Source organism: Cervus elaphus, chromosome 10, assembly GCF_910594005.1.
Source record: "Cervus elaphus chromosome 10, mCerEla1.1, whole genome shotgun sequence".
Lineage (NCBI taxonomy): Eukaryota > Metazoa > Chordata > Mammalia > Artiodactyla > Cervidae > Cervus > Cervus elaphus.
The window spans coordinates 35,155,437-35,363,934 of record NC_057824.1 but is presented as its reverse complement, the minus strand read 5'-3'; the positions used below and the strand labels follow the sequence as shown (position 1 = coordinate 35,363,934).

At 45.8% G+C, this 208,498-nt stretch overlaps 5 protein-coding genes and 1 pseudogene across 6 annotated transcripts; 4 read left to right on the top strand and 2 right to left on the bottom strand.

Annotated features, from left to right (window-relative positions):
* The first annotated feature begins 6,411 nt into the window (after positions 1 to 6,411).
* NDUFAB1 (NADH:ubiquinone oxidoreductase subunit AB1) lies at positions 6,412 to 16,293 on the top strand. Its single transcript, XM_043914522.1, has 5 exons — positions 6,412 to 6,621; positions 13,362 to 13,484; positions 14,225 to 14,312; positions 15,248 to 15,347; positions 16,133 to 16,293. The coding sequence occupies exons 1-4, from the start codon at positions 6,454 to 6,456 to the stop codon at positions 15,337 to 15,339; spliced, it is 471 nt and encodes a 156-aa protein (XP_043770457.1). The 5' UTR covers positions 6,412 to 6,453; the 3' UTR covers positions 15,340 to 15,347; positions 16,133 to 16,293.
* A 6,579-nt stretch (positions 16,294 to 22,872) lies between these two features.
* UBFD1 (ubiquitin family domain containing 1) lies at positions 22,873 to 38,366 on the bottom strand. The gene is made up of 7 exons (XM_043914521.1): positions 38,081 to 38,366; positions 37,565 to 37,894; positions 36,039 to 36,247; positions 33,426 to 33,491; positions 33,173 to 33,278; positions 28,955 to 29,037; positions 22,873 to 26,556 (listed from the first exon to the last, which is right to left on the bottom strand). The coding sequence occupies exons 1-7, from the start codon at positions 38,103 to 38,105 to the stop codon at positions 26,446 to 26,448; spliced, it is 930 nt and encodes a 309-aa protein (XP_043770456.1). The 5' UTR covers positions 38,106 to 38,366; the 3' UTR covers positions 22,873 to 26,445.
* Positions 38,367 to 38,468: 102 nt separating this feature from the next.
* On the top strand, positions 38,469 to 66,935 carry EARS2 (glutamyl-tRNA synthetase 2, mitochondrial). 2 transcript variants are annotated; one of them, XM_043914520.1, is made up of 10 exons: positions 38,470 to 38,646; positions 40,271 to 40,341; positions 41,098 to 41,253; positions 50,777 to 50,966; positions 53,550 to 54,022; positions 55,395 to 55,503; positions 58,478 to 58,631; positions 58,744 to 58,874; positions 64,819 to 64,954; positions 65,397 to 66,935. In XM_043914520.1, exons 3-10 carry the CDS (start codon positions 41,238 to 41,240, stop codon positions 65,478 to 65,480), a joined length of 1,293 nt encoding a protein of 430 aa, XP_043770455.1. In that variant the 5' UTR covers positions 38,470 to 38,646; positions 40,271 to 40,341; positions 41,098 to 41,237; the 3' UTR covers positions 65,481 to 66,935. The 2 variants fall into 2 exon arrangements, with proteins under 2 accessions (XP_043770454.1, XP_043770455.1); XM_043914519.1 differs by lacking the exon at positions 40,271 to 40,341 and having other exon boundaries at positions 38,469 to 38,646.
* An 11,462-nt stretch (positions 66,936 to 78,397) lies between these two features.
* GGA2 (golgi associated, gamma adaptin ear containing, ARF binding protein 2) lies at positions 78,398 to 108,491 on the top strand. The gene is made up of 17 exons (XM_043914518.1): positions 78,398 to 78,582; positions 87,633 to 87,717; positions 88,956 to 89,031; positions 89,890 to 89,988; positions 92,395 to 92,518; positions 93,875 to 93,978; positions 95,320 to 95,400; positions 96,088 to 96,225; positions 97,098 to 97,179; positions 99,074 to 99,199; positions 99,927 to 100,046; positions 100,343 to 100,371; positions 100,780 to 100,913; positions 102,405 to 102,562; positions 105,202 to 105,371; positions 106,777 to 106,887; positions 107,385 to 108,491. The coding sequence occupies exons 1-17, from the start codon at positions 78,480 to 78,482 to the stop codon at positions 107,493 to 107,495; spliced, it is 1,851 nt and encodes a 616-aa protein (XP_043770453.1). The 5' UTR covers positions 78,398 to 78,479; the 3' UTR covers positions 107,496 to 108,491.
* A 12,005-nt stretch (positions 108,492 to 120,496) lies between these two features.
* On the top strand, positions 120,497 to 207,178 carry COG7 (component of oligomeric golgi complex 7). Its single transcript, XM_043914516.1, has 17 exons — positions 120,497 to 120,869; positions 126,489 to 126,637; positions 126,927 to 127,043; positions 130,106 to 130,274; positions 147,975 to 148,057; positions 149,244 to 149,366; positions 155,685 to 155,883; positions 162,433 to 162,560; positions 163,507 to 163,661; positions 169,790 to 169,906; positions 172,467 to 172,532; positions 180,744 to 180,930; positions 182,437 to 182,577; positions 187,830 to 187,913; positions 191,979 to 192,093; positions 203,977 to 204,120; positions 206,778 to 207,178. The coding sequence occupies exons 1-17, from the start codon at positions 120,701 to 120,703 to the stop codon at positions 206,942 to 206,944; spliced, it is 2,313 nt and encodes a 770-aa protein (XP_043770451.1). The 5' UTR covers positions 120,497 to 120,700; the 3' UTR covers positions 206,945 to 207,178.
* On the bottom strand, positions 189,053 to 189,193 carry LOC122702373 (annotated as a pseudogene).
* Positions 207,179 to 208,498: the final 1,320 nt, after the last annotated feature.

The following is a 208,498-nucleotide window of genomic DNA, read 5'->3' as shown; positions in this document are numbered from 1 at the left end:
GCAGGGGCTGCTCTCTAGTTGGGGCGCTTGGGCTTCCCATCCACGTGGCTTCTCTCAGTGTAGAGCACAAGCTGTCGGGCTCTCAGCCTTCAGTAGTCGCGCTGCATGGGCTTAGTTGCCCCACAGCAGGTGAAATCTCCTAGATCAGGGGTCAAGCCCGTTTCCCTTGCGTGGGCACATGGATTCTTTTTTTTTTTTTTTTTTGATCTTTTCATAAATTTTATTTTCAATTTAACAAGTCAGGAAAAGATATAAACTGAAGAAAATTTTTTCAATTAAAAAAAATTAAACTTTCAATAGGTGAAGACAGAAAAAATTCCTAGATCAGCAACTTGTAATTTCCTCATGTATCTTATTCATGTCTATCAGTTTCAAAAACACTTTACTTAGATCTCTGCCTCACCTTTCTTCTCTTTTGCTTTGGCCTAAGACATCAGAATGCATGCTCTAGAACAAAAATTTGGGGGGAGGAGGCATAAATTGTTAACAAGAATGAAATCATACTAAGTATCTTTACCAACCACAATGGAATGAAATGACAAATCAGTAACAGTAGGAAAACTGGGAATGTCACAAAAATGTAAAAACTGAACAACAAAATACTGAACAACTAAAAGATCAAAGAAGAAATCACAAGTGATTAAAAAAAAACAAACCTCGAGATAAGTGAAAATGTAAACACAATGTATCAAATTTATGGAGGCAGTGAAAGAAGATTTAAGAGGGAAGTTCATAGATATAAATGTGCACATTAAAAAAGATCTCAAATCAATAACCTAACTTTATACCTCAAGGAAACCGAGAAAGGAGAATAAACAAAACGCAAAGTGAGCAGATGTAATGAAATAATAAACATTAGAGCCGAGATAAACAAAATAGAGAATAGAAAAACAGTAGGGAAAAAAAATCCAATGAAACGAACGGCTTTCTGCCACAGCTGGGGGTTTGGGGAAGCAGGCGCAGGCCGCCCGGGCACTCCTGGGGGCAGGAGCCACCTGCTCTGTCCAGGGGCTCTCACTGTTGCAGCTGAGGCCCAGCCGTGGTGGGTGGGAGTTGCCGTGCTTACAGCCGCAGGATGCAGTTTGCTGGATCCTCTTCAGGGACCCTGTGAAGAGTGGGAGCAACTAATAACAGAGCCCGCCTGGAGATGGACTCAGCTGTTCCCCGCTGGGCAAGGGCTGAGCTTTCTTGAGCGCCCTAAGGAAACAGAGAAGAACTGAGGAAAAGGAGATGAACAGAAAAGGCCAGGCCCCTACTGGGTGAAGTGAGCCCAGGGATTTAGCAACCCCCTTTCTTAGATCTATAGTTAGTTAGTTAAGTCGCTCAGCCGTGTCCGACTCTTTGCGACCCCGTGGACTGCAGCCCACCAGGCTCCTCCATCCATGGGATTCTCCAGGCAAGAATACTGGAGTGGGTTGCCATTTCCTTCTCCAAGCACATGGATTCTTAACCACTGGACCGCCAGGGAAAAAGTGAAAGTCGCTCAATTGTGTCCAGCTCTTTGTGACCCCATGGAATTCTCCAGGCCAGAATACTAGAGTGGGTAGCCTTTGCCTTCTCCAGGGGATCTTCCCAACCCAGGAGTCGAACCAGAGTCTCTGCACTGCAGGTGGATTCTTTACCAGCTGAGCTATCAGGGAAGCCCAGGGAAGTCCTGCAATATACTTTTATGAGGTTTGTAGTATTTTCACATACCTACTAATAGTAACGCAAAGTCTATTTAAAATGCTTATTTAGAAATGCTGTTGTTCATTTGCATTCTGACGTGCATCCTTGATACCAGTACCTGCATTTTCACAAGAGTCACTTAGTCAACAGCACAGATGTACTGAGGGCATCATCTTCACCTTTCCCTAAGTGGTTTGAGAGACAGCAGTTTTTTTTTTCCAGATTATTTATTGGCTGTGATGGGTCTTTGTTGCTGTGCGGACTTTGTCTAGTTGCAATGAGCGGGGGCTACTCTTCATATCAGCGCATGGGCTTCTCATTGTGGTGACTTCTCTTGCGGTGGAACAGAGGATCTAGGGCGTGCGGGCTTCACTAGTTGCAGCTGGTAAGCTCAGTAGTTGTGGCACTTGGGCTTAGTTGCTCCAGGGCATGTGGGATTTTCCCGGACAAAGGATCGAACCAATGTCCCTTGCATTGCAAGGTGGATTCCTAACCACTAGGCCAGCAGGGAAGCCCTAGAGATGGCAATTTTTAAAGCCCTAATCTGATAGTATCATTGGAAATTTCATCCCAGTCCACAAGTATTTATTTGCCTAACTTGAGTATATTGATAGTCTATATGCATGATCTCTCTTTTTTTTTGGCCACACCACACACAGCATGCAGCATCTTCGTTCCCTTAACAGGGATGGAACCTGTATCCCCTGCAGTGGAAGCGTGGCATCTTAGCCACTGGACTGCCAGGGAAGTCCCATGCACCATTACCTCTCTTTTAAAGATGCCTTTTTATGATATGTCTATAGTGGGTTTTGCTAACTTCATTACTACCCTTTAATACCTTTGCATACAAGATTTCACTTTCTCTGCTATACTCTGTCCTCACAGTCTCTAACCTCAAATGAGTTAATAACTTTGCAAGTACATCATGAATAATAAAGGGATTTTCATAAAGATTTAATTTACTCTGGAACCCTGAGAAACATGATACCCTGAGTTTAAGAGGAGGGAAAGAGTGCTTTTAGATCATCTGGCAACAGGCAGCTGGATCTAGGACTACGAAGCCCAAAGAAGAGGCCAGGCTGGATGGAAGTGGAAATTAAAGCCTCTAGAGTGAATCAATTTTGAAAACGTTATGTTTAAAGTCAAGAATGGGTCAAGGACAGACCTCCCCACAGGGATCAATATTTAAATGATGAGCAGAGAAAATAGGGCCATGAAGATGGCAGAGAAAGAATGGTCAGAGAGGTTGTATCTACTGGACTTAAATTAAGATGCAGTGGTGAGGTTTATGAAGTTTAACTGGTGGGAGTAGGGGGTCAAGTATTATCTAGATTAGAGTGGATTAAAGGGTGAATAGGACAAATGAACTTATTTACAAAACAGAAATAGAGTCACAGATGTAGAAAAACTTGTAGCTACCAAGGGGGAAAGGAGGCGGACAGATTGGGAGATCGGGATTGACATTACACACTACTTACTAGATATAAAATAGATAACTAGTAGGGACCTACTGTATAATTCAGGGGAGTCTACTCAATACTCTGTAAAGTATCGAGAAGAATCTAAAAGAGTGGCTATATGTGTGTGTATAACTGATTCACTTGGCTGGGCAACAGAAACTAACACAACATTGTAAATCCACTGTACTCCAATAAAAATTAATTTGAAAAAAGAATGAATAGGAAGTGAGGAATTGAAGGTTTAAAACAGTAGATTATTCCTTCAAGAAGGTTGATTAGGGGGACTTCCCTCGTGGTCGAGTGGCTTAAGACTCCAGGCTCCCAATGCAGGGGGCTCCTGTTCAGTCCCTGGTCAGGAAACTAGATCCCACATGCCGCAACTAAGAGTTTGCACACTGCACCTAAGTATTTCTCATAATGCAGTGAGGATCCTGCGTATGGCAACTAAGACACAGATCAACCAAATAAAGTTTTTTTTTTTTTTAAAGAGGTTAACTAAGAACGGAAGGGAAAATGGTGATATTAGAGGTATATTAAAGGTCACTGGAGGAGGCCTCCGGCTTTGTTTTTAGGCGGGGAGGAACTTTGGCATGTTTAGGGGCGCAAGGGAAAGAGCTAGAAGGGAAGGGAAGGTTGAAGGTAGAGGGGAGAAGAAAGAATTGGTGGTATAAGGTGCCAGGGGATCCAGGAGGGGATGGGACAGTAGTACAAGTGTGCTGGGCAGAGGGAGGGCTGACTGGTGGGCCGGTGGGGTGATGCGTGCAGGAAGCTGACACAGTTTATGTTCACACCCCTTTGATGGAAGTGCTAGTGAAGAGTACCGGTGCGCTCTTAAGTCTTCCCCAGCTGCTAAGGGTCGATCTCAATAATGAACCTCTGCCCTACAGTGTAGGCTGACATTTTTCTCTTTATGTATTTGCTGAAGGAAAAGTAGTTCTCCCAAAATATGTCATTTAAATAAGAGGTGATTCTGCTATATTTAAAATGGATAACCAACAAGGACCTACTGTAAAGCACGTGGAACTCCACTCAGTGTTATGGGGCAGCCTGGATGGGAGGAGAGTTTGGGGGAGAATGGATACGTGTCTGTGTATGGCTGCGTCCTTTCGCTGTTCACCTGAGACTACCACAACATTGTTAATGGCTCTACCCCAGTAGAAAATAAAAAATTAAAAAAATAAATGAGGCGATTTGTTGTGTCTGACCAAAAGAATCAAATGTAACACAGAAATACAGAGAGGTTATGGGAAGAGAGGGTCCTGTATGTGGACTTGGTAGGTATAGAGCTCTTCCTGACTGCTCCCTCTTCTGAGGCCATCATAGGTCTATCCCAGGGTCTGCCACAGAGCGTGGCCAGGAAGGCAGTCAAGAGGCCGATGTGTCACTGGTGACTTAAGCAGATCTTATTGGCCCTAGTCCTCGGACTCCAGTCAGGTTCTAGGTGCCTGTCAGTTTTCTGCAGAAATGAAAGACTGCTACTCGATGTGGAGCTTGGCCAGTTACTCACTGACCATTCCAAAGAGGTGATACAATTGCTTGATAAGCAGTGAAGTGGTGGTGTTGAAAACAGGATGCAGGAGAAGCCTGGGGTGGACTGCTAGCACAGCCATAGGGACTCTGATTGGCATCACCACCAGCAGGGTGATGCCCAAGGGTTTCTTTTCCATCCTTCTGATTGATGAAAGTCTTGGCTCAAGTGTTACCTCCTAGGAGAGGCCTTCAAGGACCACCCTATCTAAAATAGCACACCTCTCATAGCCCTCACTACCCTCTTCTCTGCTTTATTGTTCTTCATTGTACTTACCACTACTTCCTGGAGGGTTTTTTTTTGGGGGGGGGGGTGTTATATTTTTTGTTGTTTATTGTATATCTACCCAAGCTATCTGAAAATAGATTGCCAGTCTGGCTTGGTCACTGATATAGCCTCAACAACTAGCACATAACAACAGATTATTGACATTTTAATGAATACATAAATAGAAATTACAAGGCAGTGCATTTTATTTTACTTGAATTTAATGAAAGTAAAAAGAAACTGAAGTAAGTTGAAGGCATGATTGGATTGTTAATCCAGGCAGTATTCCGAATTTGGAGCCATTGTTCAAATGTTTTGATTTCCCTGCTGAAAAATATGAATGAATTAGCACTCCAGCTTACTCCCACGTTCCCATTTTTGTGAGCTATATAATTTACACATTGTCAAGTTCTTAAATATGTGCATTGTTTTTATTGTAAGTCCGAGATTTGTTAGTCTTAGTTATACATTTACATGACTCATATTTGCACATTCCTCTTTTATACTGAGTTTTGACCTATTCAATAAACTTAATATGGAAGAATCGGAACCATTTGGTGTCATTTTAGGTGACTCCATAAAGGTATAGCAGTCCTTTATGTCTCCACTCAGAAAGAATCCAGTGAGAGGCAAAGTGATAGATAATTGATTTATTAGAATAGGCTTGTGAGGCTCACAAGCCAGCAGGCAAGAGAGGCCGCACCCTGAGAACTTAGTGGGCTACAGTTTTATAATCAAAGGAAAAAGCAGGGCTGGGGAAAAGACCACTTTCTTCCTCATTCTTGGGTAGGGTAGGCATCATGCTTCCATCATCACTCCTGCAGGTTGGGCAAGGGAGTTTCCTTGTCCCTACAGGGTCAAGCCAGGAATGTTATGGTTCTATGGGAATATTTCAGGTCTCAGTACAATGAGGGTCTGTACTTTGAAATGTTAGCTTTCGGTAAATTATTGTTTTTTACGTGTGCAGAGAACATGACCTAGGGGTCATTAACTTACTCAGCTCAGTTGGCAGGATGTAGGTCCCATGCACCATTATTTTATTGTTTGGGGGTATGTCTCCTGCTTCTTCTGCATGGTTTTGTTGCTAAGCAAACCTGTTTTGTTTTGTGGTTAAGAAAACCTGCTTTCTTGAGTGATCATTAACTTACAGGGGTTTACCATATTTTTCTACTTAGAATCCCCTAGTGGGATTAACTATTTAATCACCTACTTTGTCCCTTTGCCCCTATAAGAATCACCGACATCAAAACTTTAAGAGAATAAGTAAAAATAAGTTCCTTTCTTGTGTCGGCGATTAGTATTTGGGGAAAGACAATATTGACACCATTTTAGCCCCGGCTCTAGCATCTACTCGCCTCTGGACCAGGACTGCAGGGCCACCCGCCCGATGGCGCAGTGCGGCCAGGAGCCGCCAGGGGCCGCCACCGCCAGCCGCTCCCGACAGCCGCCGCTCTGTGCGTCGCCTGCGCAGAGCGCACGGGGATACTGAACCCGAGGGCGCGGCGCAGTGCATCCTGGGTCGGCGTAGCCATGGCGGCTCGTGTCCTTTGCGCCTGTGTCCGCCGACTTCCCACGGCCTTCACGCCGCTGCCCAGGCTCCCCACGCTTGCCGCGGCTCGGCCGCTCAGCACTACCCTCTTCGCCGCGGAGACCCGGACGAGGCCGGGGGCTCCGCTGCCGGCCTTTGTGCTCGCGCAGGTGACTGGCGGTGACTTTGTGGGGGGGGCTTGGCTGGGGTCGGGCGTCGGGCCCACTCGGGTGAGAGGGAAGGGGCCAGGCCGCGGGGCCGTGGCTACTGTGGCTCCTGTTGGTGGGGGTGACCAGGGGACAACTGCTCGCTCCCTCTCCCACTGCCTAACGGTGCTTGGTTGACCCCTGCCGGCACTCGGGTGACCTAGAGATTGTGAACAAGAGCACAGAGCTGGAGTCAAACACCCCTGGGTTCGAATGCAGGTTGCCTCTGACCAGAACTTTGGACAAACCAGGTACCGTCGCCCAGCCTCAGTCCGAATCGTAAGACTCTTACCTTGTGGAGTTCCAACGATGTTTAGAGATCATGCTGGTAGAATACCGAGCGCGGTGCTTGTAAGCTCTCAAAATACTGGTCGGCGTTAATCGTAGTGATAATGATAAATACCGTGATAGCTTTCTAGGGAAAAACTAATGACTGGGTGCCAAGAGGAAGACACGCCGCCCTACAGCCTTCTCCACAGTAGCTCTCTCCCCAGGTTTCTCCCTGTGGCACCTTTTGCCTGTTTTGGGGTCTCCTGCAAATAAGGATAGGAAGAAAGTTAGTTTTAAAGTTTTTAAAAATCTGATGAAACCTTTTAGAGGCTGAGTCTCTCCTTTGGTTAGTGATTCTCAATCTTAGTTGCACATTCAAATCACCTGGGTAGCTTAAAAATAAGTATGTTCCTGGTGGCCCGCCCCCTCCCCCCAATCTGGTTTACCTCCTCTGTGATGAGGCACTGACATGTGTGCTCTGTAAGTTCCCCAGATGACTCTGAAGTGCATCAAGGTTAAGAACTATTGTCTTAACGGTGACTAGATTCCCAAAGTTAAGTAGAGAATGCCCTTTTCAAACTCTAGGACTTCATGTAATTGTGGTTTCAACCTCTGCTAAGGTATTAGAATAAAACCTAAGACTGCCCAGGCCAAATCAGTTAGAATCTCTAGCAGTCCAAGGTGGTCATCTATTTTTAAAAGTTGTCAGTGATTCTTATGTGCAGCCTGTGTCAAGATTTACTGACAGTGTAGTAGATTCATCCAGGGGGCATTGTCCTGCCAGTGAATCAAAAAGTTAACAGTGTCACCTGGAAGTTAAAAGAGCACTGTATATAGTTACTGTTTTGTTCCTGAGATCAACTTCAGTGTCAGGCTAAGAGGCAAAGTGATGATTCCTTATTCTTGGAGCATTGCTCTTCAAACTTGATTGTGCATTCTGATCACTTGCATTGAAATATAGATTCTGGAAAGGGGCCTGAGAGTCTTCATTTCCAGTGGCCTTCCAGAAGATCCTGCTGCTGCTGCTTCTTGGACCATGCCTTGAATTGCAAGGTGCTCAGAGAGGTTCCACTGCCTCTGCTGGGTTTACATACACCGCAGAGCAGCCATTTTCTTTATGTTTACAAAGTAGTTTTGACTAAGTGCTCCCATTTAGCTACCTTATATCCTTTTTGGATTGAACTGGAGAGTAAATACTTGTTCCTTCAAAGATATTGAGGGACTGTGTGCCAGGCCTTATGCTAGCAGTTGAGAGATACAGAGATGCATACAAAAGAAAGACATCAGTTCATGTCTTCATTGGACACTTGGCAGCTATGTTAACCTTGCCAGCTTAGTCCCTGCTGTGCTGTCTTCCCCAGGTTGTTTCTGACATTTATTTTCCCTTGGTTCATCTCTTGCTCCACCTTGTTGGGAACTTTCTCTACCAAATCATTAAATGTTGGTAAGGTCAAGAGATCACTTGCCACACAGTCTCCCTCACCCATCTCTTCGCTGTCTTGGTTTATGTTACTGCCTGTATGCCAGTCACCCCAAACGTCCCCCTCCAGCCTTTGTTCATCTCATCTGAACATTTGCTTTGCTCATTCTACCTATTTTGTTTTGTCAGGTTTTCCCTCAAATCCATCCACTATGCAGACCCTGGAACAAGTAGTTATTCATTTATATTCTGATTTTTTTCCCCTGAAAAAAAGGAGATGAGGCAGCTTTCCTGGGTATAAAAATAGAACAATAGAAAATAGAAGGTACCAAAAAAAAAAAAAAATGCAGTGCCCTAAAATGGGACCTTGAAGTCTTATACTTGACCCAGAGCCCTGAATCTAGACAGGCAGCCAGAGTACAGAGAATTTCCAAAGAGTTCTTGTGCAGGGAAAGCTCAGCTGGTCCTGGTACTGGAACCAGACTGACATGTGTGGTGGTGATGGACTTGGGGCTGCGATCTGACCACATCACTCATTTCCAAGTCTGGTATCTGTACCCTCATTGGCTCTCAAGGATTGAATGACAACTTCTGTTACTGAAGCAACCTACAAATACCTGTCATGGCCCTTAGCCACATTTTTATTATAATTGAAATGATCTGTTTGGATTGGTCTTTTCCATTAGACCATAGGCTTCTCCGAAGGTAGATGTCTTATTTATCTTTGTGGATCCAGTCCACTGCACCATGCTTGGCACATAAGGTAGAGCTCAAAGGCTGCTGAGACAGGCAGGTAATAGGTAAAGGCAAGGTACTGCCATTTGAGGACAGGTGTGTGTACAGTCCAGAAGAAGAGTGGATTGATGAAAACCCCAGTGAGCATGGTCCTGAAGGCAGCAGTGTCTCACGCAGTGGGGGAAGGATGTAATGGCACATGCAGAGGCCAGGATGAGCCCAGCACTTACTTAGTGTTGACCTTCAGGTGCCTGTGAAAGGGAGAGACCTAAGTTGAGGTGGGAAGACAGGTATATTGAAGGGTGCTGAATGGGTGCTCATTCACCCACTGAAGAATATGGATGTTCTCCGTCTGGGTCACAGGGAGTAAAGATTAAACGCAATTTGTTGAAGGAACATTTGAGACCTTTCCTCCCACTTGGCCGGGTGACCCAGTAAACATGCTGGTGAGAGCATTGACAGAGTGGAGGCTGGCGCTGAGGGTTCTGGCTGGAGCCCCAGGGGGCGGGGAAGGAACAGAAGGTTGCAAGCAGGTGTTTTGGAGACAGGTAAGGGATTTATAACCAAACTGAGGGTGGGATGTCTGCTACCTGGGTAGAGCCGTCCCGGGGGTAATTTGCAGAGATGGGCTTTAAAGCCACCTAGGTTCCTCTGAGTTCCCCTCAGAGATGGACCCGGTTCGAGGGAAGATGGATGTTAATGAAAACTACTCAGGTTTATTCCTGCTAGTTCACAGCATCGGGTCCTCATTCTTTTCCTGCACACAGTGGCTTTTCTGATGTCTGAGGGAGGTGATTTTGTTGCATATAATTGTTAAGTGTAGACCTTGGAGAAGACTAATTAACACCAGAAACAATGTTGGCCGTTGGGGACACTTCAGAAGTGCTTGTCCACTCTATATCTGTTTTTAATGGCTGAGATCCAGCAGAAAGGAGGCAGTAAGACCCTTCAGGAGGCCATTCTGGGAGACCTGGGGCAAGATACCTAACCTTTTTGTCTCAGTTTCCTCATCTGTAAAACAGAGTTATTATTAGCTCTAAAGGAGGTGACATATCTAAAGTGCTACTGGCAGTACTATAACCTGATAGGAAATCAGTAAAGAGACTAGAAAGCAGGGCGAGAAAGGGGAGTCCATCAAGTACTCTGGGCTACACTATTGCCTCATTCTCAAACTGGCAGGTCACTGCCATCCTGAGGCTACTAGACAGCACTCAGTGACATTTACTCTGTATGTGCCAGGCAGTGTTCTAAGCCCTCTACGTTTCATTATCTCCTTGATGCCTCACAACAATCCTGTGAACTTGGGTACTATTTCAGTTCAGTTCAGTCGCTGAGTCGTGTCTGACTCTGCGACCCCATGAACCGCAGCACACCAGGCCTCCCTGTCCATCAACTCCCAGAGTCCACCCAAACTCATGTCCATTGAGTTCGTGATGCCATCCAACCATCTCATCCTCTGTCGTCCCCTTCTCCTCCCACCCTCAATCTTTCCCAGCATCAGGGTCTTTTCAAAAGTCAGCTCTTTGCATCAGGTGGCCAAAGTTTTGGAGTTTCAGCTTCAACATCAGTCCTTCCAATTAACACCCAGGACGGATCTCCTTTAGGATGGACTGGTTGGATCTCCTTGCAGTCCCAGAGACTCTGAAGAGTCTTCTCCCAACACCACAGTTAAAAAGCATCAATTCTTCTGCGCTCAGCTTTCCTTTTAGTCCAGCTCTTACATCCATACGTGACTACTGGAAAAACCATAGCCTCGACTAGATGGACCTTTGTTGTTTATGGTCACTTAACAGATAAGGAAAACTAGGGCATAGCAAGATTAAATAACTTGCCCAAGGCCAAACAGCTGGTAACAAAGAGCTAGTGCTAGGATACTTTCTCCTTCCAGAGCCTGAGTTCCCACGTGGTGCACCCTCCTGTTTCCTGCACGGCCCACTGCAGCCACCTCTTGAGACTGGCCTGTGGTTTTCAGGTGGGGCCCCGTTTAATCACCTTTAATCATGGGGAACTCACCTGGGCCCTGCAGGCAGTTGCCAGCGCTGCTGGGGTCGATGCTGACTCCTGGTGGGCCGCTTGGGTAGCTGCATGTGAACGTGCCCTCACCAGCCTCTTCCCGTGGGCGCCATGCCCGTCAGCCTCCCGTCTCTCACCCTTTCCCAGCGGTAATTCACTTCATACCCCTTCTTGCTGTGCACACAGACCGCTGTTAGATCCTCCCACCTCAGATTTCTTTTCTGTCATTACCAGTATTAACTCATGTCTTCTCCCTCTTTCTCTTTAGTCCTTTTTGCTTCTTCCCTTTTGTTTGTGGTTTGGAAACCTTTTCTAGTCACTGTTGATAAGTTGGCCTGAGGCATCTCCAGATTAGAGGTGGTCTTAATCTCACATGCTGTAATTGGAAAGGAAAGGAGACCATAAATGGAAACAAAAAGAACAAGTGCTCTGATCTCTTTAGCTTGCTGATTAAACCTAATTTCAACGCTTGATTTTCCTTTTTTGCAAGATAAATGTTTCTTAAACAGATGTGTACTGATTTGGTTAATTGGCAGTTTTTTGTTTGTTTTTTAATCATTTGTTTTTATGGTTGTGCTAGGTCTTCGTTGCTGTGAGGGCTTTTCTTCAGTTGCAGAGAGCATGGACTGCTCTCTAGTTGCAGTGCATGGGCTTCTCATTGCAGTGGTTTCTCTCGCTGCTCTAGGGCGCTCGGGCTTCAGTAACTGTGGCTCCCCGGCTCTAGAGCACAGGCTCAATAGTTGAGACACACAGGCTTAGTTGCTCAGCGCCTGTGGGATCCTCCCGCATCAGGAATCAAACTGATGTCTCCTGCATTGGCAGGCGGATTCTTTACCACTGAGCCACCAGGGAAGTCCTGGCAGTTTTTTAAAATACATTAACTTTATTTTCGTTGCACTGGGTCTTTATTGCTGCGCACAGGCTTCTAGCTGTGGCAAGCAGGGGCTCTTCTCTAACGGAAATGCGTTCTCACTGAGGCGGCTGCTGGTTGCAGGGCACATGCGCTAGGGCAAGGGCTCAGTAATGTTGGCGCACAGGCTTAGCTGCCCTGAGGCGCGTGGGATCTTCCTGGGCCAGGAATCGAATCTATGTCCCCTGCACTGGCAGGTGGATTCTTAACCACTGGGCCACCAGGGAAGTCTTGGCAGTGTTGTTTGGTTTTGGGGGTTTTTTGTTGTTGTTTTTAGTGTTTTTTTACAATTTTTCATAGACATTTGTGACTGGAGGACCTTAACTCTAAAAAGGAAACGCACTTTCTATGGGTTTCTATCCCCTAAGAACTCCAAACTGCAGACCTAAAATCAGCTTCAGAAGGTAAACACACCAGTTGAGGTTAAAGACTTCTGTATTAAGAACTGCCAGACGGCTGTCTCCTTTTCCCCTCTTGTGCCCCATGCCTTCCATGGCCTTAAGTCTGCTGATCTGTGACTTGGAGCCCCTTTCACTCTCTGTGAAGGAATCCAGTCAAGACCCTTCTACCTAGTTGAATTCCAGGTGGGCTAAGATCAGAAATTTGAGATATTACACAATCATGGCACAGATCAGAATGTCTCATTATTTAGTTGGTGGCAACAAGGCAAGCCCACCTGGAAGGGAACCAGATTGGAAACTAATGCCTGGGAACTCACCATCCTCTTTGGGTTCATAGCTGGCTTCATCTGTCTTGGCCAAAGTCTATAATGACCACCAGGGCCAGACTAGACCCTTCTGAGGTGTGAGTCTCAGTGTCACTTCACCCTGACAGCTCTCTGGAGGTGTTATTTTGCCTTGGGTATTAAAAGGTGGTAGTGGGCTGCTTGAGATGTTGTGAGAAGCTTTAGGGTCTTCTGCAGACTCCAGATGATTTTAATGGCAGCTTCACTGAGTAGGACAAATGTCCCAGAGCCTGAAGGCCGACCAGAGGAGAGAAGAGTGCCTGTCCTGACTCAGAGGAAAGGAGATGTTTTTTTCAGCCACACCGTGCAGCTTGTGGTATCCTCGTTCCCTGACCCGGGATGGAACTCGAGCACCTTGCGTTGGAAACATGGAGTTTCAACCACTGAACTGCCAGGGAAGTCCCAAGAAATCCATTTTTATGCTGTGGAACTGCTATGGCTTCTGACTCTACCCTGCATTAGGCCTCTGTGCGTCCTGGTGGCCACAGTGAGACTCCCTGGAGGTGGATTTGCTAGCCCCGTGAAAGCTCTGTGAAAGACATCTGTAGCCGGTGCCTTCTCTAGAGGCATTTGGGGCTCCACAGCAGCGCTTCCCTTCTCCCTTGCTCTAGGTTCCAGGCAGAGTCACACAGCCGTGCCGCCAGTATAGCGACGCACCGCCTTTGACATTGGAGGGAATCAAGGACCGTGTCCTTTACGTCTTGAAACTCTATGACAAGATTGACCCAGAAAAGGTAATTGATGTGGTTTAAGTGGTTTTTCTTTAAATGTGTATTCAGTCACATGGTACAAATCCCAAGTGTCTAAAGGACATACAGCAAAAAATCGCTCCCAGGAACCTGTTCTTCTGGGAGGTGCCAGCTGACCTGGCTTCTTGAGTGTGTTTCTGGAGACTTCTCAGTGCATGTGGAAGGGCATATATACACAAGTACATGTGTTTATATCACACGTACTATGTGATCTGTTATTGCCCACCATCTAAAAAATAAAACACAACTGATGGTATACTGTGAATACTGTTTGAAGGATTCTCTGGTGATGGCGAGGTCTGAATTAAAGACAAGATGATAACAGACACTGTGTGCCATCCCTGAGGGAGCCGGACGTCACTTCTGAGGTGTGGTGTCTTGGTGGTCAGTAAGGCAGCAAGGGAAACAGACTCTCAGATGTCATTCAAAACAGTGATCAAAGATCACTGTAAAATGTACAAAGTCACTTCATTATTAGCTTTATATATATTGTTAACTATTTCAAAATTAAGGTTGACTAAGTTAACATATAAAGCACACCAAGTATGTGTTGCCACAGGTTAAAAGGATATTATTGTTACAACTTTTGATATTTAAAATATGACCTCTTTATATTAAAAAAAAAACTTCTTTGTAATGATTAAGTGACATTTCACCATTCACTTATTTTGAGAAGCAACTGTTCTCACAGACTGAATTTTGCATTTGGTGTTCTTTTCTTGCAGCTTTCAGTAAATTCCCATTTTATGAAAGACCTGGGCTTAGACAGTTTGGACCAAGTGGAGATTATCATGGCCATGGAGGACGAATTTGGTAACGCACAGGCTGGGTCTTGATTCTTGATCTAGGTGGATTAAATGCAGAGAAATGCTGGGAGTCTGATTGGGATTTGAAATTGTAGTGCGCTACCCCCCCACCTCCACCTGCTTACTATCGGATGAAGTAAACGTCAGGGACAGTGTACTTAATAATATTTGGGAGGCAGGTCCACAGAGCGCCCAGTGCAGTACCAAGGGCTCAGTGATGAGAAGAGGCCTGGGGGAGCATGGCCCTGAGATTCTTGGGGTGGGGCTCCTAGATGAAGGACATAGCCTCCACCTGTGGTGGGCTGATGACACCTTGGAGCAGCCTCCCGACCAGTGAGCTAGAGCTAAATGTCCATGTCCAGAAAAGTGCTAGGTGCGCCTAGGTTAGGATGTGTGCCTGTACACACGCCCATACACACGTCTTGTCTTGGCTTCCTGCAGCGCTTCCCATGCACATTCCCAAGTTATCCGTGTCTGGGATGGTTAGTTATACAAATGAGACTGTTACGAGGGTCCACGGCTCATTTAGGGGGTGAACTGCCTGAATGGAAGCCAAGGGACTTGTATGCCATCCCACAGAGCAGAACTTAATTACAGTTCCTCAGAGACCATCCTAACTAGCGGGGTGGTACTGGTGAGGGCTTTGGGGTTTCATTTTGGGGGTAATGGAAGTATTCTAGAATAAGATACTGGTGACGGTGCACAGCCTTGTGAATATACTAAAAACCATCGAATGCTGCGCTCTAAATGGGGGTTTTCTAGTATGCAGATTATGTCTAAAAATATGTCCTCTGATACATAACAGGCTCACACCTTAAATGGGATTCAAGGTTGCTGGACATTTTTGATGTGCTTATGCATGCTGTTGAAGGGTTAGATGCTTTCAGTCCTAAAGGATTTGCCTTTTCTACACTCACGCATTACCGTAAATTTCACTTTCAGGGTTTGAAATTCCTGATATAGATGCGGAGAAGTTAATGTGCCCACAAGAAATTGTAGATTACATTGCAGATAAGAAGGATGTATATGAATAAAATATCAGGTAAATAATTTGACTTATTGTTCTCCCATAGAATTAATCTCTCCATGGTTCGTCTATAAAAACTTAGGAAGAAGTGGAAAAATGGAAGTGCTTGACAAGATTTTCAGTAGTTACAAAACGCAGGTACCTTCTGGTTATCTGCCATTCCATGGGGTCAACCCTAGTGATCATCTCTCTCCTCCAGCGGGATTGACAGCATTTCATTCCTGGACAGGACTCTCTTTGACTGTCAGCCCTCCTCATAAAAGCAGACTTGTACAAAAAAACAGCAAGGTCACCCCGAAGTGGAGACCTTTGCCTCCCTCAGTTACCCTACCCCCACCAAGGCCTGTCCAGCCTACTGTCCAGGAAGCTGAGATGGCCTGGCTCTTAATTAGCAGGAGAGGCCTTCTGGGTAAGAGAATGAACTCCGGCAGCAGGCACCTGAGTTGACTCTTAGCTCTGCCACATCCTGTAAGCCTGTGATCTTGGGTAGGCTATGTAGCCTCCATAAGCCTTGGTTTCCTCATATGTAAAATGGGGGTAATGATAGAGCCTACCTGGGGCTTTTGTGAAGGTAAAATTGTATGGTGTATGTAAGTCATTTAATATAGTGCTTGAAGTAAAGAAGCCTCTTACTATTAGCTATTGTTCTTTAGGCTATAGAATAAGTGATCAGACTTTAAAAATTAAACATTTTATTTGTGTCTATAACTTTAGTTACCCTGGATTTAGCAACTCAGAGATTATTACTTAAAGTTAGTAACACCAGAGAGAAGCACTGAATTTACTTTGTCTTTTGCCAGACCCCTTTTCCTCACTCAGAAGGCTCAGAAGATGCTGGCGAGTGTCTGGCAGTGAGAACACATTTCTGCATCATTGCTGACTTTGAGAGTAATTCTGTTTAGACTTGTATTTAAATTGTCTTAAGTGTTTTTGCCCTTTGAAAATAAATCTGTAAAACCAAGATTTTTCTCAGTCTTCAGTTTTTTATGTCGAGAGTGCTTTTTTTAATAGATTGACATTGCTTAGCATTTTTAAAGATTTGTCTGATTTGTCATTGGTATTCATGGATATCAGAGGTACAACTTTTTCAGCAGAGTGCTTGAAATCAGTTTCTCTCTGACCACCTTCAGTATGAGGAATGAATTAGTGATAAAAGGATGCTTTGCCTCAAAAAACTTTGTGTCCCTGTTAGTTTACTGATTATTCCTTGTTGACACCAGTGTGTGGGACTAATTTTTCATCCTGTCGTAAGGATCCATTTCTGAATTAATGGCATTTAGTAATTTTGGTAACTTAGTAATTTTGGGAAGATAAAAGGTTCTCTTTTCCCCTAGGTTACTTTGACTTTGTGTCTGTTTGTCATACATCAGTAACAACCCTGTTCCTGTTATTCCTAGCACTGTATTAGGTCTTTGGAGTTGATGTAGGCAACTGCCCAGCTCTTGTGGAGATTTAACTTGAGAGACCTATCCTAAAATACTTGCTATACTTTTAGGGGAACTTCTGGCATGCGGGAGGAAGGAGTTCAAAGTCTTGTAGTTAAGTAGGAAGTAGCATCGTTGCAGAGGTGCAGGGACTGGCTGCGTGATCCTCAGCCGGCAGAGACTCTCGTGGCTGAGATGAGGTGACAGGACTCTGCAGTCTGGTCTGGGGTTTGGGCCACACCTGCTCCTGGAGGTACCCAGTGTGGCCAGTTCCTTCTCTGTCCTTCGCTTTAGAACTACTATTGACAAGAAAGTGGTCATGTTTCCCTCCTTTTTAAGTAAACAGGAGGCATTCATTGCTATGCTGCATTTTTTTAAGCACTTAAGAAGGTATTCTTGCAAAACTGCGAAATTGGAACATAAGGGACTGCCTCATCCTTTTTCCCAACTGCATTTATTCAACAAATAGTTTGAGTGCTTATTAGGCACGAGAGATCCAACAGGCAAAAAAACAGGCTGCACAGGACTCCTAATTGGAACGTACCTTAATTTAGTATCTGGGGTAAATGTCCTGGCTGTTTTATCTCCCACAGCAGCTACACATGTTGCCAAAAATTGCAGATGTGTTTGTTGCTGCCTAAAATCCTGAAGTCAGCAGTACGGCCACTAAAGAGATTGCTAAAATCTTAACCACGTACCTGCCGTGAAATGGCCCATTCATAACCATTCTGTGGTGGTTCTAAGTCTTATTTTAGTATATGTGCTGCCGAAGCAAGCACTGTTCTAAGTCTTAAGGGAGCCAGAAAGAGGGGGAAAAAACAGTCACACATGATTTGGTGATAGTGGTATTTAGCATCGGGTGCATGTTCAAACAGCAAAGGCCCTTCTGGTCTAAAAACTTGGCTGTAAAGTTTTTTGAGAAACTGGTGTGCCCCTATACATGGGCAGCAAACTGGCCAAATATAGCATTCCAAAGTGTGTCAATCAGAACAAACAGGAGAATCAGTGTGTCTGCTGTAGGCAGGTCCCTTGGGGAAAGGGTGTCTGGGCCCAGTGCTCGTCTGTCACCCCAAAGAGCCAGGGCACTCATGCACCCAATGTAACTATGGTGTGCCGGCCATTGCGGAGCACTCCTCCAGGCTGGGCCTCGGGTCAGAAGTGTAAAGTCTGCTCACAGGAAGCTCACCATCTGGTAAGGGAGACAGTGAAAAAAAATCCACGTGATGTTTCACATTCAGCATCACCAATGATAAACAAGCATTGATTGAGCTGCTCCTGAAGTCATGAGAGGACACGTCACCTTTGTGGTCTTCTTCATCGAACTGATCATGATACGAATCCAGAAGGTGGGACTTTAAAAACACCAAGTGACGTGGAACAAAAAGGACAGGGCAACTACATTAAAGGAGGCCAGAGACACGTTAACTTCATGGGAAATGTGAAGCTTGAAAGATTTGAGGAAAAAACAGGACATTTTCAGGACAACTGGACTCTACATAGGTGATAAAACAATGTTAAATTTCTTACATATAATCAGTATAAGTAGTAAACTAACCTTATTCTCAGAACTCAGAAGTGAAGCACCAAGATGTCTGCAGGTGACTTTGTTTATTTGGCTGCTCAGGGTGTTAGTTGTGGCATGTGGGGTGTAGTTCCCTGATCAGGTATTGAACCTGGGCCCCTGGCATTGGGAGCTTGAAGCCTTAGCCACTGGACCACCAGGGAAGTCCCTGCAGGTAATTTTTGAATGGTTCAGAAAAAAAAGAGACGGTAGCACAGTGTTAACAAGTGGTGACTAGGTGACAGCCTGTCAGCTATCCTGTTTGAAGTTTGTTAAAGAGAAGATAACATGATACGTATAACAAAAAGTATATGGATGGCATTCAGCTGGATATCCAACAGTGTGGGATTGGTTAAATGGGAACAATTTTACACAATGAAAAATTGGTCTTTTATCTGGAAAGTGAAAGTTGCTCAGTTGTGTCCCACTCTTTGCGACCCCCTGGACTATACAGTCCATGGAATTCAGGCCAGAACACTGGAGTGGGTAGCCTTTCCCTTCTCCAGAGGATCTTCCCAGCCCAGGGATCGAACCCAGGTCTCCCGCATTGCTGGTGGATTCTTGACCAGCTGAGCCACAAAAGAGACTATAAACAGCAGGATTCCACGTCCATACAACACATACCAAAATGCTAGATTACCACCATGTGGTAGAAATACCTTGGCTTATTTTTGTTAATCAGTGTTTTCTAAATAAAACACATTTTGTGTAAAAAGTAAGAAATCTGTGAAAACTGGGAGTGGTTCATTAGGAGCAGAGGCTTGGGAAAGGCATTCGCAGCCAGTGAAGCCCGGGCCGTGTTCTAAGGCTCCGACGGGGTCAGCCCCGTGGCAGAGGCAGGAGCCACAAGCACCACGTGCGCACAGGTGAAATGCCATTGGTTCAGGCAGGGGTTACGACTGGAGGGTGAAATCCTGGGTGGGGTGGCCTCTGGTTAAAGCTGTGGCCGGGATGAGGTCACGAAGCAGGGCCTCACTTGTCTGATAAGGAACTTACAGGCAGTAGGCACACAATTTCCCAGAGTAGATGCAGCCAGCTATACTTGAGCTCAGTGGTTGGCGGCTGGCTGTGCAAAGGGTAAACTGAAGGGGATGAAAGTGTTGGGTACTAGAAGAGCCCAAGAGAAAGATGCAGATTTGAGGGTTGGGATAAAGAGGAGACAGATTGCAAAAATACTCTGGGGATAAAAATAGCAGGTGGTCAGATGACAGAGGAAGTGAGAGTCTAGGGTGTCTCTCAAGTTCATGGCTTGGGGCTACTGGTCCTGGGTGAGAAGCTGTCTGTAAGAGGGAAGAGAGGAGGGTCAGACTGAAGAGGGATACAGGGGCTTCCCTGGTGGCCCAGCCAGTTAAGACTCCATGCTTCCATTGCACCGGGATGCGGGTTCAGTCCCTGATCAGGGAATGAAGATCTGGCATGCCACATGGAGTGGCCATAAAGGAAACATAAGAGGGATATTATTTCATTTGGGGATGTTGGATTTACTTGTGGGATACCCAATCAGATGACAGATAATGATCTAGAACTCTAGGCTGGAGTATGTTTGTGAGGTGCTTCCTCTGGACCCGCTCCCTCCTGCTTTGAAGTTCCTTTGTGGATACCCCGACTCTGATAAAGGATTTACGTGGGAATGACTGACCCTCTGCCCATGAGATGGCCTCTTGGTGCTTAAGCCTAAAGTGAACTCTGTTTCCTTCAGGCATGGAACAGAGCTGGGGTAGAGAGCTAGAACTACATGAGACTTTACTTATTATTTGAGATTTCTTTATCAAGTGTGTGTACTATTTACTATCTCGATTTTTTAAACGGTGGCCAAGCAATAAATATCAAGGCTCGAAGTTTAAAAAACAACTCACAAATATATGTTAGTACCCTTAAGATAAATGAACCGGGGAGAAAAAAGAAAAAAATATGAAAGCAAGACAAAGTAGCCAAGCTCTTTCCTAAGTTCTCAACAGTAAGACCAGCATCTCGGAGCACAGACTCTGGGGTCAGGCACATCTGGATTCTGAAGCACAGCCTCGGTCTGTGACAGGCATGTGACCTTGGCCAGGTCCCTTCTCTAAGTTTCCTCCTATGGGTAAAGAGGCTGACAAGAGGTGGTGGAGTGGTGACAATGGAACGCACATACTTTATCTGTCCCAGTGCCTGGCAGTGGACAGACTCAAAGAGATGATGTCAAACCATGTGCCCACCACCCCCCCTGCCCCTCACCAGAGAGGGGGTTCAGGAGCACCCACTCTTCACCGAGGCTGGAGCCCTACAGGAGGTCCTTTCCCAGGAACTGACCTGGCACACAGCATGAAGGTCCAAGCCCTGCCGGCTGGTCTGCCTTGCCGCAGCTGCTGTTTTCTGCAGTCTGGCGGGTTCACCTGAAAGCCCCAGACTCACAGTGAACTCAGGTCAACGGTAACAACATGTCTCGGATGCTAAGGTTATTGTGTCCGTGTGTTTGTGGAGGGCAGGGTAACACACCCGTAAGAGCCCTGTCTGGTATTTCTACTCTGGAATTCTTGGGGAAGAAAACACTTCTCTTCCCCTTGGGGTTGCGTCTGCTAGAAGCTGAGTCAACAAAGGAGAGCTGGGAGCTGGAGGGTCAGGTGCCCGATGTGACGTGGGTGCCCGCACAGGCCTAGGTCTGACACTGGACTTTCCGGTTACATGAGCCAAATCCCCTTGTGTAATTCACATGAACTCGGTTTGTCACCAATAACCGAGTCCTCAGTCATGGATCCCGGGAGCGGCAAGTCTCACATGTGGGAGGGAGGCCAGAGGACAAGGTGACTCTGCCAGGTGGGGGCGCCAGTTCCCCGGCCACCTCCTCTGGAACCACAGCTCCAGAAGCCACCATTAACAGTGTAACACTCAAGACAAGAAGGGAAGAGAGCAGGGGGTCAGCATACAAATGATGATTAGAAACACATGGCGGGGGAGGTTTCTTTAAAGGGAGAGCAAGGCTAGCAACGACCAAGTTAAAAGGATATTTTTTTAAAAAAATACAGGGCTCAGAAACATAAGGATTATTGATTGGGAAGAACCATTCTAGAAGATGTGTTAACTAGTATTACTAATTTCTCATCATCTACATATTAGGTGATATTACTGAATTGATACTCGTTTTCTTAGGTGAGGTACCCGTGTCATGCTAAGATGTAACAATGGCCTTACTCTTCGGAGATGCTGCTTATGTATCCACACGAAACATGTCATGACATCTGCAAGGCAGTCAAATGATCCAGCAAAATAAAGTATGCACGTGAAGAGAAGGCAAATGGAGTTAACGTTTTAACCAACTGGTCAACCCAGGTGAAAGCATGATGTGGTCACTAGGATTTTTCAACTTTCTGTAGGTTTGAAAATGTACAAAAAAGGGGAAAAAAAAAAAAAGAAAATGTACAAAAAAGGGAAGACAGCAAGTGATTACAATGAGAGAGAAAGGAAAGTGGTAAAAATAGAAGAAACTTGAAAGTTAGGAGTTATAAAATGGGGGGAAGAGTAGGGAGGGGCCTATCAGTAAAATAAGACAGGCTAATAAGGCTTCAGAATAAAAATAGCCTCGAGAAACTGGAAAAGGCAGAGGTTAATCCCAGCTGAAAACAGCCCAGTGGTGTTGGCAGAGGCCTCCTGGGTGGAAAGCACAGCAACTTCCTATGAGCAGGATGGGCTAGATAGACCACCTCAGACAAAAGCAGGCAGAAGTCCTCCTGCCCTCACGACACTGTGTTTGTGGGGTCCCTGCTGTCGAGTGTTCTGATAGCTACCCAGAGTGGAGGAAATGCCAAGGTGTCTCCCCCCAAAATACAGTATAATATTCAGAGTGGAGTTCATCTCATTCTCCGTCTGAGGAGGCTCAATCACCCTACCTGGTGTAAGGAGCCTGCAGTAACAGTTCAGAAGTGCCCTCTATGCAGACAGAAGATTCCCGGGGGCATCAGGCCACGTACAGCATGGGGCGCAGCCTCCATCCCCATAACAGTCAGAATCTTAAGAATCTAATGGTGTGGTTCAAGGATTATGAGGTAATGGGAAACTGCAAAGAGCCAAGAAGGGGCAGAGAGACCAGAACCTTCAGGAACATTTACCAAGTAGGGCGAAGAGAAGAGAGGGTCCAATGGGAGCAGTGCTGGGTCAAAACCAGTTCTGACAACCACAGTCACTGCTCGTGCCCAGGTCTCTGCTTTCGTCCCGCTGTTGGTACCAGATCTCCCTCCCTCCCCCTGGGTCTCTGTGGCTTGCGGCTGAAGCTGCAGCTCCATCTCAGTGTCTTATCAAACGTGTCCTGGAAGAGTGAGGCCTGGGGCCAGGCAGGGGAGGAAGGCCCTGACAGCGACGTGGCTGACCGCCAAGCTGGGAGCTGGACTAACACGGGGCGCATCGAGTCGGGTCCCTTTATCAGCTATTTTCAGCAGGAACAAATGTGGATATACCTAAGAGCCAAACAAGGGAGATGGTGACAGGGTACCCCACAACCGGACAAAAATGACTCCAGGCCCACTTTCAATGTCAATCCCCAGTACAGACCAGGCGCATGAAGAACTGGAAGGAAAAGGAGACGCAATTAGTTATCAAACTTTAATTGATAGACTAATCTTACAGGATAAACAATAATAAGACAGCTAGTCAAGGTTACACTTTAAAAAAAAAAAATTTTCCAGCAGCGCAAATCTAATAGACTAAATACGTTCATCTCCTCCCAAACAGGCATTTGATTAAAAACAAAAACCAGAACAGAGTGTACACCACAAGGAAAACATGGTACTTACGTACATTGTCAAATAAATCTGCAGAACTCGTTAGGAAAGAAAGAGAGATTCTTAGAAATTCAGAAAGCAGTAAAACCACCCAGCCTGGCAGGTCAACTGACCAGATGTCAAGCGCACTGGAGGGCTCCTGACCACCTGCGACTTCAGAAAGGCCACCCGGCCCCGCGAAGAAGGGAACAGGTGCCAGTCCTAACTGGCGATGACTCGATCACAAAGCCTGAAGACAAAAGGACTATCCTTTCCAAGACAACAGGCCAGGAGAGAAAGAGGCGCCCTCAGAGGACGGGGTGGAAAGTGAGCTGGCCTTGGCACACGGGGTCCTGCCTCCGGCAAAGGGGGCGGGCCAAGTGTGAGCGCCCGGGACCCTTCCTCCAGGCACCTGGTGAAAGGGAGAGTAACAAGCAAGGCAGCCCCTTCCAGCTGAAATCCGGCAACTGAGCGGCGAAGGGAGTCTCCCTGGCCATCAAGGAAAGCAGGAGCCCATAGAGGCCTCACCTGGCCCACCACGTCCGCAATACAGCAAAGTGCACCCTTAGCTCAGCTTGACTCATTTTACAAAGAGCTGACGCTACTTGCAAAAGGCCCATCATCGATTAAAACCGAATACCAAATAGTTGAATACTGAATACCAAAGAGTTGGAGCAAGTCTCGAGACCTTCTCTGAGTTTTCTGAAAAGGCTGACTGAAGCAGAGCCGAGGGGCAGGGACACCTCACTACTCTGCCACGTGGCGGAGGGGAGGGAAGGAAAGGCTTGGTGTCCTGTGGACGGGCCGCCAGCTCCAGGAGAGACAGCAGCCTCACCCGCCTGCCCGCCCTCGGAGCCCCGCGAGGGGTCCTGCCCCCGCGAAAGCAGCCCAGGCCGCCCCCTCCCCAGCGAGGACTCCGCACAGGGAGAACCCTGAGGGAGAATGAACCCCGTGATGCTACTGAAGGGGAAGGAGCGTCTGAGTTTGCTAACACAGATTCAGTCAGTACCTCCTGGACCGTAAGAAGAGGATGACAAGCCCGCTCACGGGCCGAGTGACAGACTAGTGAGCGCTGCTGGGACCCAGGCGCGGCTCTAACCAGACACTCCCCCCGGCGGCTCCTCTGCTCGCCGGGGCTTCCCGCAAGGTCTCCACATGGACGGGGCGGCCAGAGCCCAAGATCGGGCCAGCACAGTTTGTGGGCTCTGGAAAGCAACGCTCGAACAGGTCCACACGAAAAGATGTCATTTACAGTATTTATATAGAAGATCTCCAAGTAAGGAAGAAAGCACCATTTTTACTTCAAATAAAAAGGCTCACACAGGCTTTGGTCCTGTCTTGAGATGACACCGGCCTGAGTGAGAAGCGGTTTGGCCCTTGGGGAGCAGGGAGATGGGACGCACGCTGTCACTGGGAGGAGGGGGCGCCAGGTGGCGGGGGTGGGCGGGGGGCAGCCACATGAGGGAGCAACCTGGTAGGAAGGGCCTTGGGGAGCAGCCCCGCGAAACGGGGACAGGACGCCTGCTTCAAGAGCGGGCATGTGGCACTGTCAGGACAAGCCTCCGGGACAGGCAGGCTGGCCAACGGAAAGAGCAGCATTCAAACCGCGATGCCACTCCGCGAGCACGCGAGGCCCGTCAGCCGCAGAGCGAGGCTTCCACAAGCAGCGAAGACGTGCTCTCTCCTCCGGGGGCTGTGGGCTGACAAGGACAGGAGAGCTACAGGCACCGCTCCTTTCGCAAGGGGTGGAAAACAGGCCGTCTCCTGGATGCTACACTTCCCAGACGAACTTGTGCCCCCCAGAAAAGCAAGAGGAGATTTTCCTGCGTAGATCTGTCATCTGGCATGGACGACACCACGAAAAGCAAGAGTCGGTCTGGATGGGCTGGATTCTTGAACTACAGCTTAGAAGGGGAGGGCGCGGGAGATCACCATGAACTGGCTCACAAGGAATAGTCATCTTAGGCGGACACATGCTAACACATTTCACAGAAAGAAGGCTAACAGTCTAGCACCCAGAATGTGAAGTTTGGGACATCTCTGGCCAAACCTGACTATGAGGGCCTGCACCAGTGAGAGGGGAACCGCAAAGACAGCAGCAGAGCAACAGCGGACCGCACAAAGGGCACCATTCACCGAGGCCGTCCCTCGTTCCAGAGTCAGCCAAGCCACTGGGGGACGACAGAACTTCACGTGGACAAAGGACGTTAAGGGCGAGACCCGCAAGAGGGAGAGCTGATCACGAAAGCCATTTATCCCATTTTCGATGTTGAAATCCATCGGCCAACCCACTAGGTCAGATGACTTCTTGAGAAAGGCAGCATCTCTAAAACCTGGGATGAAGGACACTTGAACATAATGCATGAGCAGAAGGACCAGATGCAGACGCGTCGCTGAAAGAATCGTTGGACTGCTGAAGGATTTCTCAAAACTTCTAACGGAAGGAGGAAGGATCTGGGTCTGTGCTGTATGGCTGTATAACTGGCGTCCACCGGGCTCCTCTCAGAGGGGCCTCTGTCGGCACACCCATGCCCGGCTGGGCCTCAAAGCCAAATCAGCGAGGGCTGCAGGCAACTGTCAAAGCCGCAGTGCCGACTCCCCAGAGATCGGGGCCCAAAGGGCAAGACGTTCAGACCGGAGTTGCTGGGACACACTCCGCTACTCAACAAATACCAGAGCCCGTGTGAGCATCCCGACCAGACCCCTGGCTCTTCCTCTCCTGCCATGCATTCACGAGCAGCAGCGTGGCGGGAGGGAGGCCGGGCAAGGAAGTGGTGATGAGGTACCAAAGGAGGAACTGACATCTTTGGGTTTTCAGAAACAAAAATTCCCATCTAGGAAGTGAGAAAATAAAAAGGGAAAGAATTCATTCTGAACCAGTGGACAGAGAAATATGGCTTACTAACCCCCACATTTTGCATACAATTTTATATGAAAAAGAAAAAAAAAACCCACCCCCAACTCATCACAACGCAGTCCAAATGTTTGCAACCAAAGAGTTATGAAAATATTTCAGGTGAAATCACTTAAACAAAACCCAAAAAACCAGAAAGCTTTTGATCATCCCTTTCTAAACACAATTGGTAGATCTACTCTCAAACACACTTAAGAGTATTCCACACAACATGTTCAGAATTCAGATTTATTGATTTCCACCGTATTGACTTTTAAAAATGGTATGAAGCTGACTGCAAGAAAGGGAACCGGTGATTTTAAGTTAAAATTAAGCTAATGGTGAAAGTACATCACCTCTGGCTTCAGTCACCACATCACCTCAGATTGGATATAGATATTTTTGAACAAAGTTCCAGAACTCTGAAATCCAGGGATGCTGCAGGCCTCTCCCAGCAATGTCCTTCACTTTGGGTCAGTCTCCTGGGCCAGAGGTGAAAGTGCTTTCAAAAATACTGCCATTTCCCCAGCACAGTGTCTTTGATTGCATCCACATATTGAGTTGGAACCCAGTACACCCAGTAGTAAGAGGCTTCCGTGGGGCCCAACTGAAACGCCTGGAAGGGAAAAAGGAAAACCAAGCGGTACTTCAGAGGTCGGGAGACTGAGCAGACAGCACAACACACACGGGGAGGCCGAGCAGTGAGCTCATTGGGAAGAAACAAAACCAGTGTGCACATGGGCGCATTCTCCTGTCAGAAACAAACGAGTAAACACAACAGAAAAGCCGTGGGGCGTCAGGCCTGCCGGCCCGAAGGCGGTGGCTCCCGAACCCGCGCGGGCGGCAGGGCCACTGGGCGCTTGTTAGGTCAGACTGGGGGCTCCAGCCCTGAGACTTCCTGAGTCCAGAGAGCTGGGGGCCTGAGGATCTGCACGTCTAACAAGCTCCCAGGTGAGCTAATACTGCCGACCCAGAGACCAGTTGGAGAACCACTGCCCTAGGCAAACTGCCACACATGCACGAGGAGACAGACGGGAGTGTTGAAAGCAGCGCTGTCAGAAATGATAAAAACCTGGAAACCACCTACATATCCATCGGTTAAGGGAACGCAAAATTAAAAGTGACCTACTCATATGAACACTGGATTTACTTTTACAAGGTATGAACTGGATCTAGAGTGAATACAGACAGATCATAATGTCGAGCCAAAAAAAAGCAAGTTGCAGAACAATACATACCATGATACCATTTATGAAAACTGAAAAAACACAAAACAATACTGTATCTTGGTCATGGATACACGTGAAAATAAACGCATAGAGATGGGAAGGATCCACGTGATAAATCATGACAAGGGCAAAGGGGGAGGGGAAGACAATGGGGACATATTCACTGTTGATGGATTTTCTTTTATTTAAAACAAGACTGAAAACAAGTTACAAGATATTTACAACAGTCATTTCTTGGTTGATGGATATATGGGTTTGTTCTAGTACTCTTGGTTCTTTTGGGTACTCTTTTAACATTTCTCTAAAAATGAAAAAGCACATCCACCCTTTTCTAAGGTGGACTGTGAATCTAGTGAAATGGCACCTACAAAGAGGGAATCGACATCTTCATTAAGACAAAGGCCAAGGCACTTAATGGTGCTTAAAAAAGAAAGGGATCAATTAGAACCCACCTCTGCCAGCAACAGCTCCAGAGAGAAATCGGCATTTAAACTAAATGCGAAGGCATTAGCCATCCACACCACCTCCTTAAAGTATGTCCAAAATGGTCCATGCTACTTGTTGGAAGTTCCTTTCCCCAGACTGTTTGAAAACTGTGGCTATGAGCCTCATGGAGTCAAACTGGTGGGACAAACTTTTCAAAAGGGAGTGAAGGGAGGGGCCCAGATGACAATATTAAAGTCCAACTTTTAAAACAGAAAAAATAACTGAGCAGGTGAAACCGATCACCTGTGATCCTTTAAGGACTACACAGAGACTAGCCCGAGGGCCTGGGAGGAGCCTGAGTCATGCCACCTCTACCAGGAGGGTACCCAGGGCTGCACTGCCAGACCCCCAGAGGGCAGCACAGGGGACACGACCGGCTGACTTCCTAGAGCCAGGGGGCCCGCCATCTGCCGAGAGAAGGGTCACAACTGGATATGCCCTCTTCCGGGAGTTTCCAACACCTCCCTCTACCGCCAACTCTGTACGCCAGCCAGCGGCCGCTCCTCCTGGGACAGGGCTGACATTGCTACCGCATGGTCGCCTCCTCAAACTGAGCAGGGCGGGCGGCCCCACTCGCACCCTATCGCTGCTCAGGTCTCGTCCCTGCCACAGCCACAGCGACTTTGGAGCGAGGCGGCCCAACTTCACTTTTAAAGCAGCCCCTTCACCAGCGCTGGGAGAGCGGAAGGGGCCGGCCTCGCTGCTCAGGGCTGCTCGTCCTGCTCTGCCCTGCAAACCCGGAGAACGTCTCCAGAGCCAGAGCCCCTGTCTGCGGAAGAGCAGCCGCTCTCCTGAGCGCAACTCCAGGCAGAACCAGGTCAAGGCGCCACCCTCCCCAAGGGTCCTCGGCCACTCGAAGGCAGCCCCCCGGGGTAGGCACCTCGTGGCAGAAGGGGGCAGCCTGGTGCTCTCACAGACGCCAAGGCTAGTGGGAGGTTCTGTTTCATACCTGAGACAAAACTTAAAATGAAGACCCACAAGCCATTAACCTCCTCTTTGCATTTATTTTCCTGGTCTAAAAACAAAATATTACAGATATGAGAGACTCTCAAGAGATAAAAATGTATCCCCTTTAAACTGCGTGAAGGTGGTGGGTGGAGCAGGGTGGGGGGGGGTTGGTTGCAAAATCAACAGAACTAGGAGTAGGTCAGGGATTAAGTTCTAAGAATTGGAAGACAACAGGAGAATCTTAAGACTGTGGTCTTCTCAACACTGAGCTTTCTCCTCAGTGAAGAGCCTCTCCCTGCTGGAGGGGCAGAAGCGGGAGTCAAGTGCGCGCGAGGCCGCCCGGCTACTTACCATCATGTGGTAGTCCTCGTGTCCTTCAATAGGCTCACTGACCACGTTTTTAATGGAACCCATGGGCAATTTCTCAGTCCGCTCTAAGTTGAGAGGGATTACAGAGATTATTAAAGGCCCTCCCCACCCCAGGCTCTACTCCTGTGACTCAGGGGTCCCTCCTCAGGGCTGACGGCTGGGGGACCCACCCCCACCCTCCAGGGACAACAGGACAGCATTCTGTTCAGTGCGCCTCAAGCCCTGTTTGGGAGGTGGGGACTTCCTAGGAGCAAATGGGGAAGAGGGCTTGGCAGGTGTGCATTAAAGGTTTCCGAGAGCATAGATAGAGCTATCCTGGCATTACTCTGTGGAGCCTGATGACTGACAAATACCCAGGAAACTCCCCTGCACCCTTTTCACCAAGCCCAGCCCTGGCTGAGGTCTTAGGTGCCTGGGATAGTCACAGGGACCAGGAGGAGGCAGCTGTATCCCCCTGCTACTTGTATAGGAAGGGGGCTGCTTGGGGTTTTAAGACCAGTTTCTATCCCTGGATACTGCCCACTCCCCCTCCCAGTCTCCCACCCAGATCCACCTCACTCCCCCGCCCTCCCAGTCTCCCATCCTGATCCTGCCCACTCCCCCTCCCAGCCCCTTCCCTCCGCAGTCTCCCATCCTGATCCTGCCCACTCCCCCTCCCAGTCCCCTTCCCTCCGCAGTCTCCCACCCCTCCAAACACACACACTTGAACAAGTTCTCTGAGAACTTCCATAACCTCTTCTGGTTAACTCTCAGGATGCGCTTATCACACTGGGTCAGAAGACCCTCTGCAGCAAGTTTGAGGATGGCAGGAAAGAAAGAAGAGGCAGCGAGGCACGCCTGGAGTGACCTGAGACTGGAGACAAGCAGCAGGAAAGGGCCACCGCCCAGAAGCAGCAGACACCTCAGGGGCAGGGAGTTTCCGCAAAAGCTGAAACCATGCTGGAAAAAACTCACTATGGCTTTGCACAAAGCAAAAATCTAAAAAAGAGATAAGCTGACAAAACCCCAGGAATTTAGAGCCCTGGATTGTCATTTAGCTGGTGGCTTGAGACATGTAACTTCTATCCTACAGGCCTTGGTCTCTGAAAAGGGGGGTGAGGAGATGGGGCCTGAAGATGCTCATTCAGATTTTGACTTTCAATGGCTCTAATACAGTGACCCACAGGCAGGATCTGACCAGCACTGGTCTTTTAAAATGGAAACTGTTTTAAACATCAGCCATTTTGATTTGTCCAGAGATTTCACACAAAAACATGGACTCCTGGCTTCTCTTGAAAACACAGAAGATTCAATAATCCTGGGCCCACATTCCTAAGTGACAGCAATCGGCTAGATTAGAGACCCGAGCACCCTACACACAGGGCACGTGCTCCCCATGGGAGCTTCATGAGGTCACAGGTCCCATCTCTCGCCTGGAGCTCATTCTTCTCACTCCGCCGGGCCCGAGGCTGTCAGTACTGCCTCCCACGCATGCTAGCAAGGACAGTTTAAGCCACAAGCAGGAGTCATTGCATGCCACTCCATAAAGCACCCCGTTGAGAAAGACGTCAACTAGCTGCTGGGATGGTCACTTCAGCAGAAAGATGAAGCCAGTGGCTGGAAGCCAGCTCCCAGAACAAGCCGTCCTCCTAGGACAGTGCTTAGGACACTCAGGGTGCAGGACTCCTGGGCCCACAGTGAGAAGAAAGCTTGAGGGACCCTGACACCACCGCCTAGGTGGGAATGGAAGTCCTGGCCCTGGTCACCCTTTGAAGATGTGCATGTTCAAAGCCAGGTTCTTTAATGAGGCTGGTGAGCCACGAGGCTCTCAACAGCTCTGAACCCTGATCCACCAAATTCTTCCAGAGCTCTGCATTAAGGCCATAGCAGAAAGGCAGCAGCTCCTATGAGCTGAAACAAAACCTCTAACATACGAAAGGGAGGCTGTCATTAGCCCCAGCAGATCTGTCATTGTTTCCTATAGAACTTTACCACCTGGAAACATTCCCTAGGAACCAACGAAGACTTACACACTCAGTCCTCGTCCAGTTCCCCTACCTGCACCCACCCTCCCGGCCAGCAGCCTTGATCCCAGCCTCCCAGTAGGCTGCAGGAGTGGAAGTGCAGGCCAAGGAAGAGGCAGGGTTCCGGCAAGTTTGCCGATGATGGAGAACTAAGCCAGCTCCCCTGCAAGGCATGAGTAAGTGAGGATCTGACAGAGGTGGGGCAGCTCATGACTGAAGAAAACTGATGATGTGCCAGGCTCTGTGGAAGAGAGTGACCTACAACAGAGTTCAAAAGCCCCTGGGAAGACTGAGACAGCCCTTAAGTTTTATGCACAACTTGCCTTGCCCATGTAGTGAGAGTCAAAAGTGAAAAAGAAGACTGGGGCAAGGAATCACAAAATGGTTAGAAAACTCAAGTATCTTGGTGGTTTAGGTCTTTGTTCATTTTAAGAATCAAGGTTGGGTTAAAAATGGGAAACCTACTTTCACATTTTAAGATGATTAAAATCTCATTCCCCATCACTCCTGCTCCAATTATTTTCCCTAAAACTTTGGTCCCATTTTGGGATTCTCTGGTGACTCAGATAGTAAAGAATCTGCCTACAATCCGGGAGACCTGGGTTCAATCCCTGGGTCTGGAAGATCCCCTGGAGAAGGGAATAGTAACCCACTCCAGTATTCTTGCCTGGGGAATTCCATGGACAGAGAAGCCTGTTGGGCTACAGTCCGTGGGGGTGTAAAGAGTCGAAAACAACTGAGCAACTAACACCGCCTTGGCCCCATTTTAAGCAGAATCATACTAAACGGCCTGTGCCTGAATCCAGCTAACCTTCACAATGCGTGCCACCATACTTCTCTTTACATTTACCTCCAACACTGAATACCTACACTGCTGGCCAGAAACAGGTGAACTGGGCATGTCTGGTTCCCTCCAGGAATCTGACGGGGGACAGATAAGTCTGAGAGTAACGAGTGCTCCGGGGATAAAGCGGGTGCTCTGTGAACAGAAGCGGCAGCAGTTCATTTATGGGGGGCGGGCGGCAGGGGTGAGGTATCAGGGAAGGCTTCCTTAGAAGAGCATGTTTAAGTAGGACCTTGGAAGATTTTTGTTAATAACAGGAACAGGAAGTAGGCATCCTGGGCAAAGGCCCAGCATGACCGAAACATGAGCTGTGCAAAGCATGGTGGGAAGCTCACAGAGTGATGCAGCTCAAGTACGCAGCGCAGAACAGGGCAAGTGGGGCAGGAAGCCGGGTCAGAAATCTAAACGTGAACCCCACGGGTGAGAATACTGGACACTAGGTTGAGGCATCTGAACTTGGCCTTAAAGAGCCCAAGGTTTTTGAGCAAAGGAACCAGTGAGGAAAAAGCTGTGTGGAAGATGGACAGGACAGAAGAGATCACAGATGGGGCTGGCATAGAGGTTAACTCGCTTTAACAAAGTTCACAGATGCTAGGAATCAACAGGCACAATAGAGGGCGAAAGAGACACAAATAGTTCCGGAATGTAACTGACAAGACTGAACCATCTGGGGGAAGGGAAAGGGAGGACAGTCAGAGATACTCCCCAGCAAACATCATGCCTGACTCCCGGACCCAGGCAGGGCAGGTGGGGGGGGTAGCAGGGGGCAACCAGGCAAGGAGGGAAGGCAGGTCCCGAGACCAGGCAGAGTCTGATCTACAGGGGCCAGGCAGGTGATGCACAGGAACAACGCTGGCTACAGTAAAAGACGGACGGCACAGTGAGGACCGCAGCACGGTCCACCTGCAACAGCTACTCGGCTCCAGCTGATCTCTGTCTGCCCCGTGAAAACATACGTCCAGAACGGCTAGATCTTTTGCTTCTTTTCAAGAGAAGCCAAAACAAAAAACGAACAAACAAAAAAACCCTCATCCAGTGAAATCTCCTGACTTTCAGAGACTGTGTGTAAACTCAGAAAACTCTCATCCACAGACAGGACCTGGCCCTCACGCCACAGGTTTGGAACCTCTGGTTCTGGCTCCAACTGAAGAGCCAATGTTTGATGGAAGTTTGATGGACTGAAAAGAATGAGGGAAGAGGGCCCAAACAGAGGCGAGCATCAAAAAGCAAAATCTAAAGCATGCAAAGCACAGTGGAGAGAGATTCCAGGCTGAGGAGCAGAGGTGAACCCGAGCCCAGGCCCTGCTGGGTGCCAGAGGCAGCGAGCCAGGAAGAGGCGAGGGCAGCCCATACCTTTAGTGCCGATCCACAGCTGGTCTTGTTCTAGCTTAAAGGTAAGCCTCACCTTCCCTCCAGACTTGTTGTACATGCCGGATAACGGCACAGCCGGCAGGCGCTCCTGGGGGCACAAAAGCACGATAAAAGAGAGAGGAACCAGTAACACGGCGAGTTAGGAGGAGACAGGAGCTGAGGACACGACTGCAAGAACCTCAAGAAAGCAGAAGTGGAGCCTTTTTCAGAATGCTCACAAAGGAGTTTGGCTTACCTGAGCACCCTTAACAGACGGCATCACGTCTTCAGGTTTTCCTTTATCCAACACTTTCCTGTGTTGCTATAAGTCAGAAAAAGATAATGACATGAAACAGCTGACTGCATTTCTGTCTTTTACTACTTCTTTGAAAAACAGGATGAAGCAAGCCTTAGTATTTTGGTTCAAAAGCTTGTCTTGACTACAGATTATGGGTCCCTGACACTCCAGGGCAGTGCTGTCCAGCAGAAATTTCTGTGACGGGAATATTCTGTATCTGTGCTGTCCAAAACAGTAGCCGAGACCACTTGTGCACTTGAAATGTGGCTAGCGTAAGAACTGAATTCTTAATGTTACTGAATTTTAATCAGCCACATGTGGCTATCATAGTAGACATCAAAGCTTTAGAGCAATCAAGCTTTCCAGATTGCTAATTCACATAAACTTGACTTCCTTCTCTCCCGCCCCCAAAATCACCATTGAGAAGACTACACAGCTAGCTTAAGGAGAGCCACAAAGGGTGCTCGCTCTCCTGGCAGGTACAAAATGGGGACAGCCATTTCCGCCAACTCAAACTCACACAGAAACCTGTAAGGATGTGACAATCAGCTTAGCTTCCTAGAAGGGACATTTCTTCAACAAATGGAGATTCAGCCCACTGCAGAAATCTTCCCCACTACCCCACCCTCAACCGAGCTAACCAGAAAGCTCAAGAGCCACTTTTCCAAAGAGAAATGTTAACTGCTCTACAGCCTGACAGTAAGCCTAACTCCACTCCCTCCTCAGGAGTTTGAAGCGGCTCATAAAGGGTTCTAATTAGGCACATGGCCGTTGAAAACTGCTCTGGTCTGGCCCAAATGCCTAAGTCTTGTTTCCTCTCCATCTGTGGCTTTAGAGGTACAGTCGCTGTCTGGTCAAGCTAGAATTGTGGGTAATGAGTGGGTAGAGAGTAAACATTTCATTGAATTTAAGTACCAGGTGGCCACAAGCCAGTTCAAACCCTCACTAGCATGGCGGAAACCCTCTGGTTAGGAATAACTAGAAAAGTGCCAGACCACTAGCAAAAGGTCACTCTATGTATCAGCCCCAGATTCTTGAACAAGCTGATGAAAAGCTAGGAGAACGGGTCCCTCTCATTAGGCCACCTTATGTCTCATAACCGGCATCAATGGAACAAAGTTGTGTGGCTTAGAAGTTTAATTTGACTCATACATCCCAAGTACCTTTTGAAGAATTTTCCCTTCACTGTGGAGAACACTTCTAAGCCTGTTAAGCTACCATTAGTAACTCAAAACCTATATTTAAGAAGTCTGTTATGCTCCAAGGGCGTGACCAGGGGAAAGACTCATGTTTGACGTGTTCCTATTTGACAACTTCATATGTCATGGCAAAGGAAGATAGGAAAATGGAAATGAACTCAACTGGTTCATATCACCCCATATCTGGAGGGGAAAATGTCCAAATAAACACCTTTTAGATGTGAACAAAGGTTTACAACCCCTTATCTGAAACCCTATGGACAAATGTTTTGTATAAACATAACACATTTTTAAAATACATTACATGATATTCTTTGCAGGGGTCTTGGAAAGCACCTGTCACCAAACCTGTTAACATTTCTAGGGTGAAACATGACCATCGATGCTAATTCTGGTCGGGTGTTGCTGCCTAATCTATAAGAACACCTTTGGTTTTCAGGCTTGGGCTTCTGGTAGCACATATAAGGGATTATAACCTGTAACCCAAAATTGTGGGTCACACTGTTGGCCGTGTGCCTTGATGCCTGAGATCACTGAAATTAATGCTGGTCAAGGTCAGTCTACTCTCCGCAGGATACAGATTGAGTTGAGAATATCTATTATCCTGGAACACACTAAGAGTGTCCGAGAGGCTCTGTAACTACAAGCGCAGTTTGCTGGGTGATAAGATCGCAAGTGACCGTTCTTTCAACCAGTTCCCTCCACAGTGAAACACTCTTACTTTTCCCAGTTGCAAAAAAGAATCTGAATGGCTACAGTGAGCACAAAACAAGGCTGGATCTCTTCAATCTGAAACAAGCAACAGAGTATGTGAAAAATCAGACCCCCATTTCATGACCAGGAAGGAGGGAAGAAAGAAAAAAAAAAAATCAGGGTAGTTATCTTCCAAGTCAGCTTCGTTTGGCTTCCTGAAACAGCCAGTTTCAGAGGGACTGCTGAAAGCTACTGATTTCCCTACCTATGGAGAAAAAGGCTTGTTAACTTGGGGGAAGCCACAAGCCAAAAAAACAAATGTAAGCATTTGTATGAAATGGAGGATTAATTCTAATAGTGGCACTTTTCTCTGATGCTAAATAGGAGAGAAACCCGCATCTGTTTCCTTTCAATACCTGGTCTGAAGCCTGCCTTTACAAAGGCCTCATCCTAAAGTAGGTAGACTTGAGACACACTGACCCGCCAGACGAGACAAAGATGCAAATCTCAGGTAGTTGTCACCTCCACTCAACAGCCAGCCGCACCCAACTGCTGCCATAAATTTCCATCATGGGCCCTGTCCGAAAAGGAGCTTATTCTAGAAAGGAGACAACCAGCCTAGGCTCGCGAAGACAAAGCCTCACTCTTCCTAGGACCAACAATCACACAACAGACTCACTTTCTGCCTGCAGAGGGGCTCCTTCTTGTTCTCTTCGGCCTTTGCGTCCTGCTGGGCAGCATCTTTGGGCGTGTTTACTGCTAAAACATCATTTATCGTGGAGCCAACCACCATGATCTTGGCCCCGCTGGTCACTTTTATCTCTCTCAATGTCTTATCCTCAGGGACAAGTCCCTTATACATGACTTTCTGCATGGCAGGCGGGAGACCTTGGGAAAAGGCAGAGAACAGTGCAAAGAAGAAATGAAAAATATTCTTTGTACAACAGACCCGTAAGTGAATACTGCTTTATTGCTAATCACTGTTGTGCACTTAGGCAATTTACAACCTCTCTGAGCCTCCAGAACGTCATAAGAGTGATGACAATAGTTCCTTCTGTATGGATTTGCTTTAAGGACTAAGAGATGGAACAAATACAGAGCATTAAGTGCAGCACAAGGTATTAAGTAACCGATCAATGTGTGTGCTCAGTTGTGTCCAACTCTTTGCGACCCTGTGGACTGTAGTCCACCAGGCTCCTCTGTCCTTGGAATTTTTCAGGCAAGAACCCACTGGAGTGGGTTGCCATTTCCTCCTCCAGGGGATCTTCCCAACCCAGGGATCGAACCTACATCTCTTATGTCTCCTGCACTGGCAGATGGATTCTTTACGGCTAGCATCATATCAGGGCTTCCCTGGTGGCTCTGTCGGTAAAGAGTCTGACTCCAATGGAGGAGACCTGGGTTCAATCCCTGGGTTGGAAAGATCCCCTGGAGGAGGGCATGGCAACCCACTCCAGTATTCTTGCCTGGGAAATCCCATGGACAGAGGAGCCTGGCAGGCTACAGCCCACAGGGTCGCAGAGAGTTGGATACAAGTGAGCGACTAAACCTACCTACCTAGTGCCGTATCAGGTATTATTCCTTCCAAGTAGTTCCTCAATCACCCTGTGACTCAAACATTAAGTGAATGCCCACAAATATCACGGATATAGAAACCAATAAGATTTCTGTTTTTATGGAGCTTACAGGCTACCCAGAGAAAGTTTAAAAAGAAAATCATTTCAAATGGAAAAGTGCTGTAAATAAGATAAATCTACGTAATAGGAGCTTCTGTGAAGGGGCCAGCGTGATAGCCACCAGCAGTGTTTCCCAAACTTCCCTTATTAGAATTACCTGAAACATTTGCTAAAAATAATTCCTGGCCACATTCCAGACCCACTGACTCAAACTCTCCAGGGGGAAGGGCCTAGAAGCTGTAAACTTAACAAATGCTTTAGGTGATTTTATTAGAGATGTTAAAAACAGGAGTTGGAAACTTGGGCCTAAGAAGCAGAGCTGGGCCTGAAACCCAGCTCAGCCGATTGGCTCTGATTTTGGCTCTCATTTTCCCCATCTGAATAACGGGCACATTACTACTTACTTCGGCAGGATGTTGGTAGCATTGAGAAAACTGATGTAAGAACACAGGCAACGTGATACCTAGAGCACAGCATATACCCAGCGGGCAGGTGCGGCGGGGAAGGCTGTCAGCGCCACGGGGATTACCTGTAATTGAGTGAATCTTCTGTTTCAGCTCGGAGCCCGTGCTGTCCAGGGGAAACTTGACGTCGTGTTTAGTCTTGTTCCAGATGATCTTCAGGTCCACCAGCTCCCTGCCCGCGCCGCCGCCCGCGTCCTCGCCATTGCTGACCGAGGCCTGGGCCGCGGGGTCCCCAGGGGGCTGGGCCGGGGCCGGCTGCAGACTACCTCGCGCGGCGCTGGAGTCCTCGGCCGCCGCCCCCGCCGCGGCTTCGGCCTCCACACAGTTGAGGGACCGCGCGGGCGCCTCGGTCGCCACGGTCTCGGCCTCCGTGTCCATGCCAGGCTCCTCCATGCCTGCAAGGGGTTTAGAAGGTGGACGCTCGCCGCGGGCTGGGCCTGGAACCAGACTCTGCGCGGGAGCCGCCGGACCAATGTGCCCGAGCAGGGTTACTGCCCACCCCCAGTGCCGGGCCACGTCCCCTAAGAGCGCCCGCTTCATCCCGGCCCGACCCGGGCGCCCGCCACCCCCTCCACACTCACCATCCGGGGCTCCGGCCGCCGCCATGATGATTGTGTACAACACCCACCGCTCCCGCAGAGGCCGCCGGGAAAAGGCGAGCTGGCTGAGATTGGCCCCCGCAGCAGCCCCTAATCTTGCACAGCCTGGCCGGAAACAGGTGGAGGTTTCTATGGAGACCCGCCTCCTCCGCTTCCCCGGCCCGGCCCCTGCCACGCTTTAGCTTTCGACAACCGAGGGGGGCGGGCCCGGGAAATCGCCCGCTTGCTGGGCTCTGCCCCCTTGAGGCCGAGTGGGGCCGCAGTCTTGGGAGGGGGGCGTGGGCTTGCAGGCTAGGAGGCCGGCGCCTTTAAGGGGCGGGGTTGCGCCGTCTGTGGCGGAAGCGGATTGGCTGGGAGGACTCCCCGGAAGTGATGCACAGAGAAGCCCACGTGTGCGATGCCATCCCACATGGCGGTGCTTCTGAAGAGGTTGCTGCATCCCGGGAGGTCCCCGGCTGCTTTGGGCCGCCTCATGGGGCGGCGCGAAGCCAGCCTGGGCGCTGATCCCGGGGCTGCGGTGCGAGTGCGGTTCGCCCCCAGCCCCACAGGTAACCTTGGCGGACGTGACGCTGCAGGCCGAGGCCCACCGTCTCTTGCCCGCCCCCCGAACATTCCGAACGAATCCCTTCCGGTGGAGTCGGACTGGCGGGCAGTGAGACCTCATTATACGGAGATAGAAATATGTTTAGGAGCGAAAATTATTCTCGTTGCCAGGAATTCGTGCTTATCGTACTGTACCATGTCTATGGATTCCTTTTTTCTTGTGTATTCAGCAAATGTTTATTGACCTGTTCTAGGCACTGAGATGCAACGGTCTTGGAGAAAGTAGGGCCCCTGCTCCCAAGAAGCCTACACTGGTAGTGACTGCTACAAACATGTACAAAAATAGCCGTAGTTTTAAACAGTCGCATGTGTCATGCAGGACGTGAAGCACTGTAGGGGGCAAGGAGTTAGGTAGGATGCTCAGGAATGCGTTGCTGAGGAGGTGCCATGATAGTTGAGAACCAAGTAACAAGGAGCTAGGTACCTGAAGCCAATACAAGGAACCTTCTGGGCAGAGGAAATTGAAGGTACAACGGTCCTGTGGTTAGTGTTGGAGCTTAGCAAGCCAGCGTGAGGCAGGGACCCATTGTGTACCCTAGTGGCTTCCCCACTAGTTCCTCAAATTCTTTTCCATCTGAGGCAACCTCCTACCCTCTTCACAAAAAGCACACCTCTAGTTCTAAACTCCTGGGTCCCAAAGCTACCATTGTAATAAGATCCCAGCTGCACAGGATGACAAGGATATTTCTTGCCAGGCACTATAGTGTAGAGCCTGCTCCTCAGACCACCCCTGGGTTTGACTCACTTCTGATTTCCAGTGAATTACTGATTAATACTTTTATAAAATCCACATGAAAAAATTACTAGAAAATTGAAACTCTGGAAAGCATACAAAATATGAGACTCTCTATTGAATTCAACAGATGTAAAATTATTCTGTTAAAATGCTCTCAATTTCTAAGTGTTTACTTGCTATTTCTGTACCTACTTGGTTGTGAACTGCCGACAGTTTTCAGACAAGCTTTGGTTTGGGTGCAAAAACCTGGGATTGATTGGGTGCAGATTTCTGGCTTTGCCACTTGAGCAAAGCACTGAAACTCTGAGTTTTAACATCTGCCAAATAGAGCTGATAATAGTACCTGCCTCATCATTTGAAGTAATCCAGCTGAGGCACTGGAAAGGTGTGGTACCTCGTGGAAAGCACTTAACAAGCAGAAGCCTCCTTTATGATGATCTTAAGTCTTGTTTCCTTGCTGATTTGCTGGAAAAGCCCATATTGGCAAGGCGATTGACTGCAGACAGAAGAATATAGATCATTGTAATAGCTAAAATTAATGGCATACTCTGATCAGCATTTATGCCTCACAGTAATCTTGCAAGGAAAGTTTCTATTTTTTGTTGTCAATCTTTTAACAAACTAGGAAATTGAAGCTCATAAAAATCAAGTAGAATGTCCAAAGGCAGCAGATCTGTAAGAGGTCTTGGTTTCAACTACTCAACCCATGTCTTCTATCTTGGGGAACTCTGGTTTTGTGGTATCCTTGCAATAACTAGCTAAAGGCCACCTATATAATCAGTGTTGAGCTAGAGTCTGCCTGATCCCAGAGGAGTGTTTCCTGTTTCATGCAGGCACTAGTACCTGAAGATGCAAATGAGCTCATTGTGAAGACAGGGCCGTGACCTGGCCCAAAGAAGGCAGGGTAAGGGGGGAAATGACAGCCCTGGGAAAACTGTTTAACTATTCAGTCAGAAATGATGAAAAAAATAAAGTCTTTTAAGAGTTTAAACTTGGGTGGAGAAATACAGTGGAATCGAATATTAGTTTGTTTTTTTTTTCATTTATTTTTATTAGTTGGAGGCTAATTACTTTACAATATTGTAGTGGTTTTTGTCATGCATTGACATGAATCAGCCATGGATTTATCGAATATTAGTTTTTATTAGTATCTAAAGACTGCACTTAGAGCGTCAAGTAGTCAAAATTCAAAATGTGTGATGTGGTTAGTCCGTACAGGGCCTAGAGGGTATGTGCAAAATGTAATTATACAGTATTTTCAATTAGCAAAGTTTTTTTTTTTGCCCAGGGACCTCATTGAATTTGCATAAATGAAATGCATGTGTGAAGTGGCTTCAGTGACTAACCATCTGTTTCCCCTTTGGGTGAAACTTGGTCTCAAGGCAGATCTCGAGAGTGGAACAATGGGTGCAGGTGGGGAGAGCTGGAGCCGTTTTACAAAATGATATGCTCCAAAACCTGGGCGTTCTTCCACTTCCAGGATGAGGGTAAATGAGTCAGCCACCCCAGTCCTCTTCTGGGACAGTCTGACTGCTGGAGAAATGGGACAGGGAGAGCTATTTCCTGGGCTTTGATGTTCCTTGGGCCCTTTTATCACAAGCAGAATTGACTTGCCCTTCATCTTCCCCGTCTCATCTGAGCTGTCCTCTTCTTCCATCAGGCTTCTTGCACCTGGGCGGCCTCCGCACTGCCTTGTACAACTACATCTTTGCCAAGAAGCACCAAGGGAGCTTCATCCTGAGGCTGGAGGACACGGATCAGACCCGTCTTGTGCCTGGGGCAGCAGAGAATATTGAGGACATGCTCGAGTGGGCAGGTGAGGCTGGCAGGAAAAGGACCCTTCTCCAGAGAAGGAGCAAGGTTCTCCCAGGTGGCGCTAGTGGTAAAGAACCCATCTGCCAATGCTGGAATCCCAAGAGACTCAGGTTGGATCCCTGGGTGGGGAAGATCCCCTGGAGGAGGGCTTGGCCACCCACTCCAAAATTCTTGCTTGGAGAATCTCATGGACAGAGGAGCCTGCCCAGTTACAGTCCACAGGGTCGCAAAGGGTCGGACACGACTGAGCAATTTAGCAAGCCAGGGAAGGAGCAGAAGGAGCCTGAAGGTCTTCTCATGGAGCCCAGGGTGGAGAACTTGGAGTCCCCGGAGGAATGGGTACATTTGTGTCTGGGGGCAGGTACCACCCAGAAAGATACTGAAGCTCCCCGGGGAGGGAGTGGGGGAACCTCCAAGGGTTTTTAATCTCAGAATCTCACCTCCTGGGAGCAAGCAGGAAACACAGGCCAAGTGGAAGATGAACTGGGAGGCTCCAGGGCTGTGAAGAGCCTGAGGAAGATCCAGCTCTTTTTGGCCATGTGGGAATCCTGGCCCAGCTCCTCAAATCCGATTTCTAGGAGGAGCCAGATTGCCAAGGTTTTTTGTTTTCATTTCGTTTTTGATGAGTCCTTCCCATTGTCAAATTTGAACTCAGATGAACACATTGAGTCGGACAAAATGTGTGCAGCCTCTTAAGTCGGCCTCCCAGTGGGAAGTTTAATTCTGAAGCCAGCTAAGCTCAGGGAGGACAAAGAGGAGTGTGTATGTTCCCCTGGTCAGCTGCTGTCTACCTGTCAGAACAGGTATGACTAGTTAAGCTCCCTACGGGAAAATGCTCAAAACTCCAAGACTGTCTTGACAACGTGTGTTCTAATCTCAGGTAAATCATTAACTAAACTCTGGGTTACTGAAGAGCAAAAACTGATTTCAGTTCTGTCCTCAACCATAGAAGATTGTAGCAGAAACTCAGTCGAGATTAGCTAAGTAAAAGAATTCAGGCACCAAAGTCACTTACTGTGGTCTGGGTAGTATTAGAGATAAAACCAAGACCCTGCCCTTAGTGAGTAGGGGAAGACAGACTTAAAAAAACAAACAAACTGAATTCTAGGGACTTCCCTGGTGGTCCAGTGGTTAAGACTCCAAGCTTCCAGTGCAAGGGGCACAGGTTCCATCCCTGGTCAGGGAACTAAGATCCCATATGCCAGGTGGTAGGGCAAAAAAAAACACAGGTGAGTTCATCCTTACTATGATATGAAGCAGTGATAAGTGCTGTAGAGAAAGGGGTAGCAGGTAAGCAAACCAGCAGGGAGGGGTGGGTGCTCTTTGAGATAGGACAGACTTCCCCAAGGGGCGGACAGTAGTGCAGAGACTTCCACAAAGTGAGAAGTTGATTCTTTGGTTGCCTAGGGGGAGAAAGCTCAAAGCCCAGGGAGTAGCAGATGTAAAGGCCCTATGGAAGCTTAGTGCTGGGCATATCTGAGGAGCAGCAAGGAAGCCAGAGTGGCCCAAGCCCAGTGAGGAGACCAGCAAAAGTGAAAGTTGCTCAGTCACGTCCGCCTCTTTGCGACCCCATGGACTGTATAGTCCATGGAATTCTCCAGGCCAGCATACTGGAATGGATAGCCATTCCCTTCTCCAGGGGATCTTCCCAACCCAGGGATCGAACCCAGGTCTCCCACATTGCAGGCGGATTCTTTACCAACTGAGCTATCAGGGAAGCCCAAGGAGACCAGGGGACTTGGAAATGTGACATGAGGACACGGTGGTTGGCAGGTTGGCAGGACACGGTGGTTGGCAGGACACGGTGGTTGGTCGGCCATGTGTGGATCATGTTCTCCACGTTCTGCACAGACTGTGCCCGGATGAGGGTGCTGGGGTGAGCAAGACTGCCTGACGTGCCCTGCCTCTTAGAGCCCTTGGCTCCGCCCAAGGCTATGACCGAAGAGGGCAGGGATCCACACCCCAGGTGGGTAATTTCTGGATGTTCTAGCTTCAGGAGTCGACCTGTAATTTATATGATATGAAACTCACCATTTCAAAGTGATCTTCAGTATATTCACTGTACTGTGTATCCATCACCCCTCTAATTCCAGAACATTTCTATCAAGTCAAAACCGCAAACCAGTTAGCAGGCACTCCCTGTTCCTCCTTCCCGCCTGCCATTGGCAACCACTAACCTCAGTCTGTGTGGTTTGCCTGTTCAAGACGTTTCATTTTATGACTGGCTTATACTTAGCATAAGGTCCATGTGTTTTGGCTGTTGTTCAGTCGCTAAGTCGTCGTGACCACGTGAACTGCAGCACTCCAGATTCCCTTGCCCTCCATTATCTCCCAGAGTTGCTCAGATTCATCTAGCTAACCATCTCAGCCTCTACCACCCCCTTGCGCTTTGGTCTTCAATCTTCCCAGCATCTGGGTCTTTTCAAGTGAGTCAGCTCTTCACATAAGGTGGCCAAAGTATTGGAGCTTCAGCTTCAGCATCAGTCCTTCCAATGAGTATTCCAGGGTGATGTCATTTAGAATTGACTGGTTTGATCTCCTTGCAGTCCAAGGGACTCTAATGAGTCTTCTCTAGCACCGCAGTTCAAAAGCATCAGTTCTTTGTCATTCAGCCTTCTGGGCTTCCCTAGTGGCTTAGTCAGTAGAGAATCTGCCTGCAGTGCAGGAGACCAAGGTTTTGACCCCTGAGTCAGGAAGATCCCTTGGAGAAGTAAATGCAAACCCACTCCAGTATTCTTGCCTGGAGAATCCCATTAACAGGGGAGCCTGGCAGGCAAGAGTTGGACTCAAGTGAGTGACTAAACCACCATCACCAGCCTTCCTTAGGGTCCGTTTCTCACAACCATACATGACTACTGGAAAAAGCATAGCTTTGACTGTATGGACCTTTGTTGGCAAAGTGTTGTCTCTGCTTTTTGATAGACTATCTAGGTTTGTTATAACTTTCCTTCCAAGGAGCAAGCGTCTTTTAATTTCATGGCTATAGTCACCATCCACTGTGATTTTGGGACCCGAGAAAATAAAAATCTTCACTGCTTTCACTTTTTCCCCTTCTGTTTGCCATGACGTGATGGCCATCTGGTCCAGATGGCATGATCTTAGTTTTTTGAATGTTGAGTTTCAAGCCAGCTTTTTCACTCTCCTCTTTCATCCTCATTAAGAGACTGTTTAGTTCCTCTTCACTTTCTGCCGTGAGAGTGGTATCTGCATATCTGAGGTTGTTGATATTTCTCCCGGCAATCTTGATTCCAACTTGTGATTCATCCAGCCTGGCATTTCGCATGATGTACTCTGCATATAAGTTAAACAAGCAGGGTGACAATACATAGCCTTGACATACTCCTTTCCCAATTTGAAACCAGTCTGTTTTTCCATGTCCGATTCTAACTGTTGCTTCTTGACCCCCATACAGGTTTCTCAGGAGACAGGTAAGGTGGCCTGGTACTCCCATCACTTTAAGAATTTTCCATAGTTTATTGTGATCCACACAGTTAAAGGCTTTAGCATAGTCAGTGAAGCCGAAAAAGATGTTTTTCTGGAATTCTCTTGCTATCTCTATGATCTAATGAATGCTGGCAATTCGATCTCTGGTTCCTCTGTCTTTTCTAAACCCAGCTTGTATTAATACATCTGACAGTTTCACATACTGCTAAAACCTGCTGTTGCTTATTCACTCAGTTGTGTCCAATTCTTTGTGACCCCATGGACTGTAGCCTGCCAGGCTTCTCTGTCCATGGAATTCTCCAAGCAAGAATTCTGAAGTGGGTTGCCAGTTCCTTCTCCAGGGAATCTTCGCAACCCAGGGATTGAACCTGGGTCTCCTGCATTGTAGGCAGATTCTTTACCATCTTAGCTACCAGATGGTAAAGCTAAGCTGAAGCCTAGCTTGAAGGATTTTCAGCGTAACCTTGCTAGCACATGAAATGACCACAGTTGTGTGGTAGTGTGAACATTCTTTGGGATTGCCTTTCTTTGGCATTGGAATGAAAACTGACCTTTTCCAGTCCTGTAGCCACTGCTGAGTTTTCCAAATTTGCTGTCATATTGAGTACAGCACTTTAATGGCGTCATCTTTTAAGATTCTAAATAGCTCAGCTGAAATTCTGTCACCTCCACAAGCTTTATTCGTAGTAATGCTTCCTAAGGCCCACTTGACTTCACACTCGAGGATGTCTGGCTCTAGGTGAGTGACCACACCATCGTGGTTATCTGGATCATTAAGACCTTTTTTGTATAATTCTCCTGTGTATTCTTACCACCTCTTCTTAATCTCTACTCCTTCTGTTAGGTCCTTACTGTTTCTGTCCTTTATTGTCCCCATCCTTCATGAAACATTCTCTTGATATCTCCAATTTCCTTAAAGAGATTTCTAGTCTTTCCCATTCTATTATTTTCCTTCATTTCTTTATGTCATTCATTTAAGAAGGCCTTATCTCTTCTTGCTCTTCTCTGGAATTCTGCATTCAGTTGGATTTATCTTCCCTTTCTCCCTTGCCTTTTGCTTGTCTTCTTTCCTCAGGCATTTGTAAAACCTCCTCAGAAAACCACTTTGCCTTCTTACATTTCTTTTTCTTTGGGATGGTTTTGGTCACTGCCTCCTGTACAACGTTAGGGACATCCATCCATAGTTCTTCAAGCACTCTGTCTACTAGATCTAATGCCTTGAATCTATTCATCACCTCCAGTGTATAATCATAAGGGATTTGATTTAGGTCATACCTGAATCATCCCAAGATAGGCACAATAAAGGACAAATACGGAAAAGACCTAATAGAAGCAGAAGTGACCAAGAAAAGGTGGAAAGAACACACAGAACTCTGCAAAAAGGATCTTAATGACCCAGATAACCATAATGGTGTAGTCCCTCACTCACCTAGAGCCAGACATCCTGGAGTGTGAAGTCACTCTGCCAATAAAGCACTGCTGCCAATAAAGCTAGTGGAGGCAATGGAATTTCAGCAGAGCTATTTAAATTCCTAAAAAATGATGCTATTAAAGTGCTACAATGAATATGTCAGCAAATTTGGAAAACCCAACAATGGCCACAGGACTGGAAAAGGTCAGTACTCATCCCAGTTCCCAAGAAGGGCAGTCCTAAAGAGTGTTCAAACCACCAGACAGTTGCACTCATCTCTCATGCTAGTAAGTTTATCCTCAAAATCCTTCAAACTAGCCTTCAGCATTACATGAACCGAGGACTTCTAGATGTTCAAGCTAGGTTCACAAAAGGCAGAGGAACGAGAGATCAAATTGCCAACATATGCTGGATCAGAGAAAGCAAGGGAATTCCAGAAAAACATCTACCTCTGTTTCATTGACTATGCTAAAGCCTTTGACTGTGTGGATCATCACAAAGTGTGGAAAACTCTTAAGGAGATGGGAATCCCAGACTTTCTTACATGTCTCCTGAGAGACCTGTATGTGGATCAGGAAGCAAGTTAGAACCCTGTAGGGGACAACTGACTGGTTCAGGATTGAGAAAGGAGTACCACAAAGCTGTTTATTATCACCCTGTTTGTTAAACCTGTACGCAGAGCACATGATGCAAAATGTTGGACTGAATGAGTTAGCATGCTAGAATGAAGATTGCTGGGAGAAATAGCAACAACCTCAGTATGTGGATAATGCCACTCTAATGGCAGAAAGTGAAGAGGAACTAAAGAGCCCCTTGATGAGGGTGAAAGAGGAGAGTGAAAAAGCCAGCTTAAAACTAAATATTGTATTGATAAAACTAAGATCATGGCATCCAGTCTCATCACTTCATGGCAAATAGATGGGGGAAAGGTGGAAGTAGTGACAGATACCTCTTCTTGGGCTCCAGAATCCCTGCAGATGGTGACAGCAGCCATGAAATTAGAAGACAATTGCTTCTTGGCAGGAAAGCTGTGACAAACCTAGACAGTGTGTTAAAAAGGAAAGATGTCACTTTGCTAACAAAGACCATGTAGTCAAGGCTATGGTCTTTCCAGTTGTCATGTACGGATGTGACAGCTGTACCATAGAGAAGGCAGAGCGTCGAAGAATCAATGCATTTGGACTGTGGTGTGGAGAAGACTCTTGAGAGTCCCTTGGAAAGCAAGGAGATCAAACCAGTCAATCTTAAAGGAAATCAACCCTCAATTCTCTTTGGAGGGACTGATGCTGAAACTGAAGCTCCAATACTGTGGCCACCTGATGCGAACAGCTGACTTATTGGAAAAGACCCTGATGCTGGGAAAGATTGAAGGCAGAAGCAGGAGAGAGCAACAGAGGATGAGATGGTTGAATGGGAACACTGATTCAATGGACATGGTGAGATGGTGAGGGACAGGGAAGCCTTGCATGCTGCAGTTGCAGAGTTGGACACAGCTTGGCGACTGAACAACAGCAACAAATAACTTAGAGGTTTTCCCTGTTTTCTTCAATTTAAGCCTGAATTTTGCAGGAAGAAGCTCATGATCTGAGCCACAGTCAGCTCCACGTCTTATTTTTTCTCATGTGTAGAGCTTTTCCATCTTTGGCTGCAAAGAACATAATCAATCTGATTTTGATATTGAACATCTGGTGATGTCCATGTGTAGAGTCATCTCCTGGGTTGTTGGAAGAGGGTGTTTGCTGTAATCAGCCTGTTCTCTTGGCAAAACTCTGTTGGCGTTAGCCCTGATTCATTTCTGTACTCTGAAAGCAAACTTGCCTGTTATTCTAGATATCTCCTGAATTCCTACTTTCGCCTTCCAATCTCCTGTGATGAAAAGGACATCTTTTTTTTGCTGTTCATTCTTGAAGATGTTGTAGCTCTTCATAGAACTGATCAACTTCAGCTTCTTCGGCATCAGTGGTTGGGGCATACACTTGGATTTACTGTATGTTGAATGGTTTGCCTTGGAAACAAACCGAGATCATTCTGGCGTTTTTGAGATTGTACTCAAGTACTGCATTTCGTACTTTTTTGTTGACTATGAGGGCTACATCATTTCTCTTAAGGTATTCTTGCCCACAGTAGTAGATAAAATGGTTATCCAAATTAAATTCACCCATTCCCATCCATTTTAGTTCACCGATTCCTAAGGATGTTGATGTTCACTCTTGACATCTATTGCTTGACCACGTCCAATTTACCTTGATTCATGGACCTAACATTCCAGGTTGCTATGCAGTATTGTTCTTTCCAGCATCAGTCTTCATTTTCACCACCAGACACATCCACAACGCAGTGTCGTTTCCGCTTTGGCCCAGCTGCTTCATTCTTTCTGAAGCTGTTACTAATTGCCCTCTACTCTTCTCCAATAGCATATCGGACACTTAGCGACTTGGGGGTGGGGTGGGGCTTATATTCTGGTATCATTTTTTTTGACTTTTCATACCACTCATGGGGTTCTCATGGTAAGAACACTGGGGTGGATTGCCATTTCCTCTTCCTGTAGCCCATGTTTTGTCAGAATTCTCCACTGTGACCTGTCTGTCTTGGGTGGTCCTACATGGCCTGGCTCAAAGCTTCATTGAGGTACACATACCCCTTCTCCATGACAAGGCTGTGATCCCTGAAGGGGATGTTGCGGCATGTATGTTGTACGTAAAAGAATCGTACAAAAAACAATTCTTTCTTTTTTATGACCAAACAATATTCATTATGTGAAGATAACCACTTTTTGCTTATTCATTCATCAGTGGTTGGGCATTTGAAATGTTTCTACATTTTGGATATGATGAATCAAATTGCTATGAACGTTTACATACTATCTCTTATGTGGATCTAGTGGAGTCGCTCTTAAACCCTGGAGCATATACCAGATGTTGGACGTGCTAACATTAGATCAAGAAGGAACCCCAGATGCTTGTAACCCAGCCCCCCTTATCTGACAAATGAAGCAATACCAATGTCAACAGAACCAATGATTCTGGCAGCCAGGACCTACTGAGAGCTGAGACATGCCAGGCAGGGTGCCGAGCCTTTCCAGAGGCTGTCTTATTCCCGCCTCATGATGACCCTCAGGAGAAAGTAAATGTTTGTGTGTTACATGTTAGTCAGTCGGTCGTGTCTGACTCTTTGTGACACCATGGACTGTAGCTGACTTCTCCATCTATGGAATTCTCCAGGCAACAGTACTGGAATGGGTTGCCATTTCCTTTTCAGGGGATCTTCCCGACTCAGGGATCGAACCCGGGTCTCCTCCATTGTAGGCAGGCTCGCTGTGGTTTGAGCCACCAGGGAAGCCTAAGTAAATGTTTGTTTGCTTCTTTAAGAGAGGAAGTGGAGGCTGTACAAGGTGTCTTGCCTGGCCTTAGAGCTGGCCAGTGCCTCTGAGGTCAGGCCCCTCCACCTCCAGAGACTATGGAACATCGGTGTGCAGGATTAACCCCGTCACTAGCTTCCTGATTCCTTTGAAAGCCCTCTGAGGGCAGAAACACCATCATCCTGCTCTTCTGTGTCCCCTCTGCCTTTCCTGGAAGCATTTGTAAGTGAAATCTATCCTTTGTGACCTGTGGAAACCAGACCTTGGGTTGGGGTTTGGGCTTATAATGGATCGCGTTTGATCTAACAGCATATGTTGCAGCTTCCATGTTCTGCATGGAAGCCATTGGGCTAAGCACTTCTGTAAACACTGATGCAATTAAGTCTTAGTCACTCTGCAAGTAGACTCATAGCTCCACTTTTCAGAGGAGGAAACCAAGGACTAGGAAAGCTAAGGAATGCAAGGGGCAGTCCACAGAGTGGTTAAGCTCATGGACTTGGGAGCAGCTAGCCAGGCTTTGAATGTTGTTACACCCCCTTGTCCTTGGCCAGGTGATGTGACAGCCCCTCGGTGCTCCTGTGTCCTCCTAACTGAGTGGGGTTCACAGCAGCACCTACCGGGTCGGGTGGTTTGGGGCCTTAGCGGTGATCGTAAAATACAAAAGCGGCCTCGCAGGTTCTCGGCACCATCCCTTGTCACGGTCAGTCAGGGGCCAACCCAGGAGTCCAGCTGGGCTGGACAGGCTGTCCCTGAACCACGCTGCTTCTCCTGAGTCCGCCGTTCCAGGGCAGGGCTGGTCTGTCCCTCCTCAGGGCAAGGATGGAGGAAGAGGATATGCCCAAGAGGGTGTGGGTCGTGGAGCTGGTGCACCTCCATCCAACTGCTTACCCACCAGCCTCGTGACCTTAAACGTAATCCCTCTGTGCCTTACCTCTTCATCTGGAAAAGGGAAATTATAAGAGTGATGGCCTGATGGATTGTCGGCAGGATTGAAAGCTCTGCAATATGTGTGAAGGGCTTCTATGGTGGCTCAGATGGCAAAGAATCCGCCTGCAACTTGGAAGACCCAGGTTCGATCCCTGGGTCAGGAAGATCCCCCTGGAGAAGGGACCGACTCCTGTATTCTTGCCTGGAGAATCCCATGGACAGAGGCAGGCGCCTGGCAGGTTACAGCCCGTGGGATCGCAGAGTCAGACACGACTGAGCAGCTAACACCACCACCACCTGGGTGTGTGGAACACTTGTAGCGGTGCCTGGGAACCTGCACCGTGTTCATTATTGTTTGGTGATTGCCCTCTGCCTGTGTTCCAGGTGTTCCCCCGGACGAGAGCCCCCGGCGCGGAGGCCCTGCTGGGCCCTACCTGCAGTCTCAGCGGCTTGCGCTCTACGCCCAGGCCGCCGAAGCCCTGCTGAAGAGCGGCGCTGCATACCCGTGTTTCTGCTCACCCCAGCGGCTGGAGCTCCTGAAGAAGGAGGCCCTGAGGAACCGCCAGACGCCCCGGTGAGAGCCCCAGCCCGTCACCATGCCTCCCCAGGGGCAGCTGTGTTCATTCGCTCCTGCTGCATCACAAATGACACCCAACCCACCAACCTCAGGGTTCTTGGAGGTCAGAAGTCTGGGCACAGCTTAGCTGGCTCCTTCGGCTCAGGGTTTCTCAAAGCCGCCATCAGGGTCTAGGCCAGCCTGGTGGTTACCTTGAGGCTGGGCTCATGGTAGGATGTGCGGAGGATCTGCCTCCGTCCTTCTCAGAGGCTATTTCCTGGAGACAACAGTCCTGGCCGAGTGGGCCTCTCTCCTCCGGGCAGCTCACCACGTGGCAGCTGGCATTCCTTCAGGCGAGCTGGGGAGAAGGCGGTGGGCAGGGAGGGCAGCGAGCAGGGCAGAAGCTGCAGCCTCTGCGTCACCCCGTCAAGGAAGTGACGTCTCATGGCTGCGTTGTGCTCTGGTCACCAGAAGGAAGTCAGGAGGGCCAGCCCGCACTCGAGGGCAGGGAGGACACAGGCAGAAACACCGGGAGGGGGTGTCTCTGGGGCTGGGTCAGCTCTGCCTGCCAACCTGGGCCTCAGGCGTGTAAGGTCATTGAACTTCTCTCTTATTTGGGGACTTCTCTTATTTGGGGACTTCCTGGTGGTCCAGTGGCTGAGACGCTGCACTCCCAATGCGGGGGGCCTGGGTTCAATCCCTGGTCGGGGAGCTGGATCCCACATGACGCAACTTCATGCTGTTTAGTCGCTCAGTCACATCCAACTGTTTTGCGACTCCATGATCTGTAGCCCGACCCCGTGGACTGTAGCCTGCCAGGTTCCTCTGTCCGTGCAATTACCCAGGAAACAATACTGGAGTGGATTGCCATTTCCTTCTCCAGGGGATCTTCCCAACTCAGGGCTCAAACCTGGGCTTCCGTATCTCCTGCGTCACAGGTGGATTTTTTACTGCTGAGCCACCTAAGAAGATTAAGAGTTCACCTGCCACAACTGAAAACAAAAGATTCCGCGTGCTGGCACAGCCAAATAAATGTTTTAAAATAATTCTCTCTTTTTAGATTAGTGAAATCTGTCTCGTGCTCAGGAAGGTGTATATGCAAAGATCTGTCCCAGCCTTGACTCTGGCTCTTTGATTCTCTGTCCAGAGGCAGCCCAAAGGTGTCTCCTCCAGAGATGTGCAGGGCAGACACATGAACGCGTGCTGTTTCCCCTCCTTCTCCGCTCACATGGTAGCACACATATGTCATGCAGCTTATAGATGCCACCGACTGTGATGAGGATCAGTCGGTGTGAGTCCGTAAATTTCCTTACACTTGCAGACTATTCAGTCACAGGGCTGAGTCCTCACTCACTTCATCAGTTCCTTACTAATGAACATTCATGTCACTTCTAATCTTTTGTATTAAAAATAGAGGGTGCTGAGGCGCAGTGTTGATGTCCATCATTTTGCACGTCTGCAGTGTGTGTGTGTTGGGTTACCGCCCTAGACTTGGAGTTGCAGGGTCAATTTGCAGCTTTGATAGATACTGTCTAGTGGCCCTTTATTAGCTCGCACTCCCATCAGCATAGCATTCATGTTCCAGTGTCAGTGAACTCTTTCGACAAGGGCTTGGAGATTCATACAAGGTCACGACATTCACTACAGCATTGCTTTTTAAATCATAAACAGTCTATTTGCCTGTTGACAGAAGATTATTTTTTTTTTAATTACCATCATGCTCTGTCTTGGAATCCATGAAGCCACTGAATATTTAGCTCCGTGTCAGAGACAGTGCTTTCAAGTGGTACATTTGTGTGTCCGTACACTTTTGGGAACAGGTAACAAATACTCTTTAAAACGGACAAACTGGAGCTTCTCATACTTTAATGTGCAGAAGAATCACCTGAAGATCTAGTTAATGCGCAGCTTCTGATGTAGCAGGCCTGGGGTGGGGCTGAGATGCTGCATGTCTGACAAGCTCCCGAGTGAGGCTGATGCTGGCAGTCCACAGACCACACTTTGAGTAGTCAGAGCATAGACCACATAGACGTTCGTCTTCTCATTCTGCAGCAGCCGGAGGTGGGGGCCTCCAGGACGAAACCAGCAGCTCTGGGAAGGCGGGACTCTCTTTTGTTCTCTTTCTGCTTCTCTTGCTGCCTCCCTCCCTCAGTCACTTCCAAGTGGCTGCAGCAGCTTGTGGCTCACTCAGGCTCACTTGGAGAGAAAAATCTTTCCCAGAATCTTCATCATCCCCTACCCGCCAGGCATACGTCTCTTTGAATCTCAGTGACTAGAATGGTCCAGTGTGGACGGGTCAGTTGTATAGAGGAATGGGATCGCACACCTAGCAACACCCATCGTGATTCACCCCCTTGGGTGACATTTGACAAGGAAGAATGTCAAGCAAGGAAGAAAGGAAACAGACTTGAGTCTGCTGTGCTCTGTTATCACACTTAGCTCTCCCACACAACAACCGTATTATCCCCATTCAAGGTGGAAGAAATTGCTGAGAGAGGTAAATAAGCTGCCCAGGGTCATAGTTATCAGAGACACGGCTAAGGCTCACGCCCATCACCAGTGCTCTTAGTAACTCTTAGCTCCCGCTCTGCTTCTCAACAGGTATGACAATCGGTGCCGGAGCCTGAGCCAGGCGCAGGTGGCCCAGAAGCTGGCCACGGACCCCAAGCCTGCCATCCGCTTCCGCCTGGAGGGGGAGGCGCCAGCCTTCCAGGACTTGGTATACGGCTGGAATCGGCACGAGGTGGCCAGCGTGGAGGGGGACCCGGTCATCCTGAAGAGCGATGGCTTCCCCACGTACCACCTGGCCTGCGTGGTGGACGACCACCACATGGGCATCAGCCACGTGCTGCGGGGCTCCGAGTGGCTGGTCTCCACCGCCAAGCACCTGCTTCTCTACCAGGCCCTGGGCTGGCAGCCCCCACACTTTGCCCACCTGCCCCTGCTCCTCAACAGGGATGGCAGCAAGCTGTCCAAGAGGCAAGGGGACATCTTCCTGGAGCATTTTGCTGCCACTGGCTTCCTGCCAGATGCCTTGCTCGACATCATCACCAACTGCGGCTCGGGGTTTGCAGGTACCCACTCCCCTGAGAGGTCATGGCCGGACCATAGTGTTGAGGAGGCGGGGCCTTGGGTCAGGCTACCCAGCCTTCAGTCCCAGCTGTTGCTGTCCAGAGGTTGTGTGATTTTTTTTTTTTTTTTTAGTTTATTGATTTTATTTTATGGTGGTTTGCGGGCTTCTCAGTGTGGTGGCTTCTGTTGTTGAGGGGCACAGGCTCAGTAGTTGCGGTGGCCCAGTTGCTCCGAGGCATGTGGGGTTATCCCAGATTCAGGGTCAAACGGGTGTCCCCTACATTGCAAGGTGAATTCTTAGCCACTGGACCACCAGGGAGGCCATGGCTGTGTGATCTTATATGAGTTCCTTCTCTTTATTTGTCCACCATTTATTGAGCCAGCACCGTGTTAAGTTCTGGGGCTACAACAGTGAGTAAGGTGTAATCTCTGACCTCAAAGGAGCTTATGATCTGTGAGCCTTGGTTGCCTCATCTGTAAAATGGGGCTAAGTGTCTTCCTCTCTGAGTTACGTTCAGGTTCACTGAGCTCCTATGGGGAGCCAACACAGTGTCTGCCACACGATAAGCACGAACACTACAGATCCTGTGATTATTGCAGTTATTTTATTAGAGGAGAGTAAGTATGTACTCTGGGAGTATTACTAGTATTACTGTGACCCTAGTTTATTCCAAGCTGACCCAAAACATCAGGCCCACATCTTGATGATGTGCAAAGTAGAGTGACCTCTTTGGTCAGGGGTGGTTTCTGAAAACATGGCCATAAATAGTCTGCCTACTGCTTTTTCTGCTCTTGTCTTATTTAAGCCTTAAAATACCCATGAGAGGGATGTATTATCACCACTGTTTGTTAGAAGCTTATGAGGCCCATAGAGGTTGAGGAACTCACCGAAGTCACACAGCTAGTGAAGGGTGTGGCAGAGGCCTGAGGCTGACCAGGATGCCCACTGACTGCGTGGGATGGAGCCGCGGCTCGAGGGAAGCAGCTCCTGGCTCAGCTTCCTCGCTCTGGCTGCAGTTTGAAATCCCCCAGGAAGCTTGTAAAGTACACTTCCACTCAGACCCCATCCAAAACCAGTCAATCGAGATCCCTGGCCCACAGCCAGACAGATGAGCAGGCTGTTCTTGCAGCTCATGTCTTTGAGGGCAGTGAGGGTTGATTTAGGCAGATTCTGTTTTCAAGCTTTTTTTTTTCTCCTTAGTGACAGGACCCTTTCTGCAGATGAAAGCTCATTCGGACCCTTGATGTGTAAAATGACTAGAAATCAAATCTGTTTGGCCAGCCTTCCTCGTGATTGAAAATGCAGTGGTGATGGGTGGTTTACGGGGGAGTGGGGTGATAGAACGCTAAGCAGCTGGGCCTCCTCACTTGCAGAAAACCAGATGGGCCGGACCTTGCCAGAGCTGATCACACAGTTTGACCTGAGCCGGGTCACCTGCCACTCAGCCCTGCTGGACCTGGAGAAGCTTCCAGAATTCAACAGGTGAGTGGGGAATCTGGAGCACTCACCCCTGGGAGGAATGGGCTCACCTGCTGATGCTGGGTCCCCATGGTGGATGTCTTAGTGGGGTCTGGAGTCACACACACTTGATTTTTACTGCGGTCTTAGGTGTCTAGTGCTGTGTGACCGCAGCTAAGTCACCTGATCTCTTCGAGCCTCTGTTTCCTCTTCTCTAAAATGGGACTATTAACCTTGAGACAACTCCTCCTGCACAGTCTCCCTCCATCAGGCCAGATCCATAGTGCCGGCCCTAGCAGGCTCCTCCAGTACTGGAGGTGTAGAGGTGGCCTCAGAACTGAGAGCTCGGGGATCATGAGGCCGCCTGCCCCAGCCTCGGAGCGTTGTCAGGGTGATGGGGCAGAGGCTGAAGGGGTGGCCCCACTGTCAGCCGCTCTGGGGAGCAGGGATCCAGCAAAGAGAGGTGTCAGGTACCTGGGTTTGTTCGCTGTCCTGTCCTCCCACGACGAGCCCCAGGTTCTGGGCTCACGTGAAGGCTGGAAGGGTAATACATCTTTTTAACTCGCTGAGAATTTCTTTAAAAAATGGGGCCAATAATAGTACTGGCCTTGTGCCACTGTTCAGTTAAATTCAGCCTCAAGCTATTTTGCACGGAGAAAGTGCTCAGTCAAACGGCAGGTTTGTTCTTTGTCTTCAGAGTTATGCTTGGTCAACCCCTCCCCAACCCAGCCAGTACAGTGAGAGAGCCGTGCCTCTTGCCATGGTTTTCACATCTCAAGTAGTTCTTCTCTCTGAAGGTTTCCCTGGTGAGTCAGTGGTAAAGAACCCGCCTGCCAATTCAGGAGACATGAGTTCGATCCCTGGGCTGGGAAGATCCCCTGGAGAGGGAAATGGCAACCCATTCCGGTATTCTTTGGGAAATCGCATGGACAAGAAGAGCCTGGCGGGCTGTAGTCCTTGGGGTCGCAGGAGAATCAGACACAACTTAGAGACTGAACAACACCACCACACCTTCTCTCTGAAACCTCCAGCCACAGAGAGTTTGGATCCCTGTTGCCACATCTCAGGCTAAGGGCATTAGTGGGAAGGCCAACGGACAGGTCTGTAGTTAGGGGGCCGGAACTCACTGATGCCTCGTCTTGACCTGGTTTGGGGACAGGCTCTCAGTGTTTTATTTGCGTGAGCCCAGGGGGTTCACATCAACTGCATTTGCCTCAAGGATGTTACTTCCCCCATCAGATACCAGGGGTCACTGGTATGATTTTGCCCTGTTGTGCATTTAACGAGAGCAAAATGTCCAGAAGTAAAATAACGAAGCAGGTTCAAGTTCATACTGTAGTGGTGGTATTTCTGCTTTTGTTTACTGGGGGGATGGGGAGGGATGCTGCAAGGCTTGTGGGATCACAGTTCCCCGACCAGGGATTGAACCTGGGCCATGGCAGTGAAAGTACTGAATCCTATAACCACTGGACCACCGCGGAACTCCCAGTGGGCCTCTCTTACATGGGACGTTCAGAACAAGTGCAACATGCACGTTGAATGCAGCTTGTACACAACCTTGCTTACCATGGAGAAAGTGACATCCCCGGAAGAAATGGGGTCAGGACAGGGACGCTACTTGGTGACCCATTCCAGTCCTCCCCAAAGCACGAGGGGAGTCAGAGGAAGATGGCCGTGGCTTCTGCTTGCAGTTGATGCCTGCAGATTTCATACAGCCGAAGCTGTTCGCTTTAGGTAGTTCTGTAATCGAGCCACTGCCATGACTATTTCAGTAACAGTAGTAAAGGTAGTAGCTGTCACAGCAGTGCCAGTGGCTTGGTGGAGGCAGTAATAATAACTGACGTTTGTCTAGCACATGCTGTGTCCCAGGCGTGGATCCCTGGACCTTTCGTGGATTATCTCAAGCATGCCCACATCACATGGTCTCTTGATTTCTTTCTTCCCGCTGTCTCATCTAGCTGCAGAGGTCCTAGAAACAGCTTTAGTACAATTTCATGTGATTTCTCTTCATTCGTTTTTTTTTTTTAATTTATTTTGCTGTGCCTGGCAGGCAGTATGTGGGATCTTAGTTCCTTGACCAGGGATGGAACCTGTGCCCCCTGCAGTGGAAGCGTGAGTCCCAACTACTGGACCACCACCAAGGAATTCCCTCCATTTGCTTTAGAAAATGATGTTTTGGGGCCACGGCATGTTCCTGATTGTTTCCCAGAGGGTCTTGTCCTTCTACCCTCTGCCTCGCCTAAGCCTCTGCTCAGACTCCCGGCCCGGCTCCGGCTCCCAGCCGTGGCGGCCACACTGGCCTTGTGCTCAGCGCTTCAGACAGCCCCTCCTGTGCTCCGCCCAGTGCCCTGTGAGGGAGGCTCCGTCATCCCCATGGTAACAGATGAGTATCCTGAGCTCTGAGTGCTTGTATCTATCACTTGCTGCAGATGTCTGGCAGGGCTGGCTTCACTCATTGGCCTGCCCGATCTCAGGGCTCATGAGGTGGTCACCCATCCCTTGCTGCCTGCCCTTCTTCTACACCAGGGACAGGAGGGCACGTGCCTCCAGAACGGTCCTCAGCCCTGTGCTGTTCACACCCTGGAGTCCCTCCAGTCCTGCCAGGGACAGGGTGAGGGCAGCCTGGGGTCTGAGGACCAACAGGGCCTGGTTTGAGGCTTGGAGTCTTAGAGGCTATGTTGCTTCTGAAGGAGGGAACAAGAAGGTTAGAAGAATTCTGAAAAGAAAATTTGACCTGACAGCAAAACTTGAGCTTTTTAACTGAGTCCTGAATTCAAATGATAGCTCAGGGGAGGGCATTGGGCCAGGTGAGAGGCGTCGGGGAGCTGAGTCACAGGCAGACTGTCGGGAGCCTCCCGACTGCTCCAGCCCAGCTGGAGGGAGAGCATCCCCTGGAAGGAGTCATTCTCCAAAGCCCACCCGCTCCCCCGGGGAGGAGGGTTTTGGCAGGGCTGGGGGTGGCCGCAGCAGCACGGTCCCTTGGCTTCTCCTTCTGCAGGCTGCACCTCTGCCGGCTGGTGGGCGACGAGACCCAGAGATGCCAGCTGGTGGGCCAGCTGCAGGCCCTGGTGGAGGAGGCGTTCGGGAGCCAGCTGAAGGACAGAGAGGTGCTAGACCCGGCCTACGTGGAGAGGATCATCCTGCTGAGACAGGTGTGGGGTCAGGAGCCCGGAGACCCGGGGAGCGGGTGGCGCCCCTCTCCTCTCCCTTCCCATGTCAGGGTCCCCCCCTCCCAGTACATTCAGCGACCACCTCTCTCCCCAGGGTCACGTTTGCCGCCTGCAAGATCTGGTCTCCCCAGCGTACTCCTACCTGTGGACCCGCCCTGCGGTGGGTCGAGCGCAGCTGGGTGCCATCTCAGAGAAGGTGGACATCATTGCCAAGCGCGTGCTGGGGTGAGTTGCCACAGGCGGAGCTTGGGGTCTGCACCTGCCTCCCCTGTCTCCCTCCCAGGGCCCTCTCCACTCCAGGGCTTGGTGGTCAGGCCTGCAGTCTGGCCCCAGAGCTAGCCAGAGGTTCTCAGTGAGAGGGTCACTCATGGCACTGAGAAGCCCAGGCTCCTCCGGAAGACGGAGTGGTTCTGGCTCCAGGATTGGACCCACTTGGGTGCCTCTGCAGCCCAGCCACTCACTGACCCAGTTATTAGGTTGGTGCAAAAGTAATTACAGTTTCAGACTCTGGATTTGAAATCATTATAACTAGGCTTAAACATATCTTTATTCATCAAAATAGGAACCATTACGGTCAACACATTTTTGCCAACAAGAAATAAGTTTGCTTATTCCTGGAGCATAAAAATCTGTGCTTCAGGATAGAAAGTGATGTATAACAAAACCACATTTATTTAAGAATCTATTCTGATATCAAATGGCAAAGTTCAACAAAGCAAAACCGTTAATTACTTTCGCACCAACCTAATAGTTCACCTGCCAGATGACTTCAGTTTGTCCAGGTTCCTGCACGTCCTTGAGCTTCCCTTCCCTCCCCTCCCCTGCAGGGTGGAGATGATACTAGGTCTCATTGTTCATGGTCACAGGATTCTTTAGACTATGAGGGCACAAAGTGCAACCAAAACTGGCTGAAGCAAGAGGGGAGTGACTCGTGTACGTCATTGCAGAGGCCAGATGAGTCGACTTGAGGCCCAGGTTAGTGCAGGGGCCAAAAACAATGGCACCAACACCTCGCTTCTCCCTCTGTCCCTTTGACTTCCTGCCTCACACTCCCCCAGGCCAGCCGCTCCTTCTGCAGAGGTTCTGTGTTAGATGAATACGTGCTGTCTCCCTTACCTGCATTCAGATCAGGTAGTTCAAGGCTGAACAGCTTCTGTCCACATCTCTAGGGTCCTGCTATCTTTAGGTTTTGCTCATGCTCTCCCTCTCTCTGTCTCTCTCGCCTTTTTTTTTGCTACGCTGGGTCTTTGTTGCAGCAGGAGGACTTGTTGCAGAGCACAAGCTCAGTGGTGGTGGCATGTGGCCCAGGTTTTGCTCTTGTCCACATGGTCCATGGTGGCTCACGGTTCAGCCAGAGGAGGAAGGAGGAAAGGGAGAGGGGACCGGGCCCTCCTTCCCCTCGAGGCCCTGGCTGAAAAGTTATACGTGTTTCCACTTACATCCTGCTGGCCTTAACGCCTGCCTTGTGGCCACGCCAAGCTACAAGGGAGTCCAGAAAATGTAGATTTTACCTTGGTGGCCACATGCCCAGCTGAAAATTGTGTTAGTACACATGAGAGGGAGAAAGGATCCTGAGGATCAAAAGCTGCCTTTCTCACAGTCCCCTCTGCGGGGGTAAGAGGGCAGAACCGCAGCCCCCGACTCCAGCCATGTCCTGAAATCCACTCTCATGGGGCCTGATTGGCCTGGTTTTTCTGCCTCCGAACTAGTAACAGAAGCCTGGAGAGTGTGATACGTTGACCAGCTTAGGTTAGGTCGTCTGTGGGGCCTTGAGTGGACCCCCAGCCAAAGCTCCAGGGCTGAGGATGGAGCCAGGTCATTCCCCAGGGAGAGTTAGGGCCCTGGTATCAGGAGGAAGGGGAATGTGGGCTGAGCAGCAGACCCCACAAATGTCCATTTTACTTAACTTCCCAGTTTTGTTGTGAAGATTATGTTTGATAGGAACAGCAAACACTCATTTGTGTACTTGCCTACACACGTGCGTGCAATATGTTATATGTCATGTACGTTAGAGATGTCGATAGCTCGTGAGAAGCTGGCGTATAGCACAGGGAGCTCAGCTCAGTGCTCTGAAGACCTGGAGGGGTGGGGCGGGGAGTGGGAGGGAAGCTCAAGAGGGAGAAGACACATGTATACATATGGGTGACTCATTTCGTTGTACAGTGGAAAGTAACACAACATTGTAAAGCAATCATACTCCAATAAAAAAAATCACACACACACACAAAAGATGTGTGAATGTGTATGTACGCTAATGGTAAAGAACCCGCTGGCCAAGGCAGGAGACACAAGAGACACAGGTTCGATCCCTGGGTCAGGAAGATCCCCTGGAGAAGAAAATGGCAACCCACTTCAGTATTCTTGCCTGGGAAATCCCACGGACAGAGGAGCCTGGCGGGCTGCAGTCCATGGGGTCGCGAAGAGGGGGACACGACTGAGCAGCCGTACACGTGACATGATGTGTGCTGTGCATGTGTGTATACATGCATTAATTCTCAGCAACCTCATAAAGGAACTGCTGCTGCTATCCCCCACTTTACAAGTGAGAAAGTTGAATCCCAAAGTGGCAGAGTAACTTGTTTAAAATTATGCAGCTGGTAAGTTGGAGGAGCAGGGGTTGAAAGTCCAGCTGGCTGGGGTGAGACAATGGATGTCCTGTCGTGTTCTCTGTTGCTTCTCCTTGGTGCGAAATGCTTGGACAGCACCTGATAACAAGAAACCATCACTATACCATTAAAACATACATTTTGAAAAGATAAGAATATAATTAACGTGGCAAAGATACAAACAGTCCAAGAGGGTTTATAGCAAAAATTGTCTTCCCTCCTACTCAGCCCCCAACAAAAAGACAGTCCCAAATACCAGTTTCCTTTGTGAAAGGTCTGCACAGTCAAGGAAATGTGTATATAACTCCATTCTTGCAGTTTTTTAATTTAATTGTTATTCATTTATTCAAACCTCTTGAATGTGGGTTTAAAACCTAGAAATTATTTTTAAATGTATTTATCAGGAATCCTTTCTTTTTTTAATAACATCATTTATTTATTGATGTAGTTTTGGCTGTGCTGGGTCTTCACGGCTGTGCAGACTTTTCTCTAGTTGAGGCAAGCAGGGGCTGCTCTGGAGCTGCGGTGCGTGGACTTCTTATTGTGGTGACTTCTCTTGTGGAGCTCAGGCCCTTGGGCACATCCGCTCAGTAGTTGTGACTGCCGGGCTCTAGAGCAGACACACGGGCCTTGTTGCTCCTTGGCATGTGGGATCTCCCTGGATCAGGGATTGAACCTGTGTCTCCTGTATTGGCAGGTGGATTGTTTACCACTGAGCCACCAGGGAAAACCCATGAATCCCATTTTTAATCCTTATCCCTCATCTGCCCCATTCCGGAACCCTCTCTGGATTTACTACTCTTTTAAATTATATTTAGATAATCCTTATTTTCCACCTTCTTACACAAAAGGTACAATATAGTACAATCACACTGGTATCTTTTAGGGGTTTTCGGTTTAATTTTATTATTTTTTTATTGAACTACAGTTAATTTACAATATTGTTAGTATCAGATGTACAACATAGTGATTCAATAGCTTTATAGATTGTACTCCATCGAAAGTTTATGAAATAACGGCTGTATTTCCCTAAGTGTCTTTTGTGTTTTTTTGCTTATTTGTCTGTTTGTTTTTCACTTAACAGCGTGTCTTTAGATCGCTCCAGGCTTCGAGAGCATCCTCTTCCTCCTCTCAGCTACACCTAGTCCCTTATTATACCACTTCACCATGATTTATTTAACTCACCTCCTGTCGATGGACATTTGCTTCCAAAATTGCTGTTACAAACAATGCCTCAGTGAATAACCTTGAATAGACACCATTAAGCACCCTTGCAAGCATATCTCCAGGCTAAATTTCCCTGAGGTATTATTAATAATACTCCGTCAATTTAGGACATTCCTTATGAGGCTGTCCTAGTTCACCAAACTAACGTCTCACCTCCCCACCCCTGCCATGGGATTAGATTTTAGGGACACTCTGGGGCTCCCACTCAGGGCGGGAAAGCTGACACCCACATGTGGAGCAGCAACCAGTTCTGTCGAAATCCCTCTGCCCATGCCAAATCCTGGGCCAGCTCTTATTAACATGTCCTGGCTGCCACTGTGGGCCTCCTGGGGCCTGTCACTCTTTCACCAGCTCCTTGGCAGCCTGCTTCCCCATAATGACATTGAGGAGCTTGTTTGTTTTTTACCCCATACTACATTTCTTTTTTGAAGTATGGTTCATTTATGGTGTTATGTTAATTTCTGTGGTATAGCAAAATGATTCAATTATACATGTAGATACTCTTTCATATTCTTTTCCATTATGGCTTATCACGAGATATTGAATATAGTTCCCTGTACTATACAGAAGGACCTTGTTTATCCATTCTATATGTAATAGTTTGTATCTGCTAACCCCACTCTCTCAATTTTTCCCTCCCCCCACCACACCCCGCTTGGCAACCACAGGTCTTTCCCTTATGTTTCATAGATAGTTCATTGTGTCGTATTTTAGATTCCACATAGAAGTGATATCACATGGCATTTGTCTTTCTCTTTCTGACTTGCTTCACTTAGTATGAGAATCTCTAGGTCCATCCATGTTGCTGCAAACTATTACATTTTATATTTTCCACATTTCCTCTTTTCCATTTCATAAATAACAGTAGTCATGTGTTGTAGTTTTAAGATGCAATAAGGAAAAAAAAAAAAGATGCAATAAGAATGGTTATATTTCTCAAACTGAAACTGAATTGCTCAAGTACTGGAGTGAGTAAGGAAATGTGCCCTGGAAGGCCATTGGTTCCAATTTCCTCATGAACCCTGTTCCTGAGCTGGAAGCCCGCCAGCTTCCCAGTAAAGCAGTGTGGGGGATGGAGTGTCTGACCATTTCAGAAGCGGTCAGTGTCAGAGTTGGCGTCAAGGATCATCTGCACTAGTGAAGGTCTCCAGCCTTGGCCCATCTTTAGCCCTGCTCCCATCTCTTGATCTAACTCCGAATCAGGGCTGGGACAAAATTTTTGCAAGTCCGGCTCTGACTAATTAGGAACTTTCTCTTGAGCTCAGACATGCTTTTGGAAGAGGGTCTTAGCTGGACTGCCAGGAAAGTGGGGGATTGTTGGCCCACTGTACTTCCTGAACTGTTTCAGTTTGTGGGCAGAGAATGGTTACAGCAAGTGGTGGCAGGGCCATTACTGGTGCTGGGTTCTCCTGATGTATTTCTTTCTGCTCTTCTCTGCTACATCCCCTGGAAGTCTTTATTTATTTGGTTGCACTGGGTCTTCATTGCTGCATGCAGGCTTTCTCTAATTGCAGCAAGCGGGGGCTACTTTTTCGTTGGAGTGTGTGGACTTCTTATTGCGGTGGCACTCTTGTGGACCATGGGCTCTAGGCTCACAGGTTTCAGTAGATGAAGCACTCAGGCCCAGCAGTTGTGGTGCATGGGTTCCCTGAGTCATGTGGAATCTTCCCGGACCAGGGATCGACCCCAAGTCCCCTCCATTGGCAGGTAGGTTCTTATCTGTGGTACCACCAGGAAAATCCCATAGGTCTTGAAGCCATGTTTCAGATCATTTCCCAGAGGGCTTCATTCTTCCATCCTGTATCTAACTCATTCGTAAGTTTCTTTTTAGGTCCTCTTGCAATGTCTCTGAGCTCTTGGATATAATAAATATTAGCTAAAATATTTAACTTTTTATTGAAATATAAGATCTCATACTTTCAAGTTCTTACCATCTGTTCAGGCAGCGTACTCAGTGCTTTACCAGTTTTAACTCAGCCCCACCATAGCTCTGTGAGGTGCAGAGACTGTTATTACCACCACTTTACAGGTGAGAAAACTGAGGCATGAAGATTGCATGGCACAGGTAGTAATTAGTGAATCCTCTTACGGTATCCTCTGAGTTTCCCTATTTTATGCACACTTGCTTGGAATCTCTGTAGTCCCTTGGTTGCTCTTTCTTCACCAACTAGGATGGGGGTAGTAGGTATCTCCCTCCACTTCCAAGCAGACTTGAACCTTGGTTGTGATATTAATTTATTAATATGTTGTAGCTGATGGATAAGCTTCTGAAGTCCGTCCTTCCACCCACTTGCCATTGGCCTGTGCTGGCCCCTCACAGACTGGCTCTCTTCTAGACTTTTAGAAGGACCTGGTACGAACTTAACTCAGGACATGCTGAATGGAGAACTGAAGAAGCTGTCAGATGGTCTGGAAGGCGTCAAACACAGTAACGTGATGAAGCTCCTCCGAGTGGCCCTCAGTGGACAGCAGGTGAGGCAGGCGGTTGGACTGGACTAGAGCCCTCTTTTATCCACTCAGGTGACATTCACCAACAGCACTAAGTGTAGTTTGTGGGCTACAGGGATGAATGAAACATGACCAGCCCCCTCATTTAATCATTCAACAGACCGTACCTCCTGAGTACCTTACCATGTGCAAGCGCCATGCTAGGAGCAGTGGATCCAGTAATGAGTGAAACACACATGCTCCCCGCCCCCTTCAGGGAGCTGGCAGTGGATTGGGTGAAGGGACGTACCAACCCAGGGAGAGCGGGCTCTGGGACCCATCCTCAGCCTCAGAAATTGAAGCCCATAACATGCACACCCGGCTTTCCTTGGGGTGCAGCATTGGCTTGGGCATAACTCCTGCAGCTGAGGCCGGGCGTGTGTTCCTCAGACAGTTGAAGGCAACGTTTTCTCTTGTTTGTCCTCAGCAAGGACCTCCGGTAGCTGAGATGATGGTGTCTTTGGGACCAAAGGAAGTGCGGGAACGAATACAGAAGGTGCTCTGCAGCTAAAGAGAAGGTGGCAGGACGGTGGAGGTGGCCGCAGGAGCCGCCCTCGCAGGAGCCGCCCTCGGAGGCGAGGAGCAGGAGGCCTGGGCCCGGCGGGAGCTTTGCAGAAGGAACCAGGAGTGGACACAGCCTCTGGGTGCACAGGTGCATTTATGGCTCCACGCCAGGCCCATCCTTATCAGCTGGCTGGGGACGCCCAGACCAGTCTCACCTCCCTGAGTCTGGAAAGGAAGGCCTCACATCTGGTTGTGACACCCCAGTACACAGCAGAGGTTAGGAGCTGCCTCATAGAATAGTGGCAGCCGGAGCTTCAGTCTGCCTGGGCTGCCATGACGGAAGACCACAGACTGGTGGCCTGAACAACAGGAAGTGATTCTCTCACAGTTCTGGAGGCGGGCCGTCCAAGATCAGGGTGGCGGCAGGTTTCGTTTCTCCTGACGCCCGTCTCCTTGGCTTGCACACAGTTGACTTTTTGCTCTCTCCTTCCACAGTCTTGCCTCTTTCTATGCCCTCACTATCTCTGTCTGTCCAAATGCCTTCTTCTCACGAGGACACCAGTCAGATTGGGTTAAGGCCCAGCCTTACAGCCCAGTTTGGACTTCATCACCTGTTTATCATCCCTGTCTGCAAATTCAGTCACATTCCGAGGTACTGGGAGGTTGGGGCTTCAACATGAGTTTTGTGGGGAACACAGCTCAGCCCATATGTAACAGCTTGGCAGTGGCCTGGACTCTTAGACTCCAGTTCTCAAACCCAGTTTGACTTTGGAGCAGTGATTGACAAGCAGGCCTGAACTGTCTGTCAGACCTTCTTTGGGGCTGCCCAGGGGGAACACTTAGGTTTTATACTACTCTTTGTCCTTGGACTTCGGGCAGCCTGTGTCTCCCTTCCCTAAAGGCTATATCTTCCTCTTTTCCAGTTCTCCAGAACAAGTCCTTAGACTGGAGACCTTCACTCTGCCTATTTTGCATCTTCATATTCACCGCCTCCTTCCACCCATTGTTTGTAAATCACTATCTGAGGGTTTCTGAAATGAGATGTTCTTGGGGTGAATAGGAATAACTCAGTGAAAGGAGGATGGTAACTGGCTACCAAGGCCCCCTACAGGGTTTCTGGGCTTCCCCTGTGTGGCCCCCAGTCATCTTCATCGCTACCTCCTGGCATTCACATGGAAGAGGGCTGCCTTGTGTGATGTGTCATGGCTTCCGTCTTAGTCCATGTGGTGAAGACACTCAAACAGATACGGATCGGAGGCCTCCTGACAACAGCCGTGAGAATGGGCCATCTTGGAAGTCGGTCTTGCAGCCCCAGTCAAGCAGCCTTGCAATGCAGCAGCAGTGCTTGCTGACATTTGACTGCAGCCTTCCTGAAAGATCCTAAACCAGAACCACTAACCAGAGTTGCTTCCAAATTTCAGGCACACAGTTACAAGTTAATAAATATTTATTGTTTAAAGCCGCTGGGCTTTACGATTATTTGTCACCTAGCAGTAGATTGCTAATACACTCTCCTTGTCCAGAGGAGGAGGGAAAGGGGATTAAAGAATTTGCTGAGTTTCACAGAGACCTAATCATTCTTTGAAAAGTACATCAAGTAAGTTCTTTGATGACAAGTAGTGGAAACCAGTTCTGCCTAGGTTTTTTGGAGACTTTATAGGAGTTTAAATTTCTGAGAAAGTCAAAGAATCTATGGGAAAACCAAAGAACCAGATCCTGGAAAAGACAGGCACCAGGGAAGCTCTGATCATGTGGGCCACCACAGGAGCTCATGGCCAGTCTTGTGTGTGTTCTTCAATGGGAACACATTAACCCTTAAATATTTTCTGTTGTTGTTCCTCTGTATTTTTCCCACTCAGTTTTGGATGTGGCTCAGCTAAAGATTCAGATACTAAGAGGGTTCTGGTTGGGCTAACTGAGTCCATGTTACCATTCCTCAACCAGGAATAGGTGGTCCCTCGGGGATGATATCCAACAGAGGAAAAGTTCCCAAGGAGAAGTAGGGTACTTTTTCCAGAAGAAGGGGTAGTGGCAGACACAACAAGTATTGCATTGAAAGGACATAGAATAATAATGCTTTCAATTTATTGTGCATTTACATGAGCCTCAGATACCTGTGGGTTTTAAATTATACTGGTAAACACTTTAGTCCATCATCTGTTTGAATCTTCACATTAGGCATTATTCTTCTTCTTCTTGTTTATGTGTTTCAGATAGGGAAACTGGGGCTCAGCAGAGTTGATCAATTCTGAGGGTTTAGCATGAGGCATGTGACAACCCAGAGTCCAACCTCAACTCTTGACTTGAGTGACATCAGAGCCTCCACTTCTAAGACATCAAGTATGCTTATGAGAAATTCTAGCTCTCAGTTGGGAATGTGGCTGTTTTAACAAAGTGGGTGATCAGACTGCTGAGTTGATAAAGATGTGGCCACTTCCTCAGTTGGAGTGAGTTATCTGAGAAGCAGCACGTATCTTCTGCTCTGGGGTTTTGCTCAGGATGAGAAGAAATGTGTCAAAGGACTTAACAGATTTTAAATAACCTCAAGTCCATTCCCCAGTGCTTTTTTGAGTATAGTGAAGCAGTGAAGGTTGTGGAGGCCAGAAGCTGGTTCTGCTACTTATCACTGTGGCTTCTGAAGTTCAGTTTCCTCATGCAACATGGGGATAACAATTGTGTCTGTCTCAACAGTTCGTAAGAATCAAAATAGATGACCTATGTAAAGATCTTCAAACAATGCCTGGCACTCAACAAATGTTATCTCTTACCATCACCCTCATCACCAGTATTTTCATTCTTGGAAATGCTAATATTGGTTGCAAAACATAGAAACAAACCCAGCCTAACTTAAACCACGAGAGGAATTTATTGAAAGAATTACAACAAATCCAAAAGCATGACTCCCAGCTGGACCTTACAAGAGACTTGATCTCTAACCAGTAACTCCTCAAAACCCAAGACACTCACCCTTGTCCCTCTGAATCTGCAGTTTGTAACCATTTCTGTCAGGGTGTCTGCTTCCCTCATCTTCCTTCTGCAGGCTGGCTTTTTTTTTTTTATCTCTGTACTTGTCCAACAACTGCCCCAGCCCTAAAGCTGAATCATCTCCCCTCTGATAAGCTGCCAATTCAATAACTAGTATACTATGTCCAAAATCCTAGGAAAGAATTTGATTGGCCTAGCTTGGCTCACGGAGAAGGCAATGGCACCCCACTCCAGTACTCTTGCCTGGAAAATCCCATGGACGGAGGAGCCTGGTAGGCTGCAGTCCATGAGGTCGCCAAAAGTCGGACACGACTGAGCGACTTCACTTTCGCTTTTCACTTTCATTCATTGGAGAAGGAAATGGCAACCCACTCCAGTGTTCTTGCCTGGAGAATCCCAGGGACGGGGGAGCCTGGTGGGCTGCCGTCTATGGGGTCTCATAGAGTCGGACACGACTGAAGTGACTCAGCAGCAGCAGCAGCGGCTTGGGTCAGCTCTTTACCTCTGTTCCAATCAACTGTGGCCAGTGGGACAGAATCATGTAATGTAATCATGGCTGCAGGAGACCCACTCTAGTAATCAAGGGAGCCATTCTGCCCCTGGGCATACTCTCTTAACATGGAGTTTACAGAGTACCCTTGCCAGAAAATTACTATTTTTTTGTTATATTGTCTTTATCTAGCTTATTTTTTCTTCATAATACTTATTAATATATGAAATTACATAGTGTACTTGTACATGTTTATTGTCAATCTTACTCTAAATAGGATAAGATTGAGGCAGGCAGTTAGTTTTTCTTATTCTTGGTTGTAACCATAGTACCTTGCACATTGCCTGACAAATAGCAGGGAGTCAGGAAAGGTCTCAGGATGAAAAAAAGAGTCCTTTATCAGATCAGTTTCTTCAGAAGTGGCAATCATCAGCTGGTCTAACCCTCTTAGATTGCAACAGTTTCCCAGGATGACTCACTGATACTGGGGAATCATGTTTCTTTTGCAAGATTTGCAGTTGTAGTTAACTACCTGGGTCCATTGCCAGTAAATCGCATTGAATCCAGCTATCTGTGAGAGACCGACCTTTGACAAAGACTTGATGTGAAGATTAAGATTAAATACTTCTATATAGAGGGATGTTTGGTGGGAGCTAAGTTAGAAATTGTCTAATTGATTAGTTAATATTTTTGTCATGATAAAATTCCCTAACTTCCCAGGGGCCAGGATAATAAATACTTAGAAAATGAGGGGACCTCCCTGGTGGTCCAGTGGCTAAGACTCCGTGCTCCCAAAGCAGGGGGCTTGGGTTCAATCCCTGGTCAGGGAAGTAGATCCCATATGCCCAACTAAGAGTTCGCATGCCACAACTAAAAAGATCCTCTGTGCCACAGCTACAGATCCCGCATGCCACATCTGAGACCCAGCATGGACAGATAAATAATTTTTAAAAATTTATTTTAATTCAGTTATTTGTAATTGAAGGATAGTTGCTTTACAGTATTGTGTTGGTTTCTACCAATTTTTTTTTTTTTTTTAATGAGAACTTTCTGGGTTAGAGCAGAGCCCAGAGAAGGAAGTTCATGGTTCATGTTCATGGGTGTCAGAGGACTTAATAGATGAAGTTTGAACTGGGTTCTGAAGGACAAGTAGGAGTTTCCAGGTCAGTGGAAATTGGAAGGGTATTGACCGGAGTCATGGGTAGGAGCTGAAGGAGTGGGATAAATGGCTGGAAACCCAGCCAGAGGGGAAATCCAAACAGCCTTGATGCCAGATCAAAGGCATCAAGATACCATTCACTAAAAATAACAAAACATCCAGATTCAAACAAGCTTAAACAAGATTTAGTGTCCCACAAAACAGGAAGTGCAGGGGTATGGCAGGCTCTGGGGTTGGTTAATTAAGCATTCAGTGACCTCGTGGAGGTCTGAGGGTCTTCTGATCTCTTTGCTTGGTTGGCCCCAGCATGGGCAATAGCCTCCGGTTGGTTCTCTCCACTCATGATTGGCTGCCTGAAGCGCTCAGGCCCCTCTGCACTTCCTCCTTCATGCTGTCAGAGCGTGGCTTTCTGTGGCTCTCTCCCTGAAAGCGTGGAAACCTCTCTCCAGCACCTTCCCCCACATGACTTCTCCATTCTTGAATGCATCCCTTCTGGGGAGGTGGGTGGGGAGCTAGACCCAGAACTGGGGCTGGGGCCAGCTCTTTTCTGGGTTCCTGGACAAAAGTGGGGGGTCCATTAGGGAAGACATGACTTGGGTCTTCATGAAGTGGAAGGTGAAGAGCCACTGACATGCTTCAAGTAGGGAAGTGACAAGATCAGATTTGTGTGTGCGTGTGTGTGTCTGTTTTCTCCAGATTTGTGTTTCTTTGATCATTCCAACAGCTTGGCTGAACTGAGATTTGAGTGGGGCTGGCCCAGGAGCCTGGAGCCCTGGTAGGAAAATCAGGCATGAGGGACTTCCCTGGTGGTCCAGTGGTTAAGAATCCACCTTCTAATGCAGGGGACACCGATTCCATCCCTGCGTGGGGAAGTAAGATTCCACATGCTGCGGAGCAACTAGAGAGCCCTCACCAGTTGTCTAGAGCCCGTTACTATGGAGCCCCCCTGCTCTAGAGCCCATGCTCTGGAGCAAGAGAAACCCAAGAGCCACAACTAGAGAAAGCCTGAGCACTGCATTGAAGAGACCCTTCACAGTCAAAATTTTAAAAGAGATTAAAGAAAACGAAGCATAGAAGGGGAAAACATGATAGAGCCATCTCCTGTCATCACAGCCCGGCACTTCCTCTAATTTCGCTGCTTCACTTCACTCATCCTTGCCTCATGAGCCCCTCTCGCTGCTCTCTAGCCATGTAAGCCTTCCTTCTAGCCGCATTCTGGCTGGAATACTCTTGTTCATCTGCTCTGTCCTTTTGCCTGGTCTCTCAGTGTTCAGATCTCTGCTTCACTATCACCTCTTCAGGAAGGCCTCTGACTCCCCCTAGAAGCTCTCCTTCCTCTGCCGTTAATCAACATCCTGTTCTTTTCCAGGGAACACAATCGAATTGATTGTGTAAACACTGGGTGAGTAATGAGTTCAGCGGTTATTTGTTAGTGTAGATTATAACCTCCATAAGAACAGAGACATGCTCTGTCTTGCTCACCACTAGACCCCCAGTGCAGAGAATGGTGCCTATTCACGAAGTAGGTGCTCAGTAAATATTGTTGAGTGACAGGCCAGACACACACCCGATTGGATGGACAGTCGGGGTGAGCGCTCAAGTTCACTGTGCTGTCGACTGGAGTGGGTTGCCATGCCCTCCTCCAGGGGATCTTCCCAACCCGTGGATCAAACCCAGGTCTCCTGCATTGCAGGCGAATTCTTTGCCGTCTGAGCCATAGGAGAAGGCAAGCAATACTGGAGTGGGTAGCCTCTCCCTTCCCCAGGGGAACTTCCCAACCCAGGAGTCGAACCGGTGTCTCCTGCATAGCGGGTGGATTCTTTTAACAGCTGAGCTACCAAGCGCAAAGTCATATGTTTAGCTAGGGTACCATTTTGCAGTATTCAGAACCTTCACATCATTTGTGGTTACTATTTTCACTAGTGAATTACAGGATGTGCATTTTTTAAAAAATATAGAAGGCAGTAGAAGCTTAACTTGGCACTCAATAAACTCATCATCACACCCTGGGGATCTCTAGCTTAGCCTTCATTTATGGGCAAAATGTTGGGGTCCCAGGCCTACATGCTGTCTCCTCTGCCCCCTACCACCCCTCCCCCAACCCTGATGGCAGTAGGACAGCCCAGGCAAGGAGGGGCAGCCTCTTGTCTGAATCCATTCTGTCCTGTCTTCGTTCATTCATTTGACAGTTACCTACTGTGTGCCAGGCCCTGTTAAGCCTAGGGGTGTGAGAGGAATTAGACAAAGCCTTGTTGATTGTGGGGGCTTACTCCACAGGTTTGTGTTCATTCCTTTCCTCAAGCTTTTAAAAATAAAACACAAAAGATCAGGCTCCTGCCTCAAAGAGATCACCATCTCATAGGTGACTAACAGTTACAAAATTGCAAGTGTGGATGTGGTGAAGGAAGAGCAGGCAAAGTGATATAGGGATGTGGGTATCCTTGGGTGTCCGGAGCCAGACAGGAAATGCTTTCGTTTTTTAATTGATTTTTAAATTAAATTTTTTTTAATTTTTAAAATTGTATTTTATTTATTTTTTAAAGCCACACCATGGGGCTTGTGGAATCTCAGGTCCCAGACCAGGAATCAAACGCAGGCCCTCTACAGGAGTCCTAACCAGTGGATTGCCAGGGAAGTCCCAGGAAATGCTTTCTTGACGAGGAGTTAAATTGTTGTTTTTTACTTTTAATTTCAGATGAACAGTGAATAATTTTTTAAGTATGTCCCAAGCAATCTTTGTGACATACTTACGCTAAAAATTATTTGTAATCGTATGCTATGCTTAGTCTCTTAGTTGTGTCCGGATTCTGTACGACCCTATGGACTGTAGTCCGCCAGGCTCCTCTGACCATGGAGATTCTCCAGGCAAGAAACTGGAGTGGGTTGCCATGTCCTCCTCCAGGGGATCTTACCAACCCAGGTCTCCCACATTGCAGGCAGATTCTTTACCATCTGAGCCGCCAGGGAAGCCCAAGAATACTGGAGTGGGTAGTCTGTCCCTTCTCCAGGGGATCTTCCCAACCCAGGGATTGAACTGGAGTATCCTGCATTGCAGGCAGATTCTCTACCAGCTGAGCTACTCAGGAAGCCCCTTGTAATTGTATAGGGGTGGGCAAAATGGGTGAAGGTGATCAAGACGTACAAACAGCAAGCTATAAAGTTAGCTAAGTCCTAGGGATGCAAAGTACAGCATGGTGACGCTAGTTAATACTGCACTGTATATTTGAAAGTTTCTAAGAGATTTTACAAGATTTTATAAGCCTTTATAAGTTCTTATCACAAAAGTAAAGCATTTGAAATGATGTGTGGTATTGAATACTAACTAGACATTATGGTGATTGTTTTGCAAGGTATACAAATATCAAATCATGTTGTACACCTGAAACTACTATGATATTATATATGTATGTCATTATACATCAGAATATAATAATGATAGAAATACAGTGCACAATAAATGTTATGCACTTGAAAGTGAAAATGTTAGTCGCTCAGTCGTGTCCAACTGTTTGTGACCCTTTGGACTGTAGTCTGCCAGGCTCCTCTGTCCGTGGAATTCTCCAGGCAAGAATACTGGGATGGGTTGCCATTCCGTTCTCCAGGGGAATCTTCCTGAGCCAGGGATCAAACCCAGGTCTCCTGCGTTGCAGGCGGATTCTTTACCATCTGAGCTGTAGGAGAAGCCAAGCAATACTGGAATGGGTAGTCTATCCCTTCTCCAGGGGATCTTCCCGACCCAAGGATCGAACCCAGGTCTCCCACATGGCAGGCAGATTCTTTACAGTATAAACCACTAGGGAAGCCTCATGCCCCAAACCATGCTCACCCCCGCCCCGCCCAGGTCCATGGAAAAATTGTTTCTCATGAAACCGGTCGCTGGTGTCAAAAAGATTGGGGAATTAGATAGACATGGCCCCTGCTTATGAAAGTTCATTGTCCAGAAAGAAGAGACAGACCACAGGCCATGCACATGATATAGGAAAGGAAATGGAAAACAGAAGGGAACTTGGGCAGGAAGGGCTGCACAGACACGCAAGAGGGGTCCTAGGAAGGCTGGTGAGTGTGACAGCATTGTTTGGTCTGAAACCAAAGCTTCTGCACCCAACCACTACACAGAACTCCCAAACCACTTCCTCACCGCCCACTTACCCTTTAACCTTTCCATTGTGGTCTCTCAAGCATTGACTAGAGGAAGAATGATTAGATTCTTGTACTTCACCCCACTTCCTAGGTTCAGAGAATCTGCCTTCCAAGGCAGGAGACGCAGGAGATGTGGGTTCAATCCCTGGGCTGGGAAGATCCCCTGGAGGAAATGGCCACCTGCTTCAGTCTTCTTGCCTGGGAAAATCCTGTGGACAAAGGAGCCTGGTGGGCTACAGTCCACAGGATCTCAAAGAATTGGACAGGACTGAGCACACACTCCATACTTCAGACCTACTGAATCAGAAACTATGTGGGTGGGGTCTTGCATTCCGTGTTTTAACTAGCCTTCCAGGTAGTTCTGACAAATGTTAGTTTGAGAACCACTGATCATATGTCAAAATGTTCAAAGAGTACAGGTGCTTAAAATAAATAACATGTTAGGTATAAGGATGCTGTGCTGTACTTAGTCGCTCAGTTGTGTCTGATTCTTTGTGACCCCATGAACTGTAGCCTGCCAGGCTCCTCTGCCCATGGGGATTCTCCAGGCAAGAATACTGGAGCGGGTTGCATGCCCTCCTCCAGGGGATCTTTCCAACCCAGGAATCGAACCCAGGTCTCTCACATCACAGGCGGCTTCTTTACTATCCAAGCCACCAGGAAAGCCCAAGGTATAAGGATGGTTTTTGGCAAAACAGAGAGCTCGCGCCCTCCTCCAGGGCATGGTCTCTGGTCATCTCCAGGCATTTCTTGCAACGAGGAAACCCAGCTCCAGTGTTGACAGATATTTAGAATTTTTGAGAGATGAACACATGTTAAATTTTTCACTTAATTCATCTCACTGAAGAACCTGGTGAGATGTTACAACCAGTTCAAAGGCGAATCCAAAGACAGACCCATTTGAAGATCAGGAACATTGAAATGAATCTGCAAAATGGAAGCAAAGCTGTTTTTTCCACAGGAAGAGGGTTGTGTCTTCCGAGGACAGAATCATTTGCTTGTCTACAGAAAAGAATAATTTTCCATTGCTTTCAGTTACGTACAGTTTATGGAGATGTAAAATAACTCCCAGACTTCCCAGGTGGCGCTAGTGGTAAAGAACCCACCTGCCAACGCAGGAAAGGTAAGAGACTCCAGTTCGAGCCCTGGGTTGGGAAGATCCCCTGGAGGTGGAAACGGTAACTCATTCCAGTACTTGGCTGAAGTCTTTGTGAATGGCTGAAGAGACTTAAAGTGAAAGTGTTAGTCCCTCAGTCGTATGTGACTCTTTTCAACCCCAACAACTGTAGTCCACCAGGCTCCTCTGTCCATGGGATTCTCCAGGCAAGAATACTGGAGTGGGTTGCCATTTCCTTCTCCAGGGGGTCTTCCCAACCCAGGGATTGAACCCAGGTCTTGCGCATTGCAGATAGATTCTTTACCACTGAGCCACCAGGGAAGCCCAGAATCTCCTTCAGTTCAGTTCAGTCGCTCAGTTGTGTCCAACACTTGGCGACTCCATGGACTGCAGCACGCCAGGCCTCCCTACCCATCACCAACTCCCGGAGTTTACTCAAACTCATGTCCATTGAGTCAGTGATGCCATTCAACCATCCCATCCTCTGTCATCCCCTTCTCCTCCCACCTTCAATCTTTCCCAATGTCAGGGTCTTTTCAAATGAGTCAGCTCTTCTCATCAGGTGGCCAAAATATTGGACTTTCAGCTTCAGCATCAGTCCTTCCAATGATATCAGGACTGATTTCCTTTAGGATGGACTGGTTGGATCTCCTTGCAGTCCGAGGGACCCTCAAGAGTCTTCTCCAATACCACAGTTCAAAAGCATCAATTCTTCGGTGCTCAGCTTTCTTTATAGTCCAACTCTAACATCCATACATGACTACTGGAAAAACCATAGCTTTGACTAGACAGACCTTTGTCGGCAAAGTAATGTCTCTGCTTTTTAATATACTGTCTTGCTGAGAAGTGACTTAGCACACATGCAAAATAATTCCCAGGCCCCAAATCAGATAACAGAGGGTGTGCTGTGGACAACGTATTGTTGTTCAATCACTCAGTTGTGTCTGACCTTTGTAACCCCATGGACTGCACTCACCAGGCCTCTCTGTCCTTCACTATCTCCCAGAGCTTGCTCATGACCATTGAATCAGTTATGCCATCCAACCATCTTGTCTTCTGTCATCCCCTTCTCCTCCTGCCTTCAATCTTTCCCAGCATCAGGGTCTTTTCCAATGAGTTGGCCCTTTGCATCAGGTGGCCAAAGTATTGTAGCTCCGCATCAGTCCTTCTAATGAACACTCAGGGTTGGTTTCCTTTACGATTGACTGGTTTGATCTTGCAGTCCAAAGGACAACATATAGTTTTCATTAATCTCATACAGAATTTCCCTGATGTGAATAATGCTATAGATTGAATTCAAATTCACATGCTGAAGCACTAATGTCCATGTGATGGTATTTGAGGTGGGTGCTGTGGGAGGTAATTAGGCTTAGCTGTGGTCCTGAGGGTGCACCCCTCATGATGGGATTAGTGCCCTAAAAGGAAGTGATCAGTGTGCTGTCTCTCCACCCTGTGAGCACAAACAGCATTCTGCAAACCTGGAAGCAGGTTGTCAACAGCACCTTGATCTTGGACTTGCCAGCCTCCAGTGGGAAGTAAACGTCTGTTGTTTAGGCCACTCAACCTTTAGTATTTTGTTGTATCAGTCCAAGTTTACTAAGACAGGTAACAACTGTGTAATTTTCATATAGAAAGGTGCTACAGGCAACAATCTGTGAGATGGAGATGTGTGTGGCTGGATCTATTTTGAAGCTAACATAGCACAGCAAATGTACTTTGAAACTTATATTTTGTGTTTATTTGGGGCAGGATGGGACCTGAATTCCTATGGACACATGCATGCTAAGTCGCTTCCATCATGTCCAATTCTTTGTGAACCTATGGACTGTAGCGTGCCAGGCTCCTTTATCCATGGGATTCTCCAGACAAGAATACTGGAGTGGGTTGCCATCCAGGGGATCTTCCCAACCCAGGGATCGAACCCGCATCTTATGTCTTCTGCATTCGCAGGTGGATTCTTTTAGCACCACCTTAGAAGACCCTAAATTCCTATAGCAACCTCTTATTGCTTCCACTGTTCATCTGGCCATTCAACAAGTATTTATCAGTACTGGTGTGCCAGGCACGAACCTAGGTAAGTGGAGACATGGAAGTGTACAAAGTTCCTGCCTGTATTAGAGGGGTGAAGCAGGTAATGGAGTACAGAGCACTTGAGCTTCAAAGGAAAATTACCCATTATGTAGAGCGCACACCTTTCCCGTGCCTAGCCTTTCCTTCACTGTCCTAGAGATGTCTTACAACTCTGTTAGTTGTAGATAACTGACAGCTATGCAAATAACTCTTGCCTATAAACATGCAAATTGGGGAATTCCCTGGTGGCCCTAGTGGTTAGGACTCCAGGCTTCCACTGCAGCGGGCTGGCATTGGATCTCTGGTCAGGGAATTAAGATCCTTGTAAATCTCACCAAGAGGCCTTAAATGAAAAGGTAAAAAGCAAATGAATAAATATATAAAATGCAAATTAACCGAGCTACTTTTGTGTCTATTTGCACATCTGTTGCAACATTCCTTTATTCTGTATAAATTTGCCCTTTTCCTGACTTCTGTTTTGAACGGATTGTAACTCTGCTTGGTTTCCTCATTTACTTAGCGTTAAATACTTAACATGTGTTCATTTTATAATGTATGAGAATCATGACTTTTTTTTGTGGCGGGGGTGGTGGTGGTGGCGATTATCCTTTGACACAATGAGTAAGTGCCTAGCACGCTCATGGTGTATTCTGGAGAAAATAGAGTACAGAGGTAGGTGGTGGCCCGGAAAGACCGTCCGGAATAAAAATCCTAGCGAATTCGTTATCTGAGACTCAGATTAACGGGGCTCCCTCTATTTTTCTGGCAGGACTTGCGAGGTTGACTTGGCGAATTCTGATCTGGTTGCGAGTCTGGATAACCAGCCCGCGAGGCCGCCTAGCGCTGAGTGGAAGGCTTTCGGCGAGGCTGAGCCCACCTGCCGGGGCCTGCGCGGAGGCGGGACCCGGTCGGTGGGCGTGGCCACGCAGGCCCCGCCCCGTCACGTGCCGGCCCTCGCCTGCCGCGTCGGCAGCCCCGGAACGCTGCAGACGCCGGCGGCTGAAGCGCAGGGGCGGCCGCGGCCTGGGCGGCGGGGGCTGGGCCCATGGCGACGGCGACGGCGGTGGCGGCGGGGGCCGGGGCCGCGGCGGGAGCTGAGTCGGCCGAGGGGCCCCGGGGGCCGACGCCGGCGCTGGAGCTATGGCTCAGTGAGTAGCCGGGGCCGCCTCTCCGCTCGGGCGCAGCGCTCCACGTGAGGCCTCGCTTCCCGCCTCCCTGGGCCTTTCTTCTGAGGCTGGCGGGCGGGCAGGTGGCCTCGGGGAGGCTGGCGCCCGAGGAGGGAGGCAGGGCCCGGCACGGCTGGGAGGATCTCATTGGGGGCCCTGGAGAGGAACCCCAGGAATCTGCCGCGGCTGCGGACCCGAGGCTGGGCGCTCTGCGCCCCCCTGCCCACATCGCGGTGCATAAACACTGTTAACAACATAATGGCTACGGTTTATTGAGCTTCGCTTTTATGCCAAACACTGCTAAAGGGCATTTCAGCCACTGTTAATCCTTATTACGACCCCTAGAGACAGCTTCGGTTACTAACCTCGTTTTAGAGATGAGCACTTTTAGACTTAACTGTGCAACACACCCATCCTCTGGGAAAGAGCTCTCTCTGGCTCCCGACTTTAATGTAAAAGAAGCTCTTTAAACCTTTTGTGCGAGTTCCTTCTGGCCGGACTTTTGTTACTGTCTCATGTAAGACTCTTGACAGTCCTAGGGGTAGTTACTGTCCCTGCGTTACCGATGGGGTCTTGAAATTCCAAGAGAATAAAGCATATACTCCTTATATAGGGCTCTGCCGTATTGGGCTCTGCCGGGTGCTGGGAGTACTAAGATGCCTAAGGCAGAGCCCTTGCTCACAAAGATATATTTAAGTAGGTGATAGCCAATAGTAGCAGCACTTTGTTACGCTAAGGCAAATGGGAGGGATACTGGGGTTTAAGGTGCAGTGGTTGGAGTTGGTTTGTTTACGAGGGGATTGTCTCGAGGGACATAGCATTTGAGTGGACAATGGAGGCGGTAACATTTCAGATGCAGGAAACTACATGTGTAAAAGCTGGGGGAAAGGAGAGTGTGGAGCATTCTGGGAAGAAGGAAGTCTGCTGCAGGAGTGCTATGCCTAAAGAGACTGCATGGCTTACTGGGGCGAGATCTTCAAGGGTCTTGTGGGCTGCAGAAAGAAGTTCAGAGTTTATCCTTGATTTAGTCGGGAGGAGATGTCAGAGCCTGGAACTCTGATCAAGTGTGCATGCATGCTCAGTCTTGCCTCACTCTTTTGCGACCCTGTGGGCTGTAGCCCGCCAGGCTCCTCTGTCCATGGGATTTCCCAGGCAAGAATACTGAGTGGGTTGCTATTTCCTACTCCAGGGGATCTTCCTGTCTCCTGCACAAGCAGGCAGATTCTTTACCACTGTGCCATCTGGGAAGCCTCTCTGATCAAGTACCTCTGTTAAAAGCATCGCCTTGCAGCTGTGTGAAGAGCTGAATTGGTTAGGGATGGGAGAGTCGAGGCAGAGAGTAGATGAAAAGCTCTTCTGGTAGTGTGTCAGGGCTGAAGTACAAAGGTATTGGGATGGAGAGTAGAAATAATTAGCTCGTTGGATCAGCAGCCTTAATGCATCAGGATAGAGGCAGGGGACCAGAGGGATCTAGGTTGGACTGCAGGTTTCAGGCTTAGGTAACTGATTGGTTACAGTTGCTTCACTTGCTGAGTTTACGGTGCTTGTGGCACAAAGAGAAGCTCTTTGGGCAGTTGGTTGGCTCCAGAGAGGGTAAGAACTGGAGGTCAACTTGAGACCTTCAGTTCATTAGCAGTGAGCTTGTCTGTGCGCATTAGGAAGAACAGAGTTTGCGCATGGAGCATGGAGAATCTCAACATGGAAGAAGCAGGATTCGGGGAGGGGGGGTGCTGGGGTGGGAAAGCAGGGCTGAGAGAAGGTGGAGCCTGCAGGCTGCTGGGAGGCGGGGAGCCGCGGGTCTCTAAGGAAGGTATAGTTGGTAGGTGGTTTTGCTGCTGAGAAAGAGAAGGAAGATGAGGGAACTGAAAGATTACTGAGTTATCTCAGTGTTAAACGGTGGGGACAGAAAGAAGGTGGTTGACTAGGAGGCAGTGGAGTTGCAAAAGTCAAGTGGGCTGGGTTAGAGACCAGCCAGCCGCTGACCCACGTGGGGGAGAAAAAGGGAACTAAGACTTTAGGAGGGGGTCCTTAAGCTCCAGCTGTTTTAGGCCATTGTGGTCCCAAAGTGCTGAAATCTTCCAGTTGTTCGGGTAGGGCTAGAACCTATACCAACAGCACAGACCCCCTTCCCAGTCCGGCAACCAAAAATGCCTCCAGACATTCCCAGATATGCCCTGGGACAGAGGACCCACCTCTTCCCCTCTGCACTGAGATCCTCTGAGCTTGGGCTTTGGAGTGTTGAGTGGATTTCAGAAATGTATCTTGTAGTCTTTGTGGCTGTTCGGTTTCCACCTGCCTGCCCCTGCCCGCCGTAGGAATAGAGAAAGTAAACTGTTGAACCAGACTTGTGGGTACTGGGGCACAGTGGAAGTGGTACGTGGATGGACGTGCGCTAGAGAGGCTGGTGGTGGGGCAAGGACTGGAGTGTAGTTGAAGGAGAGTCCCTGAGTCTAGGCTGGATGGAGAAGGAAGTCACTCCAGGGGCCCATGAAGACCCCAGAGCTCATCTCGCTGACGGGTCTTAGCGCAGCAAGCAAGGCAGCTGTGTCCCTAAGGCTGGAATGTAATAGCATGCCCCCCCTGTGGCTCAGATGGTAAAGAATATGCCTGCAATGCATAAGACTCAGGTTCGATCCCTGGGTCAGGAAGATCCCCTGGAAAAGGAAATGGCAACCATTCCAGTATTCTTGCCGAGAGAATCCCATGGAGAGAGGACCCTGATGGGCTACAGTCCGTGGGGTCCTAAAGAGTCGAACACGCCTGAGTGACTGACAGCTTGGGGTTGTGAGGATCAGGGGAGTTCGTGCATCTAAAGTACACGGAACAGTGCCTGTGCGCAGTGTTAGCTGTTATCATCACTAGTCTTCTTAGTGAGAGTGGCAGAAAACGAACTCATACTGTTTGCCAGAAAAGGAAAAACATCGGACCTGGAATTGGGAAGGAGTAGTTCCCCAAAGGAACGCCAGGAACCTGTTTCACCAGAAGCTCAAGCTTTAAAAATACAAGTAGCAGCTTCTGGGGGTTTTGCAGCACCCCCCCCCCCCCCCCAACACACACACACTTAGTTTATTTTGGGCGTTGTTCCACATGACTGCATTTAGAGCTGCCACCTCCTTGTTAATGAAAAGCCTCCTGTGCCCGGTGGCACGGGGTGCTATACTTGATTTAACCAGCGGGGTCTTGAGCTATTAACAGCATCGCTGGGGCCTCTTGGTCTCAGCTCTGCTAGTGCTGCCAGGAAGGCACTAGCTTAGCTGGATGCTCTGTAATCTTCTTCCATCTACTTGGACCTCCTCCCAGGTGATAAGTCCTGTCTTCCAGCCTCACTTTTCTGCCTCCCTCGGGGATGAGAGTGGTGTGGATTTCGGATCTATTTATATTCTCCCAGCTTCTCTAGGACTGAGCCGATGCTCTATCTTGGACCCATCATTCCTACGGTGGATCTTGGCCTTTCAGCACTGCTTGATGTCAGGGGTGGCGTGTATCTGCCCCACGCGGTGAGCAGTGCATGCTCACTGCTGAAGGATTGAGTTTTAAGTGTTCTCAAGGTGACTGCTTCCCCACAGCTCTAGGGCCCCCCTGACCAGCACAGGCTGCTCTTAACGCCAGGGTCATGACCCTGGGGGTGGGGTGGTGGCCGACGTGAGATGATTTGGCTTTTGAATTAGTCACTGTTACATGAACCATTCAGGGAATTCCCTGGCAGTCTAGTGGTTGGGATTTAGTGTTTTCCCCGCTGTGACCTGGGTTCAATCCCTGGTCGGGGAACTGAGATTCTGCAGACTCACAGCAGGCTCCCTAACCTCCCTGCCCCAGCCCCGGGGTGGGGGTGCATTTCACTCAGAGCTGGAGGGTTCGACTGTCTTTTTTTTTTTTTAATTTTTAAAAATTTAAAAATTTTAAAAAATCCTCTGGGAATTATTGTCTCTGGACCCGCTCAAGGCCACTGGAATAGCTTGGCAGAATGGAATTAGGTGTTTGGAGACCCAGTTATTTCAGAACTGGAGTAGCCATCTCCTGGTGTCAGCAGTATGTCCAGCCAACTGGCCAGGCTTTGCGTAGTGAAAGATGAATCATTCGTTCATGAGTAGATATCCTTGCTGATGACTGTCTAGGCTGGGGTGTGGGAAGGTGAATGAGACAGGCCTCCTTCCTGCCTTAGGGAGCTGATAACTTAGTGGTAAAAAGGTCAAAGAACCTAGTTCCCAAAAGAGGCCCTGTCTTTGTCAGAGAACTGAAGACTTATATTTGGGCCCTGGAACTGGGCAGACTTGAGATTTTTTGTCATTTTCCCGTTTTGTGACTGGGCAGATTTCTTCATCTATAAAATGCTGAGCTAACGTTAGTACCAGCTTCAGTTTTCTGAGGATTACAGGAAAGGGATGCTAGGAAAGCACTCAGCGTCATGTCTGACACAAAGCAAGTTCTTAAAAAACAAAGTGTGTGTGTGGGGGGAGCAGCAGCTCTGACTATTATTGTTATTTGGGAGCTGTGAAAAACCTTGAGGGAATCCTTATGATATAGATATAGCAAATAAAAACGCTTACTTTATAGTGCTTTTTGCTGCTTTGCCTTGGTTATGGGTTTAGAACATTATTTAAGCTTGTAAAGTTTTTTATTCCCTTCCTTCCTTTGGAAAACCTGGTGACTTGGTGGTAGGGGAGGAGGGAGAGAGCTGGATTCTGCTTGGTAAACAGGGTCCTGCTTGCTCTTCTCTGCCGCTGGGTCATAGAGCATGGGTCCCCAACCCCCGGGCCACAAACCGGTACCGGTCAGGTTGCAACAAGTAAGGAGCCAGGCTTCACAGTAGGAGGTGAGCGGCGGGTGAGCCAGTGAAGCTTCAGCTGTTAATATTTGCAGCTGCTCCCCATCATTATTACTGCTTGAGTTCCACCTCCTGTCAGATTAGTGGTGGTATGAGATTCTCATATGGGTGCAGACGGTAAATGTAACGCCTTTGAATTATCCTGAAACCACCTCCCCCACCCCACCCCCTCCTCGTCTGTGGAAAGATTATTTTCCATGAGACTGGTCCCTGGTGTCCAAAACGTTGGAGAACTGCTGTCACAGAGTCGTGTGTTGAGGTCTGAAAGTCTTTGAGGTGTCAAGCTTGACCTTGTTGTGAACTGAAGCTTTATAAAGTTTTAATGATACAGAAAGAAGTAGTTCAGATGAGTCAGATCTCCTTTTTTCATTAATTTTTATTGGAGTCTCGTTGCTTTACAGTGTTGTGTGAGTTTCTGCTGCAGCCAAGTGAATCAGTTATGCATATACATATATCCTCTCTTCTTTAGATTTCCTTCCCTTTAGGTCACCACAGAGCATTGAGTTAGAGGTCCCTGTACGGTAGAGTCAGATCTCCTTAATCAGATTCTTGAGCATCACTGCTTTCAGTTTATTTTCTGAGTAATTATTTTGTGCCTATGCCTAAGGCACTGTACCACGCATTATAGGAAACGCAGTGCTTCTACCTTGAACAGACTTGAAGTTTAAGTGTACTAAGTCGTGTACATATTTTTAAAGGAAAACGCAGAGACTGTTACAAGATTGTCTGTCTTTTCTTGATCACTTAATGTTTGCTGCTACACTGAGTATTTCAGACACTATCTTTTTTTAAGATTCGTTTATTTATTTGTTACACTGGGTCTTCAATGCTGTTTGCAGGCTTTTTCTAGTTGTGGAGCTACTCTGGTCGCGGTGTAGGGACCTCTCATTGCAGTGGCTTCTCTTGTTGTGGGGCATGGGCTTCAGTAGTTGCAGGATGTGAACTCAGTAGTTGTAGGCAGATGGAGTCCTAACCAGTAGACCACCAGGGAAGCCCTAGACACTATCTTTTAAAAATCTCATGACTATCCCACACGGAAGGTACTGTTTTCCTTATTTTATAGTTGAGGAAACTGGGGCTCTGAGAGCCCAATGGCATGTAGCTAATAAAGGATGGAGCTGGAGATTCCCATCCTAAAAAAGCAGGTAGGATGTGGGTCTTCTGAGATGGAAGAGATGGCTTCTGTTTTGTGGGGGTGGGTGATAGAAAGATTAAGAAAGTCCTTATGAAGTGGCATTTGAATTGGGATTCGACGGGTGAATAGCATTTTGAGAGGTGGAACATAGAGAAAGAGCTTTGAGGAGGAAAAAAGGTGAGGAGCATGGGGAAGTTGATAACCTGATTCCTTTGCTTTTCTTGTTGTCTCTGTTCACTTAGGGTGGGGCTGGTGGGTGGGAAGGTGGGGGATTGAGTACCTGTCCTTTGAATCTCATTGTTGAGCTAGAGGCACACGACTTCCACGTGACATAAAAGTGACTACTGTCTGGAAAGGTAAACTCTAGTTGACTGTGGAGTCTTTTTTTTTTTTTTTTTTTATTAGTTGGAGGCCAATCACTTCACAACATTTCAGTGGGTTTTGTCATACATTGATATGAATCAGCCATGGATTTACACGTATTCCCCATCCCGATCCCCGCTCCCACCTCCCTCTCCACCCGATTCCCCCTGGTCCTCCCAGTGCACCAGGCTGGAGCACTTGTCTCATGCATCCCACCTGGGCTGGTGATCTGTTTCACCATAAATAGTATACATGCTGTTCTTTTGAAATATCCCACCCTCACATTCTCCCACAGAGTTCAAAAGTCTGTTCTGTATTTCTGTGTCTCTTTTTCTGTTTTGCATATAGGGTTATCGTTACCACCTTTCTAAATTCCATATATATGTGTTAGTATGCTGTAATGTTCTTTATCTTTCTGGCTTACTTCCCTCTGTATAAGGGGCTCCAGCTTCATCCATCTCATTAGGACTAGTTCAAATGAATTCTTTTTAATGGCTGAGTAATATTCCATGGTATATATGTACCACAGCTTCCTTATCCATTCGTCTGCTGATGGGCATCTAGGTTGCTTCCATGTCCTGGCTATTATAAACAGTGCTGCGATGAACATTGGGGTGCACGTGTCTCTTTCAGATCTGGTTTCCTCAGTGTGTATGCCCAGAAGTGGGATTGCTGGGTCATATGGCAGTTCTATTTCCAGTTTTTTAAGAAGTCTCCACACTGTTCTCCATAACGGCTGTACTAGTTTGCATTCCCACCAACAGTGTAAGAGGGTTCCCTTTTCTCCACACCCTCTCCAGCATTTATTGCTTGTAGACTTTTGGATAGCAGCCATCCTGACTGGCGTGTAATGGTACCTCATTGTGGTTTTGATTTGCATTTCTCTAATAATGAGTGATGTTGAGCATCTTTTTATGTGTTTGTTAGCCATCTGTATGTCTTCTTTGGAGAAATGTCTGTTTAGTTCTTTGGCCCATTTTTTTGGCTGTGCGGGGTCTTCATTGCTGCATGAGCACTTTGACTAGTTGTGGTGAGTAGGGGCAGCTCCTCAGTTGCAGCGTGCAGACTTCTCATTGCGGTGATTTCTCTTGTCATGGAGAACAGGCTTTAAGTACATGGGCTTCCTTAGTTATGGTTCCTGGGCTCTAGAGCACAATCTCAGTAGTTGCACAGGCTTAGCTGCTCTGCAGCATGTGGGATCTTCCCGGACCAGGGATCGAACCTGTTTCCCCTGCACTGGGAGGTGGATTCTTAATCACTGGACCACCAGGAAAGCCCCTGTAGACTCTTAAGTAATCAGAAGGGAGGAGAATTAGTCAGGGCTGGAGCAGTGGAGGAGGCTTTTGGGAGCAGATGGAGATTCAGAATGACCTTGAGAATGGATAGAGAAGAGAGAAATGGACATTTAGGCAAAAGGAATAGTGTCAGAAGTATGACCATAAGAATTACTTGCAGAGTTTGAAAGAGCTTCTCTGTCAGGACCACTGAGAAGTTTCATTGGAGAGGCGGGTGGTCCAGGATAAGCTGGACAGTGGGGAGTAGGGGAAATGTTATGAAAGGGCAGGACAAAGACAGTCTCAGCAACTACTTTATGAGAGTGTGGCTTGTTTCAGTTGGAAGGCCAGGCCTATGGAATGGGCATCCTTGCTGGGACAGGGATTCTAGGCGGCAGCAGTGGGAGGGGAGGAAGAAGCTGCTACCATCTAGCACCAGGAAAGAGTCACACAAAGATTCCAGGAACTCAGGGATTGCCCCTTAGGCCTTCTGATAAGCCCCCTTTCTCCAGGTGTTTCCTGCTCTGGGCTGTGCCCTGGTACGCTTCATGCTACATATCCTGATTTCATACAAATACCAGTGTTCAGTGGGGGAGACCCTGGTGTGACTGGATCTGGGTTCCTTGGGCATATGTGGATGGTAGCAGAGAGAAACGGCATTCTGAGGACCGAAGGCAAGGAGGTCCTCTTGTCAGACAGGATAAGCCCCTGACATGGAGAAGCTGCTTAGGTAGGACAGAGGATTTCAGTGAGTGGAGGCTCAGGTTTCGGCCTGTTACTTCGGGGACATGGTGGGAGCTGCTCAGGGCTTCACTGTAAGTTCTGGTCTTCCTGTCACATGGCTGAGAAGCTTCCAGGTTCTTGGCGTTCCCTGGTGGTCCAGTGGTTAAGAATCCACCTGCCAGTGCAGGGAACATGAGTTCAATCCTTGCTCTGGGAAGATTCCACATGCCATGGAGCAGCCAAGCCCACATGCTACATCTTGAGAAAGCCCAGTGCAGCCAAAAAGATGAAAATAAAAAATAAAAAAGAAGCTTGCAGGTTGTAGCCTATGCATAGATACTGGCCTGTGCCTGTCCTTGTTGCAGGGCCACGGTGGGGGGTCAACACCGGCATGAAGAAGGTGCACGTAAGCCAACCCCTGCACTGGGAATGGAGCCCCTTTCAGGACAGTAGCTTGTTAACCTGTTTGCTCGTTCATGCGGTCAGCAGTCCCTGAGTCATGGGCCATACCCGTGCCTGACAATGACGAGTACTGTTGACCACCCGCCCCTAGCTGTCTGCTTGCTGGGTCCCATCCTCGGGAGGTGTGATATCACAGTCCTTGGCTGTTGTCCTATTTGAGGGGTGGAGATGTGGAGAGGGGTGGAGATGTGGAGAGGTTTGTATGTTTCCCTTTATTATCCTTCAGTTTTACTTTTTATTTCCTTGACAGATAAAGCCACAGACCCAAGCATGTCAGAACAGGATTGGTCAGCTATCCAGAATTTCTGTGACCAAGTGAACACTGATCCCAATGGGTAAGGTGACATCACACACACACCCTGCACCTACAGGCACCTCAGACTGTGCGTGCCTCTGTTTCTCAGGACTGTTTTACATAGCTCAGGCTTTGTTTCCTTTTTTCCTCCCTCCATGATCTATTGAGTATGTTATTTTTCTAGAAATCGCAAATTCATGTAGTTTTCCTAAAAAAAAAAGTTTGTAGCGCAATTATTTTAAAATTTTAAAATAATTTTTATGAAACATTACTGCTGAGGAGCTCTCTGAATGTTAGGGATAGAATGTAGCCAGGGTACATAGTAATGTGAAAGATCAGTATGCTCTTATTGAAAATTTTTTTTCATTCGAAGATTATACTATATTTAGCAGCATGTTTCTGAATGTCCCTATCAGAGCCACAGTAGATGCTTTTGTTGTTGTTTAATCACTAAGTTGTGTCTGACTCTTTTTCGACCCCATGTAGCCCACCAGGCTCCTCTCTCCATAGGATTCCCCAGGCAAAAATACTGGAGTGGATTGCTATTTTTTTATCCAGGGGATCTTCCCAACCCATGGATTAAACCTGCATCTCCTGCATTGCAGGCGAACTCTTTACTACTGAGCCACCAGGGAAGCTTGTTAAGCTAATTTAAATACAGTCTTTTTTTAAGAAAAAGCAGAGGAAGAGAGGTTAAGATTTTATTGAATTTGGTTTCTGAAGTGTCTGAATGGGAACTTTTTTCCCCACCTATTTTTTGGCCATGAAGCACAGCCAGCAGGATTTCAGTTCCCCAACCAGGGATCAAACTGCCCCCTGCAGTGGGAGTGTGGTGTCTTAACCACTGGACCGCCAGGGAAGTCCCCTGGATAGGAACTTAAGGAATGAGTCAGTTATCCAGATATTTTATCTCCATGTTGCTGAATATTCATTTTGAAAGGAACAGGAAGTTTGATTACATTTTCTGCTCCAGGGTTGACTGAGCAGTTCTCAAATGACACATAGGGTCTGTGCTGCTCTAGACCAAGTACGTACAGGTCTGGGAGCTGTAGGGGTAGGTGGACTGGGGAGAGGATGGTGTGTTCTGGAAGCGTAGCTGTGAGATGTGGGGGTGGCTGGGAGCCGACCTGCTTCGGGGGCTCATGCGTGGTCATGTGCAGTCACATCCTATCTCTGCTCTGGGACCCAGGCTCCTGGGGGAGAGGGGAATTGACCGAGCACACTCAGCCAGACCAGTTAGTATGTTCCTCTCTGCCCAGAGTCTTTGTTTTCCCTTAGCTCAACCCATGCACCCTGGCTGCTGGCCCACAAGATCCAGTCTCCGCAAGAGAAAGAAGCTCTTTATGCCTTAACGGTGAGTTTGGCTTGCCCCTTGGCCTTAACTCTCCTGTCCTAGCTAGGAGAGCATTTCAGTGTGGGAAGGAGCCTCTGAGAGGGTCACCTTCCCTGGCCTTGAGAAGGCAGGCTAGAGGGAGTTCTGGGCTCAGATTGCCCCATTCTAGATCTGTTCCTGGAGAGTAGCAGGAAGGAAAAGAAGGTTTTATTTCCTTTTGCCTTTGTTAGACCAGGGCTGGCAAGGTCAAGTGCCCTCAGGGCCAGACTGGTGACATAAGTGAGTGAACCACCTACGGGAGGAACCAAAGAACCAGAGAGACCACGTCCAGTCTAAAGAGGGCAGCTACACAGCAGGACCCGCTGGCTATTGCCGGGGATGAGTTTGGGCCCAGTGTTGCTAGAACTTCCTGTTTAAGAGAAACCGGAAATCCAGATGATGTCTCAGAATTTTTCAGTATCAGTGACTGATTTGAAATGTTAATGGTGTGGACCTGAGAAAACATTTACAGGCCCAATTTGTCACTTGAATGCCAGCAGGTAACCCTTAGTTTGACAGTTCTTGAGTATTCCATGTCTGATTTCCGCCTCTAAGAGAAAGAAAGAAGTGATTCTCTGACCAGTTTCACCTGCCCAAAGGGTCTCCATGAAAGGTGGGGTGACCTCAGAGTCCCCCACTGAATGGTTTTCTGGGCACAAACCTGTCAATTACAACAAGAGCAAGCAAGTGCTTTTTTACTTAATCTGAAAGTCTCACCCTTTCTCCCAAACTTTAGTGTCCTCAGTCTTGAGCCATGGTTCCAGCAAATACTTAGCAGGTTTGGAATGAGCTCTGGAGCCAATGGCTTCCCCTTCTCATGGGGCTCCTGTGTCTGTGCAGGTGCTGGAGACGTGTGTGAACCACTGTGGAGAGAAGTTCCACAACGAGGTGGCCAAGTTCCGCTTCCTGAACGAGCTCATCAAAGTGCTGTCCCCAAAGGTGAGCGCCCTGGGCCTGGCCCCTCTCTGTGCCACTCACTGTGGGTGTCACTGAGACCTCAAAGGTTAAGAGCTCGGCCCTACCTAGACCACATCCACTTCAGACACCCGTCATGTGTCTTGGGGATCCCCAGGCTACTTGCACTTCTGCCCGACCAGCTACTAGTTCAGAGGTTCCTCTGACCCCCTCTGCTAGGTTGCCTAATTCACTGGATGGAAAGATTCACAGAACTATACAGGAAAGCACTATGCTTAATAATATCCGTTTATTTTAAAGGATATAAATGAGATACATAGGCCAAGATCTTGAGGGTGAAGGGGAAGCATTTCCGCATGGTGTCTTCTGTGGAACCTGAGCACACCACCCTCCCAGCACATCTTACGTTCAACCAGAAAGCTCTCTGGACCTGGTGGTTGGAGTTTTTATCTGGAGTTACCTGGGCACTATTGAGTTAATCAGTGGCCACATGGTTGAACTCAACCTCCCTCCTCTTGTGGGGGTCAGGATGGGGCTGAAAGTTCCAATCCTCTAATCACATGGTCAGTCCCTCCCTTGAAACTAGGTGTCCACCAGGAATGTTTCGAATAAGCTTGGGTATAGTCCCTGGGGGGGACTTGTAAGTAACAAAGACCTTCCTATCACTTAGGAATATTCCAAGGGTCTTTGAAGTTCTGTGCCAGGAGGAACTGAGGAGAAGGGTCACATATTTTGGAAACTATATATATAAGTATTCTTTTATTTATGAGGATTAATAAATCCTTTTATTGATTTTAAGAGGATCTTTCATTGGTGGTAGTATTGATTTTCCCCTGTGCTGTGTCTTGGTTGTGGCGAGCAGGGGCTCCTCTCTGCTTGCGGTGTGCACACGTCTCATTGTGGGGCTTCTCTCGTTGCAGAGCACGGGCTCCAGGGCGGACAGGCTTCAGTAGTTGCATCGTGTGAACTCAGTCATTGTGGCTCACAGGCTTAGTTGCCCCGTGGCATGTGGGATCTTCCCTGGGCAGGGATCAAACCCGTGTTCCCTGCATTGGTGGGCAGATTCTTAACTGCTGGACCACCAGGGATTTCCTAAGAGGATCTTTTAAGAAATAATGATTCAAAACATTTTGAGTTTCAGCAATTCCTTTCACTTTACCTTATTTTCATTCCAAATATATTTTTACTCAACACTCAAAAAAATGAGTGCCCCCAGTGTCTCTAACCTAGGCCAACATATGGTGGGGTTTAATTTTAGTGGCTTTGGAGGTTGACTCCTTGAAGCTCAGAAAGAGTTCTGGGGCTGGGTGCCAGATAATTTGTCCTATCACTGTGCCTCACCTCCCAACCAACCTTGAGTGGTTCGCTTCTCAGCTGCCATCTCTTCAGTGATACTGTGGGCTGGACAGTCTACTAATGAAACTGCCCAACTCAGATGGGATTTGAACCCAGCCAAAACTTAGATTGAGACTTGAACCTGTGGGCTGGGATTAAAACCCACTGTCTCTCTCTTTTTTTATTTTCAAATTTGACTACACCAGCTCTTAGTTGTGGTATGTGGAATCTAGTTCCTTGACTGGGGATAGAACTCAGGCCCCTTGCACTGAGCATGGAGTCTTAGCTACTGGACCACCAGAGAAGCCCCCACTGTCTTTTAATTACAATCCGGACTTACTGAAGCTCAGATTCTTTTTGTTTGTTTTAATTTTTTTTACACCAAAAACATTTTGTAATGAGGTATACCCGGTTAACAATGTTGTGATAGATTCAGGTGAACAGCAGAGGGACTCAGCCCTACACATACATGCATCCATTCTCCCCAAAACCCCACTCTCATCCGAGCTGCCACATGACATTGTGAGGCTCAGGTTCTTCCTGTCTCAGCACAGAAGGGATTCAGCAAGAGGCAAAGTATAGATAAGTAGATTTATTAATATAGAATGCTTGTGAGGGTTGCAAGTGGGCAGGCAAGGGGGCTCTGTCCTATGAACTAAGTGGGAAAACAGATTTGTTTGTAGAGAGATGCATTCCATAGATAGAATGCAGGCTGTCTCAGAAGATGAGAGTAGCCCTTAAATATGGGGTAGTTAGTTTTTGTGGGCTCAGTAATTTCATAGGGTAACAAGTGGGAGGATTAGTCCAACTATTTTGCAAAAGGTGGGATAGAGATTTCCAGGCTTTTTATGGTCAGGTTTGGGACTGTCATGGCTGTGTGTGTGTTGTTAGCTGATGTATCATAATGAGCGTGTAATAAAGCTCAAGGTCTACTAGAAATCGAATCTTACCACCATCTTGCGCCTAATCACTTCTGACCAGTTTATGTTGTGTCCTGAACATCTGTGTCATTCTTTGAAGGTTTGTCCTGCCACCCTCTCCCCTGTCTCGATAAGGCCCTTCAGCTCAGTAATTCCCTTTCCTTTTTATCTTCAGTACCTAGGCTCCTGGACTACAGAAAAAGTTAAAGGAAGAATCATTGAAATACTCTTCAGTTGGACAGTCTGGTTTCCAGAGGACATCAAGATCCGAGATGCTTATCAGATGCTAAAGAAGCAAGGTCTGACTACATTGCATTCCCTTCCCACAGTGGTTGTTCCTTCTTGCTTTTCGGTACAGTTTGTCATTTTGGGGTGAAAGCTGGAGATCTTGTGTCCAGTAGATACAGTAATCGAGGCTGATGCAAGTCATTTCAATCCCTGAAAGTGGGCAGGCCTTTCCGACTGGTTAGCAGGAGTTGGGGCTTCCCTGATAGCTTAGTTAGTAAAGAATTGGCCTGTAGAGCAGGAGACCCCGGTCCAATTCCTGGGTCAGGAACGTCTGCTGGAGAAGGATAGTCTACCCACTCCAGTGTCCTTGGGCTTCCCTTGTGGCTCAGCTGGTAAGGATTCAGCAGGAGTTGAGCTGGGTTTGAGATGGTTGTTGCTATAGTTACCCTTACTATACCAGGTTTCAGATTCCTTTGGTGTTGGCTTGTGTTTGAGGTGGGGGCTGATCGCCTAGAGAGTTTCTCACAATATCTACTCTGCTCTCAGCTTTGGGTCTTCCTCTTGCTCTGCATTTCAGAAGAGTTCTTATTCCATTGCCTGTCCTGACAGTAGACCCTTATTACTTGTTCCTTGATGCCCTTCGCCTGGCGCTAGTGGTGGTTCTGTTCTGATTAAGCCTCGGTCTTAGGAAGGCCTGTGTCCCTGGTCTTGGACGGACTTGTCTGTGATCCTGTTCCACCCCATCTCGGGCTGGGGCCAGGACACGTTGCAGTCTCTCCCGCAGGGGTGCAGGCTTTTCTGTTCTTTTTTTCCAGCTGCCGTAGGTTTTCACCACTCTTCTAAGGACCGCAGGTGCGTTGTCCTTCCCCCGGCAGTGTGAGGCTTCTCTCTGAGGAGAGAAGGATTTCGGTGGGCCCTCAGGCCTTTCCCATTCTCTTTTTGTGACACCCTTGGAGAATGAGCCTGTTCCTCTTGTGAAGTGAGCTCCAGAGTGTGTCCTGGGAGTCCACATTCCTTTTCTCTCAGGCTCTGTGGGAGGAACCGGATTTAGGATGGGCTATTTTTTTTCCCCTGTCACGTGCACCCAGTATTTTTATGAGTATCAAAGGTCCTGCACTAATTTCTGGGCCCTGAGGGGTTGTATACCTGCATAAAGTGGTCAGTATTTGTACAGTGTGGGGACCATAGACTGCTGGTCTCAGGGTCTGCCTCTTCTCTGATCTAGTTGCCTCTGACCATCCCCGGCTTGGGATTCTCCCAGGAGAGGATGCAGAGCCTTGATCACGCCCTGGGTGTTTCCCTTGAAGGTCGCTGACAGTGTCTTCCTGTTGGGAGATCAGGAACCAGGGGTTTCTGGACTTTATACTGGATCTTGCTGAAGTCAGCAAGTATTTATATCAGCATATCCATGAATTGGATTTTTTTAGGAATCATAAAGCAAGACCCTAAACTTCCAGTGGATAAAATCTTGCCCCCACCTTCTCCCTGGCCCAAGAGCTCCATCTTTGATGCTGATGAAGAAAAGTCAAAGGTAAGGAGCTTCTGCCTGACCGTGGAGGCCAACCTGGAGTCTCAGCCGACCTCTTCTTTGAGGGACTCCTCTCCAGTACCCTTTGATCTGAACTAGCAGGTGGGGAGGTGGGGTGAGTTCTCTGGAGCAGAGAGAGGTGTCGTAGGGTCTGTATGTCTTCTTCATGGACAGGTCAAATAAGTGACCTGTTCTTTGGGTCTTCCACCTTATCCGTTCAGTGTTCCCAAGGGAAAGAAGGTACGAAAGGCCAACCCTAGTGGGTAGTGTGGGGGGTCGGTCATATCCAGAGTGTGTGTGGTGTTGGGGGAGGGGAGTGGGGAGGAAAGCATGGGTTGCACGTTGGCTCAGATCAAAAGAAAAAGCATCCATAAGGCCGATGTCACCCGTTTTCCTTCCGTTCCTGCCTCCCAGTATTGCTGCTCCTCAGACATCATTAAGGACAGGGGAGGGAAAAGCAAGGTGGTCCAAACCTAGGCTAAGACTCGGGGATAATTCCAGGGTACCTCCAAAAGGTGGCAGTGCTTTTGGTCATTACTGTTCTTGGTCGCTGACGAGGTCTGGCGAGTGTAGGATCAGGAAGGCTGTAGTCCGAGGATGGGTCTCTTCGGGTACCCTCTGCCTTCCAGCCGCACCTGTCAGCTGTCCTCTTCCCTTGGATCTAGGTGCTCGCTGTGGGCAGGATGAGCAGGGCAGTGCTAGGTTCTGGGCGGCTTTCTCTCTGGCTGCTCTCCTGTGGGGGCCTCAGGAGGAGCAGGGGAGGAGGTGTGGCGTGGACTCCTGAGAAAGTCAGTCTGATGTCAGCTTGGGCCAGCTGCTTAGACACTGCGGTGCTCAGAAAGATGGCTCTCCATCTTTCTTGCCATCCATCCAATGAAGAGTGAGTGCATGTCAGGCATTCTGCTAGGCATTGGGAGCAACGTGGATGAGATTCTCGAGGTCTCTCACATCAGAGTATGTGGTCTAAGGCTGCCTCAGCACTGCTGATGTCGTGGGCCAGTTAACTTCCTTGTTGGGGGCTGTCACGCACTGGGAGGTGGGGTGTATAGGTGGCCCTGACCTCTACCCGCTGGATGTCAGAACTGCCCCCAGTTGTGACCACCGACAATGTCTGCAGACTTGGCCAGATGTCTCCTGGGACATCCATGTCCATTCCCGTTGAAACACCAGTGTTCTTTGGGGAATGTCAGAATTGTTAAATTATCGCATCATCGTGAGGATTTGGTAAGGTAATGCGTTTAAATGTGCGAGTTGTTGTGACGGGTAATTCTGCTGTTGCTTGTGCTATTGCTCTGGGCCATCTGACCGGGGAATTAATTTCACCGAGTCTTGTTCTCTCTCCAGCTTTTGACAAGGCTTCTGAAGAGCAACCATCCTGAGGATCTTCAGGCTGCAAACCGGCTGATCAAGAATTTGGTCAAGGAGGTGGGCATTTTCTAGGGGGTTCTGCAGAACCAGCATTTGACAAGGGCTGGATATTGTAGGGAAATCCCCTGGAGGAGGACATGGAAACCCACTCCAGTATTCTTGCCTGGAGAATCCCATGGACAGAGGAACCTGGTGGGCTACAGTCCATGGGATCTCAAAGAGTTGGACACGGCTGAAGCAACTTGGCAGCAGGGACAGTGGATGTGTGTGTGTGTGTGTGTGTGATTGAGGGTGGGGGGCACAGGGGGCACAGTTAGCTGGAGGAAGAGACAGCCGCCTAGCCCTGAACCAGGGAACAGCTGTGAGCTCCTTGGAGGGCGGCACGGTGGTGCCTGGAAGCAGAAACTTCTATGTGCTTCCAAGTACTTCTGTCCAACAGCTCAAAGCATTTCACAGACCCCAGTTTCTGTCTCAGTGACCAGTGTTGGTGTGGAAAGAATCCAGGTGTGGGAATTTCCTTTCCAGAGGGATAGAGGCTGGTGATAGAGTGGACACATGCTCCCAATTGTCTGTCCCAGGAATTGCAGACCTTGAGCATCTTCTTGCCCGCTGAGTGAACACTCCACCCACTCAGTGTTTTGGAGGCTTCCCTGAGCTCTGCACAGTACAGCATGCCTCTCCCGGCGCACATTCAAGCTTTACCCAGAGCATCTGTCCCTCACTTCATCCTCTTTCTCCCGAAAGGAACAAGAAAAATCAGAGAAGGTGTCCAAGAGGGTCAGTGCTGTGGAGGAAGTTCGGAGCCACGTGAAGGTGCTGCAGGAAATGCTGAGCACGTACCGCAGGCCGGGGCAGGCCCCGCCAGACCAGGCGGCCTTGCAGGTACTCTTCAGAAACAAAGTCGGGAAGGACTGAGTATGACTGACATACTAAGAATATGCACAGATTGCAAGAAGCCCTCACACAGTCAAAATAATGAGCGTGTTCCTCACCCCCTCAAACTTCCTCATTCTCCTCCTTCTGTTCCTCCCCCTCTCCCAAGCAACCACTGATTTGTTTTTTCCCTTCTAGTTAGTTTGGGGCTTCCCAGGTGGCATTAGTGGTGAAGAATCCACCTGCCAGTGCAAGAGATGCAGGGGACACATTTTCCGTCCCTAGGTCGGGAAGATCCCCTGGAGGAGGAAGTGGCAACCCACTCCAGTATTCTTGCCTGGAAAATTCCACGGACAGTAGAACCTGGCAGGCTACAGTCCATGGGGCTGCAAAGAGTTGGACATAACTGAGAAAGACTGCTGATTAATTTACATTTCTTAGACTCTTATATAAATGGGATGATATACAGTATTCCACCCCTGCCTTTTTTGGGGGGGAGGGTGGTTAGGTTCTCTCCTTTGGAGAAGCTGTGGTTTGCGTATACCACAATATGCATATCCATTCGTCTATTGATGGGTATTTGGGTTGCTTACAGCTTCAGGTGATTATGAAATAAGCTGCTCTAAACACTTGTGTTCAGAACCGTTTTGTGTGAACATACATTTTCCTTTCTCTTGGGTGAACGCCTCAATGTGGGATTGCTAGGTCATATGCTGGGTGTATAGTCAACTTTTTAAAAAGTGCCAGAGTGGTTGTATCATTTTCTGTTTGTGACAGCAGCGTTTCAGAGTTCCCATTTCTCCACATTTACACATCTTGAGAGCCTTCTTTTTTTATAACGCACTTACTGAGAGCTTTATGTAACAAACTGTGTTTTTTAGGTCGTGTATGAGAGGTGTGAAAAGCTGCGGCCCACCCTGTTCCGGCTGGCGAGTGACACCACCGACGACGATGAGGCGCTCGGTACGGTCTTATCCCCCAGGCGTAGACCGCGCGCTCCGCAGAGTGTAGGACCCGCGTGGGGCTCTCTGACTGCCATGGGGCTTCCTCTGTGCTACTGACGTGGAAACTCGACAGTGGCTTCTAGGTGTTCCAGTGGTTGTGCTTGGGGATGGCATGACCTGAGTTGATCCTTGTAATTTTCAGAGGAATCTAGGCTTGAGCAAGAAATGAGCAGCAGGTCTGCAAGCATAGGAAAGGGTGGAGGTTTACCATGTCAGTTGGGTGTGAAGCGGGTAGAAGGAAGAGCAGCTCCCACGGAAGACTTGCAGAAAGACTGACCGCTGAGAGGTCTGAGAAGCAGCTGCGAGGGACGTCTGGGAGATTTCACACCCAGAGTGCCTTCAGGGGCTGGGCTGGGGAGCCTCAGCGAGGTGGTCAGTGTGGAGTGAAAGGCGCATGGAAGAACTGTAATCCTGTACACAACTATAGAAATGGTTGAAGCTTTTTATTTAGTGGAAGATCTCAGAATGCATAAAAGGGATTCTACTCCATGTCCTCTTCCCCTTCCGTTCACAATCACCAGCTCACAGGCAGTCTTGATCTTGTTTTACCTGTACTGCCCTCTCCCTCTGTCCTCCCCCTCCCCACACCCCCAGATCTGTTTTTAAGCAAATTCCAAACATTTTGGAGTAATCTATCAGTGTTCAGATTTTCCTGGGCATTTCTCTCTCTAATCATCTCTTGCTGACCCTTTTATTTTTTTTAAGTTTGTTTTAAATCAGAACCAGAAAGGAAAACCATGCTTGGTATTTAAGTCTCTTTCTGTGGCTAGCCTCCTGTTTTTTGTTTTTTTTTTTTTAATTTCATGCATGAAAAACATGTCCTTTGACTTACAGAGTTTCTGTTGGTCTCAGTTTTCTCATGGCATCTCCCATGGTGTTTAATGTTCCTCCATTCCTGATATTTCTGAAATTCCTTATTTCTTATAAATTGAATCAGGAGGCTTGTTCAGATTCAGGTTCAAATGAAGGTGTGTGGGGAAGGAACAAGAATGCATCATAGGTGATGTTACAAGGCCCATGGTGTCTGGTTTTCTGGGGTTTTTTTATGATGTAATTATTCAAAGCCTTTTCTCTGGTTGCAGTGAAGTCAAAATGAAATTTAAAACACCTTGCACATGCCAAATACAACATTCAGCCTCTTGTTTGTTCACTTCCATTCAGTTTAAAAATTGATAGGAAATTAATAGTTGGTCACTCTTGAAGGCTTTTCCTAGCACGGTGGCCTGCAGTGTTACAGCCCCTGCCCCTGTCGCTATTCTCTCTCTCCCAGGAGAGATTTTCTTGCAGGTAAACCAGACCATGAGATACCCTTGACATTTTTGAAATCCACTGCATTTTTTTATTTGGATGTTTCAATTTGGATGTCTAATTTTCATCAGGAGTGCTTGATCTGTATTTAGATTTTATGAAATTTACAGGTGAAAAAGTAGATTCATGTACCAAATTGTTCCTTACAGACTTTCCAATGACTAAATAAAGTCCCAGAAATGTCTTTTAATATTTTATTTGCATATTGATGAAGGAGCTTTAAGTTTAAATTTTAAATTAAAACGAAGTTAAAGATTTAGTTCCTCATTTGAAAGGACCGTATTTCAAGTGTTGGCCGTCACACTGGGCAGTACAGACCAAGAAAGTGCAGATTTGGTTCCTCCTCCAACTTGAGAAGGAAGCGTTGAGGTTCAGCGATTGAGTGACTGGGTCTGCCAGGGGCCTGATCTCGTGACCTGGGGGCAGGAGGCATGGCCATGCTGAACCTGGTAGAGCTGTGTGGTTGCTGCTTTGAGGATGGCTTAAAAAAGCCTGAGATTGTTGGTTGCTCACCGGGGGATTCTGATTTTTCTCTCGTTCTTCAGCGGAGATTCTCCAGGCAAATGACCTCCTCACCCAGGGAGTTCTGCTGTATAAACAGGTGATGGAGGGCCGTGTCACCTTCGGGAACACAGTGGCCAGCTCTGTGGGAGACATGCCTGTGTCCAGAGGTATGTGCAGAGAGCCTCTTCCGCCCTCTGCCGTGGGGTGCCTGCAAATCCGGGCAAAGAGCTGACTTCTCCGAACATTCTGGGTTATGGTATAGATATGAAAGCACACACCCTCTCTTCCGTTTCCCTTGAGAACTGGTTTTATGTAGCCAGCCTCTGCCCCACATGCCATCACGGATTGACTGCTGGGCAGCAGCTAGCTTTGTAAACAGAAGTGTGTGGCTCTTCCGTGCCCAGGTTCAGATTGTGCCTCTCGTGAGTGCTTACTTAGGGGAGCTATGCACCAAAGAAGATTGACCATCAGTGGTTCCTAGTGCCAGGCTAGCTAAGTCAGAATCGGTCTATAGCAGTGGTTGAAATGCAGCTTCTTAGACCTTTCTGAACCAAGATTACCTGGAGCTGGGCCCCAAATTTTTATTAAGTGCTCGAGATGATTCTGATAAGCTGTGGTCAAGACCTCAAAGGTCTCTGAGCTGGAGCAGTCTGCTCTGCTACTATCCTGGTTGGATGGACCATCAGAGGATTCTGTGATGGTGGGGATGGGAAGGCAGTTCCTTTGGCTGCCTCGTATTTCAGATGCCACTCGAGGCTGTGAGTCAAGCCAGTCAGCGGAGGTGGAAGGTTCTTCAGGGGTGTGCTAAGGGGGGACCGTGTGATGTCTTTTGATTGGGAGGAGGCCTGAGGGAAGTGGAGCCTTCACTCATTTATTTTTCTGTCTGTTTTCTAGTCTTTCAGAATCCAACAGGCTGCATGAAGAACTGCCCCCTGATTGACCTGGAGGACAGTGGGCCTGAGCAGGCTGGGACAGTGGCGCCGTCTTTACTGCATCAGGACCTGGCAGCCTTGGGTAAGGGTAGTGTCTGGGGGGAGCCGGCACAGAATGGTCCTGACTCCCAGGGAGAGAGCAAGCCCATTCCCTTTGGGGAGGGTATGCCTGTTTTTAGAAAGAATTGGGTTATACTGGGAAGTTCAGAAAGGTCTTCCTTGTACCCAGTCTCAGATTTGCCATAAATGAGTTGAATGAGTTCCGGTAATTTGCTTTGTCTAGGCTTTCTAAGTGTTCTAGAAAGGATGGCATCAAGTCTCCAGCTTGTATCAGGTAGAGTTACTGATGTGCCTCTCCACTCTGTTCCTCCCTTGCAGGAATCAGTGATGCCCCAGTTACCAGCAAGGTAAGGAGGCACTTCTTGGGGGCTGGAGAGGAGAGGGGAGGTCCCTCAAACCTGCCTGCGTGAAGGCAGCGCCACCCAGGGGAGGTTGGAGGGTGACACCATAGCCTGGTGGCTCCTGTGGCCTCGGAGGTCCGAAGCCTCTTCCTCACTTCCGCTCTCTCGCTTGAACCCCTGGAGGGGGCCGTGTTTTTGCTCTCCTATCCCTGCCCTCTTCCGTTGTATCCAGACTCTGGCTTCCCAAAGGTCTGCTCAGGAGTCACCCCCTCTCGCCCTCTCTCCACCTGCCCGAGGACATGTGCTTAGCCTGCTCTGCGGTGGCTTTGGGGTCAGGAGAGCTGGGCCCAGGTGTCACCGCGGCTCACACTCATTCACACGCTGCCCTCACTTTCGCCATTCCTGGTTCGGCAGGTTGCAGGGCAGAATTGCTGTCAGGAAAAGACGGACCCCACCAGCAGCGCGCTGCCGGCTGGCGGCGCTCAGAGCCCTTCTGCAGAAAGGAACCTGCTGGACCTCCTCTCCCCACAGCCGCCTCCGGGATCTCTGTGAGTCTGTGGCAAGGAGCCAAGAGTTGCTCCTGGGTGCAGGTGGCCGGGCTGCCGCTCTCCCGGAAGGCTGCACTGGGTACCCCTTTTACTCCCCATCCAGCCCGAGTCAGGAGAACTCGCGTTTTGGCCAGGACCTCTGGAAAGGGGTTTTAGGAGTAACATCAGCGGTAGCTAATGATGATGTTTTTGGTCTTTATAGGTTGGTTTCGTTTTCCCGATTTCACTGTAGTTTGAAGCAATGTTTGATCACTAGAGAAATAGATCATATAGAAAGTCCCAAATACCACACTCTAAAGATGAGGTTGAATGCTCCTTCTTTGTTTTTTCCTGCTTATTTTACACAAGTGAGGCAAGCCACAATATGTGGCTTGTTTTACACAAGTGAGGTTATAGTTTACAGATTATACTATGCTATGGGTTGTTTTTTTTTTAACTTTTTAAAAAATAATTTTAGTTTTAGCTGTGCTGGGTCTTCATTGCTGCTCTGGTTTTTCTCTAGTGGTGGTGGCCTCTCTTATTGCAGAGCACCGGCCCTAGGGCATGAAGGCAAGTGGATTCTTTACCACTGAGCCGCGAGGGAAGCCGCACTGTGGTTTTTTATATCACACACCTTCGATACATTTTCATCAGTTTATGTAAACTTGCCTCATTCTGATAGTTGAATAATAATTCATATACGTATAATGTATACTTAGTCATTTCCCTCTTGCAGATATTTACATAATTTCCAGTGTGGAGGCACCTGTGGGGTTTCTGTAGTACAGATTTATATAAATAGAGGTGCTCTAAGGTGTGAATGTGTACACGTTTTCATAGATCTTGTCCCTTTGCCTCTGGCAAGGCTGGAGCACTTAGCCTTCCCAAACAGCCTGAGAGCCCGTGTCCCTGGTGGAGCCCACCAGGTTGGGTGGAGGTGGAGCTGTGCCGGGAGGTCATTCTTGTCTGTATCTAGCGGCTTTCTTCCTAGTTCGCTCTTTATAACTGCTTGACATTTTAATTTTGGTGGGTTACTTCTTTCTAGACTTAGGTTTTCCAAAAGTGTTTTTGATTTGTGTTCCAAAGGGACAAAATCATGAAGTGTGAATGATGTGGCCAGTGTAATTTGTGCTCTCATCTGCCTAGCTTAGGTCACTCTGGTGTTCATGTATGGGAAACGTCATCTCACCCAGCTACTTGTTGTCAGGGACTGCCTGACAACATTAACTAGTTTATTGGGTTCTTATTGTGTGTGCTCAGATACACTTCATACACTTTCTCATTTAATTCTTATTATAGCCCTATGAGGTAAACATTAAAATGTCTCCATTTGGCAGATAAGAAAACTGAGGCATGGGTTCGATTACTTTTCTAAACTCATATACCCTGAAAATACGTACATACACACATAGGCACACGCATTTATATTTATTTTTTCCCTTGTTCTTTAGAAAGCCTAATCAGATTCCCAGAATTCTCTACAGTTTTTCCAGTCTTATTATTTCTTTGCAGGAATTATATTCCACAGAAAAGTATCCCCAAGGAAGTACCACCAGGTACCAAGTCCTCTCCAGGTTGGTCTTGGGAGGCCGGCCCGTTGGCTCCTTCCCCGTCTTCCCAGAACACTCCTCTGGCTCAAGTGTTTGTCCCTTTGGAGTCTGTTAAGCCCAGTAAGTACAGTTTCACTCTTTTTTCCCTCTCTGTTAGACACCCAGCTTTATCCACTCTGGATTGATAGGAGTGGCTCTTAAACTGGGGAAGGTGCATGGGGACTTATACTGTCTTATATCCTGCTTTATTTACTGTTATAGGCCATAGCATTGTTTCATGCCCTTAATCTTCAAAATCTTGCCTCCGGGCAAAGGATAAGGCAGGTGGCTTCATGGTCTCTTTGCTGATATTTTTCTTGGTTTTCTGTCGTGGGATTGACTCTGAAGCATATTGGCAGGCAGAATTTAACTAGGGCTCTTGAGTCCACATAGGGATGTGATCTTCATTTGGAATTCAGGAAGGGAATGTTCAGTGTGACCTGAGATAAATAGGGAGAGCTGGAATTAGAAGGAAAGGAAGAATTTGACTGGTGAGCATCTTCCTCTGAGGATGCTCATTAAAGCAGGAGACGTAGATATTAACCTCCCTTCCTACAAAGGGAAGGAGACTGAAGGCCCAGCTAAGTAAGGTGACTCCCTGTGGTCAGCACCCTGATACGTGAGCAGGAAACAGCTCAGATCTTCAGGTCTAGGGCCTGGGCCTCTTCCTTGGGTGCAGAGCCCCCTTGTGGCTCAGTATGGTGAGCTCAGATTACAGAAGACCTTGGAGCCAGGCAGAAGTAAAGTCAGCAAGCAGTGGGGGCCCTTTGCATTCTTAATTTTTATTTTAAACATAATAAATGTTCAGTGTTAATTTCCTAGTTTTGATCATTGTACGGTGGTTTATATAATGTTAATATTTGAAAAAGCTCAGTGAAAGGTATATCGAAATTTCTTCTTTTTTTTTTGTAAGTTTTTTAAAAAGTAATTTTTATTGGAGTATAGTGGAGTATAGTTGATTTACAGTGTTGTGTTAATTTCTGCTATACAGCAAAATGGATCAGATATATATGGTTCCATTCTTTCTTAGATTCTTTCCCCATATACCCTAACTTTTTATAAATCTAAAATTATTAAAAAAAACAAAAAATGTTCAGTATAGTTTTAGAAAAAATAGAAGAGAACAGAAAATTAAAATCATCTGTATCATTACCACCCAGAGATGGAAGTTGTGTTAATATCTTGATGTATTTTATTGTCTTATCCATGTACATATATTTTAAAAATTGGTACCATAGTATATATACTGTTTTATATCCTGCTTTATTTACTATTATAAGCCACAGCATTGTTTTATGCCCTTATTCTTCAAAACCTTGATTTTTTTAAAAACTAAATTCATACTTATGCCACTAACAGATGTAACTCATTTATTCAATTTCTTTCTGAAGGATAATTTGTTTCCAGTTGTTTACTGTTGTAAACAGCATTACAGTGAACATCTCATTGCAATAAATGGAGACCCATTTTTAAAACTTTCCTGATTATTTCATTAGGAAATATACTTAAAAGAGGAAATGCTGGGTGTAGACATTTAAAATTTTGACCTTCACTACCAAGTTGCTTTCTAGAAAGGTTGCCTTTTGCCCATAACCTCACCACCATACCTCAAGAATATTTTCAGTCTTTTAAATCTTTGGCAGTTTCATTGTTAAAGTATATTTTTATAATGTGCATTTTGATAAGTGATAAGTGATATTTGGCATGAGATAAGGATCTTCATGAAATTTTTTACCAGATGGTTAGCTATTTGTCTACCACTTACTGAATTAGCCAATGATTTTCGAAAATACTTTCTTGACATGTTAAATTCTCAGGTTTGGGTCTGTTTTACTTGCTGTTTTGAGTTGCAGTTTTGTCCATATTTGAGTGTTTATTCGTGCAGATAGCACTACTCCCCCTCCCTTCTTTTTTTTTTTTTTTCTCTTTTTTTTTTCTCCCCCTCCCTTCTTATAGTTAGTCTCATGTATCTTTTTCCCCCCAAATTAACTTTGAAATTATTTCTTAGCTAAATTAGCACAATCCCTTTCATATTTCCAAGACCTGATTAATTTGAAAAGCTCTGCTGTCTTTACTGCTTTTTCAGATTAAATATAAGAGATGTGTATGTGTATATTGTGATACAAAAAAGACCAGAAGGATATAGGCCCAGATGTTTGCAGTGCTTATTTCTGGGGAGCAGTAAAGGTTTTCTGTTTCATCCTTTATGATATCCTGTATTTTTTGTGGTGTTCGCACATTATTTTTTAATATTTATTTACTTGGCTCTTTTGGATCTTAGTTGTGGCATGTGGCATGCGGGATCTTTTTTATTTTGTTTGAGTTGCATCATATGATATCTAGATCTCTGACTAGGGATCGAACCCCCACCTCCCCCATTGGAAGCATGGACTTTTAGCCACTGGACCACCAGGGAAGTCCCCATATGTTATTTTAATCCTAATCATTTCTTGCTCAAAAAAAGTTATTTTTAAATTTTTTTTAACTGGTAATGAATGGATGGTTGGATGGTGGGGAGAGATCAGTTTGGACCGTCACAGGAGTCCACTGGAGCTAATGAGGACTTGGGTTATGGTGGTGCGGAGGGTTGAGCCCAGGAGCTGTTCTGAGTGGCGAGGAGGAGGACTTGGTGACAGGCGCACGTCTGTGTCAAGCGTGGCCGCTCTTCCGGGGGAGTCGGTAGCAGCACTAACCCTCTTGGTTGGGTCCTCCTCTGCCAGGCAGCCTGCCTCCTCTCATCGTGTATGACCGGAATGGATTCCGAATTCTGCTCCACTTCTCTCAGACCGGGGCCCCCGGCCACCCGGAGCTGCAGGTGCTCCTGCTGACCATGATGAGCACGGCCACCCAGCCTGTCTGGGACATCATGTTTCAGGTGGCTGTGCCAAAGGTGAGCCGGCGCCCACCCCCTGGGCTTCTTCAACAAAGGCTGGCGTTTCTGAGCATCAGGTCCTTTGTGGGAGCGTTATCTACGAGATGGAAAGGCCAGAATCTTCACTTAGAGTAGATTAAGATCAAACGGGAATGTTGTTGGCTTAGCTAACTGGGGATTCCTGAATGTGTACCTTCACAGATGGCTGGATTCGGGTAGGTTCATAAACAGTTCCTGAAGAGTCTGTCACTTTCCATCCCCTGACTTTGTTTTTCCCTTCTGGAGCCTGTTCTCTCACAGACTGTCTCCGCAAAGCCGGAAAATGGCCTCCAGCAGCTCCAAGAGTTACGTGGGCCTTGACTGTTTTTTATCTCAAAATAAACTGCCCACTGACATGAGGCACACATATAGATTACCCAAGAAAGGGCTGGGACTGGCCTTGTTGGTGTTAACTGGTATACCTTGGGCCAGGAGCTCATGTTCAGGGATATGAGGTACTCTGGCCAAGTAGGATATTACATCCCTTTCTCAAGGGAAGTCAGTCCCCACAGGTTAACAGCCAGACTAGAATCGCAAGAAATGGGCAAGGGGCCTGTTCTGAAAGGAACGATTCAAGGCAGACAAAAATAAAACTGCATTTTTTTTAAGGTTTATTTATTTTTATTTTGTTATTATTTTTTAATTTATTTATGGCTGCACTGGGTCTTTGTTGCTCCACATGGGCCTTCTCCAGTTGTGACAAGTGGGGACTATTCTCTCTCTTTTTTAAACTTTTTATTTTGTATTGGGATATAGCAGCTTAACAATGTTGTGAACAGTGAAGGGACTCAACCATACATACGCATGTGTATATTCTCCTCTAAACTGCCCTTCCATCCAGGATGGCAGGGTCTACTCTCCAGCTGCAGTGTTTGGGCTTCTCATTACTGCGGCTTCTCTTGTTGCGGAGCAGGGGCTCTAGCACCGGCTCGGTAGTTGTGGCACGTGGGCTTAGTTGTTCCCTGCATTGGCACCGCAATGACGGGTGGGTTCTTTACCATTCAGCCCCCAGGGACGCCCCAAACTATGCACTTTGTAATGTTCATGGTAATTTTGTAGGGCATGGACTCTCATTACCTCTATCTTACAGATTATCAGTCCAGGGTTCAGAAAGGTTAAGTATTTTGTCCAGAATCACAGAGCTAGTGAGAGGCAGAGATAGAATTCAGTGCAGGATGTGCTGTCTTTCTTCATGCTGCCTCTCAGAAGCTGACCTTTGACCACACAACTACAGATACACTTTCTGTATGGGTGGGGCAGAAGGGTCTTCTGGATTCTTTCAGCCATTGGGGTGGCGGCCAAGCTCTCCTGTTCACCAGATCTCCCTCATTAAAGCTGTAGTTTGTTAGGAATGAGTTATATGTTGGGTTTCTCCCCCCGATAGTCAATGAGAGTGAAACTGCAGCCGGCGTCCAGCTCTAAGCTTCCTGCTTTCAGTCCTTTGACACCTCCAGCTGTGATCTCTCAGATGCTGCTGCTGGACAATCCACACAAAGTACGTTCTGGTATCTGTGCTAGCAGGGAAATGGGGGCCCCTGAACTCCAGGCAGGCAGCCTGGCAGGTGGAGGGAACTATATTGAGATGTTAGTTTGGTTGGGATGCTGGTGGAATGTCCCGTGCTGGAGTTCGTTTTCCTTTGGGGCTGATTGGAAGATCTGTGACCAGATTGTCATAGCTGTGGACCAAGGAAGTGGTCCACACATTCCCTAGCTCCAAGGAATCCTCTGGAAAGGTGAGGCTAGCCTGTCGTCTTAGCTGGTCTCCACCTCAGGGCTGCCGAAGTGTGGGAAGACACCCAGGGTGTCTTCCTGGCTGCCCCCGTATTTGTAGTCCCAGAGGGTCGAGGCCAGGGTATGCCTGGGCATACCTCACTTGGGTGGAGTTAACATACACAACTGTTACTTGCTGACTACTGGGTGGGTAAAGGCTTTGACTCTGGGACCATCTCTCTGTCACTCCTCACTAATTTAAGGTCTTTTATCTTTGCCCAGGAGCCCATCCGGTTACGGTATAAGCTGACATTCAACCAAGGTGGACAGCCTTTCAGCGAAGTAGGAGAAGTGAAAGACTTTCCTGACCTGGCAGTCCTGGGTGCAGCCTGACACCTCCTAGGACAGATCCTGCCATTCAAGCTTAGGCCAATGTTCCTTTTGCTGTCTAGATAGGACTGATCATGGTGATTTAGTGCAGAGTGCCAAGAGTTCTGTCCTGACATCAGGCTCTGGATGCCAGCCTCTGACTTATTCTGCAGATGTGTGTGTGTGTGTGTGTGTGTGTGTGTGTGTGTGTGTTGCCAGGGGGCTGAGGGGGAGGGATGAAGGCAGTGTGGGAAATGCTAAAACATTTCTGATAACCATCTGCTACAGTCATGTCTGGTTTTGCATGTTGGTGGACACTGATGTCCCTGCCTCAGGTTGGAGGTTTTATAAGCCAAAGTTGTCACTTGTTTTCCATGTATTATTACCTTTTCATTCATCCACTCTGTGCCTTGTCAGCCTCTGAAAGTCTTGGTTGCTCCCAGGCTGCTGTTCTCAGGGACCCATAAGGGACCTGGTTGGTTCTTGGGGCAGAGTGTCTTCTGCGATGCTCTCTTCCAAGAAGGACCTCGTCTCCATTTCCATTAGCAAATGCTGCTTGCATGTGTCCAGGAAGATCTTCTAAATGGAATGCTTGTTGCACTGTGTCCTAGGCGAGGGGTTGCCACTGGACCAGAGGACCGCACTTGGTGGGCCAGTCATGTCCTTTACCACTGTGCCTTAGAATCGCCCATAGATGGACCCTTCAGGGCAGAAGGGAAAGCAGATCCCAGGCCTTATTCAGGCCTCAGGTTCCATGGGCTGGGCAGCCTGTCTGGACCCTTCCTCAGGACCCTCATCTCCATCCTCGCCCTCTTTCTCTGCAACCATTTCCCCAGAACTCTGATGGTGGCACCATGCCAGTCGTTGTAAGTCATGACTGACAGGTTCACCCTGGCCTGTTGACTTCACAATCCACGGTGAAGAACTGTGATGCAAATGAGATACGAAAAGAGTTTAGCAATGATTCAAGTGCTGACTAAATCTAGGAAGTCATTACTGAATAAATACCTGTGTAACAAATATACTTTGTGGAGTTTTGAGTAAGTAGGAGATGCAATGCCCGTTGCATTTGGAAATGATAGGCTTGAAGGGATCACTCGTCTGTTGAAGTGAGGAAGACTTCCTGAGGAATGTGCAACCTTAAGAACTCTTTCAGGGAAGAGAAGCCCTGAAGATCTGAATGAAGCTGAAAGAGATGGATTTTTGTTAGAGTCGTGGTGTGAAGGAAAAATTCAGGCTTGTAATCAGTTACTCCTTAGCACCTACTAGGTGCCAAGCATTTGTGCATATTTTCCAAGTCCTGCTTGGCCTGATGAGTGAAGAGAGCTAAGCCTGGCTGAGATGGCCCAGTGTAGAATATAAGATCTGAGCAGGTCATCTGTCTGGGCAGGATTCCACCTCAGAAACTGCATGACTTCTGGGTGGCTCTTGATCACAAAACCGGGTACTTTGTAGTCTGATCTTTTACTTCCTACATATAACTGGAAATCTGCCAAGACTATGTTGCGGACGGGAGCTGTAAAAAAAAAAATCAAGGTATGCTTGATGTAGAAACTCAAAACAGGTAAGTGATGGGGTGATTTCTCTATTTGGCATAACCCATAAGATTCAGATATTCTTTAGAGCCTTCATAGGCTCAAGTTATCTCATAAGGTCTTCTAGAGTGCCTGTTGTAAAGACGATGGCTATCTATGAAGAACTTCCATCCAGAATGGGTAAATGAGACTGACACATGAAGACCTTTATCCTACGGGTTAAAGGTAGAGTCACTGTGTGTGAACATCTGTTGTCTAGGAGACAGCTTGCCCATGGTTCTTTGCTTGGGTAGAGTTGGACAGGGCAAGGGGGTGGGGGGTAGGTGTCCTGAAAGTGGCCAGCAGTGCCTTCTAATTCTGAAGTTCAGTGACCACTTAAGATGCAGTCCTTATCCTTTATTCACTCAACTGGTAGTTGACTAGCTGCTGTGAGCCAGGCATGTTGTAGGCGCTGCAGACAAAGCAGTGATACAAGATCCCGGCCCTTGGGGGTCTTCTGTTCTGATGGGAGCTCCATCGTGTGTCTGGTGACGGTTTGGCACTGATGACCCCGCATTTTCCCCTCTCCTGAACGCCTCCTCCCAGGATCCTGCCCATCCCTGTCTCTCGGCCTACCTCCGACGGCTCCTTTTCGTCTTTCCTTTAAATGCATTTCCGGAGGATTTAGTCCTGAGGGCTCTTCTAAGCATTCTGGGCAGTTCAGCTCTAGGTGGGTGGTAGACTTCTTGCTGACGTCAGGTTGTATTTCAAGCCGCCTGCTGGATGTCTTTATCTGGAGGTTCCCACTGTTGCCTCCCAGTGCTTAAAACAGAACCCAGCGGCCTCCCTCTCGTTCTGTTCATTTATTTGAAAGCACCTTTCTAAGCCTTCATGGATCCTTGATTCCTGCTTCATCTCCATCCCCTCAGTACTGTTTTCTCATCTAGTCTATTTCTTTTTTAAAAAATTTGTTTGGCCACACCATACAGTATGCAGGATCTTAGTTCCCTGACCAGGGATCAAACCTGTGCCCAGTGCGTTGGAGGGTAAAGTCTTAACCACTGGACCATCAGGGAGGTCCCCTCATCTAGTCTATTTCTAAATAGTACCACATTCTGGCCTCCCCGCTGCTTTGTCACTGCCTTGGTTTAGCTTTTTTTGTTTGGACAGTGCAGTAGCCTGCCTCTCAGTTCTCCTCTGAGCCATTATAGTTGGCCACCATCAGATTTCTGATCTGGGTACCTGATCCCTGCTGAAAAATTCCAAATGGGCTGTTAATGCTCTAAAAGTGTATGCAGCTGTATTCAAGTTGCTTACTTGGGACGTTCAGTGCCCTTCTGTGACTGTGTACTCCCTACCCTGCTGGCATCATCTGTCAAGAATAGAGCACACTTTGCCAGAGCCGTAAGAAAGCCCCTTCGTAATGTCATGTTTTCTCATAATCTGACTACCACCTGCAGTTAACTCCTTTTATCTCAAATGAATTTAAGTTTGGGCTAAAATGCTGCTCCATCTGCAAGCCACTCTCGGAGGGTAGATGGGCAGTGGAGATAGTAAAGGTTGAAAGAAGGATAAAAAACTTAAGACCAAACACATGAATACTACTCATTAAAAATGAGATAGTGTAGATTGAGAGATCAAACATGAAAGGTTGAAAGCAAAGGTGGTATTCTCATACAAATAGTGTTTACTCAAATGTTTATAAATGACAAATTCTTTAAATATATCTAATATAGAAGGTGCTTACTCAACCCCAAAATATAAAATTCTGTCAACTAGTTTGTTTGGTTTTTACACTAAGAACACATACACTAGAGTGCTGGCCAGGGTTGGTTTTGCATTTTTTAAGAGGTAACACCTGACCTCTCACTGGGAAGAAGTGGAGTCAAGTAGATGAAGTAGGATGAGCCCAAAGTCCAGAGAGCTCGCCACACGTTTAATTTCAGCTGGCATGAAAATCTCCAGGCCTTTCTGCCCCTTGCCCAATGCATTTCCAGGTATAGCATGTTCCCTCTGAGAAGGCTTGCATCTAAAAATGTGTAAACATTCTGCTGCTTTGACTTTTATTCTTGAATACATTATTCCATGGCTAGAGGTAATACTTTTTTCTTTTTTTTTTTTTTTTTTACTTTTTTCATACTGTTGAAAATATATACATAAACTACAAAGTATATACATGTTGAAAATACATACATACATTGAAAATACATAACAAACATGCGTGGTGGCATGCTGCAGTCCATGGAGTCGCAAAGAGTCAGACACAACTGAGTGACTGAACTAAACTGAGGGGTAATGCTATTATTTTAGAAGTTGAAAACCTACTACAGTGTTACAGGCTCCAGATAACATAGGTTTAGAAACAGTTTGAAGTCATTAAATCAACCTTTCATTGTAATTCTATTCGTCAGCTTCACGTAGTGCCTCTAGCCATGTGACCTGGGACAAGTAATTTGTCCTCTTCCGCTTCCTTCCGTGTAAAGAACATAACAGGATTGTTTTGAGAAGGGAGTTGTTATATATGAAGTGACTCCAGTCCTGCATAGTACTAAGCTAAGACTCATTTCATTTATGTTTGTCCGTCTGGTTTCCAGTACATGAATAGACTTGACTTACTCATAACTTTGTTTGTTGTTGCACCACGGCACGTGGGGTCTTGGTTCCCTAAAACAGGATCTTAGCTCCCTATCCAGGGATTGAGCCTGAGCCCCCTGCCTCCTGCAGTGGAAGCTTGGAGTCTCAACCACTGGACTGCCAGTGAAGTCCCCGTAACTGAAATTTACTTCATGAAATAAATGTAAGCAAATATTTAAAATTTTGGCAGGGTTCAAATTAATACTGAGATGCATTAAATGTCAAGGATAGAAAGATAAAAATTTTGGAAACCACACACCTAAATCTTGTCAAAAGCAGAAAACCATAACAATATACTCAAAAACTAATGAACACACTTCCTAAAAAATATTCAGTTAAATTTTGTAAACAAAGCTATGTAATTCTAAAATTTACAACCGTAAGACTCACAGACTTAGAACAAAGTTATGATTGCAGGGTAAGGGGTATGGGGGAAGGGACAGTTGGGGAGTTAAGGATGGACATGTACACTTAAAAAGAATTCCTTGAACTGTGCCTCATAAATTGTGCATGTTTCAATAAAAATATCAAAAATGAGAGAAAATGAAAAATAAAATTTATAATCCTGTCTCCAAAATCTGAAATAGATAACTGTTATTAGTTTATTCTTGTTTTTTGAATGCATAACCAAAATATTAACTTTAAATCTAGTGGTATATTGAAAGAATACACTGTGTACAGCCTTTGGGAATGCAGTTAGCCACATTAATAACGCAAATGGACTATGATCATCTGAATAGACGAAGAAAAGGCATTTTCTCTCATTCATTGTTTATTCCTAATAGAATCAAACTACTAACATCATGTTTAATAAGGAAATAACTGCAGTGACTTAAACACAGAGGCTTGTTTTCTTATTTAAAAGCAAGTCAGAGGGCTTCCCTGGTGGTCCAGTGGTTAAGAATCCTCCTTGCAATGCAGGGGACACCAGATTGATCCCTGGTGTAGGAGGATCCCACATGCCTTGCAGCAACTAAGCCGGTGAGCTGCAACCCACATGCTGGGGGACTGTTGCTAAGCTAAGAGCCAGGATATGTAGGAGTTTCTGCTGCAAAAACAAAAACACCCCTCACCTCCATGTACATCAAGAGATTACTTCTAATCACAAAAGCAGACATCTCAAGTCTACGATTTTAGTGCTTTTCTATGTATGCGAAAGGTGCTGGAGTCTGGACTCTGAAATAATTCCTGATACACATCTTAAGTATCTTTTTTTTTTTTTTCAATTCAGAATTCCCCTCAGGGTACACCATAGGGGCAGCTGCAGTGGTTGATGGCTTTATCACTGCAACACTGTTTGTTTATGGCAGGTTCTCCACAATATAGCCTCATCCAATCTTGGCCTCAATGGAATCTCAGTTTCCCTTTTTGGAAGATAGAAATAGTACCTGACTTAACTCCCAAGGCTGTGAGGATTAAAATGGAAGTGTGAGGGAAAGCAAGTATCGTCTGTAATCGTCTGTAAACATATATGGAATCTAGGGCTCTGTCCTTCACACGGATACATGGGTCCTATGCTGTAGCCAATCTGGACTCTTCCCTGACCTGTGACTCTGTCTAGTAGAAAAGGAGAGGTTTGCACACATCTGAGCTCTGAGGAGGAAGTCACTTGTCTCTTTGAGCAAACCTGGTTTATGCCTGTGATCCAGACATGGAGCTGCGCCTTGATTCTGATCACTGGGCATTTTCCTCATAACGTGTTCTTTTTCAGCCGTTTCCTTCTGTTGAGTGTCTGTGCTCTTCTCGTGGGACAGACTCAACATTATACCCCCAGCAGGGGCTGTTCTGGTTTGTACCATGTTATGATATACTGGAATACCTCTACATGGGGTAGCAAGGAAATGTATTAACCAAATTTAAGAAGCCAGAGGCATACCTAGGGCTGGTATGACTGTCCCAGATTTTATCCTCTCCTTCCACTTCTGACAGCCATTCATAGCTACGTGTCTGTGAGAGAGTTCCTCGTGGACAGGTGTGCTCAGAAGTAAAACTGTCCCACGTGAAGCCATTCTGGGTGGCCTAGACATGCATCAGGTCCATTTAGGGAAGGGTGGCTCAGTTTTGGCATGTCCCAAAATGTGTGGGCTCAGAGGCAGATCTTTTGGCTATGGTCTAGTAAGGAAATTTGAAAATCTGCTCTCCAAAAAGCAGCTGTAAGACAAACTTGACAAAAATAACCATTTCAGTGCTACAGAAATCAAAGATAGATGGCAACCTGAGAAGTGTTCATGCTTAAAAAGTCACTGAAATTTGAAGAACATTCGCAGTGCCTGTCATTCTTCCCTGGGGCCGCTCCCAGCCTCTCCCTCGCCCCAACAATGTAGGACTGGCATCTTCTTTGAGAAGATGTTAGGAGAAGTGACGCTTGCTGGGGTAGGCAAGCGGGAAGGGCCACCAGCTGTATTAGCTTGATGATGTAGTCATTAGAAAAAGCATGTCCCTGGGTGAAGCTGTGCGCACGTATCAGGGACCAGGGGGAGCCTGAGCCAGCCACACAATCCGGCTGACACCGAGCGTGCATTCACGTGCTGAGGGAACACGGGCACAGTGGAAAGGAAAGGCTGGGGCCGCCTTGAGAGTGACCTCATACTTGGAGTGTGCTCCCTTATCCACACACAGATCCACTGCCAGGACAGAAGCCCTCCTGGCTCAAAAATTTTGACACAACTTCAGTTTGATCATTAACTGTCTTTGAGCTATGTAGACACAGGAAGTCACGTTTTAAAATAAAAAGAGACATTAGAAGCTAACACTATAAGGGAAAAATTCCATGAATTTATCCCAGGCAAGCTATTAAACAATCAAAAACAGGAGCAATCTTTGGGGAGTCCAGACTCTAGAGTTGCCACAATATGTTATCTAAAATGCCTAGTTGTCAATAAAAAAAGACAGACATGCAGAGAAACAGGAACAATCCATACTAAGGGAAAAAGCAGTAAATAGAAACTGGGTCTTCAGACAATGGATTTAATAAATAGCATTCAATATAGCTATTATAAATACGGTCAAGGAACCAAAGTAAACCATGTCTAAGGAATTATAGGAACATGTGACAACAAATGAGGGCTTCCCAGGTGACTCAGTGGGAAAGAATCTGCCTGCCAATGCAAGAGACACAAGAGATGCGGGTTTGATCCCTGGGTCAGGAAGATCCCCTGGAGAAGGAAATGGCAACCCACTCCAGTATTCTTGCCAGGAAAACCCCATGGACAAAGGGGCCTGAGGGGCTACAGTCCAGGGTCACAAAGAGTCAGACTGAGCATGACTGAGCAGTCATGCAGAGAGATAACAACAAAAAATAGTGATTCTCAATAGCAAGACAGTAAAAAAGTAAATGGAAATTCTGGAATTGAAAAGTACATAAGTTGAAATGAATTCACTAGAGCCTCTCAACAGCAGATTTGGGATGGCAGAAGAAAAAGTGAGCCTGAAGATAGGTCACTAGAAGTTACCCAATCTGAATAACAGAAAAAAACAAGAAAGCAAAGCAAGCTGCAGAGATCTGAGAGACACTATTAGGTGTATGGTGACCAAATACACACCAACATACACATAATGGGAGTCCCCAAAGGACAAGTGAGAAAAAGGGGCAGAAAAGTTAGTTGCAGAAATAATATCCAAAGCCTTCCCAAATTTGCTGAAAAACATGAACCTACACATCCATAAAACTCGACAAGCTTCAAGTAGGATAAACTCAAAGAAACCCAGACTTAGACACACTGTAGCCAAACTTAAAAGCCAAAGATAAAATTGTGAAAGCCTTTAGAGAAAAATGACTCACGATGTACAATAAGCTCATAATAGATTAACAGCTGACTTCTCACTGGAAACAATACAGAAGGCAGTGGGATGACATATTCAATAGTCTGAATAGGAAAGAATTCTATATCCAGCATTACTGTCTTTCAAAAATGAAGGTATAATAAAGATATCCCCAACTAAAGGCAGATAATTTGATGCAAGTAGATCTGTCTTGTGAAAAATCAAAAGCTTTCTTAAAGTTCTTCAGGCTGAAATGAACTGCACAATAAGTCTACATGAAGAAGTAAAAAATAACTGGTGAAGGTACTTTTAATTAAAAGACAATTGCACAAAACAATAATAAAAAATGTCTTACATTTATAACAAACATACTATCTATGATAACAGTAGCTCAACAGAGAGGGGAGGGAGAACTGTAATGAAGCAAGGTTGTTATTGTTCATGTTGTTCACTAAGTCATGTCTGACTCTCTGTGACCCCATGAACTGCAGCATGCCAGGCTTCCCTGTCCTTCACTATCTCCTGGAATTTGCTCAAACACATGTCCATCAAGTCCATGATGCTATCTAACCATCTCATCCTCTGTCGTCCTTCTACCCTCAATTTTTCCCAGCATCAGAGTCTTTTCCAGTGAGTCGGCTCTTCCCATCAATGGGCCAAAGTACTGGAGCTTCAGCATCAGTCCTTCCAATGAATATTCAGGGTTGATTTCCTTTAGGATTGACTAGTTTGATCTTGCAGTCCAAGGGACTCTCAACAGTCTTTTCCAGCATCACATTCGAAAGCATCAGTTCTTCAGCACTCAGCCTTCATCATGGTCCAACTCTCACATCCACTACATGACTATTGGAAAAACCATAGCTTTGACTAGATGGACCCTTTTTGGCAAAGTGATGTCTCTGCTTTTCAATACACTGTCTAGGTTTTTCATAGCTATTCTTCCAAGAAGCAATCGTCTTTTAATTTCATGACTGTAGTCATTATCTGCATTGACTTTTGAGCCCAAGAAAATAAAATCTGACACTGTTTCCACTTTTTCTCCATCTGTTTGCCATGAAGTAATGGGACCGGATGCCATGATCTTCGTTTTTTTAATGTTTTAAGCCAGCTTTTTCACTTTCCTCTTTCACCCTCATCAAGAGGGTCTTTAGTTTCTCCTTGATTTCTGGAGAAATAAAATTAACAAACATAAAAAATTAACACATTTTAGCTAGACAAACCACCACTAAGGGAAAAAAATACAAATATTGCTGAAGTCAAGAAATAAAGAGGGGTAATTACTACCAATTCTACAGAAATTAAAAAGGATTATAAGGGAATATTATGAATAATTTTTTGCCAACAAATTTCACAGTTTAGATGAAATGGACAAATTTGTAGAGTTCTCAACATATCAGATGATTTAAGAAGAAACAGAAAATCTTAATAAATCTATAACAAGAAGTTTTTAATAGATCTATAACAAGTAAAGACATTGAATTAATAATTTAAAATCTTCCCACAAAGAAATGTCCAGGCCCAGATGGCTTCACTTTGAATTCTGTCAGCTATTTAAAGAAGAGACGTTACAATCTTTACAAACTCAGAAAATGGAGAAGGAAGGATCACATCCCAAATCATTCTATGAGACCAGTGATATCCTTAAAGCAAAATGAGACGAAGATCACAAAATGATATTACAGGCCAATTTTGCCCATGAACATAGACATGAAAATCCTCAAAAAAATATTAGCAAAGCAAATCTGGTAACATAAAATTGTTATACCCCATGACCAATAATTTATCCTAGGAATGCAAGATTGGTTTACCATCCAAAAAAGCTACTGCTGTATACTTATACATCATATGAATAAAATAAAGGAGAAAACCACACAATTTATAAAATACAACATTTTAACAAACTGATGAAAAAATAGGAATTGAACGAAACTTCCTCAACTTAAAAAAAAGGCACCTGAAAAATCTACAACTAGCATCGTACTTCATGGTTAAAGACTGGATGCTAAAGACAGATCCTTAAGGATGTCTGTTGCCACTTCTATTCAACACTGCACTGAAGATTCTAACCAGCACATTTAGTAGATGGAAAAAAAGAAAGACATCCAACTTGGAGAGGAAAAAGGAAGATTTTTCATTTTTTCATGATTCTGTATGTAGACAAATCACACACACCACAGACACACACACAAACTAGAACTAAATTTAGATGTTCAAGAGGTAGAAGAGAATCATACAAAAATCAAGTGTGTTTCTAACACAAGAAACAATATGAAAATCAAATTAAGAAAATTTCATTCACAAGTATTAAAATGAATACTTTGGATAGCAAAAGAAGTGGAAGACATTTACAGTGTACAGTGTTGCACTACTAGTGTCCCCACTAGGGGACAGCTGCAATGTGGAGACATTTTTACTTGTCACAGTTTGGGGGAGGGGATGCTATTGGCATCTAATAAGTAAAGGCCGGGGATGCAGTTAAACATTTTACAATGCATAGGACAGCCCTCCGCAACACTTACATTACCAGATTTCAAAACTCAGTGTAAACTACAGAATCAAGACAATGTTTTAAAATAATAAAATGAGAGGACTTACATTACCAGATTTCAAAACTTACTGTAAACTACAGAATCAAGACAGTTTGGTATTGGTACAAGAATAGAAGTATAGATGATGGAACAGAAAGTCCAGAAACTCTTACATTTATGTCATTTGATTTTTGACAAAAATCTAAAGGCAATTCAGAGGAGAAAGAAAATTCTATTCAACAAATGGTCCTGGGAGAGTTGTATATCTGCATGCAAAAAAAAAAAAAAAAAAAGGAAAAAAGACTTAGATCTTTACCTCATATCATACACAAAAAATGAATTCAAACTGGATCATAGATCTAAATATAAGAGCTAAAATTTTAAAACTTCTAGAAAAAAATGTAGAAGTTTATGATTTCTGGTTAAGTGAAGATTTCTTACATGTAATACCAAAAGTATAATTCATAAAAGAAAAAGTGATAATGGAATTTATCAAAATTAAAAACTTATGTACCTCAAAAGACATCGTTAAGAAAATAAAAAGCTATAGATTGAGAAAAAATATTGCAAACCACACCTCTAATATAGGAATTACATACAGAATACACAAATAGCTTTGCAGTTCAATAATATGAAGACAGACCTTCAGCAGTGGCTCAGAGGTAAAGACTCCGCCTACAATGCAGGAGACTCAGGAGACAGCTTTCAATCTCCTGGTTGGGAAGATCCCCTGGAGGAGGACATGGCAACCCCTCCAGTATTCTTGCCGGGAAAAGTCCACGGACAGAGGAGCCTGGCAGGCTACAGTCCATTGGGTCACACAGAGTCGGACACGACTGAAGCGACTGAGGATGCAAGCAATATGAAGATAAGCAATGCCAATTGAAAATGGGCAAAAATCTTGGAAAGATATTTCATCAAAGAAGATGTAAGAACCGCTAATAAGCACATGAAAAGGTGTTCAATATCATTAGCTGTTAGGGAAATGCAAATTAAGGCAACAATGACTTATCACTACATACCAAATGGAACTGGAACCCTCATACCTTACTGACTGTAATGTAAAGTGGTATGGTGGCTAAGTTTGCAGTTTCTTTAAAAATTAAACATATATCTTACCACTTAGCAGTTCCACATCTAGGAATCTATTCAAAAGAAATGAAAACATGTCCACACAATGACATGCAGTGAACGTTCACAGCAGCATTATTTCTAATAGCTTTATTTAATTGGCTGCGCCAGGTCTTAGTTGTCACATATGGGATCTAGTACCCTGACCAGGGATTAAACCCAGACCCCCTGCATTGGTAGCACAAATCTTAGCCACTGGACTACCAGGGAAACCCCTCTAATAGCCTTAAACTAGAAACAGCATAAATGTCCATCTACTGGTGCATGGATAAACAAAATATGTCATATCCACACAATGAAATACAACTCAGCAACATAAGGGAACAAACTTTATGCTTGGTGAGAAAAGTCAGATGCAGAAGACTACACAGTGCATGATTTCATGTGTCTGAAATGTCCAAAAAAGGTAAAATTATAAAGACAGAAAGCACATCAGTGGCTTCCTACGGCTTGGGGTGGGAGCAGAGATTAAGTGGAAACAAGCAGGGAGAAATTTTTTGGCTGATGGAAATGTTCTTGTGAAGATAGCACACCTTGTTAAATTTGCTAAAAATCATTGAATTGTATATTTGAAGTGAGTGGACTGTACGCCTTGTAAGTTATTAATCAATACAGCTTTTTTTTTTTTTTTTTTTTAACTTCAGCTCCTCGGGGAGGAGAGGGGCATACGGTAAAGGCACCCAAGGCTTCTGAGCATGCCACGGGACTAGATCAGCTTGCTTCTACCAGGCGAGTGTATCACCTTTCCTATTAATAATTTGCAGATTTAGGGTCTTAGCTATATAGTCTTCAAGAACTACTGTAGCACTGAATCGGAGTATGTCTGGTTGAGAATAGATAAATGGCAAAATTATGCACAGCTGTAACCAAAGGATGCTTTTGTTTGTTTGCTTTATAAATTTTGGGTCCTATAACAAGCAGGCCTTCCCAGATACCTCTTTTCCGAGGTATCACATTGCTTTAAGCTAGACGAAACAGTACCGAATGGCGAATTGCACAGCTTTGTGTCTCAGGCCACGGACAGAAAGCCAGCATGGCTAGAACAGTGAGACAGGCGCTGGAAGCGTGGTGGGCAGAGACCAGGTCATGTAGATTCGTCTGCTCGTTTCGGGAAGGCCCTGAAGGATGGTAAAGAGTTCAGGTTTCAGTAGCAGGCTTGCCTGAGCTCAAATCCCATTGCGCTACATTCTAGCTACGAGATACTGAAAAACTTGCTTAACTGCTTCAGTTCTTCCACTTTAAGTTGGGGGAGAACAATAGCACTCAAAGGAATGTGAGGACTAAGCGTGCTAATAAAAGTAAGGGCTTTAGAGTAAGCACGCATTTAAGTGCCCAGCCGGCATTTAAATTAGCAGGAGAGGGACGCTCCGCCAGTTGGACACTCGCAGCCCGCCGCGTTTCCCGGAACGCCTGCAATCACTATAGTAACGGCCACCTACTTCCGGAAGAAGTACGGCGCGCGGCGAGGGTCAATCCCCGCCGTACACATCAGCGCGCTGACCCACGGGCTGTGGAGGGGTCGGTCTCCGACGCCGTCGATCCCGGCCCGCTGCTTCCCAGGCTGCCGCGGGTGCTCTCGCAGGGCCGCCCGCTTCTGCAGCCGAGTGGTCGCCCGGAGCCAGGTCTTCAGACTTGGACGCCGAGCTGCGACGGTGCGGCCATGGACTTCTCCAAGTTCCTGGCGGAAGACTTCGACGTGAAGGAGTGGATCAACGCGGCCTTCAGGGCTGGCCCCAAGGAGGCGGCGGCCGGGAAGGCGGACAGCCACGCAGCCACCCTGGTGATGAAGCTGCAGCTGTTCATCCAAGAGGTGAACCACGCCGTGGAGGGTGAGCGGCCGAGCAGAGCTCCCAGACGGGCCCGGGCTCCGCGGGGGTGCACGGAGCGGGCAGTAGATGTCAGCGCCTCGCTTGGAGAGCGAGCGAGCGAGCCGGGGTCCGGTTTCCGCGCAGTCCTCGGGGGGACATCCAGGTCTCAGCCCGCCGCTCTGTCTCCCTGCAACACTTGCAGATTTGGGATCTTGCTTTCCACTTCCGGCAGTGCTGTCAAGTTACCTTTTAAAACTTCCTGGAGTGAATTTTAAGGATATGAAATAACTAGTCAACTGATCCTTACATTTGGCAAAAAGCATATAGAAGGTGTATAGGAAAGACACAAATCGGGAAAACCTTGTTTTAAAGGATTAAAAAAAAAATTATCTTGTTACCTGTAGTTGATTTACAATGTTGTGTTAATTTCTACTGTGCAGTAAAGTGATTCAGTTATATATATTATATATATATATATTCAGTAAGCTGAAACTCCAATACTTTGGCCACCTGATGCGAAGAGCTGACTCATTGGAAAAGACCCTGATGCTGGGAAAGAGTGAAGGCGGGAGGAGAAGGGGGCGACAGAGGATGAGATGGTTGGATGGCATCACCGACTCAATGGACGTGAGTTAGAGAAAACTCCAGGAATTGGTGATGGGCAGGGAGGCCTGGCGTGCTGCTTCCATGGGGTTGCAAAGAGATGGACACGGCTGAGCGAGTGAACCAACTAACTGACTGTATATACTTATATATATATACATTCTTTATCGCATTCTTTTCCATTATGGTTTGTCACAGCATATTGAATATAGATCGTTTCCTGTGCTGTCCAACAAGTAGGAACTTGTTTATCCCTTCTATATATAATAGTCTGCCTCTGCTAACTTCAGACTCCCACTCCATCCGTCCCCCACACCCCTCTTATAGTGGATCTCTATGTCAGTGAGGAAGATGGGCTGTCCTGATTGGAGACTTTTTTTTCTCTTTCCATTTTTGGCTGTGATGGGGCTTTTTGCTGCACTCGGACTTTCTCTGGTTGTAGAGAGTGGGGGGCTGCTCTCTAGTTACTGTTCGTGGTCTCACTGTGGTGCTTCTCTTGCTTTCAAGCACAGAATCTAGGGTTCATGGGCTCAGTAGTTGTGACACACGGACTTAGTTGCTCTGCAGCATGGGGGATTTTCCTGGACCAGGGATTGAACCAGTGTTCTCTGCATTGGCAGGCAGATTCTTGACCATTGGACCACCAGGGAAGCCTTAATGGGAGACTTTAAAGTATCGAATTAACTAACCAGAATAGTGAATTATAAAAAAAATAATACACACCAGAGTTAATAATAATTTCATGTGTCTGCTGTGTACCTGTCAAGAAATGAGCACCGGGGGTGAAAAGTTTATCTTTCTGGAGCTTGCTGCCTTGTGGGGAAGACACGAGAACAGTTTAATTACAGTGAAGGGTGGATTTACTGAGAACAGAACTGGAAGCTGAGAGCTAGACGAAGGCAGCAACTGTCTCTTGTCTGGGAGGTTCATAAAGGGCTTTCTCTGTGTTAGGCCTTGAAGGAAGGCTTCACAGGGCAAAGATGGGGAAGACATTGTGCGTAGTCGCTCAGTTGTGTCTGATTTTGCGAACCCATGGACTGTATATCCCACAAGGCTCCTCTGTCCATGGGATTCTCCAGGCAAGAATACTGGAGTGGGTTGCCATTCCCTTCTCCAGGGGATCTTCCCGACCCAGGGATCAAAGCCAAGTCTGCATTGCAAGCACATTCTTTACTGTCTGAGCTACAGGGAAGTTCGGGGAGGATTTTAAAAAGTGATATGATGGCAAATATCTGAGTCCTTGGTATACGTCAGGCACTGTTTTAAGTGCTTTATATGGATTTTTGTAAAAAGAGTTACTTAATACTTAGTAATCCATGATCTTTTTAAAACAAATTATTTAAATTACTTTATTTGGCTGCACAGGGTGTTTAGCTGTGTCCTGAGAGGTCTTCAGTCTTCATTATGGCCTGTGGGATCTTTAGTTGTGGCATTCAAACTCTTAGTTGTAGCATGCAGGATCTAGTTAACCGACTAGGGATTGAACGTGGGCCCTCTGCATTGGGAGCACAGAGTCTTAGTAACTGAACCACCAGGCAGTTCCCTTGGATAGCCTTAAGCTATCATAGACACAGCATAAATGTCCATCACCTAGTGAGTGGATAAACAAAACATGGAATATAACTCAGCAACATAAGGGAACAAGCTTTATCCTTAGTGAGAGAAGCAGGATGCAGAAGACTACATAGTGCATGATTTCATGTCTGAAATGTCCAGAAAAGGTACATTTTTAGAGACAGAAAGCAGATTAGAGGTTTCCCAGGACTTGGGGTGGAAGCAGAGATTAAGTGCAAAGGGGCAGGAAGGAATTTTTTGGCTGATGTCAATGTTCTTGTGGAGATAACACACCTTGTTAAGTTTGCCAAAAATCATTGAATTGTATACTTGAAGTGAGTGAATTGTATGCCATGTAAGTTATTCATCAGTAAAGCTGTTTTTAAAAAGCTCCAGCTTGTCAGGGAGGAGAAGAGCATATCATAGAGGCCCCCAGACTTAATGTCCTGCAGTTCTTGGGACAGCCCTATGCAATGAAGAAATGTCCTGGAGAGAATGTTAATAGTGTTACCCCCTCCCCCAGCATGATTATCTTATTTAAACATGGCAGTAATCCTTAGAGGTAGGCACAGTTATTATTCCCACTTTATAGTTGTAGAAACTGCAGCTGAAGGTAGGAACTTGCCCAGCATCGTGTTGCTAATGAAGGGGGAGACTGGATTTGAACCCAAGTGACTGGTTTCAGATCCCAGGCCCTCATTCATTATACTTTACTGCCTCTCTGGTATTAATGGGAGAGGGAACACTTGTAGAGGCAGGTGGGTATAAAGAGACCTACCCAGTGCAGAGAAAGGTGAGAAGTTCAAACAGAACTTCATCAGTAGCATCTAAATATTAGTCCTTATTATTATTGGAGGATTACACTTCCATGGGGAGGAATTTCTGTTGGAAATAAGGTAGAAAAGTAGAATAGGATCAAACTGTCAAAGGCCTTTCTGGCCATCCTAAAGGTTTGGTTTTCATCCTATAGGCCAGGGGTCCCCAACCCCTGGGAACTATTAGGAACCGGGCCACAGGAGGTGAGCGATGGGCAAGGGAGGGAAGTTTCATCTGTAATTTACAGCCGCCTCCCATTGCTCATTTTTACAGAAGCTCCACTTCCTGCTCAAGGAACTCAATAAGTTCAGTGCTCTTGAATCATCCCGAAACCATCCTCTGCCCCGCCCCTTTCCACCTTCCCAGGTCCGTGGAAACTTTGGTCCCTGGTGCCAAAAATGTTGGGGACCACTTCTGTAGGTAGTGAGAAGCCATAGAAGGTTTAAAGGTTTATTTTTAGGGTCAGTGAGACAAGCTTCCAAGTCTGTGGTGAGAAGAAGTTATTGCAGAGGTTGAAACTGGAGCTGTTGAGGATCCCTAATAGGGAGGATTGATTCATTATTCATTCAATCAGCAAATATTTATGGGGCACAAACTCTATTCTTCAGGGTCCAGCGATGCAGTGTTAAACAAGATCCATTCTTAAGTTGGAGATGTTGGCAGGGGCCAGGTCATGTGGGGATTTTACTGGCACATTTAAGAGTCTAGATTTGATTTAAAATGTGTGGGGTGGGAAAGTACTGGAGGATTTTTAAGCAGGACAATGAGATGATTTAAGTCGCCGTTCAGGAGACCATTACTCCAGTCCAGAAGCGAGGTGACCGTGGCTTCACTTGGGTTTCTGGCAGTAGAGATGGGGAGAGACAGGCAGCTTTAAGGTATTTTCAAGAGAAAGGGGAGAACTTACTGATGGATTGGAATGAGGAATAAGCGGGGAGAAAATCAAGAATGATGGCAGATTCTTGTGTTCTGATCAAGCATGGATAGAGGTGCCAAATGTGCCGCAATGCTCAGGGAATTTGTCGTGAACTTCCAAGCACCATTGCCTAGGTTCTGCAGTGAGCAGTGGCTAGTCTTGCTTTATTGCAAATCTGTCCATCCCTCTATCCATCCATCCATCTTATTTATTGATGTATTTAAAAATAAATTGCAGATATCAGTACACTTCACCCTTTAAACATTTCATTTAGAACCCTAAACATTACAGAGTTCAATTCTTGTTTATAGCTCTTTTTTTTCACTAGATAAAATTTATGTAAGGTGAAGTGGAGGGACCTTGTCAGGTCAGTTTGATGGGTTTTGACAGGCGTATACGGCTAATGTAACTCACCCCCCATCAAGATGTAGAAGATTACCATCACCTTAGGTGGTCCCCCAGTCCCCGCTCCGATGGAGATTTGGCCCTTACCCTTCCAGAGGCATCCACAGGAAGTGACAATTTTAAAATAGATTCTAGAAAGAACTAAATTTGAGGGTGCTTTGGGGGTGGAGGGGGGAGTTCACAGGGAACCGACCAGACCTGAAGAGTGACTCTGAGGTTTAGCAGGTAAGGGCCTGGGCCAGGGCCATAACAGCCTGTTAAAAATCAGGAAGCCTCTGTGCTTCGAAGAAATCTTTGTGGGTTCTGCCTTTGTTTTGTTAGTCATAAAACTTTACTTAAGGTCGGTGCTGGAGACAGAATGTTGTTTTATGGCAGAGCGGGGTGAACAGGTTCTTGAAGTGTGTTTTCGATGTTAAACTTCCATTCAATGTACCGGTACCAGGAGCAGAAGGCTCTGGACTTCTTTGGTTGATTCCCCGGTGAATTGCTCTTTAAAGGATCAAAGGATTATGCCTTTTCCAGATAAAACATCCTGATCTGCAAGGATTTTCAGATTTTACTCTACACTTGGAATGTCTGTTAAAAAAAAAATACAGGTTCCTTGATCTCCTACCAGGATTCCTAAATAAGAATCTCTGGCAGGTGACCCGGGGACCTGCATTGTAACTGCATTCCAGCTGATACCAGTGGTCTGTGGACTGCATTTTGAAAAGGCCACGGAAGCAGACATTGGGTCCAGACACACCTTGGCTTCAGCTCTGTGAAATCTTACTTAACCTCTCTGAGCATTAGTTTTCTTTTCTGTAAGAGGCAAGTTACTTAACCTCTCTGAGCATTAGTTTTCTTTTCTGCAAGAGGCAGCTGCTAATGACTGCTGTGTATGTTAAGTGATGTATGGAAAGCTTGGGGTGCAGAGCTGGCATTCACCAGTGTCAGATTCCTCCCTTCTCCTTCCTGGAAAAGGGAGTTGCATGCGAATTCCTTGCCTGTCCAGTGGTTAGGACTTTTTGCTTTCACTACTGGAGGGGCCTGGGTTCGTTGGGAACTAAGATCCTGCAAGCAGTGTGGCGCAACCAAAAAAAAAAGAAGTTGCACTTTATTTAATTCAGTGGTGGTGGGTCAGGTTGATGGTTTATCAGGGCCTTCACCATCATCCTGGGGAACACAGGGTCCCAGCAGAAGCCAGCTACCCCACTCCCCCCACCCCCCACCTCCCTGCCCTGCTCAGAAAACTGCGCGGCTCGTAGAGCCTTAGGGAAGATTTGCTTCCTGTCGTCTAATTTATTCATATTGTTCACCGGTGAGCAGTCCGGTGTTCACCTTTGGTTCTTGGGTTCTCGCTGCAGAAACGAGTCACCAGGCCCTCCAGAACATGCCCAAAGTGCTCCGTGATGTCGAAGCCCTTAAGCAGGAGGCGTCTTTTCTGAAAGAACAAATGATTCTTGTCAAGGAGGACATTAAAAAGTTCGAACAGGACACATCTCAGTCGATGCAGGTATTTTGGTTCCTAAGTGTTGACTCTTTGGAAGATGTTTACCTTCCCAGAGGGAGGCCACCCCGCAGAATTCCGCCAAACATTCAAACTACTCTTTTGTTTAGTACTTTTAGCTTATTCATCTTTTAAGCATCACTGAATGTTTAATCATGTGATCCGTGTTGTGCTGAGTACGGAATCCCTTAAGGCAGGACCATATCATGACACTTATGTTTTGAGTTACTTGCGGAAGGCAGAGAAAATGGAACTGCCACTTCCTCAGTGTCGGAGACCCTCATTTCTCTTCTAGGTGTTGGTAGAAATCGACCAGGTCAAGTCCAGAATGCAGCTTGCTGCAGAATCTCTTCAAGAAGCCGACAAATGGAGCACGTTGAGCGCTGATATCGAGGAGACGTTTAAGACTCAGGTAGGTTTCTTGGTTAGGGGATGCTGTATTGTTTTGTTGTTGTTAGGCTTCCCTGGTGGCACAGATGGTAAAGAATCCGCCTGCCAAGCAGGAGACTTGGGTTCGATCCCTGGGTTGGGAAGATTCCCCTGGAGAAGGGAATGGCCACCCACTCCAGCATTCTTGCCTGGAGAATCCCGTGGACAGAGGAGCCTGGCGGGCTTCAGTCCATGGGGTTGCAGAGTCAGACATGACTTAGCAACTGAACAACAACAACAAAGCTAAAAGTTATATCTTGTTTTTTCTCTTCCCGACCCTCTTGATACTCAGAACTCACTGCCCACAAGACCCAAAGCATCTAGCTCTCCCAGGCTCTTGAAAAATGGAAGTTCCTATTTCTGCCCAAAGCCACTCTCCATGTGCCCCAGTGCCCCCTCTCTTGGGTTAATGCGTCCTTTTCCGTGCAGGTATACCTACCTGGAAACCTCAGCGGCCCTTCACTGCCCCCTTCTCCCTGCCCCTCCCCTCTTTCTCTTCTGTCATCTGTTCTTTCTGTCCCTCTGCTGCCACCTGATCGGGCTTTGTAGTCATTTTGCCCCTAGACCATTTCAGCATCCATCCACTCGCCACCTTGCCATCAAGGCCCTCGCTGATCCCAGGCTATCCCCCCGACATGTCCAGGGCATCTTCTAAAGCACAGATTGGCATGTGGCATTTCCCTGTCCCTCACACCCCCAACCCACCCCCATCTTAACCTCTGCCAACTTCCCATTTTCCATCTGATAAATTCTGTGCCCCCTACAAGCCACAACCTGTCCTTCCCCACAGGGCTCTGGGCAGCCTGTGTTTACAGCTGTTCCTCCGGCCACTCCGTCCAGGTGATTTCAACCTCTGCCTGCTCCAGACTGTGAACACCCCATCCCTTTTCATGCCTGTTCCCTGTTCCCTGCCTGAGCTGTCCCCCCTCTCCTTTTCTTTACAGGACAGCAGCCTCCGCTTGTCCCTCGAGGCAGTTAAATGTCACCTCCTTTTACAGCTCTCCTTGCTGGCTCCTGGCCTCTCCAATGAGTGGAACTCATGGCCCCCTCGCCTGTGCTCCTGTGACCCTCGAGCCAACCTCTTTTTATTTATTTATCTAGTGGCTACCCCACACGTGATGTGGGGTCTTAGTTCCCTGACCAGGGGTCAGACCCACACCCCCTGCATTGGGAGTGTGCAGTCTTAACAGAACCACCAGCGAAGCCCATGAGCCAGCCTCTTAAAGTGTCTCATAATCTTTTCCCCCCAAGTCATTCATTGTGCATTCAGGGCCTGCACTGTGACCTTCCCTGTCTTTTCGTCTCAACCGTCTTTAAGACAGTGTCTGAGGCATCGTGGGCACCTGTTGAACACTGCAATGAAATACGTTTCCTTACTCTCTTCATTCTTTTTTTATAGTTTTCTATTTATAAACATAACTTATGTGTGTCTTACAAGATTTGGAAAATTGAGAAAAATGCAAGGAAGAAAACAGAATGATCCTATTCCTGTGCCCTAAATAGTATTTTTTTCTTTTTTTAAATGTCTGTTAGGTATTTTTCTAAGTGTTTGTAAAAATTTATACTTTTGTACTATCTTTTATGGATGCACATATTGTAGGTATATGTTGGGTTGGCCAGAAAGTTCATCTGGGATATTATGGAATAACCTATGTGAACTTTCTGGCCAACCCAATATATACATGTTTCTGTATATTCTAGTGTCTGTGTGGCCTTTTGGTTGTTTATTTCACCTAATGATAAGTTGTAGATACTTTGCTGTGTAATTAATACTTTTCAAAACATGATTTTTAAAAACATTTAAATTTATTTGCTTACTTTTGGCTGTGCTGGGTCTTTGTTGCTGCTTGGACTTTTCTCTAGTTGCGACGAGCAGGGGCTCCTCTCTAGTTGTGGTGCATGGGCTTCTCATTGCGGTGGCTCCTCTCGTTGCAGAGCACGGGCTCTAGAATGTTCAAGCTTCAGTAGCTGTGTCTCTTGGGCTCTAGAGCACTGGCTCAGCAGTTGTGGTGCCTGGGCTTAGCTGCTCCTTGGCATGTGGGATCTTCCCAGACCAGGAATCGAACCCTTGTCTCCTGCATTGGCAGGTGGATTCTTTACCACTGAGCCATCAGGGAAGCCCCTACATATGATTTTTAATGACTGTACAATATCTCACATGCCATTATGAGTGTCATAATCTGTATTTTATTTATTGTGGAAAATTTAGGCTCCTTCCAGGTCTTTGTTATTACAACACTAAAATCACATTAATCAATTTTAATGCATTAATATTTCTGTGCCCCTCTGATTTTTTTCCTTAGATTTCTAGAACAGAAAATAGCAATTTCTAAGGGTGTGAATATTTTTAAAGCTCTTGATGCATATTGCTACTTTGCCCCCCCAGAAAAAATATGAATTTAGACAAACTTTTTCCTTGCACCCTGCGGGGAGCCGGCCTGCACAAGGCCCGAAAAGGCCCTGGGAAAGCCTTGAAAGAGGCCATTCCCTGTCCCGCCACCCCATGATAAAGTAGTAAAACATTTGCCAGGTCTCCTTTGTTCTTCCTTGAGAAAAACATAGTCGTGACCTTCACTTAGTAGTTTATCTTGGAATGTGAAAAAAGGAATGTAAGCTTCTGCAATCACTTAAGACAAAGAATTGTATTGATGTGACAAAAACCAGATGGCATTTTTATGAACTATGTTTTCTGCTTGTACTAGTGTAAAGGTAGCTGTTTTACTCAATAAAATCACTGACTTGCCTCAAGAGCATTTCAGTCCTCTCGACCCCATTCTTTACTGTCGGCTTTTTTCTCAGACTTCCGTGCTGTTGCGGTCGGGACGTGTTCTCTTTGCCGGCTGGTCCCGGCAGCACCCTTCCCAAAAATAGCGGTTATAATTTTTCAGAAGTTTTTCCAGTTTGTTAGGAAAATGGCACTTCCTTGTTTTAATTTGCTTTTACTTGAAGAGTAGTAATACTGAACATGAAGTGTTTATGAGCCATGTTCTCGTCATTGGAGTGTCTTAACATAAATATTACTTACTTTTTCTGGTCTTCTTATAGGACATAGCTGTGATTTCAGCCAAGCTCACAGGTATGCAGAACAGCCTCATGATGCTCGTTGATACACCAGACTACTCAGAAAAATGTGTGCACTTGGAGGCGTTGAAGAACCGGCTGGAGGCCTTGGCCAGCCCCCAGATAGTAGCAGCATTCACATCTCAGTCTATCGGTGAGTGCTGGCTGCTTCCCGTCTCTCTGTACATCCCTTTAAACAGATGAGGCTTTCCATGTCCTCAGCTTTAGAATGTTTTAATTTTGATTAAATTACATAGATTGGAAGTCAGTCTGTAACTTCATGGTGGTTGCCTTGAACATTCTATATGAACTTTCTCAAAATACAGACAGGTTGTAGTAACCCACCAGTGAACATATCATCTAGATCCTAGCATTAGCACTTGCCACTTTTGCTTTATCACATGTCTGTTCATCTACCCACCTCTCTATCCATCCATCTTATTTTTATTATGCAAATAAAAGTAAGTTGCAGACATCAATAGACTTCATTCCTAAACACTTCAGCATTCATATCAATAGCTGGAGTTCAGTGTTAGTTTAGGATCCTTTCTTTTTTTGAGGTAAAGTTTACATTTAGTGTTAGTTGCTCAGTCATGTCTGACTCTTTATGACCCCATGGTCTGTACCCCACTAGGTTCCTCTGTCTATGGAGTTCTCCAGGCAAGAATACTGGAGTGAGTAGCCATTCCCTTCTCCAGGGGATCTTCCTGACCCAGGGATTGAACCTGGGTCTCTTAGATTACAGGTGGATTCCTTACCACCTGAGCAACCAGGGAAACCATTTAGAAAAATGTACAAATCTTAAGCCATTTAGAAAATTGTACAAATCTTGAGTTTTGACCCTTATCAAGACCATTATAATACTATGTTATTTTCCAGTGATTTTTTCCAACACATAAGTTTACCTTGCTCTCCCTCTCCATTTCATCCACAAAACTATTGGTTAAATAAGAAGCAGCAGTAAAGCTGCTTTCTTACCTTATTGTTGTTGTTGAGTCTCCCAGTTGTGTCTGACCCTTTGCAACCCCATGAACTGCAGCATGCCAGACCTCCCTGTCCCTCACCATCTCCTGGAGCTTGCCCAAGTTCATGTTCATTGTATCGGTGATGCCTTCCAGCCATCTCATCCTCTGATGCCCTCCTCTGCCCTTGATCTTTCCCAGCTTTAGAGACTTTTCCCATGAGTCATCTGTTCACATCAGATGACCAAAATACTGGAGCTTCAGCTTCAGCATTAGTCCTTCCAGTGAATATTCAGAGTTGATCTCCCTTAAGATTGACTGGTTTGATCTCTTTGCTGTCCAAGGGACTTTCAGGATTCTTTTCCAGCACCACCAGTTCAAAGGCATCAGTTCTTTGGTGTTCTGCCTTCTTTATAGTCCGGCTCTTACAACCGTACCTGACTACTGGGAAGACCATAGCTTTGACTATATAACCTTTGTTGGCAGAGTAATGTCTCTGCTTTTCAACACACAATCTAGGTTTGTCATAGCCTTCCTGCCAAGAAGCAGTTGTCTTCTGATTTCATGGCTATAGTCACGGTTCGCAGTGATTTTAGAGCCCAAGAAGAGGAAGTCTATTACTACTTCTACCTTTTCCCCTTCTATTTGCCATGTAGTAACGGGGTTGGATGCCATGATCTTAGTTTTTTTAATATTTAGTCTTAAGCCAGCTCTTTCACTCTCTTTCTATACCCTTATCAAGAGATTCTTTAGTTTCCTCTTTGCTTTCTGCCATTATAGTAGTATCATCTGCATGTCTGAAGTTGTTGATGTTTCTCCCGCCTATCCTGATTCCAGCTTGTGACTCATCCAGACGGGCATGTCTCATGGTGTGCTCAGCATATAGGTTAAATAAACAGGGTGACAGCATACACCTGTCATACACCTCTCTCAATCTTGAACCGATCTGTTGTTCCGTATAGGGTTCTACCGTTAACTAACCTTAACATCTATTTATTGGTATATTGGCAGATTGTAGTCTGTATCCACTGCCCTGCTTCCTGCTCACTTGCTCATATCATGCAAGCCCTTCTGCTCTGGGGTTAATGTTCTCTTGAACCTGTTCTGTTGAAGGTCGCAAACAACCATGTCATCACCAAACCTGAAAGCCTAATATCATTTTATACTTTTTTGTTTTTCATTGTCAATGACACTTAACAATATTTTCTACTCCCTCCTGCTTTGAAAATGCTTTCATCTCTTGGCTCCTAAGATGTAGCACCAGTTTTATGTATGTGAAGTCTCAGTCGTGTCTGACTCTTTGTGGTCCCATGGACTGTAGCTTGCTTGCCAGGCTTCTCCATCCATGGGATTTTTCAGGCAAAAATACTGGAGTGGGTTGCCATTTCCTTCTCCAGGGGATCTTCCTGACCCAGGGATCGAACCTCCGTCTCCCGCCCTGCAGGCAGACTTTACCATCTGAGCCACCAGGGAAGTTTTTGTATATGATGGTACATTTTCAATGATGAAATGAAACCATAAAATGTTCTGATATATTTTTTCTGTTTTTTTTTTTTTTTAAAGATTTATTTATTTTTGGCTGCACCGGGTCATCATTGCTGCATGTGGGCTTTCTCTAGTTGTGGTGAGTGGGGTCACCCTTCACTGCACTGTACAGGCTTCCATTGCGGTGGCTTCTCTTGTTGCAGACAGAGCTCTAGGCACTAGGGCTCAGTAATTGTGGCGTATGGACTTAGTTTCCCAGTGCCATGTGGAATCTTCCTGGAACAGGGATTGAACAAGCATCCCCTGCATTGATAGGTGAATTCTTAACTACAGGACCACCAGGGAAGTTCAAAATGCGCTCTCTTTTAAAAAAATATTTTTATATTTCAAATTTAAATCCAAGGTCATGAGGCTTTCTCCCTATATATTTTTTTTTTTCTAAGAGTTTTAGTTTCATTTAGGTCTTTGATACATTATTAGTTAATTTTTATATATGGTACAAGGTAAGGGTCCAACTTCTTTCTTTTGCATGTGGACATCCTGTTTTCTGAGCATCATTTTTTCTGAGTGTAGTTGTTAAAAGGTCTCTCCCTTGAGTGATCTTGACGCTTTGTTGAACATCTTTTGACCATGTGTGTAAAGGTTTATTTCTGGGCTCTCTATTCTCTGTATATCTCTGTCCTTACGCCAGTACCACATTGTTCTGATTATTGTAGCTTTGTGGTAACTTCTGAAATCATGGATTGCGAACCCACCGACGTTGTCCTTCTTTTTCAAGACTGTTTTGGCTTTTTGGAGGTCCCTTGAAATTCCATATGAATTTTAGGGTGGATTTTTCTGTTTTTCCAGAGAACACCTTTGAACACCATTTTGGAAGGAATAACGTTGAATCTGTAGGTGGCTTGAGTAGTATTATCATCTTTTAAAAATTTTTATATATTTTTTAATTGGTGGAAAATTGCTTTACAATTTTGTGTTGGTTTCTGCCGTACGAAAACACGAATCAGTCATAATATGTGTGTGTGTGTGTGTGTGTGTGTGTGTGTGTGTGTCCCTCCCTCCCCTCTGCTCATCCTGCCCCTGTAGGTCATCACAGAGCACTAGACTGGGCTTCCTGTGTGTGTGTGTGTGTGTGTGTGTGTGTGTGTGTGTGTGTGTGTCCCTCCCTCCCCTCTGCTCATCCTGCCCCTGTAGGTCACCACAGAGCACTAGACTGGGCTTCCTGTGTGTGTGTGTGTGTCCCTCCCTCCCCTCTGCTCATCCTGCCCCTGTAGGTCACCACAGAGCACTAGACTGGGCTTCCTGTGTTATTTAGCAACTTCCCACCATCTATCTGTTTTACACATGATAGTGTATCTGTGTCAATGCTGCTTTCTAAATGCATCTCACCCTCACCTTCTCCCATTGGAAATCTTCTAATTCATGAGCACAGTATGCCTTTTCATTTATCTACATCTTTTAAAATTTCTTTCAGTGGTGTTTTTTGACTTTCAGTGTACAAGATTGTTCATTGTTACTGTCTAGAAATGCAGGTGAGTTTTGGTGTGTTGATTTTGTATCCTGCTGCTTTAACTTACTAGTTCTAATAGTTTTGTGTGTGTGTGTGGAATCTTTAGCACCTTCTATATATGAGATCATATTATCTGCAAACAAAGATATTTTTACTTCTTCCTTTCCTGTTTGAATGCTTTTTATATCTTCGTCTTACATAATTGTTCTGACTGTAACTTCTAGTACTGAACTGAATAAAAATTGCAAAAGTGGGCATCTTTGTCTCATTCCTGATCTCAGAGGAAAAGTTTGAAATGGTCTTTCATATCAAGTATTATGTTAGTTGGGGGCTTTTCATATATGACCTTTATTATGTTGAGGCTATTTGCTTCTATTCCTCGTTTTTTGAGTGTTTTTAACCAGGAAAAAGTCTTACATTTTATCACATGGCTTTTTTGCATCAGTTGAGATGATCATGTGAACATTTTTCCTTTGTTCTGTTAATGTGGTGTATTACATTTATTGATACTCATGTGTTGAGCCTTCCTTGCATCCCATAGTAAATCCCACTTGGTCAAGGTATATGATCCTTTTAATATGCCGTTGAATTCGGCTTGCTAGTATCTTGTTGAGGATTTTTGCATCTGTATATATCAGGGATATTGATCTTTTCTTGCAGTGTCTTTGCCTGGCTTTGGTGCTAAGGTAATGCTGACCTCATAGAATAGGCAAGGAAGTCTTCAGTGCTCTTCAGTTTGGGGAGAGTTTGAGAAGCATTAGTATTAATGAAAAACATTTTTTTTTCTCTTTTGCTGGGTCTTTGTTGCTGCACATGGGCTTTCTCTAGCTGTGGTGTGGGCTTTCTTATTGATGTGGCTTCTCTTGTTGCAGAGCATGGGCTCTAGAGCATGTGAGCTTCGGAAGCTGTGGCACCGGGTTTAGCTGCCCCGAGGTGTGTGGAATCTTCCTGGACCAGAGATTGAACTTGTGTCCCCTGCATTTGTAGGTGAATTCTTAATCACTGGGCCACCAGGGAAGTCCAAGTGTTAATTCTTAATTAATCAATGAAGCCATCTGGTATACTTTTCTTTGTTGAGAGGTTTTTTGATTATGGATTCAGTAACTAGTTTTATGTCTATTCAGAGTTTCTATTTCTTCATGATTTAGTCTTGGTACACTGAGTATTTCTAAGAATTTGTTCATTTTACCTGGTTTATCCAATTTGTTGTCATATAATTATCCATAGTACTTTATTATAATTCTGTTAAATTTAGTAAAATTGGTAGTGATGTCCTCTCTTTCATTTCTGATTTTATTTATTTGAGTCCTCTTCCTTTTCCTTAGTGAACCTAAGTAAAGGTATATCAGTTTTGTTCACTTTTTCAAAGACTGTTTTTTCAACCCTTCGTTTTGTTGATTTTAATGTTTTGTTTCTGGTATTCTCTGTTTTACTTATTTTTGCTCTTTATTATTTCTTCCCTTTTACTAACTTTGGGTTTAGCTTTTTTCCCCCTAGTTTTGATAGATGTAAGAGTTTAGGTTGTTGATTTGAGATCTTTCTTCTTTTTTAATGTAAGCATGTACAGCTATAAATTAGCTCTTAGGATTGCTTTTGTGGCATCTCATAAGTTTTGGTCTGTTAGGTTTTTGTTTTCATTTGTCATTTTTTAATTTCTCTTGTGGTATCTTTTTGACTCATTTGTTGTTTTGGAGTCCACATTATTTGTGAATTTTTCAGTTTTCTTTCTTTAGTTGATTTTCAGTTTTATTCCATTGTGGTCAGAAGTCTTTAGAAATGTATTAAGACTTGTTTTGTGGCCTGTGATATGGTCTGTCCTGGAGAATGTTTTATGGGTACTTCAGAATGTGTCAGACACGACTGAAGCGGCTTAGCAGCAGCAGAATGTGTATTCTGCCATTGTTGGGTGGAGTGTTCTGTGTTGTTTGTTAGGTCTAAGTGGCCTGTGACTGGTCTAATTGTTTAAGTCCCTGCTTCTTTATTATCTTCTCTCTGGTTGTCTTGATGTGCTCTCTGAGTGCACCTTCTGCAGGCTCTGTTCCTTTTCTTTTTTACCCCTTTTGCAAAGGTCACATGGTGGAATTTTTTTGTTTGTTTCTATTTATTCATATTTGTATGTGGGTGCTTTTTTTCTGGGTCCACTGTTTACTGAAAAATAACGAGCATGGGATCTCCATGGAAACCTCTCCTTGTTTCGCTGTCGTTTGGTCACTCAGTTGTGTCCAACTCTTTGCAACCCCATGGACTACAGCACTCCAGGCTTCCCTGTCCTTCACTGTCTCCTGGAGTTTGTTTAAACTCATGTCCAGGGGACTTCCCTGGTGGTACAGTGGTTGAGAATCTGGCTTGCTCTGCAAGGGACATAGGTTCAACCCCTGGTTGAGGAACTAAGATCCCACATGCCATGGAGCCATTAAATTAAGCCCACGGGCCACAACTAAGACCTGATGCAGCCACAGAAATAAATAAAATTAAAAAAAAAAACTTCATGTCCATTGAGTCAATGATGCTATCCAACCATCTCATCCTCTGTCACACCCTTCTCCTCCTGCCCTCAGTCTTTCCCAGCATCAGGGTCTTTTCCAATGAGTCAGCTGTTTGCATCAGGTGGCCAAAATATTGCAGCTTCAGCTTCAGCATCAGTCCTTCCAATGAATATTCAGGGTTAATTTCCTTTGCAATTGACTAGTTTGATCTCGTAGTCCAAGCGACTCTCAAGAGTCTTTTCCAGCACCACAGTTTGAAAGCATCAATTCTTTGGCATTCAGCCTTCTTTATGGTCCAACTTTCTCATCTGTACATGATTACTGGAAAAATCATAGATTTGACTAGGTGGACCTTTGTTGACAAACTGATGTCTCTGCTTTTTAATACGCTGTCTAGGTTTGTCATAGCTTTTCTTCCAAGGATCAAGCCTCCTTGTTTACCTGGACTTAATTGAAAGCTTTCCTCTTGCCCTTGATTTAAAGGCTACATTCTCTGGTGTGCTCTTCAGTTGCCCAAAGAGAATGGATTCAGGACTCTTCTCCAGCCTCTTCATTCCATGTCGTCCCCATTTGTCAGTTCTTTATTTTGCATCTTCTCTTCATTAGCATGATTCCAGGACTAGAGCTGGACCTTTGGAAAATCCCCATCTGGCAGTTTTATTCCTCCGGTTTTCTGGTGAATTTGTTGCAGTTGTAGACCATGGAGCTCACTTGTGTGGTTGGGGTATGCATTCATTTGATAGGGGATTAGGGAAGTAGGAGTGGGGACGGGGGCTTCATGAGTTTTAAGTTTTTTTCCTTTCCTTTTGTGTGAATTGGCTACTTGGTGCTGGAATCAGGTTTGAAGAATGCCCTGTGGGTCAGGATCATGGGCTTTGGTTTTGGTTTTGGAGTAAGCTGTATTTGACAGCTTTCATTCACAAATTTGTGTCAGGCTTGATTCTAGATTCTGCTCTTTGTAAGCAGGATGCTGATTCAGAAGGGGGAAATGGGTCCTGCAGCTGTCCCACTGCCGAGCTGGGGTGGAAGCAGACCCTCCCCTGCCTGTCCAGGCCTCCTTGGCCCTTGGTCCCTACCTTTCCATTATGGTGTCCCATGCTAATGTCCAGGTTCTCCCAGCATACCCACTCATCGGCCAAAATGATTGAATATCTGATTAGTATTCTTTGAAGTGTGTAGTATGGATGTTTTCCTGGCGTCAACACAGATGGATGAAACTGTTTTTCTTTGGTGGTTAATTTTGGTTAGCACTGGGAAGGGTTTTTTCCTGCCACAAAAGTAATATGCTCTTTAATCAATTATCTTTCCAAGAAGGCTAAGGTGCTTCTTTATCTAACAATTTTTAAAGGGAAATCTGATAAATTAGTATATCCGCGACACAATATCCACAATCGTCAAGTATACATGCCTCGTTCATTTTATACAACTAGTGGATTCAGTTCATAAATTAAAGCAACTTTTTGGGGCCTAATTTTACATATGGCAGGGATATTCATTTATCTAAGTGATCTTATGAAAATAATAAGCATTTTATAAGCACATAGTCATTTTTAAACTCATGGAGTTTTGCCCATTACAATGAGAACTACTGGCTAGTCTCTGGAGTTTAGCTGAGTTAAATCCACAGTGGTTGCTATTACAGCTTTTCCTTCTCAGCAGCTTATTGGACTTACCAGAAATGAAGGAAAACAGAACAGATATAAAGAGGTTTTTTGCACCTGTTAGCTCAGGGTTTTTTTCCCCATTCCTTCTTTTAAATTTTATTCTAAGGCTGTGGCATCTGTGTTTTGACCAGAAGGGGGCAGATGGCAGCCAGAGATGCTGCGTGCATGGGAGGCTGCTGAAATTGTATCTCTTGTTTTTTCATCAGTAGGCTTGGAACCAAGTGTTGTGTTTAGCACTTCCTCTGCCCTTAGGGAAGAATGTGAGAAAGTACTTGATATTAGATGCAAAGGGTCCATTGCTATCTGTTGAATGCTGGTGTTTACCAGATAATTTTCTTATTCCTCAAACCATTAAATATATGAATGTGTAGGAGTTTAGTTTGTTTGTTTACTTCCCATCTGATGTAATCAGAGTAGGAATTTTCAAAGGGATTACTAACTTGTAAATAACGTTTAAAATATTAATTACGTGAGGAATGGCAGGGAATACAAAAATGAAAAAGATTACTGTCCTTCACGGACTTTACACCTTGGTTGAGGGTGAGGCTGGGAGAGAACAAGTACACAGATAATTTTATTACAGAATGGAATGTGAAAACTGCCTTAGGCCTGCCTCCCCAGGATGAAGGAAAGGATGAAGGAAAATCGAGGAAGCTTTTATGAAAGAGCTAGTATATGCGCAGAACCTTGAAAGAGATGAATTAAAAATTTTTTAAATTGTTTCTGATTATAAAATAATACATGTGCAAGTTACTGAAATTTGAAAAAAGTATAAAAAACAAAATGATATACCAGTAAACTCACCACCCAGAGGTGACTGCTAGTATTTTTCTTAAATTAAAAAAGTTTTTTAAAATTAATTTATTTTTTGGCTGTGCCCTGTGGCATGTGGGATCTTAGTTCCTTGACCAGGGATCAAACTTTCACCTCCTGCATTGGAAGCACAAAGTCTTAACCACTGAACCACCAGGGAAGTCCCTTTATTATTATTACTTTAAAAATTTTTGACCATTAGTATTTTTTCCAGTTTTTTTCCTTTGTATATATATATATCTTTTAAGGAAAATACATGCATTGAGTATAGGCAATTTTGCATCTTTTTTGCTCCCTTTAGCAATATAGCATGAACATTTTCTCATGGATATAGGGATTTGATAGGTGAAGAAAAGCATTTAGGGCAGAAGGAATAACGTATATTTGGATGGTATAGAAAGGAGAAAATTCAGGGTCTGTTTTGGAAATAATAATTAAACCCATTTTAGTGAAATGAACATTGGGAAATGGTCAAAGGTGAGGCTGGAAAGGAAGGTGGGGACAGAGCATAGTTTGCCTTGAACAAATTAAGGAGTTTCTATTGAGGGAATGATTTCATTGCTGCTGACAATTTACTAGTCTGCTGAGGAATGTGGCAAGAATGGAAGGACTGTAGACTTTGGAGATGGGCAGAGCTAGTTTCAAATCTTTGGGGTGCCGCATATTAGCAGAGACCTCCACTTCCTGCTCAGTGAAATGAGCGTAGAATACGCACTGTGTTCTTGGGAGGATTAAACAAGACAGGAGCGCAGCTCCTGATCCAGAGGAAGCCTCCAGGGAATATTGCTTCCTCTTTCTCCGGAACCTCTCATTCAAGACTTGTAGCCCTTATAACAGCCTAAAGGGAATAATTCCTAAGAGGCCAGTAAAGAACTCCTGAACACTCTCTTAGAATGAGAGCTGCATCATTTCCAAAAAGCCATGCAGCTCAGCAGATTTAACTAAACTGTCAATACAATTTGGAAGTCCAGACCCACACATGAGTTAATTGGGGTTTTTTCTTGAATTTGGGCTTCCCTGGTGGCTCAGATGGTAAAGAATGTGCCTGCAATGCTGGAGACCTGGGTTCGACCCCTGGGTCAGGAAGATCCCCTGGAGAAGGGAATGGCAACCCACCCTAGTATTCTTGCCTGGAGAATTCCGCGGACAGAGAAACCTGGCAGCCTCCATAGGGTCGCAGAGAGGTAGACACGACTGAGTGACTAACACTCTCACTTCCACTTTCTTGAATTTAGTTAAGTGTTTTTCCATCATCTACAGTGCTGAAGAGTTAAGTAGTACCGAAAGGTCTAAAAGGGGAAAGTAACATCTTCTTTCTCTACCTAGTCCTTACCCAAGAAGGCCACCACTTTTAGAGCTGTTTTTCTGTGGTCTTTTACTTTATCTTTCTTCATGATAAATATATTAGTTTATTTCTTCATGTTTCAATTTTTTAGGCATTGTCTGTTGACTTCTGTTGTTCCAGCTAAGGATTTAGCTTTCACACCACTCCTCTTTCTCTTCCCCATTATCCTCCTGTCTCCTTATTTTAATTGAATCAGTAAACAATATTTATATTATCACAACTTTATAGATCATTAATTTTTGCTGAGTCAAGCCCAGGTGATTTCAGCTGTGATTTCGTCCCCTTTCCTGTTCAGCTTCATGTTTATCCTAAAGTTTCTGATCACCTTTTTATCCCTTTCTCATTCTTCCAGCTCTCCGTACTCCCTGGTGTTTTCCAAATGCGTTCTTGGGGGTAATGCTTTGTTCCAAGTACCCCATGTTCCCTAGAGACTCTCCTCTGGAATGCGGTTTCATACAGCTGGATGCACGCTCCTGGGATTCTTTACTGGTGCTCAGATTTAAAGTCTTGTTTCTGTCAGTCGTCATTCAGGACAAGTCACAGTAGTTAGATGGTGTCTCAGGAACCTGGCCAAGACATGTCTGGGCCCTTCTAGTTGTGTGATCTTGACAAACTTATTTATTTCAGTGTCCCCTTACCTCATAGGGTTGCCCCAAGGTTACAAGTGAGCTTGCATAAATGGAGAAGCTTTGGAAGTTCTGTGAATGAAAAGTGGACTAGCTTACCCACAGTGACTTTGTTTCGGTGTTGCTACCTACTCTACGTTTCGAAGGCCTTAGGTATTATCGTTGCTGCTGTTTGTATTTGCCTGTACATTTAACCAGGTATCCTCTTTCTCCAGGAAAAATGAGCATCAGAGAGTGGGAGAAGTGAAGGGCAGCTCTCAGCACATGCCTAGAAGGAAGGGTGGTGCTTGCTGTCTACACCTAGACAGAAACGGGGGTGGGGTGGGGTAAGTTGTGCAGACTGATACGGGGGGGAACTATTTTAGGAAGAGACTTAAGAGCATTTTTTCTATATATTTATTTTATTTAACATATAATTATGACATATAGCCTATGTGCAGAGTGTTTTAAATCTAAATAAAATGCAAAATCATATGTAGGAGCAACAATAAATGAATTTTGGGGGACTCTTCATTTTTTAATGTCAAGGCCCAGGATGCTTCCTATTGGTGCCATAAGGTTTTTATACTGTTTGTTTATAATTAAAAGTCAGTTATTGATATGAAATGGTAACCCATTGGCCATATATTATTACACTTTGGGTACGTGAGGTAGAGACTTGGGGACCGTGTGAATATCTTTTTCACATGATACCTGTATCAGTTTGAGATTCTCTTGGTGTCAAGTGATGAAAACCTATTTCAAAGTGGCTGAAAGGAAAAAGAGATTGTATTGGTTTATGGAACTGAGAAGTTCAGGGATAAACTTGCTGAAGGCCTGACCTGATTCAGGAGCCCAAGCTATGTCCGTAGAACCCAGAGTCTCTCTCTTGCCATTTCTTGGCTCTGTCTTTCTATGTGTTGGTTTTACTTGCAGGCACATTCTTTGTGTGGTGGCCATTGCAGTTCTAATCCTCCTTTCGGGCAGTTCAAGAAGGAGTGTCAGGATTAATCTTGATTTTATTTGATGTGCAGCTTTGGCACCTCTGAATCAGTTACTTTGATTATGTGGACTCAAGACTCTGGTTGACCAGGCCTGGGTGTCATCCCAGAGCTGCGGGTGGAGTTGTTCCACTGGAAACATTGAAATCTTAGGAGAATGGAAAGCAGGGATATGGTTCCCCAGAGGAAGACTATAGTTCTTTTTTTTTTTAAATTAATTGATTTATTTTAATTGGAGGCTAATTTCTTTACAATATTGTAGTGGATTTTGCCATACATTGACATGAATCAGCCATGGATGTACATGTGTCCCCCATCCTGAACTCCCCTCCCACCTCCCTCCTCATCCCATCCCTCAGGGTCGTCCCAGTGCACCAGCCCTGAGCACCCTATCTCATGCATTGAACCTGAATGGGTGATCTGTTTCATATATGATAATGTACATGTTTCAATGCTATTCTCTCAAATCATCCCACCCTCGCCTTCTCCCACAGAGTCCAAAAGTCTATTCTTTATCTCTGTGTCTCTTTTGCTGTCTCACATATAGGGTCATCATTACCATGTTTCTAAATTCCATATATATGTGTTAATATACTGTATTGGTGTTTTTCTTTCTGAGTTACTTCACTCTTTATAATAGGCTCCGGTTTCATGTACCACATTAGAGCTGATTCAAATGCATTCTTTTTAATAGCTGAGTAATATTCCATTGTGTATATGTGCCACAGCTTTCTTATCCATTCATCTGCTATGGACTTCTAGGTTGCTTCCATGTCCTAGCTATTGTAAACAGTGCTGCAATGAACATTGGGGTACACGTGTCTCTTTTAATTCTGGTTTCCTTGGTGTGTATGCCCAGCAGTGGGATTGCTGGGTTGTATGGCAGTTCTATTTCCAGTTTTTTAAGGAATCTCCACACTGTTCTCCATAGTGGCTGTCAAAATATGCATAGAAACAAATGAAAACACGACAACTCAAAACCTATGGGATTCAGTAAAAGTAGTGCTAAGGAGAAGGTTCATAGCAATACAAGCTTACCTCAAGAAACAAGAGAAAAATCAAATAAATAACCTAACTTTACACCTAAAGCAACTAGAAAAAGAAGAAATGAAGAACCCTAGGGTTAATAGAAGGAAAGAAATCATAAAAATTAAGGCAGAAATAAATGAAAAAGAAACAAAGGAGACTGTAGCAAAAATCAACAAAACTAAAAGCTGGTTCTTTGAGAAGAAATAGACAAACCATTAACCAGACTCATCAAGAAAAAAAGCGAGAAGAATCAAATCAACAAAATTAGAAATGAAAATGGAGAAACCACAACAGATAACACAGAAATACAAAGGATCATAAGAGACTACCATCACCAAATATATTACAATAAAATGAACAACTTGGAAGAAATGGATGAATTCTTAGAAAAGTATAACCTTCTAAAACTGAACCAGGAAGAAATAGAAAAATCATAACAGACCCATCACAAGCACGGAAATCAAAATTGTAATAAAAAATCTTCCAACAAACAAAAGCCCAGGACCAGGTGGCTTCACAGGTGAATTCTACCAAAAATTTAGAGAACTAACACCTATTCAACTCAAACTCTTCCAGAAAATTGCAGAGGAAGGTAAACTGCCAAACTCATTCTGTGAGCCACCATCACCCTAATTCGAAAACCAGACAAAGATGCCACAAAAAAAGATAACTACAGGCCAATATCACTGATGAACATAGATTATAAAATCCTCAATAAACGAAAAAAAAAAAAAAAAATCCTCAATAAAATACTAGCAAACAGAATCCAACAATATATTAAAAAGATCATACATCATGAGCAAGTGGGCTTTATCCAAGGGATGCAAGGATTCTTTGATTCTTCAATATTTGCAAATCAATCAATGTGATACAACACATCAAAAAATTGAAAGATAAAAGCCATATGATTGCCTCAATAGATGCAGAGAAAGCCTTTGACAAAATTCAACATCTGTTTATGATAAAAAGAAAAAAACCCTTCAGAAAGCAGGCATAGAGGGAACATACCTCAACATAATAAAAGCCATATATGATAAACCCACAGCAAATCATTATCCTCAGTGATGAAAAACTGAAAGCATTTCCTCTAAAGTCAGGAACAAGACAAGGGTGCCCACTCTCACCACTACTATTCAACATAGTTTTGAAAGTTTTAGCCACAACAATCAGAGAAGAAAAAGAAATAAAAGGAATCCAGATTGGAAAAGGGGAAGTAAAACTCTCACTGTTTGCAGATGACATGATCCTCTACATAGAAAACCCTAAAGACACCACCAGAAAATTACTAGAGCTAATCAATGAATATAGTAAAGTTGCAGGTTATAAAATCAATACACAGAAATCCCTTGCATTCCTATACACTAACAATGAGAAAACAGAAAGAGAAATTAAGGAAACAGTTCCATTTATCATTGCAACAAAAAGAATAAAATACTTAGGAATAAATCTACCTAAAGAAACAAAAGACCTATATATAGAAAATTATAGGACACTGATGAAAGAAATCAAAGATGACACAAATAGATGGAGAAATATACCATGTTCATGGATTGGAAGAATCAATATAGTGAAAATGAGCATATTACCCATTGAATCTATAGATTCAATGCAATCCCTATCAAGCTACCAATGGTATTTTTCACAGAACTAGAACAAGTAATTTCACAGTTTGTGTGGAAATACAAAAAAACCTCAAATAGCTAAAGCAATCTTGAAAAAGAAGAATGGAACTGGAGGAATCAACCTGCATGACTTCAGGCTCTACTACAAAGCCACAGTCATCAAGACAGTATGGTACTGGCACAAAGACAGAAATATAGATCAATGGAACAAAATAGAAAGCCCAGAGATAAATCCATGCACCTATGGACACCTTATCTTTGACAAAGGAGGCAAGAATATCCAGTGGAGAAAAGACAATCTCTTTAACAAGTGGTGCTGGGAAAACTGGTCAACCACTTGTAAAAGAATGAAACTAGAACACTTTTTAACACCATACACAAAAATAAACTCAAAATGGGTTGAATTTCTAAATGTAAGACCTGAAACTATAAACTCCTTGAAGAAAACATAGCTAAAACACTCTCTGACATAAATCACAGCAGGATCCTCTATGACCTACCTCCCAGAGTAATGGAAATAAAAGCAAATATAAACAAATGGGATATAATTAAAAGCTTTTGCACAATGAAGGAAACTACAAGCAAGCTGAAAAGACAGCCTTCAAAATGGGAGAAAATAATAGCAAATGGAGCAACTGACAAAGAATTAATCTCAAAAATATACAAGCAGCTCATGTAGCTCAATACCAGAAAAATAAATGACCCAATCAAAAAATGGGCCAAAGAACTAAACAGACATTTCTCCAAAGAAGACATACAGATGGCTAACAAACACATGAAAAGATGCTCAACATCACTCATTATCAGAGAAATGCAAATCAAAACCACAGTGAGGTACCATCTCACACCAATCAGAATGGCTGCTATCAAAAAGTCTGCAAACAATAAATGCTGGAGAGGGTGCGGGGAAAAAAGGGAACTCTCTTACACTGTTGGTGAGAATGCAAACTAGTATAGCCACTATGAAGACCATAGTTCTTTTAGAAGAAGGACAGTAGATGTGGGGTGGCCAGAATGTCAGGTCCACAAAGAGGCCTGGCAGGGGGCCCTGCCCCAGCAGATGCTCACTGGTCTTTTTGAATTGAATTGGTTATGTGCTAAGAGCCTAGAAGTCCTCTGGTTGCCAAAATAGACTTTCTTTTTCTCTCTTTTGTCCAAATCAGGAACTTGTTAAACTCAGTTTTACAAATTTGTCTATTTAATGTATTGATCTTGAAAACTCGGATTCCTCTATAAGGGTAAAGAAAGAAAGTGAAGTCATGAAGTCACTCATTCATGTCCAACTCTTTGCCACCTTATGGACTTGTAACCTGCCAGGCTCCTCCATCCATGGGATTTCCCAGGAAAGAATACTGGAATGGGTTGCCATTTCCTTCTCCAGGGGATCTTCCCAGCTCAGGGATCAAACCCAGGTTTCCTGCATTGCAGACAGACTCCTTACCATCTGAGCCATGGGCTTCCCCTTTATAAGGGCAAAAGACCCACGTATTGTTACTTTTAAGGTTTTACAGTGCTTTTGCTAAATGGATTTGCTGTTGGTTAATTCTGCTTTATTATTTGTTTCAAGAAATAACAAATTCTACTCTGTTGGGTAGAACTTTCTTAACATTGAATTATATATTTAGACCAGTGCTCACTGTAGCACTTTCTTTCTAAAAACATTTTTTGACAGTCTGCTAAAATAGTGACAGTGTTTAACAGGAGTGATAGGATTACGGGCAGTTTTTCCTTCATACTTACAGTCAGTTGGGGCTTCCTGGGTGGCTCTAGTGGTAAAGAACCCACCTGCCAATGCAGGGGACGCTAGGGACGTGGGTTTGATCCCTGGGTTGGAAAGATCCCCTGGAGGAAGGCGTGGCAACCCTCTCCGGTATTCTTGTGAGGAGGATTCCATAGACAGGGGAGCCTGGTGGGCTGCAGTCCGCGGGGTCACAAGAGTCAGACACGACTGAGGCAACGTAGCACACATGCACGCTTGCATACTGTCAGTTGCTTACTGTTGCAGTGTTCTCAGCAAGCCAGGGCTTGTGGTATGATTGAGTCACATGTTCTACCCTTAACTTTACTTGTTTTTCATGTGTATGATCTCCACACATGAGTTAACTCATTGTCTGGGTAGGCACTTCTGAATACGAGCTCCCAATGAATTAATCCACGTTTATCCTGCTGAATTCTTGCTCTTGGCTGCAACAGAAAACCTGGTAACAGTTTGTACGTATTTTCTGTTGTTCCCTCCCCACCGAAGGAGAGCCAGCAGAGCATCCCAGACACAGAAAGTACAAAGGCCCTGGGGCAGCCAAGAGCTTGATGCCTTCTTAGCACCTGACAGAAAGTCTGCTCGTGCCAGTACTTTTTAGATCCTGTGAATACTAGCTTGGGTCCCATGAAATGCCTGTTTTTGTAGGTCGGAAGTGGTTGAGTAGCAGCAGCAGCGTACGGTTCAGCCTGTCCCTCCGTCAGCGGTCCCTCTGTTGACCTGCAGGCAGCTGAAGTTCTCTGGGCTGCAGTTCCCTCACCCCGATGATGTGGTTGATTGATGGTTACTTTAGACACCTTTCTGCCCCTGACATTTTTTTGATTCTAGTCTAGAGTCAGGTGAGATGCCAAAAACACCAGGTTGAAGGACGTACTCATCCTGCCCTTGTACGACCTGCAGAGTGAGAGCCCAGCCCCCGTCCCCACTCCCAGCCCCGATTCTAATTCATTTTTCCATTCACATGTGAGGTTTCCTTTGCTGTTGTATAACCTGAGCTCTATCAATGATACCTTTGTTTTTTTCTTTAAATGAGCAAGGTTTTTTTTTTTTTTTTTAATTTTTATTTCTCTATTTTTGACTGCACTGGATCTTCATTGCTGTGCCTGGGCTTTCTCTAGTTGGAGCAAGTGGGGGCTCTTCTCTAGTTGTGGCGTGCGGGCTTCTCATTGCAGTGACTTCTCTTGTTGCAGAGCATGGGCTCTAGGGTACACAGGCTTAGTTGTTCGTGGCGTGTGGAATCCTCCCAGACCAGGGGTGGAACCCATGTCCCCTGCATTGGCAGGTGGATTCTTAACCACCTGACCACGAGAGAAGTTCAATGATGCTTACTGATGCAGTATTCTCAACAAACCAGGGCTTGTGGTATCTCACTGAGTCACATGTTCTACACTTAATTTCACTTGTTTTTCATGTTTATGATCTCAACACATGAGTTAATTCATTGTCTAGGTAGAAACTTCTGAATAGTAGCTCACAATTAATCCACATTTCTCCTATTGAATTCTTGCTCTTGGGTGCAACAGAAAACTTAGTAACAGTATGTACACATTTTCCATTTTCTGTTGTTTTTCTTTAGATCAGTCCAAAATGTTTGTGAAGGTTTTTAGTGAAATTGACCGGATGCCCCAGCTTCTTGCATACTACTACAAGTGCCACAAGGTGAGAAGCTGTGAGTGGTTGCCACTGTGGAATGTTTGTAGAACTGGGCCACAGTCCCAGTTTCAAATCTCGGTGTCTTACTTAAAGGTAAAAATGTTTGCCTACATGCTCTCTGGCCTTTTTCTTTTAATTAGCCAGTAGGGGGTGCCCTTGGTCCAGCCTCTGGATTCATTTAATTGTAAGTTGGGAAAAAATCATTGGTTTTCAGCCTTTGTTTTTGTAGCTGGATTTTCTTTACGATGGAAGAGTTTTTAGTTTTTCCCATTTTTGTGTTTTGGGATTCCCTCAAAGCTCAATCAGTAAAGAATCTGCCTGCAATGCAGGAGACCCAGGTTTGATTCCTGGGTGGGAAAGAGGCCCTGGAGAAGGAAATGGCAACCCGCTCCAGTATTCTTGCCTGGAGAATCCCATGGACAGAGGAGCCTGGCAGGCTATACAGTCCATGGGGTTGCAAGAGTTGGACGTGACTTAACGACTAAGCCACCACATTTTTGTCTTTTAAGGGAGATTCTCATCATAAGGTTTATTATGCTTTCAGTAAACCTTGAGAATTTTATCTGTTGTCTAGGTTTGTTGAGATTAGTTTGCTGAAAATCTTGACAGCTTCCTGGGTTAACTTAATTCCTGCAAATCCAATGCTCACATGTCTTTTAAGCAGTGGGGTTAGGACATGAAGCTAAAATACATATTCACGGCCATCCCTGAGGTCTATTCAGGGGGCATGCTGAGTACATTGGCATGCTTTGGGCGAAAGATAAAAGGAGAAAGGATCACTTAGAAGGTGACAGATTAAAGCCCTAGATGACAACAGAGCAGGTGGACTGTAAATGTTTTTTCTGCCTTCTGAAAAAATTATTTATTTATTTGGCTGCGTTGGATCTTGGTTGCAGCATGTGGGGTCTTCATTATGACCCGTGGGCCTAGTTGCCCTGTGGCACATGGGATGTTCGTTCCCCAACCAAGGACTGAACCCACATCCCCTGCATTGGAAGGTGGATTCCTAACCACTGGACCACCAGGGAAAGTCCCTTTTCTGCCTTTTTTGAAGCCAGTGGTCATCCGTGGGTACCTGCTTGCCCGGGAGAATGGGTCGTGGTGGATCTCTTGCCGAGGTGGGAGGGCAGGAGGGCAGCAGGCAGTGTATCTCGGCGGACCCACCAAGGCCTCCTTTGTTCTGCCTCCACAGGTGCAGCTGTTAGCGGCCTGGCAGGAGCTGTGCCAAAGCGACCTGCCCCTGGACCGGCAGCTCACTGGGCTCTACGACGCCTTGCTCGGTGCTTGGCACGCTCAAATCCAGTGGGCTTCGCAGGTAACAGCTCCTCTGGGTTTTCGGGAGGATAGAGCCCGTGGTGCCAAGGGAGAGGCTGATGACCTTGACGCCCTCAGCTCTGCTTAAAAAACCTCCCCTTGTGCTGCCATCACCAGAAGGGTTAAAAGATAAGCTTGGAAACCCAAGGCAGGCAAAGCTTTAGGTCTCCAGTTCAAACTCCTCTTATCGCTCATATCTGTATCTTAAATAGGATCTAATGTGACAGTGTTGCTTGTTGCTCAGCAAGCCAGCCCATGGAATTCCTGGAGGCCGTTATCGTCTGATCTAAAAGCAGGAGGCCCTTAGTCAGGTTGTGCATGAGTGAACCAGACTTTTTTATCTTAACTTTGGGTAAAATTTACCTGGTCTTAAGTGAGTTTCCCTTGTTTTCACAATACACCAAGAGTTAGAGGAGCGGTATAGAGTTTTAAAGGTGCCCGCTGACTTAGGGCAGAGGTGAGACAGAGGAACTCTGTTTCGTTTACTTTCAGGAACTTTCCATCCTTTACTTTCTCGAATTTTCAGCCTTAAAGGGTATAAATCACTGGTCCCATGTCTTCATGCTGGGAGGTACCCTGGATCTTTTTTTTGTCTGAGTAATGACTGACTGGGCCTGTTCATGGTGTGGCTTATTATATTTTTTTCAAAATTCATTGTGAATCACCCTTCAAGTGTTGGTCAGTCATTTGCAGGCATGAACTTGATGGTGGTTGGAGATGATTCCTCATACAGGGTCACGTGGTTCAAGATGATTGAAGCATTCTTCTCCATCCTTGTTTCTTCTTGAACCATTCAGTCTTAAAAAAAAAAAAAAAACAAAAAAACCAACCAAGCAAAACAAAAAACAACCTCCTGTGGAAGTTTCATTTTTTTTTTTTTTTTTAGTTTCATGGTTTTTATGTAATCGTCAGTTTCAGTGACCCTGTCCATCCACACTCATTTCTGTGTCCTTGTCTGCTGCTTATATCAGGAGGATAAAGACAGTTCTTGCGCATATGTACCGATGCCCCTCAGCGTCTCAGAAAAAGGATTTCGGCTTCTCACGCTTCTGTTCAGGCCTCCCCCCAAGTTTTGTAAGATGTGATGTGTGTGCGTGTGTGCATGCTCAGTCCTGTCTGACTCTTTGCGACTGTATGGACTGTGGCCCGCCAGGCTTCTCTATCCGTGGAAAATTCCAGGTAAGAATACTGGAGTGGGTTGCCACTTCCTACTCCAGGGGATCTTCCCAACCCAGGGATCAAACCCTCGTCTCTTGGTCTCTTGTGTCTCCTACATTGGCAGGCGGGTTCTTTACCACTGAGCCAGCTGGGAAGTCCCTGTGAGATATAAGTTTATGCTAATTTACACTTTTGTCCCATGGCCCATTTTCTTTTCAAAAGGTCAGCATGATACATGACTGTCATCTCCTAAAGCTCAGTATAGACCAGAAGAAAACCAAAGGTACCAGGGTGAATGTCTCTGAAGACTTTTTATCCTCAGTCTTTTAATATGAAAATTTCCCAACATTACAAAAAATTTGAAAAAATTGTACAGTGAACACACATGTACCTACCTCCTGTGTTCTACACTGAACATTTTGCTATGTTTGCTTTATCACAAGTCTGTCCATCTGTCCATGTGTCTGTCTGTCCACTGACTCATCTTACTTTTTGACTCATTTCAAAGTAAGTTGCAAACATAATTCATTTCCAAACATACGTATCATTGACTAGAGTTCAGTATTTGTTTACTGAGGTTTTTTTAGGTAAATTGTGAAATGTGATGATCTTAAATATGCCATTTGATTAGTTTTGACAAATGCAGTTTAACCTAATCCCCTACCAAGGTACAGAACACGACTGTCATCCTAGAAAGTTGTCTTGTGTTCCTTCTCAGTTTTTGTACCAACATTACTGAGGGCAACCACTCTTCTCTTTTTTCCCTACCATAAATTAGTTCTGCCAGTTGTAGAATTTCACATAAATGGAATTATACGGCGTATGTTCTTTTGTTGAGGCTTCTTTCGTTCAGCCTTTTTTTGAAGATTTATTCGCGTTGTTGTGTGTATCAGTAGTTTGTTCCTTTTCATTACTGAATGCTCTTACACGGTATGAATATATCTCAGTTTTGTTTATTCAGCCTTTTCTTGATGGACTCTTGGACTGTTTCTAGTTTGGTGCGATTACAAATAAAGCTGCTCTGAACGTTGTTCTATAAGTCTTTTTGTGGATACCACGTGTTCATATCTCTTGGGTAAAGACATGGGAGAGGCACTGCTGGGTTATAGATTAGGTCTATATTTAGATATATAAGAAATCAGAAGTTTTCCAAAGTGGTTGTGCTTTTTTTACACTCCCACACACAAGTGCGTGAGAGTTCCGATTGCTCCACATCCTTGCTATCGTTAGATGTTGTCAGTCTTTTTAATCTTAGCCATTCTGGTGGGTGTGTTGTAGTATCTCGCTGTGGTTTTAATTTGCATTTCCCCGATGACTAAGGGTGTTGAACTCCTTTTCTCATGCTTATTGGCCACTTGTATATCTTCCTTTGTGAAGTATCTGTTCTGGTGTTCTGCCTATTTAAAAAAAAAAATTGGGTAACTTGCTTTTTTTAATTATTGAGTTATAGAAGTTCTTTATATATTCTGAAAAAAACAGAAGTTCTTTATATATTCTGGATATAAGTTCTTTATCAGATATATTTTGTAGATATTTCCTTCCAGTCTGAGCAGAAATGTTGATTTTGATGAACTTGATTTTATCGTATTTTTCTTATATGGTTATTCTTTCTTTGTCCTCAGAAACTATCACCAACCCCCAAGTTGAAAAGACATTCTTCTATGTTTTCTTCTAGATGGTTGTTGAGCTTTTACATTTAGTTCTATGGCCCATCTTGAATCAATTTTTGTGTATAGTGTAAGGTGGGACGTCCTTGGTGGCCCAGACAGGAAAGAATAAAGAAGCTGCCTGTGATGCAGGAGACCTGGGTTCAATCCCTGGGTTGGGAAGATCCCTTGTAGAAGGGAATGCCTAACCACTCCAGTATTCTTGCCTGGAGAATTCCAGTGTAAGGTAATGCCAGATTGTTTCTGCATGTGTTGTTTGGGTTAATTCCGCCCCTAGTTGTTAAGTTTGATCCTGTAGTCTTTTGAACCTTTTGGTTGTTCTTTAACCAATGGCCAAAACATGCCTTGTGCCAGATCACTTTAAAGGAAAAGGGACACCTTTGAACATGAGAGACCTGTTTTGGTTGGTCAGCTGTAAACATAGTTTCAGCTGCTCAACCAATTAGAAGGCTTTGGTTTAGAGTTGTTTAGTTTAATTCTTCCCCCGCCTCAAGTCATTTAAGTAGGAGATAAAAGTGAAGTAGATACTCACTGCCTAGTCCTTTCTCACAATAGGAGGAGAAGAGTCAGGATTTCTTTTTTTAGATAAGAATATTTTTCATTTTCTCCATTGGTTCCATCCTTTCTTGTAGTAAAATATTTCTTTTGTCAAATCAGGAAGTTGGACTGGGTGATATCTAAAGATCTCTGTGATCCTCTTATGTTTGGGGGATTGTGGAGGGAATATTAATACTTTGGATAGAGACAGAGGAGGGTGTGTGTTGGTGCAATTTTGTGTGGAGGGAGTGGGAATATATGATGAAGATACACTGAATGCAAGGCAGGAGTTTGGCTTTCCTAGAGGGCAGTGAGCATCTGGAGCAGTAGTGTGAGTGATGTTACTGTTTTAAGAATCACTTTGGTGTCAGGCCATCACCTATGTAGTTCCCTTGCCAAAATGTCTTACCAGGAGGAAGCATGCAGATAAATCAAAGGCCATTTTTTTGAAACATCTGTCCTGGACTCTTCAAAAATGTCAGTGTCATGAAAGAAAAACAGTCAGGGAGTTAGTAAGATTAAAGGAGACAAAAAGGCAACTGAATGTAATTTCGCGATCTTGGATGGGATTCTGCATGATGACAAAAAAAGCTATTCAAAAGAACATTAAAAGGACAATTGGGGAAATTTGAACATGGACCGTAGCAGGTATAAGTATTACATCAAGGTTAAGTTTGATTAGTTGCAGCATTGTAGTGATAAGGCTGGCCTTATTCTTAAGAGATATATGCCGAAGTATTTAGTGGGAACATGTCATGATACCTGTGATTACCTTTCCAGTGGTTTAGGAAGTAAAGCATTTGTGGCAAAATGTTAATTGTTGAATATTGTAATATTTAAACATTTAAAACATAAGAAAAATTCTAAATAACCTTTAAAAATAGTGAATTTGGTAATGGTAAATAGGGTGAACTGATGAGGAAAGAATGAAGACAGGTAGGAAGCTATGTTTGGTCTAGGATGGTGATGGTAACGTAACAAAGGCGTCCAGTTAAAAAATGGGCAATTGTTTGAACCTGGTAAGTGACAAAGGACCTGAAAGAAAGGAAGGTGAAAAGGGAGATTTTTATTCTGGTCAAACGGAGATGCTACTGACAGAAATAAGGAAGTTGAGAGAAACAGGTCTGAGGAGGTCAGCAGGAAAAGAATGAATTCCAATCTGGGACACTTTAAAATTCCAAGAGAGAGTAGCTTAGCTCAATGGTGACACCTAGTAGATGGCTGGAAGCTGTCATTCAGGAAATATAAATTGGTTGTTTCAGTATTTGTTGGGTTAAATGCAAATTTCCTCTGTCTTTTTCTCTCAGACTCCAGCAGTGATATTTATTAAACTAAATAGGTACTCATTGAATTTGCTATGAGAATTAAAAAATTTGGTCTTCTGTTTTCATAATAATCTAAGAAAAGATATAAGCATATTTTGGATCATGGACATGACCACCTTATAACCGGTTGCTGCCATGTGATTTCAGTGGGTGCATTCGTGTTGGTAGTCACATTGGTACCCCTCTTCTATTGGGGGTGAATGAAAAAAGAGGTAATACTTACATGATATAAGTCCTGGTGCCAAGTGAGTGCTGTTTGATGTACGTTGCATAATGTTTTCTAGGATCATTCCCTTTTTATGGCTGAATAATCTGTTGTATGTATTTGCCACATTTTGTTTATCCTTTCATTTGTAGATAAACACTTGAATTGCTTCTATCTTTTGGCTATTCGGAATAATGCTGCTGTGAACATGGGTGTACAAACACCTGTTTGGGTGCCTGTTTTCAATTTTTGGGGGTGTATACCTACACCCCAAAGTGGAATTGCTGGATCATGTAATCCTATGTTTAACATTTTGAGGAACTGTCAAATGTTTTACATAGCAGTTGCAGCATTTTACATTCCCATCAGCAATGCAAAAGAATCCAAGATCATGAGAAATTTGGACTATGTTTTCTTCTAAGAATTTTATAGTTCACTCTTTAACATGTAGGTCTTAACATTTGAGTTAATTTTTGTATATGGTATAAAGTAAGAATCCAACTTTTTTTTTTTGGCATGTGGATTTCCAGTTTTCTGAGCACCGTTTGTCACAAAGACTGTCCTTTTCCGATTGAATGATTTTAGCACCCTTGTTGAAAATCATTTGACCATGCATATGTTTTTCTGGGCTCTCTATTCTATTCCATTGGGCTGTTTGTCTGGTCTTATGCAGGTGCCACACTGTTTTGACTATTATAGCTTTGTTGTAAATTTTGAAAATAGGAAGAATGAGATAGTCAGTGTTCTTCTTTTTCAATATTGTTTTTGCTATTTGGAGCTCCCTGAAATTCCATATGAATTTTAGAATGAGTTTTTCTGTTTCTCCAGAAAATGCTTTTGGGATTTTAATGGAGAGTGCACTGAATATATAGATGGCTTTGGGTAGTATTACTATCTAGCTCAGTGGGTAAAGAATCTGCCTGCAATGCAGGAGATCCAGGTTTGATCCCTGGGTCGGGAAGATCCCCTGGAGAAGGAAATGACAACCCACTGCAATATTCTTGCCTGGAGTATCCCATGGACAGAGGATATGCAGGCTGGTCTACAAATGTGCTTCCAGATCCAACTGCTTCAGTGAATGGCTCTTCTTTAGTTCTGTTTGTTCTCTGCCACCCACAGCCTCCCCGTTTCTGCATTTCATTTTCATAGTCCTGTCTCTAGCCAGTATCTGAATACTACATGTGATAGATGTGAAAACACTTAGGCAGACATGAAGTAGCCAGTTGTCCTGGAGGCAAGGCACAAGTCTTGCTCATTTACTTGGCTTCTGAGCACAGCTGCATGGGTGCTGAGCAAAGCCTGGACCCTGCAGCTCTTGATTGGACCACTTCCTGGCTCACAGGGATTCCTGCAGGCCAGTCCAGGAGTCTGCTTCATTGGAAGGTTTGCTCCCATGTGATAACACGGGTGCCTCTCTCCCCCTGCAGGTCTTCAAGAACCCCCACGACGTAGTAACTGTTCTGCTGATTCAGACCCTGGGAGCCTTGGTGCCCTCTCTGCCCGTGAGCCTCAGTTCTGGCGTGGAGCGGGCAGGACCTGAGCTGGAGCTCGTCAAGCTGCTGGAGTTCTACGATGCCACCGCCCACTTCGCCAAGGGGTTGGAGATGGCCCTGCTCCCCTACGCACGTAAACATGCTTCCTCCCTGCTCTCTGACTTGCCTTCACTCGCTTTTTTTGGTGGGGGGGTGGTGGGGGTAGGTGGTGGTGTTGGGTTTGTTTGCCTTTTCCTGTGGCTGATTTTACAGACGTGGAAAGGAACAGTGTTTTCCTTCTCAACAGAGGGGGAAACCTTTTCCATGAAAACATTGCCATTATGGAAATAATTGTTGATTAATATATTTGCCTAGCTCCAGTGCTGCCTAGGCGCTTCACACACGCTAGGGGAGTGACAGGCACTTCTTCAGGGGCTTAGAGTATAAGAGGCAGGTGGACATTAGTGGCAGCGAGTGGGCAGCGAGTTACGCTGGGAGGGTGGTGTCCTCTTCCTTTCAAGGAACCTTTCACAGAACCTCAGGCAAGTCAACCTGAAAAACTAAGTTCAAGAGAACAAGTGGTTTAGAGGAGCCTTTTGCAAGGACAACAGCATATTTTTAAGGGCAAGGGTGCAGTATTAGGACCAAGGGTGGCTATAGGGTATCTGGGCTTTCCCCAACTGCTGGGTGAGAGTACAGCGCTTTTTATTCCCATTTGGGCAAACAATGCGTGGTGTGTTGCATTTCCCCAGCTGTTTCCCATCTATATTAAAAGCATCATACAGCTTTAAGTCACCCAGACCTCGTGAGGAATGCTGCTGTCAAATCAGGAAGTCACCTCAGGAAGGCCTGCTTCTGCTCTTGGGCTGCTGAGTGTCACTAACTTGGTTTATTTACTAGTTATTCTTTTTAATTACCTCCGTGTGTAATTACCTTGTACATTCCAGGGAGTGTGTTTGTTGTTCGAATTCCTGATTACTCATCGGGGTTTTTGGCACACTTGCTGATCAGGCCTCGGCTGTGGGAGAGGCACAGTGGACGTGGGCAGCTTCCAGGGATCTGGACATCGTTGTCCCAGTGGTTGGGGAGTCTTTAGGCTGAGCGTCCTGCAGGGGCAGAGTGGAATGAAGGCAGGGCCAGAAGCAGGTTGCTTTCCTCCCACTGGTGATGGATATTGCTGAAGAAGAGAGAACCACCCTCTAAAGAATCAGATACAGAAAGTACTTTGTTAGTCAGCCATGGAAGTTTAGATTTTTCATGATTCCTATTGAGATTTTTCCCAAAAAAAGTATATGTATTTTTTTAATTTAAAAGTACTTTGGAAACAGACATAAAAATAAAAGAGAATAAAAATGATCCATAATCTCTTCACTCAGAGAGGCATGGGAACGTTTTATTTCCTCCCAGTAATTCATATATAAATATACATGTTCATAAATATATATGAAATAAAGGGCTTCCCAGGTAACTCAGTGGTAAAGAATCTACTTGCCAATGCACTAGATGGGGGTTCAGTCTCTGGGTTGGGAAGATCCTTTGGAGGAGGAAATTGGCAACCCAGTATTCTTGCCTGGGAAATCCCATGGACAGAGGAGCCTGGCGGGCTATAGTCCATGGGGTCACAGAAGAGTTGGACATGACTTAGTGACTAAATAACAACAACGTATGAAATAGATTCATATATAAATATATACATATGCATGTATCTTGAAAAATACTAGTTTATATGATCTTATACTCTCTTTTTTGCTCACATTAATATAACGAGCATTTTTAGGTCATTAAATATCTTCCTAAGACATGGTTTTTAATGACCATTTGATAATGATGGCTTACTTTAATTTTTTAATCCACTATTTAGAAATAAAACTATTATAAACAATCTTGCACATTAATTTTGGAGCCCACCTCTGATTATTCCTTGGAAGAAATTTGAAAATTACAGTTGTTAATAAATGAAAAATTTTAAGATTTTGTCACATTTTGTTCTGTAGAAAGTTTCTACCTCTTTTCAGATTCATCTGTAGTAAATAAGGCTGCTCATTCCCCCATGCCCTAACCAGCACTAGGCTCTATTGTTTTCCCCCTTGCCAGTTTCTTAGACAGTTAACAATATATTGTTTCAATTTTCATTTCTTTGATTACTAGCCAGTTTGAAAATTGATTATAAAAAGTTATATTTTTTCTCTTAAATTGCTTATTCTTTTGCCTCTTTTTCTGTTTGAGAGTTTAATCTATTTCTGGTTAATTTATAAGGGCAATTTATTTAAAACAATGTTTTGTCAAATATGTTATAAAATCAACAAAGCACTGTTATAAAAATTTATGATACAGTTATATCTATAACATAAGATGAAACTCTCCTATAATCCCACTAGCTGGAAATAACCACTGTTAAAAATTTGGTGTGTATTCCCAAAATATCTTACAGAGTATGGATTTTTTCTCATTATTAGCTACGTTGCAGATGCGTTTTCTAACTTTCTAGTTTACCTTTAAGACTTGTCTATTTTAATGTATACAGTATAACTCAAAATATCTAAAAGGTTATGCACTAGAAAGTAAAAAAAATAATTAGTTGACTTTATAGTTAACAAGCAATATGTTTGGAGTTGGAAATGACAACCCACTCCAGTATTCTTGCCTGGAGAATTCTGTGGAGAGACGAGCCTGGCGATACAGTCCATGGAGTCATAAAGAGTTGGACACCACTGAACACATACACACGTATTCAGTTTAGAAAAACCCAGAAAATACAAGGAAGGAAAAAGAAAAACTCAATCAGCTGTCCAGAAACAATATTTTGCATTATATACACATGAATATTTTGTATATGAGTGTGTGTATGTATTTAAATGCTTTTTACTTTTTATTAATTTTTATTGGAGTATAATTGCTTTACAATGTTGTTAACTTTTTTTTAAAAAAGAACTACTGTCTTTAAAAAATTTTTATTTATTTATTTATTTTTGATGGAGCTGGGTCTTTGTTGCTGTGTACAGACTTTCTCTAGTTGCAGCAAGTGGGAACGACTCTTCCTTGCGGTGGGTGTGTGGGCTTATTGTGGCAGCTTCTCTTGTTGCAGAACATGGGCTCCAGGGTATGGGGGCTTCCGTAGTTGAAATGTGTGGGCTCAGTAGTTGTGGCACTTGGGCTTAGTTGCCGCACAGCATGTGGGATCTTCCTGGACCAGGAATCGAACCTGTGTCCCCTGCACGGGCAGGTGGATTCTTAGCCATTGGACCACCAGGGAAGTCCTTGTTAAATGTTTTTAATACAGTATTTTTTTTTATCACTGTCACCCTCTCGGTTTTACATTGATTCAGTACTGTCATCCAGTACACAAATTTTCCTAGTTCCACAACAGTCTTTATAGCTGTTTCCCTGCCTCTTATTAAAGTCCACTCAGTGTACATGCATTGTTTTTGGTTGTCCTTTCTCTTTAATCTCTTTTAAACTAAAACAGTTATCTCATCTTTGGTCTTTCATGACACTGATATCTTTGAAGAATACAGGGTAGTTTTCTTGTAGAATGTCCTATAGCCTGGAATTATCTAATTGTTTCCTTGTGGTTAGATTTAGATGAAACATTTTTAATAAGAATACTACACTGTTGATGATGTATACTTCCTATGGCATCACATCAGGAGACACATGATATCCAATTATTGGTGATGGGTTGTGTTAATCACTTGGTAGTTATACCTGCCAGGTCACTCCATTGTAAAGTTACCTTTTCCTCTTTGTAATTAATAATTATCTATGGGGTGATATTTTGAGCCCATAGGAATATTCCATTCCTTAAGAAACATTTACCTAATGACTTTAGCATCTATTGGTAATTCCTGCCTGAATAAACTTTTACATTGCTGATTATAAAATGGTAATATTCTAGTTCTCTCATTTCTTTTACATATATTTGCAGGCATTCTTTTGTGAGGAGATTTTTCTTCCTTTGCCTCTCTTTAATGTCACTATTAACTTACGGATTTCTTTATTCATTATATTATGATACAGTATTTTCATTATTCATTTTGATGCTTGAATTATTTCAAATTTGGTTGGTGGTTGCCCCTTCAGTCTGGCTCCTGCATCATTTTGACATGTCCCTATCAGTCTTAGAGTGCTTTATTGCTTTTTGGCACACACAGATCCAGGAACATTTTGTACTGCCTCAGACCTGGAATCAGCTGTCTTCTCAAGGAGCTTGGTTTCTTCTCGTGGGAAATGGTATTTAGCAACCAAGATCTGGCAGCATGGGTGCTTATTGTTGCTGGGCTATTATTAACTTCCTAGGCCCTTTGTGAACAGAGCTAGGAAATACATGTATTTTATTTATTTTTTAAAAATTTATTTTTCTTTTTAAAAAAAGTTATTTTTTTAATTGAAGGATAGAGGCTTTACAGGGTTGTGTTGGTTTCTGCCAAGCGCCAGCATGAATCAGCCACAGGGGTATGACGCAGGGAGCTGAGACCCGGGCTCTGTGACAGCCTGGAGGGGTGGGATGGGGAAGGAGGAGGGAAGGAGGTTCAGGAGGGAGGCGACATGTGTGTGCCTGTTTATTTATTTTTGGTGGTGCCGAGTCTGTTGCCGCCTGGGCTCTTCTCTAGTTGTGGTGAGCAGGGGCTACTCTAGCTGTGGCATGCAGGCTTCTCATTGCAGTGGCTTCTCTTGCTGCAGAGCGTGGGCTCTAGGGCACTCGGCCTTCTGTAGTTGGGGTACCAGGGCTCAGTAGTTAGGGCTCCCGGCCTCTGGAGCACAGACTCAGTAGTTGTGGTACACAGCTTATTGCTCTGCGGCATGTGGGGATCCTTCCGGATCAGGGATTGAACCCATGTCTCCTGTATTGGCAGGCAGATTCTTTACAACTGAGCCACCAGGGAAACCCCATATTTTTAAAAATTGCCAGTTTATACTGATACCTCCAAATCAAATCCAACACCAGTGGATTTTTACCTCTTGCCATTCTCTGCTGAATCTCTTCTCTCCTACACTGAGAATCCTGGTTTCCATCAGCAGTGTGTGTGTGTGTGCACACACGCATATGTGTGTCTCTGTGTTTTTTATATACCCATGCAGTTATTTTTCATGACCCTCTAATGGATAGGTCAAAAGGTATTTAATTTACTTATTCAACTGTAAATGGGCTAGTTCTAGAGTGCTGGGTGCTGCGGATGCCATGCTAAGCAAAACCAGACACAGTCCCTGCTTTCATATAATATATATTCCAGTGGGAAATAGCCAAATAATCATACTAATGAGTGTATAATTACAAAGCAAGAGGAGTACTTTGAATAGCAAAATGGTTCTAGGAGAAAAGCAGAATGGTCCTAAGCAGTTAAAGATGATCGAGACCCTCAGACATGAGCTGAGTCAGTCCTGAAGGAAGAATAGGAGTTAACCAGATGAAGAGGGAGGGTTAGGGAAGAACAAGGTCTTTCCAGGCAGAAGTAATAGCCGGTAGCCAGAGGGGAGCTTTTGAGGAACCCAGAGAAGGCTGGAGGCTAGGGGAGTTGTGAAAGAGGCCAAGGCTGTAGAAGTAATAACAAGAGTCAGTTCAGTTCAGTTGCTCAGTCGTGTCCGACTCTTTGCAGCCCTATGGACTGCAGCACGCCAGGCTGCGTATGACAGAGGTAGCTGGCATTATTGAGTGCTTACATGTGCTAGACACATACTATTTTACATAATCTGCAGTTAAGCCTATAAAATTGATGCCATTATTAACCTCATTTTACAGTTGAGGAAACAGACATTGAAAAGTTAAGTCATTTGCACCCAGTCCCATAACTGGAAGCAGGAGAACTTCAGTCAGAAGAGCCTTCATCCTTAACCGTCCCCTCTTTCACCTCCTGAGATCAAGCGATGGTAGAACTTTGCAGGCTATGGGAACGATTTTGGATCCCAGCTGAAGAGAGAATTCTTAGCAGTTGAATTACCATGTCACAGAATATGCACATTAAAATTTTCATGTAGTTGAATATAGGAATTTTGGTGCATATCCCGTTTCTCAAAAATCCTGGGAATGCTCCAAATGAAAATGTTCTTTGTGCAGAGCCTTTTTTCTGTAGCACTTCTTGAACTTGACCCTGGGGAGGGTTATCATTTGAAGAGGTTCTCAATTATGATGGGTTATAGGATTAAGGGGATCCGTATCTTTATTATTATTTTTTAAATTTTTATTTATTTATTTTTGGCTGCACTGGGTCTTTGTTGCTGCCCAAGGGCTTTCTCTAGTTGTGGTGAGCCTGGGGCGGGGGGCTACTCTCTAGTTGCTGTAGGTGGGCTTCTCACTGTGGTAGCTTCTCTTCCTGCAGAGCATGGACGCTAGAGCTCAGGCTCAGTAGTTGTGGACCACAGGCTTAGCTGCCCCACGGCTCATGGGGTCTTCCCGGACCAGTGATCAAACCCGTGACCCCTGCATTGGCAGGCAGAGTCTTAACCACTGGACCACCAGGGAAGCTCCCTGAATCCGTGTCTTTAATAGCGCTTTAGGCAAATAGTACACAAAGCTCAAATTTATCGAAATATTTACTGACATGATTGTTGCATGTTCCATGAATGGTAACAGCAGATGAACAGAAAGTAGTCACCCCAAAGATGAAATAGGAAAAGTTCCAGGAGAGTTCCGTTCACCTATCATTTTTCACCAGTTAATTTCCAGTTCCTTGTTCATTGTTGCTTTTAATTTCCAATTTCCTTGAAGATGAGCAAAACCTGGTGAAAGTCATGGAACTGGTGGATGCTGTGTATGGTCCGTACAAGCCCTACCAGCTGAAGTATGGAGACATGGAAGAGAAGTACCTCCTCATCCAGTTCAGCGAGGTGCCTCTGGTAAGGTCACAGCACTGCCGGGGCCAGCTGGGCATCTCTCTGTCTGCCAGGCTAGGGTCGGGGTAGCTGGGATGCTTCGGAGAAGGTGGGAGCCGGCATACGGAATGCAGAGAATGGGAACAGGTGTGTAAAACATGGGCTCTCAGCTCTTCCAGGTCTCTTGTAATCCAAATTAAAAGGAGACCACAGGTCTGCTACCTGGTTTTTATTTAAAATCCCCAGTACAGGCCTACCACCCCTCAGAGGCTTAAATCTTCTCGAAATTAAGTTGGTGATCTCCGAGTCAGGCATGATTACACAGCCTTTTGTTCAAGGCAGATATGCAAACAGACGCTGGAGCGGAGCACTCTAGGACGGTGCTCTCAGGCCAGGTTCACCAGCTGGACACACCAGCGGGGAATTTCCATTGCAAATAATTAAGGCTGTCTAGCGGGAGGTGAGTTGACATTGAAGAATAGATCTTACAGTAGTTCAAGTCGGCTGCCTCCTGCCATTTTTTCTCTGTTTTCTAAGGATGTCCCTAGAAAGTCTGTCCCACTCAGTTATGTTCTTGCCCCTGAAGGAAGCATGTTTTTTTTCAGTGCATTCTTTTGGAGTGTGTGGTACAGAGAATTCAGACCCTCACTTGAGAGCCAGAGGGCGAGATACCATCTTAATCACAGAAAAAGAGGAAAGAGATTTAAAAATATATATAAGGATGACTCTAAGGATTTGATCATGCTTTTTGGCCAGAAGTTTATGTCTATGATCTCACTGGCTGCTTAGACTGTTCTTCCCTCAGTCAGGCTCTTAAAGAGCTCTCATAGTTTGGGACTACATTTCTGATGTTCGTAGTAAGTGGTTTGACCAGGAATGAGGAGGTCTGGAGCTCCTGCCATCTGAATGTTGTCTATTCATTTGTTCTTCATTCTGAGGCAGCTTTTTATTGTTTCTGTCTGCTGACCAGGAACACGGGGAAGTCATTGACTGTGTGCAGGAGCTGAGCCACTCTGTGAACAAGCTCTTTGGCCTGTCTTCTGCAGCCGTTGACAGATGCATCCGATTCACCAATGGCCTGGGGACCTGTGGCCTGCTGACAGCGCTGAAGTCTCTCTTTGCCAAGTAAGGCTGGGGAAGTGGGATCAGGGCCAGCCGCAGGGGAGATATGGCCTGCTGGTGGCCCTGAAGTCCCTCTTTGCCAAGTAAGGCTGGGAGCGTGGAGTCAGGGCCAGCCTCATGGCAGAGTGGTGTCTCCCAGTTAAAAATGCGGATGTCCGTATTCCTGCCGTGAGTTCTGGAGAGGCACTTGCACCTAAGCCTAAGGGGGCGTCCTTAATGATGCTAAGAACATCACAGCACATTCCTTATGGTGGAGCATTTAAAACCACCAGAATGTCCATTAATTTGGAAATGGCCGAGTAAGATATGGTATATTCATACTAGGGGAGTTCCTTATGAGGCAGTTAAGGTGTTAGTTCGATCTGTATATAACAGCAGGGATAGATGTCAAAACATACTGTTGAGGTGAATAAAAAGTTGCAGGATACTTTGTAGAGTACATTTTCTGTAGCAGAGCTCAGCAAGGCTTTTCTGCCAAGGACCAGATGATAAGTATGGTAGGCCTTGAGGGCTTTGCAGTCAATAGAGACTTTCATAGAGAGTGCTTCCCCAGAAGTACAGAAGCAGCCAGAGACAATACATACCTGAGTGGATGTGGCCTTGTTCCAGTAAAACTTTGTTTACAAGAAACCAGAAGTGCCAATTCCTGTTCTGGATCCTTCTTGAAGCTATAAGTGCATGATATATTCCTATAGAATACAGGTCACCAAACTCTAGCTCATGAGCTAAGTCTATTTTTGTGAAACTTTTTGTAAAAGCGTTATTGGAATTCCACCAAGCCCATTCACTTATCTGTGACCTCTAAATCCTCCCAATGAAGTTAGAATTGAGTAGTTAGGACAGAGACCTTGTGACTTGCAAAGCTTAATACCTGGACCTTAACAGACAAAGTTTGCTAAGCCCTGATGTGGAAGGTTAGGCAAAACTCAAAACACTGATTATATTTGAGGAGCGGGAGGACTAAGTTAGTAGTCATAGGAGACTTGGCTTTGTTATTGTCTGATTCTTAAAAAGGAGAATAAATTAACACATTTCTTGTGTAATTAAAAAATATATAAACATCATGCTCAGTAGAAGAAGCCGGTCAGACAGGACCTCACTTTATATGATTCCATCTATACAAAATGTCCAAAACAGGCAAATCTATAGAGACAGACAATAGGTTAGTGGCTGCCTAGGCAGGGGGTGCGGGTTCCATCCTGGGTCGGGAAGATCGCCTGGAGGAGGAAATGGCAACCCACTCCAGTATTCTTGCCTGGAAAATCCCATGGACAGGGGAGCCTGCCAGGCTACAGTCCATGGGGTTGCAAAAGAGTCAGACGTGACTGAGCAGCTAAACAAAAGAGCTGGGGAGAGGGGGGCATTTGGAGGAGATGCGCGATGACTGCTAAAAGGTACAGGGTTTCTTTTCAGGATGATGAAGCTTGTTTTAAAGTTGATTGTGGTGATGGTTACACAACTCTGTGACTGCATAAAAACCTTTGACTTGTGTGATTTGTGAATTGCAAATGCAATAAAGCCATTAGAAGAAAGAAAGAGGGGAGGCCAAAATTAAATTTACTTAGAGAAAAGAAAAGTTAAGAAGTCAGTATAAGGCTGGATTCTCTGACCTGTGTAATTGAGGTGGAAGGGCCCTTGGGAGGTTAGATGCTTCAGTATTTAGCTTATGGACGGATACATTCTCAGGCTCTGCAAGAGATCGTATTCGGGAATAAAAGTTGGTTGAGTCTCAAGAAACTCCTCATACTGAACTGAATGCGCTTTTGGTGCTGTAAGTTTAGGGAGCCCTTGTCATTCCAGAAATACTGAAAATGCCCCTGTGAGCTCCGAGGGTCCTGGGGCCCAGTGCTGTGGTCACTGCCGTGGGCTGTCTGCACCTCCGAGGGCGGCTCAGAGGAAGGCACTGGAGGGGACAGGGGCTCTGCTCGCAGATGGAGGGGGAGCAGGTGAGCCCAGACGGGACCTCCAGAGAGAGAAACATCAGCAACAGGTTTAATCAAATAAAATTCACCTCTTTCTCTGCCACCAACTGGATTTTGTGGATGAAATAACTTTTTTTGAGATCTAAAAATTTTATTATAAAATAACAAAAGTGAAAATGCTTTCAGAAATATATATATATTTAAATACAAAAAAAGATGTAAAAAAGCGAAAGTCTTTCTGCTTTCCTGCACATGTCCTTCTCCTCAGAAGTCACAAGTTTTAAGCATTTTACTTTTAGTCTTTTATTTAAATATATTTGGCTGCTCTGGGTCTCAGTTTTGGCATGCAGGATCTTGGTTTGCTGACCAGGGACCGGACCCAGGCCCCCTGCATTGGGCTCAAGGAGTCCTAGCCTTCTCACTCTTCTCTCCAGACTTTAAGGAATATTTGCTTGTTTATCACCTTTAGCTGTTGTGTCTTGACTCCCAACTCTGAAGGGTGAGGAACTGGGCCTCTTTGAGCCTGGTCCTCTCATGCCTTCTCTCCTCCCAGTCCTCGCTGGTGATGTTTTCATTTTTGGTTCTTCTGTTGGTTACTTCAGTTCCTTCATTTTAAAAAGTAATGCAAATCCATATTAAAAATTCAAACTGGACCAAAGGATGTATGATGAAGCCAGATCACCTTCTCTAGAAGGGGAGGATTTGAAGCTACCAAAATGACTGATATTTGTTTATGAAATTAGTCAGGGAAATAAGGGTGATACTGACTTGCCCGGGGTTCAAGTGGGACCTTGTTCAGGAGTGGGGAGGGCATGGGATGGTGTTCAGGAAGGAGGGGTAGGGAGGATGAAGGATGCAGGCAGGGCAGGAGGGCAGCCTAAGTTGAACTCGGCCGAGGCTGTAGAATCCATGGTTAGAGACGGGGTGGTGCAGGGTAAGGGGTGTTCCGGCTGTGAGGGAGCCTGGACCCTGGTGGTGATAATATCTCCTTTCTGTGTGGTTGTGAATATTGAGTGAGATGTGAATGGGCTTAGTCGCTCAGTCAGTCTTTGCAACCCCGTGGACTGTAGCCCACCAGGCTCCTCTGTCCATGGAGTTCTCCAGGCAAGAATACTACTGGAGTGGGGAGCCATTCCCTTCTCCAGGGGATCTTCCCAACCCAGGGATCGAACCCAGGTCTCCTGCATTGCAGGCAGATTCTTTACTGCCTGAGCCAGCAGGGAAGCCCAGGGAATATTGAGTGAAAGCACATAATTACAGCACTTTGCATGGTAGAGACCCTTGGAAACATTTATTGTGAGAAAGCTGGAGTGTCTTGGTACAAACGCCATAAAAACGTGATGTGACACACACATCACCTGCGTGCCCCGCTGGGGCTAAGCGATCACCCACCTTCCCCCACCCCCACCCCCTGCAGTGCTCCGAAGCTGCTCACCATCCCGGGGACTCTTTGTCAGGAGCTTCTGCAGCGCATATGCACTGTTGGGCGGGGCGATCTTCATGTACTTGGCACGGTTGCAGGCTGGTGACGCAGGCCTTTAACCTTCTTCAGCTAAAGCACAATTATGTCCTCCGAGAGCCCCCTCTCAGGGTGTCCCGAGGCCCCTGCCCCTCCCCCAGGGAAAGCTGTCGCATCTCTGGGTGGGGTCTGTGGCAGTTTGGTTTCATAGCTTTTCAGCCCTACAGTTTGAGGCCTCCATGAAAGCAGCAGCAGCGGCATTTGTCCTCAGCGCAGTGGCCTGCTGCAGTTCTGTCCACTTGCTTCTCCGAATGGCCTTTCTTTCCACCACACAGACTTATTCTTCAGGGCAGTGCCTGGGGTCCTCACAGTCCACCGTCCTCCCTAGAGCGTATGGTTTGGGAAGGGAGGGGAGCAAGACTTTTGTGATGTGTGCAGGTGTTGTGAGTTTTAGGGAGCCTCTTGACTTCCAGAGCACATGACCATCCACCCCTGTCCTCCTTACCATACTCTTCCAAAGGAATATGTTTATTGTCCATGTTCCAAGAACTATACAGCCGGCCCTCTGTATCCAGCATCCCTTATCTGTGGGTTCAACTAACTGTGGATCAAAAATACTTGGGAAAAAAGTGTGCAGAAAGTACCAAAAGGGAAAACTTGAATTTACTCGTGAGTTTGCCACATGCTAGCAACTATTTATGTAACATTTACATTGTCTTTACAATTTACATAACATTTACCTTGTATTAGGTATTATAAGTAATCTAGAGATGATTTAAAATATATGGGAGAATGTGCCTAGGTTATATGCAAATACTATAAGCCATTTTGTATTTTTTAAAAAACTTGAACATCCACGGATTTTGGTACTTTGGCTGGGGGCAGGATCCTGAAATCAGTCCCTCACAGATACCAAGGGAGTCACAATATATAAAAACAGTACCACTGCACATCAGCTTTCATTTTTTACTTCTCAGGGAACTTTTGTGTGTGTACTGTTTCATTCATTTCATTTTATCATCATGGCAACACTGTGGGGCAGTACAGAAAGTGAAACTCGCTCAGTCATGTCCGACTCTTTGCGAGTTGCATGGACTATACAGTCCATGGAATTCTTCAGGCCAGAATACTGGAGTGAGTAGCCTCTCCCTTCTCCAGGGGTTCCTCCCAACCCAGGGATCGAACCCAGGTCTCCCGCATGGCAGGCAGATTCTTTCCCAACTGAGCCACAGTGGTAGCCCAGGAATACTGGAGTGGGTAGCCTATCCCTTCTCCAGCAGATCTTCCCGACCCGGCAATCGAACCAGGGTCTCCTGCATTGCAGGCAGATTCTTTACCAACTAAGCTATCAGGGAAGGCAGTGCAGAAGACATCATTCAGTCCATTTTGAAGATGAGGAAACTGAGGCCCAAAGACACCTAGGTACTTGCCTAGACACTGCAGTGCAGGTCTGTCATTGCCTCACAGCCTGTTTCTGGATGTCTCCCTTATGGCCAGGCCTGTGCTAACTCCTGGGGATACAATTATGAGCCATAAGGGGATAGTCCCTGTTCTCTCCCAGAGCTTCTAGTCTAGTGACAGCAATTAACGTTAAACACCTATATTAAATAAGCTATTTAGTGATACTTGGGATTTAGTCATAAGTGGGATGTGATAAGCTATTTAGTGATAAGTGGGATGAAGAAAAGTAAGTGGTATAGTGGGAGCCAACAGCACAGTCTGCGAGGGAGGGTTTTCAGTTTGAAATCCAGTTTCATGCTCCTGTGCCATTAAGGTTGGGCCCAAGCCATGGGACTTGACTGTTTACTCTGAATTCAGGGATTAGAGTGGGCTTACCTGATAGCTCAGTTGGTAAAGACTCTGCCTGCAATGCAGGAGACCCTGGTTCGATTCCTGTGTCAGGAAGATCTGCTGGAGAAGGGATAGGCTACCCACTGCAGTTTTCTTGGGCTTCCCTTGTGGCTCAACTGGTAAAGAATCTGCCCGCCATGCGGGAGACCTGGGTTCAATCCCTGGGTTGGGAGGATCCCCTGGAGAAGGGAATGGATACCCGTTCCAGTATTCTGGCCTGAAGAATTCCATGGACTGGATAGTCCCATGGGGTTGCAAAGAGTCAGATACAACTGAGCGGCTTTCACTTTCAAGGATTTCAATGCTGCAGAAGTATCTTGTGCTATCCTAGCTATCAGTCAGGTGTTACAGAGGGGCCGTGATGTTTTAAAACAGTCCTTTAAATTAGCTTCCAAAGTCTGGTGAGGTCTTTGCAACCTCCAGACATTCTTTGGATTCATTGGAGAGTATATAACTCCATTGCTAACACTAGCAAAGGGGTACTCTTTTGCCCCCTTCTGATGCCTATGTCAGAAGCTTTCTCTATCTCCTTTGTACTTTAATAAAACTTTATTACACAAGCTCTGGAAAAAAAAAAAAAAGAAACGCCTCTGTTAGGATGAGGGAGTGATTTGCCAGCATCATCTGTCACCTGGTGGATCACAGAGTCTTGGTCTTAGTGGCCATCCCCTTCCCCCTCATCCTGAACATCTCTTAAAGCTGCTCTGTAAGATTAAAGAGACCATCTTGTTACATAGAGACTTGTTTGTGGTCAGAGCTTTATGAGTCGTGACAACCCTTCATAGGATAGCCTCTGAAGATGCTCTCCTTAGCGGTTTGTCCAAAGCTTTGTAATTCCTGGTGTCTCTAGGTCTGGAGAGTTTATGATGACACTGCTGTTAATTTTTCTTTCCCCATAGGTATGTGTCTGACTTTACTAGTACTCTTCACTCAATACGAAAGAAGTACAGACTGGATGATATTCCTCTCAACTCTCTTTTTCAAGAAGATTGGACGGCTTTTCAGAACTCCATTAGGTAAAATAGGAGTAAACATATATAAACATATATATATATATATAAAATAGTGTATAAAAATGATAAATGTGGGGTTTTTTTCTCTTTCACTGTCTCCTCCACCGCCCCCTACCTTTTAAAGCAAATACTCTAGACGCTGCAAACAAGGCAATAAACGAACCAAAAACAAACAAACAAAAAACAAACACCAAAAAGACCTGTCCTGCTCTTAAAATATTTTTAGAAGTTCTTTAGGAACTCATCTCCTTTGGTGATTTAAGTTTTTTGTCTGGCTTGAGATTTTTCCCCCCCTTAGCCTGCAGTTTTTGCAGTAAGTTAGAGCTTTTATATTTTAGAAAGTGCACAGCTGATTGCATCCTATTTCTGGATCTATGTGCCATAATACTAAATGGTAAGGCAGTACTCTGGCCTGGAAAGAGCCATGTGAGAGTTCCATGAAAGGACTTGAGGTGACCCTCCTGAGTCGTTGCTGACAGGCTCCAGGGTAGCGTCTGGGACCTGTGGGCTGCTCGGTAGACACCCAGTTAGTTGCCCTAAACCCTGAGGTCTGATCAGAGTGTGATTGGTAGTGGCCTGAGGCATTTGGCCCTTGATATGTCCAGCCAGGGAATGCAAATGCTGGCCAGTGGCCGGATCTGACCTGTGGACAAGTTTTGTTTGATCACAGGATTAAAAAAAATTTTTTTAGATTATTTGCCAGCATGTAGAGGCCAGGTTTAACATAATCCAGCTTTCCAACATCATGTCAAAACTGGACTCTCTGGAAGCACTGGGTCTGTGCTTGACCTTGACCTCTGCCTGGGGCTGGAAGCCGAAACCCCTGGTTGACTAGGTGATTGTTCTCTGTTCTGTTCTCCCACTCTTATGAGGCCTAACAGCTGGCCTGAGATATTGGCCTGAGATAAAAAACAATCCAGAAATTTCTTTTCCTTACAATTATTCCTCACAGACGTGTTCTGGAAAGGCAAGCTGCTCTCCCCCACTTATATTCCTTGCCTGACCCCCCGGCCTAGGTAGTGTGTGCAGGGTACCCATGGTGCACGTGCGTCCAAAGACCATCTTATCAGGGTAAACCCGGGACCTCCCAAGGCCATTTGGAATATCTCCTCATGGGCTCTGATCTGAACTTTTATTTTTTTATGAAATTTAATGTTCTAGATGCTAATATCCCTTATCAGCTGTGGCAGCTTGGTACACCAGAAAATATTATGCATGAAGTTGTTCTGTTGTACCTGATGTGAGTGGAATATTTCACTTTCTCATAAACCTTTCTTATGATGGAATGCCTAGATATCTTAGTGATGATAGGCACTTTTAGAGAAAGTTAAAAGTTAACTAGCCCTAAGATGTTTTTAATCCTTGGATTTGTCCTGACGTTATAGTTTGGTGTTGAAGGACTCAGTGGCTGGAGTTTTGAGGCCTAGCATAAAATTACTCAGAAATTAAACAAATATTAAATTCAGACATGATGATCATTCAGACTTATCTCTCAGAAACAAATGGATTAAACTCATCTGCCTTTCATGTGATCAGGGTGAAACATAATTCTAATATCAAAACAGTTTTCTCTTCTATGGCTGGCAAATAGGCATCTCACAAACATTAAATAATGAATTTTGGTTTTTAAATTTTAGAGACATAAACATTTTCAACCCATTTTATTGTTTGTTTCTGCTTTTTTTTTTTTTTGGTCATACTACGAAACTTGTGGGATCCTAGTTCCCTGACCAGGGATGGAACCCAAGCCTGCAGCAGTGGAAACTCGAGTCCTAACTGCTGAGCTACCAGGGAATTTCCTCCAACCCATTTTCTCAAAGACAAAAACCAAAACCAACTTCAGTATTTTGTGTACGTGCTAAGATGCTTCAGTTGTGTCCGACTCTTTGCAACCCTATGGACTATTGCTGGCCAGACTCCTCTGTCCATGGGATTCTTCACGTAAGAATACTGGAGAGGGTTGCCATGCCCGCCTCCAGGGGATCTTCCTGATCCAGGGATAGAACTCACGTCTTTTCGGTCTCCTGCATTGGCAGGTGGGCTCTTTACCACTAGCACCACCTCGTATTTTGGGACATGTTAAATTATTTCAGATCACGTTGGATAGAGTTGTGATTCATAGCAGGGAGACCCATGACAGAGGAATATCAGAAGGGACCAGAATTCCCCTTTTACATGAATTACTAATGAATGAAACATTTCAGGCCGGCCCTCTAAGTGGGCCTCCCTGTGGCTCAGACGGTAAAGGTAAAGAATCTGCCTGCAGTGCAGAAGACCCAGGTTTGATCCCTGGGTCGGGAAGATCCCCTGAAGAAGGAAATGGCAACCCTGTCCAGTATCCTTGCCTGGGAAATCCCATGGACAGAGGAGTCTGGCGGGCTCCAGTCTATGGGTTTGTGAGGAGTCTGACACAACTGAGCTCAAAGGATTACCTGCTTTCCCACAACCCAGCACACAACCAAAAGGGTTGAATAGTTAGAATTTTTATGAATGAGACAATGTTTGTCCTGTAAATGTCAGCATTCCAGGTGCTTAAACTTGAAGTGCTTTTTGTTTTGTTTAGGATAATAGCCACCTGCGGAGAGCTCTTAAGGCAGTGTGGGGACTTTGAGCAGCAGCTGGCAAACAGGTAGGAGGGGCCTCGGGGTGGGTCCCTGGGCCCAGGGTTGGGGAAGAACTTGACTGAGTACAGAGCACGGTCTGACGCCTCAGCGCTCCAGGGCTGTCTGTACCTAGGAAACGAGGTGTCAGTATTGTCCCCATTCAGCGTTTATTGAGCATCTAAAAGGAGCAAGGTCTGCTTGGCAGCAGGCACATAATTTTAGCTGGATATGAAAGTCTTGGACTAATTGAGGAAAACAGTACATGCTGTCTCCAAATTATCAGTGGGCTGGGTTCCTGCTGCATGTGTGTGAGTCAGTTATTGGAAATCGAAATAAATTTCGCCATAGAAATGGTGTTCGAAGCGGTGGTGAAGTCCCCTGGTCCAGCCCACAGAATCGGGACAAACCAGGCCAGCCTGCCATCTGGTATCTACCCCAGGATTCTGTGTTGCAAAGTGGGTGTGTGGCAATGAGGATTTCTGGGGTGGGGTCTGGAAGGTCCCTGCTGTCTCATTCTCTCTTCTGATACCTGCCCCGAAGGGACCCCTCCGAGGGCTCCAGCTGCCCAGATGCTCTTGTTTCTTACTTTCAGCAGAATCTCTCATTGCCTCAGTGCAGCTGATTTCTCTCTTCCTCAGGAGTTTCGGGGAAGAAGTCTGAACTCAGGTGGTGTGAGGGCCTAGCATCTGTCCCTTCCCCTCTTTCTGGGATAATTCTTCATTGTTCTAAAGTCATCTCCGCAGGAGGGACTTTCTGGCAGTGGTACAAAGTGAAAAGCAAGCCAAAGCCTCGGACCGGGTGGACAGTAGGGCCGAGCTGCTGGGGAAGGAGGTCAGACTGCCCTTGGGGTCAGGGCCCTGAGCGGGTCATTTCTTTTTCTCACCACTGTTGGTCTTCTTTCATTTCTTATCCCATGGATTGCCTTCAAGTCGCAAGACTTTTCATGATGGTTCTCATTATTGGGAAAGTCTTGCTAGGGGTGGGGGGTGGGGTGGAGTGGAATGGGCAGCTATTGCGGTTCATGACTCCCAAACAGCCCAGCACAGAGGTTATGTGGCTTCCTGGAACAAATAAAACCAGAACATCATAGACATACAATGGAGTGTGTGTAAATAATATAAATGATGAAGTGAACGCGCCCTTCCACCCTACTCCCACGCACACTTAGGCTCACATTCATATGCAGGTGTATACACACACACACACACACACACACACACACACAGTGAAGGGAGCTAATGGTGGAGGGTAATTAGGTCTGGGTTCACAAAGGGCCTGTACAAAAATGAGAACGTTTTACATTTACATATTTAAAATAAAAACTTGTAGCTTATTATTTTTTTTTTAATTTTCTTAATTACAGTAGTAATTACATCCTGGGCCCAACTCATTGCACAAATTAAAAGTTCACAAGTATACAAAGTGAAAAACTGAAAAGCTCCTCACCTTATTCTTCAGAAGAAACATTAACAGCCCTCCACCCCTGTCACATTTGTTGAGCTCTGACATTAAGAACCTTATCGAGTTAACTCATTAGTCATCCCAGGGGCCCCAAAGAGATAAGTACTCTTCTTATCCCCATTTTTACACATGAAGAGACATTGAGGCATAGAATTTGGCTTCTTTTTTAAAAAATTAGTTATTTATTTGTGGCCGTGCTGGGTCTTCGTGGCTGTGCGGGTTTTTCTCTAGTTGCGGCAAGTGGGGGCTCCTCTCTAGTTGCAGTGCTCAGGCTTCTCAGTGTGGTGGCTTTTTTTGTTTCGGAGCTTAATAGTTGTGGTGTAAATGGGCTTAGTTGTTCTGTCGTATATGGGATCTTCTTGAATCAGGGATCAAATCCGTGTCTCCTGCATTGGCGGGCGGATTCTTTACCACTGTTGTTCTGTCGTATATGGGATCTTCTTGAATCAGGGATCAAATCCGTGTCTCCTGCATTGGCGGGCGGATTCTTTACCACTGTTGTTCTGTCGTATATGGGATCTTCTTGAATCAGGGATCAAATCCGTGTCTCCTGCATTGGCGGGCGGATTCTTTACCACTGAGCCACCAGGGAAGCCACAATAATAGCTTTTTAAGCAAAAGAAATTGTTTGTGGAAAAAAAAAAAAAAGAAATTATTTGTGGAAAGATCTGTGTCTGAGGTGATGCAAGTAAGAGGCTGTGTGTGAACGTGGATGTCAGCTGAGTCATCCTGAGTGTGTGTCATCACCACGCCGTCCTTCCTCAGAGATGGCTGTCCGACCTTAGACTTGTGTTTCTCTGTGTGCATATCAGAAGTCTTACCATATCAGAACATACAGACTTGCCTTAATCTTTTAATGAAGATGAATATTACATTCTAAAGGGCAAGGAAGGATCTGGTTAAGAAGGTGAATGGGGTGTTCATAGACAGGTAAAGATCGAGCTCCTGTGACTGCACCCCAGTGAGGCTGAGCGCCTGGCCCGCGCTCTGGTGTGATGAGAACAGATTGAGTGTGTACAGGGGAGCCTTTTTAAGAGGTGACGTCATTCTGGAAGCACTGAGCCTGGATAGGGAAAAGAGTAACAGTCACCATCTGTGTTCTAATCATGGAGCCCAAGTGTGTGGCCGCTGCCTGTAAAGCTTATCTTATCTCCACGCCAATTTCTCCTGCAGAGCCCAGACTGTGACTTCGGACCACTCCCCTGGGGTGGCAGCCGTGGTAGCTCGAAACACTCCAGATTACTTGAGCGATAAGAGTGACATTGGCTACTGGGCTTTAGAGATCACCTAGGCAGGTGATCATTTTGACAGGGACCATTTTGTGACTTACAGGCTGAGTGAAGCAAGGCCGAATTGGGTGTCACCCGAGGGATTTCTCTTGAACTCGGGTGACACGCAGGGAGGTTGCCGTGGCTCCTCTCTACTTTCATGGTGCCCACTACCGATTTTTGGCACAGTGGCATTTTCACTGGGACACAGCTTTAGTAGGGCAGCTCAGTGGGACGATGAGGTTTGGAGAGTCCAGAATAAATGTACACATTTCCCTGACTGAGGCATGGGCAGCAGCTTTTCAAGAAAAGGAGATGCGTTGAGGAAGTAGGTGGAATTGGGATGTTCGTCCCTCCCTCGTTATCATGTGTGGAATTAACTGCCTTCTCCTGGCATGGCAGATAGCACAGTATTGGCACGTATTGGGCTTTGCTGTTAATCTCTGAGCTTCTGGGCAGGCTCTGTTGTGGTTAATCATCTGAAAGCACCAAAGCCTAGCTTAGAGCCCATTACAACAATGAGAAAACGTTTCTTTTTTAAAAAAATGTATTTGTTCTTGGCTTCACTGGGTCTCTGTTGCTGTGCAAGGTCTTTCTCCAGTTGTGGAGAACGCGGTGCTTCTCTTGTTGCAGAGCATGGACTCCAGGGCACACGGGCTCCATAGTTGTGACCAGCGGGCTTCCACCCCATGGCACGTGGAATCTTCCTGGATCAGGGATTGAACCCACATCCCCTACATTGGCAGGTAGATTCTTAACCACTGGACCACCAGGGAAGTCTGAAAATGTTTCTTAATGAATGAGGAAATCAAGGGTTCATTTCTGCATTGTTTAGTTCACAATACTGGGAAATACATATAACAGGACATCAGAGTCTAATGATGGTGACTGGTTGAAGTGGAGGCTAGGGAAGAATGCCGTTAGTTCCTTATTGCTGGAGCTGTGTTTATTCCAACATTTAAAAATACTGGATTTGGTTTTCGTTGTTGAGCACATTATTCAGAAATTTTTAATGATAATTTTTAATATTCAAAACATTCCCAATGTAACTGCTTTTCTTCAACTAGAAGGCAGACTGATACCACTTGCTGGCTGTTTTGAGTCTGAGACATGAATTATAGTAACCCCAAGAAAGAGAGTTGACTTCCTAGAGGGAAGAGATGAAAGCTCAGCTCTCAACTCCCTGCTCACCAAGTCCAAGGCCGCCTGTCACTCACAGAATAATTATGCAACACCTGTTCTCTGCCCAGCTCTGTGCTTTTGTTGTTTCGTCGCTCAGTCGTGTCCGACTCTTTGTGACCCCATGGACTGCGGCATGCCAGGCTTCCCTGTCCCTCACCATCTCCCAGAGCTTGTTTAAACTCATGTCCATGGAGTAGGTGATGCCATCCAACCGTCTCATCCTCTGTTGTCCCCGTCTCCTCCTGCCTTCCATCTTTCCCAGCATCAGGGTCTTTTCTAATGAATTGACTCTTCCCATCAAGTGGTCAAAGTGTTGGAGCTTCAGCTTCAGCATCAGTCCTTCCAATGAATATTCAGGATTGGTTTTCTTTAGAATTGACTGGTTTGATCTCCTTGGAGCACACGGGACTCTCAAGAGTCTTCTCCAACACCATAGTTGAAAAGCATCAGTTCTTTGATGCTCAGCCTTCTTTATGGTCCAACTCTCACATTCATACATGACTACTGGGAAAACCATAGCTTGAACCACATGGACCTTTGCCAAGTGATGTCTCTGCTGTTTAACACATTGTCCCGGTTTCTTATAGCTTTTCTTCCAAGAAGCAAGCATCTTTTAATTTCATGGCTGCACTCACCATCTGCAATGATTTTGGAGCACAAGAAAATACAGTCTATCACTGTTTCCATTGTTTCCCCATCTATTTGCCATGAAGTGATGGGACAGGATGCCATGATCTTAGTTTTTTGAGTGTTGAGTTTTAAGCCAGCTTTTTCACTCTCTTCTTTCACCTTCATCAAGAGGCTCTTTAGTTCCTCTTTGCTATCTGACATAAGGGTGGTGTCATCTGCATATTTGAGGTTATTGATATTTCTCCCTGCAATCTTGATTCCAGCTTGTGCTTCATCCAGCCCAGCATTTCACATGATGTACTCTGCATGTAAGTTAGATAAGCAGGGTGACCATATACAGCCTTGACATACTCCTTTCCCAATTTGGAACCAGTCTGTTGTTCCATGTCTGGTTCTAACTGTTGCTTCTTGACCTGCATACAGGTTTTGCAGGAGGCAGGTCAGGTGGTCTGGTATTCCCATCTCTTTAAGAATTTTCCACAGTTTGTTGTGATTCACAGTCAAAGGCTTTAGCATAGTCAATGAAGCATAAGTAGATGTTTTTCTGAAATTCTCTTGCTTTTTCTATGATCCAGGAGATGTTGGTAATTTGATCTCTGGTTCTTCTGCCTTTTCCACATCCAGCTTGAACATCTGGAAGTTCTCGGTTCACATACTGTTAAAGCCTACCTTGGAGAATTTTCAGCATTACTTTGCTAGTGTGTGAGATGAGTAAAATTGTATGGTAGTTGGAACATTCTTTGGCATTGTCTTTCTTTGAGATTGACTTTAAAACTGACCTTTTCCATTTCTGTGGTCACTGCTGAGGTTTCCAAATTTGCTGGTATATTGAACACAACACTTACACAGTGTCATCTTTTAGGATTTGAAATAACTCAGCTGGAATTCCATCACCTCCACTAGCTTTGTTTGTAGTGATGCTTCCTAAGGCCCACTTGACTTCTCATTCCAGGATGTCTGGCTCTCGGTGAGTGATCACACCATCATTGTTATCTGGGTCATGAAGATCTTTTTTGCATAGTTCTGTGTATTCTTGCCACTTCTTCTTAGTATCTTCTGCTTCTGTTAGGTCCCTACCATTTCTGTCCTTTATTGTGCCCATCTTTGCATGAAATGTTCCCTTCGTATCTCTGATTTTCTTGACGAGATCTCTAGTCTTTCCCATTCTATTGTTTTCCTCTATTTCTTTGCATTGATAACTGAGGAAGGCTTTCTTATCTCTCCTGGTTATTCTTTGGAACCCTGCATTCAGATGGATGTATCTTTCCTATTCTCCTTTGCCTTTCACTTCTCTCCTTTCCTCAGCTATTTGTAAGACCACCTCAGACAACTATTTTGCCTTTTAGTATTTGTTTTTCTTGGGGATGGTTTTGATTATCGCCTCCTGTACAGTGTTATGAACGTCTCTCCATAGTTCTTCAGGCACTCTGTCTATCAGGTCTAATCTCTTGAAATCTATTTGTCACTTCCATTGTATAATCGTAAGGGATTTGATTTAGGGCATACCTGAATGGTCTAGTGGTTTTCCCTACTTTCTTCAATTTAAATATGAATTTTGCAGTAAGGAGTTCATGGTCTGAGCCACAGTCAGCTCCCGATCTTGTTTTTGCTGACTGTATAGAGCTTCTCCGTCTTCGGCTGCAAAGAATATAGTCAGTGTAATTTCAGTATTGACCATCTTGTGAGGCCCATGTGTAGTGTCGTCTCTTGTGTTATTGGAAGAGGGTGTTTGCTTTGACCAGCACATTTTCTTGGCAAAACTGTTAGCGTTGCCCTGCTTCTGTACTCCAAGACCAAACTTGGCTGTTACTCCAGGTATCTCTTGACTTCCTACCTTTGCATTCCAGACCCCTATGATGAAAAGTACATGTTTTTTTTGATATTAGTTTTAGAAGGTTTTGTAGGTCTTCCTAGAACTGTTCAACTTCAGCTTCTTCGGCATTAGTGGTTGGGGCTTAGACTTGGATTACTGTGATATTGAATGGCTTTCCTTGGAAACAAAAAGAGATCATTCTGTCGTTTTTGAGACTGCACCCAAGTACTGGATTTCGGACTCTGTTGTTGACTCTGAGGGCTACTCTATGTCTTCTAAGGGATTCTTGTCCACTGTAGTAGATATAACTACTCTGCTAAGTGCTGGGAACTCAGAGATGAAGAACACTTGGTGTGTTTCAGCCTCACCATCTGATGGAGAGGAATGGGACAGCCTGTTCTAAATATATAAGAGGTGAGAGGCTGGTGAGGTCAGAGGACTGAGGCCTCAGGAGTAAGATTGGGCCTAGGAAAGCAGTGCCTCTAGAAGGGGTAGGATCTTGCTCGGTGCAACAGGGAGGGGAGAGCATTTCAGATCATAGCAGCATGCGAGCAAGACATACAAGGGCCTGAAGCATGGTGTGTGGGCTGAGCTGGGGGTGGTTGGCATGGTAATGGGAATGTTTATAAGCATACAGGGGCTCCAGTGATGGAGGGCCCTGGGTGCCATGCCAGGCATGTTTAGTTTTATCTAGTGGGGCACTGGCAGATCTTTGGGAAAAAACATAAAATCAGATTTTCATTTAAAAAAGATCATTCCAGTAACCCCCAGAGGACAGATTAAATGAAGCAAGAAAGGGACAGCCACTGTGATCCAGGCAAGAAACAGTGAAGACTTGAAATAAGGCAGTGGCAGGAACAGGCCCCGGTTCCACAGAAAAAAGACCCGCCCAGAATGCCCTGTGGGCATTAGAGAGAGGGAAAACTGTGACTTGACCTTAATGGCAGAGGCAGGTAGCTGCTTGTGTCAGCTGGTCCCTGAGGAGGATCCTGTCCCCAGCATTTGTTTGCAGATCCAGGCATTTCTTGATGACGTCATGGGATTTGCTTTTGAAGAAGTAAGTGCCTGAAAGCTGCCGTGTCCAAAGTGATGTTTTTCATAATAAATCACAGTGAAGAATGGGTTGGGGAATTAGGCACGGTTGAGATGTACAACAGCGTCTAGTGTCCTAGCCACACAGGTTTGTATAATCCTGTTCACGTTTAAATGTGTGAGCCGAGTGGTGAAGTTGGGTTCAGGAAGAACGGAGCGAAGGTTTTCAGCCTCCATCAAGGGCGGTCATCTTCGTTAGAGACAGAGAGTCTACTCCCCAAGCCGCGCTAGAGGTTGAGCATCCCATACAACCTCCCCGCAGGCTTTGTTCCTTCTCAGGAAGGCGCCGACTTCCCTCAGTATGTCTCTGTAAACTGCAGAAGTAAGCTCTATGGTGCTGGTGAGCAGGAGCACCGCACAGGTGTGTGCGAGAGTGTGAGTCCTGTGTGTAGAGGTGTGCAGGGGGCCCCAGGGACGAGCTGTCCACCGCCACATCTCGTGCCTCTGTGACCCTTGGACTGGTGTCTCCCTTGGCTTTGACCATTCCAAAGAGATGCTCACAGAGCTCATATGTAGAAAGCTCACAATATTCCGGATTGCAATGAACTGACAGCTGCCCTGAGGCTGGGCGTCATATTAGGACGATGGCATATTCTGTTAGAGCGCGTTAAAACAGGAAATGAAAACGTCTGGTGTTCATTGTGCACCTGACATCCAGCTCCCTCCCGAAGGATGAATGGCATCTGTGTGCCTCATGAGGACATCCCGGGATTCAGTGAGGAGTGTGAATGTCCAGGAAGGAAGTTCCACGCACGTGGCTCAGGGCATAATGGCCATCACTTTCATTACAGGATTTTGTCCACAGCTGGGAAGTATCTCTCTGACTCCTTCAGCCCTCGGAGCCTGACCAGTTTTCAAGATAGCATCTTGACAGACAAGAAGAGCTCTGCCAAGAACCCATGGCAAGAATATAATTACCTCCAGAAAGATAGCCCTGCCGAATATGGCAGTTTAATGGAAATACTTTATACCCTCAAGGTATGAGACCAGACTGATGGCATTCTTGCACTCTTGAAAGCTTTTGCCTTGTCACTCACCCTCTGCCTAACCCGGCTGCTCTGCCCCCTGTGTGTGGGACCTGGGCTGTGGCAAAGCCTACTCCCACGTCTCTGTCTCAGTTATGTTGGGGTTTTAAGAAGCTGAGCGACTAAACTGGGGTTGAACCAACTGAAACACACTTGTAGGAGTCAGATTAATGGAGCTTTATTACTGAAAGGTAGGTTGGAGGATGCGGCTCTGGATCTGTAGCCAAATGAGCTTGCCATTCTTCCCCCAGAGTTAACTTGTCAGCAGGATGGGCTGAGCTGGACGGCCCTGGACCCCCACACAGGGACAGAACGTGGGAAGGTGGCCCCCAGCCCATCAGCCAGGGGAGGAGCAAGGGTATAGAGAAGCCAGGCACGAGCACCCCCTCCCCCAGTGCAAGCTTCTCCATGTGGAAGCACAAGGACTTGGGAATCACTGTTAGATTTGTCTGTCTGCCATAAAACTGCCCTTGACTTTGAGCTTTGGGCCCCCTTGGGGTCCAGGGGCAGAGCAACTTCATGACAAGTGGAATGAGCCGTAGGCTCCCCAAGAATGACCCGAGGTTCTTAGCAGTCCATGGCATCCTTTCCAGAAACTTCCTCCCCCCCACCCCCAGTCTGATTTGAATCTCACTCTCTTGGTGATAAGTAGAGGAGATAGTCCTGTTCCCAGAGCACCAAATTCAATCTGAAATTATCTGTTTGGGCCTCGCGCTCTGGAGGTGAGTGTACAGTGCCCCTCAGGATGTGTCTGAGGCTTCAGCGTTGCCCTCACAGGGTCTCCCCGACCCCTCTGCACCTTGACCCACCAACTGGCTGCATTTGAGCTTGACAAACACTTCTCGAAGCCATTCTGCAAGCTCACTCATCCATGCTCTGTGATTAGGTTAAAGCAGCTCTGTTTATCTTTATTGCTGATCTGATTTATGTCTGTTTGTCGTAATTGGTTCACTAATAATAGCAAAACGAAGGTTACATTTTCCACCTCTGTATTTTCTCAGGCTGTTTGAAATACCTTGGGACTCACACAGGGGGGTGCATGCTCTGGTGTACGGCTGAGAATAATTGACTTGACCTCCCTGGGAATCAGGGCTCTGTCCGTCACTCTTGTTTCTACTTGACACGTCTCATCAGTTTTTTCCTTTCTTCTGTACCCCCGAGGGACAGTGACAGGTTTGTTTTTCCTAAACTGTCACTCCATGAGCTGATACTAGCTTAAGTGCGTCAGAATCACCTGGGAAAGTGAATGAACAATATCGAGACTTGGTGGTTCAAGCAGATCCTGGGTGTCTGTGACTCAGTATGTCCCCAGGGGGTCCTGAGCACAGCCAGGATCGGAAACCATCACTGTCGAGAACCCTCTCACCATTTTCCTTTTAGCGGCTTTTCAAAACATTTAGCTCATCCCTCGGGTGCATTCAGGGCCTAACAACCTGCCTTCTGCATTTTTTTGTCTTAGGAAAAAGGGTCGAGTAACCACCACCTGCTGTCCGCGTCACGATCGGCTCTGACTCGGCTTAACCAGCAGGCGCACCAGCTGGCTTTCGATTCGGTCTTCCTGCGCATCAAGCAGCAGCTGCTCCTCATTCCCAAGATGGATGTGAGTTTCCCACCAACCGGCCAGTGCGCCCCCTCAACCCCTGTGCTGGACCTGTCACCCCTTTCCTGAGCCTTAGGAGGGGCCCGCTTTGACACTCCTGGGCTAGAAGCCTCACTGCAGAGTCCCTGTTCCCTTATAACTCATTGTTTAGCATGACTGTCTTATATATATTTTTTTTTCTTTTTTTTTTTCTGTTCCCAAACAATTTATTCTTTTTAAGGGTTACGTAAGAGATCATCACTAACCCCTGCCAAGGGTCTGTCTCATCTAATTGTAGTCACTGCGATGCTGTGGTTTCAGACTGTTTCTTGGGATTATTCCTCTTGCCTGATTAACTTTCACCATTTGGAGAAGCTTCCCGGTGGCCTGTCAGGGAGAGGCAGGGGAGCTTATGTGCCATTGGATAGGCTGGGGCTGGTCACAGGAGCTCGCTGTCTGATGAGGTCGAGTTGTTCTCATGCCAGATATTTGTGGAGACTTGGTTCTGGAACCTTACCCAGGAGAGTGCCTTACTGGGTGTGGTCTGGTGTTTTTGAGGGAGTTTGAAGGGCAATGCTCTTTTCTGTCTTTGATACTCTTGCTGTTTGGTTATTCTTGGAATGCCTTGCTCCCTCTTCTCTGCTTGTCCTTATTGCTTTTCAAGGAATTGCCCCTCAGTCCTCTATTTTCTCTACTGGCTCTTGACTTTCTCTGTGTCCAGAACTCAAGTTTCCTTTCAGATTTCTGAGACAGTCCCCTGATTAATTTTTCTTACAGACTCCTCAAGTCTATTTGGATTTGGCTTTTTTTTTTTTTTTTTATCATTCTTCTTCTTTGTTCTCTTTTTGGTGTTTAGGATATTTTAAAAGATAATTTTGGGGGGGACTTCCCTGATGGTCACATAGCTAAGACTCCTCAGTCCCAATGCAAGGGGCCCAGGTTTGATCCCTGGTCAGGGAATTAGATCCCACATGCGGCACCTCAGACCTGGCACAGCCAAAACAAATAATGAATGAAAGAAAGAGAGAAAGATAGTCGTTTGGGAAAGACCCAGTTATGGGCTTTTGCTCACCAATAGATCCTTTGCTTTCTGCTGTCCCCTAAAAAATATACTAGATCGGGAGCCAAGGGCCACTCACCCATTTGCTGTATGATTTGGTCAAGTCTTGTGCAAAATGCCGTGAGATCTTCTCTAAGCGGATCTCACATTGCTGCCATGGGTGGGGTGGGGTTGCTTGTTGGGTTGGTGGAATGGTGGCCATGGCTGTCACATCCTAGCGGAGGTGATGTCACCATAGCTGTACCCAGACAGCCATCTATGGTCTTGCTGGATCACATGGCTGAGGCTGGTAGAGCATCTCCTTATCCTTAAAATGGGAATACAGTGATGCTCATCATATTAATATGTGAAGATTAAGTGAGGTTTCACATATGATAGAATTTAACACAGTCCCATCACAGCGTAGTTGCTGAATAAGTAGTGGTTTTCTTTTTTTTTTTCTCTCTGTGATTATCAGTTTTTAAGAGTAGTGATAGTTTTTAAACATTAAAAATTACTCATTTTCAGAAATTCGAACAATACAGGAAAGTACAAAGAATAAAAGCAATAACCCCCTCCAAGGTCCCTCCATCCAGAAATCATCAAGCCAGACATATCTTTCTGTCCATTCACATGCTGAGGGCTGGGTGGGCATTGGTAGATAGATGGTCCATAGGAAGAAATGGAATTGTACTACTCATGCTGATTTTTTAAAAAATAAAATGTGTGCAGTATAGATTTTATTTGACTTTAGAAAACAAAGATAAATGAACCAAAGGAATGGTTGATCTTGAGGCAATAGTTTCTTCACCATGAAACATATCAGTTCCCAGAAGATCTCCGCAAGATCAAGAAAGAAAGATTATAAAAACTACTGATAGATGGAGTTACTGTTTTTGTTAGTCACGTTTCCATTTTAGGTAGATACTAGCATTGATTCACCTGCCCTGAAAGCCGATAGGATTAGCATTCCTTCCGTCTCTCATCTCCCTTCCCCAGCCTCCCAGGTTTGGTTGTTTTTATCATTTTTATTTTGTCAGAGATTAAAGATCTGGGCTCCTGTTCTGAAACCTCAGTTCTGCCAGTTATTTAGTCGTCTTCATTGAGCCGGGCTTGGTGCCTGCACTGTCCCTTCCCCTCTACTTCTGCATTCCACGCTCATTGTTCTGCCCCGTCCTTGGCTGCCTGATCTCACCTTCTCTTTCAGGCCTCACAGGCCCTGGGAACGGATGCAGGCAGCTCTGGAGATTAGGGGGAATTCTAATGAAATTAGAATGAAAGCGCACAATACAAAGACAAACACTTTTGGCCTTAAGGATTTGAAAACTAAACCCTGGTCTTTAAATGTTTGTTTTTAATGTTTGCTGGTAAATTGTGTTGCCCTTGTCCATTACAAGAGTATAAACCAACACCATATTCCCTTTCAAGATAGGCTGGTGAAGTTTACCTACGTTACCTGGTGAAAGACGGTTAGAAAAGCCCCTTTGAAGGAAATTTTGAGTTGAAAAATAATCCACACCATTTCCTTATTGACCTCTTCAGCTCCGCCCCCTCTGCCCACCTTTCAGGCCCTCCCCCATCAGTCCACCCGGTCTCGCCCTTATTCCCAAGTACTTTTCCACTCTGGCTCTTCTTCCCTCCACCCTCATCTTAGCTCCCCCCCACCCCCCACCCCCCGCCTCCTCTGCGAAGCCATCCCGGGGCCTGCAGCCCACGGTGCCTGTCCTTTAGATGCTGTGCCCTCTCCCCGTGACTCAGCCCCGGCTCCTGGCCTCCCCTCTCTCTGCCCGCCCTGGCCTTCACCACCTCTGCTCCCTCACTGAGACCCTCTTTGCCAAGACTCTACCACCAGGTTGCATGGTTGCTTCTTTTTAAAATCCGACTCCATCTGTCTCCATGGCCACTGCCCTGGTTTGGGTTCTCGTCGTCTCTGAATTGTTTCTTGAGCCTCTCCACCCACAGTCCTTCTGAGAATTGCTGCATCAATCTTCATAAAGCGTTGCTCTGATTTTGTCTCAGCACATTCAGATCCCTTCCCTGGCTCCGCACAGTCAATGTGATAGTCTATTTTTAAAAACTTTTTATTATGGGAAAATTTCCTACATATATGCAAGAATAGAGGGAAGAGTGTAATAAACTGTGTGTCTTCATCACCCTGCTTTGACACTGCTCAGCTCTTGGCTGTCCTGTGTCCTATATGCCCCCTTATCTAAAATAAGAGCTCTAGGGACTTATCTGGGTGGCACAGTGGATAAGAATCCACCTGCCGGTGCAGGGGACACGGGTTTGATCCCTGGTCCGGGAAGATCCCACATGCCACAGAGGGATGAAGCCTGTGCACCACAGCAAGAGAAACCACCTCAGTGAGAAGCCTGCCCTCCACAGCCCAGAGTAGCCCCTGCTTGCCACAGCTGGAGAAAGCAAAGTAGCAAGGACCCAGCGTAGCCAAAAATAAATAAATAGAGCTCTCAACATAATCACAATACCATAATCACCCCTAAAAATAAAATTAAAATTATTCCTTAATGTCATCAATTAATGTTCAAATTTCTGATTGTCTTATAAATGTCATGATTTGAACCAGGATCCAGACTAGCTCTGCACATTGGTGGGTATGTCTTTTACATCTCTTTTGAGACGTAACAGATTACCTTCCCATCTCTCTCCCTCCCTCCCTTCCTCCTTCCCTGCCCCTATCTCTTTTCTCTCTCTCTCGTTTCTCCTTTACTTAGCCCAGTGTTCACACTGTGCGCTCTTTCCAGCCTTTCCTCTCTGCACCTCATGCATCCTCTGGCCAGCCCCTTCTCTAGCCACCTTGGGCTCTTGTTGCTCTGAACTCTTACTGTATAAAATTGACATCCGCCGCTGAGAACTCCTGAAGTGGAAGCCTGTGTGTGTGTGTGTGTGTGTGTGTAAGTGTAGGGGGTCTAGGGTGGGAATGTGTTGGGGGTCTCGGTTCTCCCAAGGAGAGCAAGAACCAAGATGAGCCATTTCTTTGTCTCTCCCTACAAAGCCTGGTACATCATAGGCATTCAGTGCGCGTGCCTGACCCGTGCGTCCCTCCCCGTGGGGTGGGAGTTAACTGAAGAAAAGTAGGATGGTTTGAAATGAAAGGATTCTCAGAAAAGAGCAAGGCGTTTAGAAAACTGTAGGGGCAGGGCTGGGGAAGAAAAGACTTTGTCTAGAGCAGGCAAATTAAGAGTCGAGTTGGTGCTCGAGAGCGTGGGGAGGAGGGCTGCCCCTTGGCCTGGGCCGGGAGCCCAGGGGCGGACGTGGTCACGCCATTCCCGGAAAGCTACTTAGAGGATCAAGCAACCAGATCGGTCTCAGGTGGCTGTAGGGAGCAGCTACCATGTGACCTCAGGAGTCCCTCCAGGAGTCCAGCCAGCAAGGGCCTTGCTTTCCAGGCTGGCTCTAGGGTGACCTGGGTAAGACTTAAGAAGCTAGACCTCTGTGTGAAGGCGTGCCGGGCTGACCTCTGTGACCACGTGTGTGCCGGTAACTGGCCTAACTCTACAGAGGGGCCCGGGAAGGCTCCACAGTGATGTCGTGGTTCTGCTAAATGACCAAAGGAGACATGTCAGTGCTCCTGGTCTCCAGACAGGGGGTCAGGAGAGGACAGAGGGGCTGCCCATGGGCTCTGGAGCCTCCTCATCCCTTTCCCAGAGTTCTGAGTCAGCTGAGACCTAGATCCAGGAAGCAGGTGGATCAAAAGCAGCAGCTTTACCTTAGCGACAGTAGTTGCTGAACATGGTTTGGATATTCCTGTAACCAGACAGGGCTTCCGACTCAGATGTGGTCTCTGGGGAGGGCTTTAGGGGGGTCTTGGTCTCTACAGAGTGCAGGCTGATGACTCCAGAGTTAATGAGGCTGCCTGTGCCCGGCAGAGAAACCGAGAACAAGAACAACCAGCTCTTTCTCTCGCCTTCCGAGAAAGGTGAACAGAGTGTTGGTTCCCATTGAATAGTTGAGTCGGGAAGGTAGGACTTCCTGCTTTATGGACTTTTAAGGATCAGAAAGGATGCAGAGAGAGAGAGAAAGGATTGCTTCCTCTGTGGCGGGCTTCCCGGTGATGACTGGAGGAAGAGAAACCCCTGCCCTGCCACGTGGCGATGACGCCAGAGGCCGGCTCTGAGCAGAGACGGCGCCTGCGGTGGGTGCCGTGTTCTTCATGTGCCTTCCCGTGCCGCCTAGGTGCTGTGACCCTGACTGCTTCCTCTCCTTCCTCCCCTAGAGCTGGAACACTGCGGGCATTGGAGAAACCCTGACCGATGACCTGCCCACCTTCAGTCTCACCCCGCTTGAGTACATCAGCAACGTAAGAACCTCTGCACACTTTTCTCTCTGCTGGTCACAGCATCTGAGACCGCGTCTCGTCTGACCCTGCCAGGTGCAGTGGTCCTGGCTGCCCCGGTGCTGTCTGGACCTGTGCTTTGGGACAGTCTCCATCCATAGCCAGGAGTTTAAGGAAATGCAGCTGACTTCCTTAAGTCAGCTGGTGAAACACATATGGATTTTGGAGCCTAACACATTCCTGCCCCTGCCCCATCCCTCTCAATGTGAGATGTGGCCAATACCTGAGGGCTTCAAAGTGCAAGTCCAGTGGGACAGGGTCCCCAACCTTTAGGATCTAATGCTTAATGATCTGAGGTCGATAAAGTTAATGTAATAATAATAATAGAAGAAAAATATACAATAAATGTAATGCACTTGAATTATCCCCGAACCACACCCCCAGCCATGGAAAAATTGTCTTCCATGAAACTGGTCCTTGGTGCCAAAGATGTAGGAGACCACTGCAGTAGGAGATTCAGAACTTGGGAAGATGGGAAGCAGGTGGTCAAATTCTTCATGACTTTTCAGAAGAACAGTGTATCGTAGTTCTGAGTTCAAATCCAAAAAACATGTAGTGAGCTCCTACCTTATACCAGGTCTGTGTGCTTATGTTTAATTTCTTAGCAGCAGGTACATCTCTTCCCTGGTGGCTCAGACGGTGAAGAATCTGCCTGCAGTGTGGGAGACTTGGGTTTGATCCCTTGGTTGGGAAGGTCCCCTGGAGGACGGAATGGCTACCCACTCCAGGATTCTTGCTTGCAGAATTCCATGGACACAGGAGCCTGTCCATGGAGTTGCAAAGTCAGACACAACTGAGTGACTAATACGTTCACTTTCAAGTAAATCTCTTAACAAGAATTTTAGTTATACAGGCTTAATGTTAACAAAGAACAGAATGAGCCTTGCAGGGGAACAGGGGCACTTCAAGTCCTTTGCCCCTTCACCTTTCACCCTTGGGAGTTGATTGTCTCCCAGACGTCTGCATGTGGCCTCTCCTTTCATTGCCCTTCCTACAGTCCAGCGCTGTTGTTTTTAAATGTCGGTGAACCTAAGAAATACCATCCGGGAGCAGCAGATCCCAATCATGTCTTCCCCATACTGTGGGAGAGTTCTTTGATTTTTCAGGGGTGATTTTGAGATGCGTGATCTCTGCCATGAGCATTCACTTTAAGACCCATGTAAGTCATGAAAAGATGGAAAAGAATTTTAAACTGATAAGAACAGATACTACACTTGATCTTAGCCAAAAGGCCGAGAAGCGATGGAAAAGAATTTTAAAAGTAAATACTGTACAGTTAGAGGAAGCCTGTGTGATCCTACTGGTGAGTAGCAAAGAGAATGGCCTTCCTCACTCTATTCATTGAGCAGTGTCAGGTCCACAAGGCAGTTGTTTTCCTGTTTTTCAGGGCATTATCCAATATCCTGGACTGAGGGAGCTAAAAATGTGAGTTGGTCTTTACAAACAATGAGAAGACTCTCATTTTTAGGACTGAGACTTGTGTGGCGGTGGTGGTTTAGTCGCTAAGTCGTGTCCAACTCTTGCGACCCCATGTACGGTAGCCTGCCAGGGTCCTCTGTCCATGGGATTCTCCAGGCAAGAATACCAGAGTGGGTTGCCATTTCCTTCTCTAGACTTGTGTGTTGCAGTGTAAATTGATTCCAGAAATGATGTTGCTTAGAAGGGACTTGAAAGGTTTTCAAATTGACTTTTTAAAAATTATTTATTTATCATTTTTGGTCCTGCTGGATCTTGATTGCTATACTTGGGCTTTCTCTAGACGCAGTGGCTTCTCCTGTGGTGGAGCACAGGCTCTAGAGTGTGAAGGCTTCAGTAGTTGAGGCGCACAAGTTTAGTTGCCCTGAGGCTTGTGGGATCTTCCCAGACCAGGGATCAAACCGGTGTTCCCCTGCATTGGCAGGCAGATTCTTAACCACTGGACCACCAGGGAAGCCCCGACCGAGGTTTATCTTCACAACAACTTCGTGAGCCAGTTGGCGGCAGCCGTGTTTTCACATCAGCAGCACCAAGGCTCTGGGGTATGGGAGTGGGGCGGGGAAGCCATTTATCCGGCGGCCGCTCTCTTAGGATGCCAGGATGCTGTATGTGTGTGTCACACAGGATTAATTTAATCCTTGCCACAGCCCTTTGAAGTAAGTGTGAGATCACCCTCATTTCAGAGATGATGAAACCAAGGCCCTGGCTGGCAAAGTCGGGCTGTGTGCCCGACGTCACACAGTGGGAGAGCCAGGACTCAAACCCCGGTCCTCTGACCACAGAGCTTTTCATGTTTCCTGAGTCACTGCGCTCACCTAGACGGGATATTGAGGAGTATTTATTGATATGTGAGAACAGTAGACAGACTTCTAGAGGTCTGATGATAAGCATCTTTTCCCACATTGATTTCCAAAAATTAAACATAGAACTCCCGAGAGAAACCTGGTGTCATGGAATCTCTCTAGGAATCACAGTGATCCCCACAATCTGAGACCCATTAATTGAAGTTTGAGGTGTCAGATTATTGAAAATTTATACCTGACACTTTGCCTTGTTGGTGGATGCCCTCACCCACACAGAACTGTGTGAGCATTATAAGGGGATGAAATAGGAAAACGTCCATGGAAAAAATAAAACAGCATAGATGCAAGGCATGATGATGACGATTCTTTATTTCAAGTAAAACTGGCTACAGGTTAAAGAGGTACCAAATACAGGAATATGCCTGTGATCTCTGCACATAGTAGGTGTTCAGGAAGTACTGGCTGAGTGGAACTAAAATGGAGAAATTCTAACCCCAAAAGTCAGCATCCTGCTCTTCCTCCAGCCTTGGGGGAAGATGATGATTTTGTTGCCATTTCAAGCTGCAATGTACAGTGGTTGTGGTTATTAGCAAGGTACATGACCACTTGTCTAGTTTGAATAAAAGATTGTGCTAAGTAAAAGAAAAGGTGCTAATTTCATTTATTTTACCATCTGTGAATGTACCTCTTTAAAAGGAGACCAGACTAACAATTTTTTATTAGCACAGTGGGCTGCATTAATATTTGGAAATGAAGGCGTTAATCTGGGCTGGTAGCTTTTGGGAGTCTGTCTTAACTTCTGGACGCCTGCCACCGTCTGGGTGTATATAAGGCCAGAGTGAGAAGATCTTTCTCGGATAGTCCTGGGACGTTAGCTTGCAGAATCAGTATCAACTCTTAAGTGGGAATGAATGTATAGAATCAATATGAAGCCAGAAAAAGCAACAGGCTCCAGTACCTTTGTAAGAAAATATATATTACATCATCATAACCTGAAAATCAATCTCATTTTGGAACAAAGCATATCCTTACCTTATGCTTACCTTTACTTTGTACTAAACAATTGTGAGTTGTAATAGAAATAGGTGTCTAAAATGTATGCATGATGACACACACATGACTAACCCTGAGTTACTTTATGGCTCATCTCTAATGTCTTGTAACCCTACCTTTGCGATTCTTCACCAACCAAGAAGGTTTGTTTTCTAGAGTTTGTGTTTTGAAAACATACGATTTTCCCTCCAGATTAACTTATAAACTGCTTTTTTTCCCCCCAACAAAACTCCTTCTTTCACCTGATTCAGTAAACGGGAAGGAAGAGACCCAGATCCAAATCCAAAAGACACAATTGAAATTCTTGCTTGACCATGCACTTGTTGACATTAGCATCTTACCGGTTTTTCATCCATGAACAGTAATAATAACATATTTACACAAGCGCTTTACATTTTACAAAGCACTCTGGTAATCCATTACTCATTTGAGGTAGAGCTCACATTGAGTGCATTCCAGAAATATTGAGGCCATTAGTGAGAAGGATGAATCTATGATCTACATGCAAACCGGCAGTGCTTCTATTTTTCAGACGTTGCCTAACCCACATTACGACACTCTGGACAGATCAGGCCTGGGGCTGCCAGCAGGTCTCACAGTTTTGTCTGCCCACCGTTCGCCTTCGCATGAACATACTGCATGCAATCTTTACGTGCATGCGTCAGCGCCGGGCTGACAGCGCTCTCTTTTGTTTCAGATCGGGCAGTATATCATGTCCCTCCCCCTGAACCTGGAGCCCTTCGTGACTCAGGAGGACTCAGCCTTAGAGCTGGCCTTGCATGCCGGGAAGCTGCCGTTTCCTCCAGAGCAAGGTGAGAGAGACGTGCGGGACAGGGAGCAGCGGGCTGGGATGTAATCGCAGGCTCCTTGCAGCCTCACCCGCATCACACACACGTCCTCCACACGCCCACTGAAATAGGTGTCCGAGTGCACAGGAGTGGCTGGGAGAGACTGGGGTTCTCTTGTACCTATGGAGGGACTTCTGCAGGACGGAGGGGGTAAGGGAAGGCTCACTGCGTGTAGCGTGTCCCGGGGTGAACCCCCCGAGTGCCCTCATCGGGGAGGTGGTGGCAAGTGGGCCTAGGCTCATAGGCACTCGCTGATGACAGACAGGAGCTCAAGGGGTGAGGGGCTCGCTAAGTGCGCTGTCTGCTCCCTCTCTCTGTGGGCCACGTGCAGAGTAAAGTGGACCCTTGTAAGAACAGTTCTTGTCAGAACAAAAATAAACTCTCCAGCACAGAGGTTTGCATTTCCTGTCCAATTGTCTCTGACTGCAGCAAGCTCCCAACTCCCCAAGGCTCCTGGGTCTATAAACTGACAAAGTAAAAATATGACACATGAACACGTTTCCTTTTCCTCATTATCTTGGCCTGACAGATTTGAACAGGGGCCACGTACTCTCCAATCCAAAAATCATCTTATCTCTAAATTGGGCACGATAGGCCTCCCTCTTTAAGGCTGAACAGACAGAAAAAAAGAATCACTTGGTGTATAAAGGATTCAGCAGCTCAAGAGAAGCCACCACACTGAAAATAAAATCACATCGAAAGATTATAAACTAAGGGTTGCTAAAAGGGATCTCATGTAAATGCAGATTAGAAAAAAGATGACTGCATTACTGTTAGAAGAAGTTGAATCAAATCAGAAGATAATAAATAGGACTAAGTGATTCATGTGGGTAACAGGTGGATTCCATGTGAACCTGTAGTAGTCAGGTACCCTAGTGTGTCCAGTAACGTAGCACCGATGTGTATAAAGAAGAAGCTGATAGCCATGTAATGGCAAAACCGCATGAGTACTGAGAAAACGTCATACCTCTCATTTAGGCTTTGAAGGGAAAATTAATAAGAAAAGAGAAATTGTTCGTATAATCAGTGTATTTGACTGAATCAATACGTCAGGTTTTTATCCCACAGAGAATTAGGATTGTTGTCAAATTTCCACAGACTGTTTGTAAAAGTAATACAAATAAAAACTGTAAGTTTCATAGGATTATAAATATTAATGATACTCATATAATTTTTTGGCTGCACCACCTGACATGTGAGATGTTAGATCCCCGACCAGGGATTGAACCCAGGCTCCCTGCAGTGGAAGCATGGCATCTTAAGCATTGGACCACCAGGGAAGTCCCTGATACTCATATAATTTTTGAAAAAAAGAATAATTCTGTTTAAACTTCAGATTTAAAATGTGAAACCTGCTAAGCTAACCTATGAGTGAGTATTAATTAATCTTAGGGATGAGGAAGAGAAGACTTCAAAATGAAAGAAATTGTAAAAAATATAAATGATAAGCTGGAAGAAATAGTAGCATATATGATAGATGATGGTTAATATCCTCATTTTATAAAAGTTCTTATGAATCAGTAAGAAAAAAAATGAACACCCACAGAAAATTAAGTAAATAACCCGAAGGCATTCAAATAAGCTAAAACATATAAAGAAATGTTTAACCTCAGTAATTCTCAAAGAGCTGCAAATTAACATCGTTTATTTATTTATTTATTTTTTAAACATTTATTTTTATTTATTTGGCTGCGTAGAGTTTTTAGTTGTGGCATGTGGGATCTAGTTCCCTAACCAGGGATTGAACCCAGCCCCCCTGTATCAGGAGCACAGAGTCTTAGCCACTGGACCACAGGGGAATTCCCTTTTTTTTTTTCCATAGTTTATTTTTTATAACCTATCAAATTGACTGTATATACATCCATATATTTTAAGTGTTTATTTAATATTTGGCAAGGTGGAGGAAAACAGTTTAAACTGTACAGTTTGAATTCCTGAAGGACTATTTGACATAAGATCAAAGGCCTTAGAAATGTGTATACCTTTTAGATCAGGAGTTCTGCTGTATAAGTGTGCTAATAAAATAATCACAAGTATAACTCTATGAATGTGCATCCCAGCATTGTTTATAAAAGCAAAGCATCAGAAAGAGAAATAAATTTTGATTAGAATTTTTTTGGTATATCGTAGAGCTAAATGCTATACAGCCATTGAAACATTCAGTTCAGTTCAGTCTCTCAGTTGTGTCTTGACTCTTTGTGACCCCACGGACTGCAACTCGCCAGGCTTCCCTGTCCATCACCAACTCCTAGAGCTTGCTCAAACTCATGTCCATTGAGTCGGTGATGCTATCCAACCGTCTCATCCTCTGTCATCCCCTTCTCCTCCTGCCTTCCGTCTTTCCCAGCATCAGGATCTTTTCCAATGAGTCAGTTCTTTGAATCAGGTGGCCAAAGTATTGAAGCTTCAGCTTTAGCATCAGTCCTTCCAAAGAATATTCAGGACTGATTTCCTTTAGGATTGGCTGATCTCCTTGGAGTCCAAGGAGTCTCAAGAGTCTTCTCCAACCCCACAGTTCAAAAGCATCAATTCTTAGGTGCTCAGCTTTCTTTATGATCCAATGCTCACATCCATACATGACTACTAGAAAAACCATAACTTGGACCATATGGACCTTTGTCGGCAAAGTAATATCTCTGCTTTTTAATATGCTGTCTAGGTTTGTCATAGCTTTTCTTCCAAGGAGCAAGCGTCTTTTAATTTCATGGCTGCACTCACCATCTGCAATGATTTTTGGAATCCCCTCTGAAATAATCGATCATTGTTTCTATTGTTTCATCTATTTGCCATGAAGTGATGGGACCAGATGCCATGATATTAGTTTTTTGAATGTTGAGTTTTAAGCCAGCTTTTTCACTCTTTTTCACTTCCATCAAGAGGCTCTTCAGTTCCTCTTCACTTTCTGCCATAAGGATGGTGTCTTCTGCATATCTGAGATTATTGGTATTTCTCTCTGCAGTCTTGATTCCAGCTTGTGCTTCATCCAGCCCGGCATTTTGTATGATGTACTCTACATGTAAGTTAAATAAACAGGGTGACAGTATACAGCCTTGACATCCTCCTTTCCCAATTTGGAACCAATCCATTGTTTCATATCCAGTTCTAACTGTTGCTTCTTGAATTGCACACAGATTTCTCAAGAGGCAGGTCAGGTGGTCTGGTATTCCCATCTCTTTAAGAATTTTCTATAGTTTGCTGTGATCCGCACAGTCAAAGGCTTTGGTGTAGTCAGTAAAGCAGAAGTAGATGTTTTTCTGTAACTCTCTTGCTTTTTCAGTGATCCAGTGGATGTTGGCAATTTGATCTCTGGTTCCTCTGCCTTTTCTAAAACCAGCTTGAACATCTGGAAGTTCTCGGTTCACGTACTGCTGAAGCCTCGCTTGGAGAATTTTCAGCATAACTTTGCTAGTGTGTGAGATGAGTGCAATTGTATGGTAGTTTGAACATTCTTTGACATTGCCTTTCTTTGGGATTGGAATGAAAACTGACCTTTTCCAGTCCTGTGGCCATTGCTGAGTTTTCCAAATTTGTTGGCATATGGAGTACAGCACTTGCAGAGTGTTATCTTTTAGGATTTGAAGTAGCTCAGCTGGAATTCTGTCTCCTCCACTAGCTTTGTTTGTAGTGATGCTTCCTAAGGCCCACTTGACTTCACATTCCAGGATGTCTGACTCTAGGTGACTGATCACACCATCACGGTTATCTGGGTCATGAAGATCTTTTTTGTATAGTTCTTCTGTGTATTCTTGCCACCTCTTCTTAATATCTTCTGCATCTGTTAGGTCCCTACGGTTTGTCATTTATTGTGCCCGTCTTTGCATGAAATGTTCCCTTGGTATCTCTAATTTTCTTGAGGCTATCTCTAGTCTTTCCCATTCTACTGTCTTCCTCTATTTCTTTGCATTAATCACTGAGGAAGGCTTTCTTATCTCTCCTTGCTATTCTTTGGAACTCTGCATTCAGATGGGTCAGTCTTTCCTTTTCTCCTTTGCCTTTCACTTTTCTTCTTTTCTCAGCTATTTGTAAGGCCTCCTCAGACAACCATTTTGCCTTTTTGCATTTCTTTTTCTTGGTGCTGGTCTTGATCACTGCCTCCTGTACAAGGTCACGAACCTCTGTCCATAGTTCTTCAGGCACTCTATCAGATCCCTTGAATCTATTTCTCACTTCCACTGTATAATCATAAGGGATTTGGTTTAGATCATACCTGAATGGTCTAGTGGTCTTCCCTACTTTCTTCAATTGCAGTCTGAATTTGGCAATAAGGAGTTCATGATCTGAGCCACAGTCAGCTCCCACTCTGGTTTTTGCTGACTGTATAGAGCTCCTCCATCTTCGACTGCAAAGAATATAATCAATCTGATTTCGGTATTGACCATCTGGTGATGTCAGTGTGTAGAGTTGTCTCTTGTGTTGTTGGAAAAGGATGTTTGCTATGACCAGTTCATTCTCTTGGCAAAACTCTGTTAGCCTTTGCCCTGCCTCATTTTGTACTCCAAGGCCAAACTTGGCTATTACTCCAGGTATCTCTTGACTTCCTTCTTTTACATTTCAGTCCCCTATGATGAAAAGGACATCCTTTTTTTGGTGTTAGTTCTAGAATGTTTTGTAGATCATCATAAAACCGTTCAACTTCAGCTTCTTCAGCATTAGTGGTTGGGGTATAGACTTGGATTACTGTGATACTGAATGGGTTGCTTGGAAATGAACAGAGATCATCCTGTCATTTTTGAGATTACAAAAATATTTAATGCAGTATACAGTATGAGTCCAGTAAAAAAAAAAAACTGCTATGTGTATAAGCGCAAGAAGAAAAGACTAGGGGACTTCCTGGCTATCCAGTGATTAGGACTTTGCACTTACACTGCCGAGGATATTGGTTTGATCCCTGGTCGGGGAACTAAGGTCTGTTAAGCTCTGTGGTGAGGCTGGAAAAAAAAGACTGGAGAGCGCTCACCACCACTGTTAGTCGGTGTATCCACTTTGAAAACAGTTTGGCATTTTCTAATAAGAGTGACAGTGTGCATACCCTCAGCCTATCGGGTTTACGCCCAGATGTATATCCTAGAACGTCTTCCATAGGTGCCCCCACATTTATCTGTAAGGGTATTTGTGGTGACTTGGTACTAGCCACAAACTGGAAGCAACCCGAATATCCATCAACAGTCAGCGGACACCTACATTATGGTTCAGTCATGGGATGAAATAATATGCAGTATTAAATGTGAACAAGCTACAGCAATACATAATGACATGAATGATTCTTACAAACATACTGTCGAGCAACAGAGGTAAGACAGAATGTGCACAGCCAAAGCTCGAAGGCTTGCTGGGGGATGCTACCTGGGGGAGGCTGTAGAGCATGGTACCCGCGATCCTGCTACGTGTGATTGGAGAGGCGTGTGGGAGGTTTCAGGTCCTGGCAGAGGCCTTTGTCTTGAACATAGAAGTCATTGCACTGGCATTGGCTTTGTGGTTGTTCTGTAAGATGTGTAATTTATTTTATATGTTCTACCACATGTATGATATATCTCATGACTTGTACAAGAAGAAAACCAAAGATTAGACCCTAGGAGTATAAATTGATAAAGATTGTCTGGAGGGTCATTTCCATCAACAGCTAAAGGACACCCATCCTTTTTGATCCAATAGCTCTTCTGCATGCCCGTTCTACAGGGATCCATGTTTGTATGCCCACAAAGGTGCATATGAGGCAGTTCAGTACACAAAATTAGAAAACCCAAATGTCTATTACTCAGGGAGTAGATAAATATATTGTGATGTATCCATAATGTTGAAAATTTCTTTTTGATTTTCTTTATGAGAGGTAGAACTGTTTGTACTTAGAGATAAGGTCTTCAAAAATATGGATTTTATATATTGTTAAGACAGAAAAGATCTTTTATTGTTAGGATCTGTTATTGTTAAGACAAAAAAGCAGATATAATATAATACATACAGTATTATTTATGTTTTGAAAATACCCCACCTCACCAGAAATGTCTATTTCTGCATGCATGTTTGCATGTAAAGTATTGAATATGGATCTGGCAGAATATGAACCAAACTCTCTTCCCTTGTGGTTTGATGAATTTCTTTAGTATTATGTTTAGATTCCTTTCTAATTATCTTTTGTGTATCTACTGTAGGTTTTTGTTTTGTGGTTGCCATGAGGTTCACATATAATAGTTTCTGTGTGTGTGTGTGTGTGTATACATACACACACACATATTTCAGGATATTTTAAATTGGTATAAACTTAAACTTGAATACATTTTAAAAAACTCTACATTTTTACCTCCCCTATCACATTAAATTTTTTATGTCATATTTTTAATCTTTTTGCATATCCCTTAGCTAATTTTTAAAGTTAATTTTACTACTTTCGTGTTTAACTTTCATACTAGCATCTACTGCCTTTACTATATATTTACCTTTTACCAGAGAGATTTTTATTTCATGTTTTCTTATTATTAGTGCCTTTTCTTTTCAGCTTAAAGAAGGCCCTTTAATATTTCTTGTAAGGCTGGTTTAGTAGTGATGAACTCCTTTAACTGTTACTTGTTTTGAAAACTTTTTATCTCTGTTTCAGTTCTGAATGATAGCCTTGCCTGATAGACTGTTCTTGGTTGGAAGTTTTTTCCTTTCAGCACTTTGAATATTACATGCCAGCCCCTCTGGGTTGAAGAGTTTCTATTGAAATATCAGCTGATAAAAAAAATTAGCTGATAATGTTATGGGGTTTCCTTGCACATAGCAAGGTTTTGTTTTTTTTTTCCCCCCCATTGCATTTAAGATTCTCTCTTTAACTTTTGACATGTCACTTGTGAAGTCTGTTGGTGTGCTTCTCTTTGGGTTCATCTTATTTGGAACTCTGTCTGTTCTGGATCTTGATTTCTGTTTCCTTCCTCAGGTTAGGGAAGTTTTCAGCCATTAGTTCTTCAAATAAATTTTCTGCTCATTTCTCTCTTCTCCTTCTGGAACCCCTATAATGCAAACGTTATTCTACTCCATGTTGTCCGATAAGTCTCTTAAGTTATCCTCACTTTTTAAAATTCCTCTTTCTTTTTGCTGATCTGTTTGAATGAGTTCCACTGCTCTGTCTTCTAGGTTAGTGATTCGTTCTTCTAGTTCGTCTAGTCTGCTGTTGAATCCCACTAATGTATTTTTCAGTTCATATTCTTGAGCTCTATTATTTCTGTTTGGTACTTTCTTATATTTTCTCTCTTTTTGTTGATATTCTCACTGTTCATCCATTCTTTGCCCAAGTTGGGTGACCAACTTTATGACCATGAGTTTGAACTCTTTTTCAGATAGATGACTTATCTCTGTTTCATTAAGGCATTTTTCTCAGGTTCAGTCGCTTTCATTTGGAAACTATTCCTCTGTTTCCCATTTTGCTTGACTCTCTGTGCTGGCCTCTATGTAACAAGCAAAAGAGCCCCTTCTCCCAGGCTTGAAGGAATGGCTTTGTGTAGGAAATAAACCTTATCATTCAGCTTCGCCCTAGCTCTTGGTTGTCTCTTATACCTTTATGATTGTCCAGGAAGCCTGATTTTTTTCTTGATGGGTCCCAGAATGTGCCAAGACCTGTCTGTTCCGAAGGGGGTGATTACATTGAGCACCCAGATTCAGGCTGATTGGAAGCCAGATCTGCAGGTAAGAGCTTTTCAAGTACGCAGGGGCTGCAGTCAGTCCCTGCTGACCTCCAGACTGGGAGATCTGGTCTGGAGGTGTCTCATGGGCGACAGCTGCAAGAATGGGGCCTTCAGAGGAGTGTGGAAGCTCCTTGCTGGAAGGCACCAGTGAGCCGGGGGGAAGCCAAGGGAAGGTGCAAGAGTGATGTCTCCCTGCCTGCTTTCCCTGAGGGCACCTCTGTAGCCCTTAGGTATGTGGCAAACCTGAGGCCAATCCCCCAGGTTGAAGCTTCAGGACAATTAAACGGGCCTTTTTCACACGCAGACGGGTTGTATTTCAGTCTCCTATGTGGTGTCCTGGGTGTGGTATCCTGTGAGAATACCACAGAATTTTCTGATAGAAAAATGTTCAGCATTTTCTGAGAAAAAAAACTCAGCGTTTTCTGATAGAACAAGGGCTTTTTGTCATAATGCGTCAGAATCTACGCCTTAGAGTTGTCACAGCATAAAAGCATATTACAAGGCTTAAGGATTCAAGGTCTCTTTATAGAATTATCATTGCTCTACAATGAATGAAAGCCACTGTGCTTGTGTTTTGATTGGACATCCCTTTGGTGTCAGTGGTTTGAAAGTCAGTGATATTTGCCCCTGAAATTCACATCCATAGACTTATTATATACTGCCTTGGAACTTTGTTTTTAAGTGACACTATGCATACAGACTTCATTTCTTTTTCTATCAAGAAATGTACTTAATTCTCCTTGTTATCCTTGACTCTTTAAGGGCCGTGCTATAATGAGAATATGTTCTATCTTACTGTTAAACTCTGATTACATATACTTTCTAAGACAGTCCTCTGGATCCTATAAATGTGAATTTTGATGTAATAACTGCTAAGAAAATTATACTGAAACAGTAAAAAACAAAAGTTAAAATGTTAAAATGACTTTATTGCTATGGTCCTGCAGGGCCCAGGAGCACAAGCCCCTCTGATCATCAGAGTCAGGCAACCGAGGCGTTCCCTGTGGGGAACCAGCGTTGCCAAGGTTGGGAAGGAGCGTGGGGGACAGGGCACGTCTACTTTCAGTGGTGCAGGAGGAGAGCGCGGGGGGCGCACACCCTCAGCTTTCAGGAGGCCATGTCTCCGCATGCCCCTCTGCGCCCCGAGGGAGGGGGAGAGTGCAGAATGGCGTTTTCCAGCACCTCTCCCGCCCCAGGATAACCCCGGATACTCCCGGCCCCTCTGGCTGAAGCTTTAAGACTAGCAACTGAATTTCCTTCATGTGTAATCCGGTCACCTCTCAAACTGCTGCCTTTGCTCTGGTTCCCAGGATGAGTCTCTGTGTTCGAGCTCCTCAACAGGAGTATCTCAGATCCCCACAGCACCCCGGGTCCCACTGGTTTCAGAGCTGGATGTTTTGGGGACCTCGTCTGACTGGTGTGGGTCCCAGGGTTGGGGCACCGGATGTGGGGCACAGACAGACCCTTCGCTCCTCAGGGAGGGACTCTGCCTGTGAGATCCCTCCGTGCTGTGTGGGGGTTTTGGTGAGGCTGTGTCTCTGCCTCTCCAGGGGGAAGAGGTGAGTTCAGGGTCTTCATGTGTCACCATCTTGATCCAAGGGCTGTAAGTGATTTTTATTTTCATCTAATGGCTAATATACTTTTTTTTTTTTTAAAGAGGATGATCTCTTGTTGCCTTCCCCTTTTATTTTTTAATTAAAAAAGTATTTTATTTACTTATTTATTTCTGGCTGCGCAGCATCTTTATTGCTGCATGCGGGCTTTCTCTAGTTGCAGGGAGCAGGGGCTGCTCTCTAGCTGCGGTGCTCCAGCTTATCACTGGGAGGGGCTTCTTGCAGAGCGCAGGTTCTAGACCGCGCGCAGGCTTAGTTGCCCTGTGGCATGTGGAATCTTCCCAGATCAGGGATCGAACTGTGTCCCCTGTATGGGCAGGCAGAGTCTTAACCACTGGACCACTGGAGCAGTCAACTCATATGCTTTTTAAGTTTAAAAAAAATGTTAGGGGCTTCCCTGGTGGTCCAGTGGTTAAGAATCTGCCTTGCAACGCAAAGGATGCTGGTTTGACCCCCGGTCCGGGAAGATCCCACATGCCTCAGGGCAGCTGAGCCCGTGTGCCGCAGCTGCTGAAGCCTGTGTGCCCTAGAGCCTCTGCTCCTCAGCAAGAGAAGCCACTGCAGTGAGAAGCCCGGGCATCGCGACTCGAGAGTGGACCCCGCTACCTGCAAATGGAGAAAGCCTGTGCAGTGACAGACGCAAGGCACCGCCAAAAATAAATAAGTGTTTTGCTTTAAAATGCTCCCCAATAGAAAACAAAAAAAGGAAAACCTTAAAAAAATGTTTAAACTATTTTTCATGGAACTTTACACACACACACACGTCATGAGAATAGTATAATGAAACCCCAGACACTTACCACCTGGGTTTAAGAATGGCTTCTTGTTTCATATATTCTGCTTACATTTTTTGCTAGAGTATTTAAATCAAATCCCAGGCATCATGTTGTTTCATCCAGAAATACTTCATTTTGTATCTTTTACTGATAAGGATTAAATTCGTGTTCAGATTCTTTGGCAAGAGAATGTAGTGCTGTATTTATTGTGTGTTGCCTTACATGAGAAAGAGCATAATATCTTGTTGTTTCACTGCAGATACACATATAGAGATTTAGTGAGTATGTGGTGGTTTCCATTCACTCACTTGTTTATTAATTGTTTACCATGTGCTTGACTCAGGGTTGAACATTGTTAAGAAGGAAAAAACCTTCCAGCCATAAAGTAACACTGTAACAATGGTTGAAAACATAACAAAAAAAAGAAGCTGACCTGGGTAATTTTTTGTTTTTAATCTTTCATCCAGTATGTTATTATGAAAATTTTTAAGCATACAAAAAATTGGAAAGAATTACCTAGTGCACTAGCATTCCAGTCCTCATATTTTTTCTTTTTTAAAGATTTTGTTGAAGTACAGTTGATTTACAGTGCTGTGTTAGTTTCTCATGTACAGCAAACTAATTCAGTTATACATATATATAAATTCTTTTTCATATTCTTTTCCAGCATTTTAACAGTGAAAGTTTTATGAAGCAGGTGGTTAAACCGCCAATAGGAACTTTTTGGCTTAGATATGGGCTTCCCTGGTGGCTCAGATGGTAAATGTGGGAGACCTGGGTTCTATCTCTGGGTCCTATCCCTGGGTCGGGAAGATCCCCTAAATAAGGGAATGGGTATCCACTCCCATATTCTTGCCTGGAGAATTCCACAGACAGAAGAGCCTGGCGGGCTACAGGCTTAGATAATATGATAAGTAGGAGGGAGATTTAAAAATCGTTCCCATGAGGAAATTGAACTTCAGGAACTGAGAAGTTATGTGTCCAAGGGTTGCCCACCCAGTGTGCTAGAGCAGACACCTGCAAGAAGGTTGCAGGCTCCCCGTGTCATGGCCTTCCTTGGTGGAGGTACCTGTTTTGGCCACAGGGAGTTGGGAGGTCTTTGGAGGCAGCTGGAGCTGCCGTGGAGTCATGATTCTGGGCAGAGGAGGCAAGTGCTGCCCAGGTGTGGGTGCTGGGCCCTAGGAGGCTGCCCCCCTCCCTCTGACCTGGATTATAGATGGGGGTCAGCTCCTGGTTTGCTAGTCAAGCTCTGGCGGGCCATCTGATGGGCAGGCGCAGAACTCCCCCTGGCCTGTGTGGCTGCATCGGACCCCAGTCTTTGAGACTGCTAAGGGTGTCCCACCTCACCTGACTGCCTTCTTTTCTGAATCCTCACTGTACTGAGTCAATACCAGTTGACCTAAGATGTACCTGTCTTCTGTTTCCTGTGTTGCCCACTGAGACTGCAGCTTTGTGTATACATGCGGCACCTATCATGGCCCTGGTCACCCAGAACAGCCCTGTACAAGCTGGTGAAAGTGAACGTATTAGTCACTTAGTTGTGTCTGATTATTTGCAACCCCATGGACTGCCACCCTTCACCTCCTCTGTCCATGGAATTCTCCAGGCAAGAATACTAGCGTGGGTTACCATTTCCTTCTCCAGGGGAGCTTCCCGACCCTGGGATCAAACCTGGATCTCCTGCATTGCCTGCAGATTCTGTACCGTTTGAGCCACGGGGAAACCTGTGCAAGCTGTCAATGGCCAATTTTTCCTGACCAGGCTCTGCTTCTTTGATGACAACCATCTTTCCCTCTCCAGGGGACGAGCTGCCGGAGCTGGACAACATGGCCGACAACTGGCTGGGCTCCATCGCCAGAGCCACGATGCAGACCTACTGTGATGCCATCCTGCAGATCCCCGAGCTCACCCCGCACTCCACCAAGCAGCTGGCCACCGACATCGGTGGGTCCCCGTGGCGGGCGGGGGAGGGCCAGCTCTCCAGGAGGGTTGCCCCAGGTCTCCTCTCAGCTTCAGCTCGGGGTTGGTCTAAGAAGCTTTGTTAAAAATGCAGATTCTCCAGTCCCCACCCCCAGAGGTTCTGACGTGACGAGTCTGGGTAGAAGCCTGGGCACCAGTAGTTTGCCAGATGTCCCCGGGGATTCTCATAGCTGCCAGGGCCGAGAGCCGTTCAGGGGTGCCTTGGTGAGACGGGGTGGGATGGGTGAGGCAGACTGGTGTGATGCCACCCTGCCTTCTGCTCGTCCATATAATCATCATCCCAGCTGACGTTGATTAAGCGCTCACTACGCGCAGGCATGCAGGTGCTGAGCCAAGCTCTCGCGCGCATTGTCTTATGCAATCTTCAAAACTCCCCTGTGAGGTCGGCGCTCCTGCCTTCAGTGCTCTGATAAGGAAACGGGGCACAGAGCACTTGCGTCACAAGGCCACCTCGCCAGGGTCGCCCTGCGGTCTCCACCCCGAGTACCTCCCTGATTCCCAGGTCAAGGGGTGTGTGCCCGTCCCCTCCCGCTGGCGCACATCCCTGGAGGTGATGCCGCCCTGGGGGGAGGTGCTCTGAGGTTGGGGTGCTGCAGGCAGATGGTTGGAGCGTCTCCCCAGCCTCTTGGTATCATTCCAGTGACTTGCCGGCTCTTTCGCTGGAGGCAGCTCTTGGAGCAGTCAAGGGAGTGGTGGTGGGAGCCTTGAAGAGTAGCAGCCTGGGGACCCAGTCAGGGCTTTGACCCGAGTGAGCACAGGGCCAAGCCAGCCTCTGGTTTTGCCGAAGCAGAAATAGAAGTGAGATGCTTTCCTCCGGGTCTCGGAAAGTGAGCGACGGAGCCAGGCCTCGAACCCAGCTGCGTGACTCTCCTCGCAGCGCTCATTCGTGGCCAGCTCTCAGCAGTTACAGAGCAGCGGCCAGCTCTCGTCCTGTCACGGGGCACGTGTTCAGAGAAGAGATGAAGAGGTCCCCACGTTCATCGGTGGTCCCTGTTAGTACAGGTGGGAGCAGAGGGGAGAACCAGCAGAACTAGCGAGTGAGATTTGGGGGCGGCCCCTAGAGTCCACTTGTCCACACGTCGCCTTCCCCCACTGTTCGGCTCCCGTCCAGATCCACCTGTTCACTCGCTCAGCAGTGACTGAGCATCTGTTGCATGGCAGCCATCGTGCTAGGAGATGGCATAGAACCAGAGAGGTCTGGACAATTTCTGTGCTCACTGAGCTTCCACCATGAGGGAGTGAGTGGGCTCAGGGCCCAGGAAGCTTCCCGGTGGTATCACAGTGGGAGCGGTGAGGTCTGTGGCAGCGCAGGGACACCTTAAAGACACAAAGTTAAGCATTGAAACAAAAGCACTCTTGCTGTCTGAACAGAAGATGTTGTGGTCGATCGTGGGCTGCCGCTTCGCAGGTCCTGGCCTGCAGTCGAGGGGAGCCCCCAGTTTTATGGGTGCACATGGGCCGGAGGCAGGTGCCTGACTGGTTGGTGGTGCCCTTCCTGGGAAGTGGCTTCTCTGACGGGGCCGTGGGGTCGGGCAGCCAGGACAGAGCAGGCACCATCTACAGGCTGTGCCCTGAGCCGGAAAGAAGACCCAGGGAAGATAGAGCCATGCTGGAGCACCAGCCTATCAGGGAGGAGAGATGGACGCGGGCGGTGATCAGAAAGTAGGGAGGAACTTGCTGGGTGATGTGTCTCCCAGCCCCTGGGAGCAGGAAGAGAGGGAGGAGCCGGAGAGCGCTGGCCACGCTGCCCTGGAAGGAGGAAGGGAAAGAACGCCCAGTTATGGACCACCTGCGTCACATGGGGTGTGTTCACGGTCCTTGTTCCACTTCACCCACTGAGCGATGCTGCCTCAGGGTACTGACTGCCTCCACGGGTGGAAGCGGAGACACGAGAGGTCAGAGGAGTCACTGAGGTCACCCCGGCCTTGGAAACCCTTTCTCATCCACTCTGCCTGTGCTGCCTGAGCTCGCCTGCCAGTTAGGATGGGGGGCGCTGCTTTTCAGGACAGGCCCCTCACACCCTGTCTTGGAGACTCATCGACGGCCTGGGGGTGGGCTTGGGAATCTGTCTTCACTTGTACCCCAAGGGGTTATATCTGGAATGTGTGGAAACCACATTACACCAGGGATTGCCCCCAGCACCAGCTGCATGCCCCCTGTAGGGGCTCTGCAGGAACTGCTTAGATAAACCCTGTGTCTCCTGACCCCTTGGGTTTTCCGTGTGGTCAGTGGAGGCCACTGGGGAGCAGGGCTGGGAACCCAGGAGTTCTCAGGGTAGAGTTTCAGCTGAGGTCGGCTGACGGGGCTGCAGAGATGAGTGTGTGGTGGCGATGTTGGCAACTCCTTCATTAATTTAGAATTCCTAGACCTGGGCCTGGGCCATGCTCGCAGTCATATTTGACTGTCCTATAAAGCACCATCAGAGTGAAGGCCTGCAGGCTGAGAGCGGCCTGACAGCCAGCATCGGGGCGGGGGGTGGGGGGGTGGGAACAGGTTGGGGTGACGTCTTGTTTCTTCCTTTTTTTTTTTTGACGTCTTGTTTCTACTCCGGGGAGGCCCTTGGGGCTCCTCCTCTTGGTCCTGAGTCTGTTGGTCTATGTCTGTCTGCTCCCACCCCACAGACTACCTGATCAATGTGATGGACGCCCTGGGCCTGCAGCCGTCCCGCACCCTCCAGAACATCGTGATGCTCTTGAAGGCCAAGCCCGAGGACTACAGACAGGTCAGCAAAGGCCTGCCCCGTCGCCTTGCCACCACGGTGGCCGCCATGCGGAGTGTGGACTACTGACCCCTACGCCCCCGGCTGACAAGAGGGTCAGGGCCACGGGACTCTCCAGAATGGACTTGCTCTAAAAATCCACCTGGGATTGGGCAGAACTTGTTTCAAAAGGACTTGGTTCATTTGTATAATAAAGAAAAAAGGCTATAAATTAGAGGTTAATTATTTATTAGGAATTTTCAAATAATTTTTTTAAAATGATTTCATCTTGAACGTGCAATTAATAAATACTGTGAAATGAAAGAAGGCCGTTTTGTTTCCGTCTTTTCTTAGTGAATATTTGGGTGCTTCCCATGTGTTATGCTGTCCACACTGGGGATTCAGCTGTGAAGGAGGTCAAAGCGGGAAGGGAGAGAGAATTGGCAGGTAAACTGACTAAGGTCTGGCTTCTCTGGTGGCTCAGAATGGTAAAGAATCTGCCTGCAATGTGGGAGACCCAGGATTCGATCCCTGGGTTGGGAAGATTCTCTGGAGAAGGGCATGGCAATTCATGCCAATATTCTTGCCTGTGGAATTCCATGGACAGAGGAGCCTGGTGATCTAAGTCACAAAGAGTCATACTCGATTGAGCGACTAACACTTTCACTTTCCTTTCCGACTAAGACCATCCCAGATGTTAGTGCTGGAGGCCCAGAGGGCGTCGGGTGGCAGTGGCCTGGGGAAAACTGGGCGGGCAACCCCGGGACCTAAAGGATGAGGGTTGTGCGTGGTGACGAGCTCTAGAGGAGTGCTCAGGCTGAGGGCAAAGGCGGACCAGGCCCTGGGCATGTCCACGGTCGGCAGTGGGAAGTGGGAAGCTGGAGATAAGGTCAGGGAGGGAAGAGGGGCAGATCATAGCAGGTCCTGCATGGTAAAGGTAAGGACTTTGACTTTCTCTTTTTCAAAAAACCTGCCAGGTGATGTAGATTCTGTCAGGTTTTTTTCTTTTTTTTTTTAATTAACTTTTGACTGAAAATCCCCGTTGCTGCACGTGGGCTTTTCTGTAGTTGCAGCAAGCGGCGGCTACTCTTCGTTGCAGTGCTCAGGCCTCTCACTGCGGTGGTGTCTCTTGTTGCAGAGCACAGGCTCTAGACCACGGGGCTTTAGTAGTTGCTGCACGTAGGTTCAGTAGTGGTGGTTGCTGAGTTTTCGAGCACAGCCTCAGTAGTTGTGGCTCACGGGCTTAGTTGCTATGTGGCATGAGGGATCTTCCTGGCTCAGGGATTGAACTCGAGTCTTCTGCACTGGAAGGCAGATTCTTTACCACTGAGCCACCAGGAAGCCCTCTATCAGGTTTTTTTTTTTTTTTTCTTGTCAATAGCTTCTGTATCTGTTAAGATTTTAGTTCTCTATAAGTAACAGAATAATGTAATTTGAGTGACTTAAATAAGAATTGATTTTCGCTAGTAACAGAGAGTCAAATGGTGGTGGCTATGGGCAACAAAGGTCCGTCTGGTCAAGGCTATGGTTTTTCCAGTGGTCATGTATGGATGTGAGAGTTGGACTGTGAAGAAAGCTGAGCGCTGAAAAATTGATGATTTTGAATTGTGGTGTTGGAGAAGACTCTTGAGAGTCCCTAGGACT

What these genes read in the sequence shown, in the direction of transcription:
- NDUFAB1 (XM_043914522.1), top strand. Translation starts at nt 6,454, where the DNA reads ATGGCGGCTCGTGTCCTTTGCGCCTGTGTCCGCCGACTTCCCACGGCC. An exon ending in CGGCCTTTGTGCTCGCGCAG is followed by an intron (nt 6,622 to 13,361) that starts GTGACTGGCGGT and finishes CCCTTGCTCTAG; the next exon opens with GTTCCAGGCAGAGTCACACA. An exon ending in ACAAGATTGACCCAGAAAAG is followed by an intron (nt 13,485 to 14,224) that starts GTAATTGATGTG and finishes CTTTTCTTGCAG; the next exon opens with CTTTCAGTAAATTCCCATTT.
- UBFD1 (XM_043914521.1), bottom strand. Translation starts at nt 38,105, where the DNA reads ATGGCGGCGGCCGGAGCCCCGGATG. An exon ending in GGCGGCCGGAGCCCCGGATG is followed by an intron (nt 37,895 to 38,080) that starts GTGAGTGTGGAG and finishes AACCCCTTGCAG; the next exon opens with GCATGGAGGAGCCTGGCATG. An exon ending in GAAGATTCACTCAATTACAG is followed by an intron (nt 36,248 to 37,564) that starts GTAATCCCCGTG and finishes CCTTTTCCCAAG; the next exon opens with GTCTCCCGCCTGCCATGCAG.
- EARS2 (XM_043914519.1), top strand. Translation starts at nt 38,496, where the DNA reads ATGCCATCCCACATGGCGGTGCTTCTGAAGAGGTTGCTGCATCCCGGG. An exon ending in GGACATGCTCGAGTGGGCAG is followed by an intron (nt 41,254 to 50,776) that starts GTGAGGCTGGCA and finishes CCTGTGTTCCAG; the next exon opens with GTGTTCCCCCGGACGAGAGC. An exon ending in TGGCCCTCAGTGGACAGCAG is followed by an intron (nt 64,955 to 65,396) that starts GTGAGGCAGGCG and finishes GTTTGTCCTCAG; the next exon opens with CAAGGACCTCCGGTAGCTGA.
- GGA2 (XM_043914518.1), top strand. Translation starts at nt 78,480, where the DNA reads ATGGCGACGGCGACGGCGGTGGCGGCGGGGGCCGGGGCCGCGGCGGGA. An exon ending in GTGAACACTGATCCCAATGG is followed by an intron (nt 87,718 to 88,955) that starts GTAAGGTGACAT and finishes GTTTTCCCTTAG; the next exon opens with CTCAACCCATGCACCCTGGC. An exon ending in TTTGGAGTCTGTTAAGCCCA is followed by an intron (nt 102,563 to 105,201) that starts GTAAGTACAGTT and finishes CTCCTCTGCCAG; the next exon opens with GCAGCCTGCCTCCTCTCATC.
- COG7 (XM_043914516.1), top strand. Translation starts at nt 120,701, where the DNA reads ATGGACTTCTCCAAGTTCCTGGCGGAAGACTTCGACGTGAAGGAGTGG. An exon ending in ACTACTACAAGTGCCACAAG is followed by an intron (nt 148,058 to 149,243) that starts GTGAGAAGCTGT and finishes CTGCCTCCACAG; the next exon opens with GTGCAGCTGTTAGCGGCCTG. An exon ending in GAGCAGCAGCTGGCAAACAG is followed by an intron (nt 172,533 to 180,743) that starts GTAGGAGGGGCC and finishes CTTTCATTACAG; the next exon opens with GATTTTGTCCACAGCTGGGA.